This window comes from Cyanistes caeruleus, chromosome 5 (genome assembly GCF_971803275.1).
Source record: "Cyanistes caeruleus chromosome 5, bCyaCae1.hap1.1, whole genome shotgun sequence".
In the NCBI taxonomy this organism is placed as follows: domain Eukaryota; kingdom Metazoa; phylum Chordata; class Aves; order Passeriformes; family Paridae; genus Cyanistes; species Cyanistes caeruleus.
The window spans coordinates 61689615-61977972 of NC_141705.1; the positions used below are offsets into that span (position 1 = coordinate 61689615).

Here is a 288358-nt window from a genome sequence, read left to right on the forward strand (position 1 = left end):
GAGCAATAGTGTTTTCCCTTTCTTGTTTATTTCTTGATTCTTTGGTCCTGAGCAGCATTAAACATAATAGCCAGATCAAGATGCTTGTTTGCTCTGAATGTATACAGTTATTTCAGATGTCAAATATCTAAATGTTTTGTATATGTATGTAATGCCATCCTCAGTACTTGTTTCATGTTAGGAACCTGAAATGACTGTACCGTTTTATAATTAGATATGTAAAGAGGGGACAGTGGGTACGAGGTTCTGTTATTTTTATACCAAGATGTTCCTTGTATTTAGTGAACATTTAAAACAGTTTTGTACTTGTCAAAATATACATTCCATCCATTTCCAGAAGAGAATTATTTCTATTTAGAGTAGTTTATAAGCAAAAAAAAAAAAAAAAAAAAAAATGTGGCATCCCAGTTGTATGCAGTTCCTGAACATAGCAGCAGTATCCTGGTTTCCATGATGGCTAAAATGATTTTTCTAGCCATGTCTCTTCTCACAGCAGAGCCCTACCAGCAAATGCAAGTGTTAAAAAAGGAATAAAAATCCCAAACTAAATAAATACCACATGGATCAATGCAGAGCTTAATGTAAAAACTTCCTTAAGTTCAGAGACAATGGCCTGTCCCAGTGAAATTCTCAAAAGTAATCAATCCTCTGGACAGCAGGATCAGATTTACTGGGAGGCTTCAGCTGTCTGTCCCTGCCTGGCAGACTCACCAGCCTCAGCAAGCTGAGGCTGTGCAGGGTTGTTACACTCCTGCATTGTGGCTCTAGCTGTGTTGAAGCTTTGGTTTGGGAAACACCTACCAAAAGGCCATGGCAAAATCACACTGTGGCATTTGCCTGGGCCATGCTTCTTCTTGTCTTTTTCATTCCCTCCTTCTCCCTGCTACCTATGACATGCTGCCAAAACTGTGCAGTAGCAGTTTGTGAAGATTATTTTTTGGCCTTTTTTCCCTTCTGTACAGTCTTGCAAATAAACTTTTAACTCTTCACTGACATTTTGTAACGTATACATCTTCCTCTCCAATGCACTTTATCTCTCTTGAAAAATGTGGGAGTCAGAGAACTACCATCTTAAAGGGATTTGAAATCATGAGACATACTTTTTATTATTTTGTGTCCTTGCTTTGTTAGATACTGTAAATGCTAAAGAGCACAGACAGTGACTCAGCTGGGGGAAATACCAAAATGTTGTGGCTAATACTTGGAAGCATTATTCAGTAGTCCAACATGGCTATTTTTGTTATATAGAGGATTATAATGTAAATATGTGAGACTGTGTTATTACGTACTAGTAAAATATTACAACTCTTAAAGTTAAGACGGTGAATTCCAAGGAATTTTATTGCAAGTTTTTTAATAAAACAAATCTGATTATTGTGTTGTATGTATTTTCTAGCAGCCTGTGTAAACCTGGAATTTCCTGACTTGTGAAACTCGTGGGTTGTTTCTTCCTGAGCTCAGCCACTGCAAACTTTGGCATTCATAGGAGGCAGAAGGTACCGTGGGAAGGGATCCAAGGGACAGCCTAGTCTTCGTGACACATCTCCAGCTCCTTACTGCTCTTGTCCCCTCTGCCCTTCAGTTGCTTGTAAACAGAAAGCAGCAGCTGTGTGAGAGGTAAATGCTTCTGCTGCCTCAAGGGAGAGCTGCAGCTTCAGCCCAGACACTGGGCATGATGTGTTAAAACAGCTTTAAAAGATGACTGCTCTGCCATGCATCAGTGGGAATTGCACCACTGTTGTGAGGGGTTATCCAGCTGCTCTTCCCTTGCCTTATCAGACATCACTGTGCAACCCTGGGAGCAGGAGGAGGAGAGCCCTGTGGTTGTTGTCCATCCACAGGTATGCTGCTTGCAAAAGGTTTGAGGCACAGTAAAAATCCTGCCTAAATGTAATTTAAGACATTTACAGAATAGTTTTCCAGTAAATGCAAAAGAAGACAGAGAGAAATCCCTGAAAGAGACAGCTCCTGGCTCAGACTACAGTCCTGCCGCGGGTCCCAGCCCGCCCCCATCCTGGCCCACCTTTTTTCCTTTCTGGCTGCTGCTTTTCCAGGCACAGCGCCGCCTTCGAGGTGACAACACAGCCAGATCAGCTGGAGCCCTGGACTGGATTACACCCAGGAGCCGGGAAGGCAGCAGCTGTGGGCCAGTTCACTCTCAGCTCCCCAGAGCCTGCTGCCTCCTTGCTCCTATGCACCCACCCCGTTCATCTCTGCTCTGCCCACGACAGAGGGGCAGCAGCTGGCTCAGAGCAGGAAAACCGCCTGCGATTTAACGTGGCTTTATCAGCAACGCCGGGAACTAATTTTCTCCTCTCAGCTCCTGTCAAGCAACACAGCCTGAAGCTCCCAACCCACCAGCCCTGCTCCAAGGGTAGAAGCCCTCCACATGAAAAGAAAAAAATCACCCTGGGTTGCCTTTGGAAAGAGGATTTATATCTTTCTAGCCAAGAAATCCGGTCTCGCTCTTCCCCACGCATCTCCCTGCCTGCCAGCGTCTTTGTTCCCTGCCTGCATTTCCCAGCCAGCTCGGGGGAGCGGGGCTGTGTTCCCTTGGCAGGCAGCTGTGCGCGGATGCCGTGTGAGCCGCACAGCCGGCGCAGCAGAGGGAGCGCCACGCCGAGCCGTCCGCAACGCCAGCGGGGCTGCAAAGAACCACGGGCCACAGGCAATTAGTGCCAGGATGTAAGCACTACTTGGGACTCGTGTTACATCACTCTCTGTTCTATATGGAATTCATTTCTAGTCAAAATCTGGAAATATAGCGGTGCTGCTCTGTGCTCGGTTGCTTTGTGGTTTTGGCTTGCTTTTTTTTTTTTTTCCAGAAGAAATAAGGCAAATTGTACTTGCTCTTTTGATTCAAGGAGGTGACATTCAGACGCATCACAGTCAATGGAGAGGATGTGAGATTCAAAGGGAATTTATCCAGGTTTGCTCTGCACAGCAAATGTACATACAGCAGTATGTACAACACAGGATCCCTGGATATCCAAACCATGCTAAGAAAGAAAATGCACTTTTAGGTTGTATCTCCAAAAAGGAGATACATTCACCTGTGCTGGGTTTCAGGAAGCCGCTCTGGAAAAAGAAACACTGAGAAGGCAATTCTCTAACACAGGGAAATCAGGTTTGGAGGCATCCCTGAGCGAATAGGACTTTATGACCCGAAAGAAATCTAATGAGCCGCTGTATTTATCAGCATTCAGCTATAGGAAATCGGTGCTTAACAGGTGAGGCTATAAATTTGCAAAACGCTCATTCCTCAGTTTCAATTTCTGTGCAAACAAGTTGTTGGCAAGTCCTGGCAGCAGTGGCAGTGAGCTAAGTGTCACCACCCTCACATGCCTGGGCCGCCCCCTGCTGCAGGCTGCTGCATGGCTCCTCTGGACATCCTCCTGGACATCTGAATCTGCAGCTTGGGTTTACAGTCCATCCACTCACCTGAGAGCAAAGGCAAGCTTGCACAGGGAGGCCAGCAGCAACTCCTGGTGATTGAAGCCCAGGCAGATGTCCCTCCTCCTTCCTGCTCCAACTAGGAAGCATGTCCCTCCTGGCAGAGAAGTGGTAATGCTGTGGATGTGTTGGCAGAGCCACAGCGTTCATCTGTTGGAACCCAGAGCTCAGATAAAGTTGTTCCTCTGTCCCTACTTGGGACAGCCATGCTGCCTCCAACCAGCAGCTCTCTTAGTCTGACTCAACCAGGGCTGGGAGCAGACACCTACAAAGGAGTAACACCAGGACAAGTCACCTCCCTCACGCTGTACCTGGTTTTAAAAAGGTCTACTATATTACAGAATCAGGGAATTCTTGAGGTTCAAAAAAAACCTCTAAGATCATCAAATTCAACTGCAAAAACAGGTGTAAGTGCTACCTGGCTGCAGGGACTGAGCTCAGTCTTTGTGGGATGCTGTTTCATGCCTTAGCATGCATTCTGTTTTGGGCTCCTCACTACAGGAAAGACATAGAGTGTGACCAGAGAAGGGCAACAAAGCAGGGAAGGGTCTGGAACATGAGTCCTATGTGGAACAGCTGAGGGAGCTGGGGGGGTTTATCCTGGATAAAATGAGGCCCAGGGGAGACCATATGACACATTACAACTCCCTGAAAGGAAGGTGTAGCCTGGTGGGATTTAGTATTTTCTCCCAGGCAACAAATGACAGGACAGAGGAAATGGCCTCAAGTTGCATCAGGGTTTTAGATTGGATGTAAGGAGAAATTTCTTTGCTGAAGGGGTGGTCAGGCATTAGTATAAGCTGCTCAGGGAAGTGGTGGAATTATCATCCTGGAAGGTTTCAAAATTATGTAGATGTGGCACTCAGGGACACAGTTTAGCAGTGGGGTTGGCAGTACTGGTTAATGGTTGGACTTAATGACCTTAGAGATCTTTTCCAGCCTTAACAATTCCATAGCTCTATGATTCTATGTCCTTGCTGCCTTTCTCCAGATCTCACTGCCCTTTCCATAACTGCATGGCATGAAGTCCCAGGCAGAGCACAGTGTCAGGAAAGGAGGATGGAGACAAGCCCTGTGGCAGTAACACAGCCAAGGTATTGCCCAGCATCACACCAGGAAATACTCCCCACTCCCATGGGTTTTGGATGTTACTTGCATGCCCCAGGCTAGAGCACCAGCAGTGCCCCCCACCTGGTCATCCCGGGGCTCCTCCAGAGGTGCCCAGGGGTGCCAAGCTTCAGCTCCTGGAGACAAAGGAATTACGGCTGGAGGACGTGGAAGGGAGCAGCCTCTAAGGACTTAAGAAAGTAGTTCCAAAAATGAGCAGTAAAGCGTGTTTGTCGCTCCGTGGGGACAGGAGGCAGAGGCCTGCATCCCGCATCCTGCATCCCGCTCCATATCTCTCCAGCAGGAGGCTCTCACGACTCGCGAATTCGTCGCCCAGCCTCGGGCGGCCTACCCGCGCCACGCTGTCTCTGGCATCCACCTGCGCCTGGCTTTAATTATTGAGCCGAAACAGTGATTATTTACCATGTTAAACAAGGGAAAAGTCCCACAGCGGGGGGGGCGGGGGGCGGGTCTGCTCTCCCTGGGACGTTCCCCCTTGCGCGCAGCCCGGGGAATTCCCTCCGTCTCCGTCGTGTCGGTGGGGAAGCACAAGAAGCCCCCAAGCCTCCAGATTTGGGACGAGAGTAGCTACATATTCTGGAACAGCACAGGCATGGGCTGCAGGTCACTTAATTAAAGGATGCAATTAGCCCTTGTCAGCCACTCAGTGAGATTCCCCGGTCTATAGACCCAGGATCTATTTGAAGACAAGCCCAGGAAACTGCATCTTGCCCAGTAGCCAGCAGATTTGTTGGAGGGGAGCAGAACTGCTACCCCAGGTCATAGCTAGGGAAAACAAAACAAAACCCAGCCAGAATACCTAGTGACAGTGGCTTCTGCATGAGGTGAGGAATAGGAAAGGAACAAAAGTGGGACTGGAGACCAGCACTGCAGCACCTAGCACAGCCTGATCCCATGGGGGAAGGAAATGGCACATTTCATCTACACTTTGACTTAAAGATGTTGTTAAAGTAAATTGGTAAAACTTCTGTTTGTGCATACACTTAAACTGTTTAAAAGCAGGTTATTTTTGCATTGAGCTATGCATGAAAAGTTATATTTTCTTGGGCTATGGATTAGACTGTGCAGGAACAGGTCCAGACATTAATTGGCAGAGTTATCCTGTATTGGGAATTGCACTTAGATGGGAGTGGGATTTTGAGGCAGGAAACATCACAAATTAGCGCATGACTCCCATTGTAGTACACTGGATCCCACATCCTATTTCAGCCCAACCATGAGAGGCCTCTGTCTATACATGGACACCTTAACTGGACACAATTCCACCAGATCTAACTCAGTGCCATTCATCAGCTCAGCCATCACTCCCTCCTCCTCAGGTTGTTTCACGTCCATGAGGTACAGCACAGGCTGGCAGTACAGCTTCAGGGCGTGAATTACTTCATTCCCCCAGCCCTTGGGTGCATTCATTCACCAGCAGAGAGGTGCTCGGCACCAGCTCCAACCTGCCAGCAGCACTGCCTGGGAGCAGGGGAGGTTGTTCACACCCAGGCAGGCAGGAGATGAGTTTTAGCTGCAGCCTGGCTTGAGTGTGAGAGTCAGGAAATACCAAAGGGCAGGTGAAGAGAATTGCACAGAGGTATGTTGGCTAGAATGTTGCTTTGATGAAGGTGGTGAAATTAAATTAAAATCAATTGTCATAAAGCACAACAGAGCAGGGGATTTTCCTACAAAAAATTGACCCAAACTGATTTTCAGTTGTGAAACTGCTTTTAAAAGTCAAGAAAACAAAAAACAAAACCGAAAAAGAACAAAAAAACCCCACCATCACAACAACAATCCCTTCTCTCTTTGCTTACACTTAGCAAAGTCTTAAATACAAGCAGCTGCCCGAATTCCCCGGATGCATGCTGGCAATGACGAGCTGGGGCCATTCCTGCTGAGCCAAGTGTGTGGGAGGGAGATGCTCTGCAGGCTGGAAGGTACTGCCATTTGCAGTACTGCTGGGGGCTGGTGGTATGGACCTACTGAGCCTGTAAAAGGGGAGTACTGCTTGCTTGTTTGCCTTTTGTTTGCTGTGCTTTGGCTTTGTTCACCTTCTTTTTGACAGAAGACTCAGAGCAATGCTAGGGCCCTATTCTTCAGGGTGCTAAGGACTTGCCTGTGCTTTGATGGGTAGGAAAAATGTATTTTTTCCCTGAAGCTGGTTGTCCCTTACTCAAGCAGTCTAACCAGCTGTCCTTGTTTCAGCTGGCATAGAGTCAATTTTCTTCTAAGTATCTGGTCAATGCTGTGTCCTGGGTTTAGTGTAACACTGATATGTTGGCTGTTACCCAGTAGTGCTTATCCAAAAGGACTTTGCAGTATCCCATGCTCTTCCAGTGAGCAGGTGCACAGAAAGCTTGAAGGGAGTTATGGCCAGGATAGCAGAGCCAAACTGGTCAAAAGGATGTTCCTTACTATAGAAAATCATCCCAAGATATAAACTGTGAGGAGTTACCCAGGAATGGGCCAGTCACTCTTTGGAGATAGAGGATGAGTGTTGGTTAGTGGGTAATGAGCAATTGTATCATGATTCAGCTGTTCTTAATTTTTTTAATGTATTTTCATTATTACTTCAATTACTTTCAGTTATTAAACTGTTCTTATCTCAACCCACAAAGGCTTGGGGGAAATAGGTGTTACTTTTTTTTTTTTACTTTTTTTTCTTTTCCTGATTCTGTTCCCCCAACCCCTGGGCATGACGAGGAGTGAGCAAGCAGTAATGTGATACTTAATTGACAGCTGGGGCTAAACCATGCCACCAGCTCATGGTCTAAAATACTCCCTGAGCTCACCTGTGCATTGCTACACAGGACCCTTTACGTTTCTGGGCTTTGTTTTGCATTCCTTATTATTTAATAAAAGGCCATATTTCTTTTACCCAAAATAACTTGGGGTGAGGGATTCTCTTGAGTTTGGCTCCTTGTAAAGGTGAGGGGGGAGCATTACTCTGAGCTGAGGTCTGCTTAGTATGGGCTTAGTTTGGGCAAATCACTGACAGTGTCCAGTGTATGCACCAAGGACATGGAAACAAGAATGGCTGGGGAGATGTGGTTATTTTCTGAGTGCTGTTGTACATGTGTTTTGTTGGCCACCAAGCTTCATCAGTGGCAAAGCAGCTTCATTCTGACTGTTATAAATGTATATTGTGATGTTGGCTTTTTGCAAGTATTAAGATGAATGGTATATGTATAATGTTAGAATGGCTTTTGCTGTGTGAATGTAGTTTTTTCTTTTTCTCCTGCTATTAGCAAGACTTTAGACATAGGTCAATATAGTGTGTTCTAACTGCCTGAGCAAGCAAGATAACCTCCAGTGAGCAGATGATGGGGCCTGGGCTGCTATCAACACTCACTGCCTGTGGAAAAAGGAGCCAAAGCCAAAATCAAAGGATGATAAGAAAGGAATTAAAACCACACGCCAAGAAATGTGCATGCTCTAAAAAGGCGGACACAAGGAGTGGTCATGCAAAACAGTTCCTGGAAAAGTTTGAATATGCATAAAATCTATGCAGTAGAAATGCTATATAAAGGGTGTTTCCAAAGCACTAGGTGTGTTCTTGGCAGAGAGCCAACCACCTCCCATTTTAGCCCTTTGCTTTATTGTCTTTGTCTCCTATTGTCATTCTGTTTTTATTAAACCTTTTAAAATTTACAAGAACGGTGAACCTCGTTTTTCACATGACCATGAGAATTTCTCTCTCTTCTCTGTTAAAGATGATAATCGTGTGCAGCAGTGAGATCATGTCCCTTGAGATGAAACCTCACTAGTAAAGGAGCAAGGCAAATCAATTGATTTAATTGACATTGAATCGTGCTCCTCAAGCATTGGAGATATTCACCAGAGCAACTGAGAAATGCATTTGACCCTCTCAGGAATGTGAAGTCTGACTCCACACAAGTGACACATTAAATACAAACTGCAAAGCATAAATATGATTTTGACTTTCTGGCAGAAGAATTCTCAGCTCATTTTGGTTTGCTCTTGGCTGTAATGTCAGAAACTTTCCCAAATATGGCTATTCTTGCTGCTGTTAGGAAGCATTATCTATCTTGTTTATTCTCAAACTTGGAAGGAAACAGGGCTTGCTTCTTCATTTTTGTTTGTAGTGCTTGCTGATAGCCAGAGTCAAAAGCTTTTCCTTTCTTTTTTTTATCTTTACTTTTAATACTCTACTGTAAATATTGTCACCCCTATTTCTCCCTTCTTACTACATTTGTTACCCCCTTTTAAAGGACTATGACCCTCTGACACTGAGCAGGGGTTACAGAAGCTGCAGGGCATGATGGAGAGCTTCTATTAGTCTTTAAAGCTCAGAGTCCAAGCTTCCATTTTTACTGTTCAGAATGAGGTGACACTGTTGTCCTCTTTAAAAAACAAGAAAGGAAAAAAGAAAACATTTTGAAAGCAACATGTTAAAACACTTTCTTTTTTATGAAGATTTCTGGGGGTAAGCTGGCTGAAGGGAGGATTCAGTGTTGAGCATGGTTGGTGGGTGTGTTAAGGAGTTTGAGGGGTTTTTTTAAATGAAAACCATTGGAACTGGGATTTGATTGTCCTGGACTACAGCTATGAGCTGTGAGGGCATGAGCTGAGCAGGGCTGTGTGGGAGGTGCTCTTTGGGACCTTCTTGCTTTGGGAGGAGTGCTGGTGGCCAAAGGAGAAGACCAGCAGCTCAGTCTGGAGCAAGATCTCAACAGGAAATACCCCCCAGGACAGGTTATTTCAAGATCAGTAAAGGATGAGAAGCCAGATCTGTGAGCTGCCTGCAGACCTCCTGGGTACCTTTGTTTCCCACATATGTAGGACATGATAATAGATGGTGTCCTGTAAATCTCTAATCCTTTCTATGAGTTTTCAGTATCCAGCCTCTTGGTCAGTCCCAGTTTGCTGTTCCAATCCCACAGGAATTATTCTTGAGTCCCACTCAGAGAGGTTGCAATCAGGCCATCTGTTCCTTGGGTAATGCTTGTATTTCCTCTATTGCTTGCTCCTGCAGTAGCCTTGATACTCAGGCGTATTTCCCCTCCTTCCCTGCCTTTTCTTTGTTACTACAGTGTTTCCTCGTGTTTACCTGGCTTTGGCTTGTCATGTGGCAAATCATCACATGAAAACAGTTGCAAACAAGGTGTACTTTAAAGAATTTCCCTTTAAAAGTAGCTACAATGGTGCAGGACATTTGGAAAAACCTGATATGATACCTGACACAATGTAGTTCAGCTTGCAAAGCAGAAGCCAGGAGGAGGAAAGAAGGGGCAGGATGTGCACGTGGCCGTGAGATGAGGTTGATGCAGGAGAACTGACTGGGGAGGGAGAAGATGCTGCTTAGCTATATGTCAGGAGCAGTGGCTTGGATAGGGAAAATTGCAGGAAAGCCAGGCAATGATGGCTCAGCCTGCAGTAGCACATCTCAACAAGTGTTTGGCTTTGTGTATGCAAGGAACTCCAGAGTGATTCTGGATGCGTGTGTTCACAGAACAAGTGTGAAAAGAAAACTGGGAAAAGAGCTTAGAAAATGTACCTGAATGGCTGTAGCTTTATTGTGCCAGTGCTAGCACTCCCAGGAAGTTGCCCATTTGTTCCTTGTGCTGCAGAGGAGTGGTGCCACTTGGTCCAGAGTTGGTGCTGGTGATGTAACCACTGAAGCTGGAAGAGAAGTGCCAACTCCTCCATGCAGGTCCTGAGGCCATGTGGAAAGGTTTGTAATATATGTTAGTATAATTTGCGTTTTATTGTACACATATAAAATCAAGTATAAAAGCATGTTTTATGTATAAAACACAAACAACTTGAGATTGCAAAAGCAGCTGCTGGAGACCCAGGAATTTGCAAGAGAACGACCCAGCAATTAAGATAACCGAGAAAATATGAGTCCACCCAAGCAAGACGAGTTACTAATGACCGAGCAATTAATGCCTGATACTGATCTAGTCAAAATCCTCAGGACCATACGTCTCAATGCCCAATTCCAGAAAAACTACTCAAACTCTCTTCCCTTCTCAGAAAACTCATCAACAGACCAGCAGCAGAAATATGAATATGTAATAACACAAGAAGGAGAAAAAAACTGAAGCTGCATAGCCTCAGGCCGAAAAGACTGTATAAAACTCGGCACTCTGAAAGACAGTTTGTGAACTTGGGGGAGCCAGTGCGATAGAGGCGGGTTCAGAGTTCAGCCAGTGCCGACCCCGGGCTCGATGCTGACTTTGATTGTGGCTGTCCGAAATTCGATTTTGCAAATTTTTCAATAAAATCCTTATTGATAAAATTTGGCTGATTTAATTTATAACAGGTTCATCTTCCTCCTGCTGTCCTGGCACAATAGAAAATCCCCCCACCACCAGTCAGGCTTACTGCTGCTGATGCACACATCTGAGAAACCAGATAAATGTGAGCATCATCTAAACCAAGCCAACAGGGAGTGTCAGGCACTGTATGGGCCTCCCAGAGCCCTTTCCAGTCCCTTTTTCTTTTGCAGGGAGCAGTCTCTTGAAAGCACTTTAGTTAGTCCGTGAAGGATGAGGGTAGGAGTCCTTTCTGCAGTGTACCTCTGAGGTATCCTGGCCACAAGCTGGCAGCACATTGCTGGTCAAAGGCAGCCTGGATGCTTTTCTGTATTTCACAGAGCATTTTTTCTTATCTCCTTTTAGTGGAAGTTCTCAGCTGTTCACATTCTGATCACACAGGAAGAGCTATTTTCTGTAGCAGCAATTTTCTGTGCTGGCTGTGCACAGGCAACTGTGGCCTGGTTTTTGATTATCACAAAAATAGGTGGAGAAAAAGATGGTTGTCCTAGATGTATATGAATGAATTTGAAGTATGGCGGGGTTTTTTGCTTGAGAATTGTTTTGCAAGTCATCTTAGGGGGCTGCCTTGGGCAGAGGAGCCACAGCTGCCTTCAGAGCTGGTTCCTGGGATGAAGATGGAAATCACGCTGGGGTTCATTTTAGCTAGTGTTCTGTGTCTGCTTTGAGCACTTCTAGTCAATCCTCAGAAAACCAGTATCTCCTCTAAGAAGCACCTAGAGAGTCATAAATACTGTAGGATACTAAGTACTTTCTACCTGCATTAAAAATGCATGTGAAAATCGGTGTTTGTTTTGTAGAGAAAGCTTAAGGGATGTGTAAAATGCCATTGCAGAAAAGTCATGTAATTATTTACTTCTGCCTGAGATACAGGTATGGAAGATGTGAGACCTAAAAGCAATGAAAGGAAATAACGTAATGCAATATCCTATTGATCTGTGGGATTGTCTACTACTTAAGGTGATGGCACCACAAGTCATGTTTGTAGTTGTACTAACTAGAATTAAAATAATTATAGGATGGAATGACAAAAACTCCTTAAGGCTTAAAGCTTCCTGCTTCTCACTTGTTGACTGGTTGGAGTCCAGTGGTTTCTGCCATTCCTGTTTATTACTGTAATGCCCAGTTACATGTTCTGTGTTTCATGTCTCATCTGGAGCCACTGGTAACATTTCCCTGGGCATGCTAAGTGCCAGGTGCTTGGCTGACAGAAATTGATGTAGTACTGCAGATTCTGGAAATCACCTGCCTCTGCCATGGGCTCAGCCAGCTCTCTCCCACCCCAGCACCAGTAGGGAGCTCACACATGAAATAAAATCAGAATATGTCCAGCTAAGAGGGAAAGAAAAGAAGGAAAACCCTGCTTCTGCTAGGGGGATAAAGAGCCTGGCATCCCAAAGCAGGCCAGGGAACAAGGTGCTGAGACATGGATAGCACAAGGTAGCAGAGAAGGTGTGGTGTGATCAGTAGCACCATGATAATAAGTAAATTATTTATTTTAATTACAGTGCATTACAGAGCTGTAGTGGAAAGCATTTTTCTTAATTCCAAACCCTCGTTAATACATGACTGTAATCACTAGCCCAGCAAACCCAGGTGACACATTGAATCTGTGTGAGAGCTGAAGGATAGGTGATAGGACACAGCTTGACCTTTCCCTAAGCACCATTGCTGTGTGCACTAGAAGAGCTTACTTTGAGGATTCTGCTAAAATAGATTTTTATTTATTCCTTTTTCAGGGTAAAGAGACGGTCAAGTTCTTCAGAAGTTGGGGGTTGGGTTCCTAGTCTCACCACCCTCACAGAGCTTTCTACGTACCCATGTCCAGGCTGAGTACTGAGGTGCCTTGATGCTTCTTTGAAGGAACAAGTAATGGTTTAGATGATTTCTTTTCAGGGTGCAGCAAAGTGTCCATTACACTTCAGGTCAAATATAGTTTCTGCTATTAGAAAGAAAAAACATTGAATATAAATCCAGTGACTGGAGGAACCAGGAAATTTTTTCTTGGGAATGTTTGGCTACATTAACTTGCATTAAAGCTGATTGATGAGGACTCAGGTTGTATCATCCTTCATGTGAGAAGCCTGGCTCACAGGAATAGCTTCTTCTCCAGTGATATGCTGCTTCAACAGACAGGACTTGGAAACCACACAGGGATGCAAAAAAAAAAGTCCCCAAAGTTACTCCATCAGCCCTCTGTGAAGTGATGCAGAATAGTTATTAATGAGAACAAGGCAGTCCACAAAATTATGCCTATTTTCCTGCATCCCCATTTTCTTCCTCCATCCCCAGTCTGTATGCTTGGATCTTACCAAACAGTCATTAATCAGGTCTGTGGATCTTCTGTTCACAGTAACAAAGGGTAAGGAGGCCAGGTGGGAACTGAGACTTGTGCTACGGACTTTCACACCAGCAGGGAAACAGGCTTCAATTAAATCCTCATAGGACTGGGTGTGGAAAAAAACCTTAAATTTGTCTTCTGGGTTTTCAGCTGCACATCTAGGAGCAGACACTCCTAAGGCTTTGTGTTTTTATCCACCAGCCCAAAAATGTGTGATGGAAAGATTCCTGTCAGAGCCAGGTAAGGCAATTTCTCTTTAAGTTCCTAATACCCCCTTTATGTTGCCATAATATCTTGTTTTCCATGTTTACTTGCTTTTCTAAAGACAGCCCCAAAGGCAGGTGAACAAAATCCTTTACCCATTTTGACTTCCTTTCCCTCTCCTGTAATGCTTCAGCACAGCTTTGAATGAGGCTCTGGTATCAGCCCACAGGGATTTCTTCTGGCTCCATAGCAGTGTCTGAGTCATACTCTAAAAATAGCCAGGAAAATGTCAGCCCAGCCAAAGTCATTGGCTGATTAATGAGGAAGTTTCATGATTCTGTGTACCTCCAGATATGCTCCTGATCTTAACTATGGAGCTGGGCTTTTTAAAAATTAATAAATATATAATAAATTATGGGTAGTGAGTTTTAAAAAATCCCAAACTGTTGGAGGTAATGCAGAAACAGATTTCTTTATCCTCCCCAGGAAAATATGTAATTAGCAAAGGGCTAGAGGAACTGTCTGGCTGGAGATGCAGAGTGTCCCTTCTAGCAAGAAGAATAAGAAATCAAAAACTTGACAGAGCTAAAGATGAAGGAAATCTTTTGCTCTTGAGGGCAATGTGGTACTGTGACTCTGGTCTGTGTGGAAGTAGGAATGGTCTGGGGACAACCATAAGCCAGGGACATGGCAGAGGATCAGCCATTGTGCCTGTGGCCAGCTGTGGGAGCTTGTCCTCCTTCTATACAGAGGAATGTAGAAAGCCCCTTGCCATGAGGAGTTTCACTTGCCCAGAGGGACAGATCTGCTTTACCATGACTGATGCAATTAAAATCTCGCTCCAGCACCAGTTGTGCAGCGTCATCCAATGCAATGGATGAGCAGCTGATCTCTGAGTTGTGGTTAGGCAGGGGAGTGGGAGAGAGGTGCTGATGGAGGCAGGGGAGAACACCCCAGTGCCAGAAATACCTGTCTGCTGCACGTGCTGAGGGTGTACCTGAAAGAGCATCTGGCAACAGCTCCATCAAGAGCCTTGGAAAATAAAATTAATCTTATTTCTCTAAAAGCTGATGTGATGCCAGAGCAGGTCTTGAACCACTGCAGCAGCAGCCTGTGGTGGCCACATGTCCCTTGGGCCAGGCACACCAAATGGTTTGTGGTCCAAGGGTGGTAGAGGCAGACCTGAAATACCTCATCTGGAAAAACAAGGGAATGAATTGACAGTGAGCAGATTGGGCACTGATGCCTGACAGCTACTTCCAAATGATGCTTTGCTGGCAGTTACCTGTTCCCATTAATTAATTCTAGAAAAGTATTTGCTCCTTGTTTCTGACTTCTTACATGTGACTCAGCCAAAGGTTGCTGCCTGAATGGGCAACAGGAGACGAAAAGGCATGCTCAGATGTGGCCAAGTTGTTGGGAACAGCAAGGACAAGGGTAGGCATGCCAACACCCTGTCCAGTAAATTGGTCTGCTTTGTGTGCCAAGCAGAGAGCATTGCTTTGCTACAGCTTTGGCAGTCCCTTCACATCCCCTTGTGAGCTCCTCACCAGTCCAGTCCCCAGAATACTGGGAGTCAGGACCAGAACAACAAAAGTATGGATGAGCACACTGACCCTGTGCACAGTACTTAAGCCATATATTCAAGTAAATAAGCTTTTCTATACATGTTTTCAGGCAGTGTGTATGTTAAGTTATATGAAAAGATGTCTTGCTAGGGCTAGTAGATAAACAAAGTTGCCATTAATGACAAGGCAGAGGGGGGAAGCTTTTAGCCTGATATTTCTGAAGTGGGGAAATAAAAGACGAAGGAAATGTGACTCTGACAGACCTCATCATGCTTGATGCAGCACAGCAGGATGCTCTCTGCAGGTACATCCTGCAAATAGCTTTTCCACCTCAAAAGTAATCACCTTTTCCCTGCACATCACAGCTCTGGTGGACACATGAAGGTGAAATCATATAAAAGAAACAGTGCTGGAATGGGGTTCCCTTGTGAGAGGTCCTGATGCCTCCATGGCATGGATGTGCCTCTGCATCCAGCTGAGTAGATGCTCATGGGGATGCTGTGACATCCCTGGCATAGTTCCCTGTGCTTATCCTTTACAGACTGACCCATGGTATTGCCTGAGTCAGTGGGTGTGAGGGCTGTGGGGCACCCATCAGAAAAGGGGTCACATTGACACACAGTGGTGTCCTGACTGATGGCTGATGTCTTTGTAGGAACAGGTTCTCTGTCCCCACACAGATTCTTGTTCCTCCTGAGCTCACTGCCTCACTCCTTTGAAATTTAAGGTCACTGACCCATGGAGAAGCTACCTTCTTGTCAGCTTGCTGAGCCTCACAGATGAGTGGCTCCAAGGCTGATACTCAGCTGCTGGGCATGCAGAACAGTCAGGATGTGCAACGAGCTATCCTGGACCCCTCTTTTGCCAGGCAAAGATTTCCATTTCTTGCAGAAGAAGGATAACTCCTCTCCAAATGCAACTCCCTCACTGTGCAGTGAAAAAAAGCTTTACAGGCCTCAGTGAGAGAAGAGGGCACAGCTTGGTTGATCCTGTCTTTCGGTGTCCCTGGTTCACAGTGCCATAGAAATGTATATTTTCATGCTAAGTGGAGTGGCCCCCCTTTTCCAGCTCCTACCCAGGCCTAGGTGGTACTGGAGATTGAAGAGAGATGAGAGAACAGCGATGTGCTCCACAAAGAGGATGCACAGATGGGTGAGTAGATTGCTTATCCACTCTGAAATCCAGATCCAAAGGAGCAAGGGCAAGACTGTGTATCAAGCAGCACAGCAAAGCCCATGGAAGTGACTTAGCTGTTGTTAGAACTAATGTAATTGTTAAAAAGAGGTTTAAACATTCAAAGGGATGAAGTGTTTCAGTCTATCTCTCATGCTGCTTACCAGTGAAATGTGTGCTGAGAAAGACAATATTTCTGCCAAGTGACTTGTAAATAAGTATTCTTTCATGACTGCTGAGCTTTAGTACGTGCATTTTTATAAGGTGGTTAAGAGCAAATTAGCAGCAATGTTTCCTGATTTTTCAGTCCTTCTTCTTGCACTGAGGACAATGGAGGTGCAGCAGATAATGGGAAGTGCAGCAGTTTATCAGTGCTAGGAGATGCCTCTTCCTTCTCAATAATCAAATAATAATTTTTTATGCCATTTTGGTGTCATAATATGTTCCCACCATCCATCAGTGTTCGCCTGCACAGTAGCCCCATCTGTCATCCCTCATAAGTAAGTCTGAAACAAGCAGGCAGTGCAGCTTTACTCAATAAATATTTCAGGACCACAGACAACAAAGCAGAGTGAGGCATAAATGAAAATCTCCCCCATGAAAATATCCTACAGCTATTTTATACTGTTCTATCCATTACCAGACTACCTTCTATATGAACATGTAAGTGAACATCTTGAAACAAACATGGACACCCAGGACACCCCCGGTTACAAAGGCCATTAGCAGAAAGGGAGACTGTCCATACTGGCACATGTCGACACAAAATATCATGTTTCAAATATAGATCATGGTAGTCCAAAGACACATCTGAAATACCCCAGCATAAATCTGTTGATGTGCTGATTTTCACCAGGTGGAAGCCCTGGTGTCTTCTTCCTTGTGGTATCACTCTGTTTTCACCCTGGTCCAGGGTCTGCTGATGGGTAATCAAAGGAAAATCCACAAACCTTGAAAATTTTCCTGTTCCCATGTTCATGAACTAAGATGCTGCTGCTAAAGTATCATTTGAAAACAGTTTTAATAGCAAACATTTTTAATTTTGTCCTTCTTCCAAACACAGGTCTACAGATGAAAATTAATGTAGGTCATGGGAGTTGTGGGTTTATTCTGCAGTATTTATATCTGATGGATTCCTTGAAGCATAATCTTATTCCAAGAGGAAAAGAATAGTCACTTAATCCAAATCAATATAATTCACTTTCAGACTTAAGCTTGAAGAAGTTGAATTTGTTCTTGACTGTGTCTGAGGAGTTATTTTGGAATGATTACACAGGTTATCCATTACACTGGAGTTTCATTCTTTGAACAGATTACCAGATTCCATTGATTTATTTTTCCCCCTTACCTTTTTTCTCCTCCTCCTTTTCCAATTACTTTGATACTGAGCTATTAAAAAGCAGGCAAAAAATGCTGAGAGATTAATTAAGAGCTAGCAGCCAACCTATTAAAACCTTACTAGTTCAGAACAATGCTTCCTTAATTTTTCCTTTTTTTCCAGAAATCTTTTTCCTGCTTTCTGGAGCTGGAACCTTATTATCAAGATGATCAGAAGGTAAATGCCTCTCTACAAATTGTCTAGGTTGGGGTTTTCTTTAGCTTTTAACAGGAAATGTGGTGGAAACATGCATGTAACTCTTTTGCACATTATCCACCTGTGCCTGGACCTGCTGGTTTCTGTATATGTTAAATGTCATGGACTGACTACATAACCATCTCAATATCCTGATGCTGGTCTGCAGAGAAATGCTCTCTAGAGGTCCTTCTGCATTAGAAAGGCATTTTTTCTTCATTTTGATCCAAGCAAGATACAACTCTAAGTTTTAACAGAATTTATTTTGTTGATGGTCCTCTATTACAGATGATTACCAAGGGTGGCTCTGATTCAGGAACCCCTTCAATGTTGTTCTTACCCCAGGTTGTGTTTGATGTCTGAAGATGTCAGAAGTTTGTGGGTGCGGAGGAGCCCGCAGAGCCCGAGATCCTGGCTCTGTCCTGGAGGCAAGACACCTTCACTCAGAGAGAGACAATGTGTCACTCCCAGGGGTCTTTGAGTTAGTTATGTTAAACTGTTGTGCCCCATTGGCGTTCCCCCTGCTGTCCCACCCCAATACAGGTATCTCAGGCTCCACCTGCCCCTCTCCTCTCCTCTCCTATAAATATCCCGGGTTTTCCCCTCTTCGGCGGATTAGCTGCTGCTAGCTCCCTTCGCCAAAGCTCTGCCTGAATAAAGGTTTGTGCTTAGCGGAACGCTGGACCAGCTTTCTCGTCCCTGCTTCCCGTGTCGCCCGCACGCCGCCGCTGAGCTGAGCTGGAATCACTCGCCTGCCCGAAGCTGCTCACACGCGCTTCGGCCCAGCCCGTCTCAGGCCTGCCTCGCTAGAGAAGTCGCGGTGCTCCGGCCTTTCCTTCGCCGCGGCAACTGGCGTCTCAACGTGAGGCCTTCGAAGGAGCCCTGAAGAAGCGTCCGCCCGCAGATTTAGCTGCGAGGTGCGCTGCCGTTCGAGCCGCCGCCCCTCCAGGAAGCTTCCTTGCGTTTTAGCAAGAGGCGATCCAAGAGGCTGTGACCGGGACCCTCGCTGACCAGCCGGGGCAAGGAAGAGCCCCTGAGGACCAGGCGCCCAGGTGACCACCCGCCCAGCAGCTTTTTGTTCGCCCGCCTGCATCTGCCAAAGAGAAATTGTAAGTCGATCCCATGAAGGGTTTTTTGGGCTTTTTTCTTTTTTTTTTTCTTTGCTGTTTTACTGCTGGGCGGGGAGTGAAAAAGGATGGGAAATCAGTCCTCCACATCGAGGCTGACCCCACCTGAGAGGGACTTTTATATCCAAGTTGTGAACACCCTAAAAGCGGGAAATTTTAAGTTTTCTAAGGGGGTTTAAAGAGATTTATTCATTGGGTTTTTAAACATTTTAAGATTAATTCGGATTCCGCAAAATCGGGAATTTTTTGGGATAATGTGGGAAAAAAGTTATATACAGCTCAAGCTAAAGGGGATTTTTCTGTTGCAAAATTCTTTCCTGTGTTTCAAAATATTATTTTCTCATTGGAAAAAGAGGGAAAAAAAGAAAAGGGAGTTTTGGGTCCCCAGTTGAACCCCCCAACCCCGTCAACCTCTCCAAGTGTCCCTAAACCCTCTTCCCTATCTGAGAGCCAGTCGGCGGGTGGACATTGCCCCCGGGCACAGGGCTGCTGCCGTCTCCCTGATACCCCCCTACCGTCTCTCTACCCTTACCAGGGCAGCAATGGCCATACTGCTCTGGGTCTTTCCTCTAATCTCTCTCCCATGCCCTCACACCCGGTTGTGTCCCCCCCAGTTCCTAGCGTTAGCACAGATGGCGACGGCAGTGTGGCCAGCCCCGCCATTTTGTCCCACTCCCACTCCGGTTTTCCCGTCCTCGATGCCCAAAACGGCCGCTTTTCCGCCTTCACCCCTTCTCTTCCTGCCATGTCTTGTTCCTCCTCCCCCACCACTGCGTCGATGGGTGTAACTGCGTCAGGCCCCGTCTCATCAATGGGGAATCCCCTCGCGAAATACAAAACCCCGCCCCTGGCATCGCGCCCACTCCCGGGTCCCTGTGCCCCGGAGGTCGCGACGGCTCCGGCCGGAGCGGGGCCATCTCGGCTTCCCCACCCGGCCACAAAAGGGCCGGCTCTAGGCACCCGAGCCGGACCCGCGCTGCCACCAAGCGCCCCCCATCTCCACTAGGAGATGAGAGCAGTGAATCTTCTTATTCAGATTCTGAGTATGAAGACCACTGGGCTGAGGTGCAGAGGAAAGCCACATGAACGGGGAACTCAGCTCTGTCCCAGAAAATACTTGCCTTTCCCGTAATAATGAGGAGAGACAGGGCAGGGGCACAAGTTGCCGCATGGGAATCCCTTCACTATAGGGAACTGCAGGAACTTTGTAAAGCTGCCGAGGAGCATGGCAGGGGTTCACATTTTTTTAAACACTTGCTAGAAGCCTCCTTCTCTGCCCATGTCATGGTCCCGCATGACATCAAGAATATTATGAACTGCTTTCTCTCCCCAGCAGAGTACATGTTATGGGAAAGGCAGTGAAAAAAAACATTTAAAGCAATTGGCAGATGTTTATGCTAAAGATGGTAACAGACCTAATTTTACTTTAGAGCAATTAGCAGGAGAAGGAGATTTCCAAAAGCCCCGAGATCAGGCCTGGGATCTGCCTGAAGCAGCCTTACAGGATGTAGCTAATGCTGCAAAGATACCTCTTTTTGCCATCCCTGATGATAAAGTGCCAACGCAGTGCTTCACCAATATTAAGCAAGGGGCAATTGAGTCTTTTATTAAGTATATTGATAAGTTAAAAGTGGCCATTGAAAAGCAGATAGAGAGCCCTCAGGCGCAAAAGGAATTGTTAGTAAAAATAGTAATGGCCAATGCTAATCTGGAGTGCAAAGCAGTTTTGGCGAGCCCTCCCACTGGACCCCGAACCAGCCATAGATCAGATGGTTGAAGCTTGCACCAAACACTCCTCTGCCTCAAGTGAGAATACAGTGGCACTTGCAGTGGCTAAGGGAGTGGCAGAGGGGATATCTGGAGCTTATACTGCAGACCCCAATACAAATCTTGTTTTAATTGTGGTGAGCCTGGACATTTTTTCAAAGACTGTCCAGAGAGACATTCTATACAACTGCCAGCCCACCAACAGTTACCCAGAAAAAACTGGCGTTCGGGAAACTTCACGCAGAGTGCGGAACGGCCCTGCGCTTTGACATCAAATCAAATGCTGCACCGCTCCACCCCTCCTGCCAAACCCACCATCCTGCCTCCACGGGGACCCCGATATCAAGCCCAGCAGGTGGAGCGCTTCAGATGGGAACCCGGCGTCAACTGGTAACTAGACTCTCTTTACATATGAAGGGTGACTGTATTTACAAAATCCCCACAGGGAAACATGGACCACCAGGTGGTCCCTCCAACATCTTAATACTTGGGGATCCAACCAACTCTCCAGGGCAAATTCATACCATTCCTGAGGTTCAGACTATATACCCTGGAGATGAAATTTCCATCTCTCTGACCTGCATAGACCCTCCTTATTATTTAAAGGAACAGACTCCTGTGGCACAGGCCTTTTTACTTTCTAGTGACTGCCCAGATCATGTTCCCCTCAACCCCAGTGCTATGTGGACTCAGGTTTGTGGGCTCCAGCAAACCCATCGTGGACTGCAGCCTATTTTGTTATGGGGAAAGGATTCAGTGCCCAGGAATGCTAGACACAGGAGCAGATGTTACCATCATCGCCCGCTCCGAGTGGCCAGACAATTGGGAATTACAACCTGTGACAAGCATGATTTCAGGAAATGGAGGGATGACAGCTTCCATGAGGAGCAAACAGAATATTGTCATCGAAGGACCTGAGGGAAAAATGGCAACCATCAGGCCATTTGTGGTGAGAGCACCAATCACTCTCTGGGGAAGGGATCTCCTGTCCCAGTGGGGGGCTTCTCTGTGGATTCCCAGCAGGGATTTTTAGTGGGGGTCACTGAGAAGCTCACCACGCGTACCATCCCCCAGCTCACCTGGAAACAGCACCATCCAGTGTGGGTTGATCAGTGGCCCCTATCTGAGACCAAACTGTGCGCACTGGAAGCCCTCGTGGAGGAGCAGCTTGCCAAGGGCCACATCACTGAGTCCAACAGCCCTTGGAACTCCCCTGTCTTTGTCCTATGCAAACCAGGCAAGGACAGGTGGAGACTCCTTCATGACCTCCAGAAGATCAACGATGTCATTGAGGACATGGGACCCCTTCAGCCTGGCATGCCCTCCCCTTCAATGCTCCCTCGGGATTGGAAGCTGGCCGTCATTGACATCAAGGACTGTTTTTTCAACATACCTCTCCATCCTCGGGACACCCCCAGATTTGCATTCTCAGTTCCCTCTCCAAACAGACAAGCACCTTTAAAAAGATAACCATTGGCTGGTCCTTCCCCAAGGGATGAAAAATTCTCCTACCATCTGCCAATGGTACATGGCCCACATTCTGTCACCTGTGAGGACCCTGTTCCCAGATGCCGTCATCCTTCACTACATGGATGACATCCTGGTTTGTGCTGCTGACGATGACTATCTGGTCCGGACTTTACAAAAAACTATCCAGACAATTGAGGATGCTGGATTTGGGATACGTGAAGACAAGATCCAGCACACCTGCCCTTGGACCTACCTAGGACTCCAGATCCATGAGCGGACCATCATGCCCCAGCAACTGACCATCAAAGATGACCCCAAGACCCTGCGGGACTTACATCAGCTCTGCAGGTCCATCAGCTGGATACGCCCTCTGCTTGGGGTAACAACAGAAGTCCTTGCACCCCTCTTCAACCTACTCCGTGGCAACAAGGACCTCAATTCACCATGCTCCCTCACGCCAGAGGCCCGAGAATCCATCACCAAGGTCCAGGAGGCCCTGTCTTCGTGGCAAGCCCACTGGTATGAGCCCAGCCTGCCCTTCCAACTGGTTATCCTGGGTAAGGCACCACGCTTACATGCGCTCATTTTTCAATGGGACATGGCATTGAAGGATCCTCATCATCGAGTGGATCTTTACACATAACCAGCCCACTAAGACTATTACCACTCCTCAGGAAATCATGGCTGAACTCATTAAAAGAGCTAGAGTCCGTCTCCACACTCTTGCAGCCTGTGAGTTCACCTGCATCTTCCTCCCATTGGCAACTGGAAGTTTGGAGCCTTTGCTCCAAACCAATGAGAGCCTTCAGTTCGGTCTCGATAGCTATTCAGGCCAAATTTCTATACACCCACCTGGCCACAGACTTTTCAAAACTATATTTAATTTGATCCCCAAATCATTACAGAGCAAAACACCGCTCAAAGCTCTGACGGTTTTCACAGATGGCTCGGGGAAATTCCACAAGTCAGTCATGACTTGGAAGGACCCCAGGACACAGAAATGGGAGTCTGATGTCCAAGTGGTGGAGGGATCACCACATAATGCTGAATTAGCAGCTGTTGTCAGAGCTTTTGAGAAATTCCAAGAACCTTTTAATCTGGTGACTGATTCGGCTTACGTGGCTGGAATAGCTATGAGAGCAGAACATGCATTTCTAAAAGAGGTCTCTAACCCAAATTTATACAAATTGCTTTCTGAATTAGTATATCTTATCTCCCACAGAAAGCAACCTTACTATGTCATGCATGTGAAGGCACATTCTGACCTCCCAGCTGCCATTGCCGAAGGAAATGGGAGGGCAGACGCCTTAGCCATGCCTGCTGGAGCAGCCAATGTCCCTGACATTTTCGCACAAGCGAAATTGTCCCACCAAAACGTGCCTGCACTGATGAGAATGTTCAGACTACCTAGAGACCAGGCTAGAGCAATAGTTGCCACCTGTCCTAATTGTCACTCTTTCCAAATACCGGTCATTAACTCCGGGGTTAACCCCCAATGACTTAACAGCCGCCAGATATGGCAAATCAATGTCACTCACATCCTGTCCTTCGGGAGAGTGAAATACGTACATGTCTCCGTAGACACCTTCTCTGGTGCAGTGTTTGCCTCAGCCCATGCAGGAGAAAATGCCAAGCACACCATCCGACACTTCCTCCTTGCTTTTGCTACCCTGGGAGACCCAGAACAAATTAAAACAGACAATGGACCTGCTTACACCTCTCACAAATTAAGAGACTTTTTCAATGAGTGGGGGATGAAACACACCACGGGCATTCCTCATTCCCCTACAGGGCTATAGTAGAGAGAACCCACCAAAACCTGAAAAGAGTCCTTGATCACCAGCGGGGAGGAACAGAGATCATTCCTCCCATTGAGAGGCTCTGTAAGGCTCTATATGTCATGAACTTTCTAAATTGCTCGCCTACAGAGCCTGACCCCCCTGTAATACGGCACTTCTCTAATTCAACTCATGCCAAACTCACGGAGAAGCCGCCGGTGCTGATCAAGGATCCTGAATCACAATGGACATCAGGACCTTTCCCACTGATTACCTGGGGGAGAGGGTATGCATGTGTGTCCACACCATCAGGACCTAAGTGGCTCCCAGGGAAAAATGTAAAACCTTATTTAGGCCCTACAAACCCTGCACCAGACTCAGAACTTTCAAAGTCTCCTGAGACCCACACACGTCCAGAAAAACAGCAGCCCACTGCAGCCTGGAAATGGAGACGTCGTCGGAGTCCACCAAACTGACCTGCCTCCAGACCAACAACCAGACAGAGGCCAAACCCTCCTGCTACCAGGGCCGCAACGAGACAACTGCCAACGTCACGCCTGACACTGTGACAGTACACAAGTCTTCTTAACTCCCTCCCCCTCCCTTTTCCTTCTCTCCCTTTCTCGCCCTCATTGCCTAGCCAGTTTACACCAAAAGGCACCTCTGTGCTGCTGCTGGTGTCAGGTCATGTGTCCCCAATACACAGAATAGCCTTGCTTATAATTGTTTTTTTTGTTGTTTTTTTTTTAAAGAGGGGGTGACGGGAGAGGAAAGGGAAAAAGAAAATAGCTCCCCCCCTCCAAAAATCAGAGCTAATCTTTTATGTCCTGTTATAGAAAATGGAGAGCAAAACCATCCTTGAGTTCCTGATGTTCCTGATTATCTGGATGCTCCTGAAAACATCAACTGTGGAGGCCTGGCTAGTAGCACAGCCCCAGGAGAACGTGTGGATCACCCTCGCAAAGACACTCCAACAAGAACACATGTGCTTGTCCATGAGCAGTGCCACCAACCCTCTACACTTTTTGCTCCTGGCCCATGGACACGGCTGTAAGGAGACTGTGCTGCTTTGACCTCTCCAGCCCCAGTGAAGGCATCCACGCCCGCATCCAGAGACCCCAACACGTGGTCCAGGAACTCCAGACTGAAAAGGAGCCCCCAGTGGCTTGAGGACCTTTTTGGGAGCTAGGGGCTCAAAGGATGGGTTGCCTCCCTCCTCAAAAACATTTTTTGGGTTTTCCTAATTGGTATTACCTTCCTAAGTATGTTTTCATGTTTTAAGAAGCTATTAGCTAACTCTCTAGGAGATGCCTTTTTAATAAGTAAAGAAAGGGGAGTTGTGGGTGCGGAGGAGCCCGCAGAGCCCGAGATCCTGGCTCTGTCCTGGAGGCAAGACACCTTCACTCAGAGAGAGACAATGTGTCGCTCCCAGGGGTCTTTGAGTTAGTTATGTTAAACTGTTGTGCCCCATTGGTGTTCCCCCTGCTGTCCCACCCCAATACAGGTATCTCGGGCTCCCCCGGCCCCTCTCCTCTCCTATAAATATCCCGGCTTTTCCCCTGTTCGGCGGATTAGCTGCTGCTAGCTCCCTTCGCCTTCAAAGCTCTGCCTGAATAACGGTTTGTGCTTAGCGGAACGCTGGACCAGCTTTCTCGTCCCTGCTTCCCGTGTCGCCCGCCCGCCGCCGCTGAGCTGAGCTGGAATCACTCGCCTGCCCGAAGCTGCTCACACGCGCTTCGGCCCAGCCCTTTTCAGGCCTGCCTCCAGAGAAGTCGCGGTGCTCCGGGCTTTCCGTCGCCGTGGCAGAAGTTTCCCTTATATTTCTGGGGACACTGAGGACTCTCACAGATTTGAACAGAGTGTGTTAGATACTTTTGCAGCATAATCAGGGTTTGGGTCTAAAGCTTAGAGCCAACTGTGGAAACTTGAAGGTTTAGCTCCAAGAGGAATTTTCAACTACATGATTTTTTTCACAAAAACAATCACAGAATCACAGAATTTTTAGGTGGGGTAATTTGAAAGCAAATCAGTGGGAGATTCCAAGTCAGAACTACAATTTAATAAGAAAATTGAATAAAGGCAATAGTACATAAACACTGGCTTAAACCGACAGAGTCAGAATACAACTTGGCACCCTGTTGGTCAGGGTGGCGGTAGCAGTCCAGTTAAATGGTGGCTGCAGCCCTGTTGGAGTGATGGATGTGGTTCTGTCAAAGTCATGATCCTGGAGAAAATTTGGTGTTTCTCTGGAGCTCCAATGGTGGGTATCAAGCTCTTGTCTTCTGGGAATCCAGTGGGTATGCTGTCCATGGTGCTCCAATTATAAGATTATAATTATAAGATTATATCCAGGTAGGAATGTTTGGTTCCTCCCCTTGGGTGGAGCATTTCCCAGAGGGATGATGTAGTTTTGAGCCATGCTGGGAGACGTTGATGGCCCCTGAACTAAGATAGCCCCCCAGAAGAAATTACCAGGGTTGACACATGGAGATGATGAAAAACACTGCCCCTCTGTCTTAATGGTATATGTAGATGGTAATAGAATACATAATTTTGGATACATCTTACATTGTAACCTAAGACATTAGGATTGGTAGGAACCTCTGGACATCATGTAGTCCAATCCCCCTGCCAAGGAAGGGTCACCCACAGAAGGTTACACAGGAATGTGTCCAGGTGGGCTTGGAATGTCTCCAGAGAGTGAGATTCCACAGCCTCCCTGGCCAGATTGTTTCAGTGCTCTGCGACCCTCATGTTGAGGTGGAACTCGGTGTGTTGTAGTTTATGGCCACTGCTTCTGGTCGTGTCACTGGACACCACTGAAGAGTCTGGCACTATCCACTTGGCACCTGCATTTGAGATATTTATATACACCAGAAATCAATTAGAATGGGAAGAAAGCACTAGAAAAATGTAGATAAGCCTGAAGGCCTGTGACGCCTTAGCTGAAACATGCAAGCAACAGCCGGACTTTCTCTTATCCAAAATAATAGAATTATGGAATGGTTTGTGTTGAAATGGACCATAAGGATCACCTAGTTCTAATAACTGGGTTTGTGTGAGATTGTCTTCATTTCTATAACAATTTCTTTCTGTTTCAAGAGCTTGCTTCCTTCCCCCTCCTTGCTTTTTTTAGAAAAGAAAAAAAAAATCAGTCTCATCCAGATACACATGACTTTCCGATCTCTGAAAAGCTCTGTGTCTCTTCCTGCCTTGAGAGCAATTACACTTCATCTTTTCAGAGCAAGCCACAAACGAAATAAGTCAGGAAGCTGTGCAGAGAATGAAAAGCATTTCTGTCTGTTTTTCTCTCAGATGTCAACAAATTAATTTCTGAGATTTTTCCTTTTTTATATATATATATATATATATATATATATATATATATATACATACATGTATTTTGAAATATGTTTCATATGTATGAACGGGCTAGTGATTATTTTATGTACAATTGAACCAATCTTTTCTGAAGCTGTTGTACCAGATTACCTTCAAAACTTTTCAACCTAAACTTTCCTGATTAACTGCCTTGAATTTCTACAATTCGTTTTCATGGCTACTTCTGTGCATAGATAGACTGCCAGAAAAGCTGAATTCTAAGATATAAAATAGTTATTTCTCCTAAATTACTTGTAAAATTCTAGAGATTTAATGCTTAAGCCTCCATCCCACACCACAAAATAGGCAATGATAGACTTTGGTATTTATATGAAAGCCATCTGTGCTTCTATAGGGGAAAAAGACCCAGAGTACAATATTTTATGGTTACTATTTTCAATTTAATTTCCTCTTGTCTGTAGTTGCTGATTTGTAAAGAGCTATGAGCTGTGAACATCTGAGATAGTTGCTGCCCATGAATGCTTCTGAATGGGGAAGAAAAAAACCCACAGGTCATAAGCTTTTTCTTTGTCATTTGACAGCTTCTAGAAGGGGGCAAACCTAAGTCATTAGTATGTCTGCTGTTGATAATGCAAGTGCATACAATATAATAATACATCATAAATTAATTCTACAGAGAAACTAATGAATTTTATCCATGGGAAACCTTTAGAACCTTGAGAATAATTTCAGAGCTCCCAACTGGTAAAAATGTTAATTTGTTTAAAGACTGGCTGTTGTTAATAGAAAACTTCAGTGTTTTGTACCTAAAATTGTTTCAACTCTGGAATCAGTTTAAGATACTCTACAAGTTAGAAAGAAGTTTGAGGGCTTTTTGTATGTTGCTATGTTTATGCTCTGCACAATTCATAGCTGATATTTTTATGGGATAGTGTAGTATTTTCAAAAGTATGCTTAACTAACCAGCATAGCTAAATACTAAGTTATGCCTCTGGTGCCCTACCTGTTGTGAAACAATTTCATAGTTAGTCATACCTAGAAAAACTAATGAAAGTGCTGAAAGTGGTTTCCTGTTGTGGTTATGTGCTGCTAACAACTCTGCTTCTGGCTTCTGCACAGGACAGAAAAAAAACCCACAAAGCAGCTTTTTTGTATTTTAGTGGAGCATATAATACTACTTGAAATGCATATTTCTTGACAAATTATTTTGAAAGTTTCAGTCAATACATCCTATTTTTTATTTTGTAGGACAAAATAGAGATTCCAAGAATATTTCATGGTGTGCACATTGATATACTTACTAGCTGTGAGATAATTACTCTTCTTCATTAATCTGTTAAGTAAATTCTTCTACTTTCAATCCTAGGTACAGGCATATTTTATTCTCCTTCTGATTTATCATAGCAGTCATCCTTCAGTTATTCTGCCATCTTTGGTTTGTTAACTATTTTTTCTTTTCAAAGGTATTTTTGACCCTTCTGATATGAAAGCCTTTCTGGAATGGTTCTGTGAAAAATGAGGTTCAATTCCTGGTAAAATTTAAAAGTTTTAGTAAGAGACACTAGGAGACAAAGCAAAGATTAATGGCTGGGTGCTTGGCATTCTGCCAATAGCACACCTTCTATTTTGGAGACACTCTTTATGTACTGTTTCTATTGCATCAGCCTATTGCATATTCATAAACAATAATACATATTTAAAATTCTCAAACCAGTTTACATATTCTAAGAACTATTTTACATGACTCCTCCTTGATACTGCCTTTTTAGAACATGCAAATTTCTTGGCTGTGGTTATAGTCTGTTCTTGTTATCTCCTCCAGTTTGGGCTTTGGTCCATACTTTCTTCAGACAGCAGGTGTTGGCATATCAATAGCAGGGGTCTTCATCATATGTCTGTTGGATGTTATCTCAACCAAGCAGGCAGTTCAAGCATTAACATCAGCTATGCCTAAGTTTAGTTGATAGAAATAAAAAAAACTATAGCAAAATTACTTTAACAATAGATATATATACCATCCTTTCCAATATTTTGTAAAAAGCCAATATTATAATATGTATTTATAACAGTTCCTTTAACTCTTTGCTGTTCTACTGTCTCATCACCATATTCAGTCACACTTAAACTCTCACCCAATCTGTTTTCCTTTTGTTATAAATTGCTCACCACAATCAGGTTGGTCAACCTGATAGTAAAAGATTTTAAAATCACAGAAAATTTGGAGAGTTAGAAAGAAAGTTAGGCTTGGCAAGACCTGGGAAAAGTGTTAAAAGTCGGCCCTGGGAAATGTTAGGCCTTGTGCTTGCTAAGATCATGTGAAACTGCACCTGTGTAGTCAGTATATGATAAATTATACAATTGTTAGATGTGATTAGATATAATTATTGTTTAAAGAATCATGAGAAACTATGTTAAGGGTTTGGGGAGATCATGAGAAATCCATGCTTGGAGGAAATCAATGTATACAATAGAACAATGTAAGTTTAATAATTAACATGTAAGTTATATAATGATAGAGTATAAAAACATGTTCAGCTCAAAACCAAGGTGGGTCAGATTTGGGTATGTGTACCCCTGACACCCAGAGCTCTTAATCAAGCACCTTCATATAATCATTCCATGATTATGTGTTCCTGAACGCTAACAAATCAATAAGGCAATTTATTAATTCATTGCTAAGGGACGAGTAAGCAGCGCTGGGGATGCGGGGAGTCTCCACTCCACCAACACATCCACCTTACCCCTGGTCTCTGTCTCTTTTATAGCCAGTTTCTTGTTACTGATTACTCTGGTTTCACTACATTGTAATCCAGCACCCTGCCTGCTGGAACACCCCTTGGCTCCTGTTACAGCTGCAGAATTTCTGATGCACCTCATCTACCATTCCAGGATTTTCTCATCCTAGCCTTTCCAGCTTGCTGCTTCTGAGGCTCCTGTTACAGCTCCCCTTGCTATCCAGAGGGGGCACTGCGATCAGCTGTGCCTGTGAGTTTGTAAAGGAAAGCCCTTTTCCATCCCTTCCTGCCAGCTGCGTAGGACGCTGGCCACGTGAGGTGGCTGTGCTCGCGCCACAGCGCCCCCTGCCGGCGCGGGGGAATCATCGCGCCCGGCCGGGAGCCACCAGCGCCCCTGCCGGCTGTGCCCGGAACTGCACGGAAGGGGAAAGTGCCTGACAGCCCAGAGAAGGCTGCGGTTGGGTTTCTGGCTCTGCTCTGTTTGCTGTGCTGCTGTTGCTGTTTGCATTGTTATACATACACATACTAGTAAGGAACTGTTATTCCTTTTCCCATATCTTTGCCTGAAAGCTACTTAATTTCAATGTTATAATGATTTCAAGGAAAGGTGGTCATATTTTCTATTCCAAAGGAGGCTCCTGTCTTCCTTAGTGCACACCTGCCTTTCAAACCAAGACACAGATATGAACCTTTTAATTGGATTTTACCTTAAAATAAGACTTTTAATTTACTTTAGATGTATCTCACTTATAACAGCAGCATATATGGCTCAGAAATCTCTCAACTCTTTTTTTCTTAGATTTGAACCTTGACTTTCCTGCTCGTCTGTTTTCAGAAGCCTGTAAAATGACAAGTTTCTCCAAAGTGTTACAATTCAGGACTGTTGGAAATTCTGCCGTGGCAATGTGAACACAGTATGTGTACTGATATTTTTATTTGAAAATAAAATTGGCAATGATTCATTGAATACTGACTCACACTTTAGTACTGGCAAATGCTTCTTATACACTGTCTATAAATAAATGCCTATGGATAAATAAAATACATATCTGTAATTTACAAAAGTTCATGTTATGCAAATTAAAAAGTAACACTGAAGTAATTTATTAAAATTTTCATAAGCTCTAAATCCTTACCAGAAAGGTTGTTTGTGGGTGTCTACACTCACTCAAGTGTAATGTGTAAAATTAGAGTTTAAATTAGTCCATAAGGTTCTATAGATGTGTAGTGGCAAACAGGATGGGAGTTCAGCTTGGAATATATCTTATCAAGTATTCTAGATTCCTGGAAGGTTTAGGAACAGATTTGAGTATATGCAGTATAAAGCACATGTATGATCCCCTGTGATGCAGCAGATTTCATTTGTATGGTGTTCTAAAGGCCTTCTGTAACACAAATTTCCATCCCTAAAATTAGAAATAAAGCTCTCCATGCAGACATACTTCTTCCTGACCATTGATTTCTGGCATACCTCTGATACATTGATCTCTAAACCAAGAAGAAATGTAGCAGGTTTTTAGAACAAAAACTATTTTAAAATGTCTGATGTGTTGTCCGAAACATAGCTGTTGTGAGGTGCCTCAAGGAGGCAAAAATTTAGTTTCAGATAAGCATTGTTAAAGTGAGAGGTGTGGCTGTAAAGCCTGGCTAGTGTGAATTCTGAACTTCTGCTTTGGGGACTGGGCCCTGTGACCCCGGGAAGAGTTGCTCCACCCCAGACCCCTCATGGGATGTCAGCCCAGGGAGTTCTGATTGGGTTTGAGCCCCTGGGGTTTCTCCCTTGCTGTGTTCCTAATGGTCCCTGACCCTGAACTCCACCCTGGATCTGTCCCTCAAAACCCATCACCCTACCTCTGTTCAGGGCTCTCTGTCTCTGGATCTGAATTTGTTCCCATGCTGAATAAATGGTTTCATGAGCAGAAGCCCGTCTCATTGGTGTCCCATGCTGGTTCCTGTTAACTGTAGCTTCTCTAGACATGATCCTGTGGCTACAGAATGCAACACATAGCCCCATACTGATACGGAGAAAATTAACTTCACCCCAGCTGAAAACATCAGATGTTTAACAGAAGTTTCTGTTCTGGAACAGATCGACTTTTGCATATGTTTTCTGCTACATCAAGGCAAGTGAGCAGAGAAGAGTTAAAAAGATGTCAGATTTCCTACAAGACAATTGACAAAATGACAGATACAAATCCCTAAAAATGCTGTTATCAAGACCATCTTGGATGTAACAGTCCATGTTACAAATCGAATGAAGAGCGAAATAAAATATTAATTGTATTGGAAACTCTTGGGGTAGCATGTGTTGTAGTTCAATTGCCACTGAAGTTGTAATCCCATTGTGATAGTTCTGCATGTGCATGTGCATAGCTGTCTGACTTTTTCCACAGATTTCTCCAAAGATTTCAGATATTTTCCATGACTGTTCTCAGTGGCTGTTTTTAAGTATAGAGGAAAATTTCACAAAATTCCTCTTGGTTTTTAAGCTCTACAGCACTTGGAATATCCACCTGAAAATATCCAAAATATAATTTTCTGTTGAAAACAAACATGTTGAAAACTGCATGTTGAAAAATATATGCCTATACATGTAGTCAGCTGCAAAATCTAATATACTGTAGATAGATTTTCCTATCTATTGATAATGATCTATCCTCATTATAGGTATCTAGTCTGATGAGGTAGTCTGATGGAAGGGAAATGGTTACAAATGACTGATTAATCATGTGTAAATATTCCTGAGGGGAATATTCCTTATTCTTACCAGTACGTACTGGTCCCTTATTCCCTCTCCAAATTCTTGCCATACAATTCCCTTGGGATAGGCAGCACAGACAACTCCTTCCACAATACAATCACAAGCAAATATGAAGTAATTGCCCAGTGCCCACAGCAGAAATTTCCTCCAGGGGGAGAGGAAGCTGTGAGTTGTACTTTGAAGTTTACCACTAATTTTGCATTTTTATGTTCAAACAGCCAATTTCTGTATTTTTCTAAAGCTTTAACAATGATATGTGCTAATCTAAGAACTGTGCAGAAATTGTATCCACAGTGTTGGTTTCTAAATTATTGTGGGTAGACAGGCTACTGTAATACCAAAATAAACTAACATTCTCTTCTGCTTACAGGGAGAAGAGGGGGTTGGAAGAAAGTAAAGAGGATTCTAATGAAAAAATACAAAATTTTACAGCTTGGACTCAGGAGGTGAGAACTATCATATTTAACGAAAAGGCTGAGGGGTGAGCTGTGACTAAATCCCCTCCTTAATATCCACCAGGTCATGGCAATGTCCCCCTGTAGCAACCTCTGCAACTCTGTAGCTCAGGAGCCAGCCAGCGCTCATTTGAAGCAATACATTTGTGACCAGGCATTTTCTGACTCATTTTCCCTCAGCTACCTATTTGGAAGGAGGAAAGTTAATCCCTCCATCATCGAATGGAAACAGGAAAGGCCTGAACTTCAAGCATGTGATGGGGGGGCAGTTGAGATTTTATGTTTGTTTTGAGTGTAAGCAGAGTAGGCCTTCCATGGTGCTTCACAAAATTGATTCATACTTTTTCCCTTACTCTGATAATCAAAGACATTTTTGTCTCACTCCACCTAAATATTCTCTTGCAAATTTCCTAAGAAACTGCAGATTTACTAAGGGTCCAGACATCACACTGGGTACCACCTCATCCCAAAGTTACAGATGTGCATTTCAAAGCCTCTTTTATCCACACCTTTCTGGTGAATGATGAAATATATTAAGGTTTTTTGATCTACAAAGTCAATAATAACAATAAAAACTTGCATTCTTTCTTCTTTTAAATTTCAGAGAGCCCATATATTAGGTTTGTATAGCAGGGTGGCTTCAGTGGGAAGCTGCCAGAAGCTTCCCCTGTGTCTGATGGAGGCAATGCTAGCCAGCTCTAACATGGATCTGCTGCTGGCCAAAGCAATGATGGCAGCACCTCTGGGATAAGAGGTTTAAGACAGAGAAAAAACCTCAACTGCACAATTGCAGCTAGAGAGAAAAGGGAGTGAAATAACACTGTGGGCGTGGAGGTCAGTGAAGAAGGAGAGGGAGGAGGAGGAACCAGATCAGTGTTGTTTTACATGCCTTATTTAGAAAAGTAGCAGAAACCAGTTCATCTACTTGGGTTTTTGCAAGGCTGTGTGGAACTACTGCAATGGCACTCCTCTTGTAAATTAGACCAAGTACAGTGACATTATTTATGGGGGATTTTAATGTATTCCACTGCAAATAATGCAATATGTTCAAAAGAATTCAACTCTTCATATTTCAGTATCTTAACTAATTTTGGTGCTGTCATATTACTTTCAATAAGCAGACAAGTAAGTGGTAAACAGTTTATTACCCATCATTTAGATGTTGAACCAAATGTATTTTATCAGCATTTCAGCAACCATCTAGTTCCTTTGTGAACATGAGACAGAAGGTTTTAATTGTCAATTCAGATACCAGCTGTCACATAATAATTTTTAAAGTATTTAGTCATAGAAAGAAACATTGAGGAGGAATCTAGCTTCACTGATTGCACTGGAGTTGCATTATGAGTTTCTTTGGTGTATGCCACACACCTTTTTATTTTGTAAGCAAATGGAGAACCTCTCAGATACCTAAGAAGAAAGACAAAATTAACCAGGTAAAATGAAAGAAAAACAAACAGCACAATAACTTGTGAAATACTTAAGGTAATGATTATCCACCTATATCTCATTTGTCCCAATAAATAATTGCAATTTTACTTAACTCCATAAATACTTTAATACACAAATGTTTAAATGGACAGACCAGTATCTTGGCTTTTACTTGTTTTAACAGGTAGGTTTATTCCTCATTTTTCATCTTCTAAAGCTTCTCTAAATTATTTCACATCGGATGTGCACTCTATTTTAGGATAACACAGATAACAGAACCATTGTATAGAAAAGCAAAGAACATCATCAGAAGGTAAACAATTTTTTTCTGAATTTAAGGATAAACAAACATAACCACTTTATGAATGGGCAATGTCAATTAAGTCTTATGACATATCAAAGTATTTAAATTCAGGTACTTAGCATAAGTAATTAATGAAGTGATTCTGGGGTAAGTTATTACTGAGTATTGGCACACTTAAAGCCAAATTAAGTCCAGCATTTCTCTGCTGTCCAACATAACTTATGTTGTTCCTTAAGAAATCTGTCTTCTCCAACTGGTTATAACTCTTAATTACATGAACATATAATGAAACTGTCAAAGTCTTTGAAAGAAACTTAATTTCTTTCCAGTATTTGTCTTCAAACATTCTCATTCATGTCATGCTAAAGAAACAGCGCTAAGGAAACTGTTGGCTGAACTGGTTTGGTGACTTCTTACCTGTCTGGTTGCTGGTGGTTCCAGATGGTGCCAAAAGGAAGGTGCAAGATGGATTTGGATCACTGAATTTCAGAAAAAGGGCAAATTCTGCTGTTACAAAGATGTATAGCTTTTTTTTTTTTTTTTTTTTTAGCATTGCACTGAAACATGGTAACTGTGCCTTTTTAGGGCATCGCCACATCAAAATATCAGCTGCCATCAAATGTTTGTTGGCTCTCTATTTATGTTAGTAACATTGGCTTAGCTGCATGTAGTCTCCTGAGGCATATTTAAAGAGCTGTTTTTCTTCTCAGATTTATCATTGTCAGCTTTGTTATTGTAGGAAATTTAATAACTTCTTTGAAGTTTTCATTCTTAAACATTTTCTATTTTCATTACATTGGAATATAGCAGATGATGAAATTCATACATTTATCTGTATAGTGATACAGTTTCCACATTACAAAACAAGCAGCTCTATTAATTAGCTAACTAAATGAATTAGCTAATTAGATGAACTATGGACTGGTTAGTCTATCACTGAACTTTGTTACAGTAACAGAATAATTAATTTGCCACAGTGTTAACAAATAATTCCAGGCTGAGAATATAATTGTTCTTACGCAGTCTTGTGGAAGTAGGTCCTGTAAAACAAAGCTTGCTTCTGTTTTGGCAGGGTGAAAGCTTTGGTCAATAGAAATAGTAGGATTGGTATCCATATGTCTGGATTTTGCCAAAGAATTTTTAATTGTAATGACATAATGTATATAAAATTAACTTGGTCATAACATCTGGGTGTAAAATAAACCCACAGAGATATTGGAGAATAAGGGGATAATAGTGTGAGGGAAAGCTGGTAGGAGTCCCTGTATAATTTTAATATTCTACATGATCAATTCTAAAGGAACTTAATGACAATTTTTCTGAATGACGTAGGGATTGACAAGATAGTTATGCAACGACACTGCTATACCAGGACTTGGATCACTCTACTATAACCTAGTGCTTATGTCTATAAACCAGACATAAGGCAAAGGGTGTCAGTTATAACCAAAATAGGGACCACTGCTTTGGAAAGCTTTTCTGAATGAAAATTTTGGATACAATGCTCAGTGTGTTCCCAGTTCAGTGCTGTGTCAAAATAAAAGAATTCGGACATAATGTTACCAAACTGGCAAAGACTTTTCTTCTATCAAAACAAAATTGAAACTGGTAAAGCTCTGTTAACATACAGAGTCCACCTCTGACACCTATACTCCAGAAATTATCAGAGTACACAGGATGGTATAGATATGAAGGAGAGCTGGAAACTGTGAGTCTTATCCAACACACCTCAGGAAGCAGGGTAGCCACAAAAAGATGTGTGCACTATAGACAGGAACCTGCCTGACCCATGGAGAACCTGGAACACCAACAGGGCTTTATAAAGAGTAAAGTAGTCAATATGACACCTAAGGGGAGTTAAATAAATGGAAACACTTCTTACCAACCAGTAACAAGTTGTCCAATTTTCATGAAAGAACAGCAGAACTTCACACACACACACACAAAAAAAAAAAAAAAAAAAAAAAAAAAAAAAAAAAAAAAAAAGCTAAGAAAGCTGTCATTAAAAATGAGAGAAAAATTAGTAAGTGGCACACTGAGGAACAGCTGTCAATCATAGAGAATTAAAAAAAGAAGTGCATCTCAGAATATGAAACTGTTTTATTAACCTTCCTTGGAAAGGTAGGTTCCTCATCCAGACTGAAAGCTTGCAGTCAGTTTGTTTCTCCTGAATTTTCCAACCTAAGTAACTTGTGCATTTCTCAAAGATAATCTTTCAAAATTTTGCTATTTTAACTTTGCTCCTAGTCAACTGAATGGCTGTCTTGAACCACTAGCAAATGCTAGTTGGCTCTGTCTAATGAAGAGATCCGTTGTAAGAAGGTCTTCTGGAGAATAAATGATAAAATGTTATGGATGCTAGCTTTGGAGCAGGCTGCAGGCCCCATGGCCTCTCAGTCTTGCCTGAGAAGCTAGCCTGAGAAAATTCATAGGAGGATTTCAAAATAATCCTCAGAGACAGAAAACAACTGCCACGTGCTGTTTGTCCTCTTGGTTTCCTTGCAAGGGAAAGTCAGGGGGGTGGTGAGCCCCACTGACCAATGATGGTGATGTAGCACTTTACTAAGCAATAAGAGTTTCCTTTCTGTACCTTCCACGTATCTGTCCATAAGACAAGCCTAGAGCAATAAACTAGAGATTCTCCTGTTGTGACTCCCTTGAGAGTCAGTGTCGTTCTTTCTCACCGTTCCTAATCAGAACGACAAAATGTCTTCTTTATTTCATTCTTTTCCTACTTAAGTAATGTTAATGTCCACTACTATGATGATATTACACAGAATGGCTGTCCTTCTAGATTCATGTTTATTTTCTTCCCTGGGAGGTTTATAATATGTTATATGAAATGATTCCTCAGTTTGTATTGGTATCTGCTCCTGATTTCTTTATTTTTCAAAACTGAATAACATATGTTGGAACCCTGGGTGCAGAGAATTTCATGCTTTCTGTGCTGGCAGGCACAGACCCACAGGAGAACACTGTTTGACCTAGGGCTGTGGAAAGGGCTTCCAAGGTTGATAGATAAAACTGAAACTGTGAGTGTCTAGTTTGAATGGAGGTGTGTTGTATCACTTGGTAGAAAATATAGACTTTAAGGTTTTAGAATACGGTAATATACATGTAGCAAGATGGAGGTTTGAGAGCATAGGCTTGTCTTGGTTTTTCACCTTCTTGGTGGATTTTAGTAATATTGTGTGATTGGATAGAAAAATCCACAGTGCAGAACACAGGTGTTTGGTTACTGGGTTATAAGTAAAAAAAAAAATAGTTGGAATTTTATAAATGGGTACTTGACACTTAAAATGCCTTGATTTTTTAGACTGTTTGCTTAGTTGCAGATGAACTCACTGTTTGTAAGAATGTAATATAGATAAGAAAAAATAAACAAATGAGTCTGAACATGAAAACCATCTTTCACTCATTAATCCAAACCTTGAGGGATCCTTTTCCTTGAAGAAAAGAACCCAGAGACATTTTACCACACACAATGTAGTTTTAAATCTAGTGGCTCAGAGAACTTTAAACTGTCCCATTCAGTGTTAAAACCACACTGAAACTTACAAACTCGTACAGTTTTGTCAACAAAATAAATTTTTTCAACCAAATAAAACATACAGGGGCAATTATTCTTTTATTCCTATTTCAGTATTTGCCTAAATCCCTATTATAATTCAAGGGACTGACCAGAAGTTCATTTTTTTGTTCCTGTAATGGTTTGACACTGGCCAAATACCAGGCACCCTTGAAAGCCACTCAGTCACCCTCCTGTTTCACAGCTGGACAGAAAAAAGAATAAAATTTTACAATGGGGTCATGAATGAGATAAGGACTGGCAGAAAACACACCAAGGGCAAAACAAGCTCAACTAAGAGGTACAAAGTGAATTTATTACAGAGTCAGAGGAGGATAATGAGAAGTAAAATAAGCCCTTAAAAACCACCATTTTTTCCCAACCCCTCCCTCCTTTCCACCAACAGCACAGGGGTACAGGGAGGTAGAGGTTTTGGTCAGTTCATCCCTGGAGTTGCTCTTCTACTGCTCTGAGAAAGGGTGAAGAGGCTCTTCTGCATTTCCATTCAAGGTGCTGCTGCCCTTTTTGACAATGAAGATGAATATTCTACACGGTGCAGTGGAACTGAGAGTAGAACTGGCAATTTTTAAGTGTACATCAGGGACAGTCACCTCCTCCTCCTGAACTTTTTACCTACACAGAAACAACCACATGACTGCTACCTCAGATGAAGAGTCATTTCTCCCAGGATTGTATTTCTGTCTTCACATGATGGACACTGGGTACCAGCTCCATGCCAGCACCAGTTGATGTAAGGCTAGACTCTACTAAAAAGTACAGCCTGCATGAGCAGTCTGTGTCCAGGACATGGCTTTATGCTGTCTTAGGGTCTTAATTTAGCCTTTTCAACATCTTTAATAAAACAAAGATACATATCTGATTCAAAAATAACAGTTTTATACCTAAAGTGTGTCCAGTCCTTTCCTGACAACGTGGAAACCAAATAACATTCAGAACTACAAGGATAGAAAATGTGTTATCTATACAAACTAGTGTTCCTTTTGAGCATGCTTTATTCTAGGGTTCTTCAGGTCCTCAAAAATTACCCCCACCTTTAGCAGTAGACACATGGTGGTCTTCAGCAGCAAAGGTGAACTTCAAACATGGTGTGGGGCATGGTAGAGAACAAGTACACAAAAGGGGCTGTGGCAAGAGGGCAGTGTCACCTCCTCTGGTGGGGATGGCTTCCTTCTGGTTGAGACCAGAGCCTGCTCTTCCTTTTAAAACACAATTTTACAAAATTCTCTGAGCCACATGATGAGAAGGCCAAATCTTTCAAGGCAGGCATTAAAAGGGGAATCTTAGAATGGTTTGGGTTTTACAGCATCTTAAAAATCATCTCATTCCAACCCTCTGCCATGGGCAGGAACACCTCCCACTAGATCAGCACCATCCCAGCCTGGCCTTGAATGCTTTACGGGATGAGGCATCCACAGCTTCTCTGGGCAACCTGTTCCCACTGCCCATTGCCTCTCCACCCTCCTACTGAAGAATTTCTTTCTGGTATCTAATCTACACCTGCCCTCTTGCAGTTTGAAGCTATCACTCCTTATCCTATCAAAAAGTCCCTTTCCAGCTCTCTTGCAGTTTTCAGGTACTGAAAGGTGCTGTAAGGTCTCCCTGAGCCTTCTCTTCTCCAGGATGAGCAACCAGAACTCTCTCAGACTGTCTGCAGAGAAGGCTGGGGGCCCCAGAGCTGAATGCAGTACTTCAGGCGGGCCCTCGCCAGAGCAGAGGGGCAGCATCACCTCCCGCATCTGCTGCCCACGGTGCTTTGGATGCCACGACACGTTTGGCTTTCCGGGGTGCGAGTGCGCTGTGCCGGCCCGGGTCCAGCTTGTGGTCTCCCGGCATCCCGAGTCCTCCCGGGCAGGGCGGCTCTCGGTCCGCGGCTCTTGCCCGCAGTGTCCCTGCGGAGCGATTCGGCGCGCGGCCGCGCAGTGGGTGTGCCCGTGCCCGCGCTCAGGTGCGGGGGCGCGGAGCGCGTTCCTCGAGGGGCGGGCGGAGCGATCGGCGGCGCGCACGGCGCGGATGCGCGGCGGTCCCGCGGGCTTTGTGCGAGAGCAAGAACGGAGGGGCTGGCGTTGATGTCACCGCTGCGGCAGGAGCTGCCGCCGCCCCGGGCCGCAGCAGCCGCCCCTCCGCGCCCGGCGGAGCGCGGGTAGGCGGCGGGGCCATGCGGCTGCTGCCTCCGCCCGGTGCCCGCCGGTGCCCGCGGGGCTGCGCCGAACGCCGCGGCGGCCGGGCATGGTGGCGCCTGATGCGGGCGGTGCGCGTGTGAGCCACCCCTCAGCCCGCCGGGCCTGCTTTTGTCCGCGCTGGGAGCATGTGGGTGAACCCCGAGGAGGTGCTGCTGGCGAACGCGCTATGGGTGACGGAGCGGGCCAACCCTTATTTCATCCTGCAGAGGAGGAAGGGGCACGGCGGCGATGGCGGCGGCGGGGGACTGGCGGGTAAGGGCGGCGGCGGCGGCGGGGCCGGGGCGGGGCGGGGCCCTCGGCCGTTCCCGGGGCACGGGGTCCCTCAGGGGCCGGGGCGCGGCTGCAGCGGCGCTCCCCGATCCTGCCCGAGCTCAGGCGCGTGGAGTGCGCCGCGGTTCCCACGCGGATATACGCGATGGAGCCTTGCGTGGGAGACCACCGGTGACCGATGGCTCACATCAGGGTGTGACTTGCCCCAGGTTCTGGAAGAATTTTCTTGCTGAATCTTTAGCACGCGTAGCGTAAAATAAGACGGTGCTGTAATTCAGACATTTACGTAGAGAACAGATTTGCTTCGGCATCCGTATTCTCCAGATGTCCATGTGAAGTATGTTCCCTGAATGCTTTGTTTCCGACTGCTGGCAGCTGGAGACGCTTTTGTAGAGGGTTGTGTCATACTCACCTGGTTCTTAATAATACTGTGCGTATACATTCATCGAGGTCTTCCACCTCTTCTTAGGCAACGTATATGTATTTATATGAGATTGGAGGTACAGAACCCAATGGTGTTTCCATTGATACTTCTTGAATTGACGCAGAATAATCAAGCTTATTCTCCTGAAACCTGTGCCTTCTTTATGCACTTCCATGACAATTAGTACTTCAGGCTAAGCAAAATAAACATATGGATTGCATCTGTGTTTGGTTCAAGGTCCTCTACATGTTTATTGAGAGATTGTTTCTTCAGCCCTTCAATGCTCTATAGACTTGTAAGCAGTTCATAATATAAATTAAGGCACTGCTGTGAAGTGTGTTTTCATGTAGACTGCTGAGATCTTCAGTCAGTGTTGTGTGTTGATAAGCTATCTCATTCTTGTGTGGGAAGTGACCAGCAGCCACTCCACATTGGCTGTAGATTTTAAATTTTTTTTAATAATCTTTTGAAGTGTGGACAGAATTGACAAATCCATAAAAAATGTGTTTTGCCTCAAAATTCATCCCTGCTTTGCTTACTGAAAAATTCTTTTCAGGTTCTCCTTTCATGGATTGCTCCCTGGCTTTTCAAGGTCTGACAAGACATTCTTCTACCTTTCTGACTTTGTTATCTTTGAATTAGAGATAGTTTGAGATAGCTATCGATTTTCCAGTCGTTTCTCAGTTACTGAGGAAACAGGCTGAGAGTTTAGGGTTCTGTTCTTCAACCTGTTTGCACAATGCATGCATACCTAAGTCTTGTTGCAGGTTATGTATAATAGCCTGGTGATACCACTTTACAGGTGGAGAAAACATTTTGGAAGATTTTGTTCTTGAATGGAAGTAGGATTCATACATGTATACTCCTTTTTTTGTGGAGGCCAGATAAACCTGCAGCATTTGGTAGAAGTTCAGAATAGAGAAATAGTTCTTTGTTTCAGCATTACCCCCCTGCCTTTTGGAATTTAAATATTTGCATACTGTATCCATTATTTTAGTATGTGAATGAAGTCTGTATAGTGAGTATTATTTAGAAGGTGAAATTCTCCACATATTTTGAAATCTGCTTTCCATGTTGTTCTTACTCGTGTCTGTGCTTTACTGGAATTGCAGCTGATGTGGCATTGAGGTAGTAGCAACAACAAGTCCATTTCCAGGGGTTTTGTTTGTACAGAAAAGGGCTGGTAAAAAGTTGTAACTTTTTTCAATATGTTGCCAAAACCAAAACTAATCAAACCCCTGTAACTAAGTAATTTATTAGAGTTGGCAGTATTTAAAGTATGGGAGTTTATCAGACCATGTGCTAAAATGGCAAGGGTTTATGGCACAGTGTCAACAAAAGGTGGGAGAGAAAAGGGCGGGAGGGATGGATGTAGTCTCCAAGCCACTCCCAACGTGACAGGCACAGTAATAATTGGAATTTAGGTGGTTTTTTTTTTTCATAGAAATACTGGAATTTTTTGCTGATTCTTTTAACAGCTGTGGTCTGCCAGTTGAGGGACACCGAAGGTGGAGAAAGCTAGTGGATTGGTCTTGGTAAGAAAGACTGGTTAAAAGCAAGGTATTGAGGGACCTAGTTGATCCTGAGTTAAAGAATATGTCTGCTGATACAATAAACAAGATATGTAATTTGTAGTAATTATAGCATTTAGGATTTAGGACTCTGGTAGCTCCCTAGATGATACTGATCTTGTGACAAAGGTGGAGGTTACCTGGTCAAAAGTAACAGGGAAAAAAAGAACTTTTGGGTTGGGGGGTTGGGGGTTTTTTCCTCCTTAATTACCCTTTCTGTAGTGACATAACACTGAAATTTGCTCAGATGTAATCTAAGAAGTTAGCCATCCACCGTATTTAATATGGTACAAAATTCGGCCTTGTTGCTCCATGGGAAACCAATTTCTATGTCCTTGAAGTTGACTAGAAATATTGTGTACAAGATTTTTAACTGTGCTAGGGCTGATCTCAAGTTATATTTGCAAGAGAGGATGTAAATACAGCTGTCCTTTTATTTTTTTCTGATCTAACTTTTTCTGGCTTGTACTCCCTCATTATTGACTTTTGAAGTCATTTGTCTAGAATTGTAGAATGAGAATTGATTTTCAAATTGATGAGACTGTGGGTATGATGACATTAGATGGCTTCACCATGTAACTTAAGCAGTGGCTAGACAATGAGAAGCATTGATTCTCTGGCATTGCCCTCAAATCTAGGTTTGCCGTAAAACTGTCATCAGCAAAGTGATCAGGGTTAAGTGTAATGCCCTTCTCTCCAGCAGTGATCGTGGCAAACTCCTTTTGGCACGTCTCAGTCTAAAGCTAAGCATTTTATGTAATTTAGGGGATGGGTGAAAGTACTTCTTGTTGGCTTTATGATGGAGCAGAAGAACAGTACTCGAGTTACCTGTTCTCCTGGATCCACTCTTTGAAGGAAAAGGAGTATCAGTAACATTGGGCAAAGGCATGAAAAATCCACTCTTTCTACACTGTTTCTCTTCTCTTAGTGGTTTATGTAACAGTTGAACAGAGAAACTCTTAATTAAATACTTGTTTGGACATTGGAGACATTTTCTCCACTATATTGTATTGTAACAAGTTAGGAGAATGATGATGATCTTTTAATGTGTTAGGGCAGTGCTGATTATCGAGCCCATAGAAGTAATCTCTGCTAAATGGTGTATTAGATCAATAGTTTACTTCAGAGATACAGCTTTTCTGATAAGCAGTGTGGATCCATTTTTATACTGAATTAGGGTCTGGACTTGTTTAAATTATTGTGTTGATGTCAGTACTAGTCACATCAGTGGGACTTTTCTTTTTAGGCATGCCTTTAGTGAAGGGTTGTTTGGGTTTTATTTTCATTTTTAACAAGAAGAAAATAGGAAAGATTGTTAATTGGATTTTAAATTGGATTTTCATAGCTTTTCTGCAAACTCACATTATCTTGCATCAGTGCATTAATCTTCCAGGACAAGACCAAAAAAATGTACTTTTCTGCTTTAAAAGTATTTGATGTTTGATGAGCTTTCTCTGTAATTAAATTGTTTAATGCCTAGCACATAATGCCATGCCCATATTTTGCTTCTGTGTGACCCGTTGTCAGGTGTTTTATCTTCCTTTTGTTCACCAACAGGGAATAAGGCATTTTCTTTCCTCATATTCTCCTTGCTTCCCTAGGCAGCCTGGTAGTTTGGCCTAGATGAAATAATTCGTTCTCCACAGGAATGTGGTGTATTTATTTACACAGCAGCCTGCATCAGCTGTAGCAGAGGCATTTGGACAGAACATGAACCCAGACCTCTACCATAATTTGGACACTGTGTCATGTATGGTGGTATTACTTTTATGGATGTAAAGATCTTGAACATGTCATAAACTTTATAAACAACTAAAAGGCTCGTGTTATTAAGTGTATCTTGCATTCAGATGCAACAAATAGGTTTTAAAATGTCTCTTAAATGCTTTCTGCTATACTGTTTTAAATTGCCTGCCAAACTCTTCTACTTTGAGACATTGTAGTAAGGAATTATTGTGCCTGATAATGGATAGCAGAGCAATGTATTCACTTGGAGCTTACAGGAAGAGAGACTGAGGGTGTGGTACAATTAGCTGGTGGCTACTGTGCTCCTTTTGCCCCTTACATTTGTGAGTGTGAAGTAGGGATGAAATTCTAAGTGACTTTGTTTAAAATGTTTTTTCTGAGATCTTTGAATCCCAAGGGAAATATGTTGTTCTTAGCAAGAACTGTTTTTAAACATGAATTATTTTGCAAATAGGGTATATATGCTTACAGCTGGGACAGTGCCTGTGTGAGAGATGCAGTAGGAGTTTTAAGTCCATGTGATGTTGCAAAGAATGATTAAAATGTTTAAACAGAAGACAGCAGATGGAAATTTGCTGACTTCTGGTGATAAAAGGATCTGATGAAATACTATTTCTCCCCAGATATTTTTGCAAATGGAGGTGTCATTTAATTTCCACAAGGGAAAGGCAAAAAGGAGAGATTCTGAGCTCGGGTGGCTGTTGTGACATATCCATGTCAGATCTAATATAATTTTTAATACTGTGCCACTGTTCTAACTTGAAAGACTTTTCTGCAGCCTTGCTGGACAACACAGTATTTCACATTTGGAGCTAAGATTCTGTCTTGCAGCCCCTCTTCAGAGGAAGAGATTACTTGAAAACCTGTTTATGCTTAAGATTCAGAAAAGCTTTTGGCCAGCTGATCATCTGCCTGAACAAAGTGTGGTCCATGTTTTAACAATCTTGACACTTTCTGCCCTCATTAACTCAAATGGTTCAGATTTTGCATGTCAGACTTGAGTAGAAAGCATGTGCTTTCTGATACTTGAAATACTCTATTTATCAAAATGTATGCAATTTGCACAATGGATAGAGGTGGGCAGCCTATCCATTGGCTTTCCATGATTGTTTTGGCACACAGAATGGGAGCTGGTCTCTTCTGTTCTGCTTTCATTTGTCAGTACACCAAATCTACTCTGATGCTCTGAGCTGCTCCTTAGGATCTGCTGTGGGTGTGTTTACTTCTCCACACCAGTGCATTTCCACTTCAAGGGACATGCAGATGTCTACAGCTGAATTGGTGTTTGATTCCCCAGACTGACTCAGGGTCTTTCTGTTGAATTCCCAGATGCTTTTCCCAGGTCCTCACTCACTTCCTGCCTCACTTCCATCTCTCTGTCTCCAGCTCTTGCAGCAGGCACCGTTGGCTCTAGAGGCACAGCACCGTGCCTGAGATGTTGCTTGGTGTAGCTTTGTATTCCCTCCTCTCTGCTCTAATATTTCTGGTCAAAGACTTTCATTGAATGATACTGTATCTCCTACACTGTGAGTACTGTGGCCCATCCAGGCTGCTGAGCTGAGCTGCCTTTTGCCATTTTTGCCTTTAAAATAATGTTACTGTTTGACATGTGGAATTCCAGGGTGGCCTGCTATTTCTCCTGAGGTCTCTGTTTGTAGAAAACCCTCTTGGAAATGTTGCACAGGATCACAAAATAGTAAGCAATCAGTGTCTAGGCCACTTACTAATTGTCAGCATTATACCAGAGTTTGTATTGCTTACAGGGTTTTTGTTATTGTTCTTTGGTCCCACACTGGAAGGTGTAGAAGAAGTAACACTTCTTCACATCAATTTCCATATTTATATCACTTCACTTGCTGTCCAGTTATGCATCCTTGTAAGAATATATCATATTTCACAGAGTTTTGGGCCCTTAATAGTTTCAGTTAGATTCCTGCAGAACTAAAAAAGGTTCCACAAAGTATGCTGGCATATACTCAAGTGTCTTTGAAACTTAATTTGGACATGTGTATTCTCAAACGGTATTTCTTCTTGTAAATATTTGGTATAGGCAGAATCTACTTGTTTTTATCCTTCACAGTATCACACTTCATATGGCTTTTCCTGTAATAGACTGGAGTTGTCTCTGCCATTGATTTTGCTGAAGTATGATGATACAATGAGTATAAAGGGCTGTGAGCATTTGACTGAAATCTTAATTTTCTTTATCTTGTTGACCACTGATCATACTTCTGTTGTCTGATCAATGTTGATGTTCAGAAATTACATTTTCATTTTGATTTTAAATCTGGTGCTTAGGTGATCTTAGGTTCTAGAGGACTTCTTCTAAATATTTCCATTAGAAATCTTTCCAAAGAAGGTTGTATTTTCTATGTTGCATTTGTCATTATTTTTTTCCTGATGTTTCCAGATAGGCCAGTTTGAATTTCTACCACAGCAATAATCTTAGTTTCATCTAGTGCAATTTTAATGTTTTGGATTTTATTGTTCTTCCCTCATTGTCTTGTTCTTGCCTTTGGTTTTTCCAGTATTTTATCAGCCAGAGATATTGGGACCTTCTGTTCACCATTGTTCATTTCCTGGGTAAAGTGCCTCCTCTGATAACTTATGAAATCTGGTCTATATGCAGGTATGCAGTAAGAACTGTGAGAATTTAAAATTTTCTTTTTCTGAAGCTATTGCTTCTTTTCAGATTTAGCTTGTATTTCAACATGCTTCAGGACTGTTCCTTGTGAGCACAAGCTGAGTTTACTGTGCCTACTTCAGTCCAATAAATTGATTTCATTGGTTCAGTTTACATTAATTTTTCTTAGGTTGGCAGTGGTTATGCTCAGAGTTTTTTTTCTGTTTTGTTGCATTTTATTGGGTTTTTTTTCTTAATTTTCTTATGCTTACTTGGTTTGTTCTTTCATCTTACACAGTTTATCTGAATCTTATGTTGGTGCAGATACAGATTTAAATTTTCCTGTTGGATGAAATCTATTAAATTTGCTTATGCTACTCTGACAGAATGGGATACTTAAAAATAATTAGTTGTGAGTGAAGTTCAGGGACTTCTCTGCTGTTTTGGTCTGTGATACTTGATTATGCTTTTCCTAAGTTTTTTTTTTACAAACTTATGAGTCATTATTTATATCACACCTAGAAGGCATATGATAACTTCATCTATATTTTTCTCACTGTTTCTCCATAATCTCATATAGTCTGGTGGGATTGATATGTAGTATAAAATATATTTTTTCAGTAGTGTGAGATAAGTTGTTTGGGGTTTTGTCTAAATATCAGTTTTCTCTGTGTTGTAAGCCTTCATGTACTTGTAACTGTGGCATGTCCTGTCAGTGCTCATCTCTTTTTGTGTTTCAGCTTAGCAGCTGAAAGCTTAGAAGCTTTTCTGCTTCAGTTTAGCAGAAGTTACAAAAGGTTGTAAAAGCTGAAAGTCTAAACCCAACCAGATTTAGCTTCAAGATACAGATTTTTTTACAGCAATGGTCATGAGTTGTTCAGACGCCTTGACTAGAACAGCTGATCCCTTTTAAATTAACACATTTGGAAGATAATCTGATTCAATCACAAGTGTTAAACTTGAAGGGCAGATGAAAGCTTTATTGTTTGTTGCTGCTTTATCACTTGATAGTCAAGACAGATATCACATTGACCCTTCCCAAGCTTTTTTTTTAAAATATTAGTGGTTAGTTTTTCAGTATTCTCTCATTTCATCAGCCTGAAGGCAGAAAAAATAAATACTGGTTTTGTTCCTTTCTTACTCAATGTCAGTAGAGTGGCAATTCTTCCTCAAAATCAGTTTCACTGAACATGTTTGAAAACTCCTGGGCAAAGGAAAGAGTGGCTGGATAAATCAGTGCTCTATAGAACGGTGTTGGTAGGAAGAGAGAGCAGCAAAGGCAGACATTGGGGAAAATGTAACAAATCCAAATTTCTTAATTATTTAAGAAATACATATATTTAAGAAATAGATATAAATGTTAACTTCTTGGTTAATTAAAGAATATTAATTGTCGTAAGTTCAGAGGAAGAATTTGGTTTTCATGATACCACATTAGATACCCGTATAAGCCACATGGGAAGACAGGAAATAAGTCATTTAGAGGTCATTTTAGCTTCATTTATATGAATGAACACCTGTTAAAAAAACATAGCCCTTCATAAAGTTTTGAGGACAGTGTTCAAAATGAAAGGGTTATATTCTTACTTTTGTGGGTATTATTGCCAGTATTGGAAGTTTAACACTCAATTATTTTTGTGTGATGTATAATATTTTCAATTTATATAGGCTTTCCTGTGAAATTAAATCAAGTAGAATTGACCACTCCCCCAGACAAAAGGATTCATCTGTACTATTACCTGTGGAGTTCAGGTTGTTGCTCTAGGTTGAGTTTTGACAGACAAGTAATGGGATGATCCCATCCTGTAATAATAAATGAGAGAACTAATCACATAAACTGACTTGAGAAGGAATGGAAGAGTGATGATTCAGTATCGTTACTGTGAAAAACAATACCTTGTGCTGTATGGTTTAGTTATGTGTTGCTAGGAGTTACTGTTTTTATAGGTCAGGAAGCAACACTTAAACTTCAGGAAGAATTTATTCATCGTCCATTAAATCAATATAAAACTGAATACTCACAGTATAAATATGGCTTAAATCAACCCTATTGATTGAAGCTTTCTTGGCAATCAGCAGACATCTACAATCTAAATAGGTGCCGTGGGTGTTTCAGGTTTATGACGGGAGCTCCTGATGTGTCCATCTTACTTTAGTGGAAAGAGGAGTCATCAACACACTTTAAATACTAACAACCTCTTAAGCAGTATGTTTTTGATTCAGCATTGGAATGTCACAGGGCCTGTTTTGAAAAATTCTTGCTTGTGACATGTGACATTCCAAGTTTTCCTGGTTGTGTTGAGCTCCTACACAAACAGGCTATTGACATCCATGAGACTGAGTGATAGCTCATGAACTTGACTCCAAGAGTCACAGTCTGACCTGTATTATATCTCAGCTCTTTTAAAAGGTATTATTTTGTATTTCATCTGTGTGCTAAAAGCATATATGCTCTTTGTTTAGACATTTTTAGATAAAAATCTTCTAACAAAAGGTATTTTGAGGTATGGATTCATGTCAACCTGGAAGGAGGATGAGGCTGGGCAGGGCTCTTCTCCCAGGAGCCATGTGAATAACATGTTTGTACTCTGGCAAACTGGGTGAAGGGAGGGCACAGCAGTCAGTGGTCCTTCAGCTCGAGGTAAGGTATGACATAAGTTGCCTGTGTCACTGAAGAATGGATATGTCACAGGTCCCTGGTGTGTGCTGAAAGCACCTCTACTCTGAGGTTAGCTAGCGATGACTAGGAAACATTACTGTCTGATACCATCCCAAGCTTTTTGGTGCTTGCTGTATAACAAAGCCATGGCTGCTGGTAATTCTTAAGCTTTGAAGTGTCTTTATTATAATTTGTTGGCTCCAGTGTTTTAATAATGTGCACTAGAGATAATATATAATCCAGATCCTCACTCTTGAATATCTAATCCAATCCAATCTACTTTGAACAGGTAAAACACAAAAGGTCTCAAATATTATATTGCTGTGAGGGGCACTGTAGAAGGGTGATAAAGAATACTCAGTCTTTATTTTTTTAATTGAAGACATGGCTTTCTGTGGAAGAGGTTTGTCATAAGAAAATCTTCTGCTAATAAAGAGTTTGTTCATGTGTACCATGTGCTTTTCCTTTAAAAACACCAGTAACTGATATTTTACAAAGACACTTGCAAATTATTATGAAAGGTAAAAGAAAAGAGAGAGAAATATTCCTGCAGCAAAGATCTGTGCCATGGATATCCAAATAGTCACAGATGTTGTGACTTACAACAAGTCTATGTACTCTGAGGTATGCATGCTTAAAATGTACCAGGTTGATTTCTACAGGTCATTGCTTGATTTGATTACTGTTTGTGGGTAGTTTGTAATCAGTCTAGACTGTAAGCCATCTGGAATACTGGTCTCCAAATATCAAGGACTGCAGTGGTGCTTGGAAGAATCTCAACTGGCTGAAGCTATTGGCTTAGTTTTCAAACCAAGATGACCTACCTTTCTGAAAAACACCCTTTGGTGTGATAGGAATAATTTGTGAGGGGGGTCTGTGTTATGGAGGAGGTCAGTCTTCATGTGGTCATAATCTCTTCCAGCAAACAAAACAGGTTGAAAATTGCTGTTGTAAGGATACAAGTAGAGCACATCATAAATTAATGAATAAAGACTACTAGTCTGTACTTTCTGCAACAGTTATAGGCCCCCCCTCCAGCTTATGATTAAATGTGAGCCACCACTGAATGTGGTCAGAGAAATAAAATGTAGTGTGATTTCTTCCTTCAGCACAAAGTGCATTGAGTAACTGAACCTCTTTTCCAGTAATTTTCTCTAGTGCATTGTATGTCCTTCCAGCAGCACAATGCAAGAGCATCATGCAAAAGCATGAGGGCCCAGGCCTCAGCTAATTGTGGCTTTGTATTCCCTGGTTCCAGATATTGTACATAATTTTTTTTCCTCTACTAATGCCTATGTTTTTTGCCTGTGCCAGAAAGGAAAGAGAATACTGGTCAATCTTCTGGACCTTTGCTTTAGAATTCAAGTTTGCAAAAGAGGAACCTGACTTTATTAAAAAGTTGAATCAAGCAAAGTGAAGGCATTATCCCTCCCTTTTTTTCCTCCTGGCCCATGTATAGGTATGGTTACTTTAGAAATTTGGCACATGTATGTGGTAGGACTGTTTATACATAAATGGTTACCCATGCTTGAGTGCCTTCAGGACTGGGGCTCCCATCAATTAGCCAGATGCTAATCCTACAAATTATACCGTGTGCTTTAAATTTTTTCTCATGAAAACCTCTTGCTTCAGCAAGAGCTTTCAGATTTAGTATTCTTACACTGGAAATTTCTCCCTTTATTTCATTATGCAGTCAGAAACCTAATGAAAGAATGGGAGAAAAATTTGCAATTGGTATAGTCATGTGATTTGATGCCAGGGTAATTCACTGGCTCTTGCCCAAGGGCCAATCTAAAATAAGGAATATGATTCTTTGTTGCCTGTTCTGTTTCTATAGAAACTCAGTTACTTAATCATGTCTGAAAAGGTACTTGCTACATGAAGAATTAATGAACTAACGAACAGTATTAAAACAGTACTAAAATTCTCTTTTTTTTTAAAAAAAAAGTTTGATTTTTACTTTATGTAGAAAATCCTCTGATTATCGGTATGAACAGCTGTGATTTCAGTCTGGTTGCATCACATGTCTGCATTGCAAAAACACCCAACCAAACAACAAATACCAAACCCAAAACAACCAACACTGACCTAACAACACAAAAAGGAGCAGTTCGTGAAGGAGAGCAAGCAGGTGCAGCTTCATGATTGCATGAGTTTTCATGTTACAAAAACATACTTTTTTTTTAATATCACATGTATCATCTGTCAAAACAGCTATTGCATGATACAAGTAAAATGTTAGTGATAAACTGTCAGTTGCAATTGTCTTGGTAAGCTTGGATTTGAATTTCCATGCAATCTGGAATTCTGTCAATTTTCCTCCTTTAACCTCCTCACTACATGGTTATTTTTTCAACCTGTTTACTGAAAAGCCCCTGACCAACTCCTAGATACTCCACCATTGGAAAGTATTCTTTCTTTCCTTTCCTTTCCTACCTCCCATCTGTTGTTTCAGTCACTGCTGGCTTCTTACTTTGTTGATGGTTTTCTTTTCATAGTGCTCTCCACATTTCTTAAATACATTGCTCTGTCTTACAGTGTTTGGTGACACAGGGGGAGGGGGATGTTCCTCTCCTGTCTACCATATCCAGGAGAGAGGGTAGGATGGGAAGTTCCTTTGAAGCTGATGTTGCTGTACAAGTCAGTAGGTTTGTTCTGACTTCTTGATCTTACCTGCATATCCTGGTTTTTACAGCGCTCCAAGAACTAGGGGCAGAATTGTTTGGCAAGACCACCTACATGCAGTGAATTTGGAAAGACAGCAGGAGGAAAGAAACAAGCAAATTTTTAAAGAATACAGGAAATGAACAGTGTTTCTGTATCTCAGAGAAGATTGCATTTGGCCAGCATACAACTTTATTTAGATATTACATCATGCCTATTGCATATTTATTACTGTCAGTAGACACGTGAAGCTGAGAAGCACAAAGAAAAGATTGCTGTATTCGCAGCAAACCCAGATGACGAACGAAGTGTATTGTCTGGCTTGGTCCCCACTCCAGCTGAGCAGTACTGGCAGCTTTACATGTTTGAGGTTTTTACCCTTGGTTGAAGTGATGTGCTTTCTGGGCCAGGGCTATACTGCATTTATGAAGCTCAGATGGAAAGAAAAATAGAAATAATTAAAGGTACATTTAACCTACTTCATTCTCCTGAGTTTGAATGGAGCCAGGTTGTATCTAGGATGGCTAGTGGAGAATGTTCAGAGGCAGCTTGTAAGTGTACAGCCAGTAATCAAAATGTGTGAGAGACGAGGAGCAACTAAAGCCAGTGAGACTAGTCTACATTGGGATATTTTACATTCATATTTTGTGTTTGTATTTTGTAATTGTCAGCTTTATAGCACACCTTACTCCTGATGCTGTGCCCAGGCTTGTTTCTCATGTGTTGCAGAATTCTTGGGTTAAGAAGGTGGTGCATGTTAGTTCATTGTGCAGAAAGATTACAGTTGATCTGACCTGAGAAGATCTGTTTAAAACAAAATAAAAGAGAACGGGGGAAATACAAAATCACTGATAGGTGGGATATTTCTTAGTGTCAATTTAAGTTCAGATTTGAGGGATCTACCAAAATGGAAAAGGGGTACTGCTTTTATATCTTTATGATGCACAGCACAAATCAGAAAGAAGAACAGCAAGGGAACTAGTATTGTGTATACCAGTTACAACAGCAAAATGAGGAACTAATAAAACTATGACAGTAAAAAATACACATGTGAGACTTGAAAGGAGAAGAGAACTTTAACAGGAGAGTTTTAAAGTGGTTTTGGTGCATGCAGTTTATTTCAACTGTTTAGAAAAAAACCCTAATTTCTACCCCAATAAATATTTTCACCAAAAAACAATCTGTGAAAGTTCATCCATTTGTTGTTTATATATTTCAAATTTTTTTTTCAAACAGTTGAAACAATTTGCTGAGAACTTCAACGTGAAAATTTAAATATGACATTGCTGCAGGGGAGACGAACATTCCTTGTGGAGCTGAAAAGGGGGAAAACTTTCACACAGTTTAAAAATAAATTTTAACTAATATATTAGTTAAAACTAATTTTTAGTTTATTTTTTAAAATAAATTTTCTCTTCTTGCAGAGAGTTTGGGGGCTTAGAGTTTTATTTTACATGTAGTTTATTATAAAAATACGATCTAGAGTTTGTGGAAATATAGTTAGGAGTTAATGGTAGCTTTTCCTATGTGACTGTTGGTGGCTCTTTCCATAGCAAAGAATTTTCAAAGCTACTTCTGGAAAACAGTATGGCTTTGTCTTTCCTCAGTATCCTTTCATCTGAAAAACAGCTTGACTCTTAAGGCATTTTTGTCCTTCCTACCCTAAATAATCAGACTGTAAAGTAGCACAATTATTTTTGTTGGAAGACTTTAGTTTTACCTAGCTGACATTCAAGTTTTGAACCTTTATAAAGGTGTATTGTCTGGGATTTCTTGTTGGTGTTGGAGGAGGGTTTGTAGTTGGTAGGTTTTTTACTGCTGAGGGCTCCAGCAATATATGAAACACAGGAAAGAACTAATCAACTTTTAAACATGATTTTATAACACAACTACATCCTGCTTTGCTTCAGTTTGCCTGTATTTATGCTAGCATTGATGTATGTTAAAGAGTTGAAGTCTTGTTTAAGCTGAAGATGTTTCCCTTTTAAATTACTCTTCCTCTTCACAGCAAGAGACAACAATATGTATGTAGATATGAATATGTAGTTCTGCATTTTGCTGTGGAGGGTGAAATGGTATGGGGAGGGACTGCAAAGCCCTCTCCTGTGGGGTCTTGAATTTACCAGTGTCACTGTTGGACACGAGATGAGTCACATGGACGCAGCTCGAGGTGTGGTGAAAGAAGAAGAAGAAACGTTTATTTGTTCTTTCAGTATTTACAGGTTTTCGACCACGACCAGGGGTTGGATAGTCAGGTTAACACCTTCCCAACTGCACTGGCCATGAGAGATGTCCATCAAAAGGCATATCTTTAACGGGATGTATAAACACCTATGTTGATAGTTACTTTCCTGGGAAAATGGCTAGAAATTATGAAAACAATATCGAAAGGCCTGATTCTCAGGGTGACAATCCATCACGGTGTATTCATCAGAATTTCCTCTTCCATAGGTCTCCTTGTCGGTACTCTTGATGTTGTGTTGGACTCCAGTGCCAGAGTGGCACCATATCGAATCCTCTACCAAACACCAGACTCCTTGGTCTACTGGACCATTGCCTGTGGTAAGCACAAATGCACTGACATGTGGATTTTTATTCTTCCTGGATACTGTGTCACATAGCATAATAAGAGAGCATCCTTCCTGCTGAGCACAGTTATCTCAGGACAAACAAATGGATGAAAACCTGCTGTAGTGGTAAAATTCAGTGGCACCAGAGTTTCTGATAGTCAGACTTTGAATGCCAGCATGGAGGGGTACGTTATGCACAGTGACTGAATTAAGCCAGGAATGGTCATGGAGCAGGCACGAAACATCTGTATTTCCCACTTTTCTACTTGCAGCTGTGTTCCCAGACCAACAGTACCCATCCCTCCTTCTTGCATGCTCTCCTCAGTGCCCAGGACTCACTCCTACAACTCTTCTAAGCAGCATTTCTGGGTGATGGGGTGTCTTTAAATAGGATGGTGGGAGGAGTACCTGGATTATAGCACCCCAGTTACTCATACAGGGCACCTGGCTTCCCTTGGAATGGTAACCAGGAAGAAAGTGCAGCCCTAGGACTCACGTGAATACTGAATAGCAAACAGTGAGACATTTCCTGTCTCCTCCAGGATAAATACCATCTACATCCCAGGGATGCCCTGCCTCCTGGATGTTTATTTTAGACAGTGTGTGTTCTTTCTAAATATGATGTAGTTAGAATTCAGCAAGATGGTAGCTAGGTTAGTTAACTACAGAAGTGTTTGTTCCTACATAGATTCAACAACCTTTAAGAATTTTGGTCTTTAACGCTCCAACTTGGACAGATCTAGCAGTAAGACTGCTCCTTTTGTCATTATAGTAGTGAAAACAGTTGAGTTGATATTTTTGTACATTAAATAGGATTTTTGCATGTATCAGATCTTTTACTATATGCTTATTTCTGTGGTCAGGTACTGTCTTAGTTTAGGGCAAATTAGGGAGGAAAACTCTAAATGGGGATTTCCTCAGGGAAATGCCCCCTCCCCACCCCTGGTCCAGGAAAGAGGAAAAAAACAACAACAACAACAAAAAATTCCTTGGAGAGAAGTGGAAAAAGCTGTTTATTTAACAGAAATTGAATAATATTAAATAATAAAACCTCTTGCTGTTCGATGGGATGGCAAGTCTAGGAAGAAAACTCCTTTTTCATGTGGTGTAGCTCGGCTTGCTCAGGTTCTTATCAGTCCCTCCAGTGCTGGAAAAGTGCCCAGGCCCAGGCCCCGGTGGGCCACAGGCGTGAGCTCCCGGGGTTTGGCTGGGTGTTCAGTCCAGAGCAGGCTAGATCCAAAAAAAACCAAAGGAACTCCTCTACCTCAGCTAGCTAAAACTAACTAAAAGCCAGAGAGAAGCTCTGTCCTGCTGTCTGTCCGTGCTGCAGACACCACAGTCTAGGAGCGGGATGTGTGGGAGTGATGTTTTCCTTAACACAAACTGCGGCTTCTTCTTCCTCTTCTCTTGCTCTCAAAGCCAGTCTTAAAGGTGCAGGACTTAATATATAACATAAACCAGACGATTTGGGATACTAGTATTATAAAGTCACTCCAGGACAGGTACCTATTGCAAGTAACATGAAACAGAATGGAGTTAGTCTCTGGTTTTGTCTGCTGTCTCTGAAAATAGTGTCTGGAGTAAAATGCAGAAAATCCAGGTCGTTTAGCTTTGGCTGGTCAAGCTTGTCAGGTCAGATCATTAGTTTGATAGTATTGCTTTTCAGTCTTAACAAATGGAAACTTCTCAGTGCATCTCCTCCAGCTCAAAAGTTTCACTGGCAACAAAGTTTTTGCCAACAGCCAAAACTATTAATTTGAAAAAGAATTGAGAGGAGAGAACAAGTGGAGACGTGCATACATGCCTATCATCTCTTTAATGTCCTGGTATCCTCCAGTACCCCCACTGATGCCTGACATTCAAAAATACTGGTTAATGATGCTATAGTCTTCTTCTTGACTAACTGTGTCAACTAACACTTCACTAATACCCATTCTCCCAATCTAAATTTGACATTTAGATTATTTGGATAACTTTTCCTCCAGACAAATACCCTCTTGGGAGGAGAAGAGAAGGAAGAACAGATGAAGGTTTGCTATCGATACAATAACTTTAGTTCAAACCAGGCTCTGTTCTTAGGAGTGTATGATTTCTGTGTCTGGCAAAGGTGATATCAAAGCTGTGTCACCTTCTGAATCCAACAGGAAGTTTTGCTAATAGCTCTTATTAGCACAATTATTTCTTACTGGTTTTGATTGCAGCAAACTTTAAAGAAGGCATCAGTTCAAACAACCTTTTCCCCTTCTATACCTGTTAGTACCAATGCCCTGAAGATTTTAAAATTCATATCATTTAGCTTTAGTGAGAGCTAATACTAAAACCATATATTAACAGAGTTGTCAATATTATGAAGTTTGTTCCCAAATCTGCGTTTAACAGAATTCTTTTTACTGTCATGTACTCTGCTATGACCATAAGTAATGCGTGTCAGCTTTCCATGGATATCAGAAGAGAAAGAATGGCAAAAGTACTTGCCTGTATATTTATTTTCATCCAGATGTCAGTGCACAGCAATTAGTAACTACCTCCTTCCAAAAACTTAAAGGGGGGCAGCTGAGGACACAAGTTTTCTTGCTATTTGAAGACTCCCTTTCAAAGAAAATAGCATACCACAAAGCTCCCAACAAAATAGTGTTCCTTCAAAGACCCTTGTTCTGTGTATTCAGAAATCATTTGTAAGACTTTGGAAATAGGCCATATGATTTCTCTTTAGATTTTTTCTTGCATGATACCTATAGATAATGACTGTAATTTTATACCTACAGTGTGTCCTCAAGATAAGCAGGGGCATAAAATGGAAGGCAGAGTTATGAGTTATGGCCACAGAATAAATAAATGTACCATACACGTAGAAATTTATGGTACTGCTGAACTGTGAGAATTTTGTTTTTCTTCTGAGAAAGATATTGTGGATTTCATGGAGAAGTACAGTACTCTGTCTACATTTAAGCTAGTATTAATAAGCATGCTCTTCAATTATGAATCTTAGCTCTACTTGAAATTGCTAATGTAGTTAATGTATATATCTGGGATTCCATTTTGTAAAATTTTTCTTGAATTTTTAGTCTCCTAATATCTGGTTGATGGCTTAGTTGTTTTGGTTAAATTAAGAGACTGCAATAGCATAGTCACTTGAGGGCAATACTGTGGATCTTACAGGGAGGTAAAATTTTACAGAGAGCAAATAATTTATCTATGCAACCTCGAAATTGAGCAGCCCAGTGTTCCCTAAGGCTCTGCACTATGGTTATTTTATGAATTTGCAACTAAACCAATTCCTTCTGAACTGATCAAGGGTTGTTAAAATTATGCAGATTACTAAGGGCTTTGGCTCCATTTAGCTATGCAACTCTGACTTGTCCTGCATTGTCCCTCCCCATTTTTTAAGGGTAGACTGCTGGATATTTGATACTTGTAATCTTTTATTTTTACAGAAATATGTCTTTTTCTCTTCCTTCAGTAAAGAAATAATCTCCGTCTTTACTGAGTAGCTATACAGAGTGACTCAAAGAACTGCGATTGTTTCATGATTTGTTTATGACATTTGGTCTTGCTCAGTACAAGAGTATTCTGAGAGTGAAAGTAATTTGGGGGGGAGGGGGTTGTCTGCTCTAAAATGACTGTTTAGACAGATTTAGACATGAGTTTTCTTGGATATTAACTCTACTGATCTAGGCCATAGAGGATTCTGGCTGGTGAATCTGAAGCCTTATAGCTCTGGAGAGAAGGGCTCTTGTTAACAGCCCTTTCACCAGTGCAATGTTGGGTTTATTGAATTATATAGGAGAATGGTTATTTAGTTACTTTTCAAGAACAAGTGATGGTCTAGGAATGCAAAATGTTGTACACAATCAGCCTTTGGTATTGTAGTAGCCCTGATGTGTCCCATGCCAGTGTCCCCACACAGTCTGCTTAGTGCTCAGCTTAAGGTGAAAATGGTACTATATCTAAATTTTGTTTGGAAATGAACAACTTTCTTAGATCCTTCTCCACCTATAAGATCAGTCATTCTTACAGAGGCTTTGTGTGTTTTTTCAGGTATTGGACTACTGTAGGGGTTTTGTGGTAATGGTAATTATATGCACTTCATGCAAGTTGCTATGTTGTACCTATTTTCATTTTTATTTCCTGCCAGTCTTGAGGGCTCTGTATTTTGAAGTGCAGTGTTTTAACTGTTAAATTGAGTTTCTTCCTCTTCCCTGAGAGTCAGAGTTATTGCTTAATTTACCTAAAAGGCCAGTGATTGCAAAATGGTGAATACTTTTAATATGCAAAGATAGGCAAAAAACTTTACAGTAACAGAGATAAAATAATCTGTAGTTTAAAACATTGCAGCAAATGTGGATTTTAATCCTGAGTGAACAAAGCAAAGAGAAAGACTTAGCTTGTGATGATGAATTGTTGAGAACTGGGGTGTAGGTTTTGTGCTGATTGTGTGATCTACTGTAGGGGAAACTGGGAGAGTAAATGGTGAGATAATGGAGACAAAAAGCAGTGGGGAAAGAAAGAGATGTATTGTTAGAGGTTGAGAATAATCAGCCAAAGCAGTTTCAGAAGTGATGAAAAATAACTGATGAACCACAAATCAGAAAGAGACAGCTTTAAGAAGTAGTTCATCATGATAGTGTGTCTGTACTGCTTGTTACTGCTCTTACAAGCTAAGTAATTTTTCTAATGACAGTTTAGTTTTATATACATAGCTTATGCATTTCATCATTGATTTTTACAGCAGTGTTAAAGCCAACATGAAATAAAATAATGTTCAGATCACCTTCTGAGTTCCAGAAAAGTCTAGTTGCATCCAGTAGTTTTAAGGAGAAGTAGCAATGACAGTCATTTGTGGTTCTGAAGTATTGATTACATATGTGGGTTGTTGTGCAACATGATTTATGCATCTGTACTACAATCAGAATTGTGACATTCCCCTGGAAGTTGCACAGAATGTTGCATTCTGTTGCCTTCATTGGAGTTGTTAAATTAAATGCAGTGGGAGAAATTTTGGAATTTCCAGAAGGACAGCATCTAGTGAAATACTGCATCTCCACTTACTGGCAAGTTGTCTTGGAGTTTTTTGTTTATGATTAAAGGGACACTGACACTGGTGTGTTATTTATTTTGTGACTTTTGGTTTGTTTGGTTTTTTTATACAGGTTGCTCAAGGAAGGAAATCACTGAGCACTGGGAATGGCTCGAGCAGAATTTGTTGCAAACTCTTTCAATCTTTGAAAATGAGAATGACATAAATACATTTGTCAGAGGAAAAATACAGGTAGTGTATTGATTACTGTAAATGTTGTTAATGATACAAATGACTATGGAAAGAAAACTGATGTGAATTTAAAGTAAATTTGTGCTGGTAGTCCCCAGGCTGCTCTGCCTTTTTGAAGGACTAGCAGATGTTAAGTAGCAACATGTGTATAAAAATCACAGAAATTTGTGATTAGTGCACATAGCTTACAGCAGTGTGATTTTTTTAAAAACCCATATAAATATAAGGTATTGTAAGTTCTAAAATTAATTGCACTGTTGACTGTCTTAAGCTTTGACAGTTGTCCATGCAACTGTTTTTCCATTGCAAGGCTTAATTTTATTTTTTTTTTAATCCACTCATAATGTCTCCTCCCCATCTTCTGCTTAGTTAAATCCTGTAATATTGGCATTTATACTTCGTACAGGTGTTAAGGGTTGCTGGTTCATTGATTTTTTTTGTTTGGTGCACAGTGGGAATGTTGGTTTTTTCAGAACTTCTTTTTCTCTCTGTAGGGCAGGTAATAGCTAGACTGGCAAAAGTACCTTTTTCGTACTAAGAATTATTTTAAAAGAAATACCTTGTTCAAAGATTGTAATCAAAATTACTCTCTTTACTGGTGTGTGTTCAAAGCATTGGCTTTGTCTCATTCCTCTTTTAACATTTCATATAGTAAGTCAGCTCTCTTATGAATCCCACAGTTGCTTATGTTTTCCCAGTGAATCAGGTATGAGGACTATAGATGGTCATGGAAATACCTTATATGTGAAGGCATCTGTGTTTTGAAATATAATCTTTATGGAAATTGTTACTTCTTAGAGCTGGATGAATACTAAATGTGATTGATGGTTCTCTGTCTTATACTCTGCTCTTCATGTAAATATGGAGCAAGTTGAAGGCAAAAAGTCACAAAAAAGGCAAAAAAATTATAACTTTAATATAAAGTTATAAATTTATTTATCTATATATATTCTTTAGTTTATATATATTGTCTGTAAAAGACAATAGAGATGATTGTCAAGGAGATTGGGAAAATAAGAGAATAAAACAGGGCTTCAGTATAGAACAGAAGGAACCATAGTCTTTCAAAATATCAAAAAAACATCTTTTCACCTTTTGCCAGTTCAAATTTCATTAAGGTCATCTGCACCTGAAAGTGGGAATTTTTCCATCCTGTTACTTAACCTATTTGAAGGTTTCTTTTTTTTCTTCTTTCCCACCAACTTTTGCTCTTCTTCTATGCTCAAGGTCCAATAAGAGGGGTCATAGAAATAATTTTAAATATTTCCTAAAGAACAACAGTTCCTTTTCTCCCTATTTTTTTCCTTTCCTTAAGACAAATTTCATGTGAAATCCTATGTCTGTCTCCTCAGGAAGGAAGAAGAAAATACTACAGATCACAAGCACTAAACGGAACTGTTAAGAGTATTTGAGTTAGGCTGGTTAATTTAAAACAAGGTACTGGCAAGTGGATGGTGTTTGGTTGCCTTTGCCATAGGCATGGTAGGGAGTAAGGTCATCAGAAAGAAAGCCTTGAATGATAAACAACTAAATAAGCCAAAGAGTGAGCAGAACAATAAGCTCACTGGAAGACTTCCTTGGCATTGCAATAACAATTGAGGCCTGTATCCTGGACAGCAATGGGAATTAGGATATCTGATAGCCCATTGCCTCTAACAGGATGTGTCCTTTTTTCATTCCCTACCAGGGCATCATTGCTGAGTACAACAAAATCAATGGCATCAAAGAGGATGATGACACAGAAAAATTCAAGGAAGCCATAGTGAAATTTCACAAGCTGTTTGGGATGCCAGAAGAAGAGAAATTAGTGAACTACTACTCCTGCAGTTACTGGAAGGGGAAGGTTCCCCGTCAGGGCTGGGTGTATCTCAGCATTAATCACCTTTGCTTTTACTCTTTTTTCATGGGCAGGGAAGGTATGTTTTAGTGGAATGGTAATTTGTGCATCTAATAATGGTTAGGACATCTCCCTAGCTTGTTACTTTACACATACTAATCACTGAGGGTACAAAGACCCTGAGGAAAAGAGAAGCAGGGAGCAATTCCCTGATTTTTCACACTGCTTAAATGTGTGCTTGTTCCCTCATTTGGTCTTTCTCAAAGCGTTCTTTGTAAAACAGTGCTTGGCATTGTCTAGGGACATGGTTCACCTCAGAAGCTATGTCCAAGAGGGAATAGGGACAGGATCCACCAGTTCTGGCTTTCTCTTCTGCTCTTACACAATCCTCAAATAGTACTCTGGCAGACTTTGCAACCTTAAATGATGTACATTTGTACAACCCCAGAACATGAGAAAGGTTTCAGAGGAGACCCAAAATAAAGAACTGCATAATGTGCTTGCAGCCAGTCTGTTCTACAGGGAATTAATTCAAAGCACGGTTTTGGAGGTAAACAATTCAGCAGTATTTGGTTATGGGCAGTGGATCAGTCCTAGGATTTAGCCCTTGCTTTAAGGACACCACCTGTATTAGTGTTGGGAGAAAAGCTAAGGTTCTGTCATGGCTGTAATATTTGAAACTTTTTACTGTATAAAAATAACACAGGCCTGTCTGATGTGTTTAGACTGTGTTTCTTTGCTTCCATAGGAAAAGAGGTCATCAGAGTCTGAGCAAGTGCAGTGACAATGATAAGGCATGTTAGCTCACCTAGCTTTGTAATGCTTCTGTGGTGTTCTGTAAATAAAGTAAATGATATTTAAACTCTTTTATCTGCTGTTTGTCAGATGATAGTGGTTTGTTTGTACAAATTTGGTCTATTTATGCTATGCTCCCAACTTCTCAAGATGCAAGAAAAAGTCAGCTGAATGCATTTTATAGGAAAAGGAAGCTAAAAGCTCCCGACTATGCTAATTTTTGGTCTGAATCTTGTTTTTTTGCTTGCTCCTGTTCAGCAAAGTTAGTTATCCGTTGGGTTGATATCACTCAGCTTGAGAAGAATGCTACACTGCTCTTCCCTGATATGATCAAAGTGAGCACAAGATCAAGTGAACATTTCTTCTCAGTATTCCTTAATATCAGTGAGACATTTAAACTAATGGAACAGCTTGCCAATATAGCTATGCGACAGCTTTTGGACAATGAAGGATTTGAACAAGACAGGTCATTACCCAAACTGAAAAAGAAATCCCCCAAAAAAGTATCTGCTCTAAAACGGTAGGTAGCACTAGCTCTTACTCATTTGTTACTCCTCAGTCCTTTTACTTGCAGGATTTTGTCCAAAGGTTTTCTAATGTTGCAGCCATTTACTATTACTCCAAAAGGAATGATTGATTCCAGCAGTGGCAAAACGTGAATAATTATTTAAATATAATTACTTTGTATCTTGTTGAAATAGGAAATGGAAAACGCTTGAATATGAACAAGTTGCAAAAATAAACTTACTTGAGCCAAATGCTCATTTGTTCAGAAGTTCTTTAGTGTATCTCCTGACACTGGCTGCATTTTGGTATCTGTTGTAAAGCCAATTTATGTCTGTAGGGGAGGGTAATAAAGTGATTAATGTGTTATTAAGAATTGTGCCTAGCATTCATACTCAGTCTTATCACTGGAATTGAGAAATTTTTCTAGATTATTAGTCTATCTAGAATGTCATTTAAGTATCAGCGATACAAAAATTGACATAAAATTCTAAGGCATGAAAATGTATCTGGAAAATATTTCTTCTTCTTTTGTATTGTACTTCAGCTCATTATTTTCTTTTTCATTTTTTATTATATGTTCATGTTAGTGTACCATACAGAATTATAGCCAGTGCTTGTTTTTATTTCTCATTACTTAGTGACATCTGACATGCATTATATCACTTTTTTTTGTCCTTACTGTTGAGTGTTTCATGCTGAATGCATTATCTAGACTAAATCTTGAGAATGCTAAAAAACTCTAACCTTAAGGATTCCATAATGTTAATAAAAAAGACTCAAAGATGCCTTTTTTATTACTACTAGCAAAAAATGGATTCACCGTACATATTCCCAGAAAGAAGGGCTGAATGTGAAAAGCTCACTCAGAAGTAAGGATGAATGTCTGAGTCATTCATGGCAGGGTTTGTTTTTTTTTATGTAATTTTAGAACCTTCCAAAAGTGAAGACTATATCTCCACTATATGCAAATTATTTCCAACTGTACTCTCCTTGCTTAGCTGAGTTATATGTTGCAGGTAACTTGCAATGATTTGCGTAAAATACATCTTAAAATGTGTTATATATTCCCTAAATGAAGAAAATCTTACTGTGGTTTTTCAAGGGATCTTGATGCCAGAGCAAAGAGTGAGAGATACCGTGCATTGTTCCGACTTCCCAAGGATGAGAAATTAGATGGACACACAGACTGTACTCTTTGGACTCCATTCAACAAAATGCATATTTTGGGTCAGATGTTTGTTTCCACAAACTACATTTGCTTTACTAGTAAAGAAGAGAACTTGTGCAGCCTTATTATCCCTCTTCGAGAGGTAAACATTTGTATTTTAAAATTTATAGAGAAACTAATAAAGCAGTATCTTATTAGATATTTCAGCCTAGCTTTGAATTTTTTTATTTTGGTGGGGTTTATTTAGTATTATTTATTTTTGTATTTGTTTTTACTGATTGCTTTTGGAGAAAAGCCTATTTTCATACTTTTTATCTCATGTGAGCATGCCATTCTGATGTGTTCTAAATAATATTTAATGACTGTGTATCTTAGTTTACAGTTCCTGCTACTAAAGTTCACATGGAGTTTTTTCCATCAGTTTTCATAACCATTGTGAGTTCTTCCTCTCTCATAACTTGTATTCTGATTTACAGCCCAATTTTACATTTTTTTTGCCTCATAGGGAGGAGTGGAGGGTGAAACTTCCTAGATTGATGAGTGGAAATTCTGTTAAAGAATCTGTCAGATAAAATTTGCTTTTGTCAGATGTAAAAATATTTATAATCCTCAAGTTTTGAATTGCTTCTTCACACAGATTTGCAATTATTTATTCTTGTATTTGGAAAATATTTTGTCAGTATCTTTTAAATTGGTGTGTTTCGCTTTTTAAAGCTGGTTACTTAAAGCAGATCATCAGTAAGAAGAGTTTGTTTGATGCAATAAAAAACAATTATGTTGGAGTTTTTTTTATGGTTGGCTTGATTAATGGGTTAATGGAAAACTGTGTTAAGAAAGTTTTGGAAGTAGTAGCAAAGCTGATGTAACCAAGGACAGTTTGGCTTGTCTGAAGAACCATGGAATATTTCAAGGCACTGTGTTTCCCCCAAAAATCATTAATAGTAAAATGGGTTCTTGTTGAAAAACTTTGAAGTACAGCTTCTCAACAGCTTGTTGCAACGACTGGTTATTTGGGATGAGACATTCAATTATGGTTGCACAGGTAAAGTAGTGGAGGAAGAGGAAAAGTCTTCATTTAACAGAGCCTGTTTTTCTGGATGCAGATTCAGCAACTGCTTTTGATAGCCACAGTCACAGAAGCACTGAATTCAGAGCAACTCTAAAGCTTTAAGAGACAGAAGTAGCTGAAGGAATAAGTGCTTCTATGTGAACAGCTTTAAGTCTCAGCACCAGCAGCGAGAACAGTAAACTGAGGATAGTCCTCAGAACAACTGATCAGTACCATTACTAATTAAAGGAGAGCTTTCTATTTAATTAAAGATTTGAGTTAAATCCTAAGGTAATTCCAGTGTTCTGTAATATCCTGGAGGTATTTTGACAGATAAGACAATAGTAAAGCATTGATTTAGAAATTATGATGAGGAAAGATTTTTACAGTGGCTGACTGCGCTGCTCACTGCACCTTTAGCAGATGCCCTCTCTAAGACAAAGCACCTCAGATATTTGTGTGTCTCTATTGAATAGGAAATAGGAAATAAGTAGATATCAGCTCTCATTATAGCACAGCTATAATTAAGCTTGCTTTAATAATGTCTGTCCTGTGCCTCTAGAACTTGTCTGTCTTCTGTGCTGACTGCTCTTGAACAGTTTTTAAGTGGAACAGAAAATATAGGAAACACTTTTTGTTAACTTCTATATGCTATTTGTGAAGTTAACAAACAACTAGTTAACTAGTTTAAGTTAACAAATAACTAGTAGATTTGTAGTTAGCAGAAAAATAAGAGGAAGCAGGGAGAACAGAGAAGTGGTTTAGCACCCAGGTGGTGCACTTCAGTGTTTAAGTATTCAAAGAGGATGCATGAAAAATGATTACCATATCTCTTTAGCTAGAGAGCTATTAATATTACAGTATTCATGTCTTGCCATTGATTTCTGTTTTTAAAAGGGTTAAAGGAGCAAAAGTAAAAGTCCTAGCAAAATTAAATGTGCCACTTTCTATTCTGAAGGCAGTAAGTTAGTTTTCATTACCTAAGAAATCATCTAAAGTTATAAAAGCAGTGGTTTAAAGTATTTACAATTGTGATTTGTGTTTTGTTCAATGTATGAACTGCACAAACTTGATGGATTGATGTTTTTAAGGCTAATAGTTGGTAATGCTTAGGACACACAACGGTTATATAATTCATCAGCAGTGTATGTATGACTTATCCCTGAGATTTCTTTGCATTAATGTGCTTTACTGAAACCTCAGGGAACTCATTCCCTGTACTCAGTAGATTGTGGTATGAGTATTATTTACGTGTTGAAGTTCAGTTAGATTAGTGACCATTTCCCTGATAACTGGAGGCCAAACAGAAGCTTCCACCTCACAAGGTTAGGTATTTTCCTTTGTAAGGGAAGACATGGGGTTAATTTCTCTTTGTTGGAAATTCCTGTGTACTGTGAAAATACAGTTAAAATAACACTATGCAAGTATTTTTACAGTATGCAACTATAACACAGTTGTATCGGAGTGTCATGTCAAAAATGGCTTATTCACATGTATTGACAGTAAAATGTAGGCCAAGGGTTCCATGGTTTCAGCCTGTGCTGATGATGTTAGGAAGCAGGAGAGGGATTTGGAAGTCCTACAAATAATCTGATAGATTTGTATCCCACAGGTGAAATTTTGTTTCACTGATTCTTTTAAAATAGGGCCTGAGGAAAATCGACTAAGCAGTACAGGGGACTTTTGATAGAAAATGTACTGAATTGAATTGTTTGAGGGATTACAGCCTTCATCTTCTAGGCTTGTAAGCCCTTGTATGCAAACCATGTTTTCTGGCAAAGGGGTATCCATAGGGATTTGATATAGGGGTGGAAGGAGTATGGGTTTATTGTATTAAGATGGTTTCTTAGACAAAGCAGCTTGATTAGCTAAAGATCTTAAGCTGTAGCAACTGTTTATTCCTAGGTGACAATAGTGGAAAAGGCAGACAGCTCCAGTGTGCTGCCCAGCCCACTGTCAATCAGCACGAAAAACAGAATGACATTCCTCTTTGCCAACTTGAAAGATAGAGATTTTCTTGTACAGAGGATCTCAGACTTTCTGCAACAAACCACTTCAAAAATATACTTGGATAAAAATATTGCTGGAAGCTATATCAGCTCAGATGATGAGGTATGTGAAGTAATATGAATACTTTACTAGAAGGGGATTTTAACTTGTGTGGGGTGAGGAAACACTTAAAAGTTTTTGCGAAGCTAAAGCTTTATGCACAGAAACGTGACCTCTTTTGTTTTAATGCCTTTGACCTAAAGAGATAAAATTTGTCAGTTAGGATATCCATCTTTTTCACATTAAACCTAAGAGAAATCATCATTGCTGAGGAAGAGCTACTCTAATTTTTGCTGCCACATTCTGAAATTACCATGTATCTTGTTGGAAAGTGTCGTAGTTACTTAACTGGTGAACTGAATAGTACTTTTAATATCTATTTACTTGTCCAACTCAAATGTAATTCTGGAATTTTAATAGTTTGAAGAAATTATCAGTTGGCATGAGATTCCATTAATTCAAGTTTTTAACTGCTAAATCCCATCTTTTGACTCTTCTGAAAATAGTGTCTGAGCTGAGCAGGCTTACATGTGCACTGCTAGTGAACCTTGGAACATTTGACCTTACAGGAAAAAAGCCAGCCCTGTCCTGAACGTCAGGTGGCTATTCAGAACCACCTCCTTATATATGTGTTCAAAGTAAATGATTCTTAAAATATATGACTAGATACACTTTTCTTAGGTGCTTTGAATGTTAAGCCTTGTGCTGAATTCCAGCTTTTATGTATAAAATTCAGATGCTTCATATAACAACCTCATCAGTTCTGTTAAACCCAGAAAAGTATAGTAATTCAGATCTAAAAGTAGAAAAGGCTTTTGTGATGTATCATTTTGGTATTATGTCAGTAGATCTCACATTCCAAGCCTGTCCTAAGCCATACCTTAGCACTGTCCTGAGTAGCCCTTTCCTGTTTGCCATGTGTGTCTTAAAAGAATTGTTTTTACTTGCTTTGTTGATGGTGAGGTATAATTACTGTGTTGTTGTATACCAGAACACATAGTGCTGGAATTTTTGCCATAAATGTATCTAGTATTCTACCTGCTGAATTATAAATAAATTAATTTGTAAGCATTTACTACAATTTGTAATATGACTACATATCTAGATATGCATGACTACTACTGGCAATTTTGGGCATTTGGTGTGAACTGCTCCTTGAGATTTTACTGTGATGCAGTTTCCAAGCTGTTTGAGAAGTCAGAAAATCCCTTTTTTTCAAAATACTTTTCTTCCAAATCCCAATCTAACAGTCCTATGAGGCTGACAGATCAAGGGAGCTGGTTAAATTGCCCTGGGTTACTTAGGGTTAACATTACTCTAACAATTCTAGTTCTAGAATTTGGTTGTGTTTCAGGAGAGCTATTGAGAAACTGGAAACTATTTCATTATTCTTTACTGGTTTCATTTCTGTTGCCATATGTTTTTGTTAACCATTAGCATGTATAAATTTTTAAATAAAGTGAAGTAAAAGGTTTAGACACTGGCACATCTTTATGGCTGTACTGCTTGTGACTGCTTTCTGCAGGTGTTTTCAAGATCAAGTAGTTCAGTTTCTGCCAGCCCTCACAAAAGCCTGAGCTCAGAGTCAGAGGGAGAGCGACAATTCAACCTCAATGATAACGGCATTCCAACAGCAACTCAAGCTTTAATGACAATGTATCGACGCAGATCACCTGAGGAGTTCAACCCTAAGCTGGTAAAATACACCTCCAAGTGCTCCACCTGACTGAAAAGGCTGTTAAATTATGTTTGCCTTAAACCCATGTTTCTGACCCAGAAGAGTTTCATTCTGTCAGACAGTTAAGAAGAGGCAGTATTTTTCGCAGAAGTAAAGGCTTGAACACGTTGTTTTACCAACACAAATAATTTCACTACATAAAAGCAAAGTTGGATGTAATTCAAGGAGAGGTAGTATTCCTGCTCTTAAGTATAACTTTCTCTTAACAGCAAGGTCTACTGGCATAGAAACTAGGAAATGGGAGGAGGCAGCCCATTAAGAAGGTAACTGGTCTGTAGCCAAGTTATTTCTTGTTCACTTGGAAGGTTAGGATATTGCAGGCTTTTTAGCACTCAAGATTTTAGTGGGTCAGAGTGTTAGAGAATCTTTATGCCGGCCTTTCTTTGCTTTTAGGCCAAGGAGTTCCTGAAGGAACAGGCCTGGAAGATTCACTTTGCTGAATATGGTCAAGGGGTCTGTATGTATCGTACAGAGAAAACAAGAGACCTTGTACTAAAGGGCATTCCAGAAAGCATGAGAGGAGAACTTTGGCTGCTCTTTTCAGGTAGGTTTTTGTTTGAACGTGTCTGTGGGATATAAGCAAAAGTATGAGGGAAGAAAGGATTTCAAAGATGTTTAAAGATGTACATAAAGAGTGTCTGAAAATATTTGGAGTAAGTAAGACTGTGATTGTTAGCAGGCACCAAACAAGTTTATACAGGATTTCTGTTCAGACCAGCAAATACTCTTTCTCAAACAGGCTCACATAATTAAGGAAGAATATATAAAAAGCAGAACACACACTCTGTAACCAGAAGCCAGTAGTTTAGTTTCTAGCTGTTCAGCAACCACCAGCAAGCTTGGCGGTTTTATTAATAATATTTATTTAATTATTTAATATAAATTATTTAATAATTTCTGCATCCAGTTAAGGTTTTGGCCTTCACAGCAATTGTTGCAAGGAATTCCAAAGTTTAGGCATGTTACATGGAACCATTATATTTTTTTTGTTGGTAATAAAAAAGCCCTACTCTAACCTTCTTTTAGGTTTTGCTTCCATTATGTGAAAAATGGTGAGAAAATATTTGTCTGGGATTCTGTGTCATAAGGGATTCTCTAGATCTGTGTCCTTCAAAAGTTTCCTTTTTTGAATTTGAAGATTTTTGTCACAAGTTTTATGGAAATCAATCCTACCTCAGGCTTTCTTTATAACCTATCACCATATGCCTTCTTTAGCTCTACCTTCCCCAAGATAGTTACCACGGCTACCCACACCACTTATGATATGAGGGCCTTTATCTGATGACCTAATGATGCTTTCAAGTTTGTTTTCTATTTCTTCCCTAGTAATACATAGCCATGTACATTTTCTATTTGCTGCTGGGCACTAAAGAAATGTTTTCAGAAGATACACATAGGAATTCACAGCTATGTTTTTTTGTCCTATTAACAGCTAGTTTGTACTAATTTTCAATGCGTGTGTATAATTAATATTTTCTAAATAGATTACTTTGTGCTACTGACACTTGATTTTCGTTTCTGGAGAAGTTGTAAAGTCAGTAGTGAAATCTCACAGCAACTCTGTGAGCATGTAGTGGTATCCCTAAGGCTGAGTGCCCTGCTCAAGATGACAGAGTCATTTTCAGAAGTAAGAATAGAACTCATGAGTTTCCGTCTCTTGCTTTTGGCTGACATATCATACTCTTCGCAACCAAACATTAATCTACTCTGTCCTCAAGACAAGTAGCTTTCTCAGAGACAAGTTTTGAGTTATTTAGGATGGCCAAACCCACAGCCAGCTGCAGAGGGAGCTCATGATAACATATGACTGTGCAGTTGGTTTGTTCTTCATGCTTCCTGTTTTGTTCTGGCTGAGAGAGATTTTAACCTCATTATAAAAATGCCTGTAGAGAAGACAGGAAGGGGTGATAATCACCAGAGCACATCCTTTTTATTTTTTTAACCACCTTTAAAGAAATAATATTTTCATATTTGCTTTCGAAGTTCTTGGTGATGTTTGAAATGGAAGGGGAGTAGATAATCATGTTGGAATACTCTATGTGCTAAACCTTCCATTTTCTCCTGGTTTTAATATTTTTCTTCTACTCCTAGGAGCCATTAATGAAATGGCCACTCATCCTGGCTATTATGAGGATCTAGTGGAGAAATCAATGGGAAAATACAATCTTGCTACAGAAGAGATAGAGAGGGATCTGCACCGTTCCCTTCCAGAACACCCTGCATTCCAGAATGAGATGGGTATTGCTGCTTTAAGGAGAGTCTTGACAGCTTATGCCTTCAGAAATCCAAACATAGGATATTGTCAGGTAATTGAAATACCCTGGACTCCTTCTATTTCTGGAATTCCAGTTCTTTCCTTCCAGTCCCATTTCTTCAGTCATATGTGTGAGGGTTTGGCTGTGTGAAGCACACTGAGATGTGGATGGTGCTGTGAGCTCACGCCTCAGTCAGTGCTGCAGAGAGGCAGGTGTGCTGAGGTCAGAGGGATATCACACAAAGACCTTCTCTAACAACAGTATTAGCAACACATGTTAAGAGATGTTTTCTGCAAGCATATTTTCTGCTCATAGATCTAGAAACTGGAGAGATGATAACAGAGCTGTCTACAGAAAATGACAATGGACCCTGAAGAAAGGTTATTTTCTTATTAACAAAAAATCCCCTCAAAACCAAAACACTTTGTATTCAACCTTAATTTTTTAATCTAGTTTTATCTATCCATCCTACATTGAATTATATTATATTGAATAATATTCATTATATTAGTTATAACCCTCCAGAACCTTCTTTCCTCTTTCAATGATGCCATGCTATCATTCAAAACAACGGAAAGAAACAAAACCAGAAAACAACCAGAAAGCCAAGCAAAAGACCCCCAAACACTTGGCAAAAAATAAAGCATCCTAGGAGATATCACAGTGAGTCCCAACTGTGTATCTGTGGAGTTAATGCTCCAATGACCCAAGTGCATAGTTTTGAGGCTCTTAGGCCCATAATTCAGGTCACTTTAGTTACCGGTCCTAAATCATTCTTTCTTACTATGTAATTAATCACCTGGGCCTTTTTTTGCCTTCCTACGTACTTTTACAAAGAGGAAACTTAAATTCATTAGTATTAAGAAGCCTGATTAATGTCTCACTGTTAAGACTTCTGGATGCAACATGAATAAGTGCAAGCTTGATGCAACATGAATAAGTGCAAATTCTAACAGATACCATCATAACTTATTTAATAACACATGTGATACTAAGTAATAGCTACAACATTTGTAAAGATTATTTAACAGAGGAGGAGTAGAAGGACATTTCAATTCTGGTCCCTAAAGCTGTCACAGCAATTAATAACCTTGAGATTTGGTTCAGCTATAGTGAGAGTTCAGGCATATCACTAGTGCTGTGAGAGATGTTTTGGCTGCACCATACCCAGATTCCTCAAGAGCACCTATGGCAGAATATCAGTAGCAGTGCAACAGGGATGCGTGCAACCTGAGTCAGCCCTTTATTAGGAAGAAAAATCTTGATATCTTCAAAAACATCTGCAACACAAAACCAACCAACCCCCAAAAAAACACCAAAAAGCCCTGGTGAAACAACAGCAAAATTAAAGAAAAACCTTACAATTTTTTGTGATTTGAGGCTTTCTTAAGCCTTTCTTTGAGCACTTGGAAACACTGCTGTTTTTACAGGGAAGTACTTGAACAGTTTGGGATCTGCAGGGAGATATGTAGCTAATTTCCTAACCACTTATCTGCCCAGGTACAGTGCTAGATATTGAATAATTATATTTCCCTTTCTTTTAGGCTATGAATATTGTCACTTCAGTGCTCCTCCTTTATGCAAAAGAGGAGGAAGCATTCTGGCTGCTGGTGGCTCTGTGTGAGCGTATGCTGCCTGACTACTACAACACAAGAGTTGTTGGTACGCTATGGGGGTATTTTTGAAATGGCATTACAAAAAAATAACCAGATCAACTGGTGTTATTTGTACTGAAACAAATGTATGGGTAGATGCATCTGTGCATGCTAGTGACAAGACAGCTTGCTCAGGAGAATGAAGGCAATTTCCTAAAGAGGTAGTACTATGGTTAATAGTTTATCATTTGCTTAGGAGCAGATGGCATTCTAAAGTAGGCTTAAGCAAAGTAGATTTTTAAGAAGAGATGGAAGGCTAAAATTTGAGTTTTAGATGATCCAGTTAGCTGATTAAGGTAAGGTGGAAATGGGAGCTTTAGCAGTTTGCCGTAGAAGTCTTTGTGCTTGTACCTTTGATGTGAAGGGGCACAAGTATCAGAAAGCTGTTGTCAAATAAGCTTCCTTGTGTATGTAGAAGTGAGTGACTTCAATTTATCATGGAGTCTGTTTTTACTATATCTCACAAATAATTGAGATACTCAGCCTTAGAAATTATTCTTCCTGGCCTGGTTAGAACACTGAAGTTATGGCATGGGAATGTATAATATGGGATTCTCTTGAAGTAAATCTAAACCCTCACAGTCAGCCTGGCCAGGTGATGCTGACGTCTTACTCCAATTAGTAATGGTAATACCAAGCCACTATTTAACTTCTGCTGGTGCTAGACCAAATGAATCCTTTTTTATTTATTATGGAGTGCATAATTAAAACATAAAAAAACTTATTACAGTTCAATTTGTGTGTATAGCTCCGTTGTTTAATGGAACCTGTTATTCATTTGAAAGTGAAAAAATGTGCATAAGCACCATGCAAAATATTTTTACGGTTTTTATTTATATACATAGAATATATAGATTTGTGTTTTCCTCCCCTAAATGGCAATGTATCAGTTGCTCCTGAATTAGTTCAATCTTATTTATCTTCAACAGGAGCATTGGTGGATCAGGGTGTCTTTGAAGAGCTGGCTCGTGACTACATTCCACAGCTTTATGACTGCATGCAGGACTTGGGCGTAATCTCCACCATCTCCCTATCCTGGTTCCTCACTCTTTTCCTCAGTGTAATGCCATTTGAAAGTGCAGTGGTAGTTGTGGATTGTTTCTTCTGTGAAGGAATAAAGGTGATATTTCAGTTAGCGCTCGCTGTCCTTGAAGCTAATGTAGACAAGCTGCTTAACTGTAAAGATGATGGAGAAGCCATGACAGTCTTGGGAAGGTATTTATTACAGAAAATTAAGTATCTTCGTGTTCTCTTGTTTGTTTTTTTCCTTTGCTTTTATGATTTGTATTCTATCTAAACCAGTACCATATATGTAAATCTTTTACGTGCTTGTAGTCCCCTTTCTCCACATAAGGTATTCCTTATATTATTTTAAAATAATGCTAAGTAATATAAATTCTTATTTCAAAACATTCAAATAAACTTCTCAAACCTAGTTATAAAAATTCAACTAGATTCATTATTGTAGTGGATTACATGAGATTTGTTACTTCAGCCTGCTACCTTTTAAATGTTACTAAGAAGAAGCCTCAATGTCAAGGAAAATTGTTTTGGGAATAGACTAAGTAGGACTCAGAAGAATTAGGTAGGATCTTGAACAAATAGATTTCAGTGAAACAGTATGATGATAGATATAGTGGCTTGAGTAATTTAATTGGAACTAAGGCTGCTGAGTATAACCTCTGATTTTCTTGTGCTTGGTTGCAGTGTTTAGTTTTCAAGATGTTGCTGGAACTTTGGAATTTTTTTCATAATTTCATAAAGAATTTCAATAGTATAACCCTAACTCTTCCTAGAGAATGGCTTGATCACTTTTACGTGTAATAATCAATATGTAACCCTTATGATGTCAGCCCTCAGAAGGGAGGGCATACAAATTCATCTTGCATTTCTCATTTCTTTATTTTTTTCCCCCACCAGATATTTGGACAGTGTAACTAATAAGGACAGCACTCTTCCTCCAATTCCTCATCTTCACTCCCTGCTCAGTGATGATGTAGAGCCTTATCCTGAGGTGGATATCTTCAGGCTAATCAGGTCTTCCTATGAGGTAGGAGAAGATTTCTTAACAGGAACTTGCCAATGCACACAACTTCTGCTTCACAGAGGAATTTGATACTCTGTAGTTTGGCTTTGCTTGAAATGGAAAGAACATAAAAGAAATGCAAACTCATCTGAGAAGGCTGAAATAGAGCAACGAAGATGAGTTAGACCTTCTTTTAACCAAGACTTTTAATGGGAGCTGTTTCATAGAGAAGTCTGAGGCCTCAAAGAAGAGCAGCCCACAACCTAAAAGTGATTTACAAACAAAAGACTGAACTTTTAACTTGAAAAGAGTTAATTCTCAGTTAAGCTTTTTTATGGTTTTTCAAACTGAAATAGTAGTGAAATCTGTATGATTTAAGAAGACCTTTCTGTTATAAGTGAAACTTTTTTTCTTTTGCCTTTCATTTTCTTGAAAGTGCTGATTGTGACCACGGGCCACTATATTCTCTACTATCACCAAAGCTAAAAAAAAAATTCAAGTGGATGGAGCTGGTAATAACTAATATCTATTAAAGGACAAAGCCTGCAAAACCAACTAAAATCTGCAGACTGGTTTAATTGTCCTTAAATTAAAAAAAAAAAAAAAGCCATCAGTTATAATATCTCTGATGGTTACGCTGACATACCCATATTTTATAAAAATTAAGGAAAAACTAAAGATTTTTTTCTCCTAAATTTCCATTATTCCCTTCCATTGACATGTAGCCTAAGTGAATAATTGTAGTTCAGGAGGTCGATTTATACTTAGCAATAGCACAGCTTTTTCAAAGGCACTTCCTATGCCCGTAAACCCCCCTTGCTTTAACATACCACATTTAATAAGGAAGTAGGTGCCCCTTAGCGTATTCTGTGCTGAAGGGAAAAGTGTATCAGGGTAGATGGATGTTTGGTAGATGCCAGAATGGCCAGGAAGGCATTTATGCAAGGAAGTTGTGTTTCCCTTGCATTTTTCCATTTTTCTCAGCATGAGGACTGTTTGCATTGGCTTAACTGCTCTAAGATGAGTAACATGACTCCGTGCAGAGCTAGTCTATCTTTTTTGGGCTTCTGCAGCACAGAACCTTGTACCTCCTTCTAGGTAAATAACCAACTGCACTTCAGTTTAATTAGACAAAACAAGTAGCATGGGGAGTGAGGAACCATAAGGAAAGCAGGTTGCAGAGAGAGAATGAGTTTCAAGAGAGTTGCTATTAATAAATTTATTAAACCCTCCCCCCCAAATTATTTAGTAAACTATTGAGATGCAAAAGCTTTAGGGCATCTGTTACACCTTTTATGTTTTTTGACTGGTTAATGTGCAGTCAGGGCTAGGAACTCAGTGCTAGCTTTGTCACAAAGAATGAAATATCAACTAAATGAGCATATGTTTTGTTATTTTTTAGAATTTAAACTGCAATGGTTACTTTCTGGGTAACCCTCTATTCCTAATTTGTAGATATTTATAATTTAAAAATAATAGGAAGACCTACAGCTGAAGAAAATGTGGGGGTTTTTGGAGACCTTTGCTTCCCTCAAGCATACACACACCACCCCCAAGGAGAGGGGAAAACCTTGTCCCTTCCAGACTGTCCTATGATATTTGTCATAGAAATGTGATGAGTCTGAGAACTTGGTGGCACTGGCAAAGGCACAGTATTTGAATTGTTCTATGAAGACCTGCTTTCCATCATGATCTGACACTGTCCAGCTCTTAGGTAATAAAATCAGATGCGTATATGAGAAGTCTCCAGGGAAAGTTGAAGGGATGCAGAAGAATTTCTTGGTAAATAAGTGACTAGCACCCCTCTCTGCAATGATATCGAGCACACTTTCTACTTTCAAAGGAGAAACTGTCTTTAAATAAGAGGATATACATAACAAGAGTATGCATTTTACACTGCCAGTACTTTCTTAATTTACTGAAAGTAGTTTTTAGTAAGAAATCTCTTATTCTTTCATTCAATTTTGCTTTAATTCAGAAGCCATAGATCCTGATGTCATAATAATTATAGTAGAAGTGACTGAAACAATGCATAGTAACTGCAGTTTTAAAAGCCTGTGCATAACTCACTAGCTGTCTGTGGAGTGTAGACTCATAATCAGAGCTGTTACTGTGTTTAACTCATTTAATTTGCATGTTAGCTAATTAGAAAAAAAAAATACACCTTCAACACTTCTGCTATGTGTAAAGTGGTATCTGGATCTTTGCTATTTTAACTAATGAGCTGACACTGAAAGGTTTGTGCTGTGGAAATGGTTGATAGTTTTGACCTTGAACAGATGACATCCTTCCAACAACTCCTTGTACAATTTGAGACTTAGCATGGGCAAAGGACCATTCCCAGAAGGTAATCACCTGCAACCTTCCTTTTGTGTAGACTACATGAGTTTTAGTTTTATGGATGTGAACAGACCTTCTTATTTGGCCCCCAGACCAGTGAATAAACTCTAATTACTGGAATAGGTGTGGCCTCAGTGCCACAAAAGATCTGTCTTTTCAAGTTTTTGTGACCTCCGTGATGTTTGATATTCGTGAATATCTACATGAATACCTACATTCATATACATATACATGAATATCTACATTCCATTTTTGTCAAAAGACTTCTTTATTTGCAACATGCTCACAAGTACATGAAACATCTTTTTACTCCCAAGGTACACAATAAAGGTGAACACCTTTATAAATAAATGCAGTTTTAGCATTAATTTCATTTTACAAGAATGTGCCAGCGTATTATGTAGATGCACTTGCACTGAAAATATAAATCCATATTGTATGAAAGTGTGTCCTGCCACCCCTTTATGCTTTATATGTGGTGTAGTTGATGTCTGGCATTATTAATCCTGCTGATCATCTGTGCATTCCTAAGTGTGTGGGTTTTGGATGGCAAGAAACTTCTGCTTATAATGCTTCTACAAAAATTAATCTTAGGGGTTAGGCATTCCTCTGCACATGAAAACATGGAATACTATTCCTAGTAGGTTATCCCCCATTATGCTTTTGTAGTATGTGCAGGAGCTCCCTGACACTGTTATGTATACTATGAAGAAGACTTCTGAAAATAAGACTTGGGTATTAAAGAGAATATTTTCCTAGTGGAAATTGCATTCTTGCTACTTGGTTTAAAATCTTCAGAATGTACTGTCTCAGCCATTAGAGATCCAGTTATTTTAATATTCTCTTCTGTTGTGATTATGAGACATTCCAGGACAAGCTGAAATAAAACTCTGCAGGAGGACTTACAAAACAATCTATTCACAGAGATTTGCCAAGCAAGAATTTCTAAATACTGAGATTACAGTTTGAAAAGAGATCATTTGAAACTGAATAAAGAAAGACCTTTCAAATTAAAATAAGTTCTTGGGAAAAAGAAAATCTAGTGAAGTATTCCTAAAGTCTTTGTAATTTTGTAATGTGTTAGAAAAATGCATTAACAGCAGTTTCATTTGTGCTACATCATGTAATTAATAGAGTAAAGGGAAGCTAAACATTCTGAATATTAATACACAGACAATCGTGTACTACTTTTTCTCTTTCAAGAAATTTGGAAGCATCCGGGCGGATTTAATTGAACAAATGAGATTCAAACAAAGACTGAAAGTCATCCAAACCCTCGAAGATACTACAAAGCGCAATGTGGTCAGTACTGAAATAATGTTCTTTGCAAATAATAAGTTCAGTCAGTTTCTGAAGTTTAACTTAGCTTTTCAGTGAGACATGGATTTCAAATCTGTAACTGTTAATGTTGTGTTTTAAAGGTACGAACTATTGTGACAGAGACTTCTTTTACTATTGATGAACTGGAGGAACTATACGCGCTTTTCAAGGTAAAGCTAAGTGAAGATAAGATCATGTGCCTCCAGGAAGTGTAAATTTTCATTTTTGGTGTGGGACTTTCTTTCCTAAGCATCAGACCAAGTCTGTCAGTTATTATTGGGTATCTTGATATAACTTGAATTAGCTTCTGTGTTATTGATATACCAAAAAACCCTAAACTCAAGCAGATTTTAAAACATCAGGAAATGTTTAATTCACTAGTTGCTTTGTCCATGGAAAAAAATATATACTAATAAAAAAATAAAATCAAAAATTGGATAGAGGCTTTTGATCAGTCATCAGAAAATAAACATTTGTTTCTCTCTACCTGACCCAAGTTTTGGAATTTATCACAATTATTCTATTATCTCAGTTAATACTTTTGTATCGCAATTGCTGATTTTTGCCATTGTTAATGCTTTAATACTTTACATGGGAATTTAATGCCACAAAGTGATGTACAACCAACTTCGTATTGGTTGTACAGCAGTGCCATTAGATCCACAAATTCAAAGGTGAGCGTGTAAATATGTTAACTTCACCTTCATGCACAATGTGTTAAAAGAAATTACCTTCTTTATCTGCTTTTTATAACAAGAGATTTTCTTTTTAATATGATGAAGAATTTATTTCCTTTTAATTTCCCATCTGTAATGACAAGTACAAGTTGTCCAAATCCTGCAGTACCTCCTTTCAGTCTTCCATGAAATCAGTGAGACCAAGTCAGACTGTCCTCCCTCGTTGGTTGCTGTGCAGAGCTGGGATCTTTTTTCCTAAGCTTCTGAAATTGTTTTGAATTAGATTCTGCCAAAATCAGCTCCAGACCCTCCACTGACCAGTAAGACTGAAAGAATAGTACATTATTCAGTATTTTTGAGAATCTACAAAAAATATTTCAAATGAACAGCTATTTTCATATGATTAAAGATTAAACAAAGATTCCATGAGTCTTCTGAGTTGACTGCATGATGAGGGTGCAGAGGGTGACTAAGCACAACAAGCCTGTGAAGTCACAGCTCTGGCCAAAACAGTTGTTTCATTTACCTGGGAGGCAGAAAAAGTTTTGCGTTATCTTTTTTTTTTCTTTTTTTTTTTTCTTTTTTTTTTTTTTTTGTCTTTAATAGAGGGATGCTTTTTTATGCTGGTTAGACAAGAAACCTCTTCCAGAAGTGGAAGGGCTGGATAAATGGAAATGCATCTGTTATCTTGCATTGTTTTAAGAATGTGTGTGGAAGAGTTGTTTGGAATTTTTTTTTATCATGGAGAGTGATGAATTATTTATAGAAATGCTGACAATCTCATAGTGTTTACCTTCTGTTCAGGCAGAACACCTGACAAGCTGCTACTGGGGAGGAAACAGCAACGCCACAGAGCGACACGATCCCAGCCTGCCTTACCTGGAGCAGTACCGCATTGACTTTGACCAGTTCAAAGGCATGTTCACCCTCCTCTTCCCCTGGGCATGTGGAACTCACTCAGATATATTGGCTGCCCGTTTGTTCAGGCTTCTGGATGAAAATGGAGATCTGCTCATCAATTTCCGTGAATTCGTCTCTGGACTGAGTAAGGAGAATCCACAGCACTTTCAAACTAACATGACAAACCAGTTTGTTTCTGTTCAGCTCATTTTATCATGCCTGTTACTGTGGTTCCCTCTGGGGTTTAGGCTGGTCTTAGTAGGTGAATCTACATTAGTCAGTGTATCACACTGGGAAAATGACAACACATGAACAGATCAGTTAAGATCTGAGAACTTCACTGACTGCTAACTCTCAGCACAAAAATTAACTGCAACGTGGGTGCTTAATAGTCTATTTCCCCTAGGCACAGTTAGAGTGTGAGCTGTTGCTTCTGAAATCAGTAACCAAGACTGCAGAAAGCAGTTTGGAAGTACCCCAAAAAGGAGAAAGTGGAGGTGCAGGTCAGAGAGGGAGGCTGAATGTTTTCAATCTTGAAGAAGCAAGACTTCAGGACATGAAAGCTGACATCATGAGCCCCAGGATTAACATGAGGAAGCAAAGATGAGGCAGGAGCTGGCCACTCCTTTTTTAAATATAGCAGGAGCTGTTTGCCGTAAGTGACCAACATCTCACCATCTACAATTTATCAATTCATGGCAACCTGGAATTTCCCCCAGCTCTATATTTTGATCCTTTTTGAGAGTGAAAAGGTTTCCCAGTCTGGATTCCAGCAACTCTTTGTAACAGTATGTATATGCATTAGGGCTCCAAATGCAGCCTTGCATTAAAACCTCTGCACAGAAGTAGTAGCACCTGTTCTCTTACAATTGCAAAATAGCTGTGACAGTAAAACTGGCTGCACACCTCCCCTTCACACCCCCCAAAAAATCCCAATGCTTCCCATGATGCAGTGATTTATATCTGAGGTATTGTTTGCCAGGTAACACTCAATGGCCTTGAGGACCCAGGAATTAACTACTCTTCTGGTTTACTGGATGCTGTTAGTCAAGCAGCTATTGACTGAGACAGTATGCTTTGGAACCAAGAGTGAGTAATAAGAACAAGGGCCAGATTTGAGCACTGTGAACAGAAATGAATGTAAAATGCACAAATGTGGCTATAAGCCAAAATGACTGAATTCAAATCTTTAACAGGCAAAACAATCAAAAATGCTCATTCTGAAAACTCATATTTTTCAGAAACTAAGCCCAGTGTGGTGTAATTTGAAAACCTTATTTTTTCCCCCTAAAATTAAATCAACCCTGCTGACCCCTTTTATTGTTCAGAAGCACAAGTGGTAGGAAAGACAATATAGTCAACGAAAGAACAATGGACCTGCTTGAGAATATTTCACCATGCCCCAGGACTTTTAAAAATTCCTTTTCTTTTTCATTGTCCCTACAACAAATAGCTCAAGAACCCCCTACTTCAGGTGCCTCTAGGGCCTCAGCTGAGCAAAGATGGAATAACCTGGCGTATTCTTTATGTTTACTCTGTGCCCTGTTACAATAATATAGTCCAAATACAGGAGTGGTTTGCCCAGTGAGTTGTGCTGCTCAGAAGAGGTTTTCAGCCTTGGCTAGGAGCTCTTTGGGTTATCCACTCTTGACAAAGCTCCCCTGCACTCTTGTAGCACAGTGGATGATAGCATGACAGTTGTTGACTGCACTTCCAAGTAAGCTACAGAGATCTCCGCATTGATTCAAAGTGGCCTCCTGCCTCCCATCATGTTTTTGCAATGCACTTTTCTCAGAGCACAAAGCTCTCCCACTTCTCCAGTGGCTGCTGCTGACTACAGTACTTTTCACACCCTGCTGTCAAAGTCAGTATCATGAAAGCTGTGTCTTGCAAGTAGTACCTGAGTGTATTTTTTATTTTTGCAAACAGGTTTTTTTCAGCTACAGAATGCAGGAGGATATTCAAAAAGCAAAGTGGTAACCTCACCACTTCTTCAAGCCTTTCAGGGGCAGGATCACCTCCCTTGACCTGCTTGCAATGCTTTTCCTAATTTTAAGCAAAAAGGAAAAGGGATGCATTAGGAGGAAAGAAACTTGTACATCAGGAAGCACACACAAATTTATCTCAAATAGTAGCTATGGGATCTTTTTCAGTTCTCTTCATATCTGGGGACAGAGAGAGGAATAAGCCTATATGTGTCACACTGTGCCCTGAATCAAAAAAAATTGCAGTTCCCTGTTGAAGGAGGATGCAGAAGTGTAGCCCATTCTGTCCTTTGATTATTTCATATTGCCTTTACCAGAAGAGAATGCATTTTCTGCATGGTGTGATACACCAGACAGGAACATAATGAGGTTTTGTGCTTAAAAAGGACCATGTTGAAAGCATAATGGCTAATGTAGATGTTCTCAAATTTTTGGCCCAACATCCATATTTGTAGGAGTGTTAAGCTTTGCAACAGACTGTGCTTGTCAGTATTTGCCACACCACACTCCGTAGTTTGCATAGCAGAGGTAAGATGGCACAGTCACCTATAAGGTAAAATAAATCTCTGCACAATCTGATTATTGAAAGTTAATTCATTTATTTATGGATAGCATGTCACAAATGAGATTTTTGAAAAAGTCTGATTATCTGTTATTTTGTTACTTTAAAATTAACTACTGTCCATTTAATTAATTGGAAGGAGGGGCTTCAATAGAGCTCTTGAATTTCATACAGCTAATTCTATTGTAGTCCAGAAATAAATGGGGTTGATGTGGAAAAATCAATAGAAAGTATTGCATGAAATCAGTTTAGCCCATGGCTAAGCTATGATAAATCCTGTGTACTTGAATTTCTCTCTTTTTTTTTTTTTTTCTTGTAAATATATTACTGCTCTGAGACATGTGATGTTGTTGTTGGATTCTCAGATCAAAAAGTCTTCACAAAAGAGGTCTTGTTAAGTCCCAGCTGGAGGCCCTTCTGCATGATAATGCCATAACCATAGACCCAAGATTGAAGTACGAAATTCAGGGTAGATTTGTCTGTGTTCTCATACTGTTTTTACTATATGATCTTAGGAGTCAAGTGACTGCCTTATGATCTTGAGCTGTAAAATACTTCCCAGAGTGAATGTTGCAGCTTCTAAAACAAAATATTGCGGCAGTAACAAATAAAATGGCACAGAATGCTGACTAGTAATGCACTACTGCATGTAATGTTGTTTAGGTGCAGCGTGCCATGGAGATCTTACAGAGAAGCTGAAGCTGCTGTATAAAATGCATGTTTTGCCTGGTAAGTAAATGATATTAAAATAGCTCTTGTTTTGATGAGAACAGAAATTTGGAGCAGAGTTGTTTATGACTGGTATTCCCAATTAAAAATTAATTTGCAGGAATTATTGTAGCTGTTTATGCAACAGTAAAATATGGAAGCTTCTACTCTAACCAGAGATTTGGAAAGTCTGAAAGCACCCTCACAGCCCTCAATTTCTCCCTCCACAAACATAAATGTCTCTTGCCTGTTAAGCTGGGGCTGGTGATATCCTCCAGGCATAAATCCAGTGTTCTTCAGCATGTGTTACCAAAATGCACTCTATTTAAGGGTTTGAAAATTAAGCTTGTTTGAAATGTTCCCGAATGTCCTGGCTCCTCATTTCTGTCCCCAGGCTTTCTTCTTGGTTTCCCATCTGGGCTGACACAACTGCTTGCAGAGGGAAGCTCCAGATTGTTTCATAGATGTGTTTTCCAGGGAACTGTACAAACCTGGACTCAGCTAAGTGAGAGAAGCAGTTAAGGGTGGAGAGGGGATGAAAACACCTCAGAACAGTTCTGCAAATGCTATACTGGAACTGTGTTCTCTCTGGCTTGTCACACACATGCCATAAAGAACCTACTGCTGTCCTCATTGAACTTGCACTTTAAGAACATTTCTTGGGTAGTTTAATTCTTGTGCACATTTACATGCTGTGGTAAACATAACCAAAAACTTGGAGAGGACATTCACCTCTCGTTGTATGCTTTGAACATTGCTGATTGCTTCTCCCAGTTACAGCTTTGCTTGGAGGTAGGCCTGAGTCAGTCAATAATTCAACTGGGAAAAAATACTTTAAATACTTCTAAAAACTACTTAAAATTAAAAAGAAATTGAACTATTATAAAAAAATATTATTTTAAGAATGCAGCTTATCATACCTGGGGACTGGTGAGCTCATACCAAATGATGACAGACTGCTTCCATGTAGGAAAGAGATCACACTCTGCTTAGGACACACTGAGCTGCACAGAAGAAAGTAATGGAAGTAGGCATGGGAAGGTGGGTAAGCCAGCTTCTGAAAGCAAACAGCTCCTTGTGAGACAGTACTGGATGTTGGGAAGGAGACAATTCAGGTCCAGTTGTTCATCTCCTGTGAGTTAAAAAGAGATGATCCCTAGCCCATCACATCCTCCTACTTTGCTTCTAGAAACTGACTAAACACATTCTAAATGTATTAATGGAAATATCTTTTCATTTTTAATCAAAAGATGGAATTTTTAATGAAAGAATCTTCCTGTGTTGCTTAGATCCATCCCCTGAGCAAGAAGAACCAGACTCTGCTTTTGAAGCTACTCAATACTTTTTTGAGGACATCACACCAGACTGTACACATGGTAGGCATCTTTTGTCTTGGGCATGACCAGATGAGGCATTTCAGTCAACATGTCTTTTTAGATAGCTACTTTTTAATTGGATTAAACTTTGTTAGCAAAGTATTCCCTGTAAAAAGAAGTATGAAGCATTTGTATATGTGTTGATACCAGTAGAGGTACAGGCATGTGTACACTAAGAGTCCCCCTGGATTGTGCATTGCAGGAGTACTTGCAGAATAATGCTATAAGTGTGTTATAGCAGAAGTAATTTTGTGGAGAATAAGAATAAATAGATTCACTTTCAAGATGTATTTGGATCAGAACTTAAAACATTCTGAAAAACCTAGAGGAAAAGATACATCAAAATGTAGTTCAGTTTGAAGTCATATGTGCCCTAATGAGAGCCAGCATCTCATCACTGCTGCTTTAAATGGCTTTCTCTTTCTTGTGATACTTGATGTGAAGTTTCTTTCTGATTCAAGAAAAATATAATCCATCCTTCATGTTATAAGTGGGATGAAAGTTGTTTGAAAATACAGGTAAGAGTTAATAGTCTAGAAATGGCAATTTCAAATCCTGAGAGGCAAAAGAAGATGCACTAGTATAATCACCAAACATATATCATGCTAGGGGATGTGTTGTGTTGCCATAGGTTAATCATTGCACTACATGGACAAAACCTAAGTTTGTCCCAACCTCACTAGTGATATTATAAATTAAATGGAATTTATAGGCAGGTTTAAGAATAAGCAAAAATCATCATTTATTCCTGTAATTTTTACTCTGCTTTTTTTTGCAGAGTTTTTAAATATTTGTAAACATTTGGTTATTTTACACTGTACACGTGAAAACAATGTCTGATTCTAAATCTGCACTGATATCTCTCTCTCCCCCTGCCCTTCCACTTCCTAGTTGTTGGCCTAGACAGCAGAAACAAACATGGAGTAGATGATGGGTTTGTTACAGTGAGTCTGAAAACAGATAAAGGTATGCTTGGTGTCTCCGTGTGAATTACATCTTTCATTTAATGTAAAGATGCTCCTTTTGAAAATGGGGAATAAAGGTAATAATTTAAGGTTTCTTCATGGACTTTTTTCTCCATCTCTGGATAATTTGTTGGCAATAGGCAAGAAGAGCTCACAAGAGAGTCGAACTTATATGAGAATGTGGAGCCAAGAGAATAAATCCAAAGCAAAAAACACAAAGGACTTGCCCAAGCTGAACCAGGTACTTCTGCTGACACTTACTTTTCATTAAATTTAAACTTTCTTCACATATCTATAGATATTCAATGTATTAATACTGAACAAAGTTTTTATTTTGAGCAGATACTTTTTTACCAGAGTAGCAGTCAGCAGAAATTTATTGTTTACAAAATACTTCAACTGGTATTCAGCTCCCAAAACATCCTAAAAATGAGATACACACATATAGGAATGGTAAAACATATTGATTTGATCTCTAGACAAAGGATGTGACACTGAATATCACCAGCCAGGTCCTAATGTCTAATAAGCATAACCTGAAAGTAGTATTTTTTGTTTTGTAATTTGTACTGCTAGTCTCAATGCCCTTAGATCCACAGCTGCTAAGGAGGAGGAGACCCACTGGGATAGTTGTTTCCTCCAGAGCATATAGGGAAGGTTTATTTCCTCTAGAACAGTGATTCTTACTTAAGGTAGTCCTGAGCAAATCTTCCTATTTAATTAATCAGTTTTGAATTTCAAAATACTTGTATCCAACTCCTGTCAGCTAAGGAGTGCTGCAGGCCTTAATTTTTCATAACGTCTCATCAGTTTTAGCAAACCCTTAGTTATACTTAGCATCGTTCCTACAAGAAAATCCACCAAAATGAATGCAGTGTCTACTGCTCACCCTCTGTTGCCCTCCTGTGGCTGCAGAGAATTGTATTTGTGATATGTTGTACAAAACATCCAATAATTTATTCTAAATACCTTTGAGACACACAGCATATCTGGGTGCCCAGTCATAGAAAATGCTTCCTAGACAACTCCTGGGTTATTGCAAGTTTCACTTTAGTCACATAAACTCTTGTGTCCTGCCTTAATCCCAGACTTTGAAAACTGATTCGGAAGATGTCAGCATGATTTTTTCCTGCTCTTGTTAATGTTCCTTCCCCCTGTGTTTAGGGGCAGTTCATTGAGCTGTGCAAGACAATGTACAACATGTTCAGTGAAGACCCCAATGAGCAGGACCTGTATCATGCTACAGCTGCTGTAACAAGCTTGCTCCTGGAGATTGGGGAGGTTGGGAAGCTCTTCAGCGTGCAGCCCCCCAATGACACAGACAGCAGCAACAACTACAGCAAAGCCATTCAGAGTGAGCTGTTCCAGAAGAAAGAGCACCATCAGTACCCCCTGGCACAGGACAAGGCGCTCCAGAACAGCCTTGTGGCCAGTGAGGAGGAGGCCACTGGCACTGACAGTGCCCTGGGAATGCAGATGGAAGATATTAAGCTGGAAGACTCTTCTCCCAGGGACAATGGAGTCTGTTCTTCCATGCTCATTTCCGATGATGACACGAAAGACGACAGTTCCATGTCCTCCTACTCAGTGCTGAGCGCAGGCTCACATGAGGAGGAGAAGCTGCACTGCGAGGACATTGGGGAAGACACAGTTCTAGTGCGGAGCAACCACACCCCTGCCCTCCACAGGAGCACAAGCATTGACAGGGACTGGGCCATCACCTTTGAACAATTTTTAGCCTCCCTTTTGACTGAGCCAGCACTGGTCAGATACTTTGACAAGCCTGTGTCCATGATGGCTAGGATTACTAATGCTAAAAACGTCAGGATGAGGGGTAAACCAATAACGTCAGCCAGTGACTATGAAATCTCTACTATGTCGGGATAAAAGGCAATCGGGTTTTTTATTTCATTTTTTCTTTTTATTCTCTATTTATTAGTACCTGGCAGAGGCCCTGGTATTTTCAAAACATAGTTGTTTTCACTAATGTGAAAATGTTGAGGTGCAAACATAACTATCTTCAAGTATAATCACTCTTTCTGTGGGAAATGTTACACATGCAAATTTTATTCAAAATACAGAAAAAAAATTACGCTTGTCAGTGAAGTGTGTGTATTATTAATATTGCTGTCAGTGTATAATGGTAAAGATTAGTTCTTAATTTCTAAATGTAAACTTAATGCCAATATTGATGTGCATTTTAAAAATAGACATACATAGAGATCAGATGCTTGGGAAAAAAAAAAAATAACAAAATAGGAAGAACCTAAAATTTAAAGGGACACTGTCAACTTGAAAAGGGCCTCAGGTAAAAATAAGTTCCAGGCAACATCCTTGAAGCATAATTTTATTTCATATTTTTTTTTCAAAGAGGCTTTGGACATATGATTTGATTTTACTTTTCTGAATATATGAAAGACCACTTAAGTGATGCCTGCCTGGCTCCTGACTTCCTCTGCCTGAGACTGGTATGCTCAAGTGAAAGTGAGAAGTCCATCCTAACCTAGCTGCCACATTAGCAAATGTGGATACATGTGATGGTTTCTGCCCATTTGCCTTTCCCTGAGTTCAGCAGAAAGAAAGCCCTTTCCCAGCTGCAGCCATCAAAGGAAGATCTCCAGCATGACCCTGCCCAGGGCCGTGTTCCTAACCAGTGGACTTGGAAGCTTTGCTGGTGTTCTCCAAAGACAGTGTGTGCAGGTCCCAGAACAGATTGGTAGAGTCTCTTTTCAAAATTTGAAGTCTGTTTTTAAAAGCTTAGGAAAAAAAAAAGTATATCTATATATATATATATATATATCTACTTCTAAGGCTGGATCTACAGCAAATATAGCTTAGTTCTCAAAACTAACCTTTACCACCAACCTATTATATGCTTGTTAGATTAAAAAAATAAAAGTCTGTATTGCATAAGTCTTTATTTACTGCAGTGTAAAGCAGCAGTAATGAAAAAAAATCTGCAAGATAATGTAACTGAATGTTTAAATCGTACTGAGAACACTGTCACTTTATATGAAATTAATAGTATCCTGTATTGACTAACTGAATAATATGTTAAAATGGAAACTGGAGCACCTGCACTTTGAATCCTTGCTTTTTTTATACAGATATTTAGGATTTTTTTAAAAATTTTGTTAGCTGTTTTTTAATTCATATTTGTTCATTTCAGGACCATGCCTACATGCCTAATCTTTATTTGCTGTTTTGAGAATATTTTCTGTAGAATACCATTGATTTTTTTATACTCCTGGATAATACTGCATCCATGTAACTTTGCAGATTTTTTTAGCACAAGCTATGTTTAATTCTTTTGTTTTAAAAGAATGCTTTTAAACTGTCAGATGAAGTGGTTTTTAACCACAAATAGGTAATGTGAACAAATAAAGTACACTCTGCACAGATTTTGATTTTTAACTATTAAAGTCATGCTAGAGGGAAAATGAGGTGGTTGTGCTTTATTACACAGACAAATGTTAGTATGTCTACGGGTAATGGTATGAAAAAGCACTGTAGTCTTTCTGCTGTGACTGGATGAGTTTACATATGTATCAAATAATTATATTAATATGAAGCCATAATCACCATTTTGAATACTATTGCTTTTAATTTAAGATACCAAGGACAGAGTGGGGTGCTTTATTATAATGTCTGGTAGCTGAATAAGCTGTCATAGAAGTCTTCAGCTTCCTTAAGTGGACTACTGACCTTTTTAAGTTTGCAGATCCCTAAAATATTTCTCTTTTAGGTGTCTGTTATGTTAAAGTGAATTTAAGCCTATCAGCAAGCTTACACACACCCCTAGAGACACACAGGACACACAACTCCAAAACATTTATCCTTGAAGGGCTTGCCAGCTTTGTTCCCACTCCACCCACATAGCTGGGGATGCAATGGCTGACAAGAATTACCTTGCTGTTCAGGCACCTGCAACAAAAAGAGGCATCCACAAGTGGATCTCTGGTTTACATGAGCCCATTTGCAACTTTTTTTTGTTTTGGTCTAGTAGCCTTCCTTACCTTCCTGATCACATCAGCAAAGCTCTCAAGTGTGAGCCATGTCCTCTTTAAGAGTGGCATTGCAATAGGTAGCAGCCAGGTGAGCTGATCTTTCCCAGGTTTGTTTGGATGAGGCTGCTCACTTGATCAGGACCACCTACCTGGTAGTTGCCTATTTGATGACAAGATCTGCTGTGCCCTTTCCTTTAGTAGCTGTGTGGGAGCTGGTGAACAGAAAGCTACACAAGAATTCAACTGACCAGCATACAGTGGTGTGAAACTTTTGGGAAAATGTAAGTATTTTTAAAGGCTTACTGTATTGTGCAGGTGTGTTACACATAAAGTGAGTATGGCTTCAGAAGTACCTATGTCTTGTGCTTTTTGTGCTTTGTCTCAGTCTCTTTATTCTGTGAATTTGTAGAGTTCATTTGAGGGCTGCTATTTTAGAACTTTTTTTATAGGTTATGTTATCTAGAACTTTCACTACAAAAAAAGAAAAAACTGAAGGATATTTCTGTATGGCTTTTTTTTCCAGTCTGTCTTTCAGCTTAATCAGAAGCTGTTAACACCTGGAAGTTCTGTGGCACTTACATCCTTCATTGTAGCATCTTACAGTGAATTCTAGGTGTTACAGCTGAGGGTGGAGACTTGCAAATGTTTGTGTTATACAACTTATGTTACACAGATAAGAAGGTCATTATGTGACTTATAAAACCTGGAAAAATGACATCAAAACTGTTATAAAGAGAAAAGCACTTTATGGGTTTTTACATAATAATGGTGGAGCTTCTACTACAGTAGAAATCAGGTGTTGTGTCATAAATTGAGATGGTGGAGAATGGTGTGGGATATATGGTGTGGCATGTAAGGAACTGTGGGAGAGAACAGGAGCAGCCTGAAAGCAGTTGGTCAGGCAAAGAGATGGTGCTTTTGCTTGGAAGGCTGTGCAGCCAGGTCTGGTACTGAGCATGGTGTCACGAGATTTGGAATATCCCTTTGGTCAGCTGGGGTCACCTGTCCAACCTGGGTCTCCTTCCACTCTCCCAGGCACCCCCAGCTTCCTCCAGTGTGGCAGCTCAAAAAGCAGGAAAGGTCTTTGCTCTGTGTAAGCCCTGCTCAGCAGTAACAAAAACATCTCTGTATTATCAACCCTGTGTAGAGCACAAATCTAAAACACAGTCCCAATACCAGGCCCTGGGAAGAAAATTAAATCTACCCCAGCCAAAACTGCCACAATTTAAAATGCTGATTTATTCAATAGTAAAGCCAGAAATTGGCCTGATAGCAAATAATAACAAAACAAAAATGTAGCAGTGAACATTACACTGGAAAATGGTTAATAATAGAAAATTGCAACATGTATTGATAGCAACAGCATCACTGTGCAAGAATGGCTTAGAGCTGGGAATGCAAGCTGTGAAATAACAGCTTAGTCAGTCTTAACAGCAGTGCAAGGTGTTCCTGATAAATGGTGGCAGATACCTCAAAAGACAATTAAGCTCCAGTTCTTCTTTTCCTGTGGTACTCAAGATCTCTGTTTTCTAAAATAACATATTTCCATAACTGATCAGCCTGGCATTTGGAGTTTGGAGGACTGGGATGCTCCTGTAGTGGCAGGGCCTGTTCTGTGATTCTGTAGAAATAAAAAATTGCTACAGATGAGATCTTCTAGTTCTCATGGAATGGCACTTTGGTACATTAATAGAAGCATTTGTTCTCCAGAATTCAGGAGAAGAAACAAAAGCTGCCTGAGAGATACAAATAAATAGAAAAATCCCAAGCAAATTATTTAACATCGCTTGTATGAAGGCATGCCAGAAGATACAGTCTGAAAAAAAGTAACAAACCATCAACGCTTGAGGGTTTCTCTTTCTCCAGAGTTGTTCTCCAGCTTTTAAATTTCTTTCCTCCTGAACAAAAACACTCAAAACACTCACATTTTGAGTGGCCTCTGAGAATTAACTTCCAGGACCTTCAAATAAAATTATTGTTGCAGGGTTTTTTGGGTTTTGGGTTTGATTAGGGTTTTTTTTTGTGTTGTGGATTTTTTTTCTTTTTTTGGCACTTTTGTTTTCCTTAAAGCTTAAGACAGAGCTTCTTTTCAAGTGAGGATTTTAAAAGCAACTGAAATGAAGCAGTAACAAACCACTAGCACTTACAGCAGAGTACATCTGCTTAACAGTCAAGAACCAAGGACCTCTAAACAAGCTGGAGGCAAGTCAGGAGGATGGCGGAAAGAATAAATTAGGATAAAGCTTGCACTCATATCCCAGTGCAGGTGCATGAAACTGAAAATTGTTACATTTTCTAGCAGGCCAAAGACAAGACTGTTGACAATATTTTGGAATAAACTATTCTTTATTTGCAACCATTGTAAACATCTCTATTACACAGACATCACAGTATACATTATTGCTTTTATATTGTGGTAAACAGGAATTCTATCAATATGCAGCTATCTAAGCACAGTGTCATAAGAAGAAACTGCCCACAAGTTGTCTTGGGCTGAGTTGTTCTTAATTCCCTAGAGAAAGACAGTATCTAGACTGGCACAAGAAACATCAGTCCAAAGATGAATCACCATGGTACTACAGCAACACAAACAATAATGACAGAAGGAAACCACTGGTTACATCTTCACCACACATCACTAGCAGTATTGTCAAGGATACTGACTGCTCAACTCCCACCTAACTAAACACAAACATTTTGTTCATAATTCCTAAAGCAAGGCTCTAAGTAATTTCTTTTGTGAAATTTTATTTAAATTAGGACAGAAAATCTGGAAAACCAATGGGGCTGTGTGTGTGTTTAATTTTTGTTTGCATTTTTGTTTTGTTTTGTTTTTCAAAGACTGAAAGTCCAAAACTATTTACCTGGGGCGTTTAAATTTGCCCCTGTTACTATTGCCCTTTAGGACAAAATGCCCTATTCTTTACATGGCTGTATCAAATGACAGAAGCACAATCAGTTTAAAAACAAGGTTTCTTTCTTCCTATGTAGCACTGTCTTCAGATGGCTTTCCTATCAAGTTAGCTGCTTCTGAAGCAATGTGTTTACTTACTGAAAGACTAGATTTTACATTTGCTTGTAGGAAACCTCTGCTTATCTTGAGATTAATTTGTTCATAGAGTGGCATCATGTTTTAAGCATACACTAAGGAACAAAAGTGAAGGTAGCTTGTTGAACATTTGCTACAGGAACAACAAATTTAGATAACCACCTTGTCTCCAGGTTTTTTTTAATACCATTGCATACAAGCTTTCACATAGTGAATGTTTTAAAGAGGCATCAAGTTACAAAACTAGCAGCACTTGCAAGTTCTAGTAAGACAATATGTATTTAAAATATTATGGTTCATAAATAATAATTTACTGAGGTTTTTAAGACTTTTAGAATAACCTGTGAGCAACAAATTCTGATGTTAAAGATTGTATCAACTTGCAGAAAAGTGACCAACCTCTATTTCCTGTCTTCCATAACCTTAAGATTGTCACCCTACAACAGTTTGCATAAAATACCACTGACTAGTAAAGCCTTGTTCTTGCCTTCTCTAAACACAATTTTACCTATTTCAATACATTTTCTAGCTACCACTGCAATACAGTTAACCTACTAGGGCTGCAAACGGGGACACCCAATACTGGTCTACATACAGTGAGTGACTCCTAGACAGAATTACTGGGCTAGTTGATGATACAAAACCACATGCAAATTCTAACTGTTTCCTGGGAAGGTGCACTGGAGCCTAACATAAACATTCACCTTAATTACTACATGCAAACTAATGTATTCTCTTATGTCTCACTCATCTGAGGATGACTGGGTTTACTTTTTCTCCTTGTATACTGCCACAGTTTACTTCCAGATCACTCATTGATTTAAGGAAAAAAACTAGCAAATATGCATCTTATTAAAAGCTTGAACTACATTTGACACTAAAACATCTCAGGTGTGTGATAGGAACCCTGAGACTCTATGGTTGGGCTTTAGAAGCCTGAGCAACAGTTGAATGTCAGTCTCCTGAACAAGGAGCCCAGTGAAAGTTTCAATGCTAGAAAGACAAGGTTGTAGATTACTTTTGCAACTGTAGCAAAAAGAAAAGCTTTCAGGCACAGCTCAGGGGAGCCTTTAGAGATGACTCAAACAATTTTGTTAGTAGCTGGCAGGCAGCAGATGAAAACAAATAGGATCTCCTTTGCTGCTGCTGCTGCTGAACATAATTGGGGTCACTTCTGGAATTCAAAAAGTCAGCTGTATGTTGCTTGTAAAGGAGATCTACAAGCAGTAGAGAAAATTATTAACGAAGACAAACTCAATAGAAGATGGGGCTAGAAAGTAACCACTTGGGCCACTGGGAAGGAGTTCGCTTTCCACTTCCTTTGTTGGATTTTTGGCATGTCCAGTGTCTGCAAGGCTCAGAGAAAGAGAGCTCCACCACAGGACCTGAATCATAAAATGCTCTCCACAGGACCTTAGCTCTTCAGTGGTGAGTATTCCAGGATCCACATATGGGGGAGTAGCAAAAGAACTGGGCCTCCCATTGTCAGTTTGAATCTGCTAGTCAGTTCAGCTGTTCAGTTTACAAACCAGGGCAAACCATAAATACTCTCCCTATGCACATCTTCATGGTGGGTTTTTTTTTGTTGTTGTTGTTTTTTGGATTTTGTTTTATATCAGTGGAACAGCATCAAGCCAACTCAGGTGAGACTGAATCCTTCCCACCCTGAATACATTTAACATATCTGTACCTAAGGTATAAAAGAAAGAGAACTGTGCTACCCCATATACATGTACTGTGTACCCTGATCAGGAGCTTCCCCACCAGCAAGAGATCCACAGAATTTAAGGGATCAAGAGCACAAGGGTGGATGCAGTGCAACAAGTCACTATTGACACAATACAGACTCACAGAATTACTGGGGTGGGAAGGCACCTCTGGGATCACAAAGTCCGATCCCTTGCCTAAAGCAGGGTCCCTCAAAGGAGGCTGCTTAGGGCCATGTTCAGGTGGATTTTGATGATCTCCAAGAAATGCAGTATTACAAATTATATTTCATGCTTATGTAGTGTTATAACACTTGTTACAAAATGGGGCAGGGCGGGGCAGGTGTTTTCCTTTATTTTGCCTCATGCTTGCATTAATTGTGTTCAATGCTTATATTCTTCAGGAATCTCTTCTCGAGTAGTCATTGACTAGAAATTAACTAGTTTACCTGAGATTATTAAAACAAATATGGAAGTTTGTATCAGCATACAAATTTTGTGCTACTGAGCTATTTAGATATATGGTGAAAAAATCTTTCTCAAATTACTCAGGTTCCTAAGGCTGTGATCTAGTTAGAAGAATCAAAATTTAAAAACTGATTGGAAACAGCAGAAGGCACTTATTTAATAGAAGGTCTTAGAAAAGAAAGTGATGGTCATACCAAATCCATTTAACGTTGCTCTAAGCAATAATTAAGTCACAATACAGACATGAAGTTCTATCTATCAGATTGTCTGAGGATGGAAAAACTAAGGAACTCGTCCAAGTTGCACCCCTTCCATGGAAAATACATCTTTTTTTAGACTTGTACTCTGATGTGAATTTATTTTTACAAGATAAAGACTGCAGCTGCAATAAAGGTTTTTTTTTTTTTAAGTTTATGAAAGGGCCAAAGTAGATCTGTAGTACCTCCCACTAAGAATACCCCCTTAGCTGCTACAAGAAAGGGCTGACAAATTCCAAGTCAATCATCCTAAGCATTTGAAGTCAGATTAGAAAGAATCAAAAGTTTTTACAACAGGAATACTTTTAGAAAGAGTAGCTTTCGCCTGAGAATCTTATCCTCATGCTGATGACATGTGGTTCTTTTTGTTTGTTTGCAAACTAAACTTCTTCCAAGCATAGGAACTGGCTGGTACAAATCCATGGATAAACTTCCATATCCAGAAATAATTTCTAGTAAGTACATCAATATGCTGATGGATTAAGCCTTTTCTCCAAAATTATAAACAAATAATAAGTCTCCTTTGAGTACCTCTTAATTACAAATAAATTTAACATTGTTGAGTGATCAATGACATATAAAGGAACAAGAACACAAAAAATCTAGAAGCACAATAATTTCAACTAAAAGCTCAAATTCAACTGTTATATTAAAAGGCTGGAATTTAAATTCAAATTTGAAAAGCTGAACTTAAACTGTCTTTTAAAAGACCATTAACAGTCAAACCCATTAATAGAAAATATGATGAAGCATAAATACCTGCTTCACATTCCTGCACCAAGAAGTATAAAAGAAAATGTAAAAAAAGTAAAACAATCTAAAGGTTCTCGAGATTTGTGGGCTGTTTTTTGTTTTGGTTTGTTGGTTGTGTTTTGTTTCACTTCCTTTTCAAAAAGCTGTCCTTTGGAGAATAGCATAAAAATACCTGTAAACAGAGGTTGATTGTCCAAGCTTTCTTAACTGAATTTTGCTAATTTTCTTTTTTTTAATGTAAAAAAAAAGTTCCATTGTTAGACAGTTTTTGGTGAAACACACAAAACTTCCATCCAAATGCATCATTCAATTTTTGATGCAGAACCTCATATACTGCAGAGGAATTAAGGTTTCTTTGTACATTGTAAGGTCAGTACCACATTGTAATCCAGTAGAAGTCCCTTAATTTTTTCATGGAATTTCTCTCTGTATTGGTTGAAGTGCATAATGCTTTCTGGTTCTTCTTCAAACCAGAACTTGTCAAACTCATAAACTAGATAACCTGTGAAGAAAATAAAATACAGATCTGCAAAAATTACCTCCACAATTTCATGCCTTGATTTAACCACTCCTAGAATGAAGCTTTGGACTCTCTTCAACCCCTTAAAACAAGGACTGTCCCATCCCAGTCTACAGCAAGCTTTTGGATGCTGTAATAATGAATAAAAAAATAAACCTGCAAATATTCAGTTTTAAGACTGGAATATCTAAAATATAGAAAGCCAGAGAAATTATCCTTAAATGTACATTTCTGCAGCACAATGTTTAAGCAGCAGGTACATTTCCAATACCTGATGCAGAAGACAAACAGCTTGCTCTGGCTAATGTGAAAAGAGATGAACTCCAAAGAGCATTCCAAAGAACCCAAACTCTACGTTGTGGCCTACCCTGAGTTGTCTGTACTAGAGAAGCCATAGATACTTACAGTAAAACTGATGGAAGTGCTTCATCTGTGGCAACCCAGAGACCACGTTGTAGAGATAAGCCTTTAAAGCACCGTTCTTGAGCAAGCTGTATGCCATCTCTGTCAGATTGATCCCAACTATAGCATAGGAATATCTGCAACATGAATCATGCTTTTACATTATGGATTGAAACACTTAAAAGCTTCCCTCTGCTTTAGGATATCCTAAATATTAGAATTAGGATATTAGGATATCTTAAAGCACACTCTGCTTTAGGATAGCTGTGATAATTGAAATTTTTCCTATAATACCTGTTGATAAGCTGATTCCAATCTACAGACCTGGTGCATCCAACCATGTTAAAGTTATTGTAATACTGAGATGGCAAAGCTAATCAACACTGACTTCAACTTGTTAATCTGAAATCCTTAGATCTGCTGGAATATTAAAAATTGGATGTGAAAAAAATTGTTGCAGTGTAAATGCAACAGCTATTTCAACCTGTTGTTCAAGCTGAAAGAATCTGGTTTTCTGTTACATAGTATAAAAAGCATTATAACAGAAATTCTTAAACAACAGCTACAGTTTGTGGAGGAAGGAAAAGTAAAAATAAATCTGTGCCAATGATATAGTTATGTAGTTGAGAAAAATTCTCACATATCCTGTTCATGACAGAGCTGGGTAATGTTATTTACAATCAGTCAGGAAGGGCTCCTGTTTTTTGATAAGTCATCAAGTTAACTAGGGACTAGATTATTATATCTGACTGGTTTGAGAGTGTATTTCCCTGTAAAATAGGTGAATGTTTAAATATGTCAAGTTTTCAAAAACAAATTTAAAGTTGAACAACAACAAAACACCTGTTTGTAAATACTTATTACAGAGCAGAAACCTAGATGATGAAAAAAGGACCTTAAGAGGTAATCTATATTATCCCAACACAGGATCAGTAAGAAGGTAAAAAATAAGTATGAATTTTTAAATCTAATCTATTACAAATAAAATTAACTAAAATGTTAAAGGTTAAATATTTAACTGTGTTAAATAATGACATTTTGCCCCAATTTTTGCCCCAACAAATCCATTCTGAAAGGAAAAAAAAAAAAAAAAAAAAAAGCTGCACTCACTTTCCAGCTAGAAATTGCCTTCTGTGTTTGGTTTCTCACACCTTTCTATTTTGACCCTGTTTTCATTCTTTAATGGAAAATAACACACATATATTTTCATCTTTACTTTCTGGGCACATTTAGCAGTCTTCATTTAAGTTCTTACACAGAAGCAGCCAGAAAAAAATTCTAGAGTGACTTACCCCAGCTTTGGGTGATTTGACCGAGAAAGGATATGACGAGCTTCATTGGTGTAATGCTTACTAAAATACCTGGCAGTGTGAAATATTATTTTAAATTCTTTGAAAAAAAATACTGCATTAATGTCAAGATTAATATCTGTAGCTTTAAACTAAAAGTGAAAAATAGACTGTAACTGGAAAATGGCACAAAATGAAAGCCAAGGAAAAGGTAGCAAATTAAATTATATTCACCATGAAGTAATACTGTAAAAAAAAATAAATCATTGTGATCTGAACATCAAATATGAAGTTCAACCTAGATGAAAAGTTAGCTTATCAAAGATACGTAAACTTGTCTATTTTTCATTACAGTAGGAATTTTTACATTCAGGAATTTTTAAAGCTTTTGACAAATTAGGTACAACCTACCAATTCTATCATAAAGCAACAAAAAATAAGGTGTCTTGGGCAAATTTCTATCCCTTCCATCACTTCTTACCCAACCACATCATGTGTTTACAGTGTGCAGCCACTAGGAATTTTGAACATACTGCTTTCTATTTGCTTCCAATCAGTTTTTATTAGAAATAGCATTAACTATGGAAAATACAGATACTGAAAATATGTTACAAAAGGAATTAAATACTTATTTTCACTTACACCAGATTCACTAAGCCCAGCAGCCCCATCCCTCTGAAGTCTGTTTTAGGATCATCGCCTTGGAAGCCGATGTCACACCACTGTTTGCTGATTCTGGCCTTCAGATTCTCGTGAGGCATCAGCAAATTCCAGAGCTGCACAAATATACTTCCATGTTATTCTGCTCAAGTACTCCAAGTCACATAATTCAGAACACTTGCTCCTGCACACTAGAAACCATTCACCAGGGAACAGAGTACAATCTGCATGCTGCTCTTTTCTGTTGGTGGCAATCTGGAGTCTGCTACTTTGGCTCACTTCAGCAATTATGAAAATTATTACATTTAACATTAAATGTGGTCATTTCCCTTCACAGACAAAGATGCTGTAAGAATACCAAAAAGAACAAGACTTGTTTCACCTCAGAAATTAATTTATGCATCATTTTGTAATAGGACAGCTACAAACTGAAATACAAATTCTCAATGAATACTCATTTAACATGTCAGTGTTGGGGCTTCCACAGCAAACTGAGATATGAAGAGCTAAGAAAGTAATTTTCATCTTCCAGCATCAAACTATCTTCCTTGACATTGACTGGGATGCAGTAATAAGAAAAAATTAGTGTCTTTTTTTTTCAATTTAGTAATTGAAGAATGCAAAGAATTAGAATTAGAATTGAATCTGCAAAGTTAGATGTTTGCACAAGGCTATATATCTTTTTAGTAGTGATTCTTCAGTGATGCATCAAAAATCTATTTTTCTATTTATATACTGTTATATCTGATTTCACATTAAATAATTCCATTGCAAGTAACTCTAGTTTACTTTTTTCTTTCTTTAAAGTTTTATATTAATGTGTCATTTCTATTATGGCTTTGCAATTTTTAAGTAGAAAAGAGCTTTAAATAGACCAGCTGGTAAGAATGCTACCAATAAGTTCTTTCAAGGTGTTTGACTTGGAGAGGAAAAAAACGAACAGCACGTGTATTTTAAAAATTATTTCACCTCAATTAACTGTTCCTCGTGTTCTTCATTTTCTGAATCATACGGGATCTTTCTTAGGTTTTCCACATTCAAATACAGTTTTTTATAACCTGATATCTGTAGCAAGGATATATGCAAATTTGTCTTAAACCTGAAATAACAAAACACCATAGAGAATTTTTTAAATAGGCCTATTCAGCCACAAATTCTAGCTTGAATTACCAGATAAGACCTTTCTTATGTTAATGCAATGTAAACACCAGAATTAAGAAATGCTTTATGTCTGTCTTTACAAACTACAGCATACTGGTTAAGTACACTGCTACATGGATCTTACATACATTAAACATCTCTAGCTGATTCCAGTGCTGCAGTCAGATTCCATTACCTTAAATTATGGGGGGGGAAGCTAAAATCTGTTATGACACAAGAAAATTCCACATATCATCCTGACTGTTGTACCTTCACCTACTCCCAAACTTTTTGTAAGTCTTGCAATCAAACTTTATCAGAAATACTTACAGTTTCAAAGAAGAATTTCATTAGACTTTGGAATTTTGATTATTCCCTATCACTCACTAATTACTTATGCACATGAATGCAAGCATTAATCAGGCATCACTATATTATCTCAAATATTTCTAAGGAATTATACAGTTTTTGTAATCAACCTATGCAATGATCATACTAGTTAAAAATATGGAGTAACAGAAAGGATTTGCAAAACAGAGATATAGTAATGCCAAACCCACATGAATTAAAACTTTGCAATTTATTTTCTAGAACTGAAGAGGACATAACCACACCTTATTTTCAGATTTCATTCTGAATACTTATGCTGAATGGCCTAAATATTGTATTAGGTTAAACAACTGGAAGAACATGCAAACAAGTGAGAACAGGGAGAGGTTTCCAAACACACCCTGTATCCTTCAGTTCAATCTTCTTTTCCTTCATTACATCTCTAACACACTTCTCCACTTCAGCTTCTTCCACATGTACAGCATTTCGTAAAACCTAGAAAATTAACACAGTTAAAATCTTCATGAGGAATGAAGACATGATCTACTTTACTATAATTGCTCAGCTTCTGTATATCTGTTGTGTGTATTACTTACTGTAAGAGGAAAAGTATCAGTTTAATTGATTACAATGTAATTGCTTACAATGCACTGGCTCAAACTGTGTAGAAAAGATTTGCAATAATTACATGAAAGCATGATTTGTAACTTTGTCAGTCTGTAAACGACGTTTACATAGGAGCTGTATAAAGAATAAATACAAAACTGGAGAGTTGCTTGGTCTAGGTTCTTATTTGCATTCACCTGCTGAATTGAAATATGTTGTTCCTAATCGAACTGAAACAAGTGCAGCCAAGAAAATAATGCTTCAGAATTAGAAGACAAGTAGCTAACAATGCTGAGATTTCAATGACACGAACATTTGAAGGGACATGGGATTATTTTTGAGAAACCTTAAACCTAGCATACAGAACACAAAATTCCAAGTTTTCTTCCCTCTGTCCTTTACTCCTCTTCAGTTTACCCCTCTCAAAATGTAAATGCATGTGTTATTTTTCTCTGATTTTTCAGGGATCTGTCTCTGAAAAAAGGTTTTATTACAGCTTCATCTCCAGTATCTCTTACCTTATTTTTTGATGATTCCAGTGAATGTTCTGCAATATGGAAAAAAGTAGATGTCATAGATAAACTGAACCGTTGTAAAGAATTGACAATAAGCGTTCTTGCAGTATATAAGTATTATAAAAATTTACATCCCCTTTATACATGTAATAAAAAATTAATCAATCTTAAAATGAGCAGGTTATCAGGTAACAGAATGTCTTCATTTACACAGATTTTTTTTTTAACTCTTCAGTACGACGCTGAAAGTAGATTTGGATTTTTTAAAGCACCAATTTCATATACAAAACAAAAACAAATTTGAAAAGGTGTCAGGAGAGAAAATATCAATTTATATATATATAATGTGTGTATATATATTGGGGGGGGGGGGTGGGTATATTTACACATCCACTGGAAAGGAGGCTGTGGACAGGAGGGGGTCGATCCCTTCTCTCAGGAAACCAGTGACAGGAGAGGAAATGTCCTCAGGTTGTGCCAGGGGAGGTTTAGGTTGGATATGAGGGAAAATGTCAACACCGAAAGCACTGAACAGGCTGCCCAGGGCAGTAGTTTAATCACCACCCTTCTCGGAGAGATTTAAAAGACGTGTGGCACAGGGAGACACGGTTTAGTGGTGGGTTTGGCAGTGCTGGGTTAATGGCTGGAATCGATGTTCATGGAAGTCTTCTCCACGCGAAATGGAAAAAGCTCTACACGAGGCTTCCGAGGTAACCTGGAGGCCCCTGCCCCGGCCCCTCCATTACCTACGCTCAGCGTCCGACGCGCGCCCGCCTCCGCGCCGCCCAGAAGGCGCTGCAGCTCGCACTTCCCGGTCAGCAGCCGAAGGATCCACTTCAGCCAGAACCGAAAGTAGTTGTTATACAGAAACCCCCAGACGTGCGCCCACATCTTCCGCGGGCGGCGGCCCCGCACCAGCGGGGCCCGAACCCGGCCCGGTCCCGGGCGCTGCTCCCGGCCCGCCCCACCCGCGCCACCCAGGCCCCCCGCGCGCTGCCGCCGGCGCCCCCTCGCGGCCGGACTGCCGCGGCCCCTCAGAGCACGGCGAGGACCGAGCGCGGCCCTGTCGTCCCCCGCATCCCGCCGGAAGCCAACTCCCGACCTGGAAGTGATCGCGGGCACGGGACGCGGCGGAAGTACCGGCTGGAAGGAGGCTTCCCTTTCCCGGTGGTCCTTACGGGCCTCGAGTGCCCCTGGTCCCTCACCCGCCGCCCGCACGACCGCCTCCAGCCCCGGCGGGCTGGGCAGCGCTGCCACTGCTGCCCGCAAAAACCGGATTGGTCGCCCGGTGTGCAACAAGCACACTCGCGAGAGACAGAGTATCTTATTTCAGAGTTGCACAACCCTGGGTGGTCCCTGATAATCCACAGATCAAGCGCCCCAACTATCAGAGCTTTTTTCTATTTATACATTTTAGCAAACAAAGGGATTAGTGTTCATTGGCTACAAGTTACACAGTTCTCTTGCCAATCAGTATTCTATCTTCTACTGGTCAATGATTCTCTCCTATCGTGCTAATTGATCCCATGCTGAGTCTCTCTCCTTTGGGCCGGTGGGTTTTTCGGGTCGGTGCTCCGTGGGTTGGTCGGGATCTGCCCCTGCCGGGGGGCAGCTGGAGCACTTTTCAGCGCGGTTACTGAGTGGTCTTAATTTGTTTCTGCCTTGTCTTGGGAATTCTGCCAGATATCATTATGGACCCTAAATTCTGCATCCTTTGTGTAATGTGGGACAGCTGCTATGTCCACAGTGGTACATCCTTCTTCCCAAGCTTTGCTAACTGGGTCTGAGAACAATGAAACATGTCCAGCGCTAAACCTTAACAAGACAATTCTTCAAAAAGCAATTTGCTTTCCTAACACTTGGACATCACCTAGAGCTTGCTGAGTCCTTTGTGTTTCATGAGTTAAATCTCCTGTCTTGCTGGTTACACTTGAAAGCAGATAAAGATCAAAATACCAATGGATATTCTTTCTTAAGAATATTTTTACATACTCACATGTTTTGCAACAGTTGGGTAATGATTTTAAGGAGTGTGTTGCCATGGATCCTGCCTTTCCTTAGCTGAATAGAGGTTCAGCCTGAGTGGTCCATTTAGTTTCAGTCACTACATTGTATTGTAATTGTTTCAGTAAATATGGGTTGAACACAGAATTGCATGCAAAATTTGGAGTGTTGAAAGGGAGCTGGCAGACTTGCTTGACTGCATTCTGATATATTTTTTGATGTGTGGAAATTGAAGTGACTTTTACACAAAATCAAAAGCCACACAGCAGGTCTGATGGCCTATGTCCCACAGAAGATTTCAGAGCATGGACCAACTTGTTTGGCATCCTCTCTCTGGGTTCCTACACTCATAGGGGTGCAGAGTTCCACGTGGGGAAACCATTGATGTGTGGACTTCAATTGTTTGCATATCTTATTCCTACTCTCAAAAACTGTGGAGAGGTGATGTATTTGCATGTTAAGAGGCAACGTAACTGCTTAGGGAGCAATCTGACTTTCAAAGCATTGGAGCATTGTGTGAAAATAAGCTTGAAATATTTATCTCTATTTAAAAGTGTTCTTACTTGGTGACAAGATGACATGATGATTTTATCAAATTACCTGTTTTTATGAAATTACTTGTATATAGGTTGTTCCAAGGTAGCCAAACCCCAGGAATTATATATTTAAAAATAAAAATAAAAATCTAAGATCCAGAGCCTAAGAACTGGTAGCAGAAGCTGGAGGAAAAGAAAATTGTCTGTATTGCAGGACCTAAGTGTAAGCTGCAGCTCCCACCTAGTTTGTATATGAAACAACTCTGAGAAAATACTCGGAGAAAAAAAGATTGTGCCATAACTCCCTGAGGTATCTGAGAACTTGGCAGTGCACTGCTGCTGTGGTATTTAAACATAGCTGGAATCTTCTTGTTAGAGGAGTCCTGACTACACCAGCAGCAGAAGGGTGTTAGTTCAATACTGGGAAGGCAGAAGAATTGCAACAATGTGAAGAAATGTAAGGGTGGTCAGGTTCTTCCTGAGTCTTTTTGCCCGCGCATGGATTGCACTGAGGTCGTTCATTAAAAGTATGAGCTACTGGAATTTTAGGAAGTCCAGCAGGTTCATCTTTAAAGCATGGGTCTGCACAAATGATTCAGGGAAATTTCTAGTTGATGAGACTTTTGTTGGTTTTTTAATAACAAAATTAAACTGCTGCTGCTTCAAGGGTTTCACTTTCCATGGCATCTTTTAAGGGATTAAATAGTTTCATACCAATGTGACTAGTTTTTCATTGTATTTATCCTTAAACAGGAATTATATTTTGTGTGGAATGTTAAGAACCAAAGTAATTTTTACTACATGCTTTGGAATTTGTTATACTTCCTATTGTGATTTACTGTAATAATACATACACGATACAGGATTATTGTTTTCTCTGTTCTCTTTGCTTCCAGTCTCCAGGACTGATGTGTAGAGTATCTGGTGCTGACAGTACATTGCACAACACTTCTCTGTGATATTATTAGATTTGTTGAGGTAAGCTTGACAGATTTTAAGGTCTTGGTTTAAATTAAGCACTTCTGAAATGTGAGTTTAAAACTTTTAGTCTTACACTTATTTTTGCTCATATGATGTTTTCTTCACTTTGTATTTTAAAGTAAAATCTGTCACAAATTAATTAATTTTTTACAGATTTTTTTCACAGCTTGTTGTAAATTGCAAAACAGCCAGCATGTTTGATTTTGTACAAATGTTAGCATTTGAATCCTGCAAGAGGCTTCTGTATCACCATGTTCAGTCAATTAATAAATTATATTAAGACAGTCAAAAATACCATGCCGTAGCTTAAAAAAATTCTACCTTGCTCTTGTGTTCAGTAGTTGCCTTCAAGTCTTACGTTCACAGAGACTTTGGTTGAAGTAAACATCATAATCTGTTTACCTTTTAAAATCCCGTTTCTTGGGTGACAGCAGGGCAAATAACCAGCAGTAGCAGGTCAATCTCTCACTAGCCAGAAAACTTAGTTGAGCAACTATTTCATGTTATTACTGTTAGTTATTCTTTGTTCATATACCTTTACAGGTGAGGGACTTGCAAAATAATCCACTGCTTGGCTCAGCCAGGAGCCTATATTTTGTCAAATATTTATTTTAATGTTTCTTATTTCTACTTTTGCTTACACACAGATGTGTGAAAACAGTATAAAAATGTGGAGCAATCATCTGAGCAAGAAGAAACAAAGCACAAAGACAAGCCTAGGAACTCTCTCTTGCAGGTAAGGAGAACCAGTCCACTGAATCACTTGCTTAGTGTTAAGTATTACAGATTACTCAGCAACGTGTTCTTCTGTAGAGCCTTTTTGAAGATGATCTGTTTGACAAAAATTCAGGATGTATCTGATGGGAGGTAAAACTGCTCTAATGTGCAGTGGAAGCTCATGACAGTTTTAGTCATGAGATTTTTGATTTTTGTTTTGAGAAAATCTTAATGCACTACCTTAATGTACTAATGTACAAACCATTTTAAGTTAATGCGCTAGTCTATGAATTGAGCATCAAGTAAACGGTCACCACAGCTCTGCATGGCTGAGTAACTGTATCTGCTGCCTTAATAAATTACATCAAATGCAGACAATGGCAGTCTCCACAGATATTCCCCGCACATTGTGTCAGTTTGTCGCTAGTTTCTGGAAATATATGATGATCTTGCGTAGCACTGCATTAGGAACAATGAAGTGACAACACAGACTCTCTAGCCTTAGTTGCAAAAGAGAGCACCTTTTATTCTTCCAGATCTTCTTTTATAGACAGTTCCGAGAAGGTCCGAAAAAGTAAACCTCTCATTGGTCATCAAACCAACACATCACCATCATTGGACAATTGGGAACACCCCTTGACTGTTTCGTACAAGAAAACAACAAGGCGACAAACAACACCTGCAAAGATTGTTTTCTCTCTCCAAAGACTGTTTGGATTCCTCCTTACGATTTCCCAGGCCATACTTTCTCAGGCCAGTGTGAGAAAGTTGTGACTTTGTTTCACACAGACACTGTGCTGCCTGCCTGATTTCTTGCATTTAGCATGCATAGTTTTGTCTTTTTTTTTTCTTACTCGCTCTGAACATAAGCTAAAATTAAACATTAGATTTCTGTTAATCTTATCCTCAGCAGCCCTCCTGCTTGAGTACATCATTTACACGTTCACTTTGGCTTTATCACAGATAGAACACCAACCAATAGAGATATTTTATTCATTACTTGGGGCGTTTTTAATGGTCATTTTTTCCTCTTAGTTCCAAATCTCTATTTTACTGCAAATGTGCCAAAATCTACATTGACCCTCCATCAAAATTTACGCCCTGAGATTTTAGTGTATTGACTGGGAAAGGGAAATGGTCGTGGGGAGGCAGTAGAAGAAGAGGATTGCATTGTGATTGTACTGCATCTTATAAGCCAGTTATAAATGCATATCCAAAGTGTAGCTTAAGGAAGATTTCTCAGTAAAAAGTTTCAAATGCACAGAAACAGAAGATAGAGGGAAATTTATAACAAATGAATATAGGACACAAATAGTGAGGTCTCTCACTCAAGGTTTCATGGTAATTTATGGAGCCACACAGAGATTTTTAGTTCATGTGTATATTTGACTCAGGCTACTAGCAGTCTCCTGTATTTTTAATGACTAATAACATTTATAATTCAAAGCAATTAGTAAACAGAGATGTTAACCCATCCATATCATAATTCAAACATAGGAAGGTTGCACTAACCTTGCCAGAGCAGGAATATACAATTTTTGAGGTCTAAGACTTCCATAAAGGACATAGTTATACTGCTGTTAGTATAAAGAGTGGCACATAAAGGCAGCACTGACCTTAGGACTCCAGCACACCTGTGTCTGGACACAACTGTTGTGGGATTTGGCATCGCTTTGCATCACACCCTCCCAAATGATTTGGGGGTTTGGTACAAAATGAGGTAAGTTGTTAAGTAAGTAAATAGGGAAAAGGAAGGAAGAGATACTGTATTACTAATACAAACATCTTTTTAGAAAACAAATTATTTAAAATACTTTGTTATCTGTGTAAATAAGGTAATGAATTATATACGATAGTAATATATTAAGGAAGTAAATAACAGCTTAGAGAGCAAAAACTTAATGTTTTTGAGAACTTCCCAAAAGTTCTGAAAGCTGAAGCTGTCCTTTGCACATTTGCAACAGAGAATGGAAAACTGTATTTTCTTTATCATAGGTTTAGAATGAAAGATAGATTTGTGAGCAGGTAGAGAACATGTGAAAGCAAAAGCCACTAAATACCTGCTAATCAGGTATAAGAAGGAGCAACATTTTTTCTTATAAAACATAGATGGTTCTATTAGAACTGTGTTGCTGTAAGTGGTTCCAGAAACCTTGGTAAATAAGGTATCCATTCCCTTTAAAAACTATGTTGTAGAAGATTCTAAACAGTGATTAATTTTTTTTTTGTTTTCTTATGGATTGCTGAAGACTTAAAAAAGTAAACAGGTGTGCATGCCTAAATGAAAAGGCACATGTGTGAAGCAAGCTACAGTGGTTAAAGTATAATACTTCTACCAGTGTAGAGGTACCAGTGTACCATCAGATTTTCATCAGGTTAGATTTTGCAGCTTGTTGCCCTCCTTCCTCTTTAAAGGTGAACTGAAAAGCTTGGTTTATTTACGTGATTCTGTGACTGTTCTAAATGCATGTATTAATTATACACAGCTTGGGTTCCTGATACAATCTTACAAGCAATATGCAAACAAATGCCCCATTGGCTTTAAATGAACAAAAGAATGTTAACCATTACAGTGGTGTGCAGAAAAATTCACATCGTGAGAGGTTTATGTCCAAGAAGGAGACAGAAGGGTCCTGTAACTTTATTCATGAACAAAAGGAGAGGCCATGAGGCATTTCCCATGGGGTCTCTCAGACTGTTGGAGGACACAATTATACTGATTTTCCCAGCCACATCACCCTCTTTCCTTCTCCACTGGCTTGGTACTCGGCAGGTACTTGGAAGGTACAGGCTTCCCGATTTGCCTACTACATCTCCCCCTTAACACGTGTGTGCGCACACACACCGCCCCTTGCATAAGATAGCTCTATCAAGTCTATTCTTTTTCTCGAAGTTCAGGAATTTAGCATGACCTTGGCTGAGCAATAGTCCCTGTCAATTAGTAACATTTTCTGAAACTGGTAGTTTCTCCTGTTACTTCTTTATCTACAGTCTCTGGCCCTATCTACAAGCAGATTCACAGCACCTGTTTGTAAAGACACATTCATCTTATTCCTTTCAATGTTATGACTTGGGCTAAACAGCACCTGCCGAAGTGCCGGTCCGAGACGTTTCTGTTGTGAAAACAGTCTATACTTGCCGCAGTCAAGAGGTTTTTCGGTGTGGGTCCGAGCGTCGGGAAGGCTGAGGGCAGGGGAGGGCTCTGAGGGGCTTTACAGAGGGAATTGGCTTGGGCACTTGTTCACGAAGCTAGTGTCTCCCGGGCGAAATCCGGCCGGCAGGAGGGGCGGGTGCCCGTCCGTAGGGACACGCAAAGTGCAGAGGGGACACCCGCTCCTCGGGGAAAGCCGATGTACAGCGGGAGAGCTTGGCGGCCCCGCCCGGCGAGCAGCGAGGCGGGACGTGCCCCGGCCCTCGGCGCGGGGAGCGGGCAGCGAGGGCAGCGCGGCGCGAACACGCCTGGCCCGCGTTGCCCGGGCGGAGACGGCGGCGGTGGCGTGCGGGCCGTGCGGGTAGCGCCCGCGGGAGATGCGGCTGCGGCTCGGGCAGGTGCTGCCGGCGCTGTGCCTCGGCGCCGCCTTCCCCCTGCTGTGGTACGCGGTGTGGCAGGGGAGCCGAGGTGAGAGCGGGCGGCGGTGGCGCCCCGTCCTGTTTGTCTGGGACACGAAGAGCGCGGGGCGCGGTGGCACCTGCTGGACCCCTTTCGCCGGGCCGTCGGGGTAGTGCGGCGCTGGCTCCCTACCCGGTGTGCCCGCCTGGGTATGCCCGCCTGGAGCCGCGCCCGACGGTACCGGGGGCAGCGGTAGCCGGCCGTCGTGCGGCTCCGTCCCGTCGTGCGGCGGCGAGTCGGGGCAGGGCACAGCCGGGTTGCGGCGGGGAGCGCGGCAGGTCGCCCCATCACCTCCCGGAGCTCCGGACCCACTCGGCTCTCCGGGCGTGCGGGGCAAATGAGGAACCTGTGTGGCTCCGAGGCTTGGCCGCGTGTAAGGTTGAGCATGAGGGTCTCGCCTGTTCCCCCGGGGTCGTGGCTTGTCCCCAGGCACAACCTTGCAAAACAGCTTACAGAATTTTGTCCTTGGGCCGTACTTGCCCTGTTAAAAATACAACCCTAAATTTAAGAAACAATAAAAGTTTATTTTGAACTTTTATTTTCCTAACTCTTTTTTTCTCCAACTCTTTTTCTAACAAGCATCTTGCATTAAGATGAAAAGAAAAATCTAAACGTGATTGCTGTAGCTGTCACTTTTAAAGTGGCTTTGATTTTATTGTCAGAGAGGATAAAGTAGCATTATCCATCCTGCCTCATGTATGGTCACTTTTTCCTGTGCATATTTCCAGGAAAAGAATAAGAGGGAAAAAATCGGAATTTTTATATTTTATTTCTAAACTTTATAATGATACACTATCTTTTTAGTAGGTTATGTAGGTGGCACATGCCAGATAGATCTTCATAAAGCCATGTCTAAGATTCTCTGAGCCAATATAGTAAAGGTAGAACTGATGGTATTTTCCAAAAGGAAATGAGAAGGTCTTTCCAAATAGTATCTCTGAGACTTGCAGACACGTCTTGTTATGGGTGAAGGGGTGGTTGATTTGGGGCGGGGGAAAAGAGTGGATCTTTAAGTGCTTCCAACATGCACCTTTGTAACAGGTTTGGTTTTATAGATGCAGAATTATAATAAACCACTTAGTAATTTCTGGAATGATCACAACTCCAGCTAGCAGATAATTTGCTTATATTAATTATTCCTGCAACAAATAAAAGTGTTTTTGGAGATCTTGGCCCCACAATGGCATATTGAATAGAGTTAAGGCAGTGCTGATCCTCCTGCCTTTTAAGTCAGCTATATGGTTGTTTATCTTACAACATTTTATGTTTTCTTCAGTGGCACTCCTGCTAGGAGTGGGAAAGGAAAATGAAAGGTGTGTCTTAGGAGGCTAAGATCCAAGAGATGTCAGAATGAAAGCGTTTGTCCAATCTGCAGTTACCATTGTGTTGTCATTGTGGCTTATTTTGTTTTGGGACTCCTCATTACTGGCATTACATTTCCATTTCACTTTCTTTTTGACGTTTCTCTGATGACATTCCATAGTGGGCTGTTTTGCTTTGATATTTGATTTGTTTTTGTTTTGTTTGTTTTGGGCAAGAGGGATAATGTGTTTCACGTATTTGTGTTGTCTTAACTATTCTTTACACAGTTGGCTCCTCCTCCACAGTAAACTGAGTAACTAATTCCTCTCAGATGGTATAATTTTTCTAATGATGATGATGATGATGATGATGATGATGATGATGATGATTATTATTATTATTATTATTATTACCTGGGGGTTTTTTGCCAACTTTTGACCATTGTATATATGAATATGTAGTCTGAAGTCTAAAAGACTCTCTTAAGCTTGATAAATCTCACAAATGTGTAAATAAAATAGTTAATATTAATAATGAAAAGGGAAAGTAGCAGTATGTAGTGAATGACTTTGTGTTATGTTTATTTTACTGAAAATATAGTCTTTGTTCCCAAGGGGTGTTAGAAGACAAGCCTTCTACCCATCCAGAAAACCTTAAGAACAGCTAGCCATAGGTAACAACAAAAAAGGTTGTTACCTTTTTCTACAGAGAGAAGCATTGCAAATGCACTAATGCTCTGTTGTTGTCACAGGATATTGGTTTAAGAAAATGGTTCGAAATTAATCTTTTGCTCTGAAAACAGACATATATATCTACTTGGATGTTTTTAAACCTCTGTTTTTTTCCTTCTGCCATGCTGAATTTGCTCTGTATTGTCATGCTTAGAGCACTATAGGAATTTCCAGTTTTGGTGCATCTCAAACTACAATGTGTGTTTTCTAATGTCCTTTTCACTTAACCCTTCACTTTGTCAATTTCTGTGAGTACTGCTGTAGCTTGTCAGCTCGCCTCTCTTTCCCTCATTTTTCAAATGTTTTCTGGCTCATTTTCTTTCATACATTTGTGTAAATCTCTCCTAACTTTTGTTAACTTCTCTGCTCTGCCCATAGAAATGTTTAGGCTGCTCTTGATTTTTGACTACAATCTATCACACTAAGTAGCAGTAGTTTGTAGTATTCCTTCAGATTTCTGTCTAGTTAATTGTTTCTTGGATAGCAGTGGTTTGGGGATAGTAAATATGCTTTGTAAGACTAGGACAGGACACCTAAGCTTAAGACTAGTGGTCTTAAGTATTTCTATAACATAAAAAGTATAATTATCCTGTAAAATATTGTTCAGTTTGTCCACAGTCTCAGAGCCCTTGAATATTAGAAGTTTAAATCAGATATTGGCTCTGTCCCAATTTCTGTGCAAATAAAAATCAGTAGCTTAAGTCAGTGACCTTTAAATGCCTTTCAATAAAGGTAGCTTGAGAGATTTGAATTGAAATGTATTTACTGTCAATGACAGCAGTAAATAATTGTCTCTTTGATGCTGCTTCTGATTATGTGCAGCCTGAGTATTGACTTGGAGTTGTGAGGCTAAAATCAAGTACAAGTAACTCAAACTGGCATAGCAGGGAAGATGCTACTCACTCATTCACTTAAAAAAATAAAAGATCAGAATCTACCACTGTCACTAGACTTCAGTTACTGTGGATAATACTGTGTATATTTTAACTGTGGTTAGGAAAATGTTTTTATAGTCACTTTTCCCATTGCTTTATAAATATAAGCCAAGGTTTCATACTAAATATAGTGATATTTTTGTGGCCAGAAAAAAAAAAAAAAGAGATGAAAGTAATTGTGGAGACTGCTGGTAATGGTCAGATCGGCAGAGAAAGCGAATACTGCATCTAAAGTTGTGTGGTGATTCCTTCAGCGTCCACTGGAGCACTTGTGAGCATAGCTGCTATTAGCAAGCAGTCTGCAGCAATTCCTGTTCCATGTCCTGCATGGATGCAGTCCTGCATGCATGTCCCTCTGCAGGCCCCAAGCAGCAAACAGTTTGTATCTGAGCATAGGAAAGGCTGTTAGGTTTCTGCTTGTGAAACTTGAGTAACAATTCTCTTGTTAATTCACCTGACCAAAATCGTTTGCTCTCACAAAAATACTCTTCATATAGGTTTGGAGTTCTGAGAAATAGTATACAATTTATAAAATACATAGTGATTTTCTCACACAATTTTAGCTATGGTTTTTCCTTGTAAATACTAATCCATAAAAAAAAAATCACAGCTATATAAAAACAATAAAATAAATGTAAGGAGGTAGCAATGTTTTCCCCACTTGAAAAACAGAAGGCATAAACTCATGAACTTATATTAAGCTTCTTCAGAGGAAACAGTATTGCTGAATAAAAATAAATTTTGGTGCCTTTGCTCAATAACAGTGAAATTTTTCTAAGTCACAGCAATGAGGTAAATTGGATCATCTCTTTTGGCAGTGCTTCTCATGTTGCTCTCAAGGGTTACAAGATTAAATCTCTTTGAATTGATTTGTTGACATGTTGCTGCCCTCTTCACCTAAATTTCTGGGATACTTTGTCCAAGTAAATTAAAAGTTAGCTTTGCCTGGAGTTAGAAGTTGATGCAGAAATACTATGGCACAAGGATCTAGGCATGTTAACATACACATCTTGAGTCAAACACTGTAATACCTGAATTTCTTTAGTTGTTCCTTTGAGGTAGGATGATCAAGAGAGAAACTACTCTTATGATTACATTGACAGAAGTATGTACATCTGTATCTTGAATTTGTTCCACAAATCGGGGAGGGGGGGGGGAAATTTCATCATTGCAAAGGGTTAAAGAGGTATTTCTGATGAAAGTGTTTTTTTTCCTTGTTGAAATACAGTAATGTACATGCTAGTCCAGACAGCATGATTACACATTTCTTGTATTTCCAGCCATCTTCTGCCTGTGATGTTATGCTTTGTTTCAGCTGTGCAGCCAAGTGCAGGTCCTCAGGAGATTCTGTCATTTGTGACGGAGTTCTTTGCAGGTTTCCTGTCCAGTCCAATCTGGCATACTCAGGCTCAAAGCTTCAATTAAATAGTGGCAAATTGACAAATTTGATAAGGAAGTCTTGAATTACACTGCTCTTACTTCTGCCAATACAGCTTATCCAGATTTCTGAACATACAGATGCCAATCTTCCTGTCTTCTCTAGAACTGTTAGGTTGTGTTTAACCACCACTTTTCCCAGCTGTCCTAGCTGACTGGTAGGCTATGTCATGCCTTCATGTGTAGATTTCCTTCCAGTCACACTGAGAGCAAACAGAGATTATTGCACATTAAGGTTTTGCCTCAATATGTGGCAGTTAGGATGTGGCTGAAATACACAGTGTGATAAGGAAACAGTTTTTCAGTCCATCTATTGCTTACTCAGTTTCTTTGTGTAGTTCTTCTGCATTTTGGCATTAAAAAACCCTCCAACATACAACAGCCTCAAATGGTCCACTTAAAGTTTAGTATTTACTGGTTCAAAATTTTATATCAAAATTCATATCCTAGACATAGAAAAACTGTGTAGTTTTGCTGGCTTTAAAGGGTAATTTACTAAATTAAAATTCTCCTGCTTCTTACTGTTACTTCAGGACTGTGACTAAAGAGTAAAGGAACTTAGCCATAAATCTTGTGGTACAAAAGGAGGCCAGTTATTGTTGCATTTTGTAGAGAAAGGGATAACGGAGCATTTCATACCTCTCTTCATTTGCTGTAGTGTCACATCATAACCTGTGCTTAAACAAGTGCAAACATATGACCTTCGTGCTTTCCTAGTGTTGTGCAGTAAGTCTTGAGGAACAGAGTATATTCTACAGAAATACCTTAGTTGGTGGCTAGGCATTTAACTAAATGTGTGTATAATTTAGTAGCTGTTGCTACCTCAGGAAGAGAAGTAAAGGATTTAAAATACCAACCATATTGCAATAGGAATTGTTAGAAGTGAATGAGTACTACCTTATAACCAAAGTATACCAATTATGGGCAAACACCATATAATATCCATTCAATTTCTATATCTTTTCACTTATTTTAGTGATATTGCTTTCCTATATGGTGATGTTCTGACTGAATGTTTTAAGATGACTTTTCACTACGTCCTAATATGGGAAAAGACTTAAGTCTAAAATGAGGATTGTTGGCTAACATTTAAGAAAATATTAATAGAGCTTAAGTTGTATTTTCTTTGAAACAAGTTTTCTCATCTAGTTTCAGTTAGATACAGTATGTAAATTGTTCAGTAAAAAATATTCTGTGCCAAACTCAAGACTGAGTCCGTGTTTGTTAGACAATATCGTGAGTTTTTAAAATCCAGTTATTAACTTGGATCTGCCTTTAACTCTGTAAAGTGTGTATTTGTTTCAATACTGAAAGTATTCTGGTTCTCTTCCCAGTGTGCTTTGTATGGGAATAGAGGAACCCTAAGTCCCCTGCCCCAAATTGCTGGCACAGTGCTTTTCTTTGATGTCCCTGGGTTAATGCAAAGTACTTCCACTGCCTTGTAGCTTCTGATGTGGACACTGTCAAAGGCGAGTAGACGTTTCTAACATTTTGGAAGACACAATACTGTGCTGTAAGACTCTAAACAAAATAATTAAATGTAATGCACATTGTTGAATTTAAGTGTTTGCCTAAGAACTTGCTGTTCTGACCTGAGACAGAGTCATTGTTTGGGAATTTTTTTTTCCTTCCTTACTCAGAGAGCACAAAACCTGAGCATGCAAAGCATGTAACAAGATTCAGAAAGGTATATTATATCAGTTATGGAGAGATAATGAACTGCTAGTTATTAGTGCAATGCATGCCTCAGTAGTTCAATATGCCTCATTAACCTGAACAGTGAGCAGTGGTTCCAAGCACAGAGTATGACAAGATCTTTTGCAGTTAGTGTGCTTATATAGTTTTCTTTTAAGGAGGCCATTAACCAAATTTTAATTTCTAAAAGAAACAGTCTTTAGGCATGATAAACAATGTAGGTTGTGAACAAGGAATAGGAACACAAGAGTGCATTTAAAACTATTTAAAATGTTGCTATCTTAGAATTACAGAATTCATAGGTATATATGCCAATGTGTGGTTAACAGAGGAAAGCTACAGTAGAGCTGAAAATTCACTGCAAAACTTTTTTTTTGAGTGCTATCACTGTGTCTGGGAGGTGGTCTTTTTTTGCTCCCATGGCTTGTAGCTAGTGTAGCCGCACTGACTTTTCCTAGAAGGGAAATTCAGTAAACCACTCTTGGCCTATCAGAGTGAACCACCTTCAGCTTGCCAAGGGAAGAAGCCTTTACATAGAATCACAGAATATGCTTAGATGGAATGGACCCACAAGGATAATTGAGTCCAACTCCTGGCCTTGCAAAGAGTCACACCATGTGCCTGAGTGTTGTTCAAAAGTTTGTTTAACTCTGTCAGGTTTGGTGATGTGACCACCGCACTGGGAAGCCTGTTCCAGTGCCCAGCCACCCTTTGGGTAAAGAACCTTTCCTTTTCCTGATATCTAACCTAAACCTCCCCTGACACAACTTCATGCCATTTTCTTGGGTCCTGTCACTGGTCACCACAGAGATTAGTATGGGCCTTCCACTGCTCCTCCATTTTCCCTCCTGAGGAAGCTGTAGACCACAATGAGGTCTCTTTTCAGACTGAACAGACCAAGAGGCCTAATCTGCTCCTCATAAAGCTTTCCCTTCAGACCCCTCCTTTGGACCCTCTCTAATGGCTTAATGCCTGTTTTATATTGTGGCACCCATAACTGCCCCCAGCACTCGAGGTGAGGCTGCCCCAGTGCAGAGCAGAGTGGGACAATCCCCTCCCTTGCCCACCTGGTGATGCTGTCCTTGATGCCCCTCAGGACAGGGTTGGCTCTCCTGGCTCCCAGGGCACTGCTGACTCACATTCAACTTTCCATATACCAGGACCCCCAGGTCCCTTTGCACAGTGCTACTCTCCAGCCTCTCATTCCACAGTCTGTACCTACATCCAGGGTTGTCCCATTCCAGATGTGGAATCTGACATTTGCCCTTGTTGAAATACCTACAGGTGGTGATTGCCCAGCACTTATTTGTTGGGGTCTCTCTGCAGGGCCTCCTTTACCTTAATTTGCTTTTTGGAGTTTTGCCGCAGGTCCTCACCTTGCTCTTTTCTGGTTTTCTTCTGACACTCCTCACTGCTGACAGAGCCATTGTTAGACAAGGCATTGCCAAGCCAGGCTATTGCTGAGCGCAGAGTATTTCATGATGTAGTCAAAGCTCCATCTCCCTGACCCTCCTTGTCAGGAAGCACTGTTTGTAAAAGTGCCCTGTGTCTTTCTAAGCAATCTGTTGCAAGCAGCTGTTTTTGTTCTCCGTGGATCATTAGATGCTGAAAGAACATTTTTCAGACATGCACATACACACAAATCCATTTAAACTCAATGACTGTTGAAATATTTAGGGTGTTTAGCTTCATATTGCTTTCTAAACACATTTTTTTTGCCACAAGTTTAGTAATAGTTAATCTTGCTTATTCACATCTCCTCTAGTAAAATTTAGAACATTCCATGTTCTAATTTTTATAATAAATTAATTCTTCACCAAGTGTCCTGGTTTAGGGCAAATTTGGGAGAAAGCCTCCAAATGGGATCCCCCCAGAAAGCAAATCCAAGCGGCCCCTGCCCCCAACTGGTTCAGGAAGAGATTTCCTTGGAGAGAAGTGGAAAAACCCTGTTTATTTAACAGAAATTGAATAATATTAAACAATAAAACCTCACTGTTCAATGAGATGGCAAATCCAGTAAAAGTCCTTTTCATGTGGTGTAGCTCAGCCCGCTCAGGTTCTTATCAATCCCTCCAGCCCTGGAAAGTACCGAGGCCCAGGCCCCGGTGGGCCACAGGCGTGAGCTCCCAGGGTTTGGCTGGGGTTTTTTCAGTCCAGAGTAGGTTTGAACAGATCCAAGAAAAAAGGAAAAAAAAAGGTCCAGGGAACTTCTCTGCCTCAGCTAGCTAAAACTAACTAAAAGCCAAAGAGAAGCTCTGTCCCTCTGTCTGTCCATGCTGCAGACAACACAGTCCAGGAGCAGGATGCGGGGGAGTGATGTATTTTTTCAACACAAACTTCAGCTTCCTCTTTCCCCCCTTCACTATCAGAGCCACTCTTAAAGGTGCAGAACTTAATATGTAACATAAACCAGGCGATTGGGGATATAAGATCATAAAGTCACCCCAGGACACCAAAGGTGAATATTATGTTCCTTGTGTCAAACCCTTACTTCCTGAGCCATCAAAAAAATGAGATAAGTGATTACTAAGAATCTTGTTCAGTTAGCAACTGAACAGAGAGTTCAGTTCTGAAAGACTTAAAAATATGGTTTCCCTCTTCTGGCTGGAAGAAATAGATAAGGCCGATTGTAAATGCCACCTTCTTTGGGTGGACTCAATGATAGCTGAGTATTGACATTTTATTTCCAAGAACCACCTGTGAAATTTTGATAGGCTCACCTGTAAGTAAGCAAATACAACTGCTAAAGCAAATACTTGGTGCTTGCCAAAAAGTCAGCCCAGTGGTGACACTGGTTATTTTGAGTCACACTGACACTGCATAGCTGAGAGAATTATGAAGAGAGAGACTATGATGTTATAATTTGTCTGCAATTTCTTCACCAATTCCTTCTATAAACTGGATTTTAAAACATCCATTATTGTATCTTTAGCTTATATTTCTGAATTTGTCTAGGAATTGTAAGGTAAATCTCCACCATATTTACATGTGTTTATTGATCTGGAATCACTTTCTTCCTATGAAAATGTGATGGTTATCTGTCAGTCACCTAAATCAGCTTAAATGTTTTGTTTTCATTTTATTCATATACATTCTAAAGGAAAATAAACAAGATTATGGCATTGGAAACACAGCTACAGAAGAAAAGCATAAATGAGAAAGTGTATTCCTATATGGTAGCTGATGAAAGAGATCTTCCTTAGGTATGCCAAAAAATTTAGCTTGTTTGGGGTTCAGCTCTGTAGCCTGATGCCTTATGACAGATTTTTAAATTTGAAATATATTTTAATCTATTTTATCTATTTTATATTGTTTAAAGATAGACTCTTCATCTGTTTTGACCTTCCATTTGGCTTTTTTGTTGTTTTTTATAATTTATTCTCCAATTTTCTTAGGGAAGCTCACTTCAATCAAGTAGAAGTGTCTTGTTACATGAAGCTGAAATAATCCAGGTTTTCCCTCCCTTCAGCAATGCTAAATTTATGTTCATAGCTCCATATTATAATGTACTCATAGATACAAATGCCTTTCTTACAAACATTTCTAAGGGTGTCAAAAATTTTAGAAAGCATTAATGGGATTTTATTAAGCAACTTTTAAAATTTTAATGAGGTAAATAATGATAATATACATTATATGTTTACTTCTTTTTTCTAACTGCTTTCTTCCTAGATGTTTTGAACTTCTGTCTTCAATCACACATTTACTGATTAAATTAAGGACTTGTGTTTTATGTAGATAAAAAAACCCCTGTTTATCCAGAATGCAAGTTAATTCCAGTTTGAAACACCTCTGCAAATCCTCACAAATTTGTGTTATCTCTGCATTTTTCTCATAGTGCCTTTTACATGTTAGAATCCCTGGGAATTCACTTTTCCAGAGAGACAATGGCAGGTCCTAGAAAATGAGAGCTGCCACAGATAAAACTTAGTATAGCCCACAAATAGAATGGGAGAAATCTCTAAATAACAGCATTTAACTAGGAAAAAAGCCAAGCCACAACAAGACCAATAAAAGAAGCAGCATTATAAAACATTTTAAAATGAGGCAGAAATCCCCTTCTACTTTCTTTACTCCCTGTTGCAAAGGGGCAATGTTATTGAAGTATTGCTTTATATAACCATCTTTAGTAATACTTCTTAACATGATCCAGACACCTGGATCATAGATGAAGACTGCTTGTTTGATGCACAAGACGTGCCATTACATAATTATACTTTTCAGTGTGAAAAGGATCATCATAGTTTGTTATTTGGTGAAAAATGTAGCACCTTCCCCAGCAACTCACAGTCTTTCACTGAGTTTTTCCTTATTATGGATTTCATATTCTTGGTTTTGTCTTCAATTTACCTTTATCCAGCTGTGCTCCCTGAACTCTACCTTCTTAATACTCTTCCAGACTAGTTCTCCTGGATAAACTTTATTATTGTTTATACACTTTGGTGATGTGATCTTCTGGACCATAACCTATCCTTTAACTTTATTCCATCATATAAATTACCTTTTAGAAAATAAATTGTGTTCTTATTGCAGGAAATGGCTTAGATATGTACCAGTACCAGTTGCTGGAACTTCAGCAAAGACTATTGTATGCTGAAAAGGAAAATATAAAAAGATCACATGAACTGAACAGTGCCTTAGATGAAATTAAACATATAGTTGCAAGAAGAATGAATGTGACAAAAAAAACCACAGGTTTGTAGGGATTTTCTTTGGCTTTTTTTGGTTTTTTTGGGGGTTTTTTTTTGGACACCAACATGTAAAGTTTAGTGATCTGGCTTCTTCCCACTGTTTAACTGAATTTTTTAGTTACCTTGCCTTCCAGACTGTTGTACATCTCTATCTGTCTGCACACTGTAGTTGCATGCAATACATTGACTGATTTTGTCACCTAAAATAAATTACGTAGTTGTGCAGGATCTTTCTCCCCTTTGAGACTGGCAGAGCTTCCCTGGGGAGAGAAAGGAAACTAGAAGAGGCATCTCTGTCCTGAAGGAATTTCAGAAATTTCAGAAACTTCAGAAAGAGTCTGGGTGTGACTGAAAACTACCATTTAACAATCCTTATTTTCATTCAGTACAGCAGGCTGATAATCAGACTAAAATAGGGCATTAACCTGGATTGTTACAGGGGAAGAAAGCAGAAGGTGCGTTTGTTCTTTGAATAGTCAGAGTTGTTTCTTCTGCTGTTCCCCTCTGCCAGTTTTTGTCTGTTTATCTGATATTAATTCATTGGGACTGTTCAGATGTGTATAAACAAAGGCCTGAGCATTGGCAGGGTGGTGGCCTTAGGAGCTTTAGAGTAGAATCATGTTGTCAGCCTGCACTAGCCCTACATACTGTGGGCAAAGAGTTACTGCCTGATGCACAAAATGGCAGTAAAAAGGAGAGTGCAAGTTCCCCTTTCCCCTGCTTTTGATTCTTATTGGAGTCAGCTAAATTTGAGAAAGTATAAATCTGTTCACAGGAAATTTCTTAAAATTGCTGAATAATTTTCCTTTTATTTTCACTTAACCTGCTTCCCATTTCAGCCATGTTTTATGATACAACCAAAATTGAAAGATTTATTGTAGTCAATGGAACTAAACTCCCTTGGGCAACACTTGATATGTACTACTTCTAAATAAAGGAGGAAAAGTCCTTGAAAAGTTGTGAAGGTGGTTTCTATACAGCAAAATGCCAGTATATTTCATGGCTTAACAGTGTGGAAGGACATGTGGATCTCTGTCTCTTACACAAATATCTGGACACATATATATGGTTGTTTGGGGTTTTTTTAAACTGTTTTCTGTAAGGCAGGAAATCTCTTTTTCATCCTGATTTTCATCTTTTGGAAGTTGAAAAACTTAAAATTTTGCTCATTCAGTAAGCCTCTGCCTTTCTTAACCTAAGCTGAGCGAATAAAGCTGATGATGGTTTTTGTGGTACTTGTACATAAATTTTAAGGGTGATAAATTTTGGGAGTTATCTTAGATGCATTTCTTGGGAAAAATAACTTTCCATCTCAGTCAATAAACATTCTATTGTTTTCGTCTTTATTTTAAAGTAGTAAAGAAAAACAAAATCACTACTTTTCTCTTAAATGCTATAGCCTTTTGTTTCTTGAATAGTTTTTAAAGGCCTATATGTAGTCATTCTGTTTACCATAGGACTTTTAATAAACTGAGAACTTTTGCTTGAGCTGTGAAAACCACCATGTGTTACTTTTTAGGGAAAGCATTTAAGTTTAAAAAGCAGTTAAGAAGGTTATTAATCTGAATCTGTGTTTCTTTTCATTAAAATTTTTTTTGCCAACCATGTAAAACAAACAAACAAACAAACAGTAAACAGTTTTTTACTACTGCCTTTAAAATAACTACTTACTGTGTTTAAAGATTGCAAGTGTGCAGACACAGGGCAATAGTGTTCCCAGGATGCTCAAGATTGGAGCTCTGCACCACCAGCTGAATGGGAAGAGTTGTACTGGGAAATTCTCAATTTAATATAATGTAATATATATGACATATAATAATTTCTGAGGAATAGTTCTGATTGAATAACCTTGTGTGTGATAATCTGCCAGTGTTCAGTTGAGCAAAACAGGTGAAGAAATAGGCTTCTCTACTTGCTTTTTATTTTATGTGTATCTCTGTGTTTGTTTTGTCTTTAAGGAGATATCAAGTGGAAAGACTTAAACCTCCCCAGAAAACTCCCCATGCATCTTACAAATATGTACTACTATCTCCCTCATCTTCGAGAATATGTAGATGCAATTTTCCCAAATGTTATTTTTGGGCAACAGAGAACTGGAGGTAGGAAATAAAGCTTGGCTTCTTTTTCCCATGTGTTTGTATCTTTTATTAATTTCTAGCAATGAAGCATACTCAAAAGTTTGGAATGGATTTTCTCTCTTAATTTTCTAATGTTACCAAGCTGAATGAATTTTAATGGCAATAGCAAAAGTACTTTTAAAATGCCCACCCCTATTTCAAGTCTTTATCAAAGACTCAAAGTATTCTGAAATCCTTTTGAAAAATCAATACAAATAATTTTGCTTGAAAAACAAGATTATTTTTTGTTTTAATCATATATTCATACGACTAATATGCAGTAGCTGACATTTTTTCCCCACAAAATTAGTATGGATGAGGAAGCCAAGGCAAATTTACAATGCATTTAGTTTGGCAATGTGAAAAGCAAAGGGAAAGGTGATGTGATCATTTAAAGGATATTATATATCTTCAGTGTAGCTTTTTCATCCACATGAGAAATTGGCTGACACCTGTAGAAATCATAATGAATTCTAGTGGACTATAATACAAATTTTGCATTGTCTTAACTGTCATGTGACAGGTAAAAGGAACATGCAAAAATAGCAAAGCAAAAAAGCTAAGAAGAAGCAAAGAAGAAGCTAGTCAACCATTTTGCTGAGTTTTGTATTTTGCTGAAATTTTTACTTTTCTCTAGGGTGATTTTATATGAAGAAACACTGGCAGTGTTTTTGACTTAACCGAAAAACTCCAAACCTTGGGCCATGCTCATGACAATAGATAACTTTCTACAGACTACTTATTAGTAGGTGTAGTTGTAGCAACGTGATCTAATGTTGTAGCTCTTACTGGAGTACCTGTAGATCAGTGTCACTAATAAATAAGTACTCTGTTTAATCTTCTTTTATTTGTACAGGAAAATCACAATAGCAAGACTGTAGTTAAATAAGTACAGGTTGACCTTCAGTTTATAAAATGAAACAAACCCCAATGGTTTAGCAAGTTATGTGCTGGGAAGGAACATTAGCACTTTGGCGTTTTTGAGCTGACACTGGCATGGAAGTTAAAGTGAGAACGAAGTCACTATTTGCACTTACTGTTTTATTTCAAGTTGTTGCTTGCTTACCAGCCTTCTGAGATTTTGGTGAATAGAAATCATCTGCAAGGAAAAAGATTCCACAGGTTTACTGAGCTATGTTTGGCCACTGATTTAAGTAATGCCCATACTAATGAAAAGAGAGACACCCTGCTTATGGTCTAACAATGTAATACAGCATAGGTTGGCTACTAGAGGAGTCTTTGCCAGAGACAATTTCAGTTCCTTTACTTTTAATAACAGTAACATCTTAGTTATTTTATTCTTACTGATGCTATGAAAAACATTGATGCATATAAATTAAACTGCTCAGGATTTTTGAAGTGGATTCCTTTCTGAAATGCATAGCATTCACTACCTATGAGAACCTGCTCACTAGAGCAGTGCTGGTTTAACCCTTCCTACTTAGATCTCCAAAGCAAGAGCAAGCACTTATTTTGCAAACTCACTTTTGAATCTCAGTGGCAAACACCTATGTGTTTGTCAGACATAGTAATATCTCCAAGTTCTCAAGTGTAGACCTAGTGTTTATAACACGGACACAGGTGTCTCTAAACTAAACACAGCTGGAGGTATCTCTCCTTCCAGGTAGTAGAGCAAATGCTGTCACACAGCTAAGGAAATATTAACTGTTGCCAAGTTTCATGGTCATATCAAATCAAAATTAAAATGTAATTTCAATTTTCCTTAAAATTACATGGCTTGAAGCATTCTCTATTTGCAGTCTCCTTGGTGATGGGTATTCCTACGGTGAAAAGGGAAAAACAAGATTATCTGATTGATACATTGCATTCCCTACTGTACCAACTATCTGAAGAACAAAAGAAGGACTGCATAATAATCATCTTTATAGCAGAGGTAAGTTTGCATGGAAAGGTGAAGAATGCTGATAGACAATATGCAGATTTATGTCTAAATGTAATAGTGCAAAATAGTGGTAGCTTGACCTTTGGGAGGGATTTCTTCAGGGCTGGAGGAGATGGTGAGCAGTTAGTACCTTAGTGTTCATATGTGGAGAAAACCCCTGTAATGCAGATGATCAAAGGGTAAAAAGTCGTATTACATTTACCAACAAAGTCATTGGGTCAGATTTTCCAACCATATGAACTCATTATTTATCTCTGAAAGTAAGGTTCTTCTTCCAGAATGAAATGTAAGTCCTCACAGAAAAGTGCCATAGAACATGAAGAAAATAAACTTAGTCTAAGAAATGTTCACATTATTTATCTGCTTGATAACATATATCTTGCAAAGCATCTTGACATATTGGAGCCTTCTGCATGTGTTTTGGCATTTCCCATTCAAAAAAAAAACAACTGTTCAGGACCTTGAACAGGTTTGGGAAAGTAAACAGTGCTCAAGGGAAGATATTAGAGATAAATGTTGGGTTTTTTTCTAACTCAAAAATACCTTGATTACATCAGAAAAAAAAAAAAAACCTGCAGAATTAGCTAGTGATATCTTCTAGCAGGTAAAATGACTGTGCAATTATTCAGACTTAATCTTTATTCTTCATATTTCTTTGTCCTTTCATAGCGTGAAATCCAAGCATGGATTCATTAACAGTTAGAATTTGCTATTTTTTATTAATTAGTCATCACTTTTGCAGATATGAAAGTGTCACACAGAGTATAGTTCACTTTAATAAGTTTGGCCACAACTTCCACTTTTCTGTTTGGATCACAATGATGAGTACACAGTACCAGTTTTATTGGCTGTAGTTCCTCTTCAGCATAGTTTTTAGGAGCTGAACTTAATTTGCAGTTGGTATTTCCCAATGAAGAGCCCTGGTAGTGATGAGATTTGACTGGCTGTCATTCAGGTGAACTTCCTATTATAGGGCTTCAGAGGATTCTGTGAGTTTTAAGGGTTAACTTGTGAGTAGTTTTCCACTGTGGAGAGTCCTAATGTGGCACTTTGAACAAATAGGGGCTGTGGTTGTAGTAATAGTCCATATCAGCCAATTTAGGATTAAACTGCCATTGTAAGAATTACTACTCCTTTTATCTCAACCCAAAAGTCATGTTCTCACAACTTCCATTTTTTCAGCCATGTAGTAAACTGGAGCAGATAACCATGCTGATCTGAGGGGTGATAAGAATATTTTATTATGAGAGGAGGGCAGGTGTGTTCACTGGTCATGAATCCACATCTTGCTTTATCCCACAAAGTTTAAAAAAAACCAAGGTAAATATTTACATCATGGGTTAAACTTGAGTTAACTTATTGACTGAGAGTGATTTTTAAATTCTGGGTATTTTTTTTTTTATCACACTTCTTTACTTTTTTTTTTTTACTCATGACAAATTTAATATATGATTGGTAACAGTTATATATTAAAAATTTTGTTTATTTAAAGAAAAATCTGAACTCCTAGGACAGTTATTGTGTTGCCTTAGAAAACACATTCATAAAATTTTGCACTCTTAATATAGTTAACAGATACGTTTCACACACTAAAACTGTTACTTTTATGAAACAGCACTAATGAATGTCTTCAAAAATTCCAAGCAAAGAGCCATAAGTTTGCTATTAGGAAGAAACTCAATAAAAATGTTAAGTATTGCTGGCTTTAGAATATTTTGCTCAGGTGATTTTTCTTATCAGCCTTAAGTGTCTTTTGTGATTTTTGGATGTTTAACCCAAACCAGCTCTTTTTACTGATAGTTATATGGCTGTGTTTTACTGGCATAGCTGAACAGAATTTTAGCCAGAAAACAGTCTGGCCTTCTGCAAAAGCAGGGAAAAACGAAGTGCAAGAAATGGCAGCTGGAGATAGTTGGAAACAAAAGTGAAAGTTTGGTTGCTTTGAAAAGCCTATACTCTTCCTTAGTAGAAATACTGCTGTAACATACCACATTTGTTTGGAAGGCAAAAATTGTTTGCATATACATATTCCCTACAAAGTATTGTTTAATACAAAAATGGATGACTTTTAATGAAACCCTCCCTTTTTTCTTTAGGTGAACGCAGAGTATGTTAAGAGTGTTGCAGAAAGTGTTAAAACCAGGTAAGTCCTACAGAATGTAACACTCAGCCACCAGTGTAAACATATTTGTAGCTTTTATGGAGAGAATTAGGACGTTTCAACACTGAAATGGAACTGAAGCAAAGGTGCACTCTCAGTATGTGTGCCATAACACACTGAGAACAGAAATATGTATATCAAATTAGTTTTCATTTCTTATTTGATAAATATACTTTAACTAACCAGTCAAGATCCCAGCTTAAATCTCTGATAAATATTTACTCAAGCCTAAGTCTTTTCCCTACAAAGTTAATGATGCAGTTTGTTGGAGGTTTTTCACAAACAGGTGACGCGTCACAAGCTTTTATTTCGGGCACTAGTCTCAGCTACAGATACAGGAGATGGCACAAGCTTACATCTTCCATGAGCAGTCCAAGATCTCTTTGTTACAGAACATTTTATAAGTTTTTCAGCCAATAGCATATTGCAAAAGCTTACAGACAATTGTTCTATCCAATCACTAGAAACACACATACACCTTCTTCAAACACTGCTTGCTCGTTTGCTTTCTACTAACTATACACAATACTCTGTTATTAAGCTTAAAACTTTCTTGGTAAGCATATTTTTCTGCAGTCTTAAGGTCTATCTTAGTTAGCCAAGCCTAAAAAACTCAACTATTGTTTCATGTCCTTGCATATTGCATTATTGTATCTTCTTTACTTTTCAAGCCTTGCAGCTAGCTCTAAGTTCTCTGCTTTTTCTTTTCTGAGGCCTATTTTCACACCTTCTGAAAATCTTCTTACCTTTACTGTTTCCCAAAGCAATTCATGCACCTGAGGCTACATGTACGAGGTCCCCACTGACTACACAACCCTGCAGTGTAATCTGGCATCTGTCATAGTGTCACAGTGGCGTTCTGAGACCTCTAGTCCAGTTCAGCTGGGTTGAGCATGGTGAAATAAATCGGGACGGGTACGATGGCAAGCCCAAAGATAGATTTTAATGTTCACTGGGACTGCATGGTCTGAGGGGTTGCATCCGAAATCCAGGGAGTGTGGTTAACCTAACAATGCATATGGGTACCTGAGGGCAGGGGTTAAATCGCAAACACGGACCAGGGACATGACCTATTGTGGAATGATCCCAGTAGCATCCTAATTTCCATCCTTTCCAGTATCCTCCTCCCAGGGCCTCAGGTTTATTCCCTCCATGACAGGAACCCAGTACAAAGTATGATCTATCCCAGCTGATTCAGTTCCCACATCATAGAATCATAGAATTCCTTAGGTCAGAAAAGACATGTAAGATCAAGAGTGTTCAAGCATTAGCTCTGCACTGCCACCACTAAACTATGTCCCCAGGTGCCACAACATATCCATATTTTCCCAGTCTTTGTTTCCTTTTTTTTTACTATTTTTCAGGAAGGCAATAGACTTGGGGCAGGAATGGGATTACTTTTATAATATTAAATGCTACTACATGATGGGTAACATTAGATGGGTGGTCTTTGCCCTGCCAAATTAACTTTAGTGATGTCAAATGGAAGCTTGCAGTTCTGCAGTTCTGCTTGCTCTTATCTTTCTTGAACAAGATCACTGGAGGAGTTGACTTCTCCTCATTTGAGGGTTTGTGCACATCCTCCTTCACTCAAGGATTTCTCGGACTGTATTTTGTGTGTGGGTTTCCCCCTGAAGACTCCTTATACTGAAGCGGTTATTTAAGTAATATTCATAATTTCCTGCCTTCAGAGAGTTTAGCTCAATGGGAGTACTGTGACAAGGACAAGGGGAAGAGGCACTACTTCTTGGCATTGCCAAGGTCCAATACCTGCTGCAATTTAAACACTCAGAAAATTTTAATTACTGCTTTATGGCTTTTGAGAACATTGTTGCAGAGTATTTGCTTTGTCACGGTTACACAGTAAGATTGATATTTTTTTCCCATAATGCTGGTACTATGATCTGTTTAATTTTAAGTGTAATCTTTTGTTTACTAATCATAGGAAATGGGAAACTCAGTTTTAAAAGCTCTACCTGTTTTGTGTTAGGGTTTAAAATTTTGTTTGTTTGTTTTTGTTGAGATTCTTGTTTGTTTGGTGGTTTTTAGTTTGAATTTTTTGGTTGGTTGTTTTGTGGTTTTTTTGGAGGAAGGGGGAAATTTGACTTCTAGGTTTGGCTCCCAAAGTATGTTATACATTTTTTCAATGTCTCTTCAAATGGAAAATTTAATTTTTCGAGCAGAGACTAGACCCAGTCTCCTGATTTTAAACTCCTGCTCTGAGACAGTATAATTTTGCTTAGAAAGTAGAATTTGAGTTGGAGCAAGTGTAAGGAAGGGAGCTCTCATGCAAGGGGGATGTGTGTTGTTCTAGATAATAGGTTTGGTTGTGAATTACTGCTGCATTTTGGCAACTATCTCAGAATGATTAGTAAGCATCTAAAGATGCAGGAGGGGCAGGATTTCTGAGACAAGACTTCTCTCCAGTGTTTTCTGAGACTTGGATGAGTTCCTGACCTGTCTGTTCTGATGGTTGTTAAAGACCCCTTCTTGGTTCCAAATTTGTGGCCAGTTTCTTTCCTAGAGTTGTGCATTCCACTTCTGGAGGAGCAGACCTAACTTTGGGGAGCTGCTGTCTGTTGCTGTTGCCCTCAAAAGTCTTTTTGAGGAATGGGGTCTTACTAAGCTTCTTCCCAGCTTCCCCAGAGAAGTCCAGTCTGGAGTCCTAGAGGTTATTTCTCCTCCTGCTTCTTATTACCCGGATTTTTCCAACCTGGAGAAAACACTTGGAGATTCTGAGGACCGAGTAAGGTAAGATTGCTATATAAAAACTAAGAACCCTTGCTAAGAGTGTAAAATGGAAAATTCAGAAAAAGTCAGTACTGTTTGAGCTGGTAATGTTTTTGTGTTTCAGAACTAAAGAACCTCAATTGTACTTGTAAAAAAATTTTACAAGGGGATCTTGAGAAATGTATGCTGCACATCAGCTTCAGGGTGAGAGCCAAGGTGTCTCATTTGGGTCTTGATTCTAGGCATCCAACAGGTTTTAAACTAAATGGATAATGCCAACAAGCAATAGGCTATATGATCTGATCAAAAAGGAAAAAATAGAAAAATCTTTAATGTCACTGATGAGGGAGAGTCTCTGTGAACATACCAAGGAAACCCCATGTGGCCCTCTAGCTATTGACAACTACTATGGGTTTAATTAATGACCTAACTTTTTTGGTGATCACTGAATTTTTATCTACTGTTAATACATCCTTAATGGTGAATTCATTCACTCGTGTGACACAAAATCACTAAGAGATTTAAACCTAAAAAAAAAATATTTATTAGAGGAAAGTAATTTTCTTTCAGTCAACAATAACTAATTTATCAGAAGCCACTGCAACAATGCAGTAAGAAAGTTGCAGTACTGAGAATTTAGGCTGGAGGAAATCAGCTAGTATATTTATATATGTGTGTATATATACTGGCTTTATAGATAAACCTTATGTGTTATAGACCATACACAAGTTTACATACTTATAGTTTAGTTTTAGATATGATTAGATTTGGATCGGTTATACTTTTATGTTAATTAAATACCAATAAATTACTCTGTAGTCTTTCAGTGTTGATTATCAAACATCAACGTCATCCTCTGGTAATATGAGAGACAGTACAAAATATGTGTTTATATTTAAACCTGAATATTAAAGCTATCAACCTGCTCTCATGCTGTTCATATGTAAAACCACTTACTTTTTCATCTTTAAATAATCCATGGGTGTTTATTTCTATTCTTCATAAAATCATAAGTAGACTCTTTTTAAGTCATTTGACTTGAATAACTTGATAGAAATTTTGTTTCAAGCTCCATTGACAGAGATGTAATTTTTGTTTATTTAATGCTAACTTTTATAGGAAAAGAAAATTATTTACAAATGTTTATATCGATTGTAAAGGAATTCTTTTGCACTTAGCAATGGGGTAGAATACTCAACCTTACAATTTTATTGTGGAGACAAAAAATACAGAGCATTAGAAGTTCTCTTATTATAGAAATAACTGTTGCAACCCCCTCAAAAATCTGATCAGAATTTGCTGCTTATGTTTAGGTGGAGAACTAAACAAAATTTGGATTATAGCTTTTTAATGCTATATGCTCAACCTAAGGGAACATTTTATTTACAGGTATGTCCATATTATTATTAAGTAGCAGCTATACCTCTGTACTGATTATTAGCTTTGGCAATTTTAATTTGTTTCAAAGGCCTCAATAAAATCAGCAATCTATCATCATTTTCTGTGTATTTTGCCTGTGCTCTTTACAAGCATCCACATATTTCTATATTTATATACATCTTGCATCCAGGTACTATTTGATTAAAACCATCTCTACCTTCCTGTCATTTGTGAGGTTGAAGAGCAAAGTAACTGAAGCATGAAACCCTTATTTGATTAAGTAAAGAAAGTCAGGTTTAAATATATTTTTACTTACTGCAGCCAGGAAAAATAGTGGTGATAGGTCCAGGTTATAGCCCAGATGACAATAAAGTGAAATATTTCAAAAAGGGAAACACTGGTAGAGTGATACTTGAGATAAGGTCAACCACAAGTTGGCACAGGTCCTTAATTCTCCAGAAGATTTTGTGTTAGCCTTCAAGAAGATCCCCATGCATTTAAGCTTAGCTTTAACCATCATTCTAAATTTGTGCTAATTTGCACTCCATAAAGATCTTAATCACCCCCAGAGATTCAAAAAATTTTAAGAGCTATTCAATCATGGAACAGGTCTATAAAATTTTATGTAGCTCAACAATATCAGCAGTTTTAAAAACATCAGAAGAGCATTTTGCCTCAGAGTATGTATTCCATAAGGACATCACAGGATTCCTGGAAGCAGAAGACTGCAGGATCTGGCATCTCCTAAAGTTTTTCTCAGGATTCAACACAAACACATTTGAGCTGGGATACTTAAGAGTTCCCATGCTCTGTTCTCAAATGTGGCATAGGTGTTCAGGCTGCATGCAGACAAACAAAAATGTTGTATTTTGAACAGTTATGGTTTAATGGAAAATGAAGTATTTTCCTGTGGCTTTTGTATATTTTTAAGAACATTATCCAAGTTTACTGAGTGCACTAGAGCATTAAGGCATAGAAAACCCGGGGAAGTGAAACATTAAGATGCTGCCAGATACTTGATGTCCCTTCCTGTTACCAAGTTCTCCAAGCATTCATATTTGCACCACAATGACTTATGTATTTGTATTTCTAAAGGAATTTGAGAACATGTGTTTTCTTATCTGAGACATTATGTAATGACTGAACTGTGTTATTATGAGCAAAGACTGGAAGGTGGTGATCTGGTGGGAGTTACATCTGCTTTCAGAATTTTCTCAAAAATAAACTATACTGTACTCATACTGTCCCTACTATATCCTATTCTTTGTTTGTATGTCCAGCCTACAGCTACTCCTGTAGCACAGGTGCTGGTCTGCTCAAAAACTACTCTGTAGAGTGCAGGTGAAAAGAATGAACAGTTGATGCCATAAACTTAGTTATGTCCGCCTTCTATTTAGAAGTCCTGTATTAAAGGAAAGCAAACAACTTAAAAGTACTTTTCTTTAGCCCAGTACAAGATTTACTTCAGTAATCTTAAACAAAACTTGAGTTAGGTTAGATTTTTATTTAGTTTAGTCAGGAATAGTATTGATTGAGTGGCTGATACTAAGTCCCAAACCTTGAAAGAAGATAAACACGCAAAATTAGTCTTGACTAAGTTGATGTCATGAGTCAAATAAGATCTTTGCTGAATAAACAGTTGTTCTAGGATACTGCTGAACCAGGATTTAAGTAAAAAGTTTTGTGAAGTCCATTGAAGCTAAAAGGCTTACACTGGGGATGAACCTTACCCACTGATTACCTATTGATCAACTTTTCTACTTAAACCATCTGTATTTTTTTTCCTTTTTCACTGAGAGGACTTTGGTGGGATATATAATAATGGGATTATAACATAGCCATAAAAGCAGGCAATCCAGTCCCAGCCTAATAGTGAGAACATGCATTTGTTATTTCTGTCCATGTAGACTTAGTTCATTGAAGGAACCAAACATTTCAAATCTGAAAGAAACAGATACAGCATTTTTAAGTGTTTTCTATTAGAACTGAGATGAAGGAAAAAGAAATCATTAAATAAATCTTAGTTTCTTCAATTAAAATTTCTTATCAAGTTCTAACTTGTAGTAGTTACTTGAACTACTGCTATGATTTTTTTTATCACCTCATATGGAGGCTGGGAAAGCTTTGTGTATTTATATATTATATATATATATACACTAGTAATATGCATTGCCAGCAGCACTTCTCTAATGGATTTAAAACCTGAGCAATATCTCAGTGAGTTCACTAGGACTCTTTACATGGATATCTTTTTCTTCCCCTCACTATACTCTTAGGTTAGGCCTGCTATTTGGTAGAGCTCCTAAAAGGAGCTCCCCAGTTTCCACATATTCATTGTCAGTGAGACAAAATGTAAAAATACTCTAATAAAATTCAGAAAGGAAGAACCTTCCTGTCTGATGCCTAAACTTTTATTCTATTCTTCCACTTTTTTGTTACTATTTCATTTTTACTTCTCTTAGACAGACAATCTGCATAAGAAAAATGAATGGAAACCTATTTGTTACCTATCACATAGGAAATTTTCATAGTCTTGCTGTAGTGGATGTATATTTTTTCATTCAAAAGCACTGATGAGTGAAAGGAAGTTAGCTGTGATTATGTGTTTTGCTGGCCTTCCCATGGCAATGGGGCAAGTGGACTAGGCAGTTCATATATTAAACTTCCTGATCCAGTTGTGTGCAGGCACTGCACAACCTCCTTTGGCAGATAAAAGCATATGAGAGAACAAGTGGCTGTAAGCTGAAGGCAGAAAAAAATTCAAATTAGAATTTGGGTGCAAAGTATTAAACATCCAGTGTAGGAGACGCTTTCTGGGGACGGTCAGAGACACGGCAAAGACCTCTATAATCGAGTTAAGTGTTAGAAGTTTATTTCAGGGCGTGGGGTAGAGAGGTAGAGAGAGAGAGCAAGAGAGGGCAAGAGAGGGCAAGAGAGAGGGCAAGAGAGACGGAAAAAAAAGAGCAAGCAAGAGACAAAAAAAAGAGAGTGAAAAGAGACCGAGCTCTTCTATACCACTACTTATATAACCTATACCTTTGAATATTCTATTCCTTAACTAACCAATCTTTCTAAGTATACTAATATAGTAACATTTGTGTACAACCTATAGAAATCGCTATTTTTGCATATTTTTAGTTATCTCAGGGTCCTTCAGACCTTTCCTTATAAGGCTGGGATGAGGGGTCTCAGCTTGGTTTTATTGCAGGAAAGAATGTGTTCTGGCATACCAGCCCGGTTTCTTTGAATTATTCAAACCGTGCTATCATTTGTATTTCTTCCTTAGCCTTTCTGGCTACAAAGTCATATTTATAATTTCTTTCTAATTCTACCTTCCCAACATCTCCCCCGTTTTGTCTATGAATAACTAAGATATTAGATGCAGTTCTACTCATTAGTTTCTGCATGCATTGGAGTATACAAGGTATAGCTATTAAAACTACAATTATCACTATACAGATTAAAACAAAAAGATAAAAACAACATGCACTTGGGTAAACGACAGAACTCCATTTTTTTTTTTTTCTTGAGCTGCTTCTGGTAGATCACTTTCTTCTTGAAGATTCTGCGTAGATCAGGCTTGGGCGTCTGCTTCTTGGCTCTTTTTTGCAGGGTCACTGGCTGGTGTGGAGGTTTCAGCAGACTTCAATGTGCAGTAGGGTTTCAGTGAGCTTTTGATCTCGTGCCTCTGCTTGAGCCGCGATTACTGCAGCTTGTGATGTTTGTGCTAAAAGAGCTTTTTCTAGCTTCTCCCCTAAGGTTCTCCCCAATTCAGTTGCTTGAATTGCTGCTACATGTTGTGGACTTCTTATTTTGTTACAAGCGTCTATCATTTCTGGCACTGTTGGCTTTTCTTTTCCCAGGGCTTTGATCACCTTCTTACATTCGGCATTAGCATTATTTTCGATAATGTCCCGTATCATAATTGGACGGGCTATATCATCACCACACTGGCGTTCAGCAGCTTGAATTACACGATCCACAAATGTTGTGAATGGCTCAGAGGCTTCTTGGCTAATAAGGTTATAAGCTTTTTCAAAAGTTCCAGCAGGCTGAATTTGTAAGAAGGCTCGCCGTGCCATTTTTTTGATGTCATCTAATGCTACCCTAGGCAGGTTTATCTGATTTTCATTTCGGTCATCTGGAGGTTCACCTGTGAGCTTTGACAGGGTGAGAGCACGCAAATCTGGATCATTACTACGTCTATAATTGTCCAATACATTTCTGAGTAGTCTCTTCCATTTCAATTCTCATAGCATAAATTGCGAATCTGTAAGGGTAATGCTAGCAAGATTTTTGCAGTCATTGGGCGTGAGAGTATGCTCTTCTAGTGTACTTTTCAGCAGTTGTTTAAAATATGGAGAGCAAATGCCACTGTCCTTTATCGCTTTTCGCAGTTCTTTTATCTCCTGGGGTGGAATAGCTGTCCATGTTCTTGGACCGCCCGCCTGCTGACTAAATAATACCGGCATTGCTAGGGGGTTTATGTTTTCTTCTTTGCAAATTTGTCTTTTGACTTCCAGCTAGTTTTTAAGTTGGCTATCATCATAACATTTTTGGGAATTTATGTGTAGTGGAGTTTCGGATTTTACAATCTCACTTTGAAGTGGTAAAGTCAGGGGATTAGCTGTTGCATGCATAGAATAGTTCACTGTCTCTCCTGTATTTATTAATGCAGATACTGTGTTAGAAATTCCCCCTTCCTTTTGTACCTTTTGTGTAGCCAGGTGTAGCGGCGGCCTTGTAGTTGTAGTGTCGGCTGACAGTAGCTGCGATAGGGGACGGTCAGGGGGCAGAACAGGATGCTGCACTTGCGGATAAGCCTCTGGGAGCTGCGGCACGGCCGGGGGCAGGGAAGCAGGTTTCGGTTGTTCGCGGTTATAATGCGCGGGGGCATCTGACAGCGAAGCGGCAGTTCTTGGTGATATTACAGCCGGGTCTGGTAGAGGATCGGGGGAATACACAGGACCAGACGCTGGCGGGAGTAGCGCAGTGTTTTGTGACCGTGTGGAAACCTGTGGCTGACACTGCGTTTGTGTAAGTTCCGGTCCAGGGTCGGTGGTGGCCTCCCTCGTGGCAGACAGAACCGGGACCTGCTGCGGCTCGGGACCGCGTGGCCAGAGAGAAACAGCAGAAGGAGCTGAGGGGGCCGGGGTGGACCGGGCAGCGGAGGCTGGAACGTCTGCGGGCCGCGGCAAAACGGGAGGCGGAGAAAAATGAAACAACGAGATCGAGGCAGCAGTGGTCTGTGTCGGCTCAGGGGCCGAGGTGTGACCCACTGCTGACGGCGGGGCTGACTCCGCGGTGACAGGAGGTAGTGGAAGAGTTAGGGAAGAGGCTGCAGTGTGGTTTTGTAGCGCAGATAGAATATAAGCGGTAGCCGCGATGACGGCCGCAGGGTGCAGCGGGGGAGGAGCGGGAGATTCTCCGGTGGGGAGGAGGGGTGGTGGAGTTGAGGCGACAGCACCGACGGGGGGAGGAGCCATGATGACATCGCTGGGCGGAGGCGCAGGGGCGGAGTCAAGGGGCGGGGTCGCACCGGTGACGGGAGCGGGAGGGGCGGGGTGCACCGCGAGGGCAGAGCTGGGGGTGGGCAGCGCGGGGGTTGTGACAGCGGAGACGGGGTTTCTTGAGGGAGCGGGGAGCTCGCCGCTTGCCACACTGGGGGCGGGAACAGTATCGGGAGGGGGAGGGGGAGCAGGGGCGGGGGCCGCGGGGTCTGCCGAGGGGGATGGGGTCACCGGAACAGATTGCGAAATCACGGGGGCTGGGGGGGGTGGGGAAGGGACGCGCGAAACTGCGGATGCTGGAGTCGCTGAGTTTCGGGGGGCCGGAACGGGCCTGGCCACGTTTCGGGTCTCCGTGGCCAGGGACAAACGCGTAGTAGGGACCGGATCTGACGCGACAGCCACTGATGGTTGTTGCTTATTATGAAAGAGTTCTACGAGAGTTCTACACGCTGGGACCAGCTGCGCGGCTGTCATATCGCGGTGTGAGATATTATTAAAGAGTTTAATACCGACCGTGTCCCAAAAATCTCTAGTAAATACAGCTGAACGGTCAGCGTTGGGGAAGTTAAGTAGAGTCCATTCTAAAAGATCTTTTAGCTCTTGTTTCGGTAAATTATTGGACTCAGAGCGTAATAAATGTTTTAGTCGCTTATAGAGGTCTCTGTCGTGAATAGAGTAAGATTGTCCCATGATTAAAACTTGTGCGCACTAACCTCAGTACCGGAGAAAACAGCGTATCCAATCCCAGCTTCTCGTGGGGGCTGGCCAGGCTCCCCTGCTGCGGCTCCAGACGCTGCTTTTCGGGTTCCTTCACCAAGCTCCGCTTCTAGCTGTTGCTTTGCAACACTGCAGCGAGCTCAGAACCCCTTTCCAGCACAGCACCAAGCGGTGCCAGGCACCTTGCTGTGCTCCACGCCCGGGCTGAGCCTCCCAGAGCTCCAAAAGACACCGATCCTCAGCGTCTCTGGACTCAGGAACTCCCCTTGCAACTTTAAAGAGCTTCGGCCCAACTCGCTGCTAAGCAGCGTGGTCCTTGCTCACGGTACTGGGAAAGCAGGCACGACAGATAAGTGTTAGTTACCGTCCATGAGGGTCTCTTACAGCTGAAGAAAACGATCTGCTCCTGCCTGGCTCGCCAATCTGTAGGAGACGCTTTCTGGGGACGGTCAGAGACACGGCAAAGACCTCTATAATCGAGTTAAGTGTTAGAAGTTTATTTCAGGGCGTGGGGTAGAGAGGTAGAGAGAGAGAGCAAGAGAGGGCAAGAGAGGGCAAGAGAGAGGGCAAGAGAGACGGAAAAAAAGAGCAAGCAAGAGACAAAAAAAGAGAGTGAAAAGAGACCGAGCTCTTCTATACCACTACTTATATAACCTATACCTTTGAATATTCTATTCCTTAACTAACCAATCTTTCTAAGTATACTAATATAGTAACATTTGTGTACAACCTATAGAAATCGCTATTTTTGCATATTTTTAGTTATCTCAGGGTCCTTCAGACCTTTCCTTATAAGGCTGGGATTGGGGTCTCAGCTTGGTTTTATTGCAGGAAAGAATGTGTTCTGGCATACCAGCCCGGTTTCTTTGAATTATTCAAACCGTGCTATCATTTGTATTTCTTCCTTAGCCTTTCTGGCTACAAAGTCATATTTATAATTTCTTTCTAATTCTACCTTCCCAACAATCCAGGATAATAAAATGTTGTATAACATACTGAAAATGACTGATACTGGAATCTCTAAGCAATGGGAGATGTTCTCTAAGAAGATGTGCTTTAGTTAAACACAAGTCACAGGGTTAAATAAATAACTTTAATGTCTTGTACTACATGGGATATCAAACCACATCCTCTAATAATCTCTGTCAGCTTCAGGAAAGACTATCTCAGATTTCAAAATTACTTTCTGCTCATAACTACATTCACAGTCACTTTGCATCACAGCCCCTGTGCTTTTAATCTCCACTGGTTTTGCATACTTTTCTAAGGTGTTTTTTGACATGGTGGCCTCCCTAGGTTTTTGAGATACTCCAGTCTGTTTTTCATCCTTTTTTGGTGCCCCTCAATTTCTCTTTGCACATTCTCTAAAACCTTCTTTGATTCTTTGCTCTTCTCTCTTAACATCTTGCTGCTGGCTAATCCTCTAAACAAAATTTTATGTCAGATGTCTTATAAATACATGTTTGGGGTCTTTTTCTGTTGTTCTCATCTGCATAACTGTCAACTCAACTCAATCCCCAGATCATTGATTCTGTTAAGAAGCATTCATCTTGATCAGTTTGTCTCTATTTGTTATCTTACCATCAGCAAAAGCTGACAGAGTTAAACAGATCTCTTAATCTCATCTTACTCCTGGGTTCACTGTTGCCAACACATTTCTTGTCAGCCAGCCCTACACTTGTTGTGATGCCCAGATTCAGCTAAAACCTCTCAAAACTTCTCAGCTAAGATCTCTCAAGCTCTTGATGATGACTCTGTGCTGCATCAGTTGAAGACACAAAACCAGCAGAAAATCATGTTTTGTTTGTTTGTGGTTTTTTCTCAAAGGATTAATTTTCTAGGTATTTAGCTTTCTGAAGACAGTTCCAGCACAACTAGACATGCAGTAGGGCCAGTGAAGTTAGAAAAAATTACTGTATGATTACACTACACCCCAGCAATATTCTCCTGAAGTCTTGGCCTCCTCTTCCTGTGTTTTCACATCCATACTGAATTCAAACCATGAAATACTCAGTCCTTAATTATTTCTGGAATACATTTATTCATTTGTGTCATTGACTGCAGCCTCCTTGTCTGGATTCATAATCCTTGGCTTTAGTAGCAGAAACAGCTTCTGGCTTTTCAGATGCTCAGTTCTTGTCTGAAAGCTAGGCGAAAATGAAGCCAATGCCTTTCCCATTTCCTTGATGGGTGTCAGTCTCCTCTTCCAAGTACCTTTTAGCTGGCTCTACTGCTGTACTCTGTGCCAGCCTTTACACACCTTGAAAGCTCTATGTACTCCTGTCCTTCAGTGTGATTCACAGACTACACCCCTTCAATTACCAGTATTCCCTGGAACAACTTGCTTTCTACTGGCATTGCAGTTATCGTCCACAGTCTTTCTCAGTCACTTTGTATGAATGACAAAGTCTGCCCAGGCTACCAGAGCTTTTAGACACCATTCCTTTCAGACAGTTTGCTCCTGTTGCTTATCAATGCTTATACAACCTAAGAAAAAACTACCTATTGTTGTCTTCCTTAACCTCTGATGTTTTCTTCTAAGTGAGATCTCTTTAAGGCAGGGAGTCCTCCTTCATCAAAAAAGGGAGAAGCACCCATGGTGTTATGGTCACTCCTGTAGATAATTACTTAATGAGTGATACTAAACCAGAGATATATGTAGAACTAAATAGCTGAATAGCAATCCGCTGTAGTTTGGAACAGCTTCAGTACATGGGGTACAGCATGTAACACAACACAATTTTGATTTGCTTGTGGAAATGTCACTACCCCCTCTGCAAGCAATAAAATCACTGCTTGCCTTCTCTTTTTCTGTTGCATTTTTTTCCCCTCAGCTGGAAGATGATATTATAGCCAAACCTGATTATATTGAAAGTATAAAAAGCTTTGCTGCACAGCAGTCCCAAGACTGGATGGTTCTTGAGTTCTCACAACTTGGATTTATTGGTAAGTATTAAGACCACAGCAGAATCAACTGGTTTTGGAGCTGTGTAGATCAAAAAGGTCTCATTCAGAGACAAAGCATGGAAGGACTTGCATATCAAAACTTCCTTGGTTCTTCAGGAAACATCCCACTGAATGTACTTTACTTTTTGTTCTCTTTAAAAATGTCTTTTTAATACAGAGTCCCTTCAGCACAGAATCTATAATTGAGCTCCCAAAAGGAGGAATTTTTTCCATGTCAGAGAACTATGTGCCTCTGAAATGTGTAGCTCTCTTTTCAAGAATGCAATCGGAACAATCTATTAAAAAAAACAAAACAGCTTTCTCCTTTTCTTTATGGAGGAGAATATGCATCCCATATCATAGGGCTGGATGATCAGCAACTCTTCCAAGCCAGGTTCTATGTGAAATTTTTTAATTAAATCATAATTACATTCATATGTGCCAGGCTGGTGTGATACTTAAATGTTTATTTAAATAAATTACATTGTAACATAAAGCTGGTGATTCTTGCATAGCAATAAAAGTATAACTTTTTGTCTTGCTTTCAGGAAAATTGTTTAAATCAGAAGACTTACCACTCATAGTGGATTTTTTTCTCATGTTCTATAAGGATAAGCCCATAGACTGGCTTATAGACCACCTGCTGTGGGTTAAAGTGTGCAATCCAGAAAAGGATGCAGTAAGTATAACTGTGAGTTTATGAACATAACATTCAAACACTCTCAGTGACAAAATTTATTTTCAAAAAGTGGAATATAAATCTCTCAAACTGGACTTACTTTGGGCTGACCAGTGTTTCTGCTCCTTGGGTTTCAGGGTTCAGGAGTTTTAACTGGTGCAGCCAGTTCCTGCTCCAGAATTTGCATGTGTTAATTTTGTGTTGATAAAGGAGCAAGAAGAAGCAGACAGGAGCTGTATAGAGCAGTGTTACCGCTGAAGATGAATAGATCACACAGACACAGGTCAAGGTGTGGTGAAAGGAAGAGCACAGTTTATTTTTCCTCCCAAGATTTACAGGCTTTTGACCACGGCCAGGGATTGGATGGTCAGGATAACACTTTCTCACTGCCATGAGAGATGCCCATCACAAGACATGTAACAGAAAGAATGTACACATATCTATGTTTACAGTTACTGTCCTGGGAAAGTCCTTAGAAAACTATGTTAGCAAGCTCAGAAGCTGAGTTTTCAGGGCGACATCTCATCCTTTTTGGTTTAACAAAAAAGAAAAGAAAAAAGAAAAATGAACAAAGAAACTAACAACATTATAAACAATCAAAAAATAAATAACAGGAAAATACAATACTCCATACAATCAGAAGGCTGTAATTTCAGGGTTTTTGTTATTACAAAAAGAACCAAAAAAAACCAGAAAAACAACAAAACTCAAAAATAAATGACACAGTTGTCCAACATCAACACCTGCTTGTGGATGGCTCTCAGTTTGGTTACAGAGGCAGAATCCATGGCCAAATGGAAAGGTGCCTGGGAAAACTTATGAAATGCTATGACAGCAGCCCATAATTCTATCAATTGGGCTGATCCAGCCTCACGACTCTCCAAAAAAAAACTAAAAACAAAACAGCGACATCAATGGAAAGATTAATGTAATAAACTTGATGAGCAGAAACTGCTCGCAGAACCTCCTCCAGCACCTACTGTGCCTCTGGGGTCAGTGTCAGAGGTGACTTTAAAATCAGAGTCCCCCTTTAATAGACCAAACAAGGGAGACAGTTGTGTCGTGGTCAGTCCCATTTAGGGACGCAACCATGAAAAAGTCCATTAATATTTGGACACCAGTCATGCAGTGTCTGCACTGAATGCAAAAAAAATGATTGCACCTCCAAATGCGGGACTGTTTGTCCCAAAATTATTTTTGATCCTCAAATAATTTCAAGGAGGTTGTAGAGACGAGCAGCAGGAAACTGCTTGCAAACTCCAGAGAGGGCTAGAGCCCCATATCATCGGCAAATGCTGGCAAATTTTTACAAGCCTTATGGCAAAATCTCCATTGATATCTCTGTGTGGGCTCAGCATTAATGATAGCTGGCACCAGAAAGGCAAATTTCGGTCTGTCATCAGGATGCAGAAGAATTGTAAAAACAATCCTTCAGATCCACTATGAGGACTAGCCAATCAGCAGGAAGCATGGCAGGTGAAGGCATGCTAGCCTGCAACATCCCCATGCTTTCCATCATAGCATGAACTTTCTGGAGGTATTGCAGTAACCTCATTTTCCCAGACTTCTTCTTGATACAGAAAACAGGAACGTCCCAGGGACTGGTCGAAACTACAGGTCACTGTGATCCAACTGTTCCTGCATCAAGTCACGGAGGGTGACTAGTCTATCATGAGAAAGGAAAACAGAATCTGCTGAACAAAGAGTCAGTCTCAAGTTCTTCTTTGTGTTGAATGTGCCAGCATCGGGTCCAAGAGTCACTCCGGGGGCCCATCAGCAAACCTGACAATCATGATGTCCATGCCAGTGTCAAGAACCCATGGAAGCTAATCTCTGACAGTATCTCACCAAGGATGGACAGGGTGCAGACCCATTCTGCAGGGTGATCCCTGGCTGTCAGAACAGCAGTCCAGTGACACAGGGAGGTCCAGGAAACCCGAAGCCACCATCTCCCCGCAGCTGGTTCTCAGCTCTGCGAACATAAAACTCAAAAGGCACAAGGTGAGCAAATCCAGGTCCCACAGGGATAGGAACAGGAGGGATGAGTGTGGAACCCATGGCAGAAATGCACCCCAGGAATTCCGAATCAATGTCCCCTAGGTGAGCAATGATGCCTTGAGCAGTGGTATGCAACCACGCCACAAGAAGAGCACTCATGCCCTCCCCCACCGGACCAAAGCATTCGGAAGCACATGGAATGCCTGATACGCTCAGCTGCACAGCCATTTGAAAAGAGGACAAGGTCCACAGGCCATCCGAAGAGGCTCCAGCAGCCTGGTACCCCTGGCCCGTCAAGGCCACCAGCTTCGCCCCCGCGGCAGCACCACCGGAGCCAGTGGTAAACAGCTCAGGACCTTGGTCTGCCACAGCCACAGGAGGCAACGGGGGAGGGCCGGCTCCAGCCGCAGGCTCGGGTGATATCTGGGAACCCGAGGTGGGGGGGTTTGGAGGCAGCTTGGCACAGCCCGCTCCCGGTGCGGGGGAGAAGCGGGGCGCCAGTAGAGGCACAGCCCGCGAAGCCGCGGCACCGTCCTGCTCTGCTGCCAGGGGACAGCCCAGGCTCGCAGGAGGGGAACCCTGCAGCATGGGGCCGGCAGAACCCGCCCCCACGCCCCACGAATCCGGCACGGGGCCCGGGCCCGGCCCATCCCCCACCGCGGGGCAGGGCACGGCCCAGCCGCAGCAGGGATATGGGACCGACCCTGAGGTATCCCCCAGGGCCGGCGCCGCCCCCCGTTCAAGCACCCCGCCATCGGTCTGTGCCTGGAGGGCACGTGGAGGAGGCGACCCCGCCCCGGGCTTCCACCGCCAGGGCGCCGGCCGAGGCGGGGTCACGCCCACCAGTCCCACGGTGCCCCCGTTCAACCTGCCAGGGGTCCCTGTGATCCCGGGGGAGCCGACCTCGGGACCCGGCCTCAGAACACCGCCGCACCTTCGCCAGATCCCCAGCAGCCGGAGCACCCGGGGCTCATAACCGACCAGCAGAGACTTGATCAGGGAATCACCTAAAGCGTCCCAAGCTGACTGCGAAAAAATCACTTCAACCACAGGGAAAAACCCCTCAATTCTGCCATACACAATCGCTGAAAGTCAGCATACGACACGTCAACCCCTCTCTGATCAGACACCGCATGCCATATCTCCATAATCAGGCCCTCCGTAAGAGAAAGCCCAAAACCATCCATAGTCACAGGCTAGGCAGTACCCTGTAACACACGTGCAAGACACGTCGGAGGTCACCAGATGTTGCTGCTGAAGATGAATAGATCACACGGACACAGGTCAAGGTGTGGTGAAAAGAAGAGAGAGTTTATTTTTCCTCACAGGATTTATAGGCTTCTGACCACGGCCAGGGATTGGATGGTCAGGATAACACTTTCTCACTGCACTGGCCATGAGAGATGCCCATCACAAGACGTGTAACAGAAAGAATGTACACATATCTATGTTTACAGTTACTGTCCTGGGAAAGTCTTTAGAAAACTATGTTAGCAAGCTCAGAAGCTGAGTTTTCAGGGCGACAGAGCAGGAGATTAAGAGAAGGAGAGGAAGCAAGTTTTACCCTGTAGCATAAATGACTCCTGGGGATAGCAGAAGGTCCCTGGTTTTAGACTTAGTAGTGCACTGCAGAGTCTCCAGACCCGCTTCATATAGATAGGAGGAAGCCTTTCATTCCTGCTCTGTGGGTTAAGCCAGCTCATAGGACTTAGAGCAAGCCACAAGAAACTAATTAAATTTCTTTCCTGCCTGTGAAAACAGATGAAAATCCAGATACTATTATGTTGACATCACCCATTCCAGATCTAACATGTGCCAACTTCCATCCAATAGATGAAATACTGTACTTTTATTTATGACTGTTCCATCTTCTAAGATCTGGTTTCTACCTAAAATGAAGCTGTGTTCCCAAAAGGCAGGCAGGCAGCTCATGGAAGTCTGCTCTGACCAAGCCAAAGCAGAGTGGTGTCCACAAGTTTCTACTAAGTTTCTCTTCTGCATTTGCAATTTCAATTGCTGTGGGTAGCAAAAACCTACTGAGACAAATCAGTCTGACATGGCCCTTGGGTGGGATGACAAGTGGCATGACGTGCTGGGACTATTCATGAGAATGCAGAAAATAGAGACTGGGAGAAGGCTGGGTATCCCAGCTGTGGTGCCTTCTCTGTTTGACAGGTTAAAGTAGTGAACTTTTGTCACTCTGTTAGGAACGGCGAGAAGAACGACACAGACTCTCTAGGGAGTCGATCAGGAGAATTTCTCTCAGTTTATTACCTCAGGTCTTTTTTATAGACCGATACGTGAAAAGTACAGAAAAGGAACTCTTATTAGCTAGTAAACTAACACATCACCATCATTGGTCAGTGGGGTACACCACCCCTCAACCTTCTCTTGCCAGCAAACAAGGAACAGACAAACAGCACCTGCAAGGCTGTTTTCTGTCTCTGAGGATTGTTTTAATTCCTCTTTATGATTTCCCAGGCCACTTTCTCAGGCAAGACTGAGAAAGCTATGTGGCCTGCAATTTCCACAAGCACCTTGCTCCCTGCTTCACAGTTAGCATCCATAAACTTTCCTATAGGCACCAGAGAAGGCAAGCTGATAATTCCTCACACTTTCCCCTTTCCAACCAAGACTGTCACAAAGTGATCACACACTGTGCTGCACAGGAGAGTCAGCAGGGCACTTGTTTGTAGTTTCTATGTGCCATCATGATAGATTTTTGGCATGTATTAACATAGAATCACAGAATTGTTTTGGTTGGAAAAGACCTTAAAGATCATTCCATTCCGACCCCCTGCCATGGGTAGGGACACCTTCCACTAGACCAGATTGCTCAGAGCCCCATCCAACCTGGCTTTTAACATCTCCAGGGGTGAGGCATCCACAGCTTCCCTGGACAACCTGTCTCTGTGCCTCACCATCCTCACAGGAAAGAACTTCTCCTAACAGCTAATCCAAACCTACTCTCTTTTAGCTGGAATCCATTCCTTCCTGTCCTGTCGCTCCAGGCTCTCGCAAAAAGCCTCTCTCTGTTCCTTGCAGGATCCCTTCAGGTACTGGAAGGCTGCAATTCCCAAAGCCTTCTTTTCTCCAGGCTGAAAAATCTCAATTCTCTCAGCCTTTCCTCATAGAAGAGGTGCCTCCAGCCCTCTGATCACCTTGGCCTGCTCTAGATTCAGCAAGACAGGTCCATGATCTTCCTGTGCTGGGACCCCAGAGCTGGGTGCAGCACTGCAGGTGGGCTCTCACCAGAACAGAGGGGCAGAATCCCCTCCCTCTCCTGCTGCCCACAGTGCTTTGGATGCAGCCCAGGACATGTTTGGCTTTCTGGGCTGAGTGCACATGGCTGGGTCATGTCCAGCCTCTCAACCACCAACAACCCCAAGTCTTTCTGGGCAGGGCTACTCTCTATCTACTATTCCCCAGCCTGGATTGATATTGGAGGTTGCTCTGACCCAGGTTCAATACCTTGCACTTGGTCTTGTTAAAACTCATGATATTCCCATGGACCCATTTCTCAAGCTTGTCCAAGTTTTCAGCCTGGACTATTAACATATCAAGGTTCAGCTACATCTGCTCACCAAGTTGGAAAAGACAGTTTGTGATGATCAGAGCCATCAGGTCTCTGGATGGTTCAGAAACTTTGTCATGTTTGCCTCCTGTGAACCATCATTCACTGCTGGGGTCCCCAGTACAAAAAAAAAAGTCATGGATCTGTTAGAGCAGGTGGAGAAGACACAGAAATGGTCAGAGTGCTGAAGACAGGCTGAAAGAGTTAGAGCTCTTCAGACTGAAGAAGAGAAAGCTTCAGGTGAGACCATATAGCACATTCCAGTACCTAAGGGGGGCTTGTATGAAAGAGAGAGAAAGTCTTTTTATGTGTTGTGACAAGAGAAAGGGCAACAGTCCTAAACTGAAAGAGGGTATGTTTAGATTGGATATAAGGAAAACATTTTTTATGGTTTGGCTGGTGAGTCACTGGCACAGGTTGCCCAGGAAAGGTGTAGATGCCAACTCCAGTGTTTCTAACAAGGGGCTCTGAGCAACCTGGTTTAGTGGAAGCCTATCCATGGCAGGGGAGTCAGAACAACATCTTTACTGGTCACTTTGAACCCAACCTGTGGGTTGTAATCTGTGTTTTTGTAATCATATGCAGTGGTCTGTGTCTATCATGTGCAGTGGGAGTTACAGGCTGCAAGGGTGGAAGCCCTGACTCAACAAGCAGCCTTACATCAGCTTCTGCAGAAATGAGCACACCACCTCATGCCACCAATCATTCTCAGCTGCTGCCAGAAGCAGCTCTTTTGGTAATGCTGCCACAGCATAAAATAAGACAGTCTAGAGCCTGCATTATTGCAGGGGATGAACAGCAAAACCTATCAGTAGAAAGATCACAAATTTCTTTTCTTAAAATGATTTCTTCTTCACTGAAGTATGGTGTGCCTTTCAGAGAAACAGCTGCCAGTAAATCAATTTGCACAAATTGTATTGTGGTTTTACATTATTTTGCTGAACATCTGTTGTGGACAAAAATAAAAATACTTGGCTTTTTTCATAGCTTTCCCAGGGTGTTTTGAACTTCTAATTAGTACTCCTGTGGAAACCATAAATCCTTCATGAGTTTTGATGGTTTTAAGCCAGCTGAGTGAAGACTTAATCAATTCTGGCTTTAGAAGTCATTGATATAGTTAATGTAACATTTTTCCTTTATAGAGCTGAAATCACTTGATGGAAGAGGTAAGCACATTATCCTCTCAAATTTTAAGGTATGAGACCTGGGATATAGAAAAGTTAAATGATCTTCCAAGCTCATAATAATTCTGTGGCAGCACCATGAGTACAACCCAGGGAGACTCATTTTAGCTCTTTGTTTTGTTCCTTGCTATTATGCTTCATTGTTGTATTAATTATTGTGGCATGTTTGTGTCATTGTATCAAACTACAATGCTCTATATATACAAAGAAAAAAATTATATTTAAAGAAGTGGTTTTCTATCATTCAAAGATAAAGAAACTCCAAAATTAATACCAATTACAGTTATTTAATTTCTTGATACATGTCATGTCCCAGGCATAGTAAACTGGAAAATTGTGGTTGAAACACAGTATTTAAGGGCTTTATCTAATTATGTGATAAAAGGTCCATAACTTATAATACATTAAAAGCCTCCCAAACACAACAAAGAGGCAAAATTATGAAGATTGAAATGTAACCAGCACCTATCTTAAGAAGGCCAGTTTTGGTCAAAATAGTTTAATTAGAATGATATGGCAAGGCTAAGAGTTGAAATAAAGTTTGCCAAAAACAGCTAAGAAATCAATCAGTTTCAAATTTGAGTCCATTTTTGTCACCCTGACATGTGATTCATCACATACTGTGCAGAAAACCCTGAATTAGTGGTGCTTGAGCCTTCAAATCTAAATAACAGCATGAGGGGAATTAGGAGTTTTGGTCTAGAAACAGTGTATGTGACATAAGGTGACTGTTAATTTAAGGATATAAATGATGTCATTTAAATATGGACAAAAAATCTGGACCCATACCCTTAATTACATAATAAAATTGCTTTATGGACCATAGTTTGTCTCTCCTTGTTTAAATAATCCTTCTCTCCCTTTTACTTTCTTTCCAGACACACTGTGAAAAGGAAAAGTCAAAGTTACGTATCCGTGCTAAGCCATCTCTCTTTCAGCATATGGGAATTTATTCATCGTTGGCTGGGAAGATACAGATTTTGAAAGTAATAAGAAATTAATGCCATGTTTTTACATTATATGCTTGTATTCTGACATTTCTCAAATGAGTTTCAAGAACCACATCTTTGGCATTAGATGGCATTTCCATATCAAATTATGTTGTTTTACAGATTTGGTAGAGAGTTTTGATCTGGCATCTTAGCTGCAGGTGGAGCACTGCTCCTGCACAAACACCTTTGAACATCACCATGTGAACAGTACCATTTCACAGCATGTAGGAACCCTCTTCACAAGCACAAGGTTTCAGATGCTCTGCTCCATGAAAACGAAGCCATGATGGTTTGTTTTGGCTGAGCACTTCACATTCCCAATATGAGGGATGATTAAGAAGGTATATTCATAGGACAAAGGTATGACTAATATGATGGCCACAGATTTTTAGGGAGAGTTTGTAGGGCAAGCCTCATATCTGATAAGGGCATGAGCAATGATGAACCAGACTTCAGGAATTTCCTGATGGTGCCATCTACACTAGTGACAAGATTTCTTAATTGGATCAGACTAGAGATTCACATAGCCTTTAGCAGAGCCCAGCAATCACGTGTTCTGGCAGAAGGCATCCTAGACAACTATGAAACAGCCTGGTGTAAAGATTTTTATTTTTAAATCTTGGTAGCTAAGAAACAATCAGTACAGTTCTGCCTAAAAAGTGTAACATTAAGTCCTAGTGACTACACCGAAAGTAATATTGTATATCTATTAAAATAGATTGGATATTTTTTGACATTGAGGTGATTATTTTCTAGAAATATTTTTCTATAGTAATTACAGGTATCAGTGCACTTTTTTTCATTGTATGAGTGAAATTATATTTCTTTATATCAACAGGATAAAGATTTTGGAAAAAATCTGTTGTATAAAGCACATAATAATCCACCTGCAAAACTGGATACAAGCCTAAAAATATACCAGCAATATACTTTGGAAAAAGTTTATAAAGGAGAAGACTGTTTTTGGGCTTCAGCTCCAGTGGCAGGTGACTACATCAGGTTCACATTTTTAAATCCACTAGAAGTTGAAAAGTAAGTATTACATGATATGGAACATAGAAGCCTACATATATCCAGTTTGGAAATGCTTGAGTCTGTTCAAAATAGTGCTTAACTGTTTGCATAAACCTTGTTACTGACAAAAAAATCCATGATTTGCTGTTTATCTGCTCTTCTTCTTGAACTCCTTTCCTGAAATACATTTCTTCATTGATAATTAAAGAGCTTCTTAATTTTTTTCCCCTTTTATTTCTTCAGGTAAATATTTTACACTCTCTCATGATAATTCTCAAAGGAATTTGTTTCTAAGTGATGCATTTCATCAATGGTGAAAGCTTTATTTGCATAGTTGCCAACAGAAAGGCTGTTTGCATGATGTCAAGTCTGTATCTCCACCTAGTGAGCTGCAGTGAATAAACACTGGTGTTCTGTTAATTAACTGGTTAATGCTTTCTGAAACCTGGATAGGCTGTAGTTTTGCACGTTCCTGTTACTGCAAAGCTGCATTGGATGAAGCTAACTTACATATGGTATTGTCTAATGGCTTGTCCCAGCCCCATTACACTGATAATATGGTTAATCCTATAATATTTGGTGTTTTTAAGCCTTTAATATTTGATATCAGAGGAAAGAATTGGATGATTTAAATTCTCTTAGTTCTTTTTGGATCTAAAACCATAAGAACTCTTAATACCAGACATTAAAAACCAAACAGGGATTTTTATTCTTAGATGTTTTTGCTTGGATTCCTGTTTGGTCGATGCTTTTCCTTTATTGGCTATAAAGGAAATTGTTTAGAAACAGCTGAGTTGACCAGTATTGATAAAAACAGGGAATTCTCTTGGCACTTTTGTGCCAGCACTTTTGCTGCCACTCACCTTCCAGAAGCCCATTCCACTTCAGTCTTACAATTATAGGAATAGATCAGAGGGCAGACCTTCCTTAGCCATTTAAACATGGGAAGTTAATTTATTTGAAACTTGAGTGCTAAAAACGGGCAACACTTGCATTTGTGGTCCCAGAGAAAGATGGTTTAAATATTTCTTCTGTTTAAAATAAAATTACTATATTATGGTTTGGTTTATAGTTTCGAGGCCTATTTCTGTTCTCTATAGCCCAAAAATAAAGAAAAGCTATCTGAAAATTTCCTTCAAAACTGGAAGAATAGAACTCTTCTATAGTATAAAATGATACTCCTTTATCATCAGGTACTTGTTCAGAAGTGGAAACCTGGAGCACCCTGGTGATAAACTGTTTAACACTACTGTGGAAGTGTTGCCAGCTGATGTAAGTCTCTCATTTAGAACCATATTTCATTTTCAGAATGATATTCAGCATAAAATATCATACCCTAGAAAATACTTCTTTAAATGTTATTATTTTTTACAGGAAACACTAAGAAAAGAACTGCATTACAATGGAAATAAATTTAACTACCCAGCAACCAAAGCTGGATATTTAAAAATAGGTAAATTGTTTATTGTCACTTCAAAACCAGAAATGTTGTTCCTACATATAAAATGTTTCTGCTCTTAAGGAATTCATTAACTCTGTGATAAATTCAGCATTCCAAGGCGAGCTAGTAAGGAAAAGAAACCCTTTGCATTACTGCATATTGTAGTGTACGGTGTTCAACAATGACTCTCCTATTTTGGTTTAAGTATGACCAATGGCAAAAGCCAAGACATCTAATTAGAAGGAGAACTAATTATAGTCCCTTTAAAGGATTCACATGGCAAGGTTTTTGTAGTTGGGGCAGGAGGGTGGGGGGAAACTACAGGGGTTGGTGGCTTCAGTGAAAAGCTTCCAGAAGCTTTCCTTATGTCCAGTGGAGCCAGTGGCAGCCAGCTCCAGGACAGACCTACAACTGGCCAAGGCTGAACCCATCAGCAATGGCGCAGTGCATTGTGGAATAACATATTTCAAAAAGGGAACAGAAAAGCTCTGTGTAACAGCAACTGCAGCTGGAGGGAGGAGGGAGAATACGTGAGACAAAAAACTCTCCAGACACCAAGGTCAGTGAAGAAGGAGGGGGAAGATGCCATTGTGATTCCCCTGAGGAAGAAGGAGCAACAGAGACAACATGATGAAATGGCCATGACCCTCAATCCCTGTCCCCCTTTACACCTGGGGTAAGAGGCAGAGAAAATCAAGAATAAAGTTTAGCCCAAGAAGAAGGGAGGGTTGGGGGAAGGTGTTCTTCTTTTATTTCTCATTACCCTATTCTGAAATGAATAAATAATTTAATTTTTTTCCCAAGTCAAGTCTGGTTTGCCCATGAGAGTAATTTGTGACTGATTGATCTCTCCATGTTCTTATTTCAACTCAGAAGTCTTTACCAAAACATTTTTTCCCTAATGTATTCCTGGATTTAATTTATAGTTTGTAATTTAAAGATTTTTCCCAGGTTTGCTTGGAAGTGTATTTCATGATAATAAATGTTCATATGGGTCTTGTGGGTTTTTTTATTAAGGGGCCTTTGAAAATGGCATTGCAGAAGGAAACATCAATAAGTCAATAGGAAGAATACAGGCTATTCGTTTATCAGTCAATTCTGATTCTCCATTCTGGGCAATATTGAGTGAGGTAAGCATGTCAATAAAAGCATTTTTATTATTCATTATTAAATTAATTTTGGTTCTTTCAATCATATAGTATTGCTAATAATTAATCTTATTTAATTTTAAATAGAATTCTGTGGAAAACACAAGTGAAGAATTATATTCATTATTTTCAGGAGAGAAGTTAAATGTACTTCATTGGAAGTGCTGGAAATGCTAAAATGGGAAGATTCTCCAGTTTTGCAGTGCTGTAACTGTAGTTGCTAGGACTTGGGTTTTGGTTTCTGTTTTTTTCAGTCACCATCTTGGATATTAATTACATTGTGCCAACATTTTCAGATGAGCCTCTGATTTTTTAATTCTTCCAAGTTTTTCCCAAGTGTTTAAATGTCGGTAAGTCCATAAATAGAAAATACTTAGCAGAAGTCACTGAAGATAATTACTATAGCCTTAAACACTAGCCAAAGCTGGAAGAAGAGAAAAACTAATGTTGTAGGCAAAGCTCCTGCAGATTTTAGAAAATAACAGATTTTTCTTTTTTCCAGGTACTTATCAAGACATCTGAAAACTGAAAAAGATACATTTTTGATGTGTCACTTGTTATGTATTGCTTGAAAACAAAGCTGTCTGCAACAACAAAAAAAAAAGGACTGGGTCAAAAGATCAGTTCCATACCCATTTAATTGTTAATACTCTGTATTAGGAAAGAATTTAGATAAATCTTGGGTCTTTATATGACAAGGTATATGAAAAGAATGTTAGTAATTTCTCTAAAATGTTCTTGAGTAATATGTCATATATAAAAATCTCACCTTAGTTTTGCAACATTAAATAGATATTATAAACAATTGATAAGGCATTATAGCCTGCCTCAGGGACTAAAGCATAAAGATATAAAACGTTTCACCAGAAATAAAAATACAGACTTTTTTAAAAAATATTAAGGACACAGCGTTCAACTCTGTTAAAAACACTAGTCATTTTTGTAGGGGAATTAGAACTGAAAGAAAAGTTGTCAATATTCATTGCAAATATTTAAAGCAGCTCACAGGAACAACTTAATATTATGAAAAATCTCAAACTTAATATAAATGTGTTTCAGCCTTAATGTAGCATAAGTTATGTTAAATATTTTTAAATGAGAAGTGCCTACAAATTACCATTCAAATAACTTGAAACTTAAACAGGTATTTAGTCAGTGAATTTTATTTTATCAGAGACTTTTATTTTATTTGTGAATTGTGCATTGAAATAATTAAAGAAAATAAGGGTATTATGTGTAACTTTATTTTTGTAGAAAGAAAATCTATTTAAGTAACATTTTGGATCCTAGAATTAGATAATCAGTCTGTACTGATACATCAGTCCTTGTCACAAGTTCAAATTCAACATAAATTTGAAAATAAAAAGTAAACCACAGTGGTCTCATTTGAAAAGTTTTTGGGAAATTACAATCCACCTTGGACATCTACCTGTTAATGGGCAGAACTCTGGTATCACTTCCTTAGCACATGAAGTATGACTGCACCCTCATTCCCCTGCACAGGCATTGCATCCTGACAGTAGGAAATAAGCTGCAATATGTAGATTTGTATTGAATGGGTTACATTAATGTAGTTGTATTCCTAGTGCAACAGTGTTTTTCATTTAGAATGTGATAGAATTATTTTTTTTACATTAAAACAGTTCAGAAGAGTGTTTCTTTCAAAGACTTCTAGTAGTATTTTGATGATATTGCTTAGAGACTTATTGTTTATTTATTTTTAGATTTTTAGGTACAGCATTGTTTATATACTGTGGTGCTATACACATAAGCATGTAAATACATATATTGGACTAAATAATGCAGCCTTCATTAGGTTAGGAGTTTAATGACAGTTAAGAATTAGTGCAGTAATCCAGCATGCTTAGAAGTATACTGGGGGACACCTCTGTCCCTCAGCACTTACAGTGCAAACATAAAACCTTATTTTGTCATTGCTTTCACTGCAACAGATTCACTGTTGGGAGTAGTGGCTGTACTCAGGATGCCTTACAGTCACTTGTTACAGGGCGGTGTCACTAAGGAGGAAATTCCAGAGCAGTTATGTAAATCAGTGAAAATATAGAATATACTAAAATAATAGATTTTGCTACCAAAACACCTTATTTTCACAGTGAAATGATATTTATCTCTAGTTGTTAAAGTGTGCTTTCAGAAAGCTCATCAGAATATTTGAAATTGTATTAGGAAATGACTGGACTTTAAAATATGGATTTTTAAATGCAATTTTTTATTCTGTGCTGCCAGGTTGGTGCTTCATTCCTTGTTTCTGGTTTTGCATATTTTACATAACCATTGCAATGACAGAATACCCTTCCCATCACTCTAATGTAAATGAAGTTTTAGTAGATATTGTAAAAAATTAATGTTTCACAAGAACCATTAATTCTTCCCTGTGCTTTTACAAGAGCTGAGGTTTCTTACACTGTCTGCAGAACCACAGCTCCACTATAAAACCAAAGGAGCCTCTTAAGAAGAATTCTGGATTTTCACTGAAGAAGCAATAATGGAAAAGCAACTATTCCTGCTCCAGGAAGTTTACAACAAGGGACTGCAGTGGAAGAACACTTATGTGTGGTATTGGCAACAACAACCACTGGCAGGTGAATTAGCTGCGTTTGTTCACAAGGCATGGTTACTCATAACACCCGCAGCTTCCTTTCCACCCTAAGCAAGGTTTAAAACCTGTAGTTTTCCATGTTAAAATCCTATGCACTGAACCTTCACACACCATGGCTCCGAGGCCAGATCAAAGGCTGAATAGAAGTCTTCCCATAGGAAGGCTTCAGTTCAGGTCTAGGAAATAAGGAACTTGCACTAACTTTACGAGTAGCTGGTTTTGAAGTCTAGGCATTGTGATTGTAACTTACAAAACCAAAGGTGAGAGTTTCAGAGTACAACCAGGTCACCAGGCTCATTGAGTGGGAAATTTTACTTCGGTAATTTCATGTGGTTTAAAGCATAAATCTCAAAAATAAGGTCTACCTCAGGCTCATTGTACATGTACTTAATCATGTTAAATGTCTGTGTGGTAAGAAAGCACAATTTTCAGGCTAGTTCTGTTGCCAAAATCCTCCAAAAACATTGGGAAAAATAAGACTCCCTCAACACTTATTTTTTTATTGTTAGGGAGTAAGGCATTACTTTATTCTTGGCCAAGAGGTGTTGGTCTCTTGCTCTGTGCTGGTACAGATATAAAACTTTTTCACTTTTTTATACATTTTTAGTAAAGAAGGGAATTAATGATCATTGGTTCCAAGTGATATGATTCTCTTCATTACTTAGTATTCTATCCTCTATTGGTTATTGATTTTGTGCTTTTCATGCTCATTTGGTCCACATTCTTTAGTCCTTTTATCATCTTTTTCTCAGATGGGAAGTCCCCACTGGTGCCCAGAGGCGTTAATCCCCTCTCTGTCTTCTGGTTACTTCAATAACCTTGGAGGGCCACAAGATCCCAGTATTTAGTTCCTTTAGGCTCTACTTGTTGAAGCTTGTCAGATTAGTTTTAGCAAATTTAAAAGCTTCACTGATTTAAAGATCACAGGAACAATAAGAGTCTGTGAAGAAAACTAGTGCTGGCTAAAAGCAGGCATTACTTACAATTAATTAAAACAACTAATTAAAATTAATTAAGAAACATACGATTTTCAACAGTTCAATAATAATTATGTTTTATTCAAAGAGTTTTGATTTTCACTGGAACACAATTATTCATGTCTTTGAATGGTATGTTTCCATTCTCGTCTTAATCATTTTAGGGACTTTTGAAAGGGGCATGGCAACATTTGTCTTCAGTACAAAAGGCAGATATGAACTTGGCTTTAGTATTTTATTTAAAATGTTTTTATTTCGCTCTGCTTCGCGCACGTATATTCAAGAATCAAGGGTAAGCGTCCAGCTGTAACTAAGGATTTAGTTAATTCGAGGTTACAGGTTGGGAAATTCTTTTTCCTGGCCGCTCCTTGGCCGCAGGCGTGTGGGGCAGCACGACAAGAGACGCCCCGTCCCGCGGACCGCGGCCATACCAGCAAAGCCCCCGCCAACGGCGCCGAGTGCCGACATGCAGGGCAGGCCAGCGGCGGCGGGCGATTGGCTGACGCACCCCGCGTAGGGCGGGCCGCAGCCACGAGTCGAGACACGCATTGGCTCTCGCCTCACGTGAGGCATCTCCGATTGGTGCAGATCGACGCCCATCTCCCGCGACCACACACGCTCCTCGACGACTGCGCTCGGCTGGGCCGCGCGCTGCGCCGTGATTGGCCGGCGCAGCGCGGTACGAGCGGCTGCACCTGCACCTGCTCCCGCTCCCGCATCCCCCGTACCGGCGGGGGTTTTTGCGCGTGCGTGGCCGGTGATGCGCCGGGACGAGCGGCCGGGCCCGGTTCCGGCTCCCGTCGCCGGTAACCGCCCGCTGCGGACCGGGCAGCGCCGGGACCGCCAGTAAACGCCCGCCGTGGGAGGAGCGGCGTCGCGGTGCTCGGTAACCAGGCCGGGAGAAGCAGCGGCCGCCCAGCCTTGCGGTTCAGGCAGGAGGTGCGTGTGGATCCCGTGTAGCGACGAGAGGTGGCGGTGGCTGCCCTCCTTCGCCCCGCTCGCCTCAGTCCCCGGTGGGTGTTTTTGCCCCCGGCTCGCCCGCGCCTCACGGACGAGGTGGGATGGGGGGAGTTGGGTGAAGTCGCCGCAGGGGAGGGTTTGGGAGCTCGGCCCCTTAACCGAGGCTGGGCAAGAGGAGCGCGGCCTCGCGGGTCAATGTTCTCGTCGTGCGGCCCTCGTTGTCACTTCGAGGTATCCCAGAAAGCGGATTCGTGTTGGGTACTGACAGAATATCCGGTGGCCGTTTGACCCAAACGTCTATTTTTTTAATTGGAACATAGGGTCTTCTTGAAGGTTTTAGTCGAGCTCATTGTAGCAGCAAAATATCTCGAGGCAGGAGTGCAGCATTGCGGCTGGATTAACTGCTGAATCTCACATTCAGCATCCATTCCAGCACAGGGTGCTTAATATCTCAGGTAAAGGGAAGGAAGTACAGTTTGCACACCCAATAAAGGAAAAAATTAAAGTTGTGTAAAAATTCCTGCATGCTGTTCATGGAGCAGTTTTAGCTGGCTGTTTTCTTATGTCAGGTTGATACCAATGTAGCAGAATGGGGGAGGTCTTAAGCAGCTCATGGTTACGTATGGAAGAAGGAATGTTTGAAAAAATCCTCCACTTTTCGTGGCCCTGGATGGAATTGATATTTGGTCCTATGAAAAGCCCACGTGTTGATACTGGATGTAGGAGCTTTGGATTTCAGAGTGAGAATGTCTGTTTTATTCCCTTTCTGCTTGAAAATCCAGAACTCTGAGTTACATGAGTGTTACATGGAAAAGGCATGACAGTTTTCAAAGTCCAAAAACAAGTTAGTAATATAAAAGATCCTGACCTCTTACTTAGTTCTGCAGCAAATGGAGTAATGATGCCTCTAACTTAATGACACATATACAATATGCAAAAGACCATGGTGCAGGGGTAGAAAAGTTGACACAGTTGCACTGTGCAACCCAAATCAAATTATTTAGGTGGGAAGGGACCCCAGGAGGTCTCTCCTGACCTGCTGCTTGCAGCAAGGGCAGCCTTGAGGCTGGTCCAGCTTGCTGATAGATTTTATCTGGACTGTCTTGGAAAACCCCAAGGATCAAGACTAGGCAGCCTGTACCTCTGCTTACTTGTCCTCATGGGGAAAAAAATTTCTAATATCCAGTCAGAATATGTTTGCAGATTATGCCATTATCTTCTATAAATACTAGTCTGTGTCTCAGAAAAAGCAGCTTGTTACTTTAGGTGCAATATTCTGCTGATATTGCAGCAGTGTTGCAGGTCCCTAGAGCATGCTTTGCAGTAGTACAGCTTAAACGTCCTTCTGATATGTAGCTGTGCTACATATCAGCTGGGTTACCCACGGTAAAAAGTGACCAAGCTATGCAAAATGTGTGTTTAAAATTACAGGTCTGAGCTTAGATACATAGACAAGACTTAGAGTAAATTTGTTCATGAGTGCCATAGGCTCTTTTAATTTGCATTGTTCTGCTGAGGAAATTTTAACAGTGGGAATCCTTTTGGCTTATTTTCATTGCCACCTTGAAAATAGAGTAAGAAAAGTTTCTCATAGGTCTTCATGTGTTAATTAGGAAAGTTCAGTAAGTTTTAAAGATAACTAAATGTATAGTTGTCGCACTATATTAGGAGCAGTGAGAAGCATGACACTGACTCTCTTAGCTGCATCATCCAAGAAAGCAAGATTTATTATCTTTGATCTTCATTTATAGACAGGTCCAAGAAAGGCCGAGAGGTAAACCTCATTGGTCATTAAACTTACACATCACTATAATTGGTTAATTGCAGAGATTGTTGTCCTTTACCAGGGACTGTTTGGATTCCTCCTTATGCTTTCTCAGGCCAGAGTGAGAAGCTTGTGTGACTTAGTTTCACACAGGCTCTCTGTTCATGTTTGCTTTTTGCATTTAGCATCCACATATAGTGTAAAGTTCTGTTTTGAGACTAGAAACTCATTGGCTTAGTTGAAAGATTTATTTTATATTGTAAGACTGTAGTGTGGTAGAGTTCCCAAATGTGAAAGATGTTATGGTTTGGTTAAAACCATCTTTGCCTGGCAGTTGAGTGATAGCTGTAATTGGTCTTGATAACATATTTAACATTTCTGGGATTATTTTAAAAGTGTATCAAAAGGTCAAAGGTTAAAATGTGCCTTCTCTTCTGTAAGGAATAAGTGAGAGATATAATTGAAAGCTGAAGGAAATTAGGGAAGTCCTAGGTAGGATCAGGGAGTAGTGATAGGATTCAGTGGGAACAAAGTGAAAGCATCAGAGACTTTGGACGAGACCTGTTTGGAAAGGTGAGTACTAGTGTGACTTCTTGGATGCCCTTGTTAGTCTTTGTACAGAAAAAAAGTGAATGGGACTAATTAGAATAAAATTACAGCTACATAAGTGAAAAGCATTTTGGAGCATACACAAACACACCTGCAATGTACTGGAAGAGAAAGTTGTACCTCTTCCTGTCTTTAGGAGAAGCAGAGACCATCATCTGCATGACAAGTTACCTAAGGTAAGGTAGGCAAGCTGTATGCTAAAATTGCAAGATAACCTGATTAATATATGACACTTTATCTAGGAGCTAAAGAGTCCAGAAGGTACTGATACGGAATTCTTTGACTGCTTGTCTTAATGTGATGATTAAAGAACAAGAAAATGGGGTTGGTAAAACTGATACTCCTCAGGCAAAGGTTTTCAAAAATACACTGAAAGATTAAATGTTCACCTGTGATAAACTCAATTACTTCAAATCTTCAGGGCAAGATAATTTTAAGTGCTAAGGAGGTCTATGAATTAACACTATCTGTAGTTTTTAACTAGAATTTTAAAAAAAGTCAAATACAAAACCCTAATAAAATTTGCAGATAACTATTAAAACGTATCACTTGAAAAAGGAGGGAACCACAGATTTGCCATCTTCAAGCAAGGTTGTAAAGTCCCACAAAGAATGGCAGGGATTGTGGATAGTAGTGGGAGAGTTAAAAAAAAAGGTAAAATGATTCATGTAGTTTTGTGGAAAACAGTCCCAAAAAAAGTGGCTTTTGATAACTTCCTAGTATTGACATAGTACTATTGTGTGAAACACTTCATTATGATAATCCTGTGTTTTAGCTCTAAATATAAGCAATGCAGTTAATATTAAATTAATAGATCTTAAAAGAAATAGAGCCCTAATACTGTTTGATCTCTATATGTGTTGCTTGATAAAACTTGCAGGTGTTAAAAAATGAATGATGAAATAATTATTGGTGCAGTTACAGTGTTTGAATTGCTTAACAAATTTGATAAAGCCAGAAAGAAGGAAAGATACTCGCACTTTCAATATAAGATAGTATCTATTATTGCTGGGATATTTAGAGTTGTAGCGGTAAACAATTCAATCTCTGAGGAGTGATGATGTAACTAAGAAGGTGGCTGCTTTCTAGGGTGCAAAAGGCACCTCAGCACCAGAGCATTTAGTATAAAAGGAAGTGGCAACAAGTAATGCAAGGCTTGAAAATGTATTACAATAGCAAAATAAATACCAGCATTTATTTAAGCTTACTTTGAATAGAAATCAGTAAGAACCAAGTGATAAATAACTGTGCAGAGGTATTATAGTGGTTTTGGTTTGCCAATTTGAGTTTCCCAGCCAGTGCACCAATTAATGTAGTGGGTTTGGTGCTGACCAAATGCCCATGCACCCACTAGAATTATTTACTATTATTATTTTATATTATTTATTATTATATTACTATATAATACTATTATTTCTGCTGTGAAATATGTATTAGGAGGAGGACAAAGCAGGCTCAAAACTTCTAAGGATAAAAGAAAAGTTTATTAGCAGAACTAAAAGAAAGAATAATGAGAATCAGAATAAAGCTTTCAGAACACTTTCTCTTCCCCCAAACTCCTCTTTCCTTTCCCAATGACAATGTAGAGACAAAACCTCGTATTTTCAGTCAGTTTACCACCTCTAAAATAATCTTTCTTCAGTCCACTTAGAGAGAGGAGTCTCTCTCTTGCCATGCCATGGAGACTTCTCCACAGGAAACAGTTCTCTCATGGCTTTTAATTTCCACTAATACCAGCTTCCCAGAAATCTGCAATTGTGAAGTCCCTCCCATCTTTTTGCAGCCTTCCCACAGCTGCATTCACAGGACATGTCAACTTATTGGGATGTTATTTTAAGGATGCACTGTTCAAAAGCACAGGTTCTCTTCCTCTATCCCTGAGATCATCTCCAAGAACAGAGATCATCTTCTTCCCTGGGACAAAAGGGTCTTCATCACTTTTACCTCTCTGTGTTCAAACTCCTCATTTGGATCACAGCTACTTCAACATATGCTTACTTCAGCGTAGGGGTCTCTGTTCATGGCTGTGGTTAGGACACTACATCCCCCCCCAAAATGTATTCCATGAGTTACAGGGAAAAGAGTCTGGTGTATCAATCATATCTTCAGCATACCCTCACAACAGAATTTCAGCCCAATACTAAGATATATCCTCATTCTCCTTCCATCTGAGATTTGACTCCTTTACTGACCAAGCTTGGTTTTTCCATGTTGTTTCTCTACATGTCTTCACTCTGTCCTTTTCTTTCACTTGAGAGAGGGTTAATTTTTGCAAGTTTCATCTGTGCAGTAAACAAGTTAGTATCTCGCCCAGGGCCTATGGAGGGCCATGTAATCTCTGCTGGATGGTGGCTGGAGTGGTTTACAGTGGAAGATTCTTCGGGGCCATGCTGTGGGGGAGGAAGCTAGGATCTCAGCAGCCAGGCTAGGACTCAGCAGCAACACGTTTAGTGGCAGAGCTGGGCCAGCTCAACCGGCACCCAGTTACCTCTTCAAGGCCAGAAGCAAAGAGAAATTTTCCTGGCTTTGCCTGTCTTGAAAATGTGTTTCATGGAGGCGTAATTAAGTGGTTTAACTGAGTGTCAATCTTCAAAAGTAGTCACTGATTGTTTTTGTTGGGCATGGAGGAAGCTCTTAACAGCTCCTCTCAAAAATCACTTCTGTGGTTAGTTCTTTCCCTCCTCACCAAGAATCAATTAATGCAAACCAGCACATGTGTCAAGAATCTGTCTTCATTCTGTTTCCAAATTCAGACAAAAATGATTTTGGAAAAAAGCATTTTTGCAAGACCTTTGAAGAAACTTAGATAGGCATTTTTGACACTGCACTTCCTCAAACCACTGGATACTCTTAACATAAAATTGGATTTGTATTTCTTACAGATGTAAAGCAAAAAATACTGGGCAACAGTCTTTTTCATGGCAGATTAAATTGAGAGGCTAGACCAGTTATCTGCTGTTGACATTCATACTTATAGAGATTAAAGATTTTCAGGTTTACCTGAAATTAGGAAGGTATTTGCATTTAAGCTTAAATTCTTGCTCTACCTAACTTAAGAATTACTGGATAATAATTTTGAAACAGTAAATATTTTCTGAAACCATCTTATACTTTCTTTTGGCACTTATAGCTGGAGCCAGTATACACTCTGCACTTCTCTAAATGTCGTCATTGGAAGTAGGGGCAAATACAAATGCAGTTCTGGTCGTGGATAATAATACATTCTAAATCTCTGATTTTATTTTTCCTGATGAAAATGATGCTACTTACTGCTGCATTGGAGAGACTGATTCAATTTAATTGCTTGTTCAGATTGTTTACAAATGAGAAAAATAAAAGCAGTCTTGCTTAGTTCTTAAAAATGCATATACATTTCAGTCAGATTCTTGCTCGATTTGACAAGGTAAAGGAACAGGCTGCAGGCACTTCCATAGGGAAAACAGGAGGGAAAAGAGAGTCTGAGTCAGGGCTCAGTAATAAGAAATTTAAAAAAGCAAATTAAGATCATATTACAGTGACAACACTTTCTGATAGTTATTTCTCATTATTTTAATGTGGGGTTTTTTTTCCTTCATTTTAAAGAAAGTGGGGTAAAATTGAAACAGTATTGATAATGTTCTCAAAATGATACTTAAATGCTAAAACTTTCAATTCTTCAGATAACCAAGATGCACTTCCAGTGGGACTGGCTGTGCTTGCGTGTCCTGATAATTAGCTCAGTGACTGCAGGAATGCGAAACAAAGAAAATCTGGATGCAGATGTTGAAGTGGAGAATTTTGACAAGCAGTCCCAAGAAGCTGATGTTGACAGAGATAAATCTTCTATAGAGGTAAGATTACAGAAGTCTTTAGTTTAATCTAGTTAAATACAAGATGCATAGTTATAACTAGAACAAGTTAATCTGCATTTGACAGCTGAGTGGGTCTCAAATATAGCAGTCTGAGTTTTTCAATTGCTATATGTGACATACACGGCAAACTTAATGAATGAATCCCATATGCCCAAGTGTAAAATTTCCTGCCTGTGGTTGATAGTCATGAAGAAGGTTTTTCTTCAATCTAGATACAGAACCTTTTGTTGCAAGTTGTAACATCCCACTTCTAAAGAAGTAAATGGAAAGCACCTTGGTCTCACTGAGACTTTGACCTTAGACCAGTTTCTTGACTTCATCAGTCACATATGCCTTTTTGCACAGTCTTTATTACAAGAAAATCTGTATGATGTTCTTCAGAATAGATGTCGACACTAGATGGGAATACAGAAGAATAGAAAACATACAAGGAAAGAAACAGGGGGGAAGTAGATTTGGTGCAAGTTCAGAGAAATTTTGGGGTTTTGTTTCACATAGAATGTAACAACAGAGCTTTGAACAGAGGAAGCAACTTTTAAAATTCAGAGGTGTGAGATTGCTCATTGTTGGAGGGATGCACACAAAGTATTGAAATGTGGGTGAGGGAGAAGGGGTTTTATGCTGCTAGGTATTTCTGATGAAGAAAATCTGTTGGTCTGCCTGGGTGGATTACTTCTGGAGATAAGAGAGTGGATTTCAAATGAAAAATTGTAATTTATGTTGGGATGTGTATCTGTACATATCTCTTAGGTTGTGTACCAGACTCCAAAGCCAACTGGGGAAGTGTATTTTACAGAAACCTTCGATGAAGGATTGTCTGGGTAAGCTTATGCCTTAAAATGATAAACTTTTACTTCCAGCAGTTTAACTTACAGTGGCAACACTTTGTATTCATTTTTCTGCTACTATCTTAAAAAATTATTTTTATGGTGATTAGAATTTGGAAGGCTATCAATACTTGCTCCAAATACATCATAATGTTAAGCTGGACACTTAACATTTCAAATATATTAAATATATTTTTTGTGTGTGTTTTAAGGAAGCTTTTAATAAACTCTGGATATGTGGTCATTAAGAAAAATAATATAAAGCTTTTGCTGGTTGGGTTTAACTAGCTGAGAGATGAAGTGCCATTACATTTCAGTAGCAATCTCTCTTTTCACATGATCTTAGGTATGTGTAAATTCTAAATGCTAAGTGCAAAAGCAGCAACTGTGATGACAGAAAAAAAAATGTTAAATAGAAGAGGTGATAATGGTTGCTAAAAAAACAACCAAACAAATCACTGAAAGCCTTGATTAACAGATGCAAACATTTAACGGAGGTACTTGAATGATATAATTCCTCCAAGTTTCTAGCTTTTTGAAATGGGTTCAAAGACTAGTTTGTCTTTGAAGGATCTAGTTTGCTGTTTATACTGTGAAGCTTTCCCAGCATCTCTGTTAACAATGGACTACAATTCAAGCAACAAAGATAAAGTATTCATCCTTGAATCACTCCATGCAGAGGATAGTTTAGAATGAATGAAAATAATTCTTTCCAGAATAAGTCATAAGAATGTATTACTGTGGTTGATACAATAAAGAGTTCAGCAGCAGTACTGTTAGCTTAAGATATTCCTGTGTATGGCTCCTGATGGAACCACTGTATGTCCAGATGAGGGTGGACTGCCCTTTTTTTTTTCTTTTTTTTTTTTTTTTCCTTTTTTCTTCTTTTCCTAAAGAAACTTTGTGTGGAGACTGTGCATATATTTTGATAACCTTAATGAGGTAGTCAAGTGTGTCTTGCTCATACAATCAAGGAAATCAGGAGTGTGTTTGCCCTGTTGGATCTTGTGTGTGCAGTACACTTGTAACCTTGCATTTGTCACTTACCATTCCCTTGTGTCCTCTGCTATGCATGTGTACTGTTACTGTCAGATAAAATTAAGATTCCTTTGGCTGTTTTCTTTTTCTTTCCTTATCATATTGAAGGTATTATACTTGAAGCTTGCTAATTTCTGTGCATTTTTTATATTATATGCATATTCCATTCTGCCAAACTGAACTGATGTATAAAACTGAAGTTTATTCAGAATTAAATAATTCAGGATTTTGATTCCTTTAGACTTGAAATTGTCTATTCATATACATTTTTAGGAAATACTTTGAAATGCTATATCAGACTACTCTTCTTTAATTTTTCTTTGCATGTTCTTTGAACTACATAGAGTTCCATGATGCTGACTCAAAATCAGTATTACAAGTTCACAGCCTAGAAGCAAGAGCTGGTTTTCCTTTATTTGTTAAATAATACAGCTTTGCATAAATAGACCAATGACCAGTACAATTTTTGTTTTAGGTGGGTGTTGTCTGTAACTCTGAAAGAAGACATGGATGATAATGTTGCTAAATATGATGGTAAGCAGTTTTAATGTTTACCTCCACTGTGTAGTTTGTGATGTTCTGTTGCTTTTTGAGAAATAACACAGAACTTACCTTTGAATATCTAGATGGCATAGGTCAAGAATGTTAATTTGTATAATGACTGTTATCCTGAAACTGAGATTTGAAATGTTGCTCACTGGGTTGCTTAGCGTGGAGATAACTTTTTGTCGTTCCAACAATGTATTGCCATGGATACCCTTTGGCATCTGAATATTTAATACTGTTTGTTTATGAGTATTGTTTCTTTAGAACTGTCTTCTCTGAAATCATATGAGAGAGATTTACCACTTCAATTTCAGTTGTTAAACTGTTTTCTAGAGCACTGTTCCATTTTGCTCCATCTGTCCTGCTACTGATTCATGGATTGGTCTCTCGATATAGTCTCTGAAGCAAGAAAGTTAAAACTGCATGATGTTTTTTTTAAAAATACTTTCTCAGATTGTCTGTACTTGATGTAGGGCTTTTCAATGGTTCTTGAACAGTTTAGAGTAGCCAAAACAAATTTGGAAAGCAATAATGAAAACATTGTACTGATGGTTTAATCATTGCAGTTTGCACTTGTGATTTCCTAGTCTAGAATTGGCTGCTTAAAATTTTGGCAGATCTGCAGCAATAATTTTGCAGCCTGAGTTTATTTCATTCAAGAGGGAGTGGGGAGAAGAGAAAAAGTTCCTACTGCAACAGAGAAGTATTTGCTACTGTTCTTATGTCAAATGAAATCAATTAATGTTAATAGAAAGTGGTAAGGGAGCATAACTTGAAGAACTTCAGTGTGCAGAACAGAGTAGAACTGAGGATTCTAAATTTAGTGGTTACCAAAGGTAATTGGTAAAATTAAGAAGTTACAGAGGAGATAGCCACATAGATGAGATGCTTATGAGAAATCAGGTATCTCTGATTACTTGGCTTCATATGAGATAAAAAATTGTCTTTAATGTCTGAACAGTCATATTTGCTTCAAGTCAGAAAATTCAGCATTTAATAAAGTCTATGATACAGACACATTTTTTTTAACTACTTTCCATTTCTTTTTTTCAGTCTTCTTGTTTTGCCTTGCATTATTGTTTGGCGTTAGTTTCCAGGAAGGAACACTATTGAAGTGGATGGAATTTTCCTCCTTCCTGTCTATTAGGCTAGAAGAAACTAGGAATTTGTTAATGACTTGGATATGTGCTCTTCCTTAACAACTTTGACTAATCACATGTCAGCTGAATAAAAGTAAATCAATTTCATATCACATTTATGAATGAAGTTTGCATATCACAATTTATGAATCTTCTCTAAATTACATGCTGAGGAACTCCTGATGTTTTCTTCCTTTTTACATTAACACAGGCATTCTTCAAGATTACAGTGGATTGTAGAAGTAGGGGCTTTGGTGCTGTGTTCTTTCCTGGAAGAAAATCCAGTGAATCTTGTCCTGTTAATCTCTGAGAAAATATAACTGCCCTTTTAGAAGAATTCTTATTCTTTGGATATTGGGCACATGTGTATTCAACTGTATTTTTCCCAAACTTGGAGAATGTATACATATACAGTCTACTTTCAAAGCTGTAGACTGTGTTTTGGACCATAATTTATGGAAAGACTTTGGGGAGGAGGAGGGAACTTCATCTAGCCTGTGATTAGATTTGACTCAAGAGGTTCTAATTCTATTTACGCAGAAAAAAGTAATGATGCTTTACACAGTGCTTTGTGATTAATGTTTTTATGTGATGATGGTAGAAATAAATGTAAAATCTAGAGAAATATTTTGTTCATCTAGCCATCGTAGGATACCACAGCGTAAAAATACAGATCTACAGTATTAAAGTTTATTTACCGATTTTTGTAAATTTGAGAACAAGGAATAACATCTTTGACATAAGATGCCAACATTTCTTCTCTGCTTTGGCAACTAGTATTTATTTGTTGCTAACTCTTTGCTTTCAACAAGGCTGTGATTTCTTTACATCAGACTGCATTTTTTCAAAGACTTTGTGTGTGCTTGTTTTAGGAAGATGGGAAGTAGAAGAGCTGAAAGAAAACGCAATGCCCGGAGACAGAGGATTAGTGTTAAAATCAGTGGCAAAGTATCATGCAATATCAGCAATGCTAACGAAAGCATTTGTTTTTGATGACAAACCTTTGATTGTTCAGTAAGTAATCCTTCAGATTTTTTATTTGATGCTTATTAGTAAGTTAAAACATTTTGCTTACATAGAAGTGTTATGACAGTAGGTACTAATACACATATAATCAATATATTCATAATTAGAATGGCAGATTAGAAGTTAATTTTTATTTTTCTGATACGCAAAATGTTTTTGTCACTTTCTCTTTGCCCAGATATGAAGTGAATTTTCAAAAAGGCATTGACTGTGGTGGTGCATATATTAAACTTCTCTCCAGTAGCAATGACTTGAATCTGGTATGTCCTCTTGCTTAATATTTGCTATCAACTGTTCATTTGGGTAACAGCTTGGTTCTCCATGGGTGGTGTCTGATATCCAGGATGGAGGACTTTTGCGTATGCTTAGTATGACTTCCTGTATTAGTAGAAGCCACAGGATCTTAACTCTTGTAAAACAATTTTTTTCTTGAAGAGCACATGTGTGTTATTGTGTATTCCAAACACAAAAAACATAAATAGCTAAAAGATACTGACATAACTGCGTAAAGCAACATACTTTGAAGGAGAATAATTATATCTTATATTTTCAGGGTTGTTTGTTGCTGTTACTTAATGCAGAGAGAAAAACGTACTGATAAAATACAGGATATTAGTTTCCTGGGGTTTATCTTTATTGGAAAATAAAACTGTAAAGAAGAACAGTAACTAATTCTCTTCCATCTTTTAGTGTAACGTTTGTAGAGGGAGAGAGATATTTGGGTTTTGATTTGTGACAGACATTCCTACTGAACATAAGGATAAAATCTAAAGGTATAAATGTATCCATCTGCCTTGAAGAGACTGAGAGTTAGTCCATTCCTTGAGAACAGAGAGCAGCAATCGACTCCAGAGGACTGTTGAGTTCCTTTCATGATTTACCCTACCACTTTCCATTTACCTGTTAGAAATAGGTAACTATGCTCTCTGCCAAGAAAAAGAAGTACCAAAAGAGATGTAATAAAATGTCCAGTATAACACGTTCTCAGCTTTCTTGCTTTTACAGGAATACTTTTTTGACAAAACACCCTACACTATTATGTTTGGACCAGATAAATGTGGAGAAGATTACAAACTACATTTTATCTTCAGACATAAGAATCCTAAAACTGGAGAGTATGATGAAAAACATGCTGAACGTCCTGATGTAGACCTAAAAAAATACTATTTGGACAAGAAGACACATCTATATACTCTTGGTATTGTTTAGTTCTTAAAAGTGGAATTCCAATTCTTAAATTGGAAAGGAGAGATTAAAAATGTGGTTTTGTCTGCTGAAGCTTTGTAATCGAGTCTTTGTTTGTAATAGCCTGTTAATTCTGAGGGTGGTTGCTTAATGATTTGGGTTAAATGGTTTGATGACTGGGTTTAACTAAAGGACATAAAAGTAGCTTTCAGATGCTACTGCTTAATATTCAATTACAGGAAAAAACATATCACCCTTACTAGCTTTTACTAATAAATGCCTTCAGTAATTACTGTAATAAAACTATATTTACTGGGAAAGGATATTAAAATGTACAACTGCCCAATATTCTAGGAAGGTGTCAGAGTTCAGAGGAATGCAGTTAAATCTGTAGCATGCCACACACCACTTCTCCACGTGTTAGGAGTTTCCACCAACACCTGCATCTGAAGCAGTGTGCATGAACAGATAGGTTAGCACAGATTCTGAAGTAAATGAGTACGGGCTGGTTTTAATTCATGTGACAACTTTTCCTGTACCAGTGAACTGTACAGAGAAATGAAAGTTAAGTTGATTTTTACCCCCTTTTTCTACCTTCTGAGGAAGAATAGCAGTCAGAGAATGGGCTAATCTGTGGCATGCTACAAATTCAGCCAAACTGACTGTACCTTTGAACTTCCGCTGAATAACAGAAGGCATGTTAAAGTGCTGCGCCATTGGTAAATTTAGTGGTTTCTAAAACAGATTTCTGTAGTATGCCACAGCAAACTTCTATTTTTAGATAATAGGAACGTCATAATAAAGGAATGCATGCATTCCTGTATTTGGATTGTTTATTAGAAATTATGAATCAAGGTACTTAAACTTGGATTGCATTTATTCTGTTACAATTGTTCAAACAGACTCCATAGAGCGATTTGATTCCAATGCATCTATGTGACTGATAACAGGAATTTAAAAATTAGTTCTTTGTATTTTACCTAAAGATGATACGGGGGTTTCATTTTTGCATTTATAGATATTTTAGTACTGTTGAAAAATTTCAGGCTGTGGAAGGCCATTATTAGATATTATCAAACTGTTACAAGACTGTTACTCTGGTTTTCTTAACCTGTCTTTAGAAAACAGTCATACAAGTGGAATGGTAGTAACTTTTACTAAGTAAATCTTCCTTACATAAGATGGACAGTTGAATCTGCTATTTAACCAGTGAGCACATTTATTATAAGTGCTTATTAGAAATAAATCTGGATACATCTGGATACTGAATCTGACACTGCTCAGTTCTGTGACCTTGGCTTCTCAGTTACTTGCTAACTTCCAGGAAATTCTCTTCAAATGTTTAAGCATTTGCAATGTGGCATTGGAGGGAAATGGCTATTAGAGGTTAGAACCTGATAGAAAATACTGCTTTGATCCTTCTGCTGTGTTACTGGTACAGTTCTTGTTCCCATGCTTTCAAGTGTGAGATTGTAATTTAGTAGCAGAGATGCCTTTTGGGATAGAGAGATTGTTTTTTTTCACTGTTTGTACTTTTGAAGTAAAACCACAGAATTTTGGCCAAGTTGAGATTTTGAAAAATCTCTTAGAATGTGTTGGATGTATTTCAGCAATTGAATTTTCTTCAAGTTTCATCTTTGGGGGCCTGATGCTGGTCATACATCCCCTCAAGGGCAGTGTTTTTGTGTCCAGATCTAGTGCCTGATTGAGGAGTCTGTCTCCTCTGCTAGTGAGGATCCTGTTTGCTGTTACTTGATTTAGTCTGTACTTAGAGTTTTTGTTAAATATATCTGTAAAATTAAATGGCTCCCTTATTTCTCCAATATAAATTTCTTCAATTTAGTGCTAAAACCAGATGATACATTTGAAATATTAATCGACCAAATAGTTGTCAGTAAAGGAAGTCTTCTTGAGAATATGATTCCTCCAGTAAATCCTTCCAAAGAAATAGAGGATCCTACTGATAAGAAGCCTGATGATTGGGATGAGAGACCAAAAATACCTGATCCAAATGCTGTCAAACCAGATGACTGGTAAGGGGAATATTTTAATTTTTACAATGTCTTTTACATACAGGTTATTTCTTTTTGAAAGATTTGACTGGTTTTATTTTGGGGTTTTGCTAGTGACAATAGGAATACATTTCACTAAAAGCACTGAAGTTGGAAAACATAATGGGGGTGGGTGTAAGGATCTGGTCACGTTCTAAGGAGACAAAATCATTATTTGCTGATTTTGTACCCTGCATGGTTGCAAGTAGTAACTAAGGTTGCTGCACATGAATAAGAAGTTTTTTCTACCATGTAGTCTTAATCTACAATTAATTTCTACTTTTGTGTGAACTACTGTTCTTATGGCAACTCAGGAAAAGTTGGGAAAATTTCAGTGGGAAGACCTGACTGACACCTGCCATTTACTACCAGTGATTTATGGATTAAATAAAAAAAAAGTAAATATAATCCAGATATTTATAAGCAGGTAATTAATTATATGTCTAATGCTTATGATCAGTGAGTCTAATTCTGTCATGTTTTTGAAAATAATCCCTTTCATGCCAGTTGTAGTTCTCTGAACAGAACATTGGTCCAAATTCAGGCTGCTGTATTTTCTAACGTAAGTCTGTAATTGAAGGGATGAAGATGAACCTGCCAAAATAGAAGATCCTGATGCTGTTAAGCCTGAGGGGTGGCTTGATGATGAACCACAGTATGTTCCAGACCCTAATGCAAATAAACCAAAGGACTGGTAAGTGCAGGTTGTTAATGTGTTTTGTAGACAAGACTGTTCTCTGTGGCAGATTATTAGTTATGGAAGTCAGTCCAAATCTCATTGTCTTTTGAGGTAGTAGGCTGGAATGTGTAAGGTATGGCCAAATATTTTTTGGTGTGGGGGACTGCTTCTAATAAAAACATGAACTCATATCACATTTGAGACAGACATGACATGGCATTGCATAGTTCATGAGGCTGTGGCAACAACAAATATTTATTGAGGGCAGTTCCTTTTTATATGGTTTTTGAAAACCTGCATGATTAGTCCTGATTAGCTCAATTTGGTTACCACCCAGCTGTCTGCATCCATGCTTGCCAGGAATTGACTGGTGTTGTTTGAATTTAAATCTCCCAGGTTTACATTGCCTTTCTATTAGGGATGTTTACCTCTTTTCCCTAATGGCCTAGACTGGTCAAGTACTAATTAGGGTTACCTTAGACTGCGAGGCCTCCAGGCCAGCTGGTAGCCACCACAAACTTCTTGCTTTTTGTTTTCTGAAGATATATAAGTAAAACCAGAATATGAAGGTCCTCTTCGAAAGAATTTGATACAGTTTAAGTTGATAACTTGAAATCATAATATAAGTCTCAAAGGGATCTCTAAGCATCCTGGTTAGAAGTCTTTCAAGCTGTCTGTGGAGGCAGAAAAGTAATTGAAGTCAGTCATGCTGTGGTAGTTATGAACATGTGACCTTTAAATAAGGAGGTGTAGCACTCCTTAAAAAAGTGTTTATACTGTTGGGTAAAGTTCTGTGAGGTGGTCAGAGTTTTGAGGTTGTTACAGCAATATACATGGACCCTAACTTCAGACTGACAGTGTTTGACAGGTGGATGATCTTAAAGCAGTTGTTCATAATTTTTTTTTTTCCTCTCTAGGGATGAAGAAATGGATGGGGAGTGGGAAGCCCCTCAGATCCCTAATCCAAAATGTGAGACTGCACCTGGTTGTGGAGAGTGGGTGCATCCCATGAAGAATAACCCAAAGTATAAAGGAAAATGGAGAGCACCTATGATAGATAATCCTAACTATCAGGTAATAGCCAAATGTTGATCATTGCTAAAAGATACAGAGTTCAGCAGAGCAAGTAAGTCAAAAGTAGTATTTACTTAGGCTTTTTTGCAGTATATTTATATTTTAGAATGAGTCTGAATACCCTCACTAATTTGAGATTTTTTTTTGCTTTTAATTTCCTTTTTTTTTCCCTTGAAGTATGCTGGGAAACAATAATGTATCCTGTATTAAAACAACTTGCCTGTTTAAAGTTGCCTTTTGTACAATTTCCATTGGTACCATTTATTTAGTATGGTCTTCAGAAAATTGTATTCTGAATTACATGACGACTTCAAATGTGAGTCTTTTGAATTAGTTTATTTTTTAATATTAACAAATGAGGCCTTTCAGTAAGCAGATTGCCTTACTAGTTCAATTTTAGAGGAAGCATCTATTTGGGATAATTAAATTCCCTTCTTCCCCTCCAAATATAAGAGGTATAATCAGCTGGATATTAAAGAGAGTTACTTTGTATTAGTTATTGTTATTAGGCTGGGGAGTATTTGAATCTGATATCTCTGAGGGTAAGTCCTAAGCAGGTTTGCAAACAAAATCTGGCTCTAATTTGCACAGGTATCATAAGGCTGAATTTTCCTTCCCTAAAATTTTCTTTAACACCTCTGGTAAAAGTCAGTTATTACTGCAACCTCTACAGTAAAAAAGAAAAAAATTACTTGGGAGGTCTGCCCTAAGCCATAAAATTGAGACCCATCTGCCAAAATGCTACAGGCTATTTCCAGTTCTGTTTTAGACAGTTTAAACTCTACTGTTTGTTTTTGGGTTTTTTTTAATAAAAGGTCTTACTATTTTGAAATCTCTTTCACAAGTTTTTCTTCTGGTGAGCTATAGGTAATGTGATTAAATTTGTTTCCATTAACAGGGAATCTGGAGCCCTCGGAAAATACCAAATCCTGACTATTTTGAAGATCTTCATCCATTCAAGATGACCACTGTCAGTGCTATTGGTTTAGAGCTGTGGTCTATGACATCTGATATCTACTTTGATAATTTCATCATATGTTCAGAAAAAGAAGTAGCAGATCGCTGGGCAGCAGATAGCTGGGGTTTGAAGAAATTAGTAGCAAGTGCTAATGAGGTATAAACTTTACTACGTTCTTGATAGTAGAAAGTAGTGAGGAAGCTGTGGTATTTGGAAGAATTTTCTGACAGTGCTGACAGAGTATTAATTTGTCTGCAATTAATAATTTTTCTGAGTAACTGATAGGGTCTCTGTCTTGTAGTTTGTTTTTTTTACCTTTCCCAGATGAATATTTTCTTGAGGTTAAAAGAGTACTGCATTTTACTTAAACATCTAGTGAAAAATGGACTTCCTGTCAAGCCTTCTGCTGTTCAAATTGATATTAGAAATTCAGTATCTGACAGCAAGTGAAAGAATGAAGGCTGAGTTACTTACACTCAAAGACTTCCCCTCCCACCCCTCACCCCCTATTTTCCCTTGTGGCTATATCCATGATACATATTCTTTAGATGCTTCCATCCCATGAGGAATGAATAGTCTAGTGTTTGTTTCGGTTTAATAATTTTAGGCCTTTGGCTGCTTAGGTGTGTGTTATGCAGTTCTGAAAATATTGCATGTGTTTATAGAGCTGCCTCTGTTCTGTTTGTATCCACATTTTGTTTGTGTACTGCACTTTGACAGCCTTCCTCCCTCTTCCCTATGCTGTGGGATGGATCTGCCTTGCCATACGGGATCACAGGACCCTCTAGTGGCTGCCTGCACTTCTGTTTCTGTATAACAGTCCTCTATTCTATTTGATTAAATGGCAACAGCAGGCTACAGTTGTGCAGGAGAAATGATGGGTTGGTGGCAAATGTGGCCAATTCCTTACAGCTGCTGTTTGTCACAGAGTGAGCAAGTAGCAACAGCATATCTGTCCATGCAAGCAGGAAAGCTGTCTCTTCACACAACCTTGCCCTTTTCCAAAATGTTTGGGTTAATGTCTGAACCTATATCCATACCTGTATACACAATAGCAAAATTCCTCTGAGTCCCCTTGTTCCACTGTGCTTCTCAAACTTCCTTAGTTCCTGATGTTCCTCTTACAGAGATGCACCAGACGCTTGCCTAAGTGTCTCTACTGCATAAGTCAGAGCAGTGCTGGGAGGACAGTTTACTCCCTGAATAATTAATTTGCTGTCAAAGGAGAGAAGGTGGTAGTACAGGTGGAGCCAACATTGCTCCTCAGAAACTGCTGCCCTCAGGCTTTTGATGCTTTGGAAGCTTTCAGCTGAGTTGGCACAGTGTGCAGCAAAAATAGAGTAGTGGGAAGGGAGTAAAGTGTGAGGTTGCTAAGTCTCCAAATGTTACTTTACAAAGTTGAGTTGTGGCCAGTCTGGTATGTTTGGAGTTGTACATCTATTCCTTCTTACTGAACATTTATTTGCAATTTGTAGATTTGTTGCTTTACTAGTATTGAAATGCAATATTGTTTTAGTCATTAAAAAGCAAAGGTAAGGAAGGGTTTTGGACAATAAAAATGTATACAGTATACTTCATAAACTTATTTGAATGTTAAGAGGGATATAAATTTTTTTTTTGTTTTTTTTTTTTAAATACAGCCTGGTATGTTTAGTCAATTGGTGACTGCTGCAGAAGAACACCCATGGCTCTGGGTTCTTTATATCTTGACTTTAGCTCTCCCTATTGGTCTAAGTGTGTTGTTCTGCTGGCCAGGAAAGGTTAGTGAAATTTATTATATTTTTATTTGGTTTTATTCTTAATACTTAATTTGGAAACTCCTAAGCATCTGTGCAACAATATGCCCTTTTAATATGTCACTGGTATTACTTAGCTTACAGTGCCTGTTTAATTCTTAGAGTTGAAAAATAAATAGATTTTTAATTTGTTGTAGAAATCAGATGAATATATTAACTTCAAAAAACCTGATGTATCTAAGCAAATTACAAAGGGAGAACAAAAGGAAGAGACAGAAGAGTTGGAAGATAATGAACTAGAAGAGGAAAAAGAAAATGAAGATACTGGTGAAGATGGTAAGATGAGTGTGTCAGCTTGCAGTTTGGTTAAAGACATGAATAGAACTAGTTCATAGATTGCATTGCCAATAATTGCAGCCTGTTATCTTAGACTGTGTGAGATGTGCCTTGCTCTGAGCCTTTTTTCCTCTTGATAACTTTCAGTGAGTGGCATCCCATGGCTAATAACCCTGATAAATATAAGCAGAAGTATGCCCAGCATCTTTTTACTTTCAAGAAGTGAACATGCTTCCAACACTATTTTTATATTCATAGACAGTGATACATATGTTATCCCTTATATATTTCATATATTAAATACATCTTAATTATTCAGAGAAGTACCTGAAGCAGTTATGGTCACTTTATTCTTTAAAATTAAATTTTAAAATAAAATAAATTGAATGAAATTTAATAAACTAATGAAATAATTAAATACAATAAATGGAATAGCTTTAAGTCTCTAACAGAAATCCGCTTATACCTCTGTGGGAGGGTTATACTGTTCTGTTGGTCGCTGATTTGAGTTATTCTTGTTAAAGCTTGAAAATACAGTAGGCTTGACATACTGAAGTCTGCAGCTTCTTTCATGCTGCTTTCTAGCAACCTATTGCACATCTGCAGAGGTGTGTCCTACTGCCCAAGGGAGAAATTAATGAACTCAGTAGGTTGAACTGTACTTCAGCATCCAAAGATAAAATCATCCCATGTTACGGTATTGAAGATTACTGGGTACTACTCAGCTATAGCTTTGAGGTGCTGTTAGCATTTCCGTGTCTATATAATGAATAAAAACCAAAGCACCTAACTTACAATGCATTATCCTGACTTTGAGAAAGTTTTTAGCTTCAGAGCTCTGCAAGATTCTGCCTCTTATTTCACTCTTCCTTGGTGAAAGCAAAGAAAGTGACAAGGGACTGGCATGCATAATTAGAGACATAGCAGACATTCATGTTTTGTTGGGGTTTTTGTCTTGGTACTGACATCACTTTTTATTACTGACTGAAACTTGGTGAGTTTTGTCTGTCTTTGCACCATGTTCCATGAGTGTTGATGGCTTCTGTCTGTATGACTTAAAAATTTACTCAGTATCAGCAGTCTGCATGCCAGTACTGACAGAATTGAGCATATTTGGCATATGCTTGCCACACCAAACTTAGTCCATCTGCCTTGCTATTCGAGCGCCTTACCAAGGCACTTAATTATTCTGGTTATGCTATATACATTCTTTACTTTAGCTTAAATTGTGGGTACATAATTTCAGTATTGTATCTTCCTACATTTTCCTTTTGATCTTACTCTACTCAACCTGTTCTTTGCTCCTGAATTACAGACTCTGTTTCATTCTACGCAGTCTTGATGCAGATCATAGTTTGTACTTAATATGCTGCTGCTGCAAGGCTGCCATTCTTCAATTCCAATATTCTTCTGTTAAGTCAGTCAGTTAATTTAATTTCAACACATTGATGCCTTAAATTTTAGCTTTCATATTTTTCAGATTCTGTGCTGCCTAGGTGTGTAGTTTTGAGCTTCATATTAAGCATTAGTGAGCTCTCTTCAGAGAGTGAGTGGAGAAAACAATTCCTTTCATAGCTTGATACCAAGGACAATTGTTACAAGTTTCAGGCACAAAACCATAAACAATGATGGACTGAAGAGAACAAGAAGGATATGACTTCATAATCTGAAATTGTAATTGGACATTTAACCCTGATATGCAGATGGACCAAAACTTATAAAAATGTGAGACCTTGTGACCAGTTGTCCCTTTTGTGACCATTTTGGGTCCATCCTGGGTGTAGCTCTAGCCAGGCTCTTGTACTGTACTTATAGGTGTATCCTTTAAGGCCTTTTAATAAATACCTACTTTATTCTTAACTCTGTCTAGCATCTGTTCTAGGTCAGCCTTCTCAAGTTGTTTGACTCCTGCTTGTCTTTTTTTAAGCAACTTTATTGGCTTTGTGTACTGTAATAAATTCCAGATGGGATCCTTTTTCTCCCTGGGAAAAATCTTCTCTTTTACTTCTGAAGGTGACTCAAGATCCCCTCCATGGTATTAAGATATTTTTTTTTTCCCTCACAGAAACTTGCAAGCCTCTAACGAATCCCCATTCTAACATTTAATACAAAAATTCTCCCAGTTGAGCATGTTGTTTTCATCATAGTGGAGGGTAATTTCTCCCAACCCCAACTCAGTATTAATAAATAATACATTAAAATGTATAAATAACACTCAGTATTAATAAATATGTTAAAATATGTGTTTCTACATTAGAAATAATGCCCAGGCAATTGCAGAGGAACATTGTTCAGCTCCTACAGCTTTCTTAAATTGTTAATTGGAACAGCTGTTCATTGTGTTGCAAAGGTAGGTTTTATTTTAGACCTTTACTTTTAGTTACTAAAAGTAAGGAGAAAGAAAAAAAAAAAGAGTAAAACTAACCTAGCTAGCTTTTGTATGACTATTCCAGTGTTTTCGGATAAATTCTAGGCTTCAGAGAGAAAGATTACACTTTGCTTGTGTAATGGTTTCTTGCTTTAAGAAGAATTGCTTAGCTTCCTGCCACCTTTTACGCTTGCGGGTTGAAATCTTCCCCTTCCCCTTTTTTCTATTGCTCTTTTGCCTCTGTATCTGAAAGCATTAGAGAATTTGTCTTCTGCCTTTTTTTCCTGATTCTTTTTGCTACAGAGAGAAGAGAAATGGAAACAAAAAGAGAGCTTATAAAGGATACAAAGAAGATGCGAAGAGAGGCTCCTGTTTCAGGTAGTAGGAAAAGGAAGCAGTTTGGGCCAGGGCTTGCAAGTGGGTCTCTCCTATCTGTTTTCTTCCCTCTGCATCCTTGTTGATGGTAGAACTTCAGGCTGGTTTATGCCAGTTTCCATCAGGTGCACATGCAAGTTTCCCCTGAGATTTCTCCCTATGGTATCTGTAGTCATAAATATTTTCTACTAGTATCTTTGTCTCCTTATGATTTTTATGTTTCCTTCATAGTCATTACCTCCTCCTTTGGTTTTTTTGGAGTTGAAGGCAATGGAATTTTGAGCTGTGGAATACTGAGTGACTTTAGATCCACATTGTATGGATCATTTGAAAAAGGAAGTGTGGCACAGCACCAAATTTTAGAAACACTTGGTGATTTCTTTAACATCAGTGACAATGAGTTGCTGGCAGAGTACTTCTGGAAGGGCATTGTCCATGGGATTTACTGTTTTATTTTGTTCTATGTTAATTTTTTGGCTTTATCTATTTGTATGCTTTGTCTCCTTGCTTTCCTTGACCTTTAAAAAGACATTGCAGGAAGTAAAAGAATGTTGCCACAAAATGGAATTTCAGGGGCACAGGTTTTATTTGTCAAGTTCTACAATTATTTATATGAAATAATGCTTCAATTACTATTTGATAAATTTTAAAATTTAAATAGTATAGTTCTGGGTTCTACAACTTCTGATGTCTGAAGTATTTTTTCTTTGGGGTTTTTTCCCCCTCTACTGAAATTTGTACTTATGGGAGGAGACGAATTTGCCTAATTTATCATTTCCAATCTCTTTATTAGAATATGAGCAAAGGTTTTGTGAATTTCTGTCAAGCTCTTTTATTAAGGCCTTAGTTTTAGGACAGAGATATTTTTCTACATCTTTCTTAAACCATGATCTTTGTTACTTGGTCATATTTCTCATTTTGATAATAGAAATAGAGCCATAGTAGACATGAACCAGGTATATTGACAGATGGCAAAATTAACTTCTTACTTCATAAGAGTTAGTGAAGCTCTGTTTGGCTCAATTTATAGCTATATTGCAGCCAGAGTTCTTGGTACTACTACAGAAGTCTCAAATATTTTAACAAATTAGGTATTTCTAGATTTTCATCGCCAAGAATCAGCAGAGTCTTGTCTGTTATGTGATTGCATTCTAAATTTTTATGGATACTTTTGTTTCAGTTTAACTGAGATGCAACAGTAAGAATTTGGTGTAGAAAAAACCAAAACCAAATACCAAAAATCCAAATTCTGGTGTAATACAAAAATCTGTATTTTTGGTATTTGTTCTTGGTATTTTTCCCCTTTTTTTTCACACCTAAGTGGTGCTTATGAGATGTAGGTATGACCTGACAAGGACAGAATTGAGAACTACTTTACTGCTGTTTTTAAACAAGCCACTGGCAGACTATTAAGTTGCAAAATGCCAATGAATATCCTTTCTGTCAGATTTAAGATATCTTGGTTTCTCTTGATAGAAATTATTGTAAATGGTAGTGCAGTAGTAGTGCAAGCTGGATTTACTTTGAGTGAGCTAAGGGGAGTACAGTGCTTTTCTGACTAGTTTCTGCATTGCAAAAATGCACAAGAAGGGGGGAGTAAAGATCTGCTTATCTCTCAATCAAAATAGTATATCAGAAGAATTCCCTGCTGAAAAGGGGACTACCCTTAGGATGTAGGTGTCTCCCATGCTGGATGACTGATAACTGCAATACTGTACTTCCCCATCTAAATCAGAATTTAGTCAGATTTCGGATGCCTGTGTTGTCCTGTTTTGGACTCTGCTCTCAAAATTGTCCAGTACAATAGCTACCTTTAAAGTAAAATAAATCAAGTCCATTTAGTCAGTAACAAGTCTGAAGGCAGTATGGGCTATTATGACAAGAGGCAAAGTTGGAGCTATTAAAGTAGATTTTTAAATCTGGCAGTTATCACTTTCTACTAATCCATGAGAATTCTACTTTCTGTATCTCAGAAATGTTTTTATGGTATATTCCAAACAAGCTTTTCATTTTAGGACTGAGATTGGCTTATGTTCCTTATTAGTATGTCTGGATATAATGTATTTGTTATACCGTTCTGTTTACAAAGTAAAATTAACTACTTCTGCAGAAGATGAAGGTGGTGAAGATATTTATGATGATGATGAAGAAAATGAAGTTCCAGATGAAAGTCAAGAAGGTGATGATAGATCAAATAAATCTGATTCAGAAGATGAGGTATGTTTGCATTTTTCCCTACTTTCTCATAGCTATTGCCTGACATCATGCCTCTAACTAAGCCCAGTTACCTTCAAGTGTTTTTCTACCACTGAGCCATAAAACAAATCCCAAGGCAGAAATATTCTTTCTTTTGAGTTTGACACCTCAAATCCATAATTACAGGTTATAGTACAGAAGTGTTTGGGCAGCTCCCTACTGTTGCAGCAGGGCTTACATTAGAGATAGAATTGAGGTAAAACATACACCCTTGTTGAACAATGTGGAAAGGGTCCCAGTTTATTGTTCCTTATAATTTGGCTTACAGACTCCAGCTCCTCACTGCCTCTGACTACAAAAGGCTCCTGCTGTAAGCTTCCTTTTTAGACTCTGTCTACAGGCTCCTACTGCAGCCTCAGACTGACCTCACAGCTGCAATTCTCTCTCCTATTTGGTCAGTCCCTGTTTGGTCCATCCTTTCTCTCCTCTTAGTCCTCCTCTGGATCGTTACTCATTACCTCAGTTCCTTCTGTTCCTCAGAATATTCCCCTGAGTACCAACCCACCCTTTCATCACACTCATCCTTATTGGATATACCTGTGTCCTATTAGGAACCTAGGCTCTTTTTGGTAATTAACACAGCTGTAACTCATCAGGGGCAAAGTTGCCTGTAAACCCTTCTCCTACACCCTACACATGAAATGTTTTTACAGGAGTGTAGTTTGTAACAGATTATTAAATGAATTGCAAGTCTTGAATATTCAGATACTGCAGCAGATTTTGGTCAGTTTTCATTGTGCTTCTTAACTGATCGAACATGTGCTTCCAACTGAATAGCCTTTTCCCGAGACCTAGAAAAACCTTAAGTTTTACAGTTATATTCTGGGGTTTTTTTATTCCAAAATAAGGTTTTAAGCAAAATAACAGTACTGTTTTTGAATACAGCATCTGCAGTTTCATTTTTCTTTTGCAGATTAATCCAGTCAGCCAGATACTCTACAAAATTATTTTCATAAAATACCATTTTAGAATAGAATTTGTACTTTTCTTGTTTGTCAACTACTCATTATTCTTTCATTTAGAAACTGGCAGTGTCTGAAACGCTTTAGATCAACCCATTGATCGTCTTGTGCTTGTCACTCCCTAAATGAGTCACTTTCCAGGTTAAGGCACTTGTTTAATGTTGTTAACTCATTTTCATGTGAAACTCTTCTAGGAAACTGTACCTTGCATGAGGTTTCATTGTTTCATCACTAAAGGTCTTTTTTAATTACCCCTTATTCTGTATTTTCTCTTGTTCCTGTAAGAAATTTTCTTTTCCTTGTACATTTACCCAGGAATAAAGTATCTACTGAACTCTGCTTAGAGTCACATGACTGCCTGAAAATAAAAGCTCCGAAGTGTCTGTGGCACTACAGTGTCACAGTGAGGCCACAGCTTACTTTTCTGTGAATGTTTTCAGCATGTAGGTGTTCCTGTTGTGAGCTGTCTGGAACACATCATGTACCCTATGTCCTCACTCAGGCTGGGCCACATTCTATCAGCTATTCCTTCTAAAGAAGTGCCTGCCATTAGGTGATGCAGGAAAGTGAGGAAGCAATGCATGGCCTGAGAATGGATTTCACATTGGAAAGGCTTTTCCTGTGCCTCCATTAGCCCATTGCTTTTAAACTGGGAACACTACATCTGATTTAAGGGCAGTTTGCTCTATTTGTAGCTCTCCAAAGTAAACACTTAAAATGTTTTAAATGTGTCTTACTTCAGAAGTGGAAATAAAATAGTGAAAGGTGCACTTTAAGGAAGTTAATAAATTAATTCAAAAGTCAGTACTTTTAAACCAGCAAAGACATGGGCAAAAACAAATTTCTGAGATCAGTTTAGACATACTATTCTCTTCCTTCTGAATATAGAAAGGAAAGGTCTTCTACCCACTTTATTAATCATTGGATTAGTAGTGTGGAAAAAAATGTCCTATCACTTAAGTGCTGCATTTAGTGATAAAATGTCTGGGAAATTCAGGAAGAGGAATAACGTAGCATGGCAGTTTCAATAATGAAAATAGGTTTAAAATGTTAATGCTGAATTTTTATTTTTTTTTCCAGAGGAAAGAAGCAGATGAAGGAATGGGAGATCGTCCACTGAAATCAGTGCGCAAAAGAAGAGTACGAAAGGACTAAGTTATTTCTAGCTGGTGTTTACAGGTCTAGAGACAGTGACAACAACTTTTGGTGCACCACTTCAGTGGGCCTGGAAAATTCCTGAGCTTTGATGAGAAAAAGAGCGGGGGTGGGGTGCTATTTAACCTCTTTATTTTAATTCTCGGACTGCTTTAGCCACCCCAAACTTCCTCAATTCCATTTTTTTAATGATAAGTGCTATCTGTAAAGAGTTAACTGGTTTTTCAAATTCAAAATAAAAGGGAAATTACAAGTTGACCAGCTAAATTTTAGGTGAAGATTCGATGTTTCTTAGAAATTAGTATTAGTTGGAAATAAACTTACTCTGAATATTTTTTAAATGAATGCATCATAATACTTTTGTAGCTCTAGCACAAAACAAGCTGTTTACAGTTTTCAGCTAAAAAGAGGATGGTAGTTTAGATGTAGCATCTATAGCAGTTCACATTGCTGAGAAAAGGTATTTTCTTCTGTGCAGAGCTAAATGCAATAATTGTTTTTGTATGATGATTTTGTGCTAGCAACAATTTTTATTGTAATTTATTTATTTTAGTTGATCTTGTTACATGGGTGGTCACCTGTTCACTTAAGGCATTGATTACAGTAATTTATTTTCAAGATATATTTTAAAATAGAATACAAGTGGTAATTGATGTGACTTGTTTTACTCTTGAATGCAGGTATCAAATCTGCAGAAGTCATATACAGATGATTTTTTCAAACTTTTATAGTTCTCATGTTCCAAACCAGAGTGGTATAACCTGTTCATAGAATACTTGCTAAGTGTATATTGTCACCTTAAAATATTTATTAATTCTTGCTTAATATGGAATTTACTGATATACATAAGAATTTTTGATGGATTAAGTTTTTTACGATGTGAGTAACTTGGGCATTCTCATAGTTTAAATAAACTGCTTATTGTAAAGAAACTTGGTTTCATTTAAGTTCAGCTGTATATTAAACAGTAAAATTTCAGTCACCAGAAACCTCTTGCTACTTGGCAGCTGCCTGTAGTAGAATGTGTAAATGCTAGCAGAAGTAGTCATACATTACAAACAAGTAGAAATACATTAATTCATAAGGAATCTAACAGATTTTCTTGTGCCTGTCATAAAATTTACCTGCTTTCAAAAGAAGTATTTTCACAGCAGATTCCATGGAAGTCTCTAAGAAATGAATGCTTAACCCTAATGAAGAAGCCCGTGTCCTCAAATGCTTGTTTCAAAGTGTTCAAAAGTTAATTATACATGATTTTTACTTGGTGTGAATCACATGGAAATGTCTGTAAGTTTTTTGTTTAACTTGGGGCTTTTTTTGTCCTTTTTTTTTTTTTTTAAGTTAACTGCAAGTTGCCACCTCTTTATTTAGGGTGTCTATGCAAAAGGCAAGAAGTGAAAACTCCAGATTACTCCTCAGCAATAGATAAAAGCTGTTACCAGTGTAGTATTCTGCTGGCAACAGTTAGGGTGAGCTGTCAGGGAGCACTTCAGCTCACCTTTTAAATTAATTATGTCTTAGTCTGATAGAAGTCCATTGGAATTGTTAGAGCATTTGGATGTCCTGGGAGTCTGGTTTGTTTGCATAGGGGTTTTGGAGGGGTTTTTTTCCTCTGATATGTGATAGTTACTCTAGTTATTATCATTTCTTTGATGTAATTTAGTTACTCCAGAGATTAGTCACCCCATAGGGGATGGGCATATTCCCTTAGGTTTTTGAACTTAAAAAAAAACAAAAGTTCCCATAAAGTATTGATTGATGCCCCATCAGCTTTGATCACCTAGAACCTATAGATAGCATACATCCTTCTGCACATTAGCTTATTTGGATCTAGATTTATGCTGATAAGTAGAGGAGAAATACCAGAGATGTTGAGGATTTGAGGTTCTAGAGGTAGAAAGCTAAGCAACGTCTGTTCATTGATACAAAGCAACAGTGAGATTTCAATCACACTTCCTGTGCACTCTCCATTTTTATTTGAACAGGTATGTCAGGAAACGAACTTCATCTTGCTATCATGGTTGCTTGAAAGAGCTTTAAAATTAAAAAAATAATGATTTTCAGTTCCAGCATGTCTTGTCCAAACTGTCAGTCGTCTTTGGAACTCCATAAGTAGCAAGATCTCCACAGCCTGCACCCCTCTGGCTATGCTGTAGCTTGATAAAAAAGCTCTCAGTCTGAGGATGCCAAATCCCAGACTGAACACTTTTTATATGCAGGGAAGGCCAAGTAGTACTGATGCCCTTTTATTTAGTTACAGCTGAAGCTACTCCTACTCTTCAGTTGGCATCTGCATTCATGAAGGCACGATGAAGTAATAATTCTGGTTTCTGTCTAATGTAAAGCTCACTAAAAGTTAGGAAAAAGTAACATTTCTAACTTGGCTTAACAGTCTCCCACATGGAGAAGTACAAGCTTTAGCTTTTTGACGACAGTGGATGCAGTCTACCAATCCTTTTCCTTTTTAATTTATAAAGAATAGAAGAGTAGACGGAAATGTATGACTGATGGCTGAAAATAGAGAGAAACTGAAGCTTTGCTAGAACTAGATTCATTAACCAAGTTTAATCTCAATTACATCTAGTTTTTCAGACCGTTCAGCTATATCAAAACCATTAAGATGATTACTAACCCTACTGCCTTTTCACCTTTTGACTACAGATAGTTATGAGAAGTTTTAGGGTTTACAAATGTTAAACCAAACTAATTGAGACAAATGAAAGGTTTTTATTTGGTGTAAAGTCAGAAATACAACATCTTTAAAATGTTCGTAAGTTAAATGAAGGCCACAGTAGTGGGATGTAAAATGGCATGGAGATTAAATAACTGCTGTATACACACTGATGGATAAAATACCACTATCCAATCTACAATACAAAACCATAATTTTAAAATTACTTTATCTTGGGAATTGCTGAAGTCTTAACAAGCGCATGCTGTGTTACCAGGTGAACTACAGTGCAGATGGAGACGGTAGGAATGTGGCTTTAAAGCTATGATGGCTATAATGCAATGCAACCTTTAGAAGTCAAGTGCTTTCTATGATTGTTATTTTAATCCTCAAACTCTAGCCTTATGATCTACTCTACCTGCTAGAAACTCTTGGATTAATTTAGAGTTCCAGTAATGTGAAAAAGTAGTCCATAGAAGATTAAAATTAAGAAGATTAAAATTAATTTGAGATGTTGACAAGGACCCCATGACACAAATGGTATCATCCATTTTTCATCATTGGGTTTCTTGACCCAGACTTGTCAACAGCCCTCAAGACTGTACTATTAGTGCTTTGTTTGCAGTCTTTTGACTTTGTTTAGAGTCTTTTGACTCGAGCATTGTACAGCCATTTTAAATGGGGAGAAATGGGAAACCTGACCTTTGGGAGAGGGGAACCTCACAATGTCATCTTACACTTGAGACAGCAGTACCTGGCTGCTAAGAAAGTTGGGATTTGAGAAGGATTTATTCTTCTGTTACACTGCCTCATTCACACTATGCTTGAGAGAGCTCCTTGAACTAGTGGTTTCCTTTTAAAAGGTCAAGTAAAATGGCTTCATTACTGAAGTGAGAACTCAGTCCTAGCTAACATACGTAAATAAGTGCAGAGCTGCTGTAGGACAAGATGAAATAGATGTAACTAAGTACTGCTAAAATTTACTTACTTGTTTGTATTTCAGCTTCTGCTCTCCCTTAATACTGATTATGCTGTACATGCTGCCTCGGTGGGAAGTGCTCAGACCCATAATCTGGGCTAAGCTCCCCTACAAAACCTAACAGCCAAGCCAAGAAAAAACAGCATCTTGCCACCAGGCATTGCTCAGAGCAGTGCCATTTTGATAGGCAAAATCCACCATTGTTCCACTGCATCCTTCTGCCTTAGCTGTTTTTATGCAGTGCCTCAAGAAGATCTACACAAGTTTAGCCTATGAGGCAGGAAAACAGCTGCTCTGAGGTCTGAAGCGAAGACAAGTTTGGCACTTCAGAAGGAAAGTAAAAGGGGGAAGGAAAGACTTGTTCTCAGTTCCTTGCTGCAGTTTGTTCATGAGCATGAGAAGCATTGCTGACCTCTTTCTGGAAAGCTTATCACTGAGGTTTTTACTTAACTTTTCATTACACAACAGAAGAACTTCAGGAAGATCATACATTGTGATGATGTGCCTGATTATTCTTCAGGGAAATGGAAAAGCAGCAATGGTTTCACATGTACATATTATATCTGATACTGCATCTCTCTTACCCCCTTCCCAAAAAAGTACAAGGTGTTTTTCTGTATACAAGCCCCGCAAACAACGTCATAGTGTTCCTACTTCACAGAAATGCTTAACTGGTTTATAGGTTTTTGTTTTGTTTTGTAGAGCTATGAACAGTAAACACATCTCAGGTGAAAAAAGTGATGCAGTTAAACTGAGTATTTTTATCAAATGGGGTTTCAACACAATATTATAACTATTACCAGGCTAGTCAAGAAATCTACCCTAAGACCTCAGAGTGCCAACAGAACTTTGTTTAACCTGACAAACTAACCTGCTTTTTAACAAGATATGATCATTTTTAAAACAAATACTACAATTTTATAATTATCTACACTACATTTGCACATTGCTTATTACACAAACTTGTCTCCTGTTCATGATAATGCTCTTAATTCTGTTTATTACCAAAGTTTATAATCTTTGAGAATTCAGTAAGCCACAAACTAAAGAATTTTAGCTTATGTAGCCTATGCCAGTTAACAACAAATAAAACCCAGCAGCAATACGATTACATAATCTGTGAGTCAACCCTTACTTCCTTTTGCTTTTTGTGTCAGTTGTTTGGAAAACACTAGATGCTGACATCAGATTTTCTATATACTGTCCAAGAACTTGGTTTTCTGATTTCAGTTTCAAGTTTTCTTCCTTAACAGCATCTACTCGTGCTGAGAGATCTGCGAAGGTGATATTATAAGAAAAATATTAGACACTATTGCATACAATAATGAATATGTTCTACTGGCCTACATCAGACTGGTCACACCTTTAATTCAGAAAACATTACGACTGGGTATTATACAACATTCTCCTACTCGTGCTATACCTAAAGGCCACTTTTCCTATATTTTGTAGTACAGTATTTTAACCAACTTTTTAAACTTACTGCTAGACTGTAAGTTTATTACTTTCTTGAATTTTTGAATTAGGTTACTGCAAACTAAATTACTCACAGACAAGTTCAGTGATGAGCAGCCTTAGATGTGTGTCCTCTAATAAATATGGACATATTAACTCTATTGCCTGTTCTACTTGCTGTGTATTTCCAAGGTTGAGCAAACATAATGTTGTATAAAGAGGAAGAAAAAAAACCTATTTCCAAGACCTTGGTTTTGATTCTTCAGCTGCTTTAAGTGACATACTTCTGGACACTGTGACTAAGGGCAAGAGCAGTCAGGTTATTTTCTTTTGCTTATTACTGTATATTTGTAAAAAATCTGATGTGTCAAGCTGCTAACCTTCAAGTGTATGCTGCAGTTCCAAAACTTGATTAATAAGCCGTGTTTTCTCTTCTAATTCCACCTGATTCTCAACAGCTGCAATAAATCATGAGAGTTTTAGTGCAACCTCTGTTAACAGTTTGAAATTATACTAATTAGAATAACAAGAACATTAAGAATTTATACCATCCATATCGGCATTCATCATTGTAGTAGGTGCTCCTTCCACTTTTGAAGAGAGTTTTCTTGAGCGATACTCTGCTTAAAAAAAACAAAAAACACAGAGGCAGCAATTATTGGGACTTCTGTTATATTTGCATTTTAGATGTATTTTTTCTAATTCTGAAGGATCAGTGCTTAAGCCTAAGGCAGAACAACCTTCTTCACCATTCTTTTTCTCCTAGGCCTCATGCCGTAGGTACCTATGGTTCCTTGAGTAACTGTGCCTCTGTTTACAAAAATAACTGATCTAGATTACTGACATCGCTGTTTCAGCGAGGTAATCGCCGACTTCTCCATGAATGAGCCATGAATGAGCTCCGATCATTCTGGAATAGCTTATTCTAGAACTGGCTATTCCTGAATTCCGAAACAGAATACCCTGTATTGTCCCCCCGCCACTCCTGGCCAGTGCACAGGCCTACGAGACGGGAGTGTTGGCCTTGGGCCCCTCGCCTCCTCCCACCCCGCCCGCTCCCATCCCCGTCTCAAACTGCGGAACGGAGCAGGTGCGCTAACTGCAGCGCCCGCGGGCCTGAGAAGGACGGCCGGGCTGGTGGCAGCACTGCAAAGGGGCGTCCCCGCAGCACCGGGGTGGCAGCCTCGCGGCCCTGCCCACCCACCCCTGCATGCACTCCTAACCTGGGTCGACCCCGCGCCCCCGACCCCGCGCCACGACCGCCCCGCACCTGCCCCGCTGCCACCGCCTCCCGCGGGCTCTGCCCCGGCCCGGCCCGGCCCGCTCTACGCTGCCAGTGCGCCTGCGCCGCGCGCGGGGCGGGGCGGGGCGGGAGCGCCATCCCCTCTTCACCGCCACCACAGGGCTCTGCGGGAGGGGCGGGAACGCGTCATGCCTGTGCCCACTCACGGGCTCCTGCAGTCGTACCCAATCCCCTCCCCTCCCATCCCGCTGAATGGCAAGTAGGCTAATGTTTCTGCTTCGTTTATTCTGTGCTCATACGCTGCCCGCGTTCCAAGCAGTGGTCCTCAATGGTTGGTCGCTCTGCGTAGTGTTCAGAAGAGATTAAGAAAAAGCATTTTTTTCCCTGGTGTGCAACCGCTTCAGATTTATGTAGGTTGGCAAAGCCTGAGGAAGGTCCCAGAAAACAGTATGTATGTGGCTGCTGTTAACTCACAGGTGCTTGTATGTGGAGCTCTGGGAGAGGGGAGCCTCCCAGCCGCAGTCCAGCAGGTTTTCCCTGCCCCAGTTCAATGCCCTACGGATCTGGCCCAGCTGCTTCCAGTCTGGCACGTCAATAGCCTTTTTCACAGCAGTGTCCAGAGTAAGAGGCTTGTGATTTAGCTCCGTGCCTCTTGATCTCACAGCGCTGAGATCACATCACACAAGAACTTAAGTAACTTAACGGAGTTGCTCTCATCTAATGGCTCAGTAGCTCCCAAACAACACTCCTGTGTCATTGTTCTTCCCCTGGCTCCCTGGAAGGAATACATTGCAGAAGATGCTGCACAGGGTCCTCCCTTTGACCTCATAGCACAGTCTGTGAGCCACAGCAAAGAAATGAAAAACATTCATGACCTGAGCTAATTTTGGTGGCTTCACTGAAGTGACTGTACTGCATAACTTGTAATACTGTGTAGTTTGAACCATACGTTGCAGTGAAACATGTTCGTATTATATCTGTAAATTGCAGTAATATATCTAGTTGTAAATAAATAATTCAATGCTCTGCAGACATTCAGGAAGATAAAGGCACTTAGGAAGTGAGCCCTCTAGTGTATTTTTAAATGCACTTCAGAAAGAGTATATTTCTAACATCTTCATCTTCTGGTTGCCTCCACAGTATTATTATTGTGTCAATTACTTTTTTTAACCTTACACTCAGATAAGTTCAGATTCGACTGAATGCTACTCAAGGTCTGAAAATGTACTACAATTAGGGTCTGGCTATCCATCTGTACTGGAAAATGAATCTGTTCTCAGTTCTGTTAACTAGTTTACTTAAAAGCATATCACTGTCTCTACAAAGGGTATTTTCAACACAGAAATCTTTATTTCTTGCAAGCAGTCCTCTCGGGTGGTGGCTGGGCTTTAGGAGCTTGTTGGAAAGTTTCCTTGATTGCTGTTTTTAAAATGCCAGGTGCTTGCACTGTTTTGCTCTTGCTGCACTGAAAAACCTGACAATCAACAGGTTGATTACTCCTAATTCTTTCTAATGAGACAATCTTCAGCACTTGCATTAACAGGGGGAAAATTACGGCCACATTCTCCAGGTGTATACAGATGGATGGAGACCTTGCTTACCTGGTGAAGAACATGCTGTGTGTTTACATTGTAAGAGGGGGAAAAATATTGTGGGCTGATCTTGAGGAAATACACCTTTCTGCTGCAGAAATGCCACTTTTCTTGCTGGATTACAGTTGGCGATTATTTTCAAAATTGTCCCAAGACTAGGAAACAGGGAAAATCCTTGATGTTAAATTATGGGACAGAACAGAAACCAGGCGTACTGGCTCCTGTGCTGTTGTGAACAAAACAGTAGTAATTTCAAGAGCTCCTAGTTTACCTCCTGTTTCCTTTTTGGTATCCATATTGTTTGGGTTCATTCTGCTTCGCCTGGTTGTAGTTTCTAACTGTAGTACTTTCTTCTGATTCTGAACTCTGAGCACGAACACCAGGATGAACTCCTTTTCAGAAGTCAACCTCTATGAGAGTTTTTTTTGTTTTTCCTGTAGAGAAAGCTGTTGTTCTGAGCTTCCACTGTTGGCATTACAGAGGGGTTATCAGCAAAGAGGAGATGACATTTCTAGTCTACAGAGTGCTGTGTGTTATGAAGTTAGCATTGATCAGTCCAGGGACCAAAAGGTTTGGATTGATATTGCTGGGTGTAAATTCCACAAAGAGAATGCCTAGATCATTCTGTGTTCCCTTCAAAAGGCTTGCATTCCTAACCCTTCCTCTATTTTCCAGGGCAAAGAAGTCAAGTCCAGAACTCTAAATATCCAGTGCACCACTACTTTTAAACAAACGCCAAAAAACATGCACCCACTCAAAAACCCCAAAACACAAGTGCAAAAATGCTCAAACCAAATATATTATGGAATAAACGTCCACAGCCCAAAGTATTCTTATATGGGAAATCAACCAAGAAACCAGAAGCTAATGTATCACGCAATTTACCCACTGGCTTTTTAATTCCTTACCTTGATACGGGAGGCCTATAACTAAGTTTACATAACTATAGTTTGCTATATAATCAAGTGCATTCAGAGCAGATGGTCCTTTGCTATGCAACAACAGGATTTCGCTTGTCATTTAAGATTAGTAAAGCAGGAGTTAGTGCTCTAAAAACCAGTAAGAACTGGATCTTTAGTTCTGACTGTGGCTAGAGCCCCAAGGGACAGCTGGATACCAACAGAGCCTGTGCAAGAACAAAGTTCATCCAGGGGGCACCGCGAAGAAGACTTTTTGCTTCATCTAAAGACCTCGGCCCAAGACCACCAGGAGACAGCATGCAAGCATAGACTGGCAAAAAGCTAATTAACATACGAAGCGAGAGTAGGCAGGGATAAGTTATGAATATAGGCAAAGATGAAACTTTCATAAATATGTATGAACTTAAGTGTATATAAACAGTGTCCACTTAGTTTGAGACACATGTGTTTGTGGTGGAGCGATCCCCCATGTGTGTCCTAGCGCTAGAATAAACATACCATGGCATCTTTGTCCCCTGTGTCAACCTCACCTGTCTTGCATTGTGTAATATATTATCAATTAAAATTTTTGTGCACTTTAAATGTAAAGATTTAGGAACTTAAGATATATCCCTAATAATCAGATTCCTTTCATAACACAGAATGTGTCCCAGGGAAGTCACCTATATATATTATGACACAAAGTTGGATGGGCGTGTTGATCCGATGGGTCCTGCACTTGGGTCACAAAAAAGGAGTGCCAGACTATTCCAGGCAGTGCTACCAACAATTTTCTAGGGCATTTGGTTAAATCAGAGGAGGCATTCACTATATTGTCCTTATATTAAATTTATAGGAACAAGTTTCAGCTTACAAATGCAGCTATCTATACTTACTTGTATCCTAAGTTCTGTTTAGATTTTCTAAAAGTAGCTGATGTCACTGGCAAAATAAATCAATTTATTAATTTTCAGTGAAAGAGCAATTTTTGCTTAAAATAAAACAACCTCCCTAGGATACAAAGTACCATTAATAGTTTACCTGAATTCATATACAGGTACAGTTACAAACTGACAGGAGAGGATTTTATTGCTCTGCACTCAGACTCACCATCATTGCTGCTAATGACAAATATTTTCACACTTTTTTTTCTAAAACTGCTTTATATCCTGCTTTTCCCATGGCACACAGTGCAAACCAACAGGCCTCTGACTTCCCTTTTGGTGATGTTCCAGGCAGCAGAGGCACCTGCGTAAGCTGACTGATGACAGAGACTTCACTGTTCACCAGTACAATAGAAATGTATCCTTTTTTTCACTAACAAGGGAGGGCATTGTACATATTGCTGAGATGACTTTGAAATTTGAACTGTACTGTTTGACCCTTTGAATAATTATTGCTACAAAAAAAAAGCATAGAAAGGAACACAAGTGGCTTAAGTCTTTTTCCTTGCAATGCTAACTTGCAAGACCCTTTACATCAAATTTTCATCCTTTTGTTTCTCTGCAGAAGTAACAGACTCTAATGAGGTTGGTTTTTTTTATGTAGTGTTGCTTTACACTGAATTCTCTGCAATTCTTACTCTTTCAGAGTAACCTCTAAAAGCTTTTTGCAGCCTAGTACATATTCTTGTGCAAATGTATAATTGGGGTCTCCTGTTAAATGCAAAATTTGAGTACTTCTTAAATTGTGCTTTTTCCAACTAAATCAATTTATACAAAATGAGCAAATACTTTGGCTTACGTTGTTCTAACTCATCTGTATCCTTACTAATTGTGCATGTCTTGGATTTCCTTAGGTCCTGAGTGAAAATGGGCCTCATCAGATGGTGTAACTGGTGAGCATACAGTTGGAATGAAAAAATGCAGTCTCTTTAGAAAGTCTACAAAAAGCAAGCCCTCAGAAAGTGATAATTTCTTTTTAACCATGAAGAGCCCTGCCTTCATATAGCTACATATAGCTATATAGGCAACATATAGCTGCATCCTATCCTTTGTAAAATTGAGCATGAGTGCAAAAGTTCTCATTTCTACTGACTCCACTAAAATGCATTTTTAAGTAGATTGAAGAACTGTACTCTTTGCAGCTTTAGGCTGTGAATACAAATGTATATTACATAACATTATCCTCGTAACTGATCCCCCTTGTAATCATCCGCTATAGGTTTGCCACCAGGTTTTGTGGGAGGATAATTAGCAAGGTTCCATAAAGCTTTACTGGTAACTTAATTGGAAGAAAAACTGCTTTGTCTTTAAGTTAAGGGTTTGTATCTGCTTTTAAAAGAATGGGTGACTACATGAGACATGTAGTCACTTATGTTGGCTTTCTGTAAAGTATATTTGAAAAAAGAGTAAGGTAATTTCGAGGTACTCTTCAATGAGGAATGAGGGCCTTGATCTGCTTATTCAACATTGATCGGAAGTAAAGTAAAGAAATTTTTGTAGATGCTGGACTACATTTCACTGTTTTGTTTTACTTTTGCTCTGATTTCCTCTGTGCTTTTGTTTGGGTAGGTAATTTCTTGAGGGAGCTGTATCTAGTGCTGTAAGTTTCTAAATTAAAAGATATTTCTTTCATTAAAGGTGAAAATATTTTCATATACATTTTCCTTGATTTCATGTGCTGTTAATAATGCTATTAAAATACTTTCCAGAAAGTTTCTATCTTGCTACCATTTTTTGTTTGTCTTAATTTACATGGAAGTGTTTTATTTTTAATACGTGCATACTTAACAAATAGAAAGACACTGCTGTTTTGAAAGAGCAATAGCTATTAAATATTCATGGCTTGTGCTTGGTTAAGGAGGATCAGTAACCCCTGTTGCATTGACACAAAGGATTTTCACTGTAAAATGGAAACTTTAGTATGAAGGCTGTATTCTGACTATCATTCAGATTTTACATATATTACAAGTTGTTCTACTTGCCTGTTTAGTATCTCTGCAGTATGTTTTAAGAAATGGGGGTAAAACCTTATGCAGTAACAAATGTGTTCAAGTTCACTATAACCAGTGCACCTTTGTGAACCTTTTTAACATTTAATTAAGGAACGCTTGCATACAAAACATTGCCATTCTCAGACAAAGCCCACTTAGGATCTACATATTGCAAGCGTAGTTTCCTTACTCCTTGCTTGAACTTGCACTTGTCCATCCTAAGGAATCTTTTTATCTCTCTCACTATGTAGACTTTTAGCTTCCCTGCTCTTCTGGAATTGATGTTATTCTCCAGTCTTACTGTTAGAGCCATAAGGCTCACTGTCTTTATTAGCTTCAATAGCTCCAGAGTAATCAGTCTTAACTTCATCTGGGAGAGTTAAAGAAGACTGTTTCCTACAAAGTATATCATAGTTTCTTCCTGTTGTAGGTTAGGATTTTTCTTATACTTTCTAGCCTCCTGGTGTTACCAGAAGAAATGGACCAGAGTTATATTCACCATGAATCTTACTGTATTTATCCTCTGTACCTTCAAGTTATAAGCTTGCCTGAAAACGTCACTTATTTTCAATTATTCTGATTTTACTTCTACTTTCTCGCTGGTGGTCCTCACCTCTTTACTACTAGGGGAAATGCTGTAATACTGGTTGCAGATCTTTAATAAAAAAGCCTCTGTATTGTGAACATGAGCTTTCTCTGACCCTGGGTGTTCAGCTTCAGTCAAGAGTCCAGCAGATTTTAAGTGCTCAGTTTCTAAGGTGCAGTGTAGTCCTATTTGCTGTGATCTCTGAGGAGATCTTTTTTATAGCAGTGACATCTGTCAGGGCTTATCTTTGAGTATCAAGCCTCAAATGCCAGGATTGACTTGGAAACACGCTGGCAGTTGGTGCTTGGATAAGAGAGTTTTTAACCTTGCTTTATTTTCTCATGGGTATTAACATTTTCTAAGCTGAAGGGTGCTGAGCTTAGAGCAGGAGAGGAAGCAAATGGGTGTTTGCCTTTTGAAGAAAGAGACTTGACATCTCCTGAAAGATTAAGAAAGCCATATGGCATAAACACCCCTCTGTAGGACAGGACAGATTGAAACACATCCAGTATAATGGAGTCATCCCTGACTCAGCTTCTTCCGGACACTTTGCAAAGAGAAGACGATTGTTCCACTGAATGCTGCCCCCACTCCCCCCAAGTCTGTTCTTGATATGTTACCAGCTGTGCAGCAGGTCACAAAACAGTGTCCTATAGGATACCCTTTCTCTATTCTTCTACACCCTGCTACACAAAAAGAGTGAGATTCATTGTCAGGAGAACCTTTCCTTATTGAACAGTTTGGTCCAAGCTCTGACAAATTGTCTTCTTGCAAATAATTTGGGCCAACCACATTTTTGGTGTCAGTAGCTCTGTATGATGTACAAACAAAGTGCATTCAAACATCCAGCTTAGCCCCATCACGCTAATATGGAATTGCTAATAGGAAATTGTGTTCTAAAAATAAGATTAATTTAGTGGATTTGGGTTTTTTAATATTGGAGGTAAATACAGCATTCACAATAGTATTTTTTGTGAGGGAAAAAAAGAAAAAAAAAAGGAGGGGAAGGAAATGTGGCTTATATTGTTCAAAAAGAAGCCCTCCAGATCCCTAGCAGTGTGAATTAGCAGTCGTGTTCTTTGGCAACCATGCTGACATAATCAAGTTGATACTCTGGCCACACCTTTCTAAATAATTTATTATCAATTCATATTAACTGACTTCCTTTTTCCACTAAGTAGAACTCTCCTACTTCGCCTTCCAAGTAATTTTTATTCCATAAGTGGGAAGGAGGAGGGTGGAGAGGTAGACAGTCTTTGCTTTTGTATTTTCTTTGAGAACAATTAAATGCTTAATAGTGGGGATTTAAAATATCGCCTTATTTCCTTTACCAATTAACTTGCAATTACCAATTAACTCACTTCTTGTGAGTTCTCATTAGAGTATGTCAGAAGTTTTTCTGTATACAGCATTATCTGTATTTTATTTGATAATAGTAACTACTAAGTTAATATTTCTGTAAGAGTATCTCTCTAACCAGTGAAAGGCTCTATGTGCTCAGATGATATGTGTATATTACCATATGCTAATATATGAAAACTGTGGTAGCCTCCATACCCCCAAACCCTCAATTCTTAGCTCACCACAAGGCTTATTCAAACCATGCAACTAAAAAAATTTTGCTTGAGGGTATTTGCTAAAAATACTTTGTACCAGGTAATCAGGACAAACTTGCCTGCTCTCACAGTGCTGTTATTCAGCCTATGGAATTTGCATTGTAGTAGTAGAGTACTGCAGTCTCTTACCTGAATCATCTGCCAAAGAAATGTTGGTGAATGTGCCATCCTCCTCATCCAAAGGTAACTCCATTTTTCTGCCTTTTCCCAAAGTTTTTGACATGTGTGTTAAGCATGGCAGTTGTCCGCCATTTTTAAGTGCACTCGTGACTTCTCTGGTTAAATCTTTAATGAATTGTTGGCAGCTGCACACGTCTTGCTCTGTCTCCTCTGAACCTTGAGCTCTTTTGCGGAAATTGTTCAGCTGGAAGGTTTCTGACTTCTCACTGCTTTGACAAACAAATGCTGAACAAACACTACTATTACAAGTTCTTTCTATAACGGAATTGTATCCATCCTGGCTGGCTTTTTGCTATCATTGTTCTTTATTTTCTCTAGGACTACACATGGCATTTTCTTGGAGGGGTTTTTGATAGAGAAAAGAGCAAAAGTAACTTAGTGTTCAAGAAATATTGCTAACAGTCCACAAAAATGCCATGGATAGACCTGGGAGCAGCAATTTTAAAATAAAACCTTCAAATACTTAAGAATGTGAGTGATTTTATTTACATGAAACAGCTGCATCAAAACCAATCAGTTAATGTGAAAAAGTGAAAGTATGTAAGTGTCTGATGTTCTGTGGTAGAGGACAAGAGGAAGGAAGAGAAATCAAGTTCAAAGAAAACCTCTTGTTTTGCTTCTTAAAGAATGCTGGACATAGTTTGAACATACAAATTAAAAATTCATCTCAAGCTGCTTACTTTAAGAATACCTCAAGGAATATCTTTTATTTGTACTCCTGCAACACAGTGTTTTCTTGCAATTAATTTGAAAATATTGTTAAGAATAATATGTTACAGTTGCTGTTTGTAAACCCCTTACTTACCTTGTACCCCTGTCCCAGGTTTACTTACCTTGTACCCCTGTCGCAAATTGCTGTACCCCATATTTCTTGTTCCTTGTTCAGCCAGGCCCTGCCCCCTCTCCCAAGTTGCTGTACCCTGTGTTTCTTGTTCTGTGTTCAGCCAGGCACTGCCCCCACTGCTCCTAGACTCCCACATGGCAACATTGTATCCCTTTCCCGAGTTGCTGTACCGTCCTGAGGAGGAAGATGACATACTGACTTTTATGCAAACCAGAGAGAGACCAGAGACTTATGGGATGCACCCAGACTGGAAAAAATCCCAAAACAACGAGCCATGCAAAAGAGAAGGAATAAAACCAGCACCATCTAACAAGGAAGACCCAGAGGAGTCCTCTGACTTCTTTCCAGAGGCCGACATAACCTTGAGGAGACTCGACTGGGATGACACCCTAGACTATGAGCCCCAAAGAATGAGTCTCCCTGGGGACTCTTGTGAGGAAAGAAGGCCTAGCTCTGCTGTAGTGGCAAAGCTGCATGGATCCTTCTCTTCTGCTGTGTCCAGTGGGAGCAGTGGTGGTGTGTGTGATTCCCTTGGGCCCCCACACTAGAGCTGTTGTGTTTAATAAAAGCCTTTTTAAAAGGAGCTGGTCTCTTGGCCCGTTTATCTCAATATAAATTAGCCTTAATTGAAGGCAGAACAGTGAATAGTGAAATCACTGTTTTCGGGGTGTTGTGTGTTCAGAATCTACCTGTCCTTTATTTTTTTTAATCTTGTATTCAGAAAGGGACTGTAAATTAAGGGTGTTGACAAATTTATCTTTTTCTTAATTTTAATTCAGAAGCTCTCTAAAGTCTAACTAAAAATCAAATACTAGTTTTGTGAAGCACTAACTATCAAACGAGAATTCTCTGAATTTGTATTTTTCCTTTCACACTTTTGGATGTAATCTTGGACTTCTGAAACAGCTTCTATGAACAAAGAAAATGCATATAGGTTTTCAGGACAAAGGACATAAGACACAGACTCACAGAACTAATTAAGCTGGAAAAGACCTCTGAGAGCATCAGGTCTAACCTTTGACCTTTGACTGATCACCACCATGTCAACCAGACCATGGCACTCAGTGCCACATTCCTTGAACACCTCCAGATGACTCCCATAACCCTTAGAAGCCCATTTCAATGTTAAAAACCCTTTCTGTGAAGAAATTCTCCCTGATGTCCAACTTGAACCTTCCCTGATGCAACCTGAGGCTGTTTCATTTCCTGTTGCTTGCTGACTGGGAAAAGAGGCTGACCTCTGTCTGTCCACAACCTTCTGTCAGAGAATTCTAGAGAGTGATAAGGCCCCCCTGGGCCCCCTTTTCTCCAAGAGAAACACCCCCAGCTCCCCCCACCTGCCTCTCACAGGACTTGTGCTCCCTCAGACCCTTCCCAGCTCCATTGCCTTTCTCTGGACATGCTGTAGCACCCCAATATCTTTCTTGTAGTGAGGGGCCCAGAACTGGACACAGCACTCGAGGTGTGGCCTCACCAGTGCTGAATACAGGGGCACAGTCACTGCCCTGCTCCTGCTGGCCACACTATTGCTGATCCAGGCCAGGGTGCCACTGGGCTTCTTGGCCACCTGGGCACAGCTGGCTTGTGTTCAGGTGCTGTTGACCAGCACTTCCAGATCGTTTTCTGCTGGGCAGTTTTCCAGCCACTCTGTCCCAGCCTGTGTTGCTGCCTGGGGTTGTTGCAGGCCAAGAGCAGGACTTGGCCTTGTCACAGAATTGGCATAGTCGCACTGGTCCAGCCTGTCCAGATTTCTCTGCAGAGCCTTCCTGCCCTCCAGCAGAACATTCAAACCCAACTTGGTGTCATCCACAAGATTACTGAAGGTGCACTTGAACCCCTCATCAGATCAGTAAAGATATTAAACTGGACTGGGCCCAATAGAGAGTCCTGGGGGACACTACTACTAGGCCATCAAGTAGATGTGGTACCATTCACCACTCTAATGACACCAAGCATTGGAACTGGTGCAGCTTGCTGAAATTAAAAGTTATGCTACTTTTTAGTTTTCTTCTTCTTCTCTTTTAATTGCTTTGTTTTATTTAGGCTTTTCTGTTTGCATCGGTGAAGTTACTGACAGCTGCTTTCATACATTAGTGAAAACCAAGCACATCTTTCATTTTCAGAACTGTGTTGAGTTTCTCATTTTTTGTTTCATACAGTTCAGAACCAGCTCAAAATTTACCTTAATGGTCTTGAGGTTCTCCTGCCCAAGGCTAGGGATTGGACTAGATGATAGGTCCCTTTCAACTCAGCATAGTCTATGGTTCTTGATACTCTGTAAAGAGACTTACTGGTTTCATTCCAGACCCTGGAGTATCACAAAGAGGTTCTGGATCAGTTGGGGTTTTTTTTGCTTCTTTCTGGGATGCAACAGCATGCTTCAAAGCTCTCATGATGAAGATAAAGCTAGAAAACATTTTGATCTTTGTCTTCATTGCATTTTTTTGTTCTCAGACATACTGTGTATGGTAGAAGCATTTCAGCAAATTAGTTTGGAAGGTCAGTTTCTAAAAATATATGCAATTATATAATCTGTTAATCTGTTATCTCTGAATTTTAAAAAATTGTATGCTTATGGAACCTAGATCTTGTCTGATCTGTGAATCTGTGAACCCCATCCGACCGGTTTAATTAACTTCTCAAGCCTATACATACTGTTCTATTATACTGGCTGTGCAGGTACCTTGTGGTAGATACAGTTTCCATGTAAATTATTAGCTGGTTTTAGACAGTTTGTCAGAGCAGCCAAGTAAATATGGATGTTGTGCAGTTTTTATCCATGTCTAGATCAAAGCCATTAGCAGAAGTGTTAGATAGATTAGTGTTAGATAGATTATTAAAATAGAGCAAAGGCTCTATTTTAATAAGAGTCAGCAAAAAAGACTCCTCTGGGTGAAGAAGCATATGATTCAAGGAGGAGTTGGGCTGTCTTCTGAGATACACCAATCCCTGCAATTTATGAAGTCAAGCTCTTATATTTGTGCCAAGTGCATTCCACTCCATATGGCACCAAAGAGGAGTTTTTTGTCCTGCCCTACAGAGTCAAGACTCCAAGGCTCAAAAGTAAGGCTCTCTTCAAGTGTTTCAGAGCTCATTAAAGCTCCCCGTGAAAGAAGGGCCTTTGGACAGATGGCTTGTTTGATTCATTTCCTCAGTCACTGCTTCTGCCTTTGAAGGAGAGGGAAGGTATAGGTAAGTGTCTTCAGGTGCTTGTACATGTGTACATGTGTATATAGACAAAGACATGGGACTTGGAACCCGCGTTATTTTACAGAAGCCCTTTGCTTCCTGTGAGGACCTGAGAATCAGATTTGTGGGAGACTTACACAGCTTGTTCATGGAAGACACCTTTACTGACATAGAGATGGGGTATAAAAGGAGTCTACAGCATGATCTTGTTTCGTTCTTGCGCCAAATAGTCTTTATATTTAAACATGCACCTGTGTTCTATAACTTTAAAGGCACTGTAGAATTAACTGTGGCTTGCTTGTTTCTATGAGTGATTTGGTAAGAAACATTTTCTTTAGTGGCATTCTGATATTTTATTAGTGAAAAAACATTTTTGGACAGGAGATGCCATGTTAAAATACAAGTACCCATTTCTTGCTGTCAACATGTTTCTTTTAAAAAGAGGAACATAAAGGATGGGTAGCAAACAGAGGAAGAAAAAAGCTTAAAAGAAAGCTGTGCAATGGAGTTAACTGTCAGGGCACAGTGAGTTTTCACTGAGTGAATTTTCACTGGAGCAACGGACATTAATATAAAAGTTAATTTGGTTATAACCTATCAGTTCTCCTTCTGAGAACTTCATTAACAAATTGAGCAGAGGTTATGAAATGCTGAGCAGCTGTCTGGCTGCCTTTTAAAACAGCTGTCAGGAACTGTCAGAGGAAGTTTAGGGTAGTGAAGTATGGGGACAGCTCATGTAGCCATGTGCTGGCCTGGTTTTGATGAGTGTTGATAACAAACAGAACAGCCACTGTCTGGTTATGATGGCCATGAAAACAACAGATAAATGCCCAAGAATGTCTTCAGGCTTGGTACTGAAATGAAGCCCAGGATTTTGTAGTTGGTCTATGTCAAGGACACAATTGCTGAAGGGTGTAGGTCCCTAGATTTAAAACACCGTAGCTAAACCTCCCTGGTAGTAGGTTTGCATTTTTATTACTGTAAGTACTGTGTAACCGTTTTCTAATTTAAATTAATTAATAGTGACCTGAAAAGGAAGTTGTCTCTGAGTTAAGTATGGATTTATGGACTATTTTAGTGAAACCACAGCATGTGCTATGATTCCTATTTATACCAACAGTGTGACACTGCTTATAGCAGCATGGTTGGGGCAGACTTCAATGCCACCCCTTTATTTAGGGTTCAGCCTTGCACTTGCAAACTGAGCTACAACATCAAAATATTCAACGGTCCTCTTCACCTGCTTCATTTGTTTCCTATTACAGTGCTTATCTCTGTGAGTCCACAGATGCAGTGCTTTTTGGAAACAAGTTTTCAAATTTCAAATTTTGGAAACAAAATTTTCAGTGACTCTGTTTCAAAGAGGGAAGAGTTTAGTCAGTTGAAAGATGTTTTTGCTATCTGCATCATTGGTAAAACCTCACTGACTCCTTGTCCCAAAGGTGTAATCCCCTAGATGTGCCGGCTGTTGATCTGGTACTTTCTGTGTATCAATAATAGAAAAATTCAGGGATTTTTTTAAATCAGAAAAACACTCAAGTAAAAGAAGGTTAGGAAGGTTACTGTTGCTTTAAGAGAACATTGGGACAAAGTCAGAGCACTGTTGGTAGATGAGATCCTTGTTGCACTTGTAGTGGCTGTTCTTCCATGAGGTTGCACTGTGCAGTCCTAATGAGTTTCTGCTTTTGTTATACAGTGGTTTGATCAAGAGTCGAACTTGAACACCAAATTTTGCAAATATGGATGTGTATGATGTAAGCAATGCAGTACATGATGTAAGCCACTAAAAGATTCTGAGCTAAGAAAACTATGTTTTGGATTCTTAGGAAATGTATTCTGCTTTTAGCTGACACACTTTAAAACAAACCCAAAAATATTCCTTTTGATATTTATTTTTTTTCCCAAGTAAGACAATAAGCTCTGTGCAAAAAGCAGTATTTGGAATTATTTTTCTTAAAACATTCTAAAATGCATCCAACATATCAGTTTCCCACTGCCTATAAACCACAGCATTTTAAAACTATGTGCCTTGTTAGGAAATGGCAGCTGCCAGTTCCTTTCTCTTCTAATGAACTTTGCCAGAAGGAGCTGTGGCATGTGTTTAGTGCATGCTAATAAAGAATTAATCATACCAGTGAATTCACAGGATGTTCAGTGCTAGGCTGACGCTGTGGGACAGTAACCTACTTGCATGGCAACAGTTTCCTAAGGTTGTGACAGAAGTGTATTAAATGTGTTGTTCACAGATTCAGTCTATAAGCTGAGGTATGTTTATACTTGTTAGTAAGTGTCCTAGGTGTTTATTTTCTTCCTCTGCTTCCTTTCTCACTCATCCTTTACCAGTTTAATGTACTTACAAGACATGTTGTGGCTGAGATTGTCTTACAAATTTTGAGATAGATTTCAAGATGCTCATGCTATGCAAATGCCCATCATTATTTGCAAATGCTGCTTCTGAAGCTGCATCCAAAATTGCCACCTAGGAACCATCCTCAACTGCCCACTTGTACTCATATCCTCTGATTGACTACATTTGCTTTTTATAAATGCATACATATTGTTCTTTTCTGCATGACTAATTTTTATTTTTTTTTTAAATTTGGATCCGCTCTCTCAAAATGAGTGACTTGTTCATAACATCTGGTAGGTATGTCTTAAAATAGACCCACTTTCCTTCACACTTGTACATTCTACCCTCTCAGATTTCCTGTCATGTGTCTTTCTAGACTTAGAGAACATCTGTCTTCTAAATTAAAAAAAAAAAAATTAAAAAAATTAAAAAACCTACTGCTTCACAGTGCTTCACATACTACTTAAAGTTTAATTCTGTCATGATTCCTGTGTAAACCAGACAGTGACCAAGCAATGGGTGAGCCTATCTATATTTCACTAGCGTGTGCTTTTCCATTTCTCATTCCTTTTTCTTTCATCTGATACAGCATCACTCTTAACTAGGTGCCTCAGCATATGTGTGTAGCAGAACAGGACTCTTCCCAGGACTTTGGAATGATCAATCTGCCCTTCTCTTTGAATGACAGCCCTTTCTGCTTCAGTCCATTGATCTATGATTTGAGAGATGGCAGTAATTAATGAACAGGCCTCAAGTAATTTCTGCATCTCTGATAATATTTCACAGTGTTCATTAAAGATAGTAGGAAATTGTTGGTTAGCTCACTGGAGGGTACCAGTATAGAAAATGATGAGACACTTTTTTCTTTCATTACTCTATAGTCATACTAAATATTTCCTCCATGTCTTTGGAATACAGAGATATAGAGCATTTGGCAGTGCATACCCTGTCCTAGGCTGTGTGTTCTTTCTGCTTTTGGCGATGTATCTGACCACTAGCATCCTTCTGAAGTGAGTGTGACCCAGAACACACTAGAAGGAACTCTTCCTTCTTCTTGGGCATTCCTAGGCCCCTCCAGGTCTGTAACCAGCTTACCTGTTTGCTGCTTCTGTTCAATAGTGCAGATAAATGGAAAACATTTCAGATTTTAAATGTGTAGCCATTAAAATTGTCATTTTCAAATGGATGGGGGAGGCTTAATCCAAAGAAAGCTTGTTGATTAACCAACAATTAAATGCATATAATACTAATAGATTTTACTTTGTAAGAGGATTGAAGAAATGGGTGGATCTCAACACAGCCTTAGAAACTTTACGCACAACAATTTAAGGGCTGAGATCTCTAGTTTGAGTACTTAAGCAATGTAATTTAAATACAGATTTCGGTGCTGGCCTCAGAGCTGGTTTCAGGAGCAGAGTAAGTGCATTGTGATGCAGCAGCAAGGCAGACGTTGGTACACAGTCAGCCTACCAGCTCTTCTGCATCTTTTCTCAGAACCTTACCACTTACCAGGGAAAATATAAGGGAGGCATATAAAGCATTTTACCATTTGCAAAATCAGTTGTGATCTCTTCATGGTCTGAATCCTCCCTACTCTGGGCTTGATTAACCTCATTGGATACTCTTACCAGGCTGCCTGCAGTTGCTGCAGGCTTTGATGGAGAGGGTCATGTGGGAACTGCATATGCTGGTCTTGGGTACTTTGTGTGTGTACCAAGGGACAATTTTGGCTTGTTCATAGCCCTGTAATGTGCAATTGGTGAAGAGGACTGGGTCCTAAGAACCAGGCAGAGTTCCAAGCCCTGAATGACTTATTAGCTGAAAAAAATATGGCATTTGACATTTTCTTTGCCAAAATAGTGACCAAAGCACATAAACAGGCTGCTGCACCTCACTTGGAGCACTCTGCAGAACAAGGTGTGTGTCAAAGAATGGCAAAGTCCATGCATGTATATCTATTCTTTCAAAGCCCCATATTTAAATTAATGTTATTGTTGCTTGCATGCAGATGCCCTATTTGAAGATCTCAGGTTTCCTGTTGTCACACATCTGGTTTCTAGAGGAATCTACAGTGGAATGCAATCATGTAACACATTTGCTCAGTCATTTGTTTCTTGCTTATTTTTGGACGTTGTCTATTTGAGCTGCAGCTATGCTGGCTTTTGTTTAGTACAAGTATCCTGGAGGGTTATTGCTGATGGCATCTGTGGCCAAAGCTGATCTGGAGAGATGAATTATTTAATGTGACTAATGCATTTAATGAACTTGATGATCAATAGTACTTACAGCAATACAATAGCAAGGAAATCTCAGCTGAGAGTGAGAGATGTTTTCATATATGATAAAAACAATTTCTGGGGAAGGAAGTGGTCTTTCAACATATTTTTTCCTCTACAAAATGGACTATTTCCAAGTGACTTTAGTAGAATTGTGTGTAGATCTTAGTTTTATTATCATGAAATAGTTAGTGTTTCATTAAAAAAACAAACTGAAATTATGTGAGAATCTTCATGGGTTTTATTTTTTAAATGCATGACTTGTGGTAAAGAAAGAAACTTAAAAAGATACCTGTGAACCATAGCAGAAAATGAACATGAATGTGAAGTATCTGAATGTATTAAGGAGAAATTCTGGTAATCCTTAAATCTAATTCCATGAGTAAGAGCATTTAAATAGTGGACTACTCACTTTGTTCCCATGTTTCACTTTAAAAATGTTTTATCAAGAAAAGGTTTTTTTTTTAAGTTTAATTTTTTATTTTTTTTTTTTTTGAGACTGTGGAAGTGGTTACAAAGTGTTATGTTTGTGTTTGAGTGGCTTTGCTTACCAAATTTCCTGTGTGGGAATTTCATCATCTTGAAGAAAAGATTTTCAGTTTTGATTCAGAAAAGCTGAAAGTAAATGAATATACTAGTTTGAAAGCGAACAAGTGGAAGATCTCAAGTCAGAATTACAATTTAATAGGAAAATTAGGGTAAAGGCAATAATACAGAAACACTGGCTTAAGCTGACAGAGTCGGGATACAACCCTACGCCCTGTTGGTCAGGGTGGTGGTAGCAGTCCAGTTAAATGGTGGTTGCAGTCCTCTTGGAGTGATAGATGTGGTTCTGTTGAAGTGGTGATCTTGTATAAAGGTCTGGTCATCCTCTGAAGGACTAGTGATGGTTATGTAGCTCCTGTCTTCTGTGAATTTAGTGGATAAGGCTGCTTGTGGTGCTCCAAATCTCAAATTATATCTAGGTAGGAATATTGTAGAGCATCCTGGGCAGAGCATCTCACAATGGGATGATGTAATTTTATAAGCCATGCAGTCAGACTTTGATGGCTCATTAGCACAGGGTCACTGAAGAGATAAAGAACACTGCCCCACCTGTTTTCAACAGTTTGTGAAGGGGGTGATAGAATACATACTTTTGGTTGCATCTTATATTGTAATCTAAGACAAGGGAAAAGAGAAAACAGTAAGAGCAAAATGAAGCTTAATTTCCAAACCAAGTAAACTATTCAAGAAGGAAAGAATGAAGCTGTGACAGAAATGCTAAACTCCAAGATTCAAAAATGTTACTCTCTAAGTTGTTCAACCTGAAAGAATAATATTTGGATTGTTATAACCTTTGTGCTCTTTAGCCATGGGCATTAGTGCTTCTAACACCTCTTTGGGCCCAAAATTATTTTTTAATAGGGCATCAAAGCTAAGATGTTTTGAAAGTGTGTCAATTCAAGATACAGAAGGAAATATATCATTACTTGGACACAAACTAGGATAAAATTGTAAGAATTGTAATGAAACCTCACATAGCTAGAATCAGCTGCAAGGCTGGTGCAACAGTAATGGTACACATTCTGTGTGAATATTTGCTACCAAAAAAACCTCACGAGAAACCAACAAACAGAAAAGTTGCTCTCAGAAGTTGTTAGTCTAATGATGGAATTACCTGGCATAGGCCAAAAATGGAGCAGGTGAAGAAGCAGCAAGAAGCCTTCTTGTGTCTGTGCCTCAGCTGAAATTTCTGTAAAATGGGGAGGAACTGAAAGCCCTTCATTCACAGCTTCCTAGGCTTTGATCATAGATAAAAGGCGAGATCCTAGTACCAGTATTCCCTTGAATTCTGTTTAGGCATGGGTGGGAAATCTGGCCTTATTTTTAGGAAAATTACACTGAACAACTTAATATGAGATGATAACTTCATAGGGCAAAGTTAAGATTGCTTTATAATTATCATGGATTTTGTCCTTTGGGAATGAAATTCAGTAACTTTAGAGGTGTTCTACTGGAACAGTTTCAGACAGAAAGTGAAGATGTCTGCATGTACAATAAATTAATGGGTTAAGAGCTTTCCTAAGTTCCATGGATTCTCTGTAAAAGAAAAAAAAAAAAAAAAGGTATATTAGTTCTCATCTATAGTCTGAACAGCCAGATCCTAAGATACATGCATGGTTTTTCCTTTGACAAACTCTGAGGAAAATTGTGGTTAAGAAGCAAACAAACAAACCCATCTGAGCATCCTCTCAGGATGTGACTCTTCACAGGACTTTTCTCATTAGTCAGACCAAACTGTAAGAGGCTGTATTTGCCATACAAAGGGAAAAGGAGTAATCTTTTTTCTTGATAATCTTTTCCACAGATGGCCCCTTCATCTTTGACTTTCCCAATAGACTTCAGTCCCTTTCCTTGTATTAGTTCCCACTGGAGCAGTAGTTCCATGCTCCGGCAGTATTGTTTATCAACAGCCAGGCTTCAGTGATGAATTTGACATTCTTTAATGCTAATTATTCATGCTCTGTGTATTGTATGCTTTGCATGTGTATGGACCTCAGATCTCTACAACGATTTTGTTTGATTATCTGAGAGTTTTCTAAAATCCATTGCTTTGTATGCAAGTTATCCTCTCTAATGAAAGGAAGGAAGGTATTTCCAAGTCATTTTGTAATGTCCCTAAATGAGTGTCTGAAAGTAACTAAGAAAGTTACTTAGATTGGAGCTGGTTTGAAGGACTGCTGCATAAAGTGTTAAATTTAATAAATATTCCCCTCTCCAGGTCCATAGAAAGCATGGCATGAGATGTGTTTTAGGGTGGTATCTTTCAGATAAGATTTTAAATCATGATTCTTTTGGTTAAATTCAAAAGTTGGACCCATGTGAATCAGCTAAAGGATGTAATACTGGACTCCTCCAGAAGGAATTTTCTTGCTATATTCTGAATAGTGTTGATATCTGATCCAAAGAAGGGCAGATGGTTTTTTTTGGTTGTTTTTGAAAGGAAGCGTTTCCTTCAGTTTGTTTGAAAAAGTCTGACAGAGAGACTTTACTTTTTGTTTAATTGGAGTTGCTGTGACAGTTGTTACTTGGGTCAGCAGAGTGCACAGTCATCTTCCAGTTACAAGTAAGTAATAGAGAAATACATTTTACTAAATCATTGCCTTGATATAGCATCATTGATATTAAAGTATGGATGCAGCAATGAATATTCTCATATGCTCACAAAGCAGTTCACCAAGGTGAGCTAGACTAATATAGTGCTTGTGGTATACTAGGAGTACATCTATCATCAGTTACTACAGACTAACTTGGGAACTCCAAGGGTAGTTAATTTGTATTTCATTCTGCTAAATATTTCTAACATTACGTGCAATTTTTGTGAGTTTTTGGTTCTTTTTAGTTTGTTTGGGCTTTTTACAGAATGTATTTCTGAACAGACTTTCTTTAAATCAGATCTTTAAAGGCTCCTGTTTTGGTGAGAATATTTTCTTGATTCTTGAACTGCCAGAATAACAAAACTCTACTGAGTAATGAATTCTTACACACACAAAGCAAGGAAACCAAACCTCAGCATTTCTAGTTTTGCTTTTAGTTGTTGTTCATCCCTAAATTTATCACTTTTATACTGTGAATCTAATATCCACAGCACATGTCCCTAAGTTAAGTCAGTTTTCTGTGATTTAAGTGATGCAGTTATCATCTGTGCAGGCAGATTTAAAGTTTGGCCTTTAGATATATAAATAAATATTAGGAATTCAAGGTCTTTTGGTGGCTCAATAAGCATAGCAACATTTGTAATGCTGAGTTTTCCGTGTAGCATAGTTGCTTTCACAGTAAAACTTACCTCAGGATTTAATGTAGAGCACAGTAATTTGTGAAATTCTTGCTTACAGATGTGCCAACAGCCCTGCAAAAATGCTTTTTCTTAATTTTTTTAGCTCTGAAGTGTTTTTGATTTCTGAGAAAATATATTTTTAACAAACATTTTACCAGGAAGGCCACCTAGAAATATAACAATTTCCTATAGAAATCAAAAAGTGTGTCAGGAAAATTTACCTAAGTGTAGTCCTCTGTAACAAATATGACCTGAGCTTTACTGGCAGCTTCTCAGGCTCTGCCCTGCAGTATTTTCTCAAAGAAACTGTGAACCTCTTTAATTCCATTATTGTTTATATTTATGCTGTGTACTTAGCCACAGATGGAGAGTTCACTGTGTTTGATGCTGTACAAATGCAGAACCAAAGGATCACTGCTCTGAAGAGGCTGCAATTAAGTGAAACTAAAAATATGAAGGGACGGTGGGATAATGTGGGATATACCAGGCAGTATTTTCAGGATAATCAAAATCTGACTATTGTCAAAGTTTTCTTTAGAACATCGAAGGAAAACTGTGGAGAAAGGTAATTGTGCAGTACTGTCGATATGTTGCAACTATCTTTAGGGAATTGCCAGTTTGGGAATATAACAGTTAAGCATCCAAGCTTGTATGGCCATGTGATCAGAGTGCAGTATCTCTTTTAAGGTACAAAAAGGTGAGGAAGAGAACTGAGGAGTCTGAGCAATCAAAATGAGCTGAGTTTCTAGTAGAGAAGCAGCTGTTCTTTGCAAACTACAAGGAGAGAAAGATGGCCTGGTAAAAAATAAAAAAAAAAAAAAAAGAGCCAAGAGAAATTATCTTTGCAGTGATATTTTGAATGAAATAAGACAGACAGGATTGCATCTGCCAAGGCCAAGGAGAAGGATGGTGTGATAATCAAGATGAGAATCAGAGTTTCAGCTGTGTGGATGGGTAAGAAAAGTCATGGCTTAGATTTGTTATCCAGTAAGAACATACAAGACACACCAGTTGTCTGCTTGTGCTGAACAGATTAACTTCTAAGGGAAAGTGCAGGTCATCTGCCTCAAGCAGGTGTTTATTAAAACAGTTGTCAAACTTAATTTCAGAGAAAGTGGGAGGAAGGGTGAAAAGACAGATGAAAGAGGTAAAGAATAAACTGTAAGAAGGTTTTTAGCACTGCTTTCATGTCCCCATACCACAGCCAGAGGCTGATGGCATGTATCTGATCATACAGTGAAAGTTAGTATTTTTCTTCATTATTTCAGTATTTCTTAAATCAGCACCCTTGGTGCTATAACACTGAAGAAGTGTTGTGTACCCACCCTTAGAGGTGATGATTCTCCTAAGATAAACAGAACCATCAGGGCCTGCTGGACTTAATAGATACACATCCACCTCAAACTCCAGCAGAGCAACTGACTATGCTTAAATTATTAACCAAGCCCTGATTTATGAGTTTTCACCAGCCCTGTGTTTTGCTGATAGTAACCACTTTCCTAATGAAGTTGGACTTGGTTCTCCTTCCTAACTTCATAACAACTTTTGGGTTCTTTTAAGTGTTATTTACTGAAAATGCTATTGGCTGGAGTAACAAGTACATAATTTTCTCCCAGTTCATGTAGAAGTAAACCAGTTTATTTGTTAGTTGAGACTACAGATAGAATCTGGCAAACAAATGATCATAGAATTTGCTGCTCTCTGGAATATCTGAAGGTGGTAATTTGGCCTTTTCTTCTTCTGACATTCAATCAATGGAATAAAGCTTTAATGTAAATTGTTTCATGTGGTTAAAAAGTTACACAATTCTGTTTCAGTATTACACTTCACCGACATAAAGCATTGAGTGAGTCATTAATATATTCTGTTACCGGGGATCTTTCTCATAAGGTTCCCAAACAATCTTTTCAATGTAATAAATATGAGTTCATGTGAAAGATAGCTTGTAGCTCAGAAAACTTCCTTGGAATATTTTTCTGTGAAATCCTGTTGAGAATGTGATTGCTCCAAACAAGCAAATGTTTTGATGGCTACAGCTTTTACTTGGTTAGGTGATGAAAATAAGTCCTGAATTCACAAAAGCTGCAGTTGCATGTTGTGAGATTTTTGAAATACAAGAGAACAGTGCTGAGACCTGGGAACCCCTTAGGTAGAGTGACTATGATACCTAAAGAAAAAAAAAATCCCATTTATTACAAGGGGAAGCAAGATTTATATTTCTGAATAAATGTGTGACTCCTTCTGTTCCTGAAGAGCGGTAGGTGATATAAGAAGAGGAAGGAATACAAAGAGAGCTCAAAAATCATGTAACCTGTCATGCAAGGTTGTAGATGACATGATACCTCTTTTCTGCTAACACTATCTTGTTAAGATTTTACAATCCAAGGCGACAAACAAGGTCTTCTGCAATAATTAGAGAAATGAAAATTCTTTTCCTGTCAATTGTGTTGCTGCAGAAGAATGTGTTCTCCTGAATTATCTTTGAGGATCCCAGGAACCTATTCTTGGATGAGGTTGCTTATGGAAGAAAAAAAAAAATCAAACATTCGTGAGGTGAGATAATATTTGGTTGGCTAATAGCTACAAGCTTTTGAGAATGCAGTTCAACAACAGAATTCAACAAAAGAATTCAACAACAGAATGACTGAGTTGGGAGAGACCTCCAAGATCATCAAGTCCAACCCATGCCCTATGTTGTGGTTTTAAAGCATTAACTAAAAAATCACTAAAAAACTTACTCTTTTCTTGTTGTGAGATATGGATTAGGAGAAGGGCAAAACAGGCTTAAAACTTAAAAGGAATAAAGAAAGTTTATTAACAAAACTACGAGAATAAGAAACCAGAATAAAACCTCCAGAAACCCTTTTTCCCCCACCGCCCAACCATTCCCTTGTTTAATTGACAACACAGAGACAAAAAAACCCCAGTGGCTAAAACAGTCCCAACTTTGCTATAGTCTTTTCATCAGTCTTTGTAGAGAAAAATAAGTTCTCTTTTGTCAATCTATGGAGTTTTTCACAAGAAAACCATTTTCTCACGGCTTCCTATTTCTCTGATGCCAGCCGCCCGGAAAACTCTGCCATCAGTCCTTTCCTCCCATTTCACACTACTCTGAGGTGTGTTTGTGGGCCATGAGTCAAAAAGGGGTGTCATTTTAAGGATGAGTTGTTCAAAGGCAAAAATTCTCTTCATCTGTCTCTGTGGTCATCTCTGGAAACAGAAGTTTTCTCTTTGTCTCATAAGGGCCACAAATCTTCAATAACTCTCACTTCTTTTTTCTGTTCCAGCATCTCATAGGATCACAACTACTCCACCACTTGCTTAGACCCACACTTTGAGATACTCCATTCCCCCCAAAATACTCTGTCATGAATTAAAGGAGTTTTTTCAGAACATTATTGTCCATCTCCATAGCTTTAACAAAAGCAGCTTATTAAGGCGTCTCCTTATTTCTCTTCCCCATCTGAAGTTTAATTCCTTTCTTCACTGTCTTTGATAGTTGTCTCTTTACCTGTTGATCACTCTCTCTTGCCCTCTTCCTGGAAAAAGGATTAAATCTGCAAGTCTCATCTGGGTAGTAAAAGGGTTAAAAGCTTGCTCAAGCTGCAGGTATTCAGGGTATCAGGTTTCAGCTCAGCCGAGCTCAGAGCTGGGGACGCCCCTGGGAAAAGCTTTGGCCACTCCGGAGGCTTCCCAGGAGGCTGCAGCCCCCGGAAGAAGCCCCGCAGGCCCCATCTCTTGCCCGGGAGCCGCAGCAGGCCCAGCCCAGCCCCTGCCCAGGCCACATGGCCTGGAGAGGGGATGGGAGCCAGCTGGAGTTCTGCTACCTTTCAAAACCAGAAACCAAACAGAAAGAGAAATTCCCAGGCTTTGGTTTTAAAGGGTGGTGTTCACAGGTTGATCTCACTTTCCAAGGGTCAAAACTACTGCCAATTCTCAGAAATAGACAGTTATTGGCCAGGAGAAAAACTCCCATCAGCCTCCAGCATCCTTAACTTCCATAGGTGTTTCCCTTTTTTCTTAAATGCCAATCTAGCTCACCCTAACACCACAACTAGACTATGGCACTGAGTGCCGCATCCAGTCTTTATAAACACATCCAGGGATGGTAACTCCACCACCTCCCTGGGCAGACCATTCCACTACTTTATTATTCTTTCCATGAAAAACTTCCTCCTAATATCCAACCTGTATTTCCCTTGGTGCAGATTGAGATTGTGTCTTCTTGTTCTGTCAGTTGCTGCCTGGTGAAAGAGTCCAACCCCGACCTGACTACAGCCACCTTTCAGGAGTTTTAGAGAGTGATCAGGTCACCTCTGAGTCTCTTTTTCTCCAGGCTAAACAACCCCAGCTCTCTCAGACATTCCTCATAGGGCTTGTGTTCCAAACCTTTCACCAGCCTTGTTGCCCTCCTCTGGACCCACTCAAGCGTCTCAACGTCCTTCCTAAACTGAGGGGCCCAGAACTGGACACAGCACTCAAGGTGCGGCCTCACCAGTGCCGAGTGCAGGGGAAGAATGAACTCCCTGCTCCTGCTGGCAGCACTACTCCAGATACAGGCCAGGATGCCATGGGTCTTCTTGGCCACCAGGACACACTGCTGGCTCGTGTTCAGCCTGTGGCTGTGGACCAGTACCTCCAGGTCCCTTTCCACCTGAGCACTGTCCAGCCACACGGTCCCCAGCCTGTAATGCTGCAGGAGGTTTTTGTGGACAAAATGCAGGACTCAGCACCTGGACCTATTAAGCTTCATCCCCACTGGACTCTGCCCATCCATCCAACCATTCCAGGTCTCTCTGCAGAGCCCTCTTCCCTTCCAACAGATCAATACATGCTCCCAGCTTAGTGTCATATGCAATTTTACTAATGGAAGACTCATCCATGTCATCAATAAAAAGATTGAACAGAACTGGCCCCAGCACAGACCCCTGAGGAACACCACTAGCGACTGGCTGCCAGCTGGGTGCAGCACCATTCACCACCACTCTCTGGGCCTGGCCATCCAGCCAATTCTTAATCCAGCAAAGAATGCTCCTGTCCAAGCAGGACTGGGCTGCCAGCCTTTCCAGGAGTGTACTGTGGGAGACAGTGTCAAAGGCCTTGCTAAAGTTCAAATAGACAATATCTACAGCCTTTCTCACATCCAGCAGGTGGGTCACCTGGTCATAAAAGGGGATCAGGTTGGTCAAATACAACCTACCCCTCCTAAACCCAGATTTGGTCCAGATTTGTTTGTTTGCCAGTAATTAATACTTCAGTATACCACAGCCTTGGTTTTAACTGTGGATCAGGACACCGGAGAGCATGACAGCTATAAGGAAAGAAGTGAGTCCATTCTTATCACTGTATGCTAGGAACTGAAATACTTTGGCTTATTTTTGCAGAATATAATTTCCTCTCTTTCCTTGGATATAGCAACAGGTAGGGTACATAATCTGCCACCCACTTAGTGGTAAACCAAACAATTTTCTGTTTCAAACAGATGTTGCCTACAGGAATGGTTTAAAATGTACAGAATATGCATTACTTGAGTTACATTTATTTTTATGCTTAACATACTGAAAAATGTTCTGATCAGACTGAAGTTATTTATGCTTATGTAAGTAACAAAAGAAAATTTGCACATTTATGTCACACTATATTAGGAACAGTGTGGCAGTACAACACTGACTGTCTTGTGGGTTGTCCAAGAGAGCAAGTTTTATTATTCCAGATCATCTGTTATGGACAAGTCCATCCTTCCCAGAAGGTCTGAGAGGTATAACTCTTATTGGTCATTGAAGCAACACATCACCATCATTGTTCAAGTGGACCACCACCCCTTGACTGTTTCTTGCAAGTAAACAAAAAGGATCTAAACAACACCTGCAAAAGGTTGTTGTCCTTCTCCAAGGACTGTTTGGATTCCTCCTTATGCTTTCTCAGGCCAGAGTGAGAAGCACACATAGGCTCTGTGCTCCTTGCTTGCTTTTTGCATTTAGCATCCACACGTTTGCAAATGAAGTGTGATCACTTGGTAGCTTTAAAATTTGCTTTTGTTGTTTTATTTGCTTGCTTGTGACTTTGACATTAACAGCATGCTTCTAAAATGTTTATTTGCAGATGTCACTTTTAATATTATTTTTCAAGAGTTTATTTTTCTTAGAAAACAGATGTCTGTAATTATCTTCTTTGACCTTGGGACTTATCAAAGTCAAATAGGCAATCATCCAATCAGACGGGGTATCATTATCAGAAGAAAAGTAATTATAATCTGAATTTTTTTGAACATGATTATTACAAGTTTGAACAGTTACACTTCTGATTGGGGCAGAACTAAAGACATTATCACTTCATAATTTACATGATGTAACTTCACTTACCCTTGTCATTTTGGAATATGAAGAGCTAAATTTATTGAACAGTAGCTTCTAAAACTTGAAAAAAGTATCAAAAACCCTCTCTAAAACCAGAGAGGTTTTAAAATCCTTAAAAATTTTTATACTGAAATTAAGGAAAACTGTGTTTAAAAGCACAAGAAATAAAACACAATTGAGAGCAACCTCTGAAAGGGCTGAGGAATATAGCATATGTTTCTATATGAAAATGCTTGGAATGAAGTGAAGCAGAAAAAATTGTTTATAATTGGAGAATGGAGAATAGATGGACAAAAGGAGAATTCTTAAATAGACAGGATTGTCTGTGGTAGATGTTTTGATTGTTAGGGTACGGTGCTTCCACCTGATAAGACAGGTAGACCTTGAGCTCAAGGCTCAGAAGCCACACTAATCTCATAGCCAGAGAAAGAGTTATTTAAAAAGAAAATTCCTGAAGAGATTGTACCTGCTGAAGTTTGTGTGGGTGTGAAGAACAATGTGACCACGTTCAGTTGCTGAATAAAATAATTGTGACGGTTGACTTCGCCAAGTGTGAACCAGCAGAGCCAGAACTAGCTGACACAAAAATGCTCACCAGGGGATAGTCCAGATTCTGTTTAGAGTATTTCAGCACTGTGCTTTATGTTCAAATTGGATGGAGCAGAGTGATCTGAGAATTTCTGCTTAGGATTTTGAATGTCAAGTTCTATTATACTGGTCCTGCATAAAATGTGTGTGTGGAGTACAGACTGGCTCTACAAGCAGTTTCAAAGAGGGCAGAAACTTCCCAGATGCCTGGGGAATTCTGTCAGAATAATCTAACTGCACTGTTGGCCATTTCTTGGATCTTGCACACAGTTGGGAAAAATTACCATCGTTAGGTTCTCTGTGGACCGTTTGAAAATCAATTAATTTTAAAATATGAGAAAATATCTTCTTTCACAGTGGGATATGTCCTGTGGCAATATGAATGGGTTCAGGTTTTTTTGCCTGGGACATGCTTCAGAGCTTCCCAGGGACTCTTAACACATAGAAGATGTCTTGGTGCTTACTACACCTATGAAAAAGAGCCAATACTCTCGCATATTGTTAATAATTACCTGAAGGACACCAATCTTATTTAAAGGAAAAAAATAGAAGTTGTTCTGTAAAGAGAAAAACCACTTCCAACACAACCAGTGAGACAAGAATTTGCTTGGAGGAAGAGGGAGGCTGGAAGTTCTGCAGAACTAACTCTCCCCAAAACTCACTGGTCTGCGGATTTTTAAAGGGCTCCATTCCCATTACAGTAGATTTATCTGTATGCGTACCCATATTTCACAATCCCTGCATAGACTGGGTGAAAAAAAGGATACCATTCAAGGAGTCAACTGCATGATTTAATATTTTTCAGCACTGAAAAGGGAGTTTGTGCACTTTTCAACTCAGCCACGTCTCAGAGTTCCTCTATTAGAACACCACTATTAGAACTTACTGTCTGACACAGAACACAAATGATGTTGCTGGCTTGCTACAAGAGAGGTCTGAACTCTCCATGGAGAAATGATTTGCACTATCTGAAATTTACAGCAGTGATTAAACATACATAGCTTTTCCGCTGGTATCTGTAAGAAAAATAGGTTATAGGCAGGAAATGAAGTGCATTGCTCTGGTAGGACTTTGGATTCAGATGTTCTTCCTGTTAATAGAAAAATCAGTATTTTGATGTTGCTGCTGCTTTTAAGTCCAGGCATAAGCAAAATTATGCTGCTGGTGTCTGTAGACAGTGTTGCAAGTGGTTTGTTGTCTTTCCATGCTGGAGAGCAGGGAAGTGACTGTTCAGCAAAGAATGTGACTGTTGACAAAGAAAGCACAGTTGTAATATTTCCTTGTTGCTTGTCAGAAGTAGAAATATCTCCATTCCCTGGAAGAAGGAACATGAAGACTAGAATTAGGCTCTATTGCAGTTAAAAGCTGCCATGATACTAGAATAATGTATGACTTACAATTTTAGTTTCTAGAAATGAATTAGAACAAAATGTTCATATTCTACTCCTGACATTCCGTATCAGGGATGAACTAGAAATACCCTTTCCTGATTTGCTTAAAGAAATTTGGGAGAGAAGGGGAAAAAGCTCTAGAATAATCTGGACAAGATGGAAATCAGTTTGGGTTTTTGTCATGAAAACGTTGAGATAAAAATGATAAAACAATTATTCCTTAAGTCACTTGTTATGTTGCCTAATTCTTGCTGGATTGTGTTACTCTCAGAACTGACATTTGGGACACAGATGAAAAGTGTGTCAATTAATGATGAAATTATTTGGCATGCAAAAACAGGTTTTCTTTGGACTTTATGGAATTAGGTCCTTTTAGCAGTAAGAAAAGTGAAACACTAGAAGCTTTTGCCTTTGGTAGCATGGTCTTCATGGAGAAGAGCTGTGGAAAAGCCAGCTCAGGAGATGAGATATTTCCCTGCTGTTGCTGCTGCCGCTGCCTGATGTAGACTCTAAGGCATTTCTAAGTGAGAACTATAGTGAAGTGTAGGTTATTTGATAGGCAAGAGAGACAGCCCTTTAAAGCACAGGATTGATTAAAATGCAGGCTGGGATTTCTGAACAATGTCTCTTTGTCCCTAGTACATTCAGAGAACCACAATTTTATATGTATTTGTTGCAGAGAAGAGTTATCTTTCCAAAGAAATAATCAATGTTGCTTTTGCAGTGGCCCTTGAAGGGGTCAACATACTGTGGTTTGGCCCAGGGTGAGGGGTCAATAGTGTGGTTTAATTAACCAATTTCCTTTGGTTTATTTTTCTGAATTTGCAGTAATTTTGAATTTGTTTTACTAATGCCATCACTTCACAACTGCAACCTTGCCTAAGTTTGGAGAGTGAGTATTGTCAGGATTTATCCCAGGCCTTCAGTTAATAAAGTTTGGCTATTTGTTCTCAATTATTTCTTGTCTACACATCAGTTTATTTTAAATATGGTCTATAAAATTCTTGGGTAAAAGGAGGTCTCCCCAGACATCTTACTGTTCACAAATAAGTGAAACCCATGTAAACAATTTATTTTATAATGAGGAATGTCTTGTGCACTGTCCTTTTTCCAGCCATTTAACTCCTTGATCAACACAGAAATTCAAAACCAGATGAGATGTCTTTCTTCAAAAACAGATTCATAAATTCTTCTTACATCAGCTTTACAGAGGTTTTTGAGCTAAAAAAAATCTGTTTTATTATTCTTGAGTGAGTAAGGCAATGCTGTGAATATGAAAACAACTCTATTTGTTATTATTTAACTTTTCTCTTATTTGGATCTTTTTTCCATTTCTTCAAGACTGTGACTATTCAGATTAAGGAAGAAAACATTCAGGTTGTGAATGAGTGAAAATTTTTTTAATGACAGGGGTTTTTTTCTATTTTATTAACAAGCTCAATACCTGCTCCCATATTTCAGGCATTTTAAATTTCCTTCATGTGCAGTTTGTTCCCTTCCCTCTCACTTCTTATTTATGAAATTAAATCACAGAAGTATTTCTGCAGAAATACCTAGTGCAGCCTGGTGCTTTTGTTACTGTTCTGCCTCACTACATGCCCATCAATTAATTTAGCTGAACTAAGCTTCATCTTGTTGGAGGAATCAGTCTTTTTTCCCTTTAATTTCCTTGTCTTACACGATGAGTTACAGCTGCTTAACACGGCTCTTTCTACAAAAAGGTGCTTTTCTTTGGTGTGAAATATTCCACTGTTTGTATCATCTCCCCTGTCCTTCCTTCCCCCAGAGCTACTGTGGCAACACTTCCTTTCTGAAGAGGGAAACCTTCTGAGCATACCAGGAACATAACTTTGGAGATTCACTGGAAATGGCTCTATATTTAAATGTGATTCCTGTTTGGAAAATATGAAATTATGGACAGATGCTGAACTTCCTCATATGGTCAATTCTCTAAATTACTTACTTTCCAGGTTATGAGAATGAAATAAATTACATCCCCTCTTTTTAATGTCAGCAGTTTGGAGCTTTGAGCTGTGACAGCACATTACTATTTATAGACAGCCAAGTGTATTCATGGAGCTCAGTTAATTGAGTAATAAAACAAGTACATGTCTCCCAGCTTAAAAGCATCCATTCTTTGGATCCAGTGGCATCTGCCTCAGGAAGCCAAACCATGCAGCAGTAGGGCTTGAAATGTGTGGAGCAGTGCTCTTCTTTAGCTTAGAATAATATAGTGTCTTTAACTTGACCTAAAACACAGACTGAAATATAGATTCAGTAACAATGGATTCCTATAGAATTATTTCATGACTAAGATAATAATATTATATGCTCCAAATTTTCAGCAGCTAAAAGCATCAGAAATTTTGTGAGCTAACTTCTGTGGAGAAAATTACCTGTATATAGGCTTTCAGTGAAGCTGCACAAGTGCATGATTTTATGTTGCTGTAAGTTAAAATAGATTTTGTCTTGCAGTTTTTGCAATACACTTCTTATACAAAACAACTGGTGTTCTCCAAGAAAATTACATTCTAGCTCTTATTTATCACATATTTAATTCCTTTCAGTGTTTTCTTATGGACTACCTGACCTAACTTTTAACTGTCCTCAAAAATCTTTCATTCATCTATTCTCTATTCTATTTTCAATTTCTTCTTCCAAACTTAGTCCATAGTACTTGTGCATGAAACACAGATAGTCTGCTGGCTAAGCTTAAATTAGAAGTGCATTTACATTTGTGTTGGGCAGATCCTGAATGCACTGATAACCCCCACTTGCAAGGCTCCCAACAGAGCAGCTCCAAAGTAAAAGTGCTCTGAAATACAAGTTAGCCATCACATTCTTAGTGCCAAATCTTAATGCCTTGATGTACTGAAAAGGAACTATATTTCTCATCTGGTTTTGCACAGACATTATTTAGTGCATTATTAGTGCATCCTAAAAACTTCCTTGTCTCGTCTAAAATATCTAATATGCCATGGGGTAGGTGCAGGCATTTTAGAAGTTTTATTTACATTATATGCCTTTAGCTTCTCAGAAGGGAAAGAGCGGATTTTGCAATATTTTTTAATCTGCTTTCTGTCCAAAGTTATTGACATTTCTGTCATTTGCTAAAATTAATCATAATTTCATAAATCTGGATGTATTTTTCTGAGAGAGAAAAAAACGCTTCTTTTTCAACTTTTCTGCTAATTCTAGTACTGACTTGACACTGTGTATTCTGCTATTGCATAATTCTTCACTCTGTCTTAAGCCCAGTATCTTTCCTAAGGAATCTGAACTTGCTTAATTAATTTATCTAATCCTGCTTCAAAAATTCATCTGTTCTGTGTCACAGTTAATCCTGAAACTTGGCACGAAACTATGCACAATTTATTTTACATTATCATGCTATATTCTTCAGAAAGTCTGACAGCAAGGTTAGTGGACACATTTTCAAAGTACAAAAGACTGAGACCAGTTCAGGCTGGATGGGCTGTTCAGTAGCTCCTCTGTAGCTGTTTAAGCACATTCCATCAAAAAAAAATGTACCCAAATTTGAATAGAAACTATTCATACCATGCTATAAATTGTATCTCTTATACCATCATTGAAGTTATAGCAAGTAGCTGGTGTTAGTCTTGAGCTATGATGTATTGGTCTATTGGAACAATTGCTTCTGTCAGTTCATTAGGTGTCCTGTAGCTTCCATCAGTTCTGTTTAACTTCATTGGATCTGAATGTTTGTAGCATCATAAGCATAAAAAGTATTTTTAGAAGAGTATTTCAGTTGAATCAAGGTTGATATGTGTGTATCTTGGCTGTAAACCCACAGTCTCACTTAAAATGCTTTTAAGTGTGCTTGTGTCATTACATTCCTGTGTTTCTAGTCATCTTCATCTTTCACTAATTGGACCACATACCTTCTCTTGTGAACAAGTTTGGGACAATAGGATTTGAACATCTGTTTCATACTGTGATATCAATATCTCTGTCTTTTGCATGACATTTACAGACAACTTTTTAATTTAAGATTAAGAACCTGTTTCAATGAGGCTTTTCTTGCTCTAATATGTGTAGCTGACAAATAAAACAATCCATTGCTTTGGAATAATTTTCAGCTTTGAGAATGGTGAATATGTTGTAAATAGTTAGCACGAATAAATCCAACATTCCATTGTTCAAAACAGAAGTATTTTTTCATAAGATATAAAGATCTAAGACTACTTAATTTATTGCTTAAATATTTTTTGTAATATCATATATTGCTCATAGTGTTTCAATAGACACACATTTATGAGAATAATTTATGTATCTGTCTATACTCTGTCCACACTCAACTAATTTGTAATAACATTATTCTGATTGCAAACTAAAGTATTTAAAATTGTGGGTTGTCATAATTAACACCTTATATTTAACCTGTTTAATTTTCTCCTTTTTGTATTTTGCTTTGTGATGTACAATTTGAATATCATAATATCATTGTATTCTGTTGGTTTGGGATTTTTTTCCCCCTATCAAGCTGTCACAGTGTCTAGCAAGGATGGTGTTTAATGGAAACAAGTCTGTGCAACAAAACAGAAGTCCTTAACCTGGAATGTACAGGTTACAGTGACAGTGGTGTGAGGGTTACAGGGACAGTGGTGTAAGGGTTTCTGTGATGGTTACCCCTACTTTGCCCACTTTTTAATGTCATCTCCTTTATTTAGACATTTTGTAAAATTTTGGTTCTTCACTTTTCTTCTATCACTTCTTGGTCCTCCTGCATCAGATTAGCTCTCCTAGGTATCTGAGTATCTCATCACACCTAAACTCATCTGCCCCCTGGTTTTCAGGTCAATTTCATTTACTGTGGTACCTCAATGAATCAGTTCCTTCTTCATCATCTTTAGCTTCTCTCCTCGATTTATATTCCTGTGCTACTTGTCAGGAGAGCTCATCTGCTTCCCTCCCTATTCGAGTTTTTAGATTGACTCCATCCCCAAATGAGATCCTCTTTCAGAACTGCAGGGGTTCATGCCTTACTTTTGACCCTTCTGTAGCTGATTCAACAAACTGTATTACCTAACTGAGAACTGACTCTTGACTCTCACAAATTTCCCACTGAAAGCTCTTGAAGAAGGTTGAAACATTTCCCCAAGTACAGATGGTAGTTACACTGCTTCTACTTGAAATCTTAGTTGCAGAAAGCAGAGATTAAAAATAATGTATAGTACTAACTACTGAGCAGCCCCACTAATAATGTATTTGATCATCTCTCTCAATTTCTGCTTATGGTTGTGGTTATTTTTAAATAGCAAAAACCACATGATACATCATGCCGAAAAAGCTTTTAATAAGCACAAGTGAGGGTAAACTTGTCTGACTTTCCTTGACATCCTGTATGCTACAAGCATTTGATTGCTGATCACATCTTTGCCAAAATTTTCCCTGCATCTTTAAATATATTGATGTAAAGCAAAGTAAAACATTTGTTGTACTTTGTTTTTACTTATGTTGAACTATAGTTATTAAAATATTACAAATATGCTTTTAAATTTACTTTGTTATACTTGTCTTCATAGAATCATTTTGGTTGGAAAAGACCACTAAGATCATCAAGTCCAACCATAATCTAGCACTGCCAAGTTCTATTGGAAAACGGCTCAGACTAAGATCATCAAGTCCAACCATAATCTAGCACTGCTATTCACTGAAGTCTTCACAGAAGTATAGCTAACATTGTTTATTTCTATCTTTAGCACACTTTTATAGGGTCCGACAAGGTCCATGGGCTTAGCAAGCTACTATTGGTCAATACATATTGTTTTACATTCTTTCCCCAGAACACAATGCCATTGTTTTTCTTTATTCTCGCTGTTCCAGGAGAGTTTCAAGGACACTGCCTTTAATATTGTCAACTGGATTAAAAGCTGGGTTGTGCAGACAGGCTTTTACTAAAATATCATGCTTTTACTCCGTTAAAATGTTTCTCTACAAAGTTCACCACTAAGCCATGTCCCTAAGGGACACATCTAGAGTTTTAATAAATGACAAGTAATCAGTTTGAAAGTGTAAATTAAGAAAAGGAGCAGTGGAACATAGCAGCAATTTTGATATGTTGTCTTTGCAAGAATAATATTTTTTTTTAAGATGAGTTGATTGCAACTTTTAACTGAAGCTAGAAGGGAATTAGGTATTTTGCACTTCTACAAATAATGCCAAATGTAAGACGTCTCTGGAGAGCTGGAGAACTTAAAAAGTACTGTATAAGTAGTGACTTAATCATCTCAGCAGCTGGTATGCAAAAAGGAAATTACTTTTCAAATTTCTTTTCCAGGATTGTGTTCTTAAATATTTAAGTAAAGGTGCACACATGAGGAACATAGTGTATGTAAATAATTCCAGTCACTTTAGTAAGTGGTACATTTATACAGATGCTCAGGAAAAATGGGTGTCCGATCTGGATATGAAAATGCTGTTTTATGGAGCAAACAACAGGAGGGAGGATTAAGTTTCTGCTGAGGATCAAGGAGAACTTCCCTATGTTTTTTTGACAGGCCTTGCATTGATGTGTGCCACAGCCGTATTTTCATCTCCAGGGCTGTCACTATTGCTTTCCTCATGCAGAGTTTCCATCCTGAATGCTGCCACTACACTGTCATAGCCACAGTGCTGGTACCACAGGGAAGTTGGATTCTGGAAGTCTGTAGTGGTTTCTTGGAGAAATGGCTGCCAAGCTGACAGGAGAGCAGGACTGGGTGTGGCAAGGAGAGACAGGGTTTATTTGTGATATCATGGCAGAAATCTGCAAAAAGAAAGCATTTGTAATAAGATGATTAGAAATAATTTTCGGAACAAGGCTGCTAAAAATGGTTCTACCTTGGTATCAATGTTTTTAGTGGATCTGCAATTATCTGTTTGGATTATACAGTATGGCATATTCACCTGAATTGGTTTTTTTTAAAATATAAACTTTATTAACAACAAAAAATATTTTACAGTTCTAGTGAATCTAGTCCCATTGTTGCATTTTGGAAGGGAAGTAGTAATGAGGTACTTCAGCTCTGCCTTGGTTTGATAGGTCTTCTAAACAGTCAACAAGTTAGTGTTGGCTGTACATATTCACTAATTGTTTTGGGGAAGTAGATTTTGTTCAGTAGATGTTTTAACATGCCTAAGTGAAGGGAAAGGATCGCTGTTCCTGAATTAGAAATTTCTTCTGATGCAAGTTACACAATAAAAGAAGCTTATAGTAGTATGAAAACTAATGGTTTGGGTTTGTGGGTTTTTAATCTAGAGGTACAACGTATTTCTCAACTGCTGTGTCCTATTAAACCACATGAGCTCTGGTTTGTTCCTCTTTGGGAAGAAGTGTACTTCCATTATTAGGAGAGATCCTACCATACTGTGAATTCTTAGAGAAGAAAGGAAAACAAATCTCAGCATTTAAAGCAGTGCAAGTATGAAAAAAACTGAGGGTGTCTGGAGATATTTTACATTTGTATATCACCTCCATTCCCAGCATCCACAAGGTTGCAATAATGCATTACAGACTCACAGTATCATAAATTGAGTATTGCTACCTCCACTTCATTGACAGGGGGCTGAGATATAGAAATATTTGTGGTTTTTCAATTCATTCCGTGAGCTAGCTTAAAAAATGGAAATATTGTTCCCCCTTTTTAAATCCTAATTGTTTTTTCAAGTGAAAAGGTCTTTTTCCTCTCACAAAATAATATAATTAAAATATAATTTTTTTTTGTAATCCCCAGTAAGAGTTCTGATTTTTTATATCAGTCTCAAAATATGTTTGTTTAATTTGTTCTCTAGTGACAAATACATCACAGCTTCTTCAAGCAATATGTTTCAATGTCTCCCTGTACTTAGCACTAGAAAAGTTTGCTGCAATTTAAGTCTATTGCCTCTTGTTCACAATGGGCAGGCAGAACTAATTACTCCTTTGCTTTGAAATCAGTGGCCCTACTCCTCCTCAGTCTTCCCATCTGGAGATAAAACAGTTGCAGCTCTTCTGATCTTTCATTGTTGGTTATATTTTCTAACCCCTGATCACTCTCTTTGCTCCCTGCTGCTCTTTCCAGTTAGCAACATTCTTGACACATTCTTGACACACCCAAACCAAGGTGCTGTTCTCAAGCCTGATGCCTTCTTAGTGATGAATACAGCAGAAGGATTACTTCACTTGTCTCACAGAGCAATTTCCTGTTGCACACCAAATGTGTTTGCCTTTTCCCCTCAAAAGTGACTTTGCTAATTCACAGTGCTTGTCCTGAGCTGGAGATCTGTTTTTCTGTGGAAAGGCTTTCCTACCACTCTGGTGCCAGCCTGGCCTCTGCGTGCCCACCTTGCTTGCAGTCTTGTTGTCACAAGACATTTGTTTTGCAGTTTTAGAATCAGGCTGTCTTCATCCTTTCTAGACTGGATAGATAGAGCTAACAGGATCATAAGGCACAGAGCCACCCAAGCCATCATTTACTGCAGCCATCACCATGAAATATCTGCTATACATTCTTCAAATGTAAGTTTTTTCTTGCCTATACCATGTTGATCATTCTGGGATGTTTGTCACCATCCAAGGATGGTGAAATATTTAATCTAGTTGAACTGTATTCACTTGTTCTCATAGCAGAACATTCTCTGTGGTGTAGACACAGGTGCAAAGAGTAGCCCTATCCCTTATTACTTTCGCAAGGCCCTATAAGCCAAGGCATTTTGATCCCCTTCTATGTATTGAGTGTTATCAATGACAGGATCACCTTTGGCAGCATTGCATGTTTGACTATTTTCCTGGGCTGGGGTGACTGCAAAAAAAAAAGAGAAAATAATTATCTGCAGCATTTGGCAGGTGATAAAAAGGTGTTACGTTTTACTTTGTTTTCCATTTATCTTCATAGTTTTCACTTGTTCGCGTCAGAATTTTCCATATGAAGTTTTACTCAAATGAAAGCTAATGTTCTCACTAATATGTGGTGCATTAGGTCCCGCCTTGCTGCATCCGTTTCAGGCACGTTGCTACAGCCTCTATGCTGGACCTGCCCGTTTGTGCCAGTCATTTCCCTTGGGAAGCTTCTCCTCAGCCTCTCCCCCGGCCCTGGTCGGGCGTGGTGCCGCCGCCGGCCCCCAGGCGGCGCCTCTGCAGCGGGGCCCGCCGGGCGCAGCGCCCGGAGAGCGGCGGGAGCGGCTCGGGGAGACGGTGCCTCTCAATCCTCGGGGCCAGCCCCGGCCTGGCACACTGTCTGCGGTGCGGGAGGAGTGCGCCCCGCTCCGGGAGGATCCACTCCGCAAAATAGCTGCGGCTCCCGGAGTGTGCTCTTCATGTCTCTTTTCCCCGGAGCCCGGGTTCGGCACTGTGCCGCTGGGTAATGGGCATCCCGGGCTGGGCAGCGCCGGGCGCTGGACGGCCGTGCCCGCTGCCGGCACACGGCGGGAGCGGTGCTTGGCCGGCCAGGGACAGCCTTTCCAGCGGGAGCTTTTCCAGGGCGAGCGCCGCAATTCCAAGCGCGGGGCTCGTCCCGGCCCGCCGTGCGCTCCCTCCGGGCGCAGCCAGCGCCTTTGCAGCGGCAGCGCCGAGCGGAGCCAGTGATGGTGCCGCGGTGCAGCGGGTGCGGGTCTGGAAAGGGCCTGCTGGTAATCGCAGAGTGCAGCCTCAGTGCTCCTGCTCCCTACTTTGAATGGTGTGCGAGGGGCACACCCGTCCCGCGGGATTTACACTTCACTTGGTGCAAGTGCTACAATAATCAAAAAGGCTAGATTGAGGAAGGAGATCAGAAATAAGGAGTCACTGATGAGCCAGACTCGTAATGTCCACAGTGTTGCTTCAGGCTCTCCATTAACTTCTTAACAGTCTTGTTAGTCAGACCACCAGTTTTGGGAAGAGGGCTGTCAGAGGCAGTAGGGCTGTATCTGTGTTAGGCAGTAATGGGTGCAGTGGGAGTGGATCTGTACAGTGAATCTTGCTGGTACTAGAAGACCATGCTATGTGCTTTTCAGGAAGTTTCCCTTTGTGCTAACTCTGGTCTGGAGCAGTGGACTGCATGTCCAATAATCTTCCAGTTTAGCTTCATTTGAAATTAATCCAGCTTCAAACTGCTCCATGGATTGAACCAGCTAACATGAACCTATCAGGACAAATTTGTTCAAAAGCACACTCCTCATACAAACTGAAATGGTAGTGCCAAGGCACTCTGTGCATATTTTTTGTCATCCAGTCCTACAATGCTTACTTGCTTTTAATACCGTGGATATAATTCATCTGTTCCATGAAGTTTAGCAGGACTGCTGGCCCAATCCTTGCTAATCACCGGTGATCAGCTGGGATAGAACAAGGGCTTTCCAAGAACAGCATGGGCCTTTGTGGGCCTTTGTGGATTTTGGAATGCAGATAGCTGCATCTCTTTCCAAACTTGAGATCAAGACCACATAGTAGTTATTTTAAGTGAAAAGAGTAAGATTTTTAGAGGACTCTATGTAAAATACGCTACTTTATTTTTTTCTTTTATTCCTCCAGCAACAGCTAAAAAAAAAAAAGGGTGCAAGCCTGCCTTTGATTCACAGAATCTCAGATCTACTCCTCTTCCTCGTGCTGAGCAACATTATAACTACCTACAGAATCCACCTCAATTAAACAGTATCTGTATAATTTCCATTAAAAATTTGGAAGTTTCAGTGTGAGTACCCAGGTTGAACACATCTGAAGCCTGATGTAAGTACAAACCCAATAAGTGTTCACAGTTTTAATGTTTTCATCATAATATAGGCATTATTCAAATAAAAGTAAGTGAAAACATGGGATCTGTTTTGAATTAAGTGAAGAACAGTTGCATTCTGTGCTGGGGTGAAGGGCTAAGTTCTTCTATAACATTTGCTTTTAATAGGAGGTGCTTACAGTTCATGTTGGATTTTTGTATTTGTAACAGAAACCGAACAGTGGAATTAACACTGAATCATAGAAAAAAAAGAGATGGAAAAGCCCAGTTATATCATCTAGCATTTCTCCTTCCTGGTGTAGGATTATTGTGTACCAAATACTTCAGTGCTTTTTCCAGTGTAGTTTTAAATGTCTTCAGGGATATGACATGCCTCTTCCTTCAGGCAAATACTTCACAATTGTCTGTACTTTACCATTAAGAATCTATTCAACCTAAATTTCTCCTTTCTTGAGTACATTCAATTTGCTGAAGATTTATTACCTTGAAGCATTCTAAGTAATTCCAATCACTCTTTAGTACTGACATCTCTAACATGTTTGTTCTTTCCTAATGTTTTGTCCTTTAATCAGAACAGATATCCATGACTAGCCCGTGTCTTTATAGTCTTACACCACTTCTACTTTGTTCTGTAGGCTAATAAGGATTTTTGCACTATTTATTGCACTTCTACCTTAAGTTCATTTCCTTGAGAGTAACTTTTATAAGAGTGACTTTTTAATGGTTAACATGCCTGAAATTGCAGGTTTTTTTCTGAAGGAAAATTGTAATAATGCCATCATTCTGGTTATTATTTCTCAAAGATGTACAGATAGAAATAAGAGATTGTCTCTAATTACCAAACAGTGGCACAGGTTGCCCAGAAAGGTTGTGGAGTCGCCATCCTTGTTGATAATCAAAACTCAGCATACCTCTGAGCTGGTGGCTTGGAGCAAGAGACTTGGAGCAGACAACCTCTAGAAGTATCTCCTAACCTCAACTATTCTGTGATTCCGTTGGAAAAGGACATACCTGGTACTAGCAGTGATAATTACATGACAGCATCCTCTGAGTTTGCACACTCTATTGTTAGTATGTTACTAACATCATGAGGTGTATGAGACCCTAAGCATTTTTGTTCATCTGTTAGATCTGTTCATAGTTAGAAGCCTAAGAAATTTCCTTTGGCAAATCCTATTGCTAAGTCACTGGGAATCACAAATTGCTTAAAATGCAGTAGTCAGATGAGCTTGCTCCCTACCACAGGTCAAGATTAGAAATTTGGGGTCCATCCTTGAAGGTGGACAAATTGAAATCTCATTCATCTTCAGGAATACTAATAAAGAATTAAGTTTCAGAGATTATCAGAAATTGAATTGAAAAGGCAGAACAAATAAGTAGCCAGTCCAAGTGTGTATCTGTGCCTATACAGCCTTCCCTGCTATTTCACCACTTTCCTCTTGTCCCTGAGTCTCATATGCCTCAGGACACCAGAACACCATTTAGGTTTATCATTAACTTTGATGACTGGCAGCTAGGCTTTTGCTTTTTAGAAAATAAAAATCCTGCAGTCCCAGTGAAGTTCACAGGAGCCAGCACATACCATTCAAAAAGGGTCTTAATCTCTGGTTTCTGACCCTTCGGGATGCACAGCTCCCCGGCACAGTGCTATGGGGTGTACAGTGCTGGCTGTCAGCCAGGGAGGGAGCAGCACAGGAGTGGGTTGCTCTGAGCAGCAGCCAGATCTAGGGAAGAAGGCTTTCTTCCCTTTAAACAGGTGGATTTAGGGGAAGGAGAAAAGGGGGAGGGAGGCTGAAATACCCAGCCCTTTTAGTATCTCTGAAAGCTCAGTTGGAATGTTACTCTCTCTTAACTTCTACCACCATAGTGTGGGAACCTCCTTGTGGGTGTCCATGTAGCAAAGCCTGTGGGTTCCCAAATCCGGGAGGCTTCCAAAACCTGGGATCTCCCAAAACTTGGGCTTAGTTCTGAGCAGGGAGGTGCTGCTTGCCCTGCTCTCAGCAGCCCTTAGCGGCTGGTTGTAATTGCACACTGCAGCTTCAGAGGAAGCTGGCTGTGGGTAGTGCGCAATTCTTGGCTGCAGATCCACTGCTTTTAAGGATACAATGGAGATGGAGAGAGTAAAAAACGTTGGCACTGAGTGAAGGGGAGGGTGAAAGCCTAATTATCCCCCACTTAAACTAGCTGCCTTGTTAAATCATTACATATTTCTGAAAGTCCCTTGATAGATGAAGATCCTAAATGAAGTCCGACCATATTTAGACGCCACGACCTCTTGCCACAAAGGATTAAAACTTCAGAAACAGAAAAACCCCTCAAAAACTATCTGGAAAAATATTTGTTGTTTATTTTACTACTCTCTACCAAAAAAATCAGGTTAATTTATCTCTTTTGGAAAGAAAAATTATAGTGCAATGACTATTTTTGGTCTTATCATTTAAAATGATAGAGTTATAAATAGAGCAGAGCAAAATGCTGCTATTTTAGTTTTTACTGGGGTTCACACAAACATTTACTTTGCTTTCTATCATTGGATTCAACCCTCCACTGAATGCTGATTCTTCTTTGAATATAGATTCCTCATTTTTTGCTTTTTAAACAGACAAATCAATTTGTATTTGAGATTTTTTTTTGCTGCCACTTGACATTAAGCTATCTATTGTTTTTACATCACCTCAATATGGCCAAAAGAATTGCAAAAATTTCAGTGATGGTGGCTCATAATGCTGGTTTTGCAATGAAACCCAGAATGAGGCCAATTTTGTCTGGCAGTGGACATTGTAGCAAAAGCTCTGGTTATAAAAGTCAGGAAAAGAACATTTATAATGGAAATGACTAGTGAATCCTAAATAGCAACAGAATATATTGCTATGAAATGTGTGTACCTAGGAGGGAAAAGATACCTCTCATGATAGAAAAGCAGCAGCTTACTTGAAGCTGTTCTCAGATGTTAGTCAGTCATCAACTCCTTGGTCTGTGGTGGCATCCTTCTAAATTTTGGCCCTTCCAGGCAATTATAATTTATGTTTTTAACAAATGAAGCAGCCAAAGTGCTAGAGAAAAGGTAGGCAAGGCTACCTACTCTGCGAGATTATATTTAGGGTACAGCAGAACTGTGACTTGCCTATGTTTGGGATTTTTTCTTTTACTCTGTTTCTCAGATGTGGAAAACTTCTTGAGGCCATCCAGGTGAGTTATCATACACCACGAAGTATTGATTAATTACGGATTGCCTAATCACATCAGCAGTTCTTTCAAGCAATGTCTGTACTGAATGTGGATCCTAATATTTCTGGGAAAGTAGAGCTAAGCTTGAGTTAAGTGGGAATGGAACCACAAAGATCATGGTCTGGAAGAAAGCTTCCTTACAGGAATTAAATACTGAAATGAATCCCATTGTTGTCTAACTATTGGTGACATTGTGGGGTTGTTATTTTTTTTCCAAACATAAATTATAAAGATTAAAGTAAAGTAATAAAACACTTTGTTTTTTTATCACTTAAATTTGGAGAGGCCTCATGTTTTCCACACCTGTAACTGTGATGATTCTGTAGGTAGTTCTGCCAGTGATAAAAGGAATATCTCACCACTGACAGAGAATTTGACTGTTTCATCACTGACATGAGAGGCTGGTCTAACTCCATTGTGATTGCTGTCTAAATGACTTACGTCGTTTCTTTGTGTACTTTTTGAATGAAGAGTGATAACTCAGGCAATGAGTTAATTTGGTATCAGCCTCAAAACCAATCTGTTTTCTTTTTATAAATCCTACAGCATCTTTCAGCCACCCATTTTTAAATAAGGCTATGGTAGGTCAGGTTCTAATGTGCCTTGTATATTTAGTCAAAGGATGGTTAAATTAAGTTTGCTGCCATTCTTCTTTGTTTCTTTTTTGTAATATATTTCCTGAAGTGGTATTGAGAAAATGAGAGGTGAACTGAAAGACTGTCATTATTATACAACATAGGAGTGGGGCAGGGCATTTCCTTCCTGGTGGTAGTGATACTCTCTTCCCAAGAAGACCACATTATCTGAGAATTCAGAGGGGAAAAAATACACTAACACCAATCTGAATCTAATGTCTTGGACACACCCAAGAAGAAGGAAAACAGTAAGTAAAAGTTCTCTACAACTGAAAAATCATTAGAGATTGTGCAAAGAGGAAGGTCGTTGTACTGTAAACTTGGTAAACAACAGGTAGAATTATGCTGTGAAACTGACAAGTTTTCACATTTGGATTTTTGTCAGCTCTGTATTTGGATGAAAACAGCAGTAGATTCCTACCTCTAGATTTTCTAGAGTTTTATTTGGAGGATTCCCCACATAACAAGATGACTGAGGAGTGTTATATACAATCTGAAGAGCTGTAGAGGTGATGGGTACTTTGGACATCCCTTTCTGAGTGTCTTTTGCTCTTTTTATTAAAGTAAACCAGTTAAATCATACAGAAATAGCTTCATCTTATACTTACGTTAATCCAGTCAATCTCTTGTGCTTATATTTTTTTTCATTTTGGCTCTTAATTTTTAGACAAAGCAGTGACTGAAAAGTATAGGTGAGTTTTACAGTATTTACACCACGGTAATGCACAGGGCTCCAAGTTAGAATCCATATCATTTAAGGCATATGTTGTTTAAACAAATGTAAGGATGCAGTTCCTTCTTGAAAATATGTATGAGAACCATCTGCATCAGGAATGTGTCTTGATTTGTGTCACGAGATGAAAGATACCACCTTTTGTTAGTCACATTTAAGCCTTGAAATGACAGTGCATCATTGTGTGGTTACTTTCAAAGAATTCTAGCTATACAAGGTTTAATATTTGTCAAAGAAAAGAAGAATTATACATAAGGAGAAAAGCTAATCACAAAGAATTTGTATGTAAAGAGTCAAAAGTCTGTCCACGTTCCTTCCTGAAGTACTTCAGTGGGTGTCACCTGGGCTTATTTCATGTGGGAGGTCCCCATTAGTCACCCAAAGCAACTGAGAACAGGATTATGGCACATGAGGGGTTCCCATTTTTCACTTTTCTCTCACTCTTATTTTTATCCTTTTCTAATTTTTTTTCTCTTTCATGTGTATTTTTAGGTTTTCACTTGTATTTTTTATTGTTCAGGTTGAGCTCCCTCATGAAAGAGAAGGAGTCTTTTTCTCTTTCTTTCTCTTTCTCTTTCTCTTTCTCTTTCTCTTTCTCTTTCTCTCTTTCTCTTTCTCTTTCTTTCTCCCTCTTCCTCTTCCTCTTCCTCTTCCTCTTCCTCTTCCTCTTCCTCTTCCTCTTCCTCTTCCTCTTCCTCTTTCTCCAGTCTTCCTCACTGTCATGGGTACAGACTGATAACTTTTTGATTCCAAGCAGCACCCTGGAATTCATGGCAACAGTTGGGACAGGGCTGCTGGCCTTGGCAAACTGCAAGGCATATTTAAGATCCAGAACTGCCTGCTATACTCTGTGGGCAGTCCTGAGAGCTCTTCTAGTGCGGAAGAAGTAGAGTTCAGCAGCAGTCCATGTGTGTGCAAACTCTCACTCACAGCCATTTCCATGACTGCTCCATTGATGCTGTGGTGACTGCTACATTGTGCTTACAGATCCTGCCTTCTATTCCACTGTTTATTCACTCCATTCCAGGGTTGCATGAAGGTCCAGGCCTTCAGATCTGAATTTGCTGTTCTGTGATTCTGACATTCAGATTTATTGATGCTTGATTTTTCAACCTGCCAAAACCTCACTTTTATTTTCAAATTTATTTTCATACTTTCTCTACAGTAAAATCTGCCAGTCATGGGAAATTATGTAAATGATTCTGTGGAGGCTAACCCAAAATTGTTGAACTCATTTTCATGCATGGCTAAATGCAGAATTGAACCTCATGCTCCACAAGTGAAAGGTTATTGATTTTAGATAATTTTAAAATGATGCTATAAGAGTTGATACAGCTACTGTCAGTCTACTCTAATCCTGTTTTTTGTTGACTCTGCCCTTGCAAAGGCACTGCTTTCTGTCAGTGATTAAGAGCAGAGATTGGTTTTCAGTGCTGTGCTGATTCAGCACAGCAAAGAATCAATACATTAGCAAGGACTTTGAGGGAATTTTAAATATTAGTAGAGTACAAAATTTCTACTGTTACTATGTCTTGGAGGTGAAATTCCAGTGTAATTACTCTACCAGGCAATATGGGAGAGGTGACATCTCTCTGAGTCATATGAGAAAAAAATGGAGAAACCTTGTATCCAGGTTTTGGCTTGTTAGTGTCACTGCTGTAAAATTACAGTGTGTATAGGCCTACAGAGCTAGTATGCATTCTGCTGGACTCTTCATTTATTAACAAAATGACATGGACAGCTGAGTAATAGTTAATTCTGCCAATTCAGTCTCTTTGCACTTTATGGAAAAGTACTCTATAATCTTGAGGTCTCTTTTTTTTTTTTTTTTTCCTATCTGCACAAAGGTAGATGCTTTTATAAATACAGTATGCCGCTTGGTTAGTTTTTGTGGATCATGAGATGCCCTTATGCACATAAAGCTCCCTAATCTGTACATCCAACCACTGGTGTGACACTGAGATAAACATTGAAGTACTATGCCATTAAACACCAAGGAAGCCCCACTAAAGAAAGATTTTTATTTTTTATTTTTTTATTCCTCATCTGGAAATGTGCATAGCTGCACTTGGGACAAAACTGGCAAAATGGGGTTAAGGGACTAGCTGCTGAATATTCCAGCTTGAGATTATATGTGACACAGAACTTACCTTGGTATCAAAATATTGCTAAAAAACTGGATGAGTAACACAGATTAATAGGAAAAATGGGAGTCACGCAGGTGAAGTGGAAAATGAATGACTCTATATCTCACAGGAAAGCATTAAGCAAAAAACAAATCTACACATATAGGTATTGATGCTGTACCCTGGAAAAGTTAAAAATGCTATTATTTATTTCTTGTTTTATGTACTTCTATGACTATGTACTTCTGCAAAGGTAGTGCTGTAGTGGTTTTGGTCGATTGTGCTGGATTTCTCTAGAACATGTTCCACATGAGTCATGGGAACATCGAGGAGCTCAACAATGTAAATGTTGTGTCTATCACCTTATTCAATCAGAATACCTTGATGAGCTATCAGATACTAAACATGCTTAAAAAGAAAACAAGTCACTTTTAAATATCTGTTGCATGAAAATCACTCTATGGTACATTGACACAACACGAATAGTTGTTATGAACAGGTGAAAGAGCAGCTGGAAATAAGGATGTAAACACCTCATCTGGGCATTTTTACCACATAAAATCAACTATAATTATAATAGCAATTTGAAAGCAATGCCCCCAGTAGTTTATGAAGCTTGGGATGCTAATAAATGAAGGAGATGCCAATATAGGTAGCAGAGCGAAATGAAGCATCGCAGGTACTGTCTTTTGCCACTTCTTTGTTCTGGGCTCATAAATTCTCTGCAAAGGGAAATAATGACACTCAGAAATCTCTGTGAACCACATAATAAATGCTAATTATTATCAGTGTATATTTCAGGCAAACTCAGGAATCAGAACAGATATAAATGAACCCTCAGTTATGTCTGGTTACATCGAGGAAAACCAGAAGTTCTTTTGCAGTTGTTTGTCTGTTTACCAGCCACATCTGTTCTATATATATAATTTGCACAATTATGTGTAATGAATACATACACACATACATAAGCATATATATGCATACATGCATATATATCTTGCTGAACATTAAGATTGCTCTTTAAGAATAATCCACCCTTGGATTCCATATCTTTGGGGAACAATAGAGGTCAAAATGCCCACTACTGTTGTGTTCATTTCAATACGAGGAACTATGTGAAAATGAGAACGTTTACCAAGAACAAAGAATTCCACACAAGACAGTTAAATCCATAGAGGCAAGATGAAGACTACAGAAAGACACCCAACAGGCAGCAGAGTGCCAATGCACAGTAGTCATGGCCAAACAGCAAAGAAAAATAAAGACGGTATTATTCTAAAAGCTAAAGACATATACAAATGAAAAAAAAACCAAAACAAAACAAAGAAAGTATCATAAACACTGACAGATACACTTTTATAACTATTGTGAGTCTGAGACCTAACTACAGAGAATCAAAAATTGGTCAATATTCTTTTTTCAATGCATCAGGAAGGAAACAATTGTCAGTGAGTGTGAAAATGGCAAGAGTATAAACTGAACTCTCAGGGAGGGCAAAGTCACTAGAGAGAAGTTGAACAATTTTCTTTTGTTTGCTGTGGAAGATGGGTTTGATGACCCTGACAGGATGCCAGGTGCCCACCAAGGCTGCCCTATTACAGCCCTCCTTGTCTGGACAGGGGAGAGAAAATATAGCAAAAGGTTAGTGAGTTGAGGATAGGGAGGGATCACTCACCCATTACCATCATGGGCAAAACCTCCTCCCTGTCCTTCTGCACTTGTTGGAAAGCGAAAAATAGAAACTTCTACAGATGCTGAAGGGTTTGATCTGCAGCTTTGGAAAGGGCTTATATTGATGTAGTGATGAAGGTACACAGACATTGGGTAGAGAAATTATAAACTTATGTTCCTGTAATTATAAGTAAGAATATGCCTAAGTAGGTAAGAAATTATATTAGGTAAAATAGTTTGAAATTTAAGCTGTACTAGTGTGACTTATAGAGTAGGTTAGAGATCCAGAAACTATAACAGAGGCGTGTATGAGTACGTGACCTGTCAGCTTATTGGCTAAAAGACAGATGCAGTGCAGCAAAATTAAGTAAAGGTGATGGGTTAATAAGTGAAAACAAGCTTCATATCAACTGCTTATTGTGCTAAAATGTTACATATTGCTGTGCAAAGAAGAAACTCATGACTTCCTCGAGCTATGGCTGAGTTGTTGCTCCTCTAAATCTCACACCTTGAGACTGATATCTTTTCTGGCTACTTGAATAATAAATTATTTCAAAGCAAGGTGGTCCCATTCCTTGTTCTTCATCTCGACATGCACTGACCTTGGTGTCTGCAGAGTTGTTTTTCTCACATATTTTCACTCCTCTCTGTGGCTGTAGTTGTGCAAGGTTTGTGGTTTCCCCTTCTTAAATACATGAGCCCATAGCCATTACCACCATCACTGATGAGCTCAGCCTTGGCCAGTGTAGGTCCATCTTGGAGCTGGCTGACATTAGCTCCATCAGACATAGGGGAAGCTTTTGGCAGCTTGTCACAGAAGCCACTCCTGTAGCCCTCCCCTTCTACCAAAATCTGGCCACACAAACCCAACATGAAGAAATCAGGGAAATTATCCTTCCAGAGCCCTTTTGGGGTATTCAGGGAACTTGGCAGAGACTGTCTCTGAAACTGAAATACCTGGAAGGGGTAATGGTACAAAAGGCAGATGAATACAGATGAATCTCCAGGATCTGAAGGATTTAACCATGAATTCTAAGAGAACTCAGGGTTGAAATATCTACAAAAGCAGCATATAACATGTCTTTTCACTATTCCTCAGTACATGAAAATCAGGTGTCAAACATGATGTCCATCATTAAGAAAGGTTCAAGGGTATCCAGCAACTTAAAATTGACATTTATTCCAGGTGAATGAACTAGATATTGTAAGAGAGAGAATTATATATATATATATATATATACCTGAATAAATACTATTTTATCAGTGAGAGTTAATAAAGCTCTCAGAGTTGTTCTAAAGGAGTCAGAGATATATAAATAAGGATCATTTTTATATTGATACAGTTGATAGAGTCAACTCAGATTTTTAAAAGATGTCTGACAGAACTATTTAATTAAAGTGTTTTAGGGAAATCAAGCAACACAAAACTGTCACTGGCATAAGAAGGAAGATGCTGAAATGGTTGTGAATATGATTTAAAAGATGGGAACATAAGACAGACCGTCATTGGATGGAAGAAAATGGTCAGTTCTTGCACAGGAGGGAGAACACAGGCAGAATTCCATAGTAGTCTGTATATTCTTAAATGCCCTGAAGAAGGGAGGTTATCAGCAAGGTGACAAAGCTTTGCTGGCTATAGGAGCTTATTGAGGGCAGTAAGAATGTGGGAGACTGCATAGCCTGCAGAAAGATTAACTGTAGAAAAAACAAGGTACAATTCATTATAGAAATTTTGGAGTGGTACATTTGGGGAAGAATAATCCTATCTTCACATCTTAGATAATTTCTAAGCTGACCCAAAGGTCTTCAGGAGCAAGACCTTTGCATTATGATAGACAGTTCCATGAGTAGTAGTAATTCAAGGGAAAAAAAAAAAAAAAAGGTTAGGAATGATTAAGAAGTAAATAGAGGGCAGACCAGAAAAGTTTGTTTTGTTCAAGTCTGTTCAAGTCCATATGCTACCTTAAAAATTCAGGGTTCTGGTCCATTTATCTAGGACAGGATACTCCAAGGTTGATATTTTCAAGAGATGACCAAGAATGGTCAGAGGTATTGTACTAGTTTGAAATCAAACCAGTGAGAGATCGCAAGTCAGAATTATAATTTAATAGGAAAATGATAAAAAGAATAAATGCAATAATATCAAAAACACTGACAGAGTCAGAATACAGCCTGGAACCCTGTTAGGGTGATGGTAGTCGTCCAGATGAGGTGGTCTTGTTGAAGCGTGATCCTCTGGAAGAAAGGGGGTCTGGTCTTCAGCTGAAAGTCCAGCAGTAGCTCCTGTCCTCTGGAAGTCCCGTAGGTAAGGGCAGCTGTGGTGTTCGAATTCTCAGCTTATATCCAGTATGGAATGCTTGGCTCCTCCCTCGGGGAGGAGCATCTCACAATGGGATGGTGAGTCATGAGATAAGGCCTTGATGAGCCATTAACAGAAAACAGTCCAGGAGGAAGTTATCTCTGAGTCATGCAGCAAGGCAGTGGTGGGCCCATTAACAGGGGACAATACAGGGGGAAGTTATCTATGAGTCATGGGGCAGGGCATTGATGGGCCCATTAACAGAAGGTAGCCGGGGGGGGGGGGGGGGGGGGGGGGGGGGGAGGCAGGGAGCACTGCCTCACCTGGTTTCAACAGTACATGAGGATGGTGATAGAATATACTGCAACCCAGGACATAATCCACCCCTTATTCTATTACCATCTACATAATTCCAAATCAGTACCTTCCTTAAACTCCACACACACACACACACATATATATATATATATACAATGGAACCTTACACACAGTTCTCACTTAAAATGAGGTCTCCTTGTGGCACACATCGGGTTTCCCCATCTTTCCGCATTACCCACCAAGTGCAACCAGGTCCTTGAGCGAAGACAATCCCACGGATAGGTTTGCTCTTGCCTGAGGTGGGATTAATCCAAACAGTCTTTCCTAACATACCTCTCATGTGTACCACAGGGACTTTATCTCCATCCACCGTGTGCAAGGGTTCAGACTGGGCAGGACCAGCTCGATTGATGGATCCTCTGGTGTTAACCATCCAGGTGGCCTTTGCTAAGTTCACTTCCCAATTTTTGAAGGTTCCTCCACCAAGTGCTTTTAGGGTAGTCTTGAGTAGTCCATTGCACCGTTCAACTTTCCCAGCAGCTGGTGCATGATAAGGGATATGATAGATCCATTCAATTCCATGTTCTCTGGCCCAAGTACTTACGAGGCTGTTCTTGAAATGCGTCCCGTTGTCTGACTCGATTCTCTCAGGGGTGCCATGTCTCCAAAGGACTTGCTTTTCCAGGCCCAAGATGGTGTTCCGGGCAGTAGCATGAGGCACAGGGTATGTCTCCAGCCATCCAGTGGTTGCTTCCACCATGGTCAACACGTAGCGCTTGCCTTGGCGGGTTTGGGGAAGGGTGATGTAGTCAATTTGCCAGGCTTCCCCATACCTGTACTTGGACCATCTTCCACCGTACCACAGAGGCTTTACCCGTTTGGCCTGTTTGATTGCAGCGCAGGTCTCGCAGTTGTGGATAACCTGTGAGATGCTGTCCATAGTAAGGTCCACCCCTCGCTCACGAGTCCATCGGTACGTTGCATCTCGTCCCTGATGACCAGAGGCATCATGGGCCCAACGAGCTAAAAATAATTCTCCCTTGTGCTGCCAGTCCAGATCCACCTGTGATATTTTCACCTTGGCAGCTCGATCCACCTGCTCATTGTTACGGTGCTCTTCATTAGCCCGACTTTTGGGTATATGAGCATCCACGTGTCGAACCTTCACGATCAGCTTCTCCACCCGAGCGGCGATGTCCTGCCAAATCTCAGCGGCCCAGATGGGTTTCCCTCTGCGCTGCCAGTTGGCTTTTCTCCATCGATCCAGCCATCCCCACAGAGCATTAGCTACCATCCAGGAGTCAGTGTAGAGATAGAGCCTCGGCCACTTCTCTCTTTCAGCAATATCTAAAGCCAGCTGGACAGCTTTAAGTTCTGCGACCTGACTCGATCCACCCTCTCCCTCGGTAGCTTGTGCAACTCGTCGTGTGGGGCTCCATACAGCAGCTTTCCATTTCCGGTTAGTGCTTACAATTCGGCAGGAACCATCGGTGAAGAGGGCATATCGTCTTTCACTCTCCGGTAGCTCATTATATGGTGGGGCTTCCTCAGCACGTGTCACTTGCTCCTCTTCTTCAGAAGATAATCCAAAAGTCTCACCTTCAGGCCAGTTTGTTATAATTTCCAGAATCCCAGGGCGGTTCAGGTTTCCAATACGGGCACGCTGTGTAATGAGGGCAATCCATTTGCTCCAAGTAGCATCGGTGGCATGATGCGTGGAAGGAATCTTTCCCTTGAACATCCACCCCAGCACCGGCAGTCGGGGTGCCAGAAGCAGCTGCGCTTCAGTACCAATGACCTCTGAGGCAGCTTGGACTCCTTCATAGGCGGCCAAAATTTCCTTCTCTGTTGGGGTGTAGTTGGCCTCGGATCCTCTGTAGCTTCGGCTCCAGAATCCCAGTGGTCGACCCCGAGTCTCACCAGGCACCTTCTGCCAAAGGCTCCAGGACAGACCATTGTTCCCGGCTGCAGAGTAGAGCACGTTTTTCACTTCTGGCCCCGTTCTGACTGGACCAAGGGCTACCGCATGAGCGATTTCCTGCTTGATCTGGGCGAAAGCTTGTTGTTGTTCAGGGCCCCAATGGAAATTGTTCTTCTTGCGGGTAACCAGGTAGAGAGGGCTCACAATCTGGCTATATTCAGGAATGTGCATTCTCCAAAAGCCTATGGCACCTAGGAAAGCTTGTGTTTCCTTCTTGTTGGTCGGTGGAGACATCGCAGTGATCTTATTGATGACTTCAGTGGGAATCTGACGCCGTCCATCTTGCCACTTTACCCCCAGGAACTGGATCTCCCGGGCAGGTCCCTTGACTTTGCTCCTCTTGATGGCAAAACCAGCCTTCAGGAGAATCTGGATGATCTTCTGTCCCTTCTCAAATACTTCTGCTGCCGTGTTCCCCCACACAATGATGTCATCAATGTACTGCAGGTGTTCTGGAGCCTCACCCTTTTCTAGCACAGTCTGGATCAGTCCATGGCAGATAGTAGGACTGTGCTTCCACCCCTGGGGCAATCGGTTCCAGGTATACTGCACACCCCTCCAGGTGAAGGCAAACTGAGGCCTGCACTCTGCTGCCAGAGGAATGGAGAAAAACGCATTTGCAATATCAATGGTCGCGTACCACTTTGCTGCCTTGGATTCCAGCTCATACTGAAGCTCCAGCATGTCTGGTACGGCTGCACTCAGTGGTGGCGTGACTTCATTCAGTCCACGGTAATCCACCGTCAGTCTCCATTCTCCACTGGACTTACGCACTGGCCATATGGGGCTGTTAAAGGGTGAACGAGCCTTGCTGACCACCCCTTGGCTCTCCAGCTCACGAATCATCGTATGGATGGGGACCACAGAGTCTCTGTCGGTGCGGTATTGCCGACGGTGCACTGTTGCTCTGGCAATTGGTACCTGTTGTTCTTCAACTCTCAGTAGTCCCACAGCAGAAGGGTTGTCTGAGAGACCAGGCAAGGTACTCAGTTGTCTGATGCCTTCTGTCTCTAGAGCAGCTATCCCAAAAGCCCAGCGATAACCTTTTGGGTCTTTGAAGTACCCGTTCCTGAGGTAATCTATGCCGAGGATGCATGGGGCCTCTGGACCAGTCACGATGGGGTGTTTCTGCCACTCATTCCCAGTTAAACTCACTTCAGCTTCCAGTACCGTGAGCTCCTGGGATCCCCCTGTCACCCCAGAAATAGAAATGGGTTCCGCTCCCACATACCTTGATGGCATTAGAGTGCATTGAGCGCCGGTATCAACCAAAGCCGTATATCTTTGTGGGTCAGATGTGCCAGGCCATCGGATCCACACTGTCCAATAGATCCGGTTGTCCCTCTCCTCTACCTGGCTAGAGGCAGGGACCCTCTAATCCTGGTCATGGTGCACGTTGCTCTCCTCCGGTGAATATGCTCTTGATGTCCCTTCAAGAGGATCACTTATATCATCATTTCTATACCTTCTGATGTTCTGGCCACGAGAGACCGGAGCGGCGCTGGCTCTAGATGAGCTCCTTGTGGTAGTTGTCCCTCTTTTTAGTTCACGTACCCGGGCTGCTAAGGAGGAGGTGGGTTTTCCATCCCACTTCCTCATGTCTTCTCCATGCTCCTGGAGAAAAAACCAGAGGTTACCTCGTGGAGTGTATCCTTTCTCCCTGGCTGGGGAATGCCTGCTCCTAATAGCAGAGACTCTTGTTGGTTCTGGGGAGACGTGGTAAATTTCTTCCTTAAGTTCCTTTTTTAGTTTCTGATGGCCCTCTTCAATCAAGCTCCGGACTTGCTCAGCCAGCCTTGTTTCCACAGATGAGACATGGGTGCGAAACGGGGCAGTGACAGTGTCCTCGTAGATTCTTAGTTTATTGGCCAGGACACCCACCCTGTCCTCACCTTCCCTCCATTGCAGTGTTGCCAGGTAACGGGAGTACATCTCTGGTCCAAGCCGTGCAAATCTCAGCCACATCTGTGACGTGCACTGGACACCATCTGGGCTCTTAGGAAATCTCTCATCTTCTGCAAAAATGATCTCCAGCACAGCCAACTCCCTCAGGCATCGGATACCCTGTTCCATTGTGCTCCATTTTCCCTGGTGCACCTGGAGGTCTTCTTTGCAGAGGTATCTGTCTCTTACACTTGTCAGCAGTCGCCTCCAGAGGCTGAGAGTTTCTTGGGTTCTCCCAATCCCCTGGTCAATGACCACATCCCGGGACAGCGATCCCAGTTGCCTGGCCTCACTTCCATCCAGGATGGTGTCGTTTGCTGCAGCGTCCCAGATGCGGAGCAGCCAGGTTAGGATGGACTCGTTCGTCTGGCGGGTGAATTCCCTCCGCAGGTCACGCAGCTCACCTAGGGATAGAGAGCGAGTGATAATCTCTGGTTCTGTCTCCTCCGCTGCGTGTGAAGGTCCTGCCTCACCCTCATCAGTCACTATGCGGACTGATTTGCTTTTTGATTTCTTTTTCTGAATGGGGGCAACTTCTACCGGTTTAGGCTGCTCTGGTTCGGTGACTGTTTGTGTGGAGGTGCTCATGGCCCTTTTGGTTCCTTTCTCCTCTGTGGTAGTCTGCGTAGACATGGACGCTGTTGTTTTGCTCTTGGTTCCTTTCTCCTCTGTGGCAGTCTGAGTGGACACGGATGCTGTTGCTTTGCTCTTGGTTTCTTTCTCCTCTGTGGCAGTCTGCGTAGACACGGACGCTGTGGCTTTGCTCTTGGTTCCTTTCTCCTCTGTGGCAGTCTGTGTGGTCATGGATGCTGTTGCTCTGCTCTTGGTTCTTTTCTCTTCCTCCTCAAGAAGACGCTGTACCACACCAAACAGTGCTTTGTTTCTAAGCATGGTGTACATGGTGCAGGCCATGCAGAGAAAACAAAACAGCAAGACTAGGCTGTCCTTGGCATCCAGAGAGAACTCATTATTTTTAAAAACTGCTGTGCCTGACCTGAAAGGCTGGAAGAAACCACTCTCCACTCTTCCCACCAAGGGCAGGGTGCGATTGTTGAGAAGGCCCCAGATGTAGCAGCCCAGACTAGGACAAGCAAACAAAATTGAGTATATATTCCGAATGGTATTCATTGCCTCACAGGTTATCATGCCATAAGCATAATAAACCAATAAAGCAATTCTCATACCATTCCCTGGTCTCAACAGGAGCAATACAACAGGCAAGTAGTTCCCCATGTGAGGGAAAATATAGAGAGCAAGATACAGTACCCATATAGACAAGCCAACCACCATGGTGGATAGGTTTCTGTTAATATGAAATTGCAATTCTGACTTTCTCTCAGGTTAATGCCCCACGTTGGGCGCCAAAATATGTACTAGTTTGAAATCAAACCAGTGAGAGATCGCAAGTCAGAATTATAATTTAATAGGAAAATGATAAAAAGAATAAATGCAATAATATCAAAAACACTGACAGAGTCAGAATACAGCCTGGAACCCTGTTAGGGTGATGGTAGTCGTCCAGATGAGGTGGTCTTGTTGAAGCGTGATCCTCTGGAAGAAAGGGGGTCTGGTCTTCAGCTGAAAGTCCAGCAGTAGCTCCTGTCCTCTGGAAGTCCCGTAGGTAAGGGCAGCTGTGGTGTTCGAATTCTCAGCTTATATCCAGTATGGAATGCTTGGCTCCTCCCTCGGGGAGGAGCATCTCACAATGGGATGGTGAGTCATGAGATAAGGCCTTGATGAGCCATTAACAGAAAACAGTCCAGGAGGAAGTTATCTCTGAGTCATGCAGCAAGGCAGTGGTGGGCCCATTAACAGGGGACAATACAGGGGGAAGTTATCTATGAGTCATGGGGCAGGGCATTGATGGGCCCATTAACAGAAGGTAGCCCGGGGGGGGGGGGGGGAGGCAGGGAGCACTGCCTCACCTGGTTTCAACAGTACATGAGGATGGTGATAGAATATACTGCAACCCAGGACAGGTATACTGTGATTGCCATTACAACATGCAAGGAACCCCATCCATTGAATATCCAAGAATCTTATTTGGAAAAACACATGACATAGTGGAAATGTAGGAAGGGATTTGCAGAACTGAGAGATCTGGAGAAAACTAGAGTGTGATTTATGTTTTCCTGCCTCTTCTAACATAAGCATCAAGGATATTGGAAGATAGTAAGATCTTAATTCAAAACAAACCAGAGGAACTTGTTCTTCAGACAGCCTATGCGGACCTGTGGTGGTACTCCTCAAATGACTATCTGGATCAAGGAATTTGTAAAGAGGCAAGGAGAGATGGGAAAAAGCTTTGGAAGAGATGCTGTAGAGTCCACTAACTAGATAAATCACATAACCTAACTTGAAAATGTTTGAAGGCTGGGAGGCAGTATGTCCTTACATTGTTCTGCTTTTTCCTGAGTGTCCACTCCCATGGCTACTGTGGGAGATGGAGCACTGTGCTAGATGGACCTGTGGTCTTAATCAGTAAGTTCATATATAGCCTCCTCATTGTACACCAAAGTCAGAATTAAATAAATTATCAACTTAAATACATAACTTAAATATATCAAGCTTAAATATACTTATGGCTTTCAAGCTCCCTAAGTAAATGTAATGTTATGAGAATTTAGGACCAGAAGGAACTTTAAGAACCTAATCCACCACTTTGTTCCAAGGCAAAATTAATTACATTGGTGTCCTTATGGAAAAATTTGTCTAACCAGTTCCTAAAGCTTCCAGTGATGGAGACTCAATGACCTCATAAGTAATCTATATAAGTCTCACTGTTCATACTATGAAAAGGATGTTCTCCCTGTCTAACTGGAATCAAATCAGCTGTTGTTTGCTGCAAATCCTTAGTTAGCTGCAAGTCTGAGCTAAGATTGGTGGCGTCCTAGACTTCTGAAGAATGTTGTCCAGTAACTTTTCTGTGACTCTAGAAACAGCCTGAACACAGGCCTGGTTTTTAATGTAGCTATTAGTAACTTATTTTTTATTTTGGTTAATAGGACCAAGCATGGTCAGGGATTATTTTTGTATCCTTTTACAGTTTTTCTTCTTATTCTAATGTCTTACCTCTTTAGCATTTTCTGGCTTCGGGTAAACTTTCCCTGAACAGTACTTTCCAAACACAGCATGTTTTGATTTATCTACAGCAAAACCTATTTGAAAGGTGCATCTACATTAAAAGTGGAACAAAAAGATTTCTTTTAAAATATTACTGAAAACCAGTATTGTCACAATATTGTTACAGTACAGCTGGTCTGGACTGGACAAAGTGAATCTGACAAGGACACAAATCAAATTCAGCTAGCCTAGTTCATGCCTGAACATGTCCATGGATAAGTTACAAGGGACCCTCAGCCAGCCCCATTCAAGATGAGAAGAAAGCACACCACTGACCAGGAAGCTGGGCAGGGAGAGAGATCTCAGCCAATAGCTGTCTAGCGTGGGAGATTTGAATTGGGATTTAAGCAAATTCTGAATAATAAATGAGGCTGTTTGTCACATGAGCACCTGGAGCATGAGTTGTGTATTTTTGTCTCCCCACCCACAACTGTCACATTACACAGTATGTAGTACTTTCTTTCCTGTAAGGTCTAATTCTGGTTTTGCCTGTAATTCACTGAACCGTATGTGTTTGAGATTAAATATTTGAGCTTTTTTACATGATGCTACTCAGTTCAAGCAAACTCTGCTTCTTGCAGATGGTCACTAATTGCATTCATTATTCTCCAGGTACCTGACTTGAGAACAGGATTCTGCCTGGCAGAAATGCTAAGCACCTACAGATTCAACTGAAGTTCATATGGGCTGCTCTTATAAAACATAGTGTGCTCTTAGTTGTGTAAGCCTTTATAAAAAAAAACAGCTCAATTGGGACATTTTAGCAAAATCTCTTAACCTTAATTTCCTTGTTCTCATTCTCCACTCTCCAATGTAAGAGCATTGTCTTCTCACTTGCCATCAATTGTGAAAATCAGTTTATTGATACAAGTGAAACACTCTGGAGCAGGAGCAGTAGCCATTCTTAGGAACTGAACATCTATTAACAGGTTTAAATTAGTAAATACCCATGAGATTATATGAGAAACTAAAAGAAAAAGAAGTGTTAAATATGCTCCTCACTGGTGAACACTGGCAATTCTGTATTCATAATGAAGAAAATGTCCTGTGAAAAAACAGTGTGTAATGAATGATGTATTTGAATACTTCATCATGCTGTGAATTGTGTAAAGAAGCCAATGAAAGATTGCACAAGTGCTTTGATTTTGATGGTTTTAAACTCTTTTCAAGGCTACAACTTCAGTGATGTACTTTCAATACAGGTTTGTAAAGGTATGTGATATAAAGATTCATTTAGAAGTTGTAAAGTCTAGCAGTTTGAATGAAACAATGCTGTTGTCAGTCGGCATGTTGGCCCAGGGAGGAAAATACTGTATTTCTTTATCTTGAAGACGGAACTTACAAAAAATTATCACTATGGAAAATTACCCTTTATTTCTAGTTCCCTGTAATTTAAGAAATTATAAAAATGTTCCTATTTGAATGTTGAACTTGATTGGTTATGTCAAAAATTGCAGAACAATTTTCAGTTTCCCATATGAAGGAGGATGAATGATAGGTTTCATTAGCTTCAGTCTATCTTCTGGCTCAAAAGATTCAAAGTGCTCATGTTCACACTTGAATTCTTATAAAAGGCTGATACCTAGACAGGAATTTTCTTGGAGAAAAAAAAAAGTCCTCTGACTGCTTTATCATTACCAAGGTTGGCCATTTGATTTCAGTGATAGGGGATTTTTTGTTTGTTACCCTGTGAATTCAGGCTATTTAGTTGAAATGGGGCAGTCATTACTGAGAAGCAATGGGCTATTCAATTTAAGAATGACTAAAAAAAACTTAAGTTACTTCATGTATATTTCTAGTGACAGCTTCAAGGAATCTCCAGAATCATCGCTCTGAGATTTTTCCTACTGTCTTTTCTTCTCATTGTATCCTCTCCACTCCCCTGCCTCCCCCAGTTATTCTCTTGAGATCAGTGTGACACATCAAAGGCTGAGATGGGGCCTGTGCCTGAATGATGACTTTCCTTTTCCCCCTCAAGCTCTCAGCTAGTTGTCTCCATGGGCATCTCCTACAGCTGTTAGCATCAAAACTAGACCTTCAAATTAACAGGACATACAGTGGCATATCAGAATTAATTCTCTGAATTCTTCCTAAACTAAGATGTGTGGTAATAACACTAATCTGACAGGACAGCGTGTGGACAACAATGTCCATTCATGGCATTTACTTTTCTTCTTTGTGGTCTAATTGTGTCATATCTGTAATCAAAACAGGAAAGAACAATACCATGTTTTGCGTTCCTTCCTCATATTTTTCCAGCCCTCATTCAGCAGAGTACTTAGGTGTGTTTGTGTCTCAATCCATTTGCCTGTCCTATTACAATAACTGCTGAACTGGAGCTTTCAGTACTGGTCACAACTGGAAAGATTTTGTAAAAACTCTGATTTGGATTCCCCATGTTGTACTGGAAAATGTGTTTTGTGAGTGTTGATTTTGTATTTACACAGAGTGATCATTCCACTTCCTGCAGTGCCTTAAATTTCTGCCTTTTGCAATTTGAACGTGCTTTCTGATTTTCTTTGTTGCTTCCCCTTCCTCCCTTTATTGTTTTGTTCTTATGTTCCTCTGAAGCTTTGATGACTTCTTCCTTAAGTATTTAGAAAAACTTTTTTTGCTCCAGACTCTGTTCATCCCTTGAGGAATCCCTACAGTTCTGGATGTTCTGACAGCTGTAGTCTGTGGCCACCCCAACTGTCATGAGAATTTTTGCCATGGTCTAGTTGGATTTCACAGATACATTCATTCATGAAGGTTGTGGGGTTTTTACTTTTCAGTGAACCCTCAATGTATGGCTTTACTTTAACTATCCTTCAAATGACCTCATTCTTTTTTTGATGTATTAGGCAACATTCACTTCAGTGGCTTGTGGTAGTAATGGAAGTACATCTGATTTGTTTTAGGTAGCACTGTGTCCAAAAGAACCTTCAGCAGAAATCCTCTGAAACCCTTTTCAATATGTAAGAAAGCTGCTCCTTGAAGACCCAAGAAGTTCAGAGTTATTCAGTGAACACATTGTGTGGTTGCCTCTAGGTTTTCCTTCCAGCAGACACCTGTTTCACCATGTCATCCACTGATTTAGACATAAACCATTTAATTATAGTAGGAGCTTTCAGAAAGGTTTCTGCCTAGGTGGCCACTCTAAAGGTTAATCTCTTGCCTAGGATGGTTTGAAACTTCCTTTCGCAATGATTGAAGTTTCCAACCTGACTAGCAGTGTCAGGAACTAAAGTGTAGTTTCTAATAGAGTGGGATACCCATTTATCCTCACAGTGGTATTTTTCATGTTGTCCATTGGCTGAATAACTCTCTAGCTCAGCTGACCAAAGGAGAATGGTAAGTTGCTCTGCAAAGGCATATTTTATGTATTTTTTATGGAGCCCCTCCCACTAATACGACTAGCTAGATTATCTGTAAGGATATGCTCATTCTGAAACCACTGTTGATTAAATATGAGATGAATTTTTTTTCATGATAAGATGAAATTTTTTTAGAAGCTGTCATTGGAACATGCTTAGATTGCACTTGCTGTCAGCTTAACAGTCATGTTTCTGTGCCTTCCTCTAAATTCCTCTCCCAGCTGGGCTCTTTCATATCTTAGCATTAAAATAGTTCCTTTCTAATTAGACAGATCTCTGTCAGGATAATCATCTTGAGAACGTATGCTGTATTTTCATACCGTGTATTTTTTCACAGATCAGGCCTGTGCTTTATAATTTTTCAAAATCATAACTCACTGATAGATCTCTCACCAAGCAATCATCTCCTGTAACTGGTAATTAGTGTCCTGTCAGCTGATACCGGTAGGCATTACTGTTCATCTGCTGCCATCAGCAAGTTTACCTTAGATCATTTAGAATTATGATAGGTTTGATTATTTTCAAATTCTAGTTGTGAAGGTAGTATTCCAAAGCTGATGTGCAAACAGGAAAAAAAATATTATAGAGCAAATAAATACATTTTTGCATGCAAAGTGAATTTCTACAGAAGGGGTGTTTGTAAGCCCATGGTCATAAAAGTCAAAGCACACACAGTCGAGACTGAGTCTTGCTTGTGTCTGACTACAGAACAATTGTCTGGTCAAGGCTGTGAAGAACATCTGCTTTAATGACAATAACAGCAGTTAGAACAAAATTGAGATATCTCTGTTTCTTGCATTGCATAATACAAAGGATTTGTTTCCTGATATTTTTGGACTCAGAGACTTAGCGGAAGTGTGTATTTCTCAAAAATTAGATTTAAATAGTTCACTAAATAGCTCATTTTACTTTAGCTTTTTAGAAGCTGGTAATTGTTTATGTAAGTATCCTTAAAATATGAGAAATATGAGAAATGTGAAATCTTATCAATATTATGCTATTTTACAATTGCCACTCAATACTTGGCTTTGAAAGAAAAACTTCCCATCAGAAGAAAATTTTTAGTTAGCTCTTAGGTGCTGGATGACAGCTGTAAAATAACAGAGGACAACTACTGTGTTTTTTATGAAATGCTGATTCTATTTATTGTCCTTAGATATAGGAAGGAGTGCCTTATCTTATAAAAAATTGTATCGTAGAATAATGCAAGAATCACCACCATGCTGTTAAAATGAGTAGGGAAATACATATATAGTTGTTTTGCTTTGCTTTAACCTCAGGCAATGAAAAAATACCTTTTAGTCAGAATCAAATGGGTTTTGAATGTATTCAGATAGAGGGGTTTTGTTGGGGGAGTTTTGTTTTTTGTTTCTTTCTTCCTTTCTTTTGTGGATTGGAATTTTATTTCCACAAAACTGGTGATCTATTTGTTTGCAAAACTTCTAACACTAAGCACTGGTTACTCCAAAACTTCTTTTATTCAAATTGTCACCCTTGGGCTGTGCAGCCTGGCAGAACCAAGGTACATAGTTGAGAGGTAAAAAATTCCTACATTTTTAATAGGCTGCAATTAAATTCTATAGCAATACAGCTTACACTAAAAAATTACCACACTGACAGCTGCCAAAGCGATGTACTGGAAGTTAAGGTGTGTTTGTCTGACTTCAGAGATTGAAAAATGCTATTAATTGTAGTCATAGGAAAAGTCGTAGGAAAAGAAGACTTCTCTTAAAATGCACCGAAAAAGCAGTCTGTAAGAAGACTACTGCTTTCACGTGTATTTCTGACCCCATGGGTGTACGAAACACTTTTTTTACTTGGACTCGGGTTCTGCCCAGCACTCTGTGGAGCCAGGCTGCAGCACACGAGCTGCGGGCTGCAGGGGGCACTGCGGAGGAATCCAAAAAGTACTCGCTCTAAGTTAAACCGCGCTTCACAGCCCTCTCCTTCCCTCGCCTGATCACATTTTCCATTTCAGTTTTTTTTTTTAAATTATATGTTATTATTGTTATTGTTATTATTTAAAACCTCAAATCCCTACGCCCCTTCTATTTAAAACTTCAAATCCCTACACCCCTTCTTTTTTCCTCCTCTTTCTATTCGTACATTGAATCTTAACTATTCAATTCCATAGTTACTGGGGAGATTACAACACATCCCCCATCTCCAAATTAAGAGGCAAGAATCTCTATAATTGACTCAGGATTGCAGTTTCCCCTTGTTCTTACACTACTTCTGAGCAGAGCTGCAATTTCCCCCTGCTTGTTCTGTGATAATGTAGTAATCGATGATCATGAAGAACTTTAAGTGTCTTCACTGTGGTTTTCAAACTGATACTACAGAAAAGTTGTTTTGTTTGTTTTTTTGTTTTTTTTTTTTTTTCTGGGGGGAAGACGTGTTTGTTAATCCCAACGCAGGAAAGGTACTAATTGCTATTTTTATTTGTTCATTATGTTCTATCTCAACATAGTCATGAATTGTGGCAATAGGCATGAAATCAGCCTTAATTTCATACTGCTGAGCACTTAAAGAAGACAAAAACTGCTCTTTGTCACTGTATCTTAGAAATAGTATCCTATAGTAGTCTGCAATAGCAAAAATTAAGATGGTTCAAATCAGATTACATTACTAATACATGAGTTCCCGATTTTCTTTATATCAGCTGCATGTTAGAGAACACGGGTGTCTCTCTGCGATAATTCTATTCTATGTAGATATATTAAAAAAACTGGAAGTGCATTTCTCATAGGTAGAAAATAACAGTCAATGACAATTGTGGGTGCAATAGGTTCGTCTGCCAAATAGTTTAAAATTAGATTCCCAGGATGTTATTCTTGATCCATTAATCACCCGTGTTCTATATGGAGGCAGCCACCGTTCGCTTGAAAAAAATGTTGCTGCCCAACGTGTCATGTTTCTTCTGCTTAAAATAGAAAGTTCAGCCCCGTGCCGGGGAGGCGCACGGCTCCGCGCTCCGCTGCCATTCATTATGCAACAGTTGACACAGAAGGGAAAGGCGGCACACGCCGCTCGGCCGCGGGCTGCGGCCGCCTGCCCGCCGGACCCCCGCCTGCGCCCCCCGCCCGCCGCCCTGGCAGCCCGGGCCCGGCGCTGCCCTCGCTGCAGCCCCCAGCGTGGGCACGGCGCGCAGCGGCCACCGCCGGGTCCCGTGTGCCGGCCGGGAGGCGCCGCCCGCCCCCGCCGTGCGGGGAGGCCGCGGGGCCGGCAGGTGTCGGGCCCCGCTCACCGCCGCCCGCCCCACGCCGCCGCCACCGCCGGCGCTCATCAGCGCTACGGGAAAGCGCCATGTCCGCTCCTGCTGGGCGGCGTCCGTGCCGGGTTTTGCACCTTGTCCCCGGGTCTGCCTCACGGCCCAGAGGAGCCGCCGCCGCCGCGGTGTTTACTGAGCGCTCCTGTCCTGATATCACTCCGCTAGCATGGAGGAGGAGGAGGTGGAGGAGGAGAGCATTTGATCATTGTGATGGTGGCAGGAGGAGCAGCAGCCAGCACGACAGAGCAAAGCGTTAGGCTGTATTAGCTCGGCTTTCGGCAGAGACTTCAGAGCGCTACTTTTTTTTTTTTTTTTTTTTTTTTTTTCCTCTCCAGCTCGGTCCGGATTGTTCATGTGTTTACTTCCCCCAGCGCGAAGATTTGCTATTTAGGTTCCTGTTGAAATGCAACTGAGCAGCCAAAGTACTTTGCGAACACGGTGCGGCATAAATACCAAAACTTTTTTCTAGAAGGAAAATACAATAAGCAAGCGGCTTTGCCTGTCTTTTGATGCCGTGGAGTGCGAGTGAGTGTGCCGTGTGTGCCCAGCGTTTGCTTGTGCTTGGATGTGTGTGCGCGAACGTGCGTGTGAGCGGGCGTGTGTATGTGTGCGCATGTGGAGGGGCGCGTGTTTCTCCTTAAACATGGGGAGAGAAGGCTTTTGGCAAAATCTCCGGAAATCTCGTGGAATCTGTTTTGAAATAATGGATTATAAAAAAGAAAGAGAAGGAAAGGAACTGGTCTGATATCTCCTGGAGTTTGCTATGCTAAGTCGAATTGCTGCTGCTTAGTTTGTTGTGTGTGTGTGTGTGTGTGTGTGTGTGTGTGTGTGTGTGTTGGTTGTGTTGCTGGCGATAACCTTTTAGCACCTTGTCTATTGCCCTCCCCCCTTCCCTCTCTTTAAATGTTTTGGAGCTTCTCGAGGGAGATTGGCTGGGTGAAAAGAGAAACATTTGCTTGGGATCGCTGTTTCCCTGATACATGATGGTGCCCCCTTCCCCCCCTTCCCCGCTTCTGTAAAAAGTATCCCATCAGGACCCCCTAGGAGACTGTATGTGTGAAGTGTAGGATAAAAAGTTCTTCCAAAATAGTGTGCACGGGGAGGAGGATGGGGGATTTTGCAGCCCCCGCTGCCGCCGCGAATGGCAGCAGTATTTGCATCAACAATAACCTGAACAGCAGCCTCAGCGGGGCCGGTATCGGGGTTAACAGCACTCCCCACGGCCCTCCTGCTGCCGCTCCCGGTAACAATAACGCTAATAGTGGCGGCATTCCCAAGCACAGCACGGTGGTGGAGCGGCTAAGGCAGCGCATCGAGGGCTGCCGGCGGCACCATGTCAACTGCGAGAGCAGGTACCAGCAAGCCCAGGCGGAGCAGCTGGAGCTGGAGCGCAGGGACACGGTGAGCCTCTACCAGCGGACCCTGGAGCAGAGGGCCAAGAAAACGGGCACCGGCAGCAGCAGCAAGCAACAGCAGCAGAGCAAACAGCAGCAAGATGCTGAACCCGCCACGGCGGAGCAGAGGAACCACACGCTGATCATGGTAAGGGGATGCGGGCCGGGGGGCGGAGGAGTGGCTGTCAACTCCGCGTCGCTCGCCACTATGAGCTGGAGGTCGGCCCCGCAGCTTGTCAAAGCGGAGCGGGGCTCGTCTCAACTTTGGCGGCAGCAGGGTCTCTGGCGGGACGGGCAGGCGGGAGCTGGCGGGACGCTTTGCAACTTCTTCTGAGCTGGGGTGGAGGGAGAAGACAGTTCTTTTTTTATTATTATTATTTATTTATTTATTTTTTCCCTCGTCGCCTACGGAAGGGTAGAACTGCTCTGGAGTAAAGGGGAAGGAGGGGTGCCAGCCGTGCGCCGCGGGCTGCCGAGAACCGGGGGAGGGTTTTGTGTGTGCGTGTGTGTTTCGCCACGGTTTCAACGTACGGGGTGCTGGCCGCCCTTAAATCCCGCACAGAGGAAGGTGACTCCGCAGGCTGGACTGGAGGCTGGAAGAAAAGTTGGGCAGGTTTCTCGCTTGGGCTGCCCCGGCGCGCAGCAGCCCGGCTGCCCACGCGAGCTGAATCGCTTCCCAAAGTTTCCTTGGGATTTAAGGAGCTTAATGAGGAGCGGAGGGGGCGAAGGGGGCGGGGGCTGAGGTGGTAGGAGCGTAGCGGCAAGTAGGAAGCGGAGTTTCCCACTCCCAGGCTGCACTGATGATGAATAATAAGAGGAGGTACGGGGGGGAGCCGGGTGCTGCGCTCGGCAGAGCCTTATTTATAGCCGGTCGCGGCCGCCAGTAGTTGTGGTGGTGTTCGTCGCGGCTGACGGGGGCAGGCGGGGGACACGCGTGTGTGTCCTGACGTGTCCCCGCGCCGGGGCGGGGGTGCCCGGCGCTCGGGGGCGGGCACGGGGCAGCTGGGTCCTCGCAGTCTGCCGGGCTCACAATGGGCGGTGGAGAGCGGCGGGGAGGAGGGGAGGTGCGATGGCAGCGTGCGGTTTACAGGCTTCGCACGTCCCTCCCTCTCGCCTTCTCCCGCTGTGCGGGGAGGCGCGGCCGTTCGGGAGGGTCCAGCAGGGCGGCAGCTGCTGCCGGCCCCCGCCGGGGGAGGTCTCTGTGACAAAGCGGCGGGGTGGCGGTCATTCCTCTCGCTCGCTCCCCGTACGTGAGAGGAGGGAGCTTTGTGTTTCTCCGGGGCCGCGCCGAGCCTGCCCAGCCCCGGCCGCAGTGCCGCTTTAGTGCCGGGCAGCTCCTCCCCCTGCGGGACCCCGCGCAGCCCGGCGGGCAGCACCCTTCCCGCTGCTGTGCTGGGTGTTTTGCCTGCCCCCAGCCCCGATTCCTCACCGTGGGGTGGCTGGAGGTGGGGATCGCTTCGCCAGCGGCGAACAAAAGCTCAGCGCCGAGCGCTATCCCCGCCTTCTGGCCTCGGGAGCGCAACTCCCGGCAGCTCGGCGCATCTCCCGGCGGGGGAGCGGGGCCGGGGGGAGCGCGGCCAGGAGCCGTACAAAGCGGCGGGGATGGCAGAATGTGTGCATGTGCGCTTAGCAAACAGGAAGTAGAACGATCTCACTGACATCTTACTGCTCTCCTGGTATTACCAGCGAGGCATAACCGTGTTTCTCTTCCTTCTGGCGCCTTTCCTCAGGACCGAGGCTTTCAAATACACGGGGCACCACAGTACTTAGCCTCGGCTTACACCTACTCTCGAGGCAGCAACAGAGTTACTTCCTAAACCCCATGAACAGGGACTATCTTTTCGTCAGCCCAACTGTCCTCAAATCCTTTTTCACATCTCATGTCGTTTTCACAAGACACAGAAAATGGGCTGGAGGCATAGGAGTAATTCTCAGAATTACTTCTCTCCAGGGCAGCGTTGTGGTGTGCTGTGTCCCCATCCAGCTCCAAAGCAGCTGGGGTGCTTCTGGGCCTAGGCTAGTGGTGGGTTGTCCTTTCCCCTTATTCCCAAGTCCCGGTGCTGAAGCATTATAGCCAGAATTTTTAGATAAGCAGGTCATTGGTCTTCCCTTGAAGATGTTTTTTGATGATTGACAGAAAGCCAAACCTATAATGTGAGAATTGTAGAACCGAAATAACTAAAGGAGGAAGTGCAGTTTCAGCTCTCACTGTTACTGGATTCTTTCTGATTGGGACATTTGAACAGCTAAAAGTAGCCTAACTAAGGGGTAGTTTGCTATGAAATTCATCTTAACTCCGTCCCTGTGCTGTGATTTTTATGTTGTTTAAATATACTCAATGTGCCTTATGATCTTAATCTTAGAAACATAAATTCTACTGCCTTATTACAAAGAAGACCCATTTCCATTTTTTAAAAGAAAATACACAAATGTTGCCAAAAATCTAGACATGTAATTTGCTTTGTTTCACTTGTAAAGTGTCAATTATGATTTTTGACTAGTGTCTAAGAACACTGAGGAACATCCATGGGAACATGAAAGCAATACTTAAAAGCCAAGAAATTACACTTTTTTAAGCAATTGAAAAGTATTTTGTTGGAGTCATTTACACTTTTTGCAGTAAAACCAAATGCAAACTCCCAAACTTCTAAATTTCTAGCAATTGTAACAGTGTGGTAAGTTTAACTGTTTATGTGCATCATAATTTTTATTTAGCAAAACAATTCAACTTAGACTTTTTTTTTTTTCATGAGGAAAAAGTTAACTATATTTAGGTGTTTTCTCCCTTTCTTTATTCTCTGGTAAACTCCTGTGGAGAGCTTTACAGTGGAATGATCATAGATACCATACTGTTTTACTCTTCACACAAAAATCATTACTAAATTTTTCCCTCTTATTATTAAACTGCATGATTTGGAAAATAAGCTGTTTGGATTAAATTACAACAAACACAACTGGGACAGCAATAAATGTTTTTTTCTAATTATTTTGTTTTTAATCAAAGCAAATGAAAGGAAAATATAATCTGTGTGTGTGTGTCTGTATGTATGTATGTGTCCTCCAAACTGAGAGATGTTGAGAAGGGAGGAGAGCTGTGCTTAATCCAGGCAGACAGTCACCCAACAAACCTTCCCAGAAGTAGGTACTGACACATGCTAAGTGCCCTTCAGCAAGCTGGGTAAAAAACAAAAAACATATTTGGGAGACAATTATTTAATGACATGCACTCAGATTTTCTTCACTGGATAGAGTACAATGATGCTTGTTGCATCCTCTCTCACAGACCTGATGGAAGACACTGTGCAGTTTCCACTGTTTAGAACTATTTGTCAATTGACAAGAGGTTGTCAATGGAAGCCTTTTGTAAAAATGGGGTGTGGGAGCATAGGTTTGGCTGTATATCATGAGTTGCTGATCTACCCTGAATTTGCATCTTGTTAGAAAGTTTTCACTTGCTGATTTTGAAATACCTGGATTTATAACTACTTCAACCTCTTCTGTTGAGGAGAACAGTGGGTTGCAGAACTAGTTTGCTCACACATAGGCTGAGATTGGGGTGTACAGATTAAAATTGTTTATAAGTGTCTGTGGGCCCTTTCTCCCTCACTACAGTTCAACCTGGCAAAAACCAAAGTTGTTTTCTGTGATTTTGAGTTGGATTATTAAAATGCTGTACCAGCCTGGCTTTCAGAGGAGGTATTAGGAAAATTTGCAATTCATCCAAAACTCTGCTGCTCATCGTTGGATTGGTTCCAAGAAATATAAACATATTATATCAGTTCTTTGGTTCTTTGTGAGGTAATCTACTTTCTTGTTTCCTTCTTTCAGTGCAAGTCTTCTTGGCTCTGCATCCACACAATGTTATTGTGTGGAGTTCAGAGGTGTGTGTATACACATACATTATATATATAATAAATTATGTATAGGTAGTATATAATAGCCAAATACATAATAACAACTTCAATATCACCTCTGTTTCTTATCCCATGCTGTTCTTACCATGCAATTTTTGTCCAGTGACATGTGTAATTATCACATTTGTTCTCTAGTGCATATTTATTTGCATCTGAGCTCTCTTGTGAACTATAAAGAGGCTGGAGCTATTTTCCTATTTTAAGGATCCTCGAGACTTTTTACAATTTAATTTAGCATTACTGTGGGTTTGATAGCCACTGTCTTACTGTCCATTTCTAACACTAAACCTGGTTCTTAGGAAATTGTGTTTTAAACACCTAAACATAAAATGTTATTTAGAACAGAGACATTAGTGACAGAAGTCAAATGACCTATTAGATCATCTTTTCTGTTCCCCTGCCAAAGCATACAATGCCAATTCAGAATTAGTTTAAAGTCTGAGAAAACACATCTTGAAATACATGGTATTTTCCAGTACTGCTCTTTAACCATTCTGGGCTAACACACTACCTTCCAGAAGTTAATGATCACACTGCACTTCTGCTTGAGGGAAGGAAAAAGGCCACTCCTTTCAGCTTTCTCTGTGTAAGGACAGAAGATGTGTCCAGAATTACAGAAATCTGGTTATATATCTTCCTTGTTGATAGATTGTAGCATTATATTAGGAACAGCAAAAGTAACTACGTAGATTCTCTAGCTTTGGTGCAAAAGAGAGTAAGTTTTTTTCCAGAGTAAGTTTTATCTTCCAGATCTTCTTTTATAGACAGTTCTGAGAAGGTCCAAAAAGGGAAGACTCTCACTGGTCGTGAAACCAACACATCACCATCATTGGACAGTTAGGAACACCACCCCTTGACTGTTTCTTACAAGAAAACAAGGCAACAAACAACACCTGCAAAGGTTGTTTTCTCTCACCAAGGACTGTTTGGATTCCTCCTTGTGATTTCTCAGGCTAGAGTGAGAAAGTTGTGTGACTTAGTTTCACACAGACACTGTGCTCCCTGCGTGATTTCTCACATGCAACATCCAGAGTAGATATTCCACCACAGAAAAGTAGTTTCTCCCTTGACCCAAGTCTCTTATTTTTCTTGAAAAAGGTATCCAGAGTGAAAAGTGGAACATCTTAATTTGTCTTAGTGATTCATGGATAATGCCGGTAATGTAATTGAGTATTGCAGAATGTTGCCAGGCTTATGAGAAGTTTGTTAAAGCTCACACTTGCTGTATTTAATATATACTTGTGCATATGTTCACAAACCTGAGCACATTTCTTGTGTTCCTTCTTGTGTAATATTGCTATTCAACTTTACAGGTGCTTAGGAGTTCATCAGTCACACTATAGGAAAAGTCTATTTCTCTGGCATTGCAAAGATGAAAAAAGAAGATAATTTTTAGCCGTTTTGTTTTATTTTCCACAAACGGTCAAATACTTATAGCCCTTACTCATGCCTGATGACTAAGTAAGATTAAGCATCTCTTCAGTTAATAAGCTATGACTGATCTTGCTCACACAGGGGTAAAGTCAGTAGTAAATACACAACAGGGATGATATGAGAATTAAATCCCAGCCAACAATACTCCTCTTTCATAAGCATCATAGAAGGAGTCATTGTGTAACCCTTTTTATTTTCCTTTTCCTATAAGGGTGGATCTCTGTGTCTTTCTTACTCCACTGGACTCTCCCATTTGTTTTCTCCTTTTCATACCAACGCTTGATGCGTCTGTGTGATTATTGTCCTTCAGGACAAGGAGTTTTTGTGCTGACCTCCTTTAGCAGCTAGTCAGCACAATAGGTTTCAGTTTAGCAAACTGAAAAGAATGAAGAGACTCTTCACTTCAAGCACTGCTAGGCTCTGATGACCTTTAATGCTCTGATGGAAATTGTGTCTCTTTCAAAGACAGTGGCTTGGGTTATTACAAACCATAGCTGGAGCAGGGCAGGTTGCATTTTGACACAAGGTATCCAGTCATAGCGAAATCTCAGCTTCAGATTGACCAAGCAAAATGTTTTGAAAGTCCTGTAGTGAAATTCTAGGCATTAAGTTCAGCAACAACATCTTTGTCTGGAACACATAAAAAACTCGTTCTGCTAATGCAGCGCCAAATATATTAACGTGATTGTGTTAGGACAATTGGTTGCATTTAGATTAACCTCAATTTACAGTAACTTGACCTAAAGCTTAAGGCTTCACAAATGGCTTCAGCTGGTGTAACCTGAGCTGCCACCACAGAGGAAGTCTCCTCTTTCCTCCTCTTGTCGGGGGCTGTGTTTGTTGCCTTTGCTAAGGGTGGCTCTTGCTTGTGTAGCGCCACGGCCAGAGGTTCACTGAGCAGGTAGGGAGGGCAGACACACTTACTCCTTTTCTTCTGGGTTAGTTTTCAGCTGGCTCAGATCCATCATTTGTTTGACTGTCCCTCCCGTGGGTAGCAGAGTCTTACAGTACCTTAATCCTCTTGTGAAACTCAACCCTTATCCCAGGATAAACAGCTGTGACCTCTTAGTTCAAACATGCTTACCTGGTAGCATACATTGAACCTCAGCTAAGTTACACCTAGTGTCAGTGCACAGTTCTATTCCTGAGCACAGACACTGAAACAGGGGCAGCTGTATGTAGCAAAGGAGTCAGGGTTCATTTTTATTTAAACATTTGCATGTATAAGACATTTGGTTGCATATTACTCCAATATGTATAATTCATGTGAGAGATGTGCTTGGATTAGCAGAGGTTTAAGAACAGGCCTGGCAGCCATTTAACTGCTGACTGGAATCCTTCGAGTGTGTTATTTTGTGAATTGAAATGTGAGGTACAATCTCTAACTGGAGTTGCAAACCTGTAATCAGTTTTGCAGTCTGGGATCTCACAGGCTGTTCAGATAAGCAGCATGCTTGTACATTCAGTGAGAATTTGGGAGCCTTAACCATCTGAAACATATTTCCCTTGTTTGCCTAAGCTGGTGAATCACAAAATCATGTAACTTTGATTGCTCTTTTGCTTCCCTCTTACTTATTTTAGTTTCCCGATGTTAGTAGCTCAAAAGTCACTTCAAATTGCTCCTGTCCTGTTTGCTTTCTGAATACTTGAAACTCAGTTGCATAGGGCTTAAGAGAAAATGTCTTTTTAAACTCACAGTAGTTAATAAGATTGCAGCTGCAAAATTCTGTGCTTACAGGAAGAGTTGCCTTCTTTCAAGACTTCCCTCTTTCAGACTGATTTTGTTTGCCTCCACACACCATTAAAATTGGTGACGAGATAAGAATACTCCAATCTTTGGTTGACCTGAGAGAAGTGTGTCTACCCATGGGAACTTTGCACTTTCTAGAAGTTTATGAAAGTGCTAAAGCTAATGCTGTAGTGCTGTTGGTAGCAGAGATGATCTATTGCCATTTGCTTGCTGTCAGTTCTTCACAACCACAGGAAAGAGGTTTGAATTATGACTTTCAGAATAACTAAGGGAATAAACAGAAAGATCAACAGGACAAGGATTTTTTTTTTCCTTTTTTTTTTATTACTTTCTGTAGGGTTTTCATGTAAGGCTTTGAAGTGTCTTTTAAGTTCTCGGCTCTCATCAAGCGAAGCTTAGTATTGTGCTTTCAATGATGGAAGGTGGGGCTGTGCATCTTCCCTTCCTCTTGTCTTCACTTTTCTGTCTCCTCCCTACATTACTTTTACTATGTGCCATACAGTAACACTTCAGGTTTAATAGAACAATTCAACTTAATTTTCTTCTGCTCTTCGGATTTGGAGGAACAATTGTCCAGTGCTGCAGTGAAGGTGTAGTTTTTCTGCATCGTCTTTATGATGCTTGTGACAATCTCAGGCCAATTCAGAAAGTTCTTGGATATTGTGTACCTTGAAAAAGAGCAGAGAATTGGTTTTTAACTTTACTCTGACCCCGGGCAGCATCACAACCAAGAAGCCAATATGCCTATGTGTATAAACCAGTACCTGTACTTACATGCTCGTTTTTAAAGTGTACTCCAAATCAAAGTGATAAGATTTATGATCGGTTTCAATGGTGAAAAGGGATGTAACAGTCCAACAAGTTTAAGAATCGCTGATACCTACCCATTTTCTATATTTTCTATATTCTCATTCTCCTTCTCTTTTCTTTAGCTCATATCTAATCTTCTGTGATGTTTTGGCACTTCTGAATTGTGTTTAATCTAAAGGAGGAATGGAGGTGGCTGTGGCACGGAGGTTGTAGAAGAATTCTGGAAAATATAGGATTTTTTTAATAATTTAAGATAATTCCTTACATTTAGGAGGATGGATCAACACTTTGCATAAAAAGAAATTGTTGCATTCCTTACCCCTTCTGTTTATGCAGAATATTGTATTTCAGACTCTGTAGCATCTGAAAAAAATTACTTTAAATCTGCCTTACCTTGCACTAGTTGCCTTTGGACTGCTAAACTGATTGTTCCATTTCAGCTGTGATCTGTGCTGCTGTTCCTATTTGTCTTCAGAGCTGGTGGCTGTTGTTCTGATTTCTCTGGATTGCATTCCAGTGCATAACTGAGGCAGCAGAAGGAAAACTGCAATTGACATTAAATAATAATTTTTTAATGATGTGTCCAGCAAGCAGTGTTGCTATTCATTATACGTATTTTTAGTTGTCATCAAAGCTGGTAATGTAGCTTTGAAGGCTTTAGTGGACTCATGCAGAAGACTGTAGATTTCTGTAACTGAGTGGGGGTCAGTCAAAAAAATCTGTAGGTCCTTTTTATTGTATATTTCTGGGCTGAGCTTGCAGTCTTTGCCTTCCAGTAAAAGTGGAGATAGGAGATATGATACTGAGGTTGCAGTGCTGTCTCTCTCTTTTTTTTTTTTTTTTTTTTTTCTTTTCTTTTACTTATGCCAGGTAGCTTGTACACTGAAAGCTTTAAAGGCTGGATTGCTGCAATTTTGAAAATTTACCAGAGATAATTTGACTTTACATTTTTTTCACCCCATAGGATTTTGCTGGAGCTTATTTTTTCTAACCCATTTTAATATGTGTTCTACATCATGCAAAACAACAAACCCCCCTCCCCCCACTTATTTTCTCTCCTCCATTTTATTTACAACCAAACAAAACCACTTTATGGTCACAATAAGGTTTACTGCCCTTCTCAGTAATATTTTTGCTGTGGAAAATGTCAGCAGTGGATAAGGGTGGATGAAGAATTACGAATGTAGAACAGAAAAACCAAAATTAATTTTGAGTAGTAGCATTGAAAATTTCACCTACCACTGTGATAAAGTGTCTGTTTACTTACAGCCAGACAGGGTTTCTGGGATGTTAGGCATGGGCTATATTCTTTTCCACTTAATGGTGTCTTCACATGGTACTGCCTTGGGGGGTTCATTAGATGAAGCCGCTGAATTAAAGTTTTGCTGCCATGAAACAGGGTGGTCTCAGGGCTGCAGTCCTGCACCTACAGTCTGGCTGTTGTACTAATGTAGGAGGAAAATTAGCTGTCTAGGAGGAAAACAGTAGGGCTTTTTTAGGTGTAAGGTGAAGGTACATGGTGCTGTACCGGGGGAGATGGACTAGAGGAAAGGGGAGGCAGAAGGTCCTATGTAGTTTGCTTTAAACTTCAGTAGCTCTTGTAATCAAGTTGATCAACAATTCAAAATATCTCCTGTAATTTTGTGTCTGCTGTCCTTTAGAGCTCTTCAAAGACAGCAGTTTTATTCCCAGGATTCATGCATGGAGATACAGGTATGCATTTCCATGGACAAACCAGTTCTTCATATTAGGAAAAGTTTCTTTGCTGAAAAGGTGGTCAGGTATTGTATCATGCTGCCCAGGGAAGTGTTGGAGTCAAAAATCCTTGAGATATTTAAGAAATGTAGATGTGACACTTAAGGACCTGGTTTAGTGATGGGCTTGGCTATGCTGGGTTAATGGCTGGACTCAGTGACCTTGAGGGTCTTTTCCAACCTGCCAGTTGAAAGCCTGGTAGTTGTGGTGCATTACTAGAGTTAATTTGGAAGTGAAATGCTTATACAGTTTATGGACCATCAGGTAGAACATTACTGGAAGTGTCTTTAGGAATGCTGCTATAGTTATTCTTAAGGGTGAAGTGATGATGCAAAGTGTAAAGGATGATGAGGAGAATATCTTTTCAATCCAATCTAGTCCAAAGAAGACATCAGCTGGCCACAGCATAGATTTGTATCAAGTAGGTGATAACTGTCCTTCCTTTGTGAGGAAAAAAAAAGAAGGGGTGGGATGGGCTTGTGTTCATATTTTTTTTTGTTTGCTAATTTCCTTCTGAAAATTTATAAACTTGTTCACTTGATAAAAGAAGGAAAAACATAGTTTTGCTTATCTTTGCAGTATGATGATTGTATTTTTATTTTTTTTAGGATGCTCAATGTGTTGTGCTTATTTTAATTCCATGTAGAACAATAACTAGGTTAAGTAATTATGAAAAGCCCACATAAAAAGTTATCACCATTGTGATGTTTTGACTTGCATATGGAACTTGAGGAAACATTGAAGCAAGGGCCTGTGTCCAAGACAGACACTCATATGTCATTTTATTTTCCTTCTATCTGAACCCAAGTCTGGGAAATAAAATCATTTTATAAGTTAGCAATGAAAAAGTTCAGTGGGATTTTTTTGTTTGGGATTTTTTGTATACGTGTTTGTCCTGCTTTCTCAGATATTTTATTTCAGAATTAGTTCATTTGCTAGAATCCAACCTGTTAGCACAATAGGTAGATAAGAGTATTAGCAATATTGGTGTTTCTAGTGCAGTGCGTTCCCTATGTTAAGTTTCACTAGTAACCACTAGTGGAGAAGAGATTGTTTCTGGTTTGAAAATTATTTACTTCCCAAATCTGTTATTTATCTCTTGTGGGTAGCAAGAGATCTTAGCATCTTTTGGATGCATGCTGAAGATGTATCATAAAGTCAAATAAAGGATTTATGGGAGCAGGTTTTGACTGGCTAGCTTGTCCCTAAATAATGTCAGGAGCAAATGTACTGCTTGTCTCAAACAACAGTAAAATATGTGACAAATTTTGTCTAAAGTACTTGGTATCTCATTTTTTTTTTCACTTTTACAATATGACTTTTTGTTTAAGAGAAGATTTTCTAAGCTCTTCATCTATAAACTTAGACATTTGTAAATGTAGAAAGATAACTGCTAACTGAGGCCAGCAAGTGAAAAACAATGAATGAGTCATATATACCAGGCTCTGTAAGCAACATAGCACAAACAAACTCATAAAATATTTCATAATTTTCAGAGGTGCTTTTTGTTTACAAATACACAGTTCTTACATGATTCAAGGTTTAGTATTTAAGCTGAGGATGAAATGTCTTTCCTGTTGTAAAGGGAAGAAACTAAATGCCTACAGCTGCATAAAACTTCTATTAATGTGATATCAGGCATTTTTTTAAATTAGACAAGATCCCTATTTTTTCAATTTTATAATATACATTTTTTGCAAGAGTTAATTTTATAGGTTATATTTCTTGCCTTTTGACCTTGGTTTGGTTGGGGGTTTTGTGAGATGGTTTTTTTTTTTCTATTCTTGAGTGGTTTTTGGTTGACTGGTTTTGTGGATTGGAAGGAGAAACAAGAAGGCTTCAGAAATGCAGAGACCTGAGGAAGCAGATAGGAGGACAGGAAAAAAGTGTAGGACAGAAGATGGATGGAGCCCAGACTGGGGTAGACAGAGTGCAGCTAAGCCGACATCAGCTGTAATGGAAGGACAGAAATATAAAGGAGGGTTTTGGACTTATTGAACCAGGCTGAAGATTAGAACTTTGCCCATGTACTTGGGCTTCACAAAGACAGTGAGAGCACAGGTAGTTGTAGTGAGCCCAGTTTTTGCCACCTCTAGTAGACAGAATTTGGGCACTTAGCAGGGCCATACTTATGATCAGCTGCAAATATCAGGCAAATTAGTTTGCTTTGGTTTTCTTGCTTTTCCAAGTCTTATGTCCATCAGAGCATTACAGTGCGTTGTTATGCTAGCTGATATTCTGCACTGCCATTATCTGGGTGGTGGCCTTTGTTTTGTTAAGATTTCAGGAATTCTAAACACTTTCCAGTGACACAACTAATGAATATGTATGGAAATCAATCAGCAAATGTAAGACTCTGGACAGCAGACTTGCTTTTCTTAGTTACCTGTTGCATATTCCCTGAAAGTCACCAGCAGTTCATGTGAAAATCATTACCTGGGTAACTTCTTACATATTAATAATGGACACTTGTGTATTTTAAATCATTTATGTCCAAATCCTATTTGCACATTGCTAAAGTTGGTTAAGTAAGTGGTGTAGGTTTTTCTTCCTTCTGATGTATTAGCTTTGCTAAGCTAATTTCAATTGCATTTCAATGCATTTTTTTCTCCACTCTGCATATGTCCATTGCTAATATTAATCAGTTTTTAGAAGTTATTGCTGTGGCAGGTAGAAGGCAACGTGTATTTCTCAAACCAGTGGAACAAGTGGAAAGTATTTTAGGTGGTGTAGGCACAGTGTTTTAGTGGCTGATTGTGATACTGTTTTCTGATGGAGAGAACTGCTCAGCATTGTGCTGCAGGCACAATCAATAGCTACGTGAGATTTCCTTTCCCTTGGGAGATACTGTCTCATATTTTGGGAAGGGAAGGAGCAAGTTTCTGTCCCTGAGGTCAAAATGAACACCAAACAGCCAGGATTTTTACAAGATTTACAGTTTAATAAGCCTCAGTTATAGTCATGTCCTCTTCTTGTTCAAGCAATTCTAGCTGTGTCGTAGTGTGTGAAGTTGGTGCTTCAGATATTTGCAGTGATTTGCATATTCTTAAACAGGTTAACTTGAAAATTAGTGCTGTTTTTCATCAGACCTATATGGGCCACTACTCTCTTGGAAAAAGAGTTGGGTTTTTCCACAAGAATTAAGAACTCTTCACAATGTTTTGTAATATGATTTGTATGATCTTAAAGTTCGCCTTTTGCAGACTTAGATTGTTTGGGGAGTTGACAGAACTAAGTTTTATATGCCATATTTCATGTTTCAGTCATAATACTGAGATGTTAGCATTACATCAATTAGTAATCATTCATAATATTGGTATTTCAGTGAGGGTCTTTGTGTCACAGAGTTGCCTTCTTTGGTCTGGAGGGTGGCAGAAGGACATACGTAGCTGACTATGCATTTTTGGCACAATGTTTTATCTATCTAAGAAGTACCTGAGCTCAGTTTGGATAATTTGACTTTGAAGTAAAAAACAAAGAATGATATGAACATACCATGATATGAACAGCAACTTATTGTTGGGAGGGCATGGGAAAATCCAACCAGTTTCACACCTAGTATGTAGGCTGTTCCATGAGAGAGACCCTTTCCTTTCCCCTGTGTGAAAAACGAGGTTCACATAATTTTTATAGAATTTAAAAGTTTAATAGAAAGACAATTAGGAGATAAAAATGAAGTAAAGTATACAGATACGGCTGGGTGTCTCTGCATTCAGCCAAGAGAGTACACCTTATTAACAAAGGATTGTCCCTTAAAAACAGAAATCTTACTACATATTCATAAATTCTTATACATAATTCAAACATTCATCTTAAGTTTTGGATGTTTCTTTGTTTAGTTTTTGACTCGCCCCCTTCTCAATAAATCAATCTTCTTGGCTCCACCGAGTTTTACATTCCCTGATAACAGAAATGCAATAAATTCCTCCCCCAGAGCTCTGGTCACTGCTGTCCTCATCTGGACAAGATAATCTAAGAATGCAGGGGGGTCTGTAACCATCTTTTCCAGTCTTTGAGTTATACAAACAAAAGTAGTTTTTGTTTTAATACTATGCCATAGCTCAACATACATGTATATTATACTACTATTTCTAAGTTTCATCAATAACAGAAATAGAAGGAACTATATTAATATAACAAAGTTTTCTGACCTTATACATATAACATTCATTTTAATATTTGTGAAAAGCCAACAATATAATATATATCTATAACACCTGGGACTGTACAACTGTATGGAAGGTCTCATGTTATTTTGGTAATATTAAGTAATAGCGTGCTTATTTTCCTCTCTCATTATTGACAGCTGTGGTTTTGTGTTGCTTTTTTTGTTCTGTAAATATCAATAGGAGTCATTCTCTTACTCTTATTTATGTTATAAAAAGATTGTATAATGAGATATAAAAGGTGCCCTAGAACTTCAATTTAGTTCATCTTTAAGACACTGAACATGTAAGAAAGGAGACAAATTGAAAGATGTCTGTGGTGACAGAAGTGAAATCTTACTGGTATTTAGAACAGATAGAAATATTTAGAACAAATTTGGGGGTACATCTTGGAAAGTTACTGCTGACAGGCAGAACCCAATACTTGCATAAAGAACTATCCTAATTCCTGTAAGAAGGTGAGTTTTGGAAAACTGTGGAAAAAAAGATATTCCATAAATCCTTAACTTATTTCTTACATTTGAGCCATTTATATGGATGATTTTATTAAAAACATTTTTTCTGTCATACATCAGCACTTCCTGGCCCTGTTTTCCAATACTCCCTCTACATAAATTTTAGTTCTAAACCTGTAGAATTTAGAAAACCAGAGCTGTCTTTTCTCAAAGTTAAGAAAAATAATTTGTGTATAGGAAATTTCTGGAACTCCTTTGCATCTCTAACAGAAAAAACCCCTTCCTCCCTGAAAGCTAAGAATCCACAAACTGTAAGCTGTTAAAAAGTAATACAGACCTTAAGAGCCACATGTCAAGTGCAAGATATTTTTCCAAGTTTAGGAGATATTAGGTTCATATGATTGTTGAGATATGTTGGCTGGGCTCGTGACTGAAAGGAAGAAGAGGAAAAAAACCTTTTTTTTTAAACTTTTTTTTTTTCCTTGTTTCTTTCTTCTTGTTTCTTTTTTTTTATTCCCCCCCATTTCCCCCCAGCCCTTTCCCCCCCCACTTTTCCTCTCTTCCCCCCTTTTTTTTCCTTTTCCCTTTCCTTTTTCTTTCTGTGGTAGGGGCTTGGGTCAGTCCTTCAAGGGGAAGAGACACAAATCTTCTGAATTTGTACTGTTTATGAGTGTAATTTGATATAACTGATGTAAAAACACATAAATACTGTATTTCTAATTCCTCACAGTAAACTGTACTGCATTTCATATATGTGTGGATATTTTAGTGCAGCCACTGTATGATTGGTTTTGTTCTGCATAGGTGATGCCCACTGGTGGTTCAGTTTTTATAAGAAAAGATACTTTCACAAGTTCTTTAGTTCTTTTTAATAATAGATGTGTTCTGTTGCTCTATCACTCTTTGTAGCAGAGGGTGTTGCATTAGTTTTTTAAGTGTTCAGGGCAGAGCCACACAAGAAGTCTTTCCAATTCAGTGGCCTCATGTTGAAATTTATCATGAGACAGTACAATTAATACAGAGAGAACCTTGCAGTGAGTAATGGATTTATTTAGGGTAAATGTGTGTTTTGACAACTGGGACCATACTTTTCATTTCCGTTTGGAAGGTGGAAGTTTGAAGAATTGGAGGGTTCTGACACTTTAAGAAAATTATGTGATTGGTAAAAGGCTTCATTTCCTCCAAAATCACTTTTCTGCAAAGGCCTTTCATCCTGGCACAGCTAAGTAAGTTTAGTTCCTCCCAGGGAAGTGTGGGGAGTAAAAGCTCACAGCAAAACTCCTTCTGTTTCTGCAACAGTTTTACTGGCTGCTTCCATTCAGTACCCCGTTATTACTGCATACAGATTTATCTCAATAACGGCTCAGTCACATAAAGGAGATGAAGTTTCAGAGCTAGGTAATTTTTAAAATTTGTTTAGTATTGGCTTTATTCTTTCTGACTGAAGCTTCTCTCAGGTGTAGACCACTGCTTTTAAGAAAACTGGATTGTAATCTGGTCATTTGAGCTAGATGTATGGGAATGGAGAATTGGCAATATCTTTCCCAGTGGTGGTATGTGAAACTATTTTCATTTAGTGTGATGTTAGGAGAAACATATTCTGACCTATATAGTAACAAAGGCTGCAGGTTTTCCTCAGCACAGCCAAAAACTGCATGCATCTTTAATTTTAGTAGCAAATAGCTAGTTTTGGAAGTTTAGTTTGGAAGGGCTAATTCTACACAGCCAGGAGACCCTGATGAGCAAAAATAAAATTCAGTTTCATTTCAGTGTCTATTCTCAAGGTGATGCTAGCTCTTTATTTTTAGAGTAGTTACACCTGTCTATGTTAGTCCAGGAAATGAGGAAGCACTGGGAAAAGGGCATTAATCTGCCCCCTTATGCCACCAGCAGCACAAGGTAAAAAAGAAATAAGGCCGTACTGCTGGTTTCTTGTTCCCTGGTGTCCTGTTGGATCCATCCAAACATCTGAGTTTACTGGTCAAGCTAGAGAAAAGTATTGTAGGAGGCAGAAACTCCTGATCCCTGGTCAAGATGTACTGAGCTATAGGCTTATCCCTTCACTTGCATGATTTCAGGGTTTTGGGGTTTTTTTTGGAGGATAAACAAGAGCATCAAAAGATAATTTCTTCCATATTTAATATTAAAAGCACTTATTAGTTTAATACATTTATATGAGCAAGTACATTAGGCACTTTAATGAATTAAGCAAAGCAATTATAAATGCTGAAATGAAGTATACTCTTAAAATACAAGTTAAGGGAAGCATATAAATTACTTAAATCTCTACAAAGGGTAAGGTGTTATAAGTTGGACAGCATGCAGAGCCCATTCCCACAATTAAAAAATAAATGAAAATCCTTGACACTATTCCTGTGTGCAGGGGGAAACCCCTGGTAATAAGCTTTGAGCTCACATGCTATCCTGGATATAAAAATAGCCAGCTGTCCAGGCTGTGCAGGGCCGCAAGGAGGCTTAGGAGGCAGGAGATGTACACTCTTGTTCATTGTGTGATGTGCTGGTCAGCAGTGGCCAAAGCACTAGTGTCCTTCTGGTGCTAAAACCCAGCTGTTGGGTGAATGGTTTTGAGGTAGAGTAGCAAACACTTAAAAAGGTATTTAAGAATAAAGATAGAATAAAGGTAAGAATAAGAATAAAGATAAGAATAAGAATATTCTTAAGAATAAAGATACATTTTACTAAGAAGGTAAAAAATGTGTGTCCCTTTCATAGTCCACGTCTCATATTCTGATTTTTATTCATTTTAATTTTTTTTTTTTTTATTTGATATTTTTCTGCAGTGGTTTCTTCCATTGCACTTTGTTCAGTGTCTCTCACTCACATTGTGCAGTGGGCAAAAGATTTGACAAGAGCTTTAAAACAAACATAGTATTTCTGCCTTAGTTTTTCCTATTTTTGGCATGGACTGATGTGTAAGAAACACTCACAGATTCACAGTAGCTTTGAGCACTTTTATATGGATGTATTCCTGACTGCCCTGTTTCAGCTTCTGCCCTAGAAAGTTGACAGAGGCAACAAGGGAAGAATTCACTAAGACAGAAGAAAGAACCCCAGGGTGGATTATCCTGGTAAAAGTAGCAGTTCTTGGTGTCTTTCTCAAGAACTGCTACCATATTTAGTAAAACAGATTAGTCTGGGGAAAGGAAAAATCTGCTGCCTTTTTTTTCTGCAAACAGAAATGATGCTGCTCTTTCAAGGTGAAGGAGGATACAGGGAGCCTAAAATTAAGCCGTATCTGTTCATCACTACAGAGCAGTCTGAAGGGTTTCTTTCAAATTTCCCATGGCATGGTTCCTGTCACAGTAGAGAAAACACTGATAGCAGTGTCCTACCCCTTACATGCGCTTCATCTGGATTTTCATGTAATTCACATACTTCAATGGCATTAGAATAGTAAGACAAGAAATTTTGAAACAAGATATAAATATTTACAATATCATATCCTAATGATCCTTTTTCTCAGGCCCATAAAGAACTCTTCCTCTCCCAGGTTTTGAGGTGTTTATAGAGCCATAGAATGGGTTGGGATCTTAAAGATCATTTACTTCCATCCCCCTTGCCACTGACAGGGAAACTTTCCACCAGACCAAGTTGCTCAAAGCCCCATCCAACCTTATGCTATGGTACTCTAATTGCAGTCTGTGTTCCAAAAAGATAATTCAAAATTATCCAAGTTAAACTGATGGATGAGGGTGATTTTTTTCCCCCACATATATCAGCTGCAGTTATTCTTTTGTGAGTTGTTTGTAATAGGTGTTTATTTCAGTTTCTCTGCTCAGGCCCTTGTTTGGTGTGTGATTTGATTTTTTTTTTTCTTTTTTTAGTACAAACACACAGACACACATACACACACACTCTCCCCACCTGAAACACTGAATTTTACCTAGTTCTTAATTCAGATTGATGAGCTCTATTAGTAAAGTTAAAATTAATTTTCAAAACACAAATCAGATGTGAAAATAGGATAGTTTATGCCTAAACTTGCTGTCACCTGTTAAAATAATCCAGCCAATTAAAACTGAGCACCATATTTGTATTGAAATTTTGAAGGAAATTGTACCAGCAGAGGCTGATATTTAGGAAGTATTCTGGAATGAAGGGTCTTAAAATTTGAAACAAGGCAATAGAAGACTTCTGTGCTGATACTGACATGGTGTGTTCATCAGTTTACTAGAGTCTATTAGTTTGTTTAAGGCTGAAAGCTGAGTGTGAAATCAGCTGGAAGAGATTTCTCCTTCCCATAAGGTGAAAGCCAAGGTATCCACTAATCTTTAAACATTTGTAAATGCAGCAAAAACACAGTTTGATAAAGTTTTATTCTTACATAACAGGTGCACTGAAGATATTTTTAAAAATTAAGTTGAAAACAGTATTTTGCTGTATTAATGCAGAGTCGTTTGTGTGTTCATGTGAAGGACATATGGAGTTGTCAAGTAACACACGTTAATAGTTACCAATCAGTGGAACTGATTCTTCCTTAGAAAAATTAGTACAAATCCAACCATACTCCCAAACTGATTTAGTCATATCAGGATTTCCTGCTTGATATTTTAAATCCTGTTTAAATTCAGCAATTTTAAGCATTTTGATTTATATCAGCCATTCTATCTTCAGATGAAGTGGGAATGTGCTGGGACTGAGGCCTTTGCCATTTAGCACTACACTTAATTCCATCCTCCAATTTTAAGTTGCTTACATGGTTTGACTGATACCTATCTGCGCTTCCTTTGCTGTGCTCATCAGTTTAAACATGTTCCTTTGTGTATTTTTTTTAGCACTTATATCAGAATAAGGAAGGAGCTGAGTATTTTAACAGTGTAATTGAGACGATAATGCAGCACAAATGTGTAATTTCTACAGACATTTATGACCAGTAAATACTTTGTAACATAGTGAAACTTGTTTATATACATTTAATTTCTTTTATGTTTTTACCATTTTCAGTTCTGTTTGTTTTTTACTGGGCTAAAATTCAGTGAGATCTTGATGAGTTGGGGTTTTTTTTCTTTTTCTAAATTAAGGACATCAGACTCTGGCCCTCCCTGTCTCTTTTCCTTTAACTTGAAATCACAGGAGAAAATGGTACATTTTCCACTCTAGTCTCCAGATCAGATGGGCTTTATCTGTGCCAGGTGGTGAAGGTGTCTTCAGAGCAAGCAGATCTCGTAAATGCACTCACTAGGGTAAATTGATTTTATTTACTTAAGTTAGCTATGGTATATCATAATGGGAAGGTTTTTTGACTCATCAGCTGGCATTTTGGAATAATTCGTCATTTTGAGTGTCAAAAACAATGAGGAAAGACAATGTGTTCAAGTGAAACACAAAAGTTTTAGAGAAATTTAGTAGTGAACTAGGTGTCTGTTGGTCTAGATGCAAAGTAGAAGTGCAAAGTTGCTGTGGTGGAGGGTTTGAAGAGCACACCACCTCTCCCTGTTGGAAACTAGTGAGCAGACATTGTGACAAAAAATATATTTGTGTTTAAATTAAAGAGTAATACTCCACATTTCACCCCACGATGTTTAATTAGGATATGAGCTTGAGGATTGTGGAATGCTAATATCATCTCCAGCATCTCAGTTTCAGTGTCTAGATTGTTAAATGGCTTGTTTTTCTGTTCTTCATGGGGAAGGAATCAAATGTAATCCAGAAAGTTTGAAGTATGTGATTTCAAGTGTCCAAGCTGTATCGTTCTGTTGCTTGGCTGGTTGGAATGTGTCTTTTTATATACTCTCCTCCTCAGGAGGAGATCCTCCTCCTCATTATTTAGTGTATAGATTGCAATAAAATCAGTGCAGACTGGGACAGCAGGTTTCTATCACTAGTGAGTTTTGTGTTGGGTTTGCAGGAGACCTTATCGGATAGCTCTTTATCCTTAGAAGAATATGGGTGGGAAGTATGAGGGTGCTGGATAGTAAAATTCCTTGAGGAAATAGATTTATGTGGGGATTAAAAGAGAGAACTTGTTTGGCAGCTGTTTTACTTTTCTGATTGTACAGATCTTGCTACAGTAGAAAGCGAAGGGGAGGGTAGGAGGTTTTAACCTGTCCTGGTAATTCATTAGAACAGGAAGGCTGTGACTATGTTTGGGAAGTACCTGGCACACCTGGGATATACCATTAATCAGAGGGAATAGGCAGCATGGCTCACTGTGGTTCTGGTCAGTAAGTAGCCTTCATCATGAAGATGGGCAAAGTCCAGAAACAAATTTTGAGGTTGTCATTATTACAAGTGACTGACATGAGCAGCTAAGACTCTGTATGTGTGTGTGTGTGTGTGTGTATATATATATATATATATATAAATATAATGACATGTAGTTTTGCCAAAAATGCTAATGTAATGCTAATGCTATGTTTACCTATTGAAAATATAATTGATGCTGTTGCCAATTCAGCAGTCCATAGAGACCTAGCAAATCCAGTAAATGTTGTAGAAAATTACAGCCTTTGTATCTTGGGAATAATTTAAGTGTGGTTTGTCAACTGTAACCTGGTTGACCATATTGGAAAGTGGTTAGCTGGAGATTGCTCAAATATCATGATCTTTTCTTAATTTGTATTTATGCATGTAAGGAAGAAGTCTCTTTTCTTTTGCTCTTTGGAGTTAGATATTGAGTGCAGGGTAATAAAATATATTTGCATACGTTTCTTCCCCCACAGATTCTGTGATTAGGAAGACTTTAGCAAATCTTGACTGTGACCAACCTTTCCTTTCTGATCATGGAAAAAGATAAAATTCTGGTAGACTAAAAATAGATTTTCAAAAACTGGACTGTGGGAAAAATGGGAAAGCAATTACATGGAAAGAATTAATGTAGAAACATTTATGTGGCTTGATCTGCTTTTCCCAGTTACGTTTGTATTAGAATGTAGATAGATACACCTGTATCACTTCTTTGCAGACATAGTTGGCAATAAGTTCTGTATATAATGGAGTCTTGGAAAATGAGTTTTTTGGTTATATTGTGAGAATAAAAATAGATACCTAATGAAGTGGCACAAGAGTAGAAATTATCTGCCATGCATCGCAGTTGTTAATCAATAAATACCTGCAGAGTTTATTTCTGTATTTAATGATATCTGGAATGCTTGGCCAAAATCTGATTGGTGATCACAACAGGTAAAATCTTTGAACTGTTCTGTGAAATTCAGACCAGGCTCTCAGTTGTGCTTGAGTAAATAATCTATACTCTAATACTAATTATTTTTCCTTAATTAGTATAACTGAGAAACATCTATCTATCTATCTATCTATCTATCTATCTATCTATCTATCTATCTATCTATCTATCTATCTATCTATCTATTCTCACAGTATAACAGTGAGAAGTCACTACCCTTGCCCTTATTTTTCCTTCTGGTGAGAAGCTATTTCACTATTTTTTAGAAAACACTTTTTCTGCAGCTTGAAACCTCAGTTAAATGTAACTTTTTTTTTGTAGATACTGGCAAGCAGATATTCTGGTCCAGGCAAGGGCCTGGAACAGGCTGTATGGATAAGTACAATACATTCCAGAGAGAGATTAGATTCAGTACACACACCTGTAGGTGGGTGTAGGGTTTAATATAATAAATGTTAATGAGGAATATGAAAACTGATTAAAAGGGCATGTCGAGGAGAGAAGGTGGTGGAAATGGCATTGATGTCAATGATGTCCAACTGTTCATTATGGTCATAGTTTTACCAACTGTGGCTCACTAAAACTACAGTGCATATTTCAAGATGAGTTTGGAGTTACTGAAAGGGTTCTCTTGGCTTCTCCATAGTTAGTTGCTTGTTGTGCAAGTCCTCACCTTCCCTAAAAGCTGTTTTTTTTCTAGGGGAAGTGCCTGTGGCAGCCTGTAATTTAACACCTCTCATCACTCATTAGCAAAGGCATCCAGGCTCATGCTGTAGATGTTTCTCTTCAGTCAGGCTTCACTTAGGAGAAGTGGTTGATTGTGATTTGTGGTTTACTTTGCAACTAATACTAGTTTACTTGTTGACATATGGGAATTTTAATTCATGACATATTTTCTGTTTTCATCTGGAAAATCTCTTAACTGTTATATCATAGAAAAGTAAATGTGCTGCACATATTCTTTAGGATTAGTCTGTATCTGCTGTAGGGAAATAGGGGACTGATAGAGAAGGAGGAATGCTGTGGCTTGTTTGTGGCGGAGTTTGCCTTTCAGGAAGATCTAGTAGGGGATTTCTTGTGTTTATTCCTGAGGAAAGGCTGAACACTGATTCAAAGTTACATAGGTTGGATGCTTACCAGACTATGTACAAATACTAGTTCTACAAAATAGTAGTTAGATGAATACACTTCTTTCCATCAGCAAAACCATCCTTACACCTTTGAGAAAGAAGTAGTGAAAGGGGGTTTCACTCCTGAGTCTGTATCTGTCAGCTACAAGTGGAGCTGTAATTACAACAGTTCTCATTGAACTAGCTGAGTTTCTTGGCTCCAGCAGGAGGTCAGTACTGTGAAAAGCATTTGCTTGTTGTGAAGGAAACTAGGAAGGTATTTGTGAGATTAGCTCTGTTTTTCACATTGCATCCAGCTAGCAAATCTGCACCATCCTTAGACTTCAGGTGAGATTTTGAAACTCAAAGAACCTGCAAGACAAGAGTTTAAACATAGGGAAAAAATGTCCTAAGCAATAGCTCTTAGACAACACAAATTAGGCATGTCTTTGGGTGTTTGCAAAGCCTAGCAGACAGGTGTTGTTATGAGTGCTGGATTCTGTGTCTACTGCATCTGTATGAAAATTAAATGTGAATAAATTAAGCCTGAGAGGATAAATAAGTAAACATGTGCAGTGACAATGAAGCTGGAGTTGTCTGACATATCCAGTTGAACATATGACTTATTGTTTGTGAAAGTGGTGGCTCATAAATATAGAAGCGGTCATATATATGTGCAGGGGCATCTGTATCTGCTATGTCTGTCTGAAAACACAGACAGACTGACCTGCTGACAGAGCAGGTATTGTGTATTACACCTCTTCAGCATGCTGCTGGCTGCAGGACTGGCCTGTAGAAGGCACCTCTACGTTTGGAGGAGATGCATGTTGGATGTGGAAGCATGTGATGCATAGGCACACATCCCTTTGGTCACTGTTTGGTGTTTGGTGCTTCCTGTGACTTTCAGGTGTGATTCACATTTCTGTTTGTAGTTCTGTTTAGTTGTCTGGGGGTTTTATCTACTACTTATTGTGCTCATTATATTTTGGCCTCCATTAGTCTTTATTTATCTATAAATAGCTATTAATATTATATTATATATATACTATATATTTTGTTTTATATATATATAAAATACATATATATTATATATAAAAATTCAGATAGATGAGACTGTATCTCAAATTTTCTGACCCATGTTAGTGATAGTATTTTGCCCTTCTGAATGCTGAAGACTCTTTGGGTCATAGTGGTTTCCACTTAAGTTCAAGGCCTTTGATGGCTCTTAGCCACAGGATTAAGAGTATTAACAGAACAAATGTCTCAGAACAGCAGAGTTCTGATACTGGGCACTTGGATTTTTAAGTTCATATTTTTGCACTGGGTTTCTGCTGTCAGGCCACCAGACTCACTTCTCCAGCTGGCTTGTTGCCAGGAAGCCACAGTGTAAGATGTTCTATGGTCCTCTACATGCACAAGATCCCAGCAAAAGCAGGGTGTCCTTCTGTCCTGTTCCCTATGAGCCTGTGCCACACATGATAAAGAGTGACATCCTTGCAGCAACTGCAGATGTGAGGGAGGCTTGGGGAGAAAAAGATGCCACTGTAAACACTATAGAAGCCCAGTGTTTGGATGGTGGGAATGTGGAAGGACAGGGATGCTGGTGAAGGAACTTCCCAGCACCTATTCCTCTGGTAGCTGAACTTAGAGACACAGAACACCAAAATTGGCTGGATTAGTGCAAAGGTAGACCTGTGACATTTCTCTGGCTTGTTTCCAGTACTATTTTTCACTCCAGACTAGTTGTATGCAGTGCCAACAAAGATCCTGTGTGGTGGTGGTCCATGGCTATTCCCTGTGGCTGCTTTGTGCCTGGCCCCAGGCACAGACCCCTGGACATGGAAAGTCACTTACTGGCACATTTCACCTCATGCTATCCTAGATTTGCTATACAAGATGCCTTCTGACCACATGAAGTTCAGTGAAACAAGCTGTTGAGGCATTTTGGCTCCCTGGGATCATTCCTGTAGTCACCCCAAGCAGGGAGAACACTTAAGCAGTTATGAATTAAACAGTCTATTAAAGAGTTATTAATTCTAATGTGTCCTATTTCCTGACTTGGTAGAGTCTCAACACTCTGACCAGAGCTTGCTTTTCATGGTAAATTTGTAATAATTAGAAAGATTCTTGCATAATAAAAACCAGAACATGAAGAAAAGAGGAGAACCTAATCCTCATATTTAGCTAAACTGTTATTCTGGTTTACAGGATTATGCTTTTAGTTCTTGCAGTGGCTATGGATACCTACTCATTTTCTGACTGTTTCATCAACAGTGGCAGGTGGGCTCTGTCAGATTTACTCAGCTTCTTTGTCTTCCTTCTGGACAGTATATGTGTGTCATGTATTCCGCATAGGGACTTTTTCTCAGATTTGCATTGAGGAATAGCTCCAGCACTCTTGAATAAAAGTAAGAATTAGTTTGCAGACTCTATCTATTGGTTCTACATCCCCTGTATGAATTAGTACTGGTTTAGTAAGATTAAAAACAGGAAGAGGCACCTCAAGTCTAATTCCTTTCCAGAGACTGAGTTCCTCTGCACACGGAGGAACTCCAAAAGATGTAGCTTGTACAAGATTGAAAATACGTTATTTGAATTATCTTTCCCACAGAAAGGAATTAAGCACAGAAAGTGAGGGGGCAGGAACCAAATCTTCTCTGAAGAAATTCTGAAGTAAATAATGTTTGACACTCTAAGATACCTTAAAAAAAAAAAGATAGAAGTTAGTGCAGTGGTTTTGATAGTACTGACATGCAGGTTTAATAGAAGAGGAAATACACTGCAACAGTATGACACCAAAGAAATGAAGGCAAGGAATCTATTTGGGACACTCTAACTCTGTATTCCTGAAATAATTGACCAGTTTGAGGACGTTGCCTATCTCTGTCACGGAAGAATCGTCAAGCCTCCATTTAAGGGGGCTGGCACTGATTAATTCTTCACTGGGAGAGGTCCAAGGCAAGCCATGGTGCTGGGGGAAGCACTGTGCACAGTGCTGTAGGTGGCACCCTTCCCTTTGCGATGGTGCTGAACCAGTGCCAGAAGGCAGGAGGGAGTTTGGGGTACTCTGCGCAGGGGAGCCTTGGACCAGTTGCTCAACTGGTGTAAAGCCACATAGATCTTCTGCTTGTGCCTGCTTCACCCCAGCTGAGAAATCTGTCCTCCTCCTTAAAAGCTCCAGGTGAAAGCAGGGCTTTGCCTACTTGTCATCAGTAGAGAATTTCCAACTTCGCTCTGTGCAGTCTGCAGAACCCATGCCAGGCCATGCCTGCTGCCCTCTGAACACATCTCTCTGTCCCCTTGGGCAGCCTTGGCCGTCTGTGCTGCACAGCCACAGCACCAGCTGTTTCTGTGGTGCAGGCACTAGGTTTGTACTGGGCTTCCGGAAGGAGTCGCAGCTCTACAGAAACTTAAGGATACTATTACCTTTGTTGGTTGTAATGTTTTATTTGGCTGACATGTTAAAAGGTGGTCATTAAATCACAGCACTGCTTCTCTTTAAAGTAATTCTGCCATGAATGCTGAATGTTATTTCAAATGCATGCTTGAACTACATCAGGATTGAGGGTCCTCAACCCTGTTTGTGTTCCTGGAAGTACTGCCCAAAAAAGACTGGCTTTTTATTTACCTTGTGGTTTGGGAGTTGAGAGTCAGGACTCTGGGGCTGGAGTTACAGTGGTGTTACTGTGTCAGCTGAGCCTGGGTAACCCTGTATGGCAAATGCAGGTAATGTGCTGTGAATGAAGCTTTCATTTTCTGTTGCAAATGCTGTGGCTGAAAGCAATCAACTAAAAATATGTCTCTAAAATGGGCAGTCATCTGATATTTTATTTACTATTGTGGTTTGGACATGGGTGGATGGAACATTTTAATAAATTACTGTATCTTTTTGTCTGTTCCTGATTTATCACTTTTTACTAATTCAAGGGGTAGTTATTACATGCCTAGTAAATTGGAGCTTTGACGTGCTGACTGATTTGCATGAAGGAGCTTGGAGGAGAAGGAAGGATTGGGACAAGGAGTATAAAGCAGAAAGCAAAGCTTCTCATTTATTATGGATGCAACCTAATCTTCCAGCACTAAATTCTGTTCCAGAAAGTGTTGTATCCACTGCAGGTTGACAGTCCAAGTACTCACTGTCCAACATTTGCCATACTTCAAAATAAGTGCTGCTGTTCTGTGTCGTGGCTGGATTCTCTCTGTCCTCTGTTTCCTACAAGGCAGAGAAGTAATATCCGTGTTTTACGGGTACAAACTGAATATCATATTACCATGATCTCCATCCTAATTATGGCTGTGGCCATAGACATAGGAATAACATTTTGACACTTTCTGTGAGAGATGGAGGGAATGCAGCAATCCCTTAGGGATCAGAAGGGGTAAAATTCTGAAGCTTTTCCCAGCAGTTCTGCTTTAAAAATGAAAAATTAAAGAGACAGTCTGTTATAGAGGGTGGAGAGGAGGATCTGCTACTCTGCTGTCTCAGACATTTCCCTCTCTCTTTAGTGACATGGTCATTTGAAGAGCCATGCTGTTGCTGAGGCTGCTGTTGCTGCAGAGTGCAGCATGGTGCTTGTTCATTGTGATAGGAAGTTTTTCAGGAAGGGGAGGGGAAAAGAGGGCAGCTAATATCCTCTCTTCATCTCCAGTGGAAAATCAAAAGGATCTTAAGTGATGCTCTATGAATAGAAATTTTCATATATCCCTCTTTGTGGTTGGTACATTCCCCTGCTTCTGATTAGTCCTTCATCATTGTGAAGAACCAGTTTGCATACACTACTGCATTTTTCTATCAGGCACAGACTTGCTTTTCACTCTTTCTTTCCCTTCCAAGCCCACTTAAGGTTTCTTTTGGTGTTTGTTTCCCCCCCCCCCCCTTTTTTTTTTCTGCACAGCAGCCATGAGAGAGGAATAAAATAATTTTGAAGAGCATTATATGGTGAGAATTTTGACAATGAGTGCAAGATTGTAATTACTCTCTTCCATTAGACTCAGTGGCTTTGGACAGATAAGCTGTATTGAAACGTGTGACCAGGGTATGGGATCATGGATTGTCTTTCACTGTTGTCATGGCGACAGTGATGCAGGTGGCCTGTAACTGCCTGGTTGTCAGATCTTATACATCAAACTGGTGCTAAGTGAAAATACGTTAGAGGCATGGGGGGGAAAATTGCCAGCAGTGTTTATAGGCTCAGGTAGAAGAGAACTAGATAGCTTTAAAGGCAGCTTTTTGTGAAAGCTGTGGATGGCTCGAGCATGCTTCTTTAGATTGTTTATGCCTTCATATGAGCAAAATCAGTTTTAGAGAGGGAAAATATATACCAATATACATCGTTATTATGTCTTTGCTGCTTTCTCAAAGTCAAAATGATGGTGGTGTTAGGCTGAGATGGAAAAGAAATGGCAAGAATGGCAAATAACTCTAGGTGAGAAGTGGAGCAGGCTCTAGAACCCAATAATAACAGAGGAAAATAAGATGATTCACTGTTGTACCTCAGAGTTGCTAACAGAAAGTTGTCCAGATTTAGAGATGTTAAACTTCAGTTGTGAAATAGCGCCTCGAAATCAAGACATCTTATAGAAAATGTTTGTTAGATTTGCTATAAAGTAATTTATTTTCCAGTGCTGTTCTCTCTTATGGTTTTGAGGTCTACATTCCGTGATGTTTCAAATAGATTCTCTCATCCCCTCCCCTTTCCAGCTGATGGTACCTTTCAAACCGCTGAGATTTACAGTAGCTCCTGACACTGAAATTAATCTGTGTCATTTTGGCAAGTCCCCCTTGCCTTGTACTAGCTATTGAACTACCTTCCCTCTCTAATGGAAACAAACACTTTGCAAAGAGAATAGTGAAAGTGATAGTGAAAAAATTAACTTCTGTTCTTGTCAAATGTCAAGTATTTTTTTCCTGTGGTACATAATCTATGCAAATTTAGTTGGGTTTTGTAGTTTACTTTGATCTGAAGTGGAAATGCTACTTTGTCGGCTTCTGGGAGAGCCTATGGGAGACTTACTAGCCTCTTGCAAGTTTTAATTGCACCTTTGTAATTGTTAATTGCATGCAATTGGCTGGTGTTCTTCAAATTAATTAAGAACATCAGCCAAACAATGTAAATGTTTTATCAGTTGAAGGATATAATCCATCTGATGTGGCTACAAGTTTAAATAGAAAAAAATAAATAAATAAAATTATTTTGTAACTTCCTGGCTTAGTTCTTTCTAAGTTGGTATTCAGTTTCTCTGCAGTCCAGAACCCAGCATTATATCTTTTGGTTTGGTGTATTTCTGGGTGTGTAGGTGACACAAATGTTTTTATTGCTAGTTGGAGGAATTTTATTTTCATTGAAGTTCCCTATGGAGCATTTAACTAGAGTCAAATATCTACTTATGGATCTGTCAAGGATACCATTGATGTAGGAAGATATTGAATATTTATAATGAATTAGAAAATTTAAACATTTATACAATGTGTCTGGTAAACATACAGAGAGTGGAGGAGTTTCTGGAATTGTTTTATTTTTCATCTTTGCATTTTTTTGCCATTTTTTGACCAAGCTTTAACTGGGGTTAGGTCTTTATACCTGTTCTAAACATTTCAGTTTTTTAGACAAAAAGTGAAGGATAGGTCCTGCAGTTTAACAGTTGGTCCTGGCCAAGCAATCTTCCTCCTCTCAAACGGCCAGTATATTTGCAAGACTTTTGGGAGATTCACCTACTTTTTCAGTCTATTGATGGAAGGCATTAGGTAAGTTAGATACTATGCACAAATGCAAGATGAGAGTAAAAAAGTCCTATATAGTATTGAGGGAGTAGTGTCAGATGCTTAGAACACACAAAAAGAAATTGAGCACTGAGGTTTACATTTCACAGTTTGCTGCTAGTGAACAGTGCAGCATGGAGAAGTAAATCAGCCTTTCCTATGCCTTAAACTGGAGAGGAAACAAAAACTGTAAAGATTAATTATTACTGTTACAAAAACCTTGAGCCTTTTGCCTCAGAAGTGTGAAATTACATTTTTACCACTGACTGCTTAAGTCAAGCATGTATGTTGGTTTTGTTAAGTATGAAAGCATGTAATGGTGTTCTGTATCAAATACTGAATATTAGGTAATGGTACTCAAGTAACTCAACAGGCATCCCAGTAATCCATGAGAATTGCCTTCAGGGTCGTGTTTACTGACAGAAAATAATCTTAGCTGAGATTTTGGTTTCATTTATGGTTGCCTTTAAAAGTACTGTGGTGTCTTTAGCTTTCATTCAAACACCAAATGCATTAGACTACCTTACATAAAGATGTGCATCTTTAATATAACTTTGAGATCATCATGAGCAAGAAAAGACACAGATGTGTATATATAAGGGTTTTCTTGCTTAAGATGAAAAAAACATGTTTAAGATGATGCTTTAATTCATGTGCTTGAGGTGCTTCATTGTTTTTTTAATCATAGGTTGCTGGTACCAAATTAGCATTTTGTAATCGTTTTAGCATTAGTATTCAGGACAAGTCTGGGTAGGTGGGGGCTGGGGGGGTTTTTTACAGTGTTTTTTTTTTGTTGTTCTTTTTCTCTTGAAGCTGGAACATAGACATGGTTTGATGTGTATGTTTACAGTAGCTGTACACAATTTTAAAGAGCAAAAATAGGTTCAGAAATTTAGCTGCTCTAACCATTTCCTGACTAACATGTCGGTCTGACTGGTGAACTAGACTCTTGTTTCTGGTGTTGTGAATTGCATAATGTAGTTTGGATGTTAATTTGGAAGTAACCACAGAGGCTGGAGGCTTGGAAGTGTTATTACCTCATTATCCATTGCTCAGGGTTAGCTGTAAGGGTTTGACCATCTGTACAGACACAGAGAGGAGGAGAGAAATGGACAATACAGATTACATATTTCAAGCCAGTATGGATCCTGATTAAGTTTGCAGCTCATCACAGCAGGACAGAGCTCTCTGGTTCTGTCTCATCTTTACAGCTCAGAATAGTCGTTCAGCTATTGCTTGCTATAAACCCATGCCTTTTAACAGGTATTTTTACTAGGTTGTTGACATCATGCCTACTGTTTTTTCAGAAAGCAATGTTTTCTCATCCCCGTTTTGCTGAAAAATTGGGACTTCTGACATTTGAACAGTTTAATCATACTTTAAGTGAAAAATAACTAAATAATATCAGTCCATCCTCAGGGTTTTTAAAAATACAATGCTATACCAAAATAATTAATAAGAAACCACTTTAATCCTGACACAAACAGGCTGTAGTGGCATTGTGATTGTTGCAGCTACCATAGTGCATGTTGTTTTACATTATTAGCAAAAATAATATGGCAGAAGCCATACGGTGATGTATCATGAGTTTTGTACTATGCTGTTTGCTGTGCTCATGCACAGGAAATATGTTTTTGTAATATCTTGTTCACTGCCAGCCCTTTGAATTTGAGCAGATTTTTTGTTGGGTGAGCTGAAGGATGCTGTATCCCGGGATGTTTCCTATTTCAGCTGCTGTGCAGCGTGTTCCAGCAGCTCTTCTTGCTCTTGCAGAAAAGGGAGCAGTAAAAGTAGTGGTAGGTGCCTCTGAGAATCCAGCGGTACAGAGAGGGGCGGGGGAGTTTCCTGTTGTAAGAACAAAACCAACAATCATCAGAGTGCTTGTCTGCCATAGAGAAGTGTCTCTGTTAGAGTGTGAGCTGTGTATCCTGCCTCCCTATGAATCAAGAATAATTTAGTTTGGATCTCTGAGGTTTTCTTTTCCCCTCTCTGGTAAAAGGCTTCCCCCACCCTTTTCCTCCCTCCTCCTCCTTCCTGTCCCCTCCTTCCCAACACGTCTCTCAGTGGGCAGGCTTTATGTAATGAAATCCTATGTCTAAGAACAATGGCATCTGCAAGAGTCACTTGCACAGCTTCAGTGCTGCTGACAAGGGGGTCTCTTGCTGCACTAATAAATAAATGCATCAATGTACTTCTTTTAATTGGGTGAGTAGAAGGAAGTTTGCATTCTGAAGCTGTGCAAAGGGAGAGATTGAAGGGGCACATCCATCCCCTCTGCATATCCTTAATTTTGTGAGCTGCTTGGGGTGGAGATACAGCCTTTTGTCTCCCTGGAAATGTCCCTTGCATGTTAAGTAGTACTGGAAATAAGTGCAGATCAGGGAATATTTGGAGGTGAGGCTATACAAAGGCCACTCTGGGCACTCCTGAGCTCCAGATGGGGGCAAAGAGCAGAGATTTAATTCCTCTGGGTGCATTTTTAGCTCTCAGATTTCCTATGTATTGGAATTCCTACGGTATTGGACCACACACAACTTCCTGCATTAAATTCAGTGCAGAATGGACTGTGCCTGCCATATCCATTTGTAACTGCTTAGCATGATCCTTAATACTGAGACACGTGCCACTTAAACCAAGTGGCTGTATCTAGTGCCAAGAACCTTAAATCCACTCATGGTTAGTACTCTCCTGTGCACTTAGCCCAGCCTAGTTTAGCTTGTTTACAAAGAGATAAGGCAGTGCAGGCATTACTAAAGCTGTAGTGGCATAGGAAATAGCCCTCTGGATCTCTCTGTTCACCAGATCCATGCTCTCTTGCACAAAACTGTAAGGAAAGCCTGGGTTTATGAATAGTGAGCCCTCCACATATGGCAGATGGGAAGAGCTTCCTCCTTTAAAAATTGCTCCTGACCCAGGTGTGTCCTTTCCTAGAGTTTGCTTTTTATTTAATTTTTTTTTCTGATATTACCGCTCTTCAGGAGCCTAACAAAGTCTCCCTCTCCTGTGTCAGCCTTTGTCTCCTTTGTTCTGTCAGTGATGCCAACCCTGACATGCTCTCAGTTTGAGTGTGCAGCTGAGGCACAAAACAAAGGGGACCAGAGCTTGTGCTTTTACACGAGCATCATTTGGCTGATCAACATGTGCCCTGGACCAGATAGAGAAAAGCCAAAACTGTTCACATGTTATCAAGAAGCTGTAGCTGTGGTGATGTTGGAGTGAGAGGCACAGAAAATATTCCCTTATCTGTGCTGACAGGCTCTGACATGGTGATTAATCCTGACTTTAAGATGGATAAAAATTCCAGTCAAGGTGGAGTAGTTACATAGTCCATTCTCAGGACTGACAGACATTGTGTGTCTCAGAGTTTCAACTCACTTTGAAAGCACATCCCAAAGTTTGGGCTGTATTAGGCCATGCCAGGCTTGATAGGTACTCCACATGCCCTTACATTACTGTTACATGCAGTCCTAGGTTGGAGACAGAAATCACGACTTGAGTCCTATTGATCATTAAGATAAAACAGCCGAGAGTTCATTACAGCAGCTCTTTTTATAAGACATTTCAATTTCCTGGGCATACATATGTGATTGTGAGGTCTTAACACCACCCAGTTCCCTGGCCAGTGATACATCTGCATTTAGGGCTCAATGAGATTGGCTTTGGGATCCTTTGTATGTGTTCAAATCCATCCTATCATAGCTCACCCAGGGACTTGTTTACTTCTAGGCTGGTTGAGTTTGGGGGGCAGCTTCAGACCAGCTGCACTGTGACAATTACCCTTTTGGTTATATTAAAAAATGTAAAAGTGTTCTTTGTTATCTTCTGCAGGCGCTTTGAAGATAGGATAACAAAGACAACATGATGACACAAATGATGAGCCTAGTTGAATAAGGCTTTTTCACTCAACAAGCCTAGTCTCTCACAGACAACAATGTACTTTATGTATCATTGGAGTTGTGGCATTCACATCCAGAAGCTATCAGGCAAAACCACTAACATCACAATCCCTCAGGCTAGCATGTCACAGGCTTAATGTTTAGAAGATACAAAGATACAATTTAACACTTCAAACAATAAACAATTCAATTTAAAACTATTTCAGTTAAAACCGCACATATTTCAATTATTGATGTCTTCCAAATATTTGAGTCTTGGAGTTTCAGTAGTGTGATGGGCAGATTGTCTTACCATTGGCAGTCTTCTGCTTCTGACAAACTGATGGCTTGCTAGGTTATGTTGTGAATTGGTTGAAAAACATGAGAATATGAGCACACCCAAGACTTTTTTAAAGGGGGTGTACATCCACCCCACACTTCTCCCCCTTTCTTTGTTTTAACTACCATAGCAGGAACAAAACATGTACTTTTGAACAAAGTTAACTTGGTGAAACTTACACTGCTTATATGCTTTACCATTACCCAGTGTCTGCTATCACTGAGGAGTCTCTTTTTCACAATGTGGACTTAGAGAGCCTTCTGTTATGTGAGGTCATGGGGTCCTGTCTTGATCATCAGACAAACTGTGTATTATACTGTTCAGAACCTACTTATATAGTCAGTTCAAAACTCCCAGGTCTAGACAATTCATTGGTCAAGGTTTTAGCACCAGTGATATGTCTGCTTT

At 39.8% G+C, this 288358-nt stretch overlaps 6 protein-coding genes and 2 long non-coding RNA genes across 37 annotated transcripts in view; 5 read left to right on the forward strand and 3 right to left on the reverse strand.

The window, feature by feature from the left end:
* The first annotated feature begins 40492 nt into the window (after nt 1-40492).
* On the forward strand, nt 40493-89813 carry TBC1D9 (TBC1 domain family member 9). 2 transcript variants are annotated; one of them, XM_086889802.1, is made up of 21 exons: nt 40493-40918; nt 55075-55185; nt 60344-60462; nt 62150-62378; nt 63353-63614; nt 64704-64911; nt 67723-67929; nt 69392-69562; nt 69998-70148; nt 71696-71910; nt 73404-73521; nt 74444-74729; nt 75435-75564; nt 79084-79182; nt 79302-79370; nt 80682-80922; nt 83988-84053; nt 85322-85408; nt 86300-86374; nt 86514-86614; nt 87538-89813. In XM_086889802.1, exons 1-21 carry the CDS (start codon nt 40792-40794, stop codon nt 88258-88260), a joined length of 3795 nt encoding a protein of 1264 aa, XP_086745928.1. In that variant the 5' UTR covers nt 40493-40791; the 3' UTR covers nt 88261-89813. The 2 variants fall into 2 exon arrangements, with proteins under 2 accessions (XP_086745928.1, XP_086745929.1); XM_086889803.1 differs by lacking the exon at nt 40493-40918 and adding an exon at nt 40945-41145.
* A 2110-nt stretch (nt 89814-91923) lies between these two features.
* ELMOD2 (ELMO domain containing 2) lies at nt 91924-103064 on the reverse strand. 3 transcript variants are annotated; one of them, XM_086889820.1, is made up of 8 exons: nt 102822-103048; nt 102079-102107; nt 101355-101449; nt 100454-100583; nt 99467-99600; nt 98828-98896; nt 97539-97672; nt 91924-92001 (listed from the first exon to the last, which is right to left on the reverse strand). In XM_086889820.1, coding segments are annotated over exons 1-8 (738 nt in total). In that variant the 5' UTR covers nt 102967-103048; the 3' UTR covers nt 91924-91999. The 3 variants fall into 3 exon arrangements, with proteins under 3 accessions (XP_086745946.1, XP_086745944.1, XP_086745945.1); XM_086889818.1 differs by lacking the exon at nt 91924-92001 and adding an exon at nt 92708-97115 and having other exon boundaries at nt 102822-103064; XM_086889819.1 differs by lacking the exons at nt 91924-92001; nt 98828-98896 and adding an exon at nt 92708-97115.
* MGAT4D (MGAT4 family member D) lies at nt 94517-154811 on the forward strand. Of its 5 annotated transcripts, none has more exons than XR_015286983.1 (17): nt 94517-94857; nt 105512-105593; nt 106244-106332; nt 122673-122813; nt 124592-124725; nt 126831-126877; nt 129533-129646; nt 130939-131014; nt 140067-140178; nt 140727-140857; nt 148492-148599; nt 149444-149637; nt 150813-150891; nt 150994-151072; nt 152078-152190; nt 152711-152907; nt 154644-154811. XR_015286983.1 is itself a non-coding variant. In XM_086889816.1 (17 exons), the coding sequence occupies exons 4-17, from the start codon at nt 120571-120573 to the stop codon at nt 152735-152737; spliced, it is 1503 nt and encodes a 500-aa protein (XP_086745942.1). In that variant the 5' UTR covers nt 94526-94857; nt 105512-105593; nt 106244-106332; nt 120557-120570; the 3' UTR covers nt 152738-153584. The 5 variants fall into 5 exon arrangements, 4 of the variants coding, with proteins under 4 accessions (XP_086745942.1, XP_086745943.1, XP_086745941.1 ...); XM_086889816.1 differs by lacking the exon at nt 154644-154811 and adding an exon at nt 120557-120718 and having other exon boundaries at nt 94526-94857; nt 152711-153584; XM_086889817.1 differs by lacking the exon at nt 154644-154811 and having other exon boundaries at nt 94526-94857; nt 152711-153584.
* Nucleotides 154812-156258: 1447 nt separating this feature from the next.
* CLGN (calmegin) lies at nt 156259-183633 on the forward strand. Of its 15 annotated transcripts, none has more exons than XR_015286979.1 (17): nt 156385-156744; nt 162799-162969; nt 163741-163811; nt 165331-165389; nt 167413-167554; nt 167745-167826; nt 168572-168764; nt 170595-170784; nt 171383-171496; nt 172399-172555; nt 173454-173669; nt 175154-175273; nt 175447-175585; nt 177843-177935; nt 178257-178331; nt 180418-180545; nt 182627-183633. XR_015286979.1 is itself a non-coding variant. In XM_086889805.1 (16 exons), exons 2-16 carry the CDS (start codon nt 162808-162810, stop codon nt 182699-182701), a joined length of 1923 nt encoding a protein of 640 aa, XP_086745931.1. In that variant the 5' UTR covers nt 156259-156744; nt 162799-162807; the 3' UTR covers nt 182702-183633. The 15 variants fall into 15 exon arrangements, 8 of the variants coding, with proteins under 8 accessions (XP_086745931.1, XP_086745937.1, XP_086745934.1 ...); XR_015286978.1 differs by having other exon boundaries at nt 180439-180545; XR_015286981.1 differs by having other exon boundaries at nt 156390-156818.
* Nucleotides 183634-183902: 269 nt separating this feature from the next.
* Nucleotides 183903-184771, forward strand: LOC147653183 (uncharacterized). The gene is made up of 2 exons (XR_015286984.1): nt 183903-183988; nt 184687-184771. It is a non-coding gene; the product is annotated as an uncharacterized LOC147653183 (long non-coding RNA).
* Nucleotides 184772-185408: 637 nt separating this feature from the next.
* Nucleotides 185409-197381, reverse strand: SCOC (short coiled-coil protein). Its single transcript, XM_023926399.2, has 4 exons — nt 196807-197381; nt 188355-188426; nt 188187-188264; nt 185409-187625 (listed from the first exon to the last, which is right to left on the reverse strand). Exons 1-4 carry the CDS (start codon nt 196898-196900, stop codon nt 187483-187485), a joined length of 387 nt encoding a protein of 128 aa, XP_023782167.1. The 5' UTR covers nt 196901-197381; the 3' UTR covers nt 185409-187482.
* Nucleotides 197382-253199: 55818 nt separating this feature from the next.
* The window catches only part of MAML3 (mastermind like transcriptional coactivator 3), a 295274-nt gene continuing 260115 nt past the window's right edge, over nt 253200-288358 (forward strand). For 2 of the 8 annotated variants that reach the window (XM_086889826.1, XM_086889829.1), the window contains exon 1: nt 255222-255258. Coding sequence is in view for 2 of the 8 variants with exons in the window: in XM_086889822.1 (XP_086745948.1) it covers nt 254152-254586 (435 nt within the window). In the remaining 6 variants the exon portion in view is untranslated. Of the gene's footprint in view, nt 254587-255167; nt 255259-288358 lie in introns of those variants that run through there. The other 6 variants (XM_086889822.1, XM_086889821.1, XM_086889824.1 and 3 more) reach the window with 6 other exon arrangements.
* LOC111928901 (uncharacterized) overlaps nt 285188-288358 on the reverse strand; it is a 5773-nt gene continuing 2602 nt past the window's right edge. The window contains exons 3-4 of one of the 2 annotated variants that reach the window (XR_002864366.2): nt 287111-287202; nt 285188-285580 (exon numbers count right to left, since the gene is read on the reverse strand). This is a non-coding gene — a long non-coding RNA (uncharacterized LOC111928901). The remainder of the gene's footprint in view (nt 285581-287110; nt 287203-288358) is intronic. The other variant, XR_015286988.1, reaches the window with a different exon arrangement.

Excerpts from the sequence above, each read along its gene's own strand:
- TBC1D9 (XM_086889802.1), top strand. The coding sequence starts at position 40,792 with ATGTGGGTGAACCCCGAGGAGGTGCTGCTGGCGAACGCGCTATGGGTG. Across the intron at positions 70,149-71,695 it reads ACTTTGGCTGCTCTTTTCAG|GAGCCATTAATGAAATGGCC; the intron begins GTAGGTTTTTGT and ends TTCTACTCCTAG. Across the intron at positions 80,923-83,987 it reads TGAATTCGTCTCTGGACTGA|GTGCAGCGTGCCATGGAGAT; the intron begins GTAAGGAGAATC and ends AATGTTGTTTAG.
- ELMOD2 (XM_086889818.1), bottom strand. The coding sequence starts at position 102,966 with ATGTGGGCGCACGTCTGGGGGTTTCTGTATAACAACTACTTTCGGTTC. Across the intron at positions 100,584-101,354 it reads ATTGAACTGAAGGATACAGG|GTTTAAGACAAATTTGCATA; the intron begins GTGTGTTTGGAA and ends TTGTTATTTCAG. Across the intron at positions 98,897-99,466 it reads CTGGGCTTAGTGAATCTGGT|GTATTTTAGTAAGCATTACA; the intron begins GTAAGTGAAAAT and ends TCACACTGCCAG.
- MGAT4D (XM_086889813.1), top strand. The coding sequence starts at position 109,842 with ATGCGGCTGCGGCTCGGGCAGGTGCTGCCGGCGCTGTGCCTCGGCGCC. Across the intron at positions 124,726-126,830 it reads TAATCATCTTTATAGCAGAG|GTGAACGCAGAGTATGTTAA; the intron begins GTAAGTTTGCAT and ends TTTTTTCTTTAG. Across the intron at positions 150,892-150,993 it reads TGGAAGTGTTGCCAGCTGAT|GAAACACTAAGAAAAGAACT; the intron begins GTAAGTCTCTCA and ends TATTTTTTACAG.
- CLGN (XM_086889805.1), top strand. The coding sequence starts at position 162,808 with ATGCACTTCCAGTGGGACTGGCTGTGCTTGCGTGTCCTGATAATTAGC. Across the intron at positions 165,390-167,412 it reads TAATGTTGCTAAATATGATG|GAAGATGGGAAGTAGAAGAG; the intron begins GTAAGCAGTTTT and ends TGCTTGTTTTAG. Across the intron at positions 175,274-175,446 it reads TGTTCTGCTGGCCAGGAAAG|AAATCAGATGAATATATTAA; the intron begins GTTAGTGAAATT and ends AATTTGTTGTAG.
- SCOC (XM_023926399.2), bottom strand. The coding sequence starts at position 196,900 with ATGTCAAAAACTTTGGGAAAAGGCAGAAAAATGGAGTTACCTTTGGAT. Across the intron at positions 188,427-196,806 it reads TTCTTTGGCAGATGATTCAG|AGTATCGCTCAAGAAAACTC; the intron begins GTAAGAGACTGC and ends TTTTTTAAGCAG. Across the intron at positions 187,626-188,186 it reads ACTGCAGCATACACTTGAAG|ATCTCTCAGCACGAGTAGAT; the intron begins GTTAGCAGCTTG and ends TCACCTTCGCAG.